This window comes from Rattus norvegicus, chromosome 11 (genome assembly GCF_036323735.1).
Source record: "Rattus norvegicus strain BN/NHsdMcwi chromosome 11, GRCr8, whole genome shotgun sequence".
Lineage (NCBI taxonomy): Eukaryota > Metazoa > Chordata > Mammalia > Rodentia > Muridae > Rattus > Rattus norvegicus.
In genome coordinates, this window is record NC_086029.1 from 88037080 (window position 1) to 88281356 (window position 244277).

General features: G+C 41.1%; 1 protein-coding gene and 2 pseudogenes across 1 annotated transcript; all 3 read left to right on the top strand.

The window, feature by feature from the left end:
• The first annotated feature begins 36448 nt into the window (after positions 1 to 36448).
• Abt1-ps1 (activator of basal transcription 1, pseudogene 1) lies at positions 36449 to 37412 on the top strand (annotated as a pseudogene).
• Positions 37413 to 102006: 64594 nt separating this feature from the next.
• Positions 102007 to 243142, top strand: P3h2 (prolyl 3-hydroxylase 2). Its single transcript, NM_001025627.1, has 15 exons — positions 102007 to 102627; positions 208748 to 208897; positions 212679 to 212868; positions 218326 to 218457; positions 220158 to 220300; positions 220636 to 220725; positions 222469 to 222509; positions 223698 to 223792; positions 231445 to 231572; positions 232144 to 232239; positions 232866 to 233016; positions 233843 to 233960; positions 235698 to 235773; positions 238359 to 238499; positions 242952 to 243142. Exons 1-15 carry the CDS (start codon positions 102160 to 102162, stop codon positions 243042 to 243044), a joined length of 2112 nt encoding a protein of 703 aa, NP_001020798.1. The 5' UTR covers positions 102007 to 102159; the 3' UTR covers positions 243045 to 243142.
• Positions 146788 to 171366, top strand: LOC103690757 (macrophage-capping protein pseudogene; annotated as a pseudogene).
• Positions 243143 to 244277: the final 1135 nt, after the last annotated feature.

Sequence of the window (244277 nt, forward strand, 5' to 3'; positions counted from 1 at the left end):
TGGGCTCTAATGGAGCATATTGTCCTGGTTGTTATTGACTCTGTTTAAGCTAGTGTCTAGGCACCTGGGTTTTGGGATATCATAAGTCTAGGTACAGATATCTGTTCTTATCTTTGTTGGGTGGGTGTTCTGTTCTTCATTTGTGTTGCCCTCTCTGGTCCTAAGAAGGCTGTGGTGACTGTGTCTTTTCAGAATGTCATGGGTGTGGCCACTGGCAGTTGCTAGAACCATGTGGTTGTAGGTATGGAGAGTTGACATTTAGAAATGAAGATGGTATGGGTGGGGTGTTTTGAGGAGAGTCTATGGGAAGGAGGAAAGCTGGTTTATTCACCAGGTTCTGCATAGTCCCCTGAGAATGGAGGAGGAGAGTGAAGAGAAGCTACGAGAGGTGGTTTGCTGCACAGCTGGGAATGAGCCTGGGGTGACTGGATTGGAGGAGAGGAAGGAGGTGAAAACCTCGTATTCAGCTGCTGTGCTGGTCTTCTTGCTTGGCTGGAGGTTTCCTAGAAATACCTCCTAGAGTTTAGAGATAGGATAACAACATTAGGAGGAAGAGTAAGGTTGAAGAGGGAATATTGGTGTGAATCACTGAAGATGGGGACAGAGAAGGAGGGGAGGCCATATCAGACAATCTGCTACAGAGCTGAGAATGAGACTGTAAGCTTAGGTTTGGAGGAGAGGAGGGAGAGACGAAGACCTGTAATTGACCTAACTGCTTCCTTCATTTACTATTTTCAAAGCATTTTATATCACTCTTTGCTAATACATATTCTCTGTAAAGATAAAAAAATATCTTTCCTAGAAAGTGACAAAGGAGATTTGTGAGGTGGAAATTTCTGGTTTCTTTGGAGACTCAGTTGTGTCATGTGATGTTTTTCTAGAAACTTTTTTATGAGAGGATGTTTGTTCTGATGAAGCAGACACCTGAGAGGATGTTTTGCTGATGCAGACAAGTGAGAGAATGTTTTGCTGAGAAGAGGAATGTGGTGTTTTTCTAAAAGCTTCCTGGGAAAAGGGCATGTAATATTTTGCTAGGCAGACTCTTGAGAGGACATGATATTTAGAAAGGGTATAAGTATAACCCAACAGTGGACAGAGCCCTGGAGTTGGTTCGCCTTGTCACTTTTTGTTTGCTGCTCTGTGTTGGGCATTGCTGGTCTTCACTGATGATGCTGAAGCACTTCTTTGCTTTGCCTATTTTGCTGATTATCATCAGTCATTACTTTGTACAGAGAAGTGTTAGTCATTACTTTTGTACAGAGAAGTGTACCAAAGAATTTCTCATGGTATTTTGGTAGTTTTGTGCCTCTTCCTCAGACTCTGGCCAACTGTCGCAGGCTCAGGCTTCTTCTAAAATGAACTGCTATAGCTGACTCAAGAATGATGTTTGTGGGGGCTTCTCAGTGGTAGAGTGCTTGCCTAGCAAGCGCAAGGCCCTGGGTTCAGTTCCAGCTCCGAAGGAAAAAAAAAAGAATGATGTTTGTGAGTGGATCAAGCTGCTGCTGTTGATGCTGTTGATTCGTATGAAGTGAACTGCTGATATTCTGATAACACAGATCAAAATTACCCAAAAGAATTATTTCTAAACTGCTCTACATCCCCCTTTGTCCTATTAACTTTTGTTTTCCACTACCTTTGGTAGGCAGTTGTCTGGAAAGGAGGTTAAATCATTTAAGAACCCTTGCTAAAGTAGATTTTTGAAAATTTTAAGCCTACAGGTATGTCTGTTCACAAGTGATGCATGTGTCTTACATTTCCAGTGACTACCTATGGTTCTCATGTCATTCAAATGGGCTTTGGTCCACCTTCATTTTAAAGTTCTCCAAGAAAAGAAAAAAAGATGCTTTTTTTGTTTCAATAATAATTTGGCACAAAAATCACACACAATGTGTTTTGCAATATGAGCTGCCAGAAAGTAGATTCAGAGATGATTTTTCCTTATTCTTAAAGATCTAAAATGTACTGGCTTCTTGGCAAGGGCTAAAATAAAAAGGCCAGTTTCTTGTTTTAAAACATTAGCTCCTTGAAATTATTTTTCATACATACATACATACAATGCATCTTGAACAGATTCACCTCCCATCCGATTCCCCTAGGATTCTCTATCATATCTGCCTCCCAATTTTATTTCCTCCTTTTATAATTATTTATTTACTTATTCTAACCAATTGAGTTCGGTTAACGTTGCTTATATGCACATTTCTGTGGGGCCATCAATTTGATCATAAGGAACCTCCAAACGGCTAATAAAAAAATGACTCTCTGTTAGCCACCACCAATTGTCAATGGCTCCTCAGTTGGCGCTGGTCACTTGGAATCCTCTACCCACTATCTGTTGGAATTTATAAGCATATTAATATTATGCAGACCTTGTGTAGGTAACCACAGCTGCTATGTGATCACATATGCAAAGGAGACATTATATCCAGACAACAACATTTCACAGCACTCCTCCCCTATTCTCGGGCTCCTACATTCTACCCTGATTCTTGTCTGGTAGGGTATTGATGTAGATGATACATGGAAGACTGAAAACTCAGAATTATTTATTCTTAAGACAATGATCAGCAGTGTTTCTCTGTATGAGACGTTACTCACTTTAGTAAGAAGATTTTCTGGACAAAGTCAGGAATGCACAAATACATGGATATAAACATAAGTTGTAGCAGGCATCTCAACAACATTACTATTTAGAAAAATGGTATCAATGAGTTCTCCCCTAGATCCTATGACTAGCCATGGGATGGGACCATGTTTTCAGTATGAGACACGCATTTCTTACTGTGGGACAGTTCCTACATTCAACCAAGACAGCATCGGGAATGCTCGCAGTCTTGCTTCTACTGCAACAGTGAACACATGTTGCCTGGCAGGTCAGTAATTGTCACATGCAGTGTCTAGTACGGGATAAGACCATTGATGTCTTTTCTCTCTCAGTGGCCAGAGTGGCAGCTTCCAGCAGGAAGAGTTTCCCAACCAATTCACTATTGACTTCTTCGTGTTAACCTGTGGCATTTTAGGTGCCCCTGGGACCTCCTTGGCCAATAACTTGCAGGGGGAAATTTTGGTAAGGGCATATTCCAACTTCTCCTCTCAGACTTACTGTGGGCTTTATTTTGGGTATCATCTCATGCTGTAGGCACCCATTTTCCTTCCTTTTCCTCCTTTCTCCCTTTCTCCTTCTCTCCTTGTTTTGCTTTGTTGTTTGTTTTGTTTTGTTTGTTGTTCTTTGCCATCCACTCTGGTGGTCTCGGCTCTCTACAATCCTGCAGGCATTTTAGAAACTGCAAGAATGGAAAGTTATCAGAGATAACCTCTTAACCGCAGTTACTCATAACTGTGCTTAAGGTGCTAAAGAAATATTTATTGAACCATCACTATCATCCTCACATTCAGGCTAAATATGCTTATTTTTCCTTTTCAAGGAAAAGTGGTATCTTTGTAATTGGGCAGAGCTATGATATTTGGCATATTAGTCATCTGCTTCCATGGGTAGGAAGCAACAGACTTGTTTTGTAGAACAAAAGAGAGAAAGTTGCTCTCAAAGTTGTGGTACATATAGATCGTCAGTTGGGAAAGAAACGTTCTGGTTTCTTTCTGACATCCTTACAGCTTTACTGCTAGGAACCCAGGCAGAAGAGACTAGGGCACCCAAGTACTGTTGTGTTAATATAAGAATCTTATTTGGACAACCTGTTGTCTTTAAAGAAATGTATGTTTTTACAAATTTTCCTTTTAATAAAGAGAGGAGAATTCCACAAATGGAGAAAGAAACAAAGAACAAAGGAAAAAAAGATATTCAAGAAAAGGAAGAAGAAAAGGAAGGAAGAGAAAGAAAGAAAGAAAGAGGAGAGAAGAAAAGAGAAGAGAGGATGAAGAAAGGAGAAAGGGAGGGAGAGAGGGAGAGAGGGAAGATGGGAGGGAAGGAGGGAGGACAAGGGAGGGAGAATATATTTTTCTGGGTTTAAGGTTGAAGAAAGAACGCGAGTGGCTTTAACTTGTGTACCCATGGCTCCACCTGCTGGAAGGAAATTTATGATTTTCAGTCACACGCACCTCACAACACAGCAATGCAGATGCAGGCTCAGGAACGCCCTGAAGTTACATTCTTCCGAACAGAGTTAGCTCACTGTGCTCTAAATGAGAGAATGAACTACCAAGTTTGAGATGTGAGAATCTGTAAATTTGTTGGTTTTTATTAGTAATAGCTACATTAAAACACTTCGTATTGTTGACAAGTGGTCATTTCTTTTATTGATTAAGACAACATACACTAGAGACCATATAAATATACATTTTATTATTCAATTGGAATCTATTACCACAAACATTTATAACAATATGATATCTTTATAGATTATAGATTGTATGGAGGCATTTTATTAGTTAATCATCTAAATATGCATTGCCATCTACTCACAAAGATAGATGTCAAATTCAAGACAAAATCATTTTCCTATTTTAAATATTAAATCATTTCTCAGGATAAAGTATCATTTTGTTATTTGGCTGAAGAATTTATGATTCAAAATCCAGCATGCCAAGCATGGAGTAGTAGGATCATGAAGTCTACGCCATTTAGGCTACAATGAGAGACCCTGTCAGAAACAGGTGAGGAGAGGAATGACAGACGGGAGAGAGAGGGAGAAAGGAGGACATGGAGAGGAGAGGAGAGGAGGGGAGAGGGGGGAGAGGAGAGGAGAGGAGTGAAGGGGAGAGGAGGGGAGAGGTGGGGAGAGGAGAGGTGAGGAGAGGAGAGGAGAGGAGAGGAGAGAGGAGGAGAGGAGGGGAGAGGTGGGGAGAGGAGAGGAGAGGAGAGGAGAGGGGAGAGGAGGGGAGAGGTGGGGAGAGGAGAGGAGAGGAGAGGAGAGGGGAGGAGAGGAGAAGTTTTTTACTATGAGAGGATGACTGAAATGTCTTCCTCGTGTTTCCAGCTCTGAAAAGTAGAATTACACAGTAGGACTCCTGTGTACCATCTCCTCCAGTGTGTTTCCATGATTTAATATTAGTATCATAATTATTATAATATATTTCACTTAAACCTCTTCATTATCCTCTTGCTATTTACATTTGATAACCAATGAGTTCATATCTAGAGTAGAAATATGCTAGACCGATATGCTACACATTGACACCTTTATTTTTGCTCTTCTACACTTTTAATGGAACAAGGAATACAACTTACATACCAATTCTCTAGAAAAAATATATGCCAATTCCAAGAATACCCAAGTAATGACCATGGTGAAACCCAAATTATTATTTGGGAGCGAACAAATTCTATTGAATACTTGTTGATCAGTGAATAAATAAACCAACAGAGAGAGTGATTTTGAAAAGTTCAAATACAGTGTAATGTTCCTAGAAATGAGCATCTGTCAATGCAGCATAAGCCATACTTTGAAAACAGAGTGGAATCCAGAACTGAGTGAACACAGTATGCATGCGACCAGATGTAAGCTGGGCCTTCATCACTGAACTTGAAACATGCAAAGCAGGAAGTGATGGATCTGGGATAGCCTGCCTGTGCCAGTGCTCAAGCACTGTGTGGTGTGACTCTGGTTTACATGCACAGTTGTGCATGGAAATCAATGCTGCAGCAGCACACATCTAGTCCAGCAGATTATTACATAGGATACCTTTTATCTCAAAAGGTTTCTTGTATTTAGCAACCCACATACACCTCTCTTTAAACCTAGAATTTATTGGGATAGGAAATCAACTTCACAGATAAGACGGCACATGTTTGCAGCTTCTGTTGCACCAGGTATTAGAGAGAATGAAAACACAAGAAAAAACATTGCACTGAAAACAGTGCAACTAGCCAAGGACTATACTTTGGTAGGTAAAAACTAGTGTTTTAAATTAGCATAATTTGCTGAAAATCACAGCAGCTTAGGGGACACAGCAGCAGATAATGATCAACTTTCTCAACACCCAACTCCACGGCTAAGGCAGGCTTGCCAAGGTTGTGGTCATGGTACCCCGTAAGTCATAAAAAATGTCACCCGACTGATGCTAGAATAGATAGGGTGCAACTGAAGAAAAAAATGCTCATCCATGGGGACACATGGGGACAGAACACATTCCTTGAATGAAAATGCATAAGTACAGAAATTAAAAACAAGGTAAAAGAACCCCATAAACATCCATAACCAAAGAGAGCAAAAATAATTGCAATTAATGCTTTGCTGAGCATGCTTGGAGACAATTAAACCATAGACTTTAAAGCAAGAAATACCAGGACTTGAGAAAATCTATTTTGTTTTCTGTTTGTTTGATTTTTCATTTCCGAACTTCACAACATAGGCAAGTAAGTAAGCTTTCTAATCCTATGTCCTAATATATTAAATAGATTGGCAGTGTAATTTATGTAAAGTAAATTAATTAAAGCATACTAATAATTTAGGACATACTTGGCAAGGATTTGTGCTCATTAAATAGATCTTGGATTTTTCTCAGTGTTTTTTTTTTGCTTGTTTATTTACATATTAGAGAATCTAATAGTTTACAGTATAGAAGTGAACAAATTAAGCAAGAACATGATACTTACATTATAGTGTGGTTTGGGAAGATAGTCAGTACATAATAATGGTAAGGAATGACTTTGGCCTGAAATACATGCAGACACAGAATAGAAATCCATGGAGCATTCTAATGTGGGCAAAATAACCAGGCGCAGTTCCAGTAAGGGTGTAAAAGTAATTAGAGTCTTGAAAGACACAGAGAAAGAGAAAGCTAAGTTATAGGAAGACATTGTAAGTATGTAAATGTGCCCAAACTAAGAAAACAGTTGGCACCCTCACCAGCAGATATGTGGTTATTGAATGTGTAAGGAGCTTGGGGTCAGTAGTTTTGGCATGGGCAGTAGGAAGAATCCAGATTCAGGCTTTGATTCAGTGATTCGTGCTCTGGTTCAGCACATTACAATTTTATGGTAACATCAGTCGGAAATATTTAGAGAGGAAATGGCAAGTATAGCTTATTTTTCAAAGAGTGGCTGATTTATTTAATCTCTAACAAATTTAGGCACAGCCTCCGGGTGAGGGATAGGGCCACACACTCAAAAATATTAAGCCAGAATTGCTCCTGTCTAAGGGAAATACGGGGACAAAGAGTGAAATAGAGACTGAAAAAAGACCATCCAGAGACTGCCCCACCTGGGAGACCATCCCATACCCAACTATGCAAGAAGTATTTGCTGACAGGAGCCTGATATAGCTGTCTCCTGAGAGGCTCTACCAGAGCCTGACAAGTACAGATATGGATGTGTAAAGCCAAACATCAGACTGAGCATGGGTACCCCAATGGAGGAGTTAAGGGGAAAGACTGAAGGAGCTGAAGGGGCTTGCAACAAGTAAGAACTACAACAATACCAACCAACTAAACACCCCAGAGCTCCCAAGGACTAAATCACCAACCAAAGAGTACACATGGAAGGACCCATGGTTCTAGCTACATTTGTAGCAGAGGATGGCCATATCTATGGGAAGGGGTGCTCTTGGTCCTGTGAAGGCTTGATGCCCTAACATAGGCAAATGCTAGGGTGGTGAGTTGGGGGTGGGTAGGTGCATGAAGGAGCACCCTCATAAAAGCAGGGGGAGGGGGATCGGATGGAGGGTTTGTGGAGGGGAAATCAGGAAAGGAAATAAAATATGGGATGTTTGGAGTAAGACGGTGTGGTAGAAATGGAGCCAGATGGCCTTGAAGATCGAGGCTTATAAGTTGACTGCTAACTGAAAGATTAAAAGGAGGGAAGAGGCTAGGCTTGGAAGCTGTGGTGATGGGCACACTTCCCACTGTGACAGGAAAACACACCAGCTGGTTTGGGGGTATCAGAGCTACTAACTTTGATTTCAACCTAATAATCTGGAGGTACAGGTGGTTTCTGATTTTTAAGGCTCTAACTTATGGTTTAACTTAATGTATTCTGGTTTTATAGTGGTCCATATTCAGTAGGAGTTTACATTTTGGTGGTTTCTTTCCCTTAGGCAAGCTACACATTCTATGCCACTGTCTTGAGAGGCTGAGAATTCTCAGCTGAGGAATATCGAATGGCTGAGAAGCACCTAAAGAAATGCTCAATATCCTTAGTCATCAGGGAAATGCAAGTCAAAACAATACTAAGATTTCACCTCACACCAGTCAGAATGGCTAAAATAAGAACTCAGGTGACAACAGATGCTGGCAAGGATGTGGAGAAAGAGGAGCACTCCTCCATTGTTGGTGGGATTGCAGACTGGTACAACCATTCTGGGAATCAGTCTGGAGATTTCTTAGAAAATTGGACATTCTACTACCTGAGGAGCCAGCTATACCTCTTGTGGGCTTTTACCCAAAAGATGCTCCAACATACAACAAAGACACGTGCTCCATTATGTCTACAGAACCTTTATTTATAATAGCCAGAGGCTGGAAAGAACCCAGACATCCTTCAACAGAGGAATGGATACAGAAAATGTGGTACATCTACACAATGGAGTACTACTCAGCTATCAAAAACAATGATACCATGAAATTCTTAGGCAAATGGATGGAACTAGAAAATATCATCCTGAGTGAGGTAACCCAATCACAAAAGAACATATATAGTATGCATTTACTGATAAGTGGATATTAGCCCAAATGCTCAGAATACCCAAGATACAATTCACAGATCACATGAAACTCAAGAAGAAAAAAGACCAAAGTGTGGATGTTTCAGCCCTTCTTAGAAGGGGGAACAAAATACTCACGGGAAGTACATGGTGGGAGGGACTTGAGAAGAAGAGAGGAGGGGAGGAGAAAAGAGGGACAGGATCAGGTGTGGCAGGAGACAGGATGATATATAGAAGATCAGGAATTTGAACAGAGGTGTGTAGCAGTAGGTGATGGGGAACTGGGGGTCGTCACCATCAAGTCCCATATGCCAGGAAAGCAAGAGACTCCCAGGACCCAAGGAGAATGAGATTAGCTGAAATGACCACAAAGGGAAGGGAGAACCTGTAGAGACCATAGCCAGAGGTTAGGCAAGGCCTCTGGTTGGGGGATGTGGCCACCCACTCATCTCCAAATTTTTAACCCAGGATTGCTCTTATCTAAAGGAAATAAGGGACAAAGTGTGGAGCAGAGACTGAAGGAAAGGCCATCCAGAGACTGCCCCACCTCGGGGAACCATCCCATATGCAGCCACCAAACCCAGACACTATTGCTGATGCCAAGAAGTGCTTGCTGACAGGAGCCTGTTACAGCTGTCTCCTGAGAGGCTTTGCCAGAACCTTAGGAATACTGATGTGTATACTTGCAGCTAACCATTGGACTGAGCATGGGGACACCAATAGATGAGTTAGGTTAAGGACTGAGGAGCTGAGGGGACTTGCAACCCCATAGGAAGAATAACAATATCAACCACCTAGAGCCCCAAGAGCTACCAGGGACTAAACCACTAACCAAAAGTACACATGGAGGGACCCATGGCATCAAAGGCAGGAGAGGCCCTTAGTCCTGTGAAGTCTTGAGAATGCCATGGGGGTGATGTGGGAGTAGCAGGGTAGAGCAACATCCTCATAGAAGCAGGAGGAGGGGAAGGGAATAAAGGGTTTGTGGAGAGGAAACTGGGAAACAGGATAGCATTTGATATGTAAATAAATAAAATATATACATTTATGTTTTAGAAAGGAAAAAAAGAAAAAAGTAAAAGTAAAAGTAAAAAAAAAAAGTAAAAGTCAGATAGCTCCTTAGTCAAAATGTTTCTGGGTAAGATGGTGAATTTGATGACACTCTGTGTGATCTGTTGAAAAAAGAAACAAAATAATAAACAATACACTCTATTCCCATTAGGAAAAAAATCTGATTAAAAGAAAAGAAATAGGTTGAGGTCAAGCTTTCATCTACATTTAGAAGGACATCATCAGTGCCCAGTTGTACCATGCTGCTCAGTGGTGCCTATCGGGATGGTGTTCGCCTATCTTAGATAACAAGGAAACAGAAATAGTCAGTCTGAGATGTGAGTAGGAGCTGGATGTACTGTGGTAGAGTGATAGCAGTAGCAGCACAGGCTGAGGAGACAGAGGCAGAATTCCAGCACAGAAGTCTAGGGTTGAGAGTCTTCATGTCCTGGGTGAGCAACCCGAGTAGGTACCTCCCACTGGAGGGTTTGTGGTACACTGGAGGGGACAGCCACACTAGAATGGGAGGATTCTGCTGCTGGAAGCTGAGCAGGTTCTCAGTGTGATGGGAACATCAAGTGGTGAAGGTAAACAAGGGGAGGTGTGCCTTCCACACTCACTCACACCATTGGTCAGAGCAAGCCTGCAAATGTTAGAAGGAACTGGAAGTCTCATGCTGGGACACTCCCAGCAAGCAACTTGTTTGAACTGCTGAGACCAGCAGTGACATTTTAGCTATCAGACTGATACAAAACACAGCCAGGGGAAAGATAAGGCATTCATTCCAACTAGGAGGAATGGCTGAGTTCATAATATCTTTCATTACTATGACTCTGAATTTATTAATGTTTATATTTGTATTTATTTTAGTACTTTGTATGTTTTTCTCATGTCTTGGCTGAATGGGTTTACCAGAACATTCTTTCTCTGCACCTACTCTGTCGTATTTTCCACATGACTCTCACCTACCTAAAACACATTCTTCTGATTCCAACTTCATCCTCTATTCCCCTTTTCATTTCTTCTGCATGCTATGACTTAATTATTAATACCTTAACATCTAAAACGCTACGGACTTCATGCCCCACCTCCCCAACTGTTACCCTAGTGAGCTATCCCTAAGCCATGCTAGGAACATGGGGAAGCACATGGTTTTATGGAGATTAGCTCTGGCTCTACTGTCACTCAGTTTGATCATCGCTGCCGTTGGCCTTCCTATTAAGTAGTGATGGGGAACATGAGTTAATGTGAAATCAAATAGGCAAGATATATGAAAGGGGGAAATAGAAGCTGTAAAAAACATCCACTCCCATAGATATATAAAACCCAACAAAAAATATTAGAAAAGCCATACAACAGGGGTTGGGGATTTAGCTCAGTGGTAGAGTGCTTGCCTAGCAAGCACAAGGCCCTGGGTTCGGTCCCCAGCTCCGGGAAAAAAAAAAAAAGAAAAGAAAAGAAAGAAAAAAATAGCCATACAACACCTCAAGTAAAGCTTAGAAGACACCAAAGATAGGAGGTAACTTAAATCCTAGGGAAAACAAGTCCGTCCCACTTCTAAACAGATCAGTGAATACAAAGAAACATAAACAAAGACAAGAAGTAAGGAAGTCAGTTCAGGAAAGTTTGAAAAGTTGAAGAAAGGGTCAGCAGTTTGGAAACTCGAAACCACAGAGGGCCAATTCCACAAGGAAATGGAAACCCCAATAAATATCCAAACAGCAAATAGTAAAAAGTAAACGAAACAATAAGAAAATGTACCGAGACCCACACTAAGAGTCCATGGGGTAGACTAAGAAGCTCAGAAAAATTCTAAAGCCATAGACAACTTATTTGTTGAAATTGTGTCAGAAAAATCTTCAAACCTAGAGGCAGAAGTAGGCATACAAACAAGAGGCTTCTTAAACCTTTTACAAGATGTGAAAAACACGAAGCAAGTAAAACAATAGCAAAAGACTTATGGGGACATTCAAACTGACCTCACAGGAATGCTCAAGAATAATGTCAAACCTCTCATCAGCAACTCTAAATCCCAGGGAAGCCTGGAGTGATACATTTCAATCATAAAAGTAAATGACTGCCAACCAATATTCTATACCCAGCAAAGCTGTCTTTTAAAATGGTGACTAACTTAAGGACTAACTAAACAAGTTTGAATTAAAACAATCCACAAACAAGCCAATGTTGCAGAAAATCACTAAAGGAATGTTATACACAGAGGAAGAAGAAAATCTCATTTATTGAGACCATGGGAGACCATAGAATTAAGACATGAGTAGATGAACAAAGAAAAACTTAGACATAATCATCATATCCCATATAGGAAGCCAGAAAACTTTCAAAACTCACAGACAAGAGAGCAAATAAGCATAGCTTTAACCGTAGAAATTACCAAAAAGTTACATGATTTAGCAAATTCCTTCAATCATTACCTTAAAATCAGTTACCTATACTCATCATTTAAATCACAAAACACAAGGACAGGCTGATTGGATAAAAAGAAAATCCAACTATTTGTTGCCTCCAAAAACCCACATCTCATTGGCAAAGACACCAACAGACTGAGAATCAAAGAATGGATATCAACTTGGAAAGAAAAAGAAATAAGAACAAGCTGGGATCCATTCCAGTTTTCTTTCTCTAGTTGTGATAGAACATTCTGACAGGAAGCAACTTGGATTAGGAAAAAAAAAGGATTTATTTAGCTTACACTTCTTTTTTTTTTCTCCATCTTTATTAAATTGGGTATTTTTTATTTATATTTCAATTGTTATTACCTTTCCTGGTTTCCAGGCCAACATCCCCCTAGCCCCTTCCCCTCCCCTTCTATATGGGTGTTCCCCTCTGCATCCTCCCCTCCATTACTGCCCTCCCCCCAACAATCACATTCACTGGGGGTTCAGTCTTGGCAGGACCCAGGGCTTCCCCTTCCACTGGTGCTCTTACTAGGATATTCATTGCTACCTATGAGGTCAGAGTACAGGCTCAGTCCATGTATAGTCTTTGGGTAGTGGCTTAGTCCCTGGAAGCTCTGGTTGGTTGGCATTGTTCTTCATATGGGGGCTTGCGGTTAAGAGCACTGACTGCTCTTCCAGAGGTTCTGAGTTCAATTCCTAGCTACCCCTTGGTGGCTCACAACCATTTGTAATGGGATCCGATGCCCTCTTCTGGTGTGTCTGAAGACAACTAGTGTGCTCACACACCTAAAATAGCTTATACTTCTAAATCATACTCTATGTGGGGAGCAAGAACTGAAGGCAGAAAAAAAGTAAGTACCATACCATGGAGGAACACTTCTTGTAGGCTCACTCATAGACTCATGCTTTGGTAGTCTCGGCCAGGACCACTTAACCAGGAATAAGTACAGCCCACAGTGGGTATCAATTAACAGTTAGTACAATCCAACATAGATCAAACTGATAGAACAACTTCCCAAGTAAGGCTCTTTTCCCTGGTCATTCCAGGCTGTTGTTTTATTAGTTAATGCTAAACAGAACCAATAGCAATTCTGATATCTTATAAAGTAAACCCCAAACTAAAATAGGAAAAAAATAAGACTACTACATAGTAGTAAATAACGATTCATTCCGAAGATTTAAGAACTTTGATATTGTATACATCAGATGTGGAGGCCTCTAGATTCATAAAATAAATATTAAAAATGTGTAAAGGTTGTATATGATCTTCACATAATAGTGGGTGACTTGAGCATCCACTCTTATCTTTAGATCATCTTCCACTCCCCCCCCCAAAAAAAATCAACAAATGAATTTCAGAGTTAAAATATGGCACAGATTGACTGGACTTAACATACACCAAAGGCAACCTAAAACCTGTTATATCTAATAAGCATAAAATCAACATACAAAATCGGAAAGTTTTCTCTATGTCATTCACTTGCTGAAAAAGAAATTAGAAGAAACATAACATTCAAAATCCTAATAATCTTAATGGTGGAGGTGAAAGGTCTCATAAACTTTATAATGCCGAAAACTTTTGGGCTTCTATACATCCATGCACATATAAGTGCATGTATCCACACATACATGATTGCCCAGACATAGACAGTACACATATGCAGAAAAAAAAAGAAAAAAGGAAAGGGAAGAAAAGAGCTCTCATTAGGAACTAATTTTCCTGGACTGTTTTTTGTTTTTTTATGTTTTCCAAAACTGCGAAGAAACACATTTGTGACTTAAGGCGACGTCTAATCCAGGGTCTAACAGAACCAACAGAAGTTCACACAATACAAGCAAAACATGTCAGACCCAGGGTCTTATTTCATGGTAAATGAGTTGGTCAGTGAGCACCGAGCCTAGGTATCCATCAATCTTTCCATAAATTGCCCCACAAGGAAGCATCGAGCCTGGCAGAATGATGGAATGCCCTATTAAGTGTCCATCTAGAACACTGGTTGTGGACTCACATCCTTCCGGATTAAAGCACTTTCTCCAGGGATGTTGTATATATTCTCCGGACCCAAAGATCAATGTGCAGAGTCATATTCCCAGGATGTAAACGGCATAGACCTAGAAAACAAAATAAAAATAAAAAGAAGCCTGTTTTAATCCACATTCTATGATGGCTACAGTCACCCAATGACAAGATTTGTGCTTTCACAACCCAATGTGGGACTCTGCTAAGTCTTAGCTGTTTGTGTGCAAAAACTGCTTCAACCATTGAAAGTTTGACTAGATGTGAAGGCATGCCTCTCATTCTAGCTTAGGCTGCTTGGGCTGGTCTAACAGAACACCCTAGATGGGGTAATTTAGACAGAAATTAAAGTTAGTTTTGTGGTTCTAGGGCTGAAGATTCGAAGACACAGGCACTGCGGTTTGACGTGGGGAGGGCCGACTTGCTGCACACCACACAGTAGAAGGCAGAGTGAAGTAACTGTTGAACATTGCTATGCATAATGTAAAGGCCTCCTGCTAAGAGCAGATGAGCTCTTGCCCCCTTCACTACCCAAAGACCTTGCTTATTAATACAGTCACATTGACAGCCTCATATTTGGAAAGGGAGAAAAATATATGTGGAATTCTTACGATATGTCTGTTATTCAGTAAACAATACACTGTTTTCCTCAGGCAAGGATGGCACTCAAGAGGGTTGTGATACTGCTGCTGGCTATTGTGAAGAAGGAGAGGGTGATTCAGAAAGTGAAGTTTTCAATGAACAGTGCAGGGCATAATTATCAAATGGATCAGGTATCCATGGTAGAAACCTAGGAGGATTTGGCATTTCTCAAGAAGAAAGGAGAGGTGGTTTTGAAGTGTCACTGAGAGACAAGAACAGACACTTGGCTTTGGCTAATCAAGGCTGCAAGAATCATATCCTGAGACAACCTGTTTGGGCCACACTGAACAGGAGTGAGATGTGGGGGTTTGGATAAGAATGCCTCCCATAGGTGCTTAGATTTGAATACTTGGTCACCAGGGAGTGGCACTGCTTTGAAAGTATTAGGAGGTGTGGCCACATTGAGAAAATTTATCACTGGGGGGGGGGCTTTGGGGGTTTTTAACACCCAAAACAGTCTGTGTACCTCTTTCTGTGTACCTCTTATCTGCCTGTGGATCAATTCATACATAGAACTCTCAACTACGTCTCCAGTACCCTGTCTGCCCGCATGCCACCATGTTCCCTACCATGATGGCAATGGATCAAACCTTTGAAACTGTAAGCAAGCCCCAGTTAAAGGCTTTTCTCTGTAAGACTTGTCATGGGCATAGTATCTTTTTACAGTGATAGAACTCTAAGACAACAGATGAGGGGAACTTTGCTCTGATTCATTCAGAATGAGGGCTACTTAGTCAAAGTCCATTTTTACAGCATGAGCATGAAGATCGGAATGTAACTGTTCCCTCCTGAAGCTTTCTGTGTAGCGCCTTTACCCCCGGTGTAGTCTGTGAAGTGAGTATTCACTAAACCTCTCTTGAATGTAAACCAGCTCCGCAGGCTGTTTGCATACAGATGCCACCAGAGTCCACATGTGCCCAACCAATCAGAAGTATTAGCAGTGTGAGCTCCTGGTTCTCCCTGGAGTTAGATATACCATGTTTCAGAGGATGCCCAGACAGCATACACTCAGAGTTTTTCAACCCCCTTCCTGTCTCCTAGACACGGTCTCACCCCCTGTTCTGCCTGTTAACTGCTGACTCTACAGCCTTCTGAGCATGCGTGAGGATGAAAGCATATCTGATTCGAATAAAACAGGAAATGGAAAACGTGTGTGTGTGTGTGTGTGTGTGTGTGTGTGTGAGAGAGAGAGAGAGAGAGAGAGAGAGAGAGAGAGAGAGAGAGAGAGAGAGAGAGAGAAAGTCACATGAGCTCAAATGTCCGGTGCGAGTTCCTTGTTGCCGTTTATCATTTGTACTAAGCTGTTGGTTACTGACACTATATTTGAAAACAAAATTGAATAACATAATCTTCTACTTAAACTGTGCTTTGTTCTTTCAACTAATTCTTAATAATTTTACCACACAAAACCATTTCCCATTTATTACCTTATTAGAACACAATGTTGTCTTATGCCAATACTTCATGTCTTTAAGCCACAAAGCACTTATCTGAAATATAGCTATTGAGCAACAAATTCATTTATAACCTTGACTATATCTAAAAGATCTTCAGTGATTTAGATTGTTTCCAATTTTTCAAATTAAAATTTATTTATTGTATTATATATCTGTGATTTTTAATTTTTTAATAGTATGCTTGTGCCCTGTGGGTTTGTTTTTTTGTTTGTTTGTTTGTTTGTTTTTATATTTTAAGCTTCTCTTTGGATTTATCCCCACTAGTGTCTTAGGCTCCGTTTTGCTCTTTGTTTGGGTGTGGGCTTTTTCATTTCTTCTGATTTCTTTTGCTTCTATTTTTTTCCCCCACCGTCAATTCTTGTAGCTGCTTCCAGTACTGTTGCAGTCCTTCCATGAGCATCCTTGCCCCAGGCTGACTCTTGAGCTGTCTTTCCTAGCAATTTCAGAGTATCTGGCTTTAAATGAGGGCCGTTGAGCCATTTTAAATTGCCTGTTATGGGGGAGAAGAGCGAGGCGTGCCACTTTCTTCCTATTTTATCTGCTTTTGCCAGGTTGGTTGGGCTTTCTCTCTATTTTTACAAACTACTTTAGTCACAGTTATTTCACAATCTCATACCTGTATGCGATGCATTCTGGTGGTTCGGTCCTCACTATCCTCTCTCCTCTCTCCCGTCATTATCAATAACCCCACCTGCTGCCAGAGCTTTTCCCAGATCCATTGCTTGGGGCTTTATTGTGTGGCCCATTGAGTTTAAACAGAGTATGACCTTGGCCTCTGTGCCACATGAACTCCACCCCAGCCCCGCCTTTGGAAAAGTCTTGATCATGTATTTCTTCAAATACTGCAGCCCACTCATTTGTCTTGTTCTTCCTTTGAAAGAACTCTTAGTTGAACATTAGCATTCTGTTCTCAGTCCCGAGCTTGCTGTAGATTTCCCTCAATATTTTCGCTATTTTTGGAATGTGTTCTGGGAACTTTCTCAGCTTAGCTTTCAAGCACATTGTTTAATCCCTTTATTAAACTTTAAAAATTAAAGTACAGTTAAGAGTTTCTAAGATTGTAAACCCTGTTCTTTATTTCTACCACTCATCATTTAACATAATTCCCATCTTTGGACTATTAGAAGAAATTATTTCCTCATGCTCTTTAATATTATTAAATATTGATTTCAAATACTTTTAAAATTCTCTTTAGGTTGGATTAATATCTTAGTGTTCTTGGCTACTAGATTTTTATTTTGGTGGGTTACTGAGTTTCAGGTAAGCTTTATTTTATTTTTAATTACATATATTTATGTAATACAGTATGATGTGAAATAACTTGAAACTTTTCTACGTATGTTTTACCGTCTACTGTTCTTGAGTTGTTGATAATAGAAAGCATTGGAAGAAAATTTGCTATTGCATTATTTCAATGCTTTTTTGTATATAAAATAAAGGGTTTCTTTAAGATAATTCCTTTCTTCGGCCTAAATAGTCTTCTTTTAATTCATACCCTCTGTTTGTTCTCTCTCTCTCTCTCTCTCTCTCTCTCTCTCTCTCTCTCTCTCTCTCTCTCTGTGTGTGTGTGTGTGTGTGTGTGTCTGTCTGTCTGTCTGTCTGTCTAACTGACTGACTGACTGTATGGTTGGGAAAATACATCTATCAGCCATCATTGACACAAACTTCAAGCCTTAAAAGAGGAAAGCTCAGCTAAGGAATTGCCTTCATCAGATTGCCATGGGGCCATGTCTGTGAGGCATTTTCTTAATTGCTGCCTAGTATATGAGAGCCCAGCCTAGGCTATCACTAAGCAAGTAAGCTTGGGTTGTATTAAAAAAGATGTCTATCTTTGCATAATGCCACATGCCAGGCAACTCTTCCAATGGAGAGATGGTGATACCAAACTAGTTCCCAAACCTCCAACCCACAGTTTTCCCCATCCGTAAGAGGTACACGGATAAAGAGGAAACAGAAAGTGAGGGAGTGACCAACCATTGATTGCCCATCCCTAACTGGATGGCCTTGTCCAGCCTCAATAGAAGAAAGCCCCATCCTACTTGAGTCCCATACCATGAGAGAGAGCCTACCCTGACCCTATTAATGATATTCTGTTATACTTGCAGACAGGAAGTTAGCATAACAGTCATCTTAGTGACTTCACCCAGCCACTGATGAAAACAGATGCAGAGACTCACAACCAAGCATTGAAATGAGCTCAGGGAACCTTGTGGAAGACCAGGGAGAAGGACGGAAGGACTGAGAGAAGTTAAGGACACTGCAAGAAAACATACAGTTTAACTAACCTGGGACTATAGGGGCTCACAGAGACTATATCACCAACTAGAGAGTATGAATGGAATGGACATTGTCCCCATAAACATATGCACAGATATACAGTTTGGTCCATATGTGGGACTTCTAACAACAAGAGGAGGGGCTTGCTTGCCTTTGAATTCCTTCCCCTTAACTGGATGGCCTTGTCTAGCATCAAGAGAAGACAGCACAGTCCTCTAACAACTTGACATTCCAAGACGGGTTGATATCCACGGGAAGTCTCCCCTTCTCTAAGGAGAAAGAGAGAGGGGACAGAGGGAGGGGAAGGAAGAGTGAGGGACTGGGAGGAGAGGAGGAAGAAATTTTGATTGGGGAATAAAGTAAATAATTAATGAATGAATAAGAAAGGAAGCAATGCATAGCCTCAGTTTTAGTCTTAAACACATTCGAATTCTTCAGGATCATGTTAGGAGAACTATTCGAAGAGCTCATGGATGTGAAAGGGCTGCAAGTTTGAAAAAGAAGAACAGGGGGTTTGTTGTCAAATTAGGACAGAGATACTATAGAAAAGCAGATATCAGGCAGTTCTGGAGGGGCTAAAGCAGGAAAGGAGAAGAGACAGTTCAGAAACCAACACATTCATAACTGGTAGAGCATGCAACATTGGGGAGACAGCTACTCTCAGAAGTGCAGACCATCCTGAGAGCTCAGGGGAGACCACTACTTCTGCTTATATCCCTGGCCCAAGAGGAACCTGCCTAGTGCCATCTGGGCACAGGAAACTAGGAGTTGTCTGGGGCAAGACCCTTCTACTTTCTGCCTGCAACCAGAGCTGAAAGGCAGTCACCAGGAGTACTAACATACCTGAGAGCAAAGGTAAGACCAACTCTTCTGCTCCAAGTGACCCACCTGGAGCCCTCAGAACACAAAATCCAGAAGTAGTATGGGACAGGACACTTCTGATTTTGGCCTGCACCTGGAGCTCATGCTGTCAAGCCACTGTCAGAGACAGCAAGACAGTGTAAGACCACAGACAACTAAATTTCTGGAGGCAAGAGCAGGAACCTAAGCTACAGAAACCAAGACTATTTGGCATCATCAGAGCCCAGTTCTCCCACCAAAGCAAATGCTGGATATCTAAAAACAATGAAAAAGCAAGATTGGATTTAAAAATCACATCTTATGGTGATGACAGAGGACTTTAAGAAGGACTTAAATAACTCCCTTAAAGAAATACAAGACAACAGGTAAACAAGTAGAAGATATTAAGGAGAAGGCACAAAAATACCTAAAAGAACTACAGGAAAATACAACCAAACAGGTAACAGAATTGAACAAAAGCATACAGGATTTAAAAATAGAAATAGAAACAATAAAAAAATCACAAAGGGAGACAACCTTGGAGATAAAAAACCTAGGAAAGAAATCAGGAGCCATAGACACAAGCATCACCAGCAGAATGCAAGAGAGAGAAGAGAGAACCTCAGGGGCAGAACTTACCATAACAAACATTGACCCAACCATCAAAGAAAATTTAAAACACAAAAATCTCCTAACCCAAAACATCCAGGAAATCCAGGACACAAGAAGATGAAACCTAAGAATAATAGGTTTAGAAGAGAGTGAAGATTCCCAAATTAAAGGGCCAGTAAATATCTGCAACAAAAGTATAGAAGAAAACTTCCCTAACCTAAAGAAAGAGATGCCCAAAAACATACAAGAAGCCTACAGAACTCCAAATAGGTTGGAGCAGAAAAGAAATTCCTTCGGTCACATAATAGTCAAAACACCAAATGCACAAATCAAAGAAAGAATATTAAAAGCAGTAAGGGAAAAAGGTCAAGTTACATGTAAAGGAGGACCTGTCAGAATTACACCAGACTTCTCACTGGAGACTATGACAGCAGAAGATCCTGGACAGATGTCATACAGACCTTAAGAAAACAAAAATGCCAGCCCAGGCTACTAGATTCAGCAAAACTCTGAATTAACATAGATGGAGAAAGCAAGATATTCCATGACCAAAACAAATTTACACAATATCTTTCCACAAATCCAGACATAAAATACTCTACAACCTATTCCATAACACAGAAACAGAAGGAAAACTAACCAATTCCTTCTATGAAGCCACAATTACGCTTTTACCTAAACCACATAAAGACCCAGCAAAGAAAGAGAACTTAATACAAATTTCCCATTTGAATATTGGCACAAAAATACTCAATAAAAGTCTTGCAAACAAAATCCAAGAGCACATCAAAACAGTTATCCATCATGATCAAGTAGGCTTCATCCCAGGGATGCAGGATAGTTCAATATACAGAAATTCATCAACGTAATCCCCTATGCAAACAAACTCTAAGAGAAAAACCACATGATCATTTCATTAGACGCTGAGAAAGCATTTGACAAAATTCAACATGCCTTCATGTTAAAAGTTTGGAAAATCAGGAATTCAAAGCCCATACCTAAACATAGTAAAAGCAATATACAGGAAACTAGAAGCCAACATCAAATAAATGGAGAGAAACTTGAAGCAATCCCACTAAAATCAGGGACAAGACAAGGCTGCTCAGTCTCCCCCTACCTATTCAATATAGTACTCGAAGTTCTAGTCAGAGCAATCAGACAGCGAAAGGAGGTCAAATGGATACATATTGGAAAGAAATAAGTCAATATATCACTATTTGCAGATGATATTATACTCAAGTGACACAAAAAGTTTCACCAGAGAACTACTAAGCCTGATAAACAACTTCAGCAAAGTGGCTGGATATAAAATTAACTCAAACAAATCAGAAGCCTTATTCTAATCAAAGGATAAACAGGCTGAGAAAGAAATTAGGGAAATGACACCCAGGAAAATAGTCACAAATAACATAAAATACCTCAGTGTAACTCTAACCAAGCAAGTGAAAGTTCTGTGTGACAAGAACTTCAAGTCTCTGAAGAAAGAATTTGAAGAAGATCTCAAAAGATGCAAAGATCTCCCGCGCTCATAGATTGGCAGGATTAATATAGTAAAAATGGCCATTTTGCCAAAGGCAATCTACAGATTCAATGCAATCCCCATCAAAATTCCTACTCAATTCTTCATAGAGGTGGGAAGAGCAATTTGCAAATTCATCTGGAATAACAAAAATCCCAGGATATCAAAAACTATCCTCAACAATAAAAGAAATTTTGGGGGAATCACCATTCCTGACCTCAAACTGTATTACAGAACAATAGTGATAAAATTGTATGGTACTAGTACAAAGACAAGCAGGTAGATCAATGGGATAGAATTGAAGACCCAGAAATGAACCCACACACCTATGGTCACTTGATCTTTGACAAAGAAGCTAAAACCATCCAGTGGAAAAAAGCATTTTCAACAAATGGTGCTGGTTCAACTGGAGGTCAGCATGTAGAAGAATGCAAAATGATCCATTTGTATTGCCCTGCACAAAGTTAAGTCTAAGTGATTCAAGGACCTCCACATAAAACCAGATGCACTCAAACTAATAGAAGAAAAAGTGGGGAAGAGCCTCAAACACATGGGGCTTTGGGGCAAATTTCCTGAACAGAACACTAATGGCTTATGCTCTAAGACCAAGAATCGACAAATGGGACCTCATAAAATTGAAAAGCTTCCATAAGGCAAAGGACACTGTCATTTGGACAAAATGGCAACCAACAGATTAGGAAAAGATCTTTACCAATTCTACATCCGATAGAAGGCCATTATCCAAAATATACAATGAACTCAAGAAGTTAGACACCAGAGAGTCAAATAATCCTATTTAAAAAAAATGGGGTACAGAGCTAAGCAAAGAATTCTCAGCTGTGGAATATCAAATGGCTGAGAAGCACCTAAAGAAATGTTCAACATCCTTAGTCGTTAGGGAAATGCAAATCAAAACAACCCTGAGATTTCACCTCACACCGGTCAGAATGGCTAAGATCAAAACTCAAGTGACAACAGATGCTGTTGTTTGGTTTTAGAGTCCAGTCACAGAAGCATCTTGGAAGCTACCTGTTGAGCTGTTTCTAGAAAGGTTCCAAAGAAGTTGTTAAAGTGACCCCATTGCATGATCTGGGTTCTAGACTCAACACAGGGAAGGAAGAGTGAACCAAGTTCTAGGATTGATGTCTTTCTGCTTAGGGACCATGAGCACACGTGACTAAGCACCTCATGTCCAGCTGCCACAACTAGGGCTACCCACCAACATGTCCTCTAAGACATGGCCGACTGTACCACCAAGTGTAAGCCAAAGAAAACCCATCATTCCTTCTGCTTTGTTTGTTTGTCTGTCTGTCTGTTTGTTTGTTTGTTTAAATCAGGTATTTCGTCACAGTATTGAGAAAAGAAACTGGCAAAATACATTTAGCTGATGAGGAGGAGCCAAACACTGAGACAGTCTCCTTGAAGTCAGGGACCTAGAAAGCAAGGCAAGTGAACTTTGTAAAAAGAGTTTAAATGTCCTACTAGAGAAGCTGTACATATGTTTGTGGGCATATGTGAGGATTTCCTTAGATGGACCACAAATGCCTGTAAACCCTGGGTAGCTTTCCCTGAGAGCTTTGTGACCTTACCAGCTTCAGAGCAGTCGTTTTCTGTAGAACCAAACTCCCTACCAGTGACACTTTTAAAAGCAAGTGAAAATTCCCATGTTTATTTCTTAAGACTGGGTACCATTTTATTGGCTCCTTGACCATCCATGTGTCTTTGGAATCCCAGTCATTGACATTATCTATGTCCTAATAGTGTGTTTTCTTATTTGTGTGCATTTGTATTCTGAACATGAGTTCCAGTCGTTTTCATCACAGGGAAATGAAATATGTTTATATTCAAGCCTGTTGGAACTTTTCCTTTCTTCCTTCCTCCTGCCACCTTTTTTTTTCTCTGTGTAGCCTTTTCTGTCCTGGAACTAACTCTGTTTCCCAAGTGCAGGGATTAAAGGCATGTGCCGCCACCACCACCTAGCACGTCTATAGAATTTCATTTTAGTCCAACGAACAAACTGTAGGGTTGTAAAAATCTTGCATTTTCTCCTGAGTACTTTTGATTTCATTGTAAATATTTGCCTCTATAAACACAAGAAAGTCATATTGTCAATGGCTGGAGGTGAGAAGAACCTTTTTTCCCCCAAAAATTCATACTAAAATTTCACACCTCCATCCATTGAATATTTCCTCAGTTTCCCCACCAGTGTGAAGTGTTACTTATTCATTATGAATCTCTCTGTATGTGCACGCTCTGTACCTTCTTATGTTATGCTGCCAGCTTTGCACAGTTCTTTTTATTTAAAATAAATTACTGTCAGTAAAGTAGTAGTAGTAGTAGTAGTAGTAGTAATAGTAGTAGAGTAGTTGTGTGTGTGTGTGTGTGTGTGTGTGTGTGTGTGTGTGAGAGAGAGAGAGAGAGAGAGAGAGAGAGAGAGAGAGAGAGAGAGAGACCTTTGCCCATCCTGGATCTTCCTAACCCAAGTCTCCCAGAATTATATAGGCCTTGAGTCACTCCAAAGAAAGTCAATCTGCCTCCTTGCAGTTGGCCCTAGTGTAGTTAGTCACTGTACGGCTGTTCGTGCTCTTCATCATCACTGCTCCCCTTGCCTTCACAGATCTATCAACCAACGCTCTGCTCCCTGATGGCAGGAAGAGCCACAGGGTACAAATGGCGCTCATTGGGCAACTTTGTAGAGTCAGTTGTCGTTGTCCATGTCCGGGTGGGTCTGCATATAGTTTGCATCCCTGGGCTTGCATCATTAAGCTGCAAACACCTTTATCCATTATGCCTCACTGGTCCTATGTTTCTGATATATTTTTATTTTAAAATTTGCCAACTATCTCACACGTTCTTTTTCATTTGAACTCTGGAGAAAATTTTGTGTTGACTAACGAGATAAGGAAAATCTTCTAGAGGATTTTGCTGCCCCTGATTTGGGGACTTGGGAACAGTCTACATATTTACAATAGTGGGCCTTCTTTACAATCTTTTGCTTTGTTGTTCTGAGACATTGTAGTCCAGCCTGGCGTTGAATGCTCAGTCTTCTCATCCCAGCTTCCTCACTGCAGGAACTACAAGTGTAGGCACCTGGTTAACAGCAAGTCTGCATTTAAGCATCATGGGACATATTTTTTATTCTACTGGGAGTTTTTAGATTTGTTTATTTTGTGCATATGAATGTTCTATCTGCCTTTACACCTGCGTGCCAGAAGACAGCATCAGGTCACAGATGGTTCTGAGACGCCATGTTATCCCTGGAAGAACAACCACTGCCCCTAACCACTGAGCCTTCTCTTCAGCCCTCCTACTATCTTATTTGTAGAGTTGCATTATTTTCTTTATAAATATACTGCTTATTTCATGTTAGATCTATTCCTATTCAGTCTGTGGGTTTTACTTAGAATTTTAGGAGTGGGAATAATTTGGGGAAAAAGGTGACATATCTGAACCTACAGAGGAGGATCAAAATAAGTTTTTGATTTTCCTAGCAGTATCAGATTGCTTCCAATATATTTAAAGGATACATTACTGTTAAGTGTTTCTTTCTAATTTTTGTTTTCATCAGTTCCCCAGCTAATTTACAATGGCTAATAACAAAACAGACCACTAGATGGCAGAATAAGATACCTTTCTTGGATTTTCACAAACCTTTTTAAATAAGAAACCCATTCACAAATTCATGTTGTTTTACAGCTTACCGCACTCAAAATCTACAGACAATAGCATTGATCTTAAGATCAGTAGAAGATAGGAAAAATATATGTCTAAAACAACCATCATGAACTATTACATTTCATTAACTTTCCTCATATAAGCATACTGTTGTTTGGTCTACAGTTCTCTCCCTTACCTTATTCAAAGCTATAGAGTGGTACTTTGAATATTCTGGTTTATATTTTCCTCTATAAGGAAAGCATCTTCTCCAGATTTTTTTTTTTGGTTCTTTTTTTCCAGGGCTGGGGACCGAACCCGGGGCCTTGCGCTTCCTAGGTAAGCGCTCTACCACTGAGCTAAATCCCCAGCCCCTCTTCTCCAGATTCTCAAACTGTGTGTTCTACCTTAAGTGCATCTTCCTCCTTATATGTAGTAATTTTCATAACTGACTAACCAGGTCCCTCATGGCTGCCAGAGTTCTTCTCTTCTATCGAAGCAAAATGTGGAGCAACTTACCTCCAATAACATCTTTCAGCAGCGTTTCTCAAGCAGTATCTCATGTTTCTTTAGTGGACTGTTAAATAAAGTCGGTCAAGTCCAGACGTTAGCCTGTCTGTCTGTCTGTCTGTCTATAATCTATCATCTATATAATGTGATATAAAAATGTCAGAATGCAATTCTTAGAGAAAAATGAAAGTTTCTTTAGTAAATTTAGTAAATTTTATATATACATCTGTATGAGCATATAGATTGGGTTGTGATTATAAAACTTATTTCTTGTTGTGTTTTATGTCCAAAAAAGTGTATAAAAATCAGAAGAGACCTGCTATCCCCTCTCAGGCTTTGTGTTGCCTAGTGTCTTGTGGCTATCAAATCTCCACTTTGTGAACCAGTTCATGAACCACACATGTCATCTTAAGAGTCTTAGCAGTCTTTCCTGCTCTGACCTTCCCAGGGGCTGAGGCTCTGAACTGTACTGAGAGTTCCTCAGAAATCTGTGAAGCCGCCACCACTCCAGAGAGGCTAGGTTGTCTCAAGTCCTTCCACTTATCCTGGAATAGCAAGTGCTGGCCCCAAATCTCATCTCCTAGATCCCATGCCTGGTGTTCTGAAGGGATGATGGTGACATCATGCTCTGTGATGTGAGAGATTCACAGATGACTCAGTCTCACTGAAGAGTGAGCCCCCTTAACCTTAACTCACCTTCTTTGCCCCATATCAATCCATACCTTAAATTTTATTTTATCAGCTTACTCATCATTCTTTTCATTGTAGTGGAATTCTCCGGATGAGTATTTAGATATGAAGATACTGTGTTTGCATTGAGAAGTGTCTGACCTCAAATGTCACTGTTACCATGTTTCTCCTGCAGATCTTTGTGGGCATCTAATCCTCAGACTTCTTGTTTGTAAAGTGGACATTATTGTAGCGCAGTCTCATAAATCCATGGTCTACATCAAAGATGAAAACACAGCAAAGGCAATTGATTCTAGTAGTAGCAACCTTAAAGACAAAAGGCTCTGCATAACAGTCACTGCCTCTCTAATTCCAATGCTCTCTAATTATGTATTTCAGCTGCCTTATCCTTCATCCATTATTCTTGAGTATAAATAGTTGACTTTTGTGTGAAATTCTTTCTTTTTGCTTAAAATGGTGTTTCTACCACAGCTTCCTGTGGCGTGGTCTGTAAGGGGTGTTAGCTGACCATTGTTTGCTTTAAAAAATAAAGAATAGCTTAGTTAAGTCCAATTCTATCATGAATTTCATGACTCTATTGAAAAAGGGCAGACACAAAGTTTAAATTTTTGAAAACAAAAAGGGAACTTAGAACATATTTTACAATATTTGATATATTTTGAAAAACTTAAGTGCCCTGCTTCCTTTCCTGTTCTGGCAAGTAAGTAGAAAGGTGGGAAGACTTTGAATATTCTGTCCCCACTGCAGAACTGCACCTGGGTAAGTATCCTGTGTGGCTTGAACAATATTGATTGAAAACATGGGACAAAATAGAAAGATCAAGTCTAAAATTTTTCAATTAATGTTCATACCTTAGTCAAGTTGATTGACTCTGGGACTAAACTTTTGTTTAGATATATCATCTACCATGGCATAAAATATGAACTACACGAAAACAAAGAATAGGTAGGAATCATGTTCTTGGTTTGTTTCTCCAAATGGCTAATGGTCTAGCAAGATGCCAATAGAGGGCCTTGGTTAGTCCTGTCAAAAGATGCATCAGGGTTTGCTGTGCAGTTGATTGTGATTATTTTATATTTAGTACTTCATACCTTAAAGTTACTCCAGGAAGAGATTTTAGAGTATGGCGTTATGCTGCTTCATTTTATGGATGTTTAAACACAGAGAGTCATGAGATGCCCACGTTCCCATAGAAAGTTAGTAGTACTGTAGAAATAAATGCCAAATTTCCCAATTCTCAGAGTGAAATAATTCCTCATCCTCTCCCTTTCTTCCCAACTTCTTTCTTCCTCCCACTTTCTCTCTCTTGTGTTTCCTTTTCCCTCCCCCGTTATTCTTCCAGGCAGCTTTCCAAAGTTAGAGTCAAATGATCGCTGGCCAAGAGAGACCCCAGAGAGGACAGTAGGACAGCAGTCAGTGAGCATCTGTTAACGTTTTACTCTCATGTTAAACATCAACAAGAGACTTAGGATAAACTCTCTGGGGTGGCCTAAGTTCTGTTGCACACAGGCAACATGTGCTATCTGCTGTGTCTTTCCCAACTCCAGAGATTCCTAAGTAGCTAAGCAGAAAACAATACCTGGTAGACAATCACAAGGCAAAACTAGAGTCCATTAGAAATTAAGGATTTCTTCAGAGCTCTCACCCGTTTGTCCTAGGTTTTCCAGATCTCACCGTTCCTGAGTTTAAGCAGCGTTTAGCCCTTGCATTCATTGTGTACTTGAAAACTTCAGTAGCTTTTTATTTATTTGGGCTTAGTTCTGTTTTTAATTCATGCATTCTTAGTATGTTAAAGGTATGAAGTTGATGAATAAAATAGATGAAGAAGACTGTAATCGTTTCTATTATTTTAAAATTTTGGTTTCCTTTTGGTAACTATATTTTAATTAAAATAAGGTTTGTTCATTTAAACAAATCTCTTTTAAATTATTTTAGAATACCTTTGGAATCGTTGTAAAAAATATTTGCTGGGCAGTGGTGGTGCATGACTTTAATCCCAAGAGGCAGAAGTTGGCAGATCTCTGTAAATTTGAGGCCAGCCATATCTTCAGAGTGAATTCCAAGACATGCAGGAGTAAACAGAGAAGCCCTACCTCAAAAAAACTAATAATAATAATGATAATGATAATAATAATAATAATTTAATAAAAATGTTTATCTCTCTTTTCAAGTTGTTAGTCTGCAGGGTTTCTTAGGCCACTCCAAAACAAAAACATATAGGTATGATAGTTCTAATGAGATGCTACCATAGTCTCCAGCATTTAAATGCTTTATTTCCAGTTGGTGGTGCTGTTTGATGAGGCCTAGAGAGTTTGAGTTTATTTGGGTGAGTTTGTTACTGAAGGCAGGCTTTGAGAGTTTAAAGACCCATGCCATTCTCAGCAGTCTCTCTGCTTCCTCCTTGTGGTTTAAGATGTGAGCTCTCAGCTCTCTGCTCCACCATCATGACTACCTGCTAGCATATCTCTTCACTGTGGGGGTGATTAACTCCTACCCATCGAGAAGTGTAAACTCAGACAAATCTTTCCTTCTTTAAATTGTCATGACCTTGCTATTTTATCACAGCAATAGAAAAGTAATTAATACACTAGGTTATGGTCCCAGTTCTTGGTTATTCTTCAGAACATAATGGTAAGACCCTATGGCTGAAGACATCACATACTTGAGCCATAGGCCATGGAGAAATGAAAGTGGTACCTACCTGGAAGACTCATCCAAGTTGTCTAGGTTTCACATGCTAAAGGATGCTATACATGTTACTGAAGGAGAAAGTCAGCAAAAGTCTTACCCAGCAATGAACCCTGCAAGCTTCAATATTGACTAAGCTGATGCAATACTGGCCTGAACATTATGGGAGTAACCAAATACTTTGTGACTGAATTTAGAAAGATTTTTGAATTTTATAGACTTTGAAATTTTAGAAAGACTGGATATGCAAAGAGGCTTAAACTTTGAAAGGGATTTTGGATGATTTAGAGATGCTGGATTTTTTTAACGTGTTCAAATTTTTGAAGACTGTGGAACTTTAAAGTTTGGAATATGTTTATATATTTAAGATTGATCTTAATATTATATCCTGGGATGATAAGAAAGGAAAGACTAGGACTTAACGGTATGGATTTGTGTGTAAGGTTGATGGGGCATCAGTTGTGTTGGCTAGTTTTATCAACATGATACAAGCTTGAGTCTTTAAAAGGGAAAGCCTCAGAATAGGACCCCCTTGGGGGGAATTAGAGGAAAGATTGAAAGAGTTGAAGGAGCTTACAATCCCATAAAACAACAAGACCAACCAACCAGAGCTTCCAGGGACTAAACCACTACTGAAAGGCTATACATGGACTGACCCAGGGCTCCCTGTAGCAGAGAATAGCCTTGTTGGGACAGCAGTAGAAGGGGAAGACCTTGGTCCTGCCAAGTTGGACCTCCAGAGCAGGGGAATATGTGGGAGGGCAATAAGGGGGTTGAACAGGGGGAATACCCATATGAGGGAGAGGGAGGAAAGGGAATGGGGGCTTATGGACAGGAAACCGGGAAGGGGAACAACCTTTGAAATGTAAGTAAAGAAATATATAATAAAAACTTTTTTTTAAAAAAAGGGAGAGCCTCAGTTGGAAAACGACCTACCAGATCAGCCTATGCATAAGACCATGGTGATTCTCCTTATGGATACTAAATATTAGAAGCTACCGCTAACAATGGGCAGTGCCACTACTAAGTCATAGGTCCTATAAGAAAGCATGTTGAGGGGTTGGGGATTTAGCTCAGTGGTAGAGCGCTTGCCTAGGAAGCGCAAGGCCCTGGGTTCAGTCCCCAGCTCCGAAAAATAGAACCAAAAAAAAAGAAAAAGAAAAAGAAAGCATGTTGAAGAAGCCATAAGGAGAGAGCCAGTAAGCAGCAGTCTTCTGTGGGTTCTGCTTCAGTTCCTGGAGTTATGGACTTCCCTAGATGATGGTCTACAGCTCTATGTTGAAATAAACACTTTCTTCTCCAAGTTGCTTTTGGTCGTGTTTTCCCTTTATCCAGAAATACTAACACAATAAAATAATGAGACAAAAAAAAAGGAACCAAAAGATACAAAGGTAGGAAAAGAAGTCAACAAGAAGTCAATGTAATGTACCCCTGTTTGCAAGTAAAATGATTTTATACAAGAGGAACTAAAACGTGCAACTCAAAACTCTTAGAATGGATAAATAGATTAAGCAAAAGTGAGAGAATACAAATCCTAAAAATCAGTACTCTTCCTGTTTATCAACTACAAACATAATGAAAAATAATCAGGAACCCATTCCCACAAACATAATAATGCCAAAACATGAAAGCTTGGAATAACCTCACAGAGGAAATAGAAGAGATCTACAACAAAACCTTAAGCCACTTACAAAAAGACATTGATGATGAAAGTAGACAGAAAGGCCTCCCATGCTCATGGATCAGGTCAGCACTGTGAAAAATGCCCATTCTGCCAAAAGTAACCTATAATTCAAGTGCAATCTCAAAATAGATCTCAGCAATTTTCTTCATAGAAACATACAAAAATGTTATCATTCATATGAATGCACAAAAGTCCACATATAGCCAGATAACCTTAACGCATATAATACCACAAGAGGGGTGAGCATACTTGACTCTGAGTTATAACATAGAACTAGAGTATTAAAAACAGCACGGTACTGGCATAAGAAACTGATACATAGATAAATAGAATAGGATAGAAGCCCTACGTAGATGTTCATTCAAACACAGCTTCCTGAATTTTATGAAAGAATTGAAAGTGGGAACTAAGAAAAGGTCAGCATCTTCGACAAATGGTGTTTAGAAACCTGGACAGTGACATGTGGAAAAGTACATCTAGATTAATATCATATATCTCATTTTATGATATTAGACTCCAAGTAGGTTAAAGATCTTTGTGTAAAACCTGATACCCTGAAACTACTATATACGCTCTGTACTGTAGTTCAGATAATATGACTACCAATCAACAGAGAGTATCTTATGGAACTTATAGCTTTAGTCTAGCAAGAAAACTTGTCAACTTAGTGAAATGACAGCCCAGAGAATTCAGAGACTCTGCTAAATATCATCCAATGGAAAATTAATAGTTAGACTATATAAAGAACTCAAAAAGTAAACTTCAACCAAATAAACAACCCCATTTTAAAAGTGAACAATGTCACTAGACAGAGTTCTGAAAAGCAGAAATACAAATGAATGAATAACTCTTAAAAAGTCTTCAAAATCTTTAGCTGTCATGGAAACGCTGATATTGAAACAGCTTAAGATTCTATTTCAACCCAGCCAGTAAGGCCACTAACAATTTCAACCTAGCCAAGATAGTCCCCATCAAGGATATATATGACAACAAATGCTGGCATATATGTGGTGAAAGGAGCACATTTCTACAGAGTTGGTAGGAAATAAACTGATGTAGGAACTTTGAAAATTAATCTAATAATCCCTCTAGAAAACCAAAACCAACCTAGAAATAGAGACAAGCCACCAGACAAAGCACCCATACACCTCATAGGCCCATACTCAAAGAAATACATATGCTACTATGGACATATGTGCATGCCCATGTTCACTGCAGTTCCATTTGCAGTAACTAAGAAATATAATCAGTCTAGATCTTAAACTACTGATGAATGAATGAAGAAAATGTTCTCTGTATACTAAAAAGGAATATACCTCAACTTCACAGGAAATTAAATCATCATATGGTCAGGTAAATGAATGGATCTGAAAAATGAATAGAGAGTGAGATATCTAAGTCTCAGGAAGACAAATGGCACATTTTTTCTCAAACTTGACCATCCGAGTATCAACTCTTTAAACCAGAATGGCAATGGTAGGGATGGAATTTCCTTAAAGGATGGAAAACACTAGAGCAAGGTAAAGAGAAGGTGAGGAGAGAGACAGCTGAAGATGGAGACCCCATTGGGATGAGGGAAAGATAAGGGAAAAGAGAGGACAGGAGGGGAGTGTTAATCATAATAAAGGGAGTGTGGAAAACGCCATATGGAAAGTTATGAGCTGGTAACGCAATTTAAAAATCGTAAAAGAGTAAGGAGGCAGATACCTGACAAGGCTCAATAATTCTGCTCCTAAAAGCAAAGAGTCATTAAGCAAAGAGCCAGGGCCAGCTGTGAGATATCTCCCTAAGAGCAAAGGGACCTAGAATAAACCTAGAAGCTCTACAAGCAAATTAGCACCTTTCTCTTCCTCTTATTTGCTCACCAAGAGTGGTTGACACTATTGCTGAACCAACACACACACACACACACACACACACACACACACACACACACACCTTGAGTATAAAATAGAGAAGTCAAGTCAAAGCCAAGCTAGAAGCTTTCTCTCTGCTGACTAGCTTTTGCTATACCTGATGGTGCTAAGCGAGTTGTTAGAAGAAACAAAAACAATTAACAGTGCAGGTCATCTGTGAGTTCTGCAAACTCACCTGCCAGACAGGATTGCCCATTGGTGTGAAATGGCACAACTGTTACGGGGATAACCAGCCATTCTCTGGTTGGATTTGTGGCCTATTCCACAATTTCAAGGCTATTAATTAATAATATGGGAACAAAATTCACATTCACCTGAGCTAGGTAAAATGACTTTTCTGTTTACTAATCTTAATTCAATTTTAACCTGTAACTATGAGTAATTACCAAATAAATAGTAATGCTAAAAGACAAGAAGCCTTTAAGGAAATAAGATGAAAAACCTACTTTTCTCCAATCAGTTAAAACGTGAACTTAATCTCCAACAAGAAGGAATTACTGGTAATGAACTTGGAGATATGAACATCAACTATAAACATAGCTGTTAGATGCTTTAAAGGTTGCAACAGAAGAGATTAGACAGAAGAGGGACTTATTGCCATTTCCCAAGCAACCCATCAGGAACGAAGCCGTGGCCGAAAGAGTCACTTCTGCAGAGAAGCTGCTAGAGCTCTCCAGGAAGAAGAAATCACCTTACAACAGTCCAAGTCTAAGCAAGAGATCCTGTCAGGAGCCACTTTGCACAAAACACTAATTTATAAAACTCAAGGTGCATTTGGAGCGGTCCAAAGAGAAGCTGAGGACCGTTGGGCTGCAAAGTGTGTGTGAGCAAAGGTCAGAGCCAACCTACCTGGCAGGCAGAGCAGGACACAACCAATGATGGGCAGCTTTCTCTGTCTTCCTTTCTTCTCTTCCTGCCTTCTTTCCCTCCCTCCCTATCTCCCTCTTCCCCCGTCCCCCTTTTCCTTCCTTTCTTTTCTTTGCTTTGTTTTTGACTTTACGCTTTTGAAATAGGGTCTCTTTCTGTATGTAGCCCAGGACGGCCTGAAAAATCAACCATGCATTCCAGATTAACCTCAAAACTCATGGCAGTAACCCTACCTCCTCTTCCCAACGGCTGGGGACAGGACCCATGGTGCTGGGCTTCATGGCCATGTCTGCTGGAGCTTGGGGGTGGGAGTGGGGGTTGTGGGGGGAGGTGGGACTGTGGCTTGTACCTACCTTTCTCCTCTGAGGACAAATGTGTTGACCGCTCTTCACAACTCCCTGACTGAAAGGACTAATTTGGGTTTCACAGTTAAGTAAAGGATGGCTGGTTTCTTGGAGGATCAGCTGTGACAGCTGGGGTTGACTGAGATGCCCCAGGTCCCAGCCAGCAGAGCCTCTCAGTGTGGGGTCCTAATCTCTGGAATTTCAACCATATGTTTTGAGAAAGACCTTTTGTTTCCTTTAGAAACCGGTTCTCACTGTATCTAGAGATAAAGACTGATCTCCTGTGCCACTGGGCCCCACAGCTGGGCACAGACATGGAAATCAGAGGTTCCGCTGGTCCTAGGGGACACAAAAGGAGAGTCTGAATATGTTGCTGTTTCACAGCTTTGCTTTGTTCCAGCAGTGACTGCAGATCTGCACTGCTCCAGGAAGGACATGTGACTTCTGCGAAACGCAAATGATGTTAATAAGGAGCAAATTTAGCTCAGTTATAGTCACTGGACCCTTTTTGTGTCAAGCACCATGTTAAACATTTTAGGAACATGAGCTCATGCTTTCCTCAAAGCAATCCCTTGAGGTAAAAATTGTTTTTTCTAGTTTACAGCTTAGAAAGCTCTGGTAGCCAGACTGAGGGGCTTCTCAGGCTCCACCCATAGTCCACCTCTTGGGGAGCCAAGTTTTGCATCTGGATCTGACTAGCACGAAAGCCAATGGTCTAAAAAAGGGGGATGTTTTTACACAAGACAGAGCACTTTATAAGGAGTCATGCAGAACCTAACTCCTCCTTACAAGTTACATGCTGTGAAGTCTGTGTTGCCAGTGTCACTTGGTTCCCATAACCCAAAGCTGATAATTCATAATAGCATTTTATACCAATATTTTTGCGGAAATCAGTTAATTAATTCATGTATATGAGAGTCATTGATGTTAGAGTCTGTGTACAAGTTGATTACTATTTGGATCTTTTTTGAAGCTCATGTTTTCACACCAAGATATGACGCCTTTCTATCAGAAGTCCGAAACAATCTTGGGAGAGGTAACGCGATCTAGGAAGGCACTTTATAAACTGCAAAGTATTGTATAAATGAGGTACTGTTTAAGCAGTCCCCTTATAATTCTAATACACTGTGAGGGATTATAGTAGCTTGGGCCAGTTCCTGTGAGACTAGTAACATGTATCACTATTTAATATTGTTTAACTTTTATTAGCTTCCTTTGACAGCTATGGCATATATTTTCCAAGTAACTTGGCACAGACTTTCTCCTAGGCAGCACTCCCCCTCAGACCCCAGTGCCATTACAGAGAGAGATGACTTCACTCTGAAGGCGGCGGCAGCGGCATGCTCTTGGAATGACCTGCCGAAGCCAGAGCCTAGTGCATAGCCTCAGATCTGCACATGCATTAAAGCTATGAAAGCCGTTCTGTGAAGGAGACAAATACAAACACATGAGGTCACTTCTTCCAGAGGGTAACAGGATGTAGACTCTTGGAAGAAAATAGCCTAAATGTCTTCTTGGAAAATTTTCTCTCTGAGCACAGAACACATTATAAAAATTTTCCACATCTCTCCTACATACAGTAGATCGAACAGTGTGCCTTTTTACTCCACTTTCTCTCTCCTCCTCGCTTCTAAAGTTGGGGTAAAGAAGGAGGAGCTGTGAACAGTTTGGGGACACGAATGATGTCTTCTCTACGGAAAGAGGAGAATAATAGAGCTTGAAAGCCTACTTCCTTGACCGGGTCAATAGTTCAGTTTGTATCCACCATCATCTGACAAGAGGGGAGTATTATAGTCAATTAAAACACACCAAAAACAGGGAGACCTGGCTCAGCTCAATAATTCTACAAATGATTGTTACATCACAATACAGCTACATCCACAAATGTCCCACACACTGACTATATGTATGAATGTGTGTATGTATGCATCTATATGCATATGATGTATGTGCATATGATGTATGTGCATATGATGTATGTGCATATGAGTATCTGCATATGATGTATGTGCATATGATGTATGTGCATATGATGTATGTGCATATGATGTATGTGCATATGAGTATCTGCATATGATGTATGTGCATATGATGTATCTGCATGTGTATATACACTTTCTCCTGTAGCTCTGGCCTGCATTGCAGCACATAACAACTGAAGAACCCTATACTGGGAAAGAATTTTTAACTCTCAAAGCAAAATCCACGTTCCAGAAACTAATATCACAAAACACACACACACACACACACACACACACACACACAGAGAGAGAGAGAGAGAGAGAGAGAGAGAGAGAGACCTTCCTTACCCTGCCCCCCCACAAAATATAATTTTTTTCTTATAGACAATATTACACTATTTCTTGTAATATTTCATTATAGTATTTGGTTATTTGGTTACTGAGCCTATATTAAATTAATCCATTAAATGTTCTCAGAGACTCAGTTGTGACAGATAGGGTTGACTTGGATTACCCAGATCTCCCCAGAAGATCTGGGAAGCCATTTATTCTCATCATGTTCTCTTGGTAATTTGTCATGGGTTTAATCTCCAGTTCTTCAAACAGCTACAAAAATATATTTAGGCGGTTCTGCTAAACGCACAGTGTTGGGAAGTCCTCTAGGATAGAGCTTAAAACGGTCTGGATCGCGTTCCCCATATTTGCCATGGTGAAAGCAGGAGCGTTGGTGGAGGAGCAAAAGGCAGAGGAAGAGCTGAGTGCAGAGGCGGAGGAGGAGCAGGAGACAACCGGTGGAAGCATCCTGCAACAGCCGCAGCAGCAGCACGAAGGTAGCCCCGGATATTGTGTACTTGAGCCATGTCCCTCTGTGAGTCCAGCCCCGGCATGTTTGCAACCTGCTCAGCGCCAGGTGAGGTGGACACGCTTTGTTCCAGGCCGAGGACCTCTTTGTGAGATGCAAAAAGAGGCAGCCAGAGCCGCAGGAGAAAAGAAGGAGCTAAGTACATCAAGGGCTACATGGAAGGCTGGGTGGAGTTCCGAGACAAGTGCATAGCCAAGAGAGTGGTAGCCAGCCTACATAACACGCCCATAGGTGCCCTCAAGTTCAGTCCCTTCCGTTAGGACCGGTGGAGCCACAAGTATTTGCATCGTTTTACTTGATCTCACCTCAGTAAACACCTTGCCTTCGAGTGCCACGTATGAAGGCAACGCCTGAGAGCAGAGGCTGCCCAAACAAAGCAGGAGACTGACTGCTATCTTCAAAATGTAGAACAGCGACAACACTCCTTGCAGCTGATGGGGATGCTACTAGATCAAATAGCTCCTGGACATTTACTCAATGTCCCACTGAGCAGGAGCTGAGGGCCTGGAAAGAAGCATGGCCAGGAGGGCAGGAACGAGCTTGGCAGGGTACAGTCCAGGACGAGGCCCGATCCAACCGAGGGTTCCTTGCCAGGATCTTCTTAGCCCGTCTACCAGCAGAGCAAGAAAGAACCATAGCCTGTAAGGGACGACTGATGGAAGAAGAAATACCAGCCCTGCCCCCTTCTGATCTGCGTCCTGCAGAGTGTAACCATCTAGGCAGATGTTTGCCCTATTCCATAGACCAAGAGTCAGGTAAAGGACCTTTTTTATTGGGGTCTTTTACCCACTTTGACCAAATCCTGTAAGAGCCTGGCTGAGAACTTTATCTAGGATGAAGATCACTGTAGGGGCCTGTTGCATTTTCTTTGATATCTGATTGCTTGCCTCTATCTCAGTGGGCACCTAACAGTATCTGGCTGGAAGAGTAGCCTTCCCTTCCACTAGGGAGTAGTCCGTGGTGTTTGTTCACCATAATCGGGGGCTGAATTAACAGGAATTGGATTGGTGGTCCAACTTGAGGATTGACCACAGTAGATCTTGTTAGCAGAGGTCCAGACATAGTATAGCATGGGGAAAGAGAGTCGCTGCAGTAGCTCTCACAGTGTGAGTGACCAGATCTCCAGAGTTCATCACAATGGCACCCGTGTGAGCATAGACAGAGAGCAGCAGTACCTCCTGAAAAGCTACGCAACACAGCTAGCGTATTCAAGGTCTCAAGGTCTCTGGCATGGTCAGCTTGCATTAGGCCCAGTGAGCTGCCCCGGGGACTTCATAAGAACCATGCACAAATCAGTGTAGGTGTCGTGCCAGAGCTTCTCCATGTTGTCTCAGTTGGACAGGACCATGCTCGATGAGGTATTTCAGTGGCAGGATGCCCCTATGCTCTGAACATCATCAGCAACATCCCTCATGCAGGAGTCCTTTTGGCTCATGCCCACCACCACATCAGGGTGTCCCAGGGGTGGCTCACTTTAGAGGAAAAAATAACCCAGGAGCATCACTACCTCAGAGGCTGACTTCACACGTGTCAAAGTTTCATTGCCAAGGAGTGTATTGATATAGCCATCTAGGTGCTGGTAGAAGGGTATGGATGGCCACCAAGGAGACCTGTGCAAACATGAGTGGGCACAGATTGGATCATTTTGAGCAACTTCTTAAAAATTAATATCATCTGGAAATTTTCTCATGGTCCAACCAAGAACAATATTGGGCCAAATGTCTCCATCATGAGCACGTCATGTTGACAAACTGAATCATGGCCCTAACAGAAACCAGTTCACTATGATACAGTATGCAAATGGGTCTATATAATCATTAATGTCTGGGAAGCACGGAGCTATGATCACAATTCTTGAACTTTCTTGATTTCTTTACATTTTTAAAATCACTGAAAGCCCAAAGTGTTCTTTTATACGTGGGTTGCATCTGTTTTGCATATTATAAATGAATTAATTTATCCATTTTCTATTTATTTAGCAAGAATATACCATGGTGACATAGTTATACATTTTAATGTATTTATTCTATGTATGGTTTAATAACAAAACTTAGGTGCTCATAATCACCACTGAACTTAATCCTTCACACTGTCAAACATCACATCCACTCTGAAACTCTGAAAACTCTGCTCTCATAAAATAACAGAAGTAAAAAAAAACAGGTTAAACCATTAATGTGAAAACTCTTCAACCCTCTGTGCTCAGGGAGGTGGATGGTCTTGATCTTCACAGTGCTGGAGGCAGAGCAGTGGCCTTCTCCATCCTGTCTGAGACTCCTGGGTACTGGTGGTACCACCAGCCAGCACTGTGTTGGCCAAGGGGTATTCGCATATGATTATATCTATGAGCTACGGGTCTCTGTAGTATACTGTTATGATTTTATGTTAGACAGAAGTGGGGAATCAATATAATTTTCTACCAAAAAAGGGATAACATCAGCTCTCCCCTGAAAACATTTTTTACTTCACTGAGTAAAGAGTAGGAGGGAATTGAATCAGCTCCTGATTGGTGATGCCTGTTTCCTGCCAGCACACTCCCACATTCATACACATACATCCCAGGGGTCCTAAAGACCAGTGCCGAGAAGAATAACATTGTAAAAGTTTGCTCATCTCTCAATAGAAAACAGCTTTCTCAGCCTCGGTACTCCAGATGTTTTGGCTATAAAAATTCTTTGCTGTAGGGAGATTCCCTATGCATTATGGACCATTAAATGATTCATAAATCCCACTCACAGGATGCCAATCCTCTTCCACAGTGGGAACAAACAAACGAAAACAAACAAACAGAGTAAAACATATAAAACCATACAAGGGTCACCCCCTGTCTCCTGTACTTTGCTGAGAATCGTGTAATAGACTAAAGGGGAAATGAGTGTGGTTCCATAGCAAGACTATTTATTACTGTTGCAAGGCTCCAAATGGCATTAATGCTAAGACTGTAATGATGGATAGGATGTAGCGAAAGAGCGTGAGTGGGGAGGGGCTGTGCTGTAGTCTGTTGCCTGGTTTATGCACCTCTTGGGCTGTTATAGAGATGTGGTTCCTTTGGTTGAAACAGGAAAGAAAAGCGAACAAGGATGATTCTGTAAAGAGACAGTGAATTCAGGTTAGTGTGGATCAGTTGTGAAGCATTTGAGAAGCAGCTGAACGGTAGGAACACAGTAAGCAGACGAAGTGCCACCCTAGACTATAAGCCTGCGTCTTTGTTATGTAAAACTGAAAAAGAGCCATAAAACTAACCATATCTCAAAAAAATGTAGTGACAATTTTCATTGATTCACTGTCTTCCACGTACTCCTAAAATATCAAATAATAGTGTGTGTGTGTGTGTGTGTGTGTGTGTGTGTGTGTGTGTGTGTGTGTTGGCACATGTGTGTAGTATTACCTACACTTTTAGTACTGAACACTAGTCTAAGAAAAGTGGAGTAAGTGTCCAAATAATATATTACCATCATAATTATTTTTTTTAAGACAGGCATATTGGCTTAGCAGATAAATGTGTTTGCCATCCAAGTCTGACAACCTGACTTTGATCTGATGCTAGGAATCCACGGTAGGACAGGACCAGCTCCTGAATGTTGTCATCTGCCTTCTTCAAGGGGCCGGAAAACTCAGAAACACAGCTATCTGTAATAAACAAACACACACAAAAACCTCCAAATAACAAAATTTGGGCTGATGCCAGAGTTCTCTCTTCCTCTCCTCTACTTCTCCTTTCAATAATTCATTTTATACAACTGACTGTCATATACCAAAAACTGTATACACACACACACACACACACACACACACATACACGCACACGCACACACATGCCATGAAGCTCTAAAGCACCAAATCCATCAAATTTAACTGGAGATAGGAAATACAGTGTGTCCCCGGCTATGACACAAATTGATGTTCCCCAGGATCCAAGGCAAGATCATGCATTCCAGCTCTGTTCATTTGTATGATGTAGCTTTTGAGCTTTGGTTTTAGTGATAAACAAGAATTAGAGAATGAAGAGAGGAAGGGATGCTGTAGGCTGAGAGCTAACTGCGTGTTAGAATGGTACCCCGCTGTCCTGCTGGGTTAAATACCACAAGCCAAAGCAGCTTGAGGAAGAAGAGGTTCCTTTGGCTTATGCATCCAATCCATCATCAGCCAAGGCAGAAACCTGGAGACAGGAAATACAGCAGAAGCTGAGGAGGAGTGCCACTTCCTGTCTGGCTTTACATGGCTTGCTCAGTTTGGCTTTCCTATGCACCCAAGGACCACCTACCCATGGAAACACTACCTACAGTGTTCTGGGTCCTTCCACATCAATCATCAATTAGGAAAATTGATGCCCATCAGCTTGTCTACATGCCAATCTGATGTAATTATTTTCTCAGTTGAGGTTTCCTTTCCCAAGATGATCCTAGGTAAGGTAAAGTTGAGAAATAAAACAATATGAAAACCCATCATGAACAATAACAACAACAAAAACAAAACAGAAGCTAACCAGCACAATTCCTCTTCTTAACTATGGTGGGGTTTTTTGGGGGGGTTGGTTTTTGGGGTGTTTTGTTTGGTTTTGTTTGGTTTGGTTTGGTTTTTGTTTTTTTTGGTTTTGTTTTACTTTTCAGATGTTCTATCCCAATAATATTCAAATCCATTTTTAATATATAAGTTTGTGAAATCAAGTAACATGCGATAATGTTCATCAGATGTGATTTCTCTGAATTTCAGGTTTCACTTGAGAAGGCAATAAAGCACAGTGAAATTTTAAGCATATACTTAAGTCCCTGATCTTTCCAACCAATGTAGCATTTCTCCCATGACTTTCTTTTTTTTAATGCATTTTTATTTACATTTTAAATGTTATTCCATTTCCCGGTCCCCCCTCCAAAAACCTGCTATCCCACCCCCCTGCTTCTATGGGGTTGCTCCTTGACCCACCCACCCCTCCCTCCCACTTCCCTGCCCTGACATTCCCCTACACTGGGTCATCGGCCTTGACAGCACCAAGGGCTTCTACTCCCATTGCTGCCCAACAAGGCCATCCTCTGCTACATATGCAGATGGAGCCACGTGTCTGTCCATGTGTTCTTTTAGGGGCCTGGCTAGCTCAGTCTGTGGAGCATGAGACTCTTAATCTCAGGGTCGTGGGCTTGAGCCCCACATTGGACGCTTCCATGACTTTCTGTTTAGACGTCATTTATGAGGTGGGAATAGGTTACAATAAAGAATGGGCAGAAGCTTGTGTGAATTCCATTTCTCATTACTAACCATGTACTATCCTACCAAGGCAAAGTTTCAGCAGGTGTAAAGATCAAAAAGTGTGAACACACAGGGCATGTTTGAAAGGAATCTAATAATTAACATTAGCCACAGCATTGGAAACTGGGGGAGAAATGAGCTAATGAGAAGGTGAGCTGTATGCTCTGGGGTCTTCTATATCACAAGAGGGAGTTTGTACTTAATTTATCAACTCAATGGGCAGTCCATCTTATTGTATATTATTGCTCTTTGATACTTTATACCAAAGTCATATATCTGTGGAATTCAATAGCATTTGGCAGCACTGGTGCAGTCTTTATAAACACAAACATTTTATATGCTGCCATATTTACATCCACCTCATAGGTCGATGGCATGCTATTGGTATTTCCAAGTACACACAGTTTTAAGTTGGGTACCAGAAATCTGTCTAGCACATGCAACATTTGAAAGGCATGAAAAAGAAGAGTGAACATTAGACTCCACATAGAAATGTCTTAAGACTATGAAACGTGAAATGCAATTTTTCCGATAGTTTGTGTATGCCTGGGGAAGAGGAAGAGTGGTCACCAGAACGATGATGGAGGGAGAAAAAGACAATGAAGAAATGTTAATATCGATCTTGAAAATGTAACTGTGAATCAAAAATCTCCAGAGAGAGACCTTCCAGATGCTTGACATATTAGACAATCATTTGATACCTCTTAAGAAAAAGATAGTTGCCAGAAGGGGCCATGGAAAATCTGGGCATTAGTTCCCAGGAGACCAAAGAGGTCCCTAATGTCTTCAAAATTCCAGGATGTGGAAACAAAAGGACACAATTCCTAAGTCCAGCATAGAGTTTAGCCAAAATTTTCAGGTCATTTCATCTCATTATCATTCAGTTTCATTTTCTGAGAACAGAATTAAAGTAGACTTATTCTTATAGTTGCTAAGGGAAATAAATAATATTGTTTCTTAATACATGCTAATGTATAGCACAAGACAAATGCATAAATGCATATTAAATATGCATAATTTATAAAATGTATATTAAGATCAGAGAATCCAAATAAAATATTATTGAAGGTGGGGTTTTTTTGTTTCTTATTTAAGGGATATTTTATTCCAAAGCCTTGGCTAGTTTGAACCTTGGTATGTAGCCAAGGCTAGCCTTGAACTCTTGATCTTTCTGCTTTACTTCCCAAGGCTATAAAACCAGGCTCCTACATTAGTTTACCTTTTGTAACAGGAGCTGCTGCGTGGCACTTTGAACTTCTGGTTATATCATGTTGGACTCTTAGACTCCAAGCTACCTAATTTTTGTCTTAAAATTTCTAGTTTCTCTTGATAAAAATGTTTAAAATTCCATGTGATAAATATAAATTCTCAAAAATTAGACGATAATAAAAGAGAAGCATGAATTTATGACTTCATAAAAACCATTGCCCAACTTTAGCTTTCACAAAAAGCATGATGTGGAATTTGGAACTGTAATGCAAACAGTGTTTTTAGATACCAAAAATAAAATTTAAAAACTCCAAAAATAGGAATAGACATAAATGTCTATTTTTATGTTTATTTTTTATGTTTAGGTATTCAAACATAAATAAACTAATACCCAGACATATCCTGAGTGAAAAAGAATGCCGGGGGCATTATACCTGACCTCAAAACTTACATAAAAGTGACCAAAAAGCTGTGTCAACACATCCACCTAGCCAGAGCCACAAACTCTTCCATATGCACTCAGCATTGTAGCTGTAATAGTGTGCGTTAATTTTCAACTGAACAGAATCTGAAATCAGGAGACAGGTCCTGGTGCATGTGCGAGGGACTGTTTAACCTCTAAAAATGCCTGTGAGGGATTATGTTGATTAGATTCATTCAAGTAGAAAATCCACACAAAGGAGACAGTACAATTCCCAGGGCTTGGGTCCCTGGTTGTATAAAAACGAGAAAGTAAGCTAGGCAGTAGCATTAATTGCTCTCTTTTTGCTGATTACAGATATGACTGTGGTTAACTGTTTCAAGCCTCTGCTGCCTTAAATTTCTACGCGTCATAGGCTGCATTCCAAACTGTGAGCCTAAATAGACTTTCTTTTTTAAGTCACTTTCACCAAAGTGTTTTGTTGCAACAACAGGAAAATGAACAAAGATGTAGGGGTAAGTATTCTCCACTACAGCATCAAGTATATGCATTGAAAAAACAAAAAGTTCTTATATGAATGGTACCTAGAACAATGAGTGTATATTTGCAGAATAAAAAAATATTGACACATAATAGTTACAATAACAAGGATATGCATCAACTCAGATATATAAATTTTATAAAATCTATAATTTTTCTTCTTTATCAGCTATTTAAAAATAGTTATTGTTTGTTGTCACGATTATTTTATGTGCTACATAAAATGAGAAAGTATATATAGCATCTCCGAAAAGGTAAGAGACTCAATATCAAAACTCAAAATTATAAATCTACTGAGAGGAAATGTAGGTGAAATACTTGAAGGGCACTGTCTGGGCAAAGATATATAGATGTCAGGTAGATATGTAGATAGATAGATAGATAGATAGATAGATAGATAGATAGATAGATAGATAGATAGATAGAAAAATAGATGGATAGATAGATAGAAAAATAGATGGATAGATAGATAGATAGATAGATAGATAGATAGATAGACAGACAGACAGACAGACAGACAGATGGACAGACAGACAGACAGGTAGATGTCAGGACACCCAAATAAAAACAAACAGGTTATGCAGGACTACATTTATATGTACAGCAATAGAAACAAAAAAAGTTAAAACAAAACCCTACAGAAGCAGAAATCCAATAAAGAAAACCACTTTCTGAATATATAAAGGGCTCAAGCAACTAAACATTGAAACTAAATCATACAAAACCCTGTGGTGAAACAAAATAAAACAAAAGAAAGAAACCAGCATGGTTCACGGAAAACCTAAGGGATGGGCAAAAGCCTGAGCCCATTAGTACATATTTCTCAAAAATAAAAGAGTCAGCTAGCCAGAAAGTTTATGAAAAAAGAAGGCTCAAAGAAAGTAGTTATCACAGAAATACACATTTCAAGCACAGCAATTTAAGGTCATTTAGAATAGCTACTAGAAATAAAGGGAAAACTAAGAATTTCTAGTAAGTGTAAGCAAAGAGGAGCTGTTATTCAGATTGTGGAGAACAGGGCAAATTTTCCTTTTAAAAGTTAGAAATACAACTACGTGTGACCCGATGCTTCCACTTTGAATATCTACACGGAGACACCAAAGACAGTGGGATTTTTTTTCCAGCCTTTAATGTGAATTGAGTTGCTATCATTTGTAGCAAGACACGTAAGTTTGGGTGGTGCAATCCTAAGGGAGAGAAGTAGCCACTGAAGATAGATCACACATCTAGAGGAAGTAGGAGAGTATCAGAACCTGGAAACGATGTGGCCAAGGAATCCATGAAAAGATGCTATGCTGTTTAACACCACAAGGTGAAGGTAGATAGGAAGAATAACTTCTAATGTTCTATAGCACAGTAGTATAGTTATAACTAAGAAGAGAGTCATAGCTCCACATAGCTCATAAAGGATGCTAAATGGTCCCGATCTAAAGAGATCCATCTGAGGTGACGGATATGCTTGATACATGGATCAAATGATATGAAGGCTTTCTGGATCTGGCCAGGTAGTCAGTTCTGTTCTTTGTCCTCCTGTCATTTTCTGAACAAATTAGTAGCAACGTCAGACTTTCTAAGGTTTTCAATAACACATGCCAGTCCATGGCCAAACTGTGCATTCTCTCACTTCTAGCTAACTGCCAAACCCACAGGAAGCACTAAGAGCATCTTTATACATAAATGTTTAGTGATACCAGCCAGGAAAGCAGAACATCTACCCCGTCTCCTATAGACGTACAACAAAGTCACTAAAGTAGGAAAGACCAACTGGCCTGTTCAAGGGTCTTCAGCCTGATGATCAGAACGAATTATCTGAGCCTCACTGTGCAATTCTTTCCCTCCCATGCATCTTCAAATTAAGACGGATGCTGTACCATTTAATCAGAGTAGTTATAGACCATAAGTATATCAAAGCTTGGACATGCAGTAGGATTGCACGAAGTTTTCTGTGTCTCTAACCTCAGAGAACGGTTCTGTGTGGTTGACATACGGCTTGCTTTCCATCTTCGTAAGAGGATATGGTCTCACAGGGACAACCACTTTACCAAAGTTAGGACTTGTGTCATCAATGAAGTTCCACACTGGTGAGAAGTTTCCTAGGAGTTTTGAGTTTTGCAGCTCTCTGCTATATATTCATGGTCAAGTTCACACTCTTTTTAAAAAAAAAGTGTTTTAAATTAAATTTCACAGGAATTTCTCATATTTCACTGAAAATGTAAAACAACAAAATGGTTTTAGAAAAACTCGAGTGTGGAGTCATGGGTGTCCAGTGTTTTACCTTAACTAACTTGATGGTGGGACCAAGGCTGATCTCATTTACGGCCTCACCCACTATCCGGGATGTAAACCTTTTTCTTTTTGGATACTAGGGCACGTTTACACAGAACTATCACGGGACACTCAGGGCTGGCTTGTCCACTCACCATACCCTTGAAGAGCAATCGACACTGGCTTCTAAGGATACTCCCCAGGTTGGGCTATCATAGTCCTTTGAACCAATACCTCAGCTTCAACTTCACCCCACACTGCAGCCTCCCAGTTCACGATCTCTGCAACCTATACTCAGTTTCGTTCCAAAGCTTTACTCTGGGTAGCACCCTTGCCTCATTTACCTCAGCTAACATCTGACATCATCGGAAGACAACAGATTTTGATTCAGATTCCACCTCTCTATCTTCCCCTTCCTCAGTGGCTCCAATCTTATCTTACTCCAAGTATCACACATGCTGGAGCCTTGACTAATGTTTCCAAACAGAAGTGAAATTGATGGTTTCATTGTGTTAAAGCCCTTCCCTTCTTCTTTGGCTGACTAATGTGTCCTGAAAACAATCTAATCTCTTTCTTTAGGACACAGTTCAAACACCCGAAGGTAGCTTAGTAGTAGCCTTTCAAAAATCTTGACCTTGGGCTGGAGAGATGGCCCAGTGGTTAAGAGCAATGACTGCTCTTCCAGAGGTCCTGAGTTCAAATCCCAGCAACCACATGGTGACTCACAACCATCCATAATGGGATCTGATGCCCTCTTCTGGTGTGTCTGAAGACAGCTACAGTGTACTGTCTTCTACTTATTTATGTCTTTTTATTTATAATAAATAAATCAATCCTAAAAATATATCATGACCTTGTGCCCAATGTCTGCCATTTTCCTTCTTCCAAGTTTGTACTCCATGTTTCATGCAGGCAAATCCATTCCCGCCAATGACAGAACTCTTGCTGCCCCTTCATATTCCCACCTTAGGTCTAAGCCCGTGGAAGTGCAGTACGTAGAACTTGGCTGTTTACACTATTTCCAGACCAGGTCTTTTTGCACCTTTACCCTGGTGAACCGTCCTCTGCCAACACAGCAATGCCTCCAGGAAGCCTCCCGAAGCCCTGAAAATGTAGGTTAGAGTCTGTTTGGCTTGCCAACAGCTACTGTTTACTCCTGACGGTGCAAACAGCAATGGTAGGAAACTGAATGTGCATCCTGTGGCTTTCCCACGACACCGTTAAGATTTGACTGGGAAGACTGTGCTTGAGAATAGTTAGTGCCCCACAGTAGTTAACAATAGTATCCCACAAGGCAGAGCCACGATAACCACTAGTTAAAAGACCCAAGTATCTAAATAGTGATAAAGTATCTTAACTAGTGATACCATGATGTTATTGTGAACTAGAGAGCATTGTCTTTCAGGATACACTTACACATTCATAGCCTTGCCCATACTACAGCGTAGAGAACCGAATCATTGTTTGCAGGATCAACAAGTGTTGGGTTATGGTGCTTGTCACTGGGGGTGGAGTAATGATTACAAATGAAGCTGTGATAAGCAGGGCGACTTTAATCCTTGGCATTTCCCTCAAGTTTGTCTCCACACTGGTTTGGTTTTATGATTTTATCAAGTAGTGGAGCACCCAGCCCGAGTGTCTTGGCATTGATTAGACAACCACATTTTTATTAGCTATTGATTAGATAACCACATTTTTATTAAATGCACAATGAGTCACTCTCTCCTCAGAGTTTATAAAGTAGCGTCTAGTAATGGTTTGGACACGCAGCTTTAGCATGTGTAAGAATTCCGAAGAAGCCAGATCTCCCTCTTGCCTCCATCCTCAAAGGTACCCTGGAGCTTTAAGAATCTGCCTATCTAATGAGTTTTGTTGCATAGACAATTAACCTGCTTTTATGCCCTGGGGATTTGCTGTGCGCTGTACTGAGATTTCCAACAGTGAAGGGAGGTCTGTGCAACCTGTGTCCAGCTGCTTCTTCTCACCACTCACCAGGTCCTGGCTCCCACAGGAGAGCTAAGGAATAGGAGCAGTCACCTTTGCTCTGAGAGTCCCATACTGCTGCTGCTGACTTGGGCTATAATACGGATGCTAGCAGTCGAGACGAACAATTGGACTCCTCTGGTGCAAAGCTGCCAGTGCTACTTCACTGCCGGAAAGGGGAAGGATACAGACACCTCTCTGGAAGGCTGAAACAGTTTTTAATTTAAAATTTTTCTCATGCAATATATTTTAACCATCTTTTTCTCCTCCCTAACTCTTCCCAGATGTTCCCCACCCCCCTGCCCTCCAACTTCATCGTCATAGTCTCTCTCATGCTCTCACTCAATACAAACAAAACAATATGAGCAAAACAAGGCAAACAAAAACAGTAAGACTAAACAATGCCAAGATAAAACAAACAAAAAGAAAAAAAATAGAGTTCATTTTGGGTTGGGCAATAACTCTAACTGCCTTGGACTGTGATTGACTGATATACCCAGTAAGATGTTGTTTTAAATATTTATTTATTTTATGTATGTATGTACACTGCCACTGTTTTCAGACACACCAGAAAAGGACATCAGATCTCATTACAGATGGTTGTGAGCTGCCATGTGGTTGCTGGGAATTGAACTCAGGACCTCTGAAAGAGCAGTCAGTGCTTTAAACACTGAGCCCTCTCCCCACTCTACTAAGACTTTTATGGTGATACAAATGGCCTCAGAATGGAGACCAGGGGAGTGGTCAAGATGTGATTGTGGTCACTCCAGCAAGATATAATTAACAGCATATGGTGGGAAGGGCAGTGAACTTATGATTTTAACTCAAATATCCAGTCCTCCTCCGGTACAGTTGGACAGTGCTTGGGGGCATTCTGACTTCTTGGGAAGGTATGTGAGACTCTTTGACTTCCCATGGGTAGGCTACTTCTTGGATGTTTCTCTTTGTGTTGAAACAAAGAGAGGAATCAAGTCAGCTTCATTTGCTGTGATGTGTTTGTTCCTAGCACATAATAAAGTTCCTGGCACTTAATAGGTGTTAAGTAAATATACATTGCTTGCCTGCCAATCTGGAAAAGGCTATAGGATTCATATAAAATTACCTCTTCTTTATGTGTGCATAAACACAGAATTTGGGGCCAAGGGAAGAAAGAGAGAAACTGTACATCTGCCTGGCTGTAAGATTAGAATCAGACCCCACATGTCTGGACTTGCAGCCAGTTCTTTTTGATATCACACCAGCGTCTGTTGTCAGGCTTCCATTTTGGAGATCTGGATAATGAGGTACTTCTGTGTGACCTCATTGTTTCTGTTTGTCTGCCACAGGCTGTGGTCTGCCAGACAGCTCATTTCAGTTATCTTCTTGCAGCCAGTGGCGTTGCTAACTAGAACAGTCAAGTGTGTTTTCTCTGGCCTGTGTCCTACTTCAAGTGGTTCGTTTTTGCCTAATTTGTACTTCACTACATGTGCATCACCACTGAATTCCACGTAGAGAGGGATTGCCTGATTAATAGTAACTGTTGAGCAAAGATAAGTGCCCCCTGCTCCAGCCCCCACTGAAAAATATATCACATAGAAAATACACCAAGGTCTCCTGGCCAAGCTTTGTGATGTCCCTGTCTACTGTATGTGTTCCTGGCTGTGGCTCAGGTGAACTTTGTCAGATTGTGAATTATCAATCTGTCAGTATATGTGTTCTGAGTAAATTAAAGGGGAATAGAGTGGACATACCAGGACTGGTAATGGGAAGTTAGCAAGGCACTTCTGATCACATCTGTGTCTCTACAAGACACCTTGCTTCTCTGCTTGGGTATGTGTGTTATGGTGATGTGGAGTGTCTTGTTTCTAGCCAAGTGAGAGCACCTGGTTATAAATCCCAAGGTCCTACATGTGGGTCACTATACACAGGGTGGTCTAGTTACTATGTCCTTCCCATAGGCAAGCACTTTGAACATGTGGGCCCTAGATGGTGGTGATTTTGGGGGAGTTCTGGGAACCTTTAGAGATGAGTTATAGTTGGAGAAAGTAGGTCAATGAGGGTCCGTCATCAAAATTGTCTTGTCACTGGTGCTGTGTGTCCCTCTCTACTTCTCCGTCTATGAAGAGGCAAAGCTAAGCCTCAGCCACGCATTCCTACCATAACCAAACATATTCTTCACAACAGATAGAGCTAAGTGAACGTGGGTGTCACCTTCTAAAGCTGAGCCAAAGGAAACCCTTCTGCTTTATTGTGGTTTTTATTGTCAGTCATCCAGCCACAGTGCAAAAAAGCTAAGTAATAGAACGTACAGACTCAAAAGTTACTGACTTAATGACTGAGTCAATTTCTCCAAATATAAAAGGAAACAATACTTAATATCATTTAGTTAGAAAACACGCACGGTACCGCTTAGGAATTCTGAGACCGGTCATAGTTCTTTCTTTCATCAGTAAAGAAGTAACGAAAACAGGGACTTTGGCGCTGTTCCAGCCAACAAGTCCTAGGGAAGCTTTCACTTAGCAGTTGTGTGTTGGTTTAAAAAGCCATGGCTTCTATGACTGCCATTCCCTTTATCTAGGGATTGGCCCCTTGGAACTCTGTTTTCTTCATTACAAAGGGGAAGTCTTGTCAACATTTCATAACAGTTCTATAACACTCATACAATATACATCCTTCACATACTTTTGGTAAATGAAGTTTTCAAAGGTAGAAATACAAGCATTTAACCTGCTGGACATATTCTAATGAAACATGTTGACTTTTACCTTTGCAGTGTGGTTATAAAACTTGACAGAACTGTTTGGGTGGGCACTGATGCCTCTCTTTCTCTCTTGTCTCTCTGTCTCTCTCTGTGTCTCTGTCTCTGCCCCCCTCCCTTTATTTCTCTCTTCCCATGTGTTCCCGGCCAGCCTCTCTTTCTCTCCTTCCTGTCCTCCTCTACCCTCCCCTTCTCTGTCCCCATGGTTCTGCTCCTGCCTGCCTGCCTCTACCCATTTTCCAGGTCCTCACTCCCCTCCTGTCCCCAAATAAACCTACCTTATCTGAGGTCTGTCACATGATGTGATTTCTCAGGGGGACACTTGGACATAGACCCACCAGGCACCTTTTTACCCTGGTCTCCAGATCATTATATTTCATATATACAACCTATGGAACCTATAAGTTTATAATAATGATCTCTGCAGTTTTTCTGTGCATGCCTGTCAACTTTCTGCCTTCTTGTCCTATGCCACATGAATCCTGAAAGCCTTGCCTTCAGTTTGGAAACAAAAAGCCTTTCTCACTTTTCTGCATTTCTTTTCTCTTCCTTTCTTCTCCTTCAGGGACGTACTTTACATGCAAGCTCATCTCTCTGGCATGCCCCTGCTGTCAAGCCAGATGTTTTTCATCGCAGATATTATTTTCATCCTTAGAATATCAATTTGAGTCATTTAAAATGTCTGCTATGTCTTTAACTTAATACGATCAGTGTTGACTTTAGCCTTTGAACATTTCAAATGCATTTATCATAACCATGGAAATTCTTTGTTTCATGAATTTAAAGTACGTATCAGTTCAGGGTTTGAGTTGGTAATCTGCTTTTCCATTTATTAGAGATTGCACATTCCTGTTGGTTTTCATTCAAGATAAATTTTTGTTGGATGCCAGACATTTGTAAAATTTACATTGTTAGATTTGTAGAGTGATGTGAATTGTGCTCCCTAGAGGTAAAACTTTAAAATAATTCTAAAAGTCAACAGTTCAAGGTGATCCTAGGGGGTGCCACTAACCAAAATACCAAGATGATCAAGCCTTTTAGATGGGAAGTTTGGAAAGTGCTAGAAAGACATAGGAAAGAACTTCTGAGCATACACACAGAGAACATGGAGGAAATACCACATAAAAAGAGAGGCTTGAAGCAATATACTTGTAAGCCAGCAAGCACCTGAGGTGCTGAAGCAAGGCCACAAGCCCCTTTCCTCATGGGGCAAGATCATAAACAACCCCCATCCTCTGAGAGAGCATGGAGTTTGGTCTTCTGGTACCCAAAAGTGGAACGAAATCAAATTCTCTTATTTGAATCCACCAAGTTTGGGGATTTTGATACATAGGTTTGGGAGCCCAACACACTGGATGGAGTGTTTGCATTCTCGTTAATACCAGAGCTTTGCCTTAGGGTGCAGTTAAGTTACTCAGAACCAGTGTGAGCCTTGGAGCTTTGCTGCTAAACTTGTCTTTGAGGTAGAGGAATAGCATTTGCTCTGGGATTGATTTTACTCCCTTCTGCCTGCTGGAGATGAACCCTCCTCTTCAGTATGCATAGTGCCCTGTTAAGTGAGGAGCTTCCCCAGTCTGGCTCTGAGGGAAGAGGCACTTTTTCTGGCCACACATCAACTCCAAATACCAGTACTAGAAATTCTGTCTCTGGCCTCAACTGATTTTCCCTTACCCATCCTTCAGCGTGAGGAAGCCTCTGTAGATCCTGCAGCTTTTCTGTGCATGGCTGTCAACTCTGTGTCATCTGCCACATGAGTCCTGTGAACTTCTCTTTTGATTCTCTTCAGTTCTCAGTCCAGGTTTTGGTGTTAAATCCTCTTCCTGTGGAGTCTGGAAACTTTTCTTTTTCTTTTCTTTTTTCTTTATTTACATTTTAAATGTTACCCCCTTTCCTGGTTTCCCCTCTGGAAAACCCCTATCCCATTCCCCCTTCCCCTCCTTCTATAACGGTGCTTCCCCACCCACCCACCCACTCCCTCCTCCCTCCCAACTCTGGCATTCTCCTACCCTGGGGCATTGAGTCCTCACAGGATCAAGGGCCTCATAAGGCAGCAACCTAGACCAGAGTCATTTTCTACAGAGCCCTGCTTCTGTGTGCACGTTCTCTATAGAACCTTGCTTCTGGGTTCATATTCTCGGCAGGGCCCTGCCCTAGTTGCTTGATATCAATCTTGTTGAACAGTATGGTTTCAGGTGTACACAGTTGTAGGTTTTATCTGCTTTGCCACAGGGCTCAACCGCTTGGGGAGGCAGGACACAGGAAGTTGACCACGCTTAAACCATGCTGTCACCAGGCAGGTATTGGGCTACAGGGAGGACATTGCTCCAGGGGTAGGAAAGCGCAGTCTGAGGCATGGTATCCCAGAGACTGCAAGGACACTGGGCCTTCCGGTTCTCAGGATCTCGGACACCCAGTCACCTCTGGATGCCTTGAAAAGCTGAGAACAGAGTGGGAGCCTGCAGGCTGGATCTAGCCCAGGGCCAAGGGGAAAAGAGGAGGATTTCTGGCTGGTCCTGTGTGGGTCCTTGGCTTGACAGGGGCAGGCTGAAGGTTTGGTTGCTGGGAACGCAGGGAGAGCGGCCTTTTACAGGAGATTAGATGCCAGCTCTGTAGGCCAAGGCCTTCTCTGTGGCTTCCCATGACAAATCCGGACTAGAAGAGATAGTCTGTGGCTTTAAGGCATTTATTGTGATGACAAAAGGTGGATGAGTAAAACTGTACCTCACTTCTCAGGGTGGGTCTGAGATTAAATACCTTTTGCAGGGTGGAGTGTCTAGGAAGGAAAGTTTATTGGCTAAGCCTCCAGGTACCTCATTACAATGGAGATCTTTCTTGAGCCTACATGGCCTGTGGTAATGTCCTCTACCTGAGGAGGGGCTTGGGGTGTTGCCCTTACATGACTGATGGCCACAAATCTATAGAGGGCTGTGGCTAGTGACAGGGGCCTGGTGTCCAGGTATCAGGCAAAACACCTACTATCCCTTCATGGTCACTGGAGTTTCTAGCCTTATCTCAACCAGGAACCAGGCTGTCTTTCACAGTCCCACACATAAAGAGCAAAACGGTAAATCCTGCTTCATGAACTCCACTGACCATAAGTAGAATCAATCTCTCTATCCATCTATCCATCTATCCATCCATCTCTTCTCTTCTCTTCTCTCTCTCTCTCTCTCTCTCTCTCTCTCTCTCTATCTCCCCTGTGTGTGTGTGTGTGTGTGTGTGTGTGTGTGTGTGTGCATGTTCATATAGTTGTTCTTGTTGAAAAGCCTGCAAAATACTGATGTCAAAGCCAGTGCCAATGTGACTCTTCTAGTATCCAGACCATAATCTTTTCATGACACCAAAAGCTTCTGATTCCAGAACTGGAGTGGAAACATACCCAATGCCACATAAGACACCTCTGAGCCATCCAGCCTTACACAATAACAACACGGTTGAAAGGGTATTAGGCTTAGGACTCAGGAGGGTTCTGGATGGATCCAGTTAACCAAAAGGGGTAACTCTGACAGTCAGTGAAATATTCATTCATGCCACAAGAGTGTTTCAACTGTGTGTTAATAATTATTATCATCATGAATGTATCAGCCACCTTGTGGAAAGCTGTACAAATCCACTTGTTATTTAGAAACTCGAAAGGAAATGTAAAGAATACACTTTTTTATTTTGGCTTGCATAATATGGTGATAGCTAAAAGGGAAAAATTCCTTTAAAACTATTTTACTGATATATGATGCTGTGAAGAATTAAAACATCCCATATATTCAGTTAATATGTGAATGGATCTAGGTTTGGGCCATGGGCTATTCCTGACATTCTAAAAATATAGAATGAGATGCTATGCATCTGTCAATGGAGGAAATGGACACCACGTAAAAGTGTTGTAATTAAAACTAACTAAGACTTGGCAAAGTCTGAATCTAGTACCACTTCCAGGAAATGACATCATCAAACACGTGTGAATGCATCCAAGTGACACAGTAAGCGCAGGTCACCTGAGGGACTTCTGACAGAGCCAATGATATGACCAATCAGTCAATGCCATGGAAAGCCAGAAACAGTGGTACACTCCTGCGATCCCAGCACATGGGAGGCTGGCACAGGAAAACTGTCTAAGCACAGAATTTTACAATCTGGAAAACACAGAGAGGCACTGTTTAGATTGTACAATGGTTTCATTTCTTACATTTTACACACACATGCTCAGAAGCACACACGCATTCATGTGTGCGCACGCGCGCGCGTGCACACACACACACACACACACACACACTGGTGTTAAAGATCAATAGACATTATTTTTTTCAGATGGGGCTTTTCACTGAAAATGAAGCTCACTGACAGGCTATACAGACTGGCTTATAAGCCTCAGGGGTCTGACTATCAACTTGCCTTGCCAGTGCTACAATTATAAATGTGTGGCTGCCAAGGGCTCAGATCCGGGGCTTTAAGCTTCACTGACAAGCAAATTACATGCTGAGCCATGTTCCTGGGACCTACCATGTTAGATTCCAGTGATTACTTTCATTATAGAGGGAAAACCAGGGATGTGTTTGGGAGGAAGGCCATGGAGTCCTGTCCTTCCCAGGTGGCTAGCAAAGCATGCCGGTTACAAAAGTGCACACATTCACTTCCCATGTTTTCACTTTTGCTTTTGCTTTAATTTACAGTGGGTGGGAACCATTGCCTTGGGGCGGAAGTGTGTACACACAGTGCACAACTATATGCTGATAGGAGCATGGGGCAGCTGCTTACATTACGGTAGATAGGTAGGAGAGAGAGAGTGAGAGGGAGAGGGAGAGGGAGGGGGAGGGAAGAGGAAAGGAGAGGAGAGGAGAGGAGAGGAGAGGAGAGGAGAGGAGAGGAGAGGAGAGGAGAGGAGAGGAGAGGAGAGGAGAGGAGAGGAGAGGAGAGGAGAGAAGTGAGAGAGAAGGTCTTGAGTGTTTAAGGATGTGGTTCCACTGGGTTACTTTTTCTCTCTAGGCATAGTTCCTGTCTTAGGGTTTTTACTGCAGTGAAGAGACACCATGACCACAGCAACTCTTATAAAGGAAAGCATTTAATTAGGGTTGGCTTACAGTTCAGAGGTTCAGTCCATTATCATCATGGCAGAAAGCGTGGCAGCATCCAGGCAGACGTGGTGCTGGAGAGGTAGCTGAGACTTTCACATCTCGATCCACGGCAGCAGGAAAAGAATGAAAGACAACCAGGACTGAGTTTCTGAAACCTCAAAGCCCACATCCAGGGACATGCTTCCTCCAATAAGGCTACACCTACGCTAAAAGGCCACACCTCCTAACAGTGCCACTCCCTATGAACCGATGGGGGGTTGTTTTCCTTCAAAACACCACAGATGCCAAAGCCTACCCATTTAACTAGAAACTCATCAATTTATTAGTCCACCAATTTATTAAAGGAGATTAGCACCCTCATGATCCAGTTAATTCTCATAAAAACTACCAGCTGAGGAAACAGCCTTAAATTTAGGATCCTCTGAGGGAAAAATCTAGACTGTAATACATATCCAAGAATGCCCTTAATGTGCCTTTTTATTCTATTTTGCAATGTCTTATGGAATATACGCCACAGAAGGAAAACGCAGGGTACCGTGGTGCATCAGTGGAACAAAAGTTATGGGACTAACTAGCTATTATCTGATTGGATTAAAACCTACTCTGTGAAATGGAACCCAGATCCAACTAATGTGTGTCTCCATACATGTATGTTTCTTGTGCTCTTTTGGTTTTGAATTCTTTTATTTAAAAGGAATTTAGTCTTGTGTACCAGTTTTGTTTTGTTAATTTAACTTCTGATGGTGACTGCATGGGTACCTGTCCCAGGACCCTATTACACCCTGCTCAAGTTGCCAACGCCATAGGACTGCATAGGCCATGGGCCTAGGGAGGACCAAAATGCCACTGTTCTACATAACAATAAAATAATTCCCAAGGACAGTCTGTTGTACTCATAGCACAATGTCTTGCCAAGCCACCATCAGAGAATCTTTCTCCTGCAGTAGATGGGGACAAAGACAGAGCCCAGAACTGGACAATGTGCAAAGAATGGAAGAACCTGAAACAGTCCTAAATGAGATGACTCCATCAAAGTCCTTCCCTTAGGACTCAGGGAAGGAAAATTGAAGAAGAAAATGCAGAAAGATTGTAAGAGCCAGTGGGGTGGAAAACATGAAGGAGACAAGGCCTTCTAGAGGCCACAAAGCTAATACACATATGAATTCAAAGGGCCTATAGCAGCATGCAGAGGGCCTGTACAAATCTAAGCCTGATGGGAGTCCCGGGGCTGAAAGGGAAGTAGGCACAAGCCCCCAACACTAACCTGGAAGCTTTCACCAATTGCTAACTGTTTCCAAAGGAAAAATTAATTTTCTCCAACTGTGTCTCAATGGTGTACAAAACACACTCAAGGGCAGGCCGCATGTCCAGCTGTAGATGGCCGGCACAAAACAAACTCATTGGTATTTGTGGAAGTTCTTTATCTCACAATGCCTTAATTGAGCATTTGTTTGTTTGTTTTGCTTTTGTTTGTTTGTTTTGGTTTTTTTGCCTTACAAAATCTTTTGGTTATATATTAAAGTTTCATTTTTTTTTCTTGTTTGTACAGGGTTTCTGTGTATGTGAATGTGTGTTTCTGTATCTGTATGCTTCTTGTGCTTTTACTTTGACTCTTTTGGCTTTGAATTCTTTTTAAAAGGAACTTAGTCTTACACATTGTTTTTTGTTTTGTTTGTAATTTGATTTCTGATGGTGACTGGATGTGTAGCTGTCTCCAGGACCCTATTACACCCTTATAAATGGTTGAGGCTGTCCACTTCAATGCAGATGAATACTGGCTTGTTAACTGAAAGTCACATGCCCTCATGCTATTGCAGCAAGCCTCAGTAGGATATTGAGTCATTTAAAAGGAATTTCTCCCTCAGTGCTCTCTGGGTCAAAAGATAACAGAGGAGGGAAGGGAAGTATGCCTGCACCATGCACATGTCACTCTTGCATTGTGACAGTTTATAACGTCCTTTATACTGGGCTACAATGAGATTACTGGAGATACTAAAAGTAAATCACATCAAATATTTCACAATATCCTGATGGAAATTTTATTTCTGCTAGATCTAATGTACAAGTATCTCATTTTCAATATACCTTTTTTAAGAACTCATTTTTACTTTTTCAAAATTATCAAAAACAGGGACACATTTGAGACACACAATCAAATCCTGGCCCTTTCTTCAGAAACATAAGACAGATTGGTTCTCAAAGAGCATGAGCATGCTGGTTCTAAATCACACAATTACTTTATCATTTCTAGAAAGTTCACTAAGAGTTGAGCATCTGTTCAACTCTCACGTCTCTCTGTGGCAGGCGATTTAGAAGGGCATGGAAACATGGCCTGGGGCAAAGCTTTAGCTGAAGTTCTTTCCATTTGCTAAGTTAAGAAAGGGCATCTGAGCTCAGCGCACAGCAGCTAACTTGAACTTGTCCAGACAAAATCAAAGATGGAATGAAGAAATTGAGCAGAATGTGTGCTCTTCCCAGCTGTATTAAGAGTTAAGAATTAAATGCCTCCAAAATAATCTGTTTGTTAATTTTGTTAATGCAAACATAAGGGAAAGATACTCTTATCTAAGTAAAACAGACCAATATTTTTATTTGCTTTCATACTTGAGGAATAAAAAAATACATGTTAGATGTCCTGGAGAGGTAAAAATGAAGACAGAATTAGTCTGCCAAATTTCAGGATGCCAGGTTGATATTTTTGACCATAAGATTATTTTACATTAGTTTCCAAGTGGAATCATACATAGGTTAATATCTAATATCTTAGGGTTTTATTGCTGTGAAAAGACACCATAACTAAGGCAACTCTCATAAAAGCAAACATTTGCTTGGTGCTGGCTTACAGTTTTAGAAGTTTAGTCCATTATCACTGCTATGGTTTGTATGTGCTTGGCCCAGGCAGTGGCATTATTAGAAGGTATGGCCTTGTTGGAGTAGATGTGTCACTGTAGGCATGGGCTTAAGACCTCCACCATAGCTACCTGGAAATTGGTCTTCCACCAGCAGCCTTCAGATGAAGCCCATGCCTACAGTGACAAAGGTAGCCAGATGATAAATGAAGATTCTTAACAGATAATAGAAAAAAAAGAAAACAAAGCAAAACAAGAAACTCATTCACAACTATTTTCAGTCTAAAACAATTTTATTTTCTTTTTCTAGAAAATGGAACTTTCTGATCTTTATTTTTATTAGTCATAAGGCTATGATTGTACCATGAACTGTTAGTAAACCAGCAACTGTTGAAAACAAACAACAATGTTTTATTCTTTCATATTAAAATCTCTTGAAGCATGAAGACTAAGAGTAAACCCCGAGTGGGCCAATTTGTGAGTAATAATGACCTTTCTCACCAGTGTTTCATGATAGGCATTGGTGTGGGGTAACTAGTTATATTTCCTTGGCTCTTCAGTTTTGCTATAATAGTTCAGACAGATTCAGACATGGGGTAGAGCAGAAAGACTACTATATCACACACACACACACACACACACACACACACACACACACACACACCACCATCATACTAGACCATACCACACTGCACCATACCCACAATTTAACTGCACGCTCACTCTGTTGAGCAAAATCCTTGGTTGACACATTAAATAAAACCTTCACTATGTCTTTCCTTTTCTTCCTTTCCTTCTGACTTCTCTCTGTCTCTTCCCTTCTCTCAAGTGGTTTTCTCCTTCCGTCCTTGTACTTGGCATTGTACATTATTTCTCTTTATAAAAGTCTTAAAGGGATTATCATAATTACTAAATGCTCAACTAATAATGATAATATTCATCTGTTTTATATGAAATTATCCTCTTAAAATAATTAAGTACTCATATTTGAACAAACTAAGAGACTTTTTAGTATATTTTCATGTTGGTTGGTTTTTTCATAATTTTTCTAAGTTAGAACTTAGAAAATACTAATCTCTTTATCTCGGAAGTCTCTTTTCCTCATTTTCAACTTTACTATTATGTACAGCTAAGAACTGGGATTTCATTTATAAGTCTATAAATCTGTGTTTAAGAACTTGCTAGATCAATTATCTTGTCACTGGTTTATAGATATCCAACTTGAAGATCAATCTCCTTTACACTCTGGGTAAAATCCACTGGTAGGGGAGAAAAGTAGGAAAGATGGATGTCAATAAAATGGAAGGAAACTGCCTCAAACCATCATGCAAGACTGCATTTTACTTTGTTTTAGAAGGATCTTTTTCAGGAAATTTTCCCCAGTGCCCATGCGGTTGAGATTCTTCCCCACTTTTTCTTCTATTAGTTTGAGTGTATGTGGTTTTCTGTGGAGGTCCTTGATCCACTTGGATTTAAGCTTTGTACAAGACGATAAGAATGGATTGATTTGCATTCTTCTACACGCTGACCTCCAATTGAACCAGCATCATTTGTTGAAAATGCTATCCTTTTCCCTTTGGATGGTTTTAGCTCCTTTGTCAAAGATCAAGTGACTGTAGGTGTGTGAGTTCATTTCTGGGTCTCCAATTCTGTTCCACTGATCTACCTGCCTGTCTCTGTACTGATACCATGCAGTTTTTAACACTACTGTTCTGTAATACTGTTTGAGGTCAGGAATGGTGATTCCCCCAGAAGTTCTTTTGTTGTTGAGGATAGTTTTTGCTATTCTGTTTTTGTTGTTGTTGTTGCTGTTGTTGTTGTTGTTATTGCAAATGAATTTGCAAATTGCTCCTCTTGGCAGAAGATGACACTGTTGGGCACTGATGGGAGGAGAAGCCCTTGGTTCTGCCAAGGTTGGACCCACCCCAGTGTAGGGGAAGGCTGAGGGGCAGGAAGAGAGGGTAGATGGGGAGTGAAACACCCTTATAGAAGAAGGGGATAGGAACTTTGTCCGGGAAACCGGGAAAAGGAATAACATTTGAAATGTAAATAAAAAAATCCAATAAAAGAAAAAAAAAGGATCTTTTTCTGAAAAATTTCTTGATATTCTTCCTACGTTTATAAAATAAATACTTTCTAAAAATTATTACAAATTCTGTGTTTTCGTGTCGTTTTGTATCCATAATGTTATTATAACAAGATAAAATATTATGAGAGTAGGCATTATGCAATAAAATGGAAACTACTCAGAAAATAAAATACATTGCTCAAGGTCATAAACGGTCAGACAGCACCATAGCTAAGATCAATAATTTTCCTGCTGAAAGACTACATTTCCCAGTTTCCCTTCTGTATGACTAAATTCATTCTCATTCCCACCCCAGTAAGGTGCTTCCACCCGTCATCCTTTGTGGCCTTTTGGCCATCTGCTCACATGGATAACAAGATGGCCCCTAAGTCTGCTAAGTTCAGACCAGGTCCTTTTGCTTCCACCTTGGGTTTCTCTACATCTGTTTTTGAGGATCAGTTGTCTTGAAGAGGCCAGATTAATCCCAGGCACTGGTCTGCCTCCCCCATCTCACCATGTGTCCTCAAGCTCTACTTTCTTCTCGGCTATAGTAAAACCACCTGGCCTGTGTCAGCCCCATAAAGGTTGGGATAAGACTGATGGCTAAGATAGTCTTGAGCCTGTCCCAACATCCTGCTATCTGCCACACCCTCAACTAGCCCTCAACTTACAAATTTGTGATTTCCTTCTTTATTATCCCCTGAACATGTACTCCTGGGTTTATGCTTCAAAAGGAGACTGCTGGCATCCTTCAGGGTCATTGTGTCAGCTCCTGAGAATGACCACATCCCTAAGCCATGAGAAGCATTTCACAAGGTGAATAAAGTTGCTTTTGGTTTATATGTGGCTTCAGTGGTCCTTTCCTCATTATTTGTACACACTGTGACCCCAACAATCTCTGTAGTGATTAGAAAAAGTATCTATGGTATGTTATACCCCAGGCACAAGCTTAAGTACTAGTTACATGAATCTTCACAATTTCACGTGAAGCATAAGTGTCATTCAGTCTGTCTGTCTATCTTTCTGTTTGTTTGTTTTGTCCCCCTCCCATAATGGGAAGGCCTGGGGATGTCTAACTCCTTCACTTATGAAGTCAGCTTTTCTCAGAGTAGTGTTCTTAATTGTATGTATGCTTAAAATCTGAACTTTGAGTGTGCCATTTCACAACATCCTGACTCTCAGACTTTCTATTGAGAGCTCTCCCAAACATCTGTAAGAGTTTTCTCTTTGTGTGTGATAAGCATCTTTCCTCTCGCAACTATCTATATTCTGCTATTATGCTTGAGATGACTTTTCAGTTAATATTTTCTCTTCATCTTTCTCCCTCTCTCTCCCTCTGTCTCTCTATGTCTCTGTATTTATCTCTCCCTCTCCCTTCCCCCTCCCACTCCCCCTCCCCCCTCTCTTCTTCCCTTTAAAAATCCAGTCTCTGCCATTCCATCCTGCCCCCGCCCCCTGGAATTTATGCCATGTTTTCTTCGTTCACTTGCTGACACCCTGTTATCCCTTAGGTCCTCTGAACATTGTTTTCATTCTTTTCCTGTTCCATCCACAGTTAAATAATTCCAAATGACCTACCTTCTGGGTCACTGATTCTCTCTTTCACTCTATCACGTCTGTCCTTAAAGGTATTATTATTATTATTATTATTTTTCTCCGCTCCGTCGCGCCGCTCTTGCATCTCCAGGACTTATTGTGGTGTGTCTTTTAAGTAGTTTTTACTGAAACATCTTGACCATTTCATTGTTTCCCTCAGGCTTTGGTTTCTGTTGCATCTTGTTGAGCGTTTGAAAAGGCGGTTATTTTAAACTGCTTGCCTGGCACTCTGTAGAAAGTCTAGAAATGTCTATTGGATCTCCAGGGTGATGAGATTGCCACCAAGATTACAAGGAAGCAGGAGTGGAGTGAGATAGGCCTCCTGCGGGTTGTGTAAAAGAATGGTAGGAGGATTCCAAGATCGATGGGCACATTATGAAGGGTTTGTATTAACGTGAATCCACTGTAGCCTCTGGGTACTCAGTTGACTCCCAGAGCTTGGTTGGTCAGACAGGTGCTGGGACAAATGTCTCTCAACTCTTAGATGAGTCTCTGAGTAGAAAGTACGTTAGGAGGTTTGCAGACTAGGGTGGTTCGTGGCAGGTGCCTAGAAGCATGCCTACTTGGATGCAGAGTAGGTCTATCCACGAACTACGGCCGGGTGGGACTGTGTCCACCCTGCTGCTGGGCATGGCCTCTCAGGGAGGCAGAACTGCATTTGACTATGCTTATCCCACCACTCTGGACGAGGGAAAGTACAGTGTGAGATGTGGGAAAGCCAGAACTGGTTCAGTGTTTCCTGGACCTGGTATAAAACTGGGGTCATAGAATTTTCTGACTCTTGGACATCCAGGCACCACTGGGAGTCATGGAAGAGCCGATCATGGAGTTGGGACCTGAGGGCTGGGGACAGCCTCTAGGCCAGGGTCAGGGGAAAGGGGAGATCTGCCTTGTGTAGAAGTGATTGTCCTTAGCTTGATGGTGGTTGTGGCTGGCAGCTCAGAGAGGCCATTAAAGAGAGAATTAAGCTGCAGCTCTGTAGTTGAATGCCTTCTTGGCTCCCGGTGGCGGATCTTGATGAAAGCGACAGTCTGTGGTTGTAAACTATTTATTGACTGTTGAAGGCAGAAAATGGATGCATACCTTACTGTACCTAATTCTCAGGGTGGACCTCAGATTAAATACCTTTTGCAGGGAGGAATGTCTAGAAGGGGCCAGGAATCTAACAGGGAGCAGGAAATCACCTAAGTCTCGGGTGTGTGCCCACTGAGTCTCGGGGTCTCAACCTGCTCTACCATACCAAGGTTCCTGGCATGGTTTTACCATCCCGTGCTGCTGAATATGGCCAGGATTGTCTTAGGGATCTACAGGATTTATAGCTTAGATTGTATTGGTGCTTCTGGAAATTTAGATGAGCATGGTGTGACAAGCTCCTATGTGGCCAGGACTTCTTTTATCACAGCAAGAGTTCTTCTAGCCATGTTGTGAAGTCCCCTTACAGTGATCTTCCAGGACCTAAGTTGGTGGACCTATCAGCTGAGGCATGAATTAACAATTGATTCTGGTGTTAGGACCAAGGCCAAGTCATTTCTGGACAATGATCAGTAAGCCTACTATGTTAGATGTGAGCCTGATTTCTTAAAATATAACTCCTCAGTCTAGGGCTACACCAGGGTTTTGATGCCTTCAATCTGGATCTCAGAAGTTTCCCAGAAAAGCACTTTCTGTATGGGTGGCTATCAATGGGAATGCTTGCTGAGAAACTCCTCTTTTGCCATCTTGCTGACATTCCTAAGAAGATCACCTTAACATCTGTCTAGCATTGTTCCCAATCCCCTTGTTCATTAGTACAAATTTTGTCTCTGTAACAATGCCACTTTTTCTTTTTCCAGCAAAGATGTTTCATGCTTGCAGCTCAGTGGATTTCCTATGTGATTGCCTGATCATAGAAATATAACATTGCGTCCTCTTCTTTTTCTACTCCCACATTTGGAATCTTTAAGTTCATTTTAGTCAAAGTTGATGGAATTTTCTTTAGCACAGTTCTTTTATGCTTTTTGTGTTTTTGTTGACACTACTGAACAACATTGCCCACCCCACAAGTCATATATACAATATTTTTCAAAGAAATGTCTATATTCCAATTTACATGTGAAATGTGTGTGGTATACCATACTCATAAACTGAGAATACTTTGTGAATTTAGAAGGTTCTTAAACTCAGAGTTATTTCAAAATGGCAAACATCAGCCCTGGTGATGCCACTTTATGTTGAATAATAGGCTGAGGATTAATCATTGGATTTAGCTTACGAATTTGTTGCTAAAGTTAGTGATTTCTTTAGTGGAGGTATGGGATGGTGCCCTGATTAGAGTATATTTAGAAGTAAACAGGAGGAAAGAGGGGACTAACATGTACAGACTACTTTGTAAAAAATACTTTATAGGAATATCTATATGAGTAGTTTTAAAGAGAAACTATTCTATCCTGTTAATGGTGATGAATGTACTTTCAAAGAAGTGAAATCTTTGAGACTAGGAACTGTGATTCACTTTTTTGATCTGGACATTAAATGGGAATAGGCAAGCACAGGAGAGAACAAGAATTTTGATATAGCTCAGCTGTACCTTCTTTATTCAAAGTAGAATGATGGAGCTGTATTCTAATTGCTTCTGCTCTTTCAGATAAATTTGAAAAGCAGTCTTATACTATCAGAGAAGAGTTGGGGATGTGGAAAAGTTTCAAAGTAAGTGTCTAAGGCCAGGTGGTAGCACTTAGAAGGCAGAGGAAGGTTGATCTCTGTGAGTTCAAGGAGAGCCTAGTTTACAGGACAGGTTACAGGATAGCCAGGGCTATACAAAGAAACCCTGTTTTAGACACACAGACACAACCTAACCAACCAACCAAACAAAGAAATAAACATGTCTAAAGAGAGGTGGAGTGTGTATTCATTTATGAGCCTTAGTTGGTTTCCTAGTATACTTGAGGAACTCCTCTTCTAAGTCTGAAGTAAGCCTATATTCTATAGTCATCTTTGGTGACTCAACTGTGAACCTATGCTTCTCATAAACTTGGATTTTCCTCAGTCACTTCAATGGAAAGACAGAGGTGCAGGGCACACTTTGTGATTCATGAGAGCTGTCTGTAGCTCTACACCTAATTAAGTGCATGAGGCAGGGAGATCCCCCCACATCCCTACACCCCCACAGCCGACACCCCCAGACCCCTATACCCTCACATTCCCACACACTCACACACCTACACCCCCACACCCCTACACTCTTACACTCCCACACCCCCACACCCCAACACCCTCACACTCCCACACCCCCACACCCCAACACCCTCACACTCCCACTTCTACTCTCTTCTTGCCTATAACAATTCATTCATAACAACTTTATTATTTCTCTTTAAAACCTGGCTGAAGTGTGAGGCTTCTGATTGGTGGAAGCAGTCTCTCCCCATGACTGTCACATTAAGGGACAGCATCACTGCTGCTCCTTGAAAGGCTTCCTTCCTCCAAATTCTCTGTGAGAACAACTGACAACCATGACAACTTTTAAAAGCAGGAGTTTTATTTATTTAGTTAGTTTTATTTTTTTCTTATCCACTTTACATCCCTCTCAAAGACACCCCTCCCCAATCCTTCCGCCACCCCTCTTTCCCTTCTTCTCCGAGCAGGTGGGACCCCTTTGTGTATCCTCCCTACCATGGCACTTCAAGTCAGTACAAGGTCAGGTGCATTCTCTCCTCCTGAAGCTAGACAAGGCAGCCCAGCTAGAAGAACATATCCTGCAGACAAGCCCTAGCTTTTGGGATAGCCTCTGCTCCAGTTGTCCAGTGCACCCGCATGAAGACCAAGCTGCACATCTGCTGCATACATGTGGGAGACCTAGGTCCAACTCATGTATGTTCTTTGTTTGGTGCTTCAGACTCTAAGAGCCTCAAGGGTCCAGGTTAGTTGAAATTTTGATCTTCCTGCAGAGTTCCTTTCCCTTTGGAGCCTGCAATCCTTTTTCCTATTCTTCTATAAGGGTCTCTAAGCTCCATCCATTGTTTGGCTGGATGTCTGTATCTATTTGGGACAGCTGCTCGGTGGAGCCTCTCAGAGGACTACGTGTTCTTGTCTGCAAGCATAACAGAGAATCATTAATAGTGTTGGGGATTGGTGCTTGCCCATGAGATGGGTCTCTAAGTAGGGCCAGTTATTGGTTGGTCATTCCCTTAGCCTTATAAGCAGGGTTTTAAAGATGTTTTTAATTATGAGTTCAAAGCACAGAACTGAAAATTCTTGGGAAGACTGAAATTCTTTGAAAACACCTAGAGATGACCCGGTCCAAATGTTGACCTGGCACTTTGTACTTACGTTGTGCTTTGTAGAAAAGAATTGATTATTCTTTGAATTTTTTAGCAAACCTCAGGGGGACAGTATGAGTACAGCCTCCAACCTTATCACAGAAGATGAGAGAGCCTGGTGAGATTATATGTCAGAACAGAATCATGAAACACAAAAATGGTTCAAGGAGGCAGGCAGGATCACAAAGGCAATCCATTCACAGTGCTAAGAGAGCCACCAAGAGACAAGCTCTCACTTCCTCTAAGAACAGTAGTTTATCCTTGAGGATGGCTTCAGCTGAGTGTGCTTTAAGCTACCACCCTGTGTTTAATCTTCTGAAGATCAGTGACCACATTTGAGTCAGCCTTTTCTCAAAAGCTACAAATTATCCATAGAATTTTCAAGTTATATCCAGCATTTGTTTTGCTTGAATAACGGAAGCCATTTGAAGTAAATACCGAGTAATATTGTTATCATATTCTAGGCTCTGAGGCCAATATGAAGTCAACTGAGATAAATAATTTATTTTCACATAAAGTACTTAGAACTAAATAGATAAAACAATATTCTAATAATGGCATAGATAAGCTAATGTGTAAAGCAGTGCCCTCTCTATTATAAAGAGTGTAGTAGAGATGAGACTAAAATTAAAAATTCTTATTAATAATGTCACCCCAAACATTACTCAGACAAGCCCTTCAGGATCCTTGGTGTTTGGTTTATTGGAAATCCTCAATTTTCCTGTGGAGGAGCCAGTCTGTCTTAGCATTCCAGCCAAGGTATCCCACCCATTACAGAGTCATCATCCCCTTGAGGATGGACTGACAAAGGGCCTCTGTTCATAGTGTTGCTGGCTTTGCTGGACAAATAAAAGCCTCTTTCCCTAAAGAATGTTGACCATTATGTTTATTTATTCCTCATGAGTAATAAGTGGTCAGCAGAGAGTTTTTTCTGTAGGTGAGCAGGGATGATGTGCTCTATTTTTCTGGTACTTTCAACATCAACACTAGCTCTCTTTGTGAAGATTATCCTCAATGCCAGCAAGCCAGTCCTTTCACTCCTGGTCACCAGTCTGCTTTGGAAATGTCAAGGCTAAAACTTTTAGAAAGTGGCATAACAATAAATCCACAAGTATTCCTCACTGTATACTGACTAATGTGCATGGGACTTCTTGCCAGAATTCATTCTTCCAGATGAACATCTCTGAGATTTACCCTGCCTATTTTATTTTATTTTATGATTATGATTTATTTTTATTTTGTTTATGTATCTGTGTGAGGGTGTGAGTGTGTGAGTGTGTGTGTGTGTGTGTGTGTGTGTGTGTGTGTGTGTGTGTGTAGACCGGCAAAGGGTGTTGGTTCTTATGAAGGAACAGCAAGCACATCACTGTCCATTCTCTATATTTTTAATAGTAGTAATATAAAATTTCCCACCCATAATTCAAACTTCTTAATGTGACATACTAGCTCCTTTACTAAAAATTTCTGGTTCAATTTTCTGTCATTTACCTCTATTATTTTTATGATCCCATCTGTAATATTGAACATTATTATTTAGAATGTCTAATTTTCTAACACTGTATTTCATTTATGCTGTTATGGTTTTTTTTTGCCCACCATTTCCCTACCAACAGCTAATTCTTTTCAAGTTGTTCACCTTCTATTTTTTTATAGTTTTTGTAGACTTGTTTTATTATTAAAAACTTGATATCACATTTATAGTTCTTCCCATATCCACTTATGTTAACTCATGTTTCTGGGTGCCCGTGTGCTTCTTTCCTTTGGGCACTGTCGGGTTCTTGACCACTAACTGTGGTTGGTCTCAGTGTTCTTAACGTTCTACTGTCTTGGAAAATGAAAACCACATAACTCTGCAGGTATTGTGAAGAACACTGTGCCTTGTTCTTTCCCGTTGTTTGTTTGGCTTGTTGTTACTCTTATCTGCACATAAAATTTTGCATGGTTGGATTTAGGATCAATAGAGCCAAAAGAGCTTATATATAATTGTTTATGTTGAAAACCCTGAATTTATAAATGATTATAGGTAAAATGAGCCTTAGATTTAAAATTATACCGTGGGGTTGGAAAGATGGCTCAGCGGTTAAGAGCACTGATTGCTCTTCCAGAGGTCCTGAGTTCAAATCCCAGCAACCACATGGTGGCTCACAACCATCTGTAATGGTATCTGATGCCCTCTTCTGGTGTGCCTGAGGACAGCTACAGTGTACTCATATATAATAAATAAATAAATAAATAAATAAATAAATACGTCTTTAAAATTATACTGTGTATCTTCAAATCCAATTTCCTCTTCAGAATCAATTATTTTCTTGGATGTGATATATATATATATATGAGATATATCTATGATATATCATATACATATGATATATGATATATATATATATACATATGATATAGAGAGAGCTTATATTTTGTACTTGTTATAAATACATCTGTATAAATGAATAAGTTATGCTAAGTTGTATGCTTTTATTGAATATTTTAATGTTATCAAGTTACCTTCCTTCTTTTAGGACTTACATTTTTGTTTATTGTTTATAACTATTAATTCTTTTAGCCTAATTTTTTTATCCTAACTGATATTCTCTAATATAAATTATATCCAATTTTGTCATTTCTCAGTCATATGGTCTATTCTTAATCCTTACAATAGACATTTTAATAAACATAACTATAAATATTTCTGGTGTATAAATAAAAGAATTTATCTAGGTGTTATGATATAGATGCTATATCGTTTTCTGATTCAGTAAAAGGCCAGGTTGCTCTACAAGAATATTATATTAGACCATTTTTATTATTATGAAAAATATGGTCGAGACAAACTGTCGTTTGTTTTCCATTTCTGTAAGGGAGAAAAACAGACAAAAAGCAATCTGAGTGAAATAAAAGGTTTATGTGACTCACAGATTGCACGTCATCATGACAGAAACTCAAGGTAAGAGCTTAATGACAGAAAATGAAGGGGAGCGGGTGGAGGAATGCTGCTTACTGGCTTGATTTCCTGTGACTTCCTCAGCTACTTTTCATATGTAGGCCAAGTCCATCTTCCCAGAGATTGTACCACTCACCACGGGCTGAATCCTTCTACTTAATCACTAATCAAGAAAATGTCCCTGAGACATGGCCACAGGCTGATGGGATGTAGTCAATTTCTCATCTGAGATTCTGTCTTTGCACCTGACTCTGCTTCATGTCAAGCTGAAATAATTAACCAAGCAGCACGGAATGAAAAGGAACTCATTGGACCCATAGGAGTTCACTTGGCCCAAGGCTCTAGAGGCTCAAATGAATGGCACTGACACCAGGTTGGCCACAACCAGGGTCCTCTTGGGCACACCACATCACCACCCATCGCATATAGAATGTCAGAGCATATCCCCCGGGGAAGTGAGCACATTGCCAGACCAGAACAGGAAGAGAAATTCAGAAAATACATTTAGATTTTTATAACAACTCACTCTCAAGAGAACTTAGGAATCCAACTAGAGCAGCAGTTCTCAACTTTCCTAATGATGTGACAATTCAATACAGTTCCTCATGTTGTAACACCCAACCATAAAATTATTTTTGTTCCTAATTCACAATTGTTATTTTGCCTAATTGGAGTTAAGAGCAGCCTAGACAAAACATAACAAATTAAATAATGGGATCAGTGGCTAGAAATAGACACACGAGTATAGAGGATACATATTTGCACAGCTCTTATGTTAAGGCTTATGTTAAATATAAAGGCCATATGTATCTTTTATCTGGGAACTAAATGGTCAGAGGCGAGGTAGAAACCTCACATTGGGATTAAAAATATTCAACAACACTTGAGCCACATTAATCTTTTCTGAGAAAAGCTTTCTGAATCACCCACAGACATTCCATTATACTTCACCGCTCTGTACACAAAGACCCAAGGATATATATCACACTGAAGACTATATAAACTATATATAAATTACAGCAAGTATTTTATAACCCTTTAGAATATGAGACATGTATAACTCTTTTGTCAATTCATAACCACTTGCTGCCCGTCTCCTTGTCTGGTTTATAGTTGGTATTTGCACGGGCTTGAGATTATTTGAGAGAGACATTCCTACAAACAACAGGATTTTGAAAACAACAGAAGTATTAATTTCTCTTACATTTGGCCTCAGCCATCTTTTAATCATGTTTGGGGGATTATCAGCATTGATATAAACTTTGTGTGTATCTTTAATTTTTTTCAAATCCTATTTTTAATGATGTTTCTTAAATGCTTTATCCTCCATTGTAGTCTACCACCTACCAGAAGTAGCGGAAAAGAAAGGATATGGGGAAGTGGACCTCTTTTCAAAAGGTTCTTTGGAGCAACTACTGTCTGCGTTGTCTGGAAATTGGCAGTTCAGTTCACGGGTCGACAATGACAGCTCGGTATACTCACGAACACTTTGCAGATACCCCAGCAGCTCAGTTCAGTCGAGTTGGGATGGCAAACATGAATCAGCAGCAGTGGCACTACCTATGAGAGACAGCTAGACCTCAGCCCAAGCATGAGTTAGCAGAGTGTCGAGCAGAAACCCCAGGAAACGTTCTCAGCTGTGCCCCTGTCAGTGAAGTGAAGATCGGTAAAGAGGGGACACCAGTAAGCTAGTTCCATAGGCAAGCCCAGCTCAGCCTCCACAGACTCCTTTTTGTAACACCCTTCAAACATGACCTGTCCTCCATGGGTCTTGCCTCAGCCTGTGCATCTGTCCCAGCTGGCATCACTCTACCGATCAGCCCGAATTGATCCAAACAGGAGGAAGCTGTAGCACACCACCAGAAGATTTTTGATCTCTCTATGGAGTCCCCCCAAAAAGGAGCTCAGGTATGCAATGTAAGGCAGACCAATACATGCTTGTCGTTAGCAAAGAATCCTTCATCATGTGTCCTTTCATGTGCTTGTTTCAGCAAAACATCCTTTCTCCTAGGTCCACTTCAGCTAAACATTCCTTCATGCGTTTGCCCCAGCAAAACACAACTGACTCTCCAAAGAACCCTTAAGTTTCCACTTCAAAGATGCTGTCACAGTTCCTGCTATTATCCACCCCGCAACCCCAGTCTATGCACCCTGTGATGGTTTGTATATGCTGGGCCCAGGGAGTGGCACTATTTGTAGGTGTGGCCTTGCTGGAGTAGGTGTGGCCTTGCTGGAGTAGGTGTGGCCTTGTTGGAGTGGGCATGTCACTGTGGGCGTGGTCTTTAATGCCCTAGTCTTAGCTGCCAAGAAGCCAGTCTTCAACTAGCAGCCTTCAAATGAAGATGTAGAACTCTCAGCTCCTTCTGTACTGGCCTGCCTGAATGACACCATGTTCGCATCTTGATGATAATCGACTGAATCTGTAAACCAACCTTAATTAAATGCCTTTCTTATAAGAGTTGCCTTGGTCACAGTGTCTGTGCACAGCAGTAAAACCCTAAGGCAAACCCTAACTGGATGCTATATCTAATTGTAATATTTACCATTTCCAAGTGACCAGACTGAATCTTTGGTCTTCTCTGATAAGATATATGCAGATTCCTTGTGAAGTTCTTAAAGGGACGTCAGATACTCTTCCTGCCTCCAACAAGAACTTCCTGTGCTAGTAGTCTGAATTCCTGGCAAGACCCTTGCATGCAACAACAGGTCTCTGGAACTTCTGCTTCTCTCTTCCTGATTTTCCCTACAGCTTTTTGCTTACCATAATCTGCCACTCCTGTGCCGTTCAGCTGATGCATCATCTCCTCATTTTTTTTTTTCCTTTTTAAGCCCTGGGCCATAACCCTGCTAAAAGATTCCATTCACTGCCTCCACCCACATTAGTCAGCAGCAGCAGCCCTGGCACCTGGGAAATCCACCCTACACAGGTTCAACACCAACTCATGTCCTGGCAGCTTTCACATTTTTGACTTCCAGGGTGTTTGCCCTTTAACACCTGAAGAGAATATTTGGGCGGGGCGCACATAGTATGAATCATCCCAGAGCAGACACTCCCTAGGATGAGAAATACCACTGCCAGACAAGTTCCAAGTTACCTGCTATGGCCACAGTCCCTTCAAGGAGCCAGCATAATTTTAGAAGTTACAATAGCACAACCACCATGCCACTACGGCTGCCATCACCACACATCCATGCCTGAACTAACTGCACATTGTCTAGCCTGGATTCAGACAAAGATCTTGGCTACTGGTTTGCTATTCTAGCTGACCACAAGAGTCATTAGGAAAGCTTCCTAATGCTCAAGAACCTCTCTTAGAAAAAAATGAACGCTTCAGGTATGATGAGCTATGCTCTTTGTTCTCACCGAGGTGTCTACTAAGAGATAAATTGTGAACTGTGAACAGAAAACTATGCATAAAATCCTGATGACTAAATAACTTAGGGGAACTATAGAAAAGAGCAGAAAATTCCAGAAGACTTTGTTTTATTTCAAAAATCTCTCTCCTCAAATGCATCTATATGAACAACAGACGAGTGCTCAGCTCCCTGAGGCCTTGTGTGTATGTGTGTGTGTGTGTGTGTGTGTGTGTGTTTAAAAATATGTGTTCCTGTGTGTGGGGTGAACATGTGTGTACAAGTGCATGTGGATGTGGAGGTCACAGAACAACTCTGGAGCGGTTCTTCAGGCTCCATTCATGTTTTGTGAGGAGTCTCTTGCTGACCTGGAGCTCACTAAGTAAACCAGACTGTCTGGGTAGTAAGCCCCAGGGAATCACCTGTCTCGACCTCTCCAGCACTGGATTCACACCATGGACTACTGTGCCTAGCTCGTTAAAGTGGGTTTTGTGGATAAATTCAGATCCTCGTGCTTGCAATAAAAGCATTTTACCAGCTAAGCTATCTCTCTTCAGGTTCTTGCTATTAGTTTTTGCACAGCATACGAAGTACTGGGTTTCACTGTGCTGTTTTCATGAATAAATGTGCACATACTTTATTTGCTCTACCGTCTAATTGCCGTTCCCCTGTCCCTCACCCCACTTATCCCTTTGTTAGCCCAATGGGCTTGTTCTGCTTTCATAACACATGTGCTCACATTGTTATGTTCTTTTACTCCATAACCGTCATTCCCTCCCCTCTTATGTTCCCCCTTCTTCTGATGTCTTGCAGACAATATGCACATACAGTTGCCTGCCCTATATTTGTACATAATCTTTGCACCCTCAAGGACTCACATAAATCTACATTCCACATATGAAAGAAAACAGTACATTTGTCCTTCTGAGTCTGATTTACCTAACAACATAATGATTTCCAGTTCCATCCATTTCCCTACAAAGGTCATCGCCAAATCCAGATCAGGAGGGTTCAGAGTAATGTAAGGACTCTGTATAACTAGATCTGAGGCTCCTATATTTGCTATTTGTGAGCTCTTTGTATCCCTTCTTTTGAGAACTCTCTATGCAATATCTTGGCTAATTTATGGAAGAAAAAAATTTTTAAATATGATTATCAGTTTTCTTTTTCTCTTTCCTTCTAATAAGTTAGAGGATTTGAGGTTTAAGTTTTGAAGATTTTTATAGATCCTCAATATTTGTCTTTTATCTGATATAAAGTTGGTGTGACAGTTAAAACTAATTATCATCTCAATGAGACATAGGCATGTCTCTATGGGATTTGCTCTTTAAATTTTTGATAATTTCACATGTGTACAATATACATTGTACTTTGATAATTTTCCCTCAACTGTTTTATATCATGTTCCCCCCCTCTAAACTGTTAGCCTTCTTCCAAACAAAGCCTCTCTTATGTGTGAGCATGTATGTGAATGTGTTTGTGTGTGGAGAGCAAATGTGTCTGTGAATGAATGTGTATGTGTGTGTATGAGTCTGTGTGAGTATGTAAGGGAGTATGTGTGGGAGTGTATATGAGTGTGCATGTGAGTTGAGTTTATGTATGTTTGTGTGAGTGTGTACCTGTGTGTACCTGTGTGTGAGCTTGTGTGTGTATGTGTGTATATGTGCCACACTGTATTTTACTAAGGTTGCTTTCGTAAGTATACATGTTGGGTTTTTTGCTTAGGAAAAGCACCCTACCAGCAACTACATCATGCAGATTATGACTCTCCTGCCTTAGCGACCTTTAGCTGTCTGTAACTGTTGCAACTCTCAGGGAAAGGCTCATCTCCTTAAGCCACTTCCTTGTTCATCAGCTAATGACAATGTGTTCAGTGTGGTGCAGTAACCACCTTTGCTATGAGTCCATGAGCGTAAGACCCATATGATGCCCAGAAGACAACATTTCCATGAGGGATTGTTTTAATTAGAGCATGAAGAGTAATTCTAAACATTTGCAGCACCATCCCATGGGCTTGGGTCTTGGTCTCAATGAGAAGGAACTAATGAGCCAAGCACCAATCAGTACTCATTGTTCTCTGCTTCCTGGCTATGGATAGTATGTTGCCAGTTGTCTTACATCCATGCCATCATGCCTGTCTCATTACCACAGAGTGCACCCTAGAGATGCTAGCCAAATAAACCTTGCCTTCAGTAAATTGCTTTTGTCAGGCTTCTTGTCATGGGAATTAGAAAAGTAAACAGACAACTGGGGACATCAGGAGATCTGATCACATAGTTTGGAGGCCTTTACAACTGATCTGGGGGTTGCAGAAATGTACAAAAGTATGACATTTTGATCTAGAAAAATCCCTAGAGTGTTGCAAGCAGAATTCAGTGACCCATTCTGTTGGAAGGCTGAAGACCAGAATACTGAAAGGAAATTTGACAAGGGGAGGCCCAGCTCATGAGGCTTAGAAAATATCAAGGACTTCTAACAGAAGCTTTTATACTGTGACAAAAAAAATCTAGCTGCATTTTCCCTTTGTCTCAAGAACTCATGTGTGGCTTAATTTACAAGAAACAGATTGGCTTATTTGGTAGAAAGAATTTCAAGACAAGATAACAGTCATACTGTGTCATAATTACTGCTCACTGATCTTATCCATTTTTAAAGGAAGTGGAGCAGAAAGAAAAAATGGGCAGTTTGGCAGAGAATTGTGAGCAAGTTCAATGCCAGTCAGGGCAAGTTCAAAATCAGCTTGGTACAGAGACTAGCGCTACTAACTAGAGGCTTAGTGTCCTTCACTGAAACACTAGGAAAGGCATCCTAAGGATTAGAACATTCATTTCAAAAGAATGTCTCTGAAGAAGATCCTCTCAAAGACAACTACAGTAGAATGTGTTTCCCCAAAATCAGCACAAAAAGGCCAATGCAACTGCCATCTCAGTGAGACAGGATAAATCCAGATCTGGTAATAGAAATCTGGTGGTTTCATTCAAATGACATTAATTTATTAAACATGGGGAAATGATGCAGACTAGCACCATAGTTTCAAAGAGCCACTGTGGCCAGGGAATGAATGGCAATGTCAGAGTCCCTTAAAGAAGGACTGGGGTTGGGGGTTGTATACAAAGTTGTATAAATAAAACGCATGTTGCAATGCTGACCTCAGGATTCTGACATGCCAGACCCTGGGACATCCATGCGGAAAAAATTGAAATAGGTCTGCATCGAGAGAGGCTGCATTTGCTGTAGGCAGCCGAGCAAAGGTGTAGAGCTAACCGACTGCTTTGATGTCTAAATAATTTAGTCATAAATCCCAGATGCCGGACCGAGGTTCTGGGTTAAGTATTTTCTTGCTTTATTTTGCTTTGTCTTTGGTATTTACCCATTCTTCCTTTTTATAATGAGCATGTTTTTCTACATCATTGAATATTGGAAATACATATTGATTTTATGGAGCTCCCAGCCAAGCTCTACAAGACTTCGGACTTTCTATTATTTTGTCTTTTTTTTTTTCCCGAGCTGAGGACCGAACCCAGGGCCTTGCGCTTGCTAGGCAAGCACTCTACCACTGAGCTAAATCCCCAACCCCGACTTTGGACATTCTGAATAGTGTTAAGTTTGGTAAAGGGTAGAACTTTTTATTGGTCTAAGTAAATTTTGTGTTATGAGATGAACGTTGGCCTTTAAGATATGAGTTGGAAGATTAAGGTTGAAAAGTAATGTGTTTTTATATCAAGTTGCCAAAGGCATACTTATTTTTAAAGAAGCATGCATGTATGTATGTATGTGTGTATGTATGTATGTATGAATGTATGTATCCAAGTGGGGGCATGTGTGTTCCATAGAACATGTGTAGAAGTCAGTGGGATATTTGAAAGAATGCCTTCTCTCTATCCATTCTGTGGATCTGGTCACTGACCTAAAGCCATCAGAAATGGTTAGAAATGTCTTTACTTGATAAGCTCTCTCACTAAGTTTTTGGGGGTTAACAGGATCCAGGATCACTTTGGATACGAGCCACTGGACATGCTGTGAGGGAGCTTCTTGATAAGGATAATTAATCCAGGAATGAAGGCCCATCTTAACTGGGTAGCATGCTGCCATGGGTGAAAGAAAAAGAGCAAAGGGTTTCAGCACCAGCATTCATCACCTCCTGCTTCTCACCTTCAGATTTAGGACGTCTAGTTCCTCTTCAACTTCCCTGACATAGAGAACCATACTTTGGTACTGCAAATCTAAATAAACTCTTCTTTAAGTTTTCATTCTGTCATTGCAAAGAGAAAAGCAACCATTGCAGGAGGCCCTGCCATCTCAGTTAAGCCACTGTAAAACCTTGGTCACAGACACGCATGCTCAGAGGTTCATCTCTCAGGTGGGTCTACATCCTGTCAGGTTGACAGGCAGTGTTAACGATTACAGTTTTCTCTGTTGTTGTTGTTGTTGTTGTTGTTGTTGTTGTTGTTGTTTTCTTTATATGACATAAGAACCAGGGCAATGCTGGTTCTGTAGAGTGAGTTTGACATCCTCTTCCTGTTTTTTGGAACAGTTTGAGGAACGTTAATATCAATTCCTCCTTAAAGGTTAATTCGGCAATGGATTTGTTGATTCTAACCTTTTCTTTGTGATGGGACTACTGTTCAAAGAAGTCTGCTGGTCAAGGATCTATTAAATTTATTTCTATATTCTTGATTAAATTTCTTTTTATGTATCTGGAAATTCATTTCTCCTAGATTTTCAGGGGGATTTTTAAGATAAATTTTCAAAGTATTGTTGGAAATGACTCTGGATTTCACTGGACTCAGTTGTAATGGTCATCTTTGCATCTCTAACTCTGTTGTTTGGCTATTTCTGTCTCTTTCTTTTGGTCAGTTTGATAGCAGTTTGTCAAGATGTTTAATCTTTTCAAAGACCCATCTTTTTGTTTAGCTCTGTGCATTATTCTTTTGGTTTTGTTTCTGCCTTGATCCTTAATGTTTCTTTCCTCCTGAGGCTTTGGGCTTTGGCTTAGTCTTGTTTTTCTAAGACCTTGTGAAGTGGAAATTTCTGGTTTCTTGGGAGACTCGTTTGTGTTATGTGATGCTTTTCTGAAAACTGTCTTATAAGAGGATGTTTTTTACTGAATTAGACACGTGGGAGGAGGTTTTACTGAAAAAAGACATATGGTAATTTTGTTTTGTTTCTTTCTGGAAGCTGCCTGAAAAAAGGCATTTAATATTTTGGTAGAGAGGATTCTTGAGAGAATATAAGATGTTTGGAAAGAGTGTAAATATAATCCAACAAACAGTGGCTCCCACTGCGTGGCATTGGTTTGCCTTGCCTCTTTGCTAGTCTTTGTCGAGCTTTGCTGACACTGGCCTAGCTGAAGACACTGTGGCACTGGTTCACCTTGCCTTCTTCACTGAGCATTGTTTGTCGTGACTTTATAGAGAGAAACACAACAAAGAACATTACATTATGTTCATCAGCTTCCCGTCATTTGCAAGGAATCGTACCTATTGGCAGACCCTCCCAGTTTCTTCCGGATTGAACTCCATTTCCTTTCTGACTCAAGAGTGCTGGTGGATCAAACTACTGCTGCTAGTTCCTGGGAAGTGAACTACTGACGTCCTGACTACACCGATTGGAGTCGCCCTGAAGAACTATTTGTAAAGAAGTCCGCATCCCCTTTTTCCCTATTAACATTTCCATTCCACTACCACCATAGGTTTTGAGAAATCTAAGCCTATAACCATGAGATAAATTATTTGGACATTTTATTAAGATCTTTCTAATTTGTTGTTTATGTGCTTGATGCCATAAACATTCAGACAGCAGATGGCTGGTGCTAACTTCTGCTTGCTTCATGTCTTGAGTTTCATCTTGACTCCATCTATGGGTGTCTCTGATACTGATGAGCCTTTCCTGGAAACAACACTTGAGTCTTGTTAATACAGCCAGTCCAGATCTTCCCAAAGGTATATATGAGAACATTTTCATTTAATGGGATTTTCAAGGTTATTTATGAATCAATTTTGTTTAGTTAGCTGCCTACTGGCAGGTTGAATTACTCTTGGTTCCTTAATTTCTCTTTCTTGGTTCTGGAGTTTGCTGCTTTGCCAAGTTGGTTTTGATAGATGCCTTCCTAGTCTCTTTTGTTCATGTATTCATCTTATGAAGTTAATTTTATGTTTTTTTTTATTTCTCCTTTGTATAGACAATTCCTTTATGTTTTGTACTGTATTGACTGTCATGTCATCTTATTTATTTGTTTACTCTGTACGTGAAGCCAGAAGTTAATGAGTCAATCATTCATACTGGACATTGAGTTATTTGAACTACTGGAGTTTGATTTACTTTGTTTTGAATGTGAGTGCAGCTTTATTCTCTATTCTTGAAGGAAAAAAAAAGGAATTTAATTAATTAATTTATTTTTACAGAAGTCCTTAAGTGGGAGATTTTTAAAAGAGACTTTGGAGTCTTATAGAGACTTTGGATTTTAAAAGGCACTGCATATTTTTTTTAAAGAGACAGTATTTAAAAATGTTTGAATTTGAAAGGCCATGGGAACTTTTACATTCGTAAGATGTTTTATATTGTAATGTCTTTATTAATATGTGATCTTGAGAATGAACAACAAAGGAAAGGTTGTGGCTTAAGAGTGATATGTTTGTGGGTCAAGTTGACAAGGATTCAGTTGTGTTGATAATTTCATGTTAACTTGACAGAAGTTAGAGTTGTCAGAGAAGAGGGCACTCCACTTGAGAAAATGGCTCCGTAAGATCAGGTTATAGGTAAGCCTGAAGGATATTTTCTTAATTAGCGATGGGGGTGGAGACAGTCAACCGTGGGAAGGGTCACCCCTGTACTAGTGGTGTAAGAAAGCAGGCAGAACAAGCCATGAGAAGCAAGCCAATAAGCAATATGCCTCCATGGCATCTTTATCAGCTCCTGCTTCCAGGTTCCTGCCCAATCTCACTTCTTGCCCTGACTTCATTCAGTGTTGAACTGCTGAGTCCTGCTTGCCCGTTTCGAAGGGAGAGCGTGATATGGTCTCCTGCCCCTGAAACAGAGCTGGCAAATTATGAGTCTCTGTGAGTGTTGATGGTTGCTAGGCATAGGCTTGTTGGTATATTTTGCTTTATGCTCCTCCTTTAGGGTAATGTCCTCTCTGCCAGGTTATTGACTCTATAATAATCAGAGCATGAATCTAACAGGTGAGGGTGTGGCTATGTATTTAGCAAAAAAATGATAAATGCTATGACCTTTGGGACATCTCTTAGGGTTGTGGGAAAGAACTCTGAAAACATGATTTCAAAAATACATAATTCCTCAGCTATGCAAAATGTAAGGATACAATATGAATTACATGAAAAGCTTCATAGGACCTAAAAGAACAGAGGCAGCTGCACTATGAGCCAGCTTATCAGGAAGATATAAGAGCAAGCAGATTCCTGAGTTCAAAGTCAGCCAGAAACAGAGGGAATTTAGATCCAGGTGTGGTCATAATGGTAATGATGGGATCCCCCCGCAGCTGCTTATTATTTATGCTTACAAAGGCAGGCAGCTCTCTGAATTCATTTGCAGTGTTCTATAAAAAATTTTGCTTGCTGTCTTTTTCTAAGAATCATGGGGCTGGGGTCATGGGATATTGATTTGTGGGATAATAAAAAGGGAATTTGTAGTAAATGATTGCTTTGATATGCAAATAAAAGACAAGGCCTTGGTCTGTGAGAGTTGACTATTTGGATGAGCTTTGTGGAAATCTTCAGAGAAAGCTGTCTCGAGGAGAACACAGGCCATCAGCTGTACCCTATGGTTGACTTCTAGTAGTTTTCCCTGTTCTCAATCATCCCTTCTCCCAAGAACCCCTCTCCAAGACGAGGCTGGCCCTTGTCAATCAGTAGTGATGTGTAAGCATACGTCAAACACAGCCTTTTGTCCCCAATTTTCTTTTGGTTATGGTATTTTATCACTGTAATAGTACCCTAACTAAGGCAGAAATTGGTATCAGGCACTGTGGTATTGCTGTGACAGCCTTGACCATGATCTTTGTTAAAAGAATATGGAATACTTTGGAACTTTTGGTTAAAGTGTTTGGCTACTTTCCAATCAGTAAGTAAGTGGGTCTTAGTGGATCATCTTAGTAGGAGCATGAAAGACAGTGCTGAGGGCTATCTTAACTGTGGGGGGCCATGTTAAGAAAATTTTTGAGGGAAAGAATATTAGTAAGTAGACTAGAGACCATTCTTGTATTTTGGCAAAAAAAAAAAAAAAAAAAAAAAGAGTAGCTCCTTTTTGCCCTTGTCCTAAAAATAAATCTACCTGAGGCTAAATTAAAGAGTTTTGGATTAATGGCATTGACATTCCTAAACTTAAGACAGCTTGATATTGACTGTGCTGTGTGGTTGTTGGTGGTCAGTATTATGCAGGTGTATATAAAAAGGAACAAACTGAGCAAGAAACAATACAAAATGTACAGTTTGCGGAGAAAACACTAAGAAATGTAATATTTGAGTCATGTTCAGTGTTCAAGGAGATAAAACATTTAAACAAAAGCCTGATGCTAAATGGAATAAGACCCCACTCAGGTAAGCTTCCAATTTGTGAAAAGGAGTTAAAGCAAAGCTTAAGCAGTGAAGGAAACTGTCAAAAGCAGAAAGCTGATGTAATTGAAAGAGGGAGGCAGTTCCAGTCCCATGGAGCAGTAGAATTTGTCAACTTTAGCCAAATGTTTCTGGCTTTAGAGTCAACGATACAAAATGGAATTCCAAAAGCATTCTGTATGGCTAATGCAAGCTGCTGAGGCAAGGTATAGAACAGGAGTAACCCTGCACTTGTGCTTTCTTTCATAAGAGCTGCTTTTGTCATGGTGTCTCTTCACAGCAATAGAATACTGATGAAGACAACATCCGCATCCTCTAATCTGTCTTATAAGATGCTATCAGGACTGTGGAAATACTGGTTTCCATCACTGCCGAAAGCAGTGAATCCTGCTGCCATTTACCAAGAGGTGACTGGGACAACCTATGTTGTGGAAAATCTACTGGAAAAGACCAGAAACTTAAATTCAATTCAAACTCAGATTAAATGAACTTATTCTTACAGCCTTAGAGCCAAACAGTATGCTGTGCTAAAGGGAGTTAAATGAAGGGCTTATAGAGATAGATATCAAAAGTGTACATTACAGTCATCTAAGGGATCCATAGCTGGACAGAAAAAATATTGATTTACTCCCCTCAGTTGTTTCTTTTTCCTGTCGAGCAGTAATAATAAAAAGACCTTCATCTCAAAGCAAATGACTAAATACCTTACATCAGGAACACCACTCATCTCACCCGCAGGCCACTAGGATCTCACAAGCATGTCAGGGCAATAAGAGATGCCTGGTGCCATGATAAGTTTCTTTACCTGCCACAGTGAGTTGTGTGCAAATTTTTGCACAGATCTGAGCACTCTGGGGGAAGTGTCCCTAACTGACTGGGATAGAGCAGCCAGGAACACATCACCATTGGCTTAGGGCTGGCTGTCACATCCCCACACAATAAGTTACTTTGATGACATTTTCAGGGAATCCCATGAAACACAGAACCATTAATCTGAGCTAATTTGATTGGGTTTCTTATTTAAAAGACACAGAAATTGTTGTCGGCTGAAGGTCAGTTCAGCACCTTAGAAATCGTGATGTAGAGGCTGATATCGCCACCGCCATCACAGCCACCGTCACAACCACCATCACAATCACCACCACCACCACCACCACCATCACCACCACCACCACCACCACCACCACCACCACCACCACCACCACCATGTTTTGTATTTAAGGACAATATGCATAAGAAGTTGAATAACATCGCAAAAGAAGTAACTGTGCAGAATGGAAGCAATAAAGAATTGATTTGCTTTTTTCTTGCAAAATGTGTTATTAGAATAATAATTTTTGTGTATGTCTTGTAGAAAATTCTACACTGATTAACACTGAGTATGTTGGACTTTAAATCGATTCCTGAAGACAAATTAAATCATTTCCAATTTATGAACATCTAAATGGATGTCTCATTTTATAATTAAGTCATGGTTAAATAATTTGTCCAAACTCAGATAGTACATTGAAGGCAGGATGAGTTAAACTCAGGTCTCTCTACAACTGAAGCCACTAGCCATATCTTTCACAGGAGAGCATACCCGACATTTCAGTACCATCCCCACAGTTTGTCCAAAGCCAGATTATGGCGAAGAGCCCATGAGGAGTGCTGAGGGCCAAGGCAATTCTATTGTTCTATTGTTCAAAAGAAGAGCAAATGCTTCAGATCTTACTCAAATAGAACACAATTGCATGGGAAGAAAAAGCATGATGAGAACAGCACTGCACTGTGATTTTCTCTCAATGCTTTCTAATCTTTTCTGCCAGTTGACTACCTTAACTTGGAGAAAGAGCCCTTTGAAAAATAACCAGATTATCTTTGAATGCCAAAGAAATATATTTCATTTTAGTGTAGCTGCCATCCAGTCCTAATCAGAACTTTAATATTCTCAACGAAGACGCTCCTTACTAAGAGTTATGAGTCAAAAGGAAAAATGCAGTTTCATGTTTTCTTCTATGCTCATTGGAAACTATAATTAAAGATTATCGTACCTTTCAGTGTGAATGCCCAGCAGTTAATCACTTAGGTAACTGAATGAATTAGAAGTTTCCATTTTCTTTTTCTCTTTGAGCTCTCAAGATTAATAATAATGAACTAGGATTACCCAGTAGTAATCTGGAGGCTTGGATACTAATATTCTTTAAATAAATTAACCCTGATTCCTGAGTGTGCAAATAAGTGGGTTCTCCATCTACATTTGTTTCTTGTGCCTTTTCTTGGACTCATTTTCTTATCTTTGTTTGTTTTGTTCTATTCCAATGTATTAGTTTTTGTTTTGTCTTATCTTATTATCCCTTAGAACCCTGTTTATTTTCTACTGAGAGATAGAAAAGGCATGGACACAGGTGTGAGGAGGTGGGGACGAACCAGGAGGAGGAAGAGGGAACTATAATCAAAATATATTATGTGAAAAAATATATTTTCAACACAAGGAAAAAATAAAAGAAGAGGAGGAGGAGTAAGTATTAGTAATAGTAGTAGTAGTAATACATTCAGAGTAGAGCTGGGAGAAAAGCATTTAGATAAAATTCAACAAAGACGAAAGGTACCACATGTACATTTAACAAAGGAATTTGTTCTGATTTTAAGATTTTTTTCTAATAACAGATTGTGTATGGAAGAATCAATTTCCATGTCCCTGTAAAATCCATATGAAATTATTATAAACACATTTGCTTTCTATTCTGAATGCAACCTAGTGTCATTAAACTACCAGAATCAAATGCTGTTTTGGCCTGATTTTGTTACAAATTCTTATGGCTTTATTAAGAAAATATTGGCCCAGTCAATGATAAACTGTATGTTTTTGTACTTTTCAAGAGTTTGCAGAAACTTATTTGCTATGTCTAGTCATTCATTTATTAATCTGCTACAGCGAAGTTAACCATCCAGAAACACTGTTATGTAACCTGTTTTTGAATACCTAGCATTCTACCTGCACTGTTCATTTGCTTAATTTTCAACCACATTAAGTGCTAGAAAATAAAAATAAGTGTATTGAAGTTCTTGTTTGAATAGCCAAAGAGGAAAATAAAGATAAATTCTTTGTAGGAATGTCATGCATAAATTTGAAACACAAAAACACAGTTCTCACCTCAGTTTCTTTGGACACAGTGAAGGCAAGCTTATTAGCACAGCTTTAAGAGAATCAAGAATTCATGTTTAGGTCCGTCTTACCTGTTGCCATGACAGGCCTTGTGGATGTTCATGGTCACTGCTGCCTTCAGAAACCATGCAGAACTCCGTGATCGATGCTGACTCCATTCTCTGCTATGGGAAAGGAAACTTCTTTTGTAGTTCTATCAATGGCTGCAGGCTCATAGCTGAGAATAAGAGGCACTGAAGATTTCTGTGACAACCTCCTTCACCTCCCCCAAAGAAGAAGGAGGAGAAAGAGGAGGAGGAAGAGGAAGAAGAGGTAGAAGAGGAGGAGGAAGAGGAAGAGGAGGAGGAAGAGGAGGAGGAAGAGGAAGAAGAGGAAGAAGAGGAAGAGGAAGAGGAGGAGGAAGAGGAGGAGGAGGAGGAGGGAGAGGGAGAAGAGGAGGAGGGGGAGAGGAAGAAGAGGAGGAGGAGGAGGAGGAGGAGCCAACTAAAGAAATGGAAATTCTGCAGTTGGTGAGAAATAATAAAACTAACATTGAGTTCTTACAGTAAAAAGAAAAAAAACATGTATTAACTCATTCAATACAATATCTCATCATCGTGTTATCTAATCCTTATTTTAAATGGGGGTGGGGGGGCACTGGAGAGTGGTTAAGTAATCTACCTGGTGTTCCTTGGCCAGGTAGCATAGGAAATAGAATAAGATTTTTCTGTATTTCTGACTGAGTTACCCATAAAGTAAGCATCAGTTATCAAAACAAATAATTTTCCATCCCTGCAGTTTTGCCCAATCAATGACATCTAATATGCATGAAATAAGATGATCTTTGGAGACAGATTATGAGTGCTGTTACCTGCACTTGCAGAGGAAGACTGCCAACTTCTCACCTCTAACATAGCAGTAAGAGAGTCAAAGATACGGAAGAGGTATGTAGGGTTTTTCCAGTGACTGGACAATGGAAGCTCTGTATCTCCCCCAACTTCTGAGATAGTTTCTTTAAGCTGTAAACTGGAAAATCAAAGTAGCAAAAGTAAGAATCAGTGTCTGCTTCAGTATTCAGGCTCTCACATCAGGTTAGGGATGCTTATGCTCTTCACATGTGAGAGAAGACCTACACAAGGTATTTTGGATTTGCCTCACAGTGTTAACTAGGATGGCAAGGAACTTCTAAGAGCTTCACCAACAGAAAGGTTGGGATTTGATCATCTGCTTGCCTATACAAGGCAAGGGCAGCAGCTTTCTTCATATATTGGGTCTGCAGAGCTTAAATCATTCACTAGGCAAGCAATCAGACTATAGCTGTCTTTCTTTTTCCTGCCCAAACTCCCATTACAAAAATGAAACTTAAAATAAAAGTAAATGACTGAAAAGAAAGTAGAGACCATAAAAGAAGGATTTTGCCACTTATGACTTCACCTTATCCTCAATGAAGACTTAGAGTCAGACATTGACACAAACTTGACCATGGAAGCAATAAGATGGTGTGTCAGAATCAAGAGTCTGTTTAGTGTCTTAGGATATCGTTTTCCAATTCAGATTGTGTCTTAGTTTACTATTGCTGTGGTAAAACATTATAACTAAAACATCTTAGGGAAGAAAGGGTATATTTGGCTTACAGTTCCATAGCACTGTACATCCTCAAAGGAAGTCAGGACAGGAGATCAAACAGGGCAGGAACTTGGAGGCAGGAGCTGATGCAAAGATCATGGAGGAATGCTGCTTACCGGCTTGCTCCCCAGGGCTCACTGAACCTGCTTTCTTATAGAAGCCAGGACCATCAGTCCTGGGATGGCACCACTCATGATCTGCTGGGCACTCAAGCATCAATCACTGATTAAGAAAACACTCTACAGGCTTGCCTACAGCTCACTGTTCTGAAGGCATTTTCTTTTGAGAAAGGGTTTGTCTGTGTAATCCTCACCATCCTGGAACTCGCTCTTTAGACCAGGCTGGCCTTGAACTCACAGAGATCCACCTGTCTGTGCTTCTGGATTAAAAGCCATCACTCTCTCCAGCCAGCTGAGGCATTTTCTTACCCGAGATTCCCCTCTTTCATATGACTTTTTTCTGTGTCAAGCTGACAAAAAACTATCTAGTGCTGTTTGTGATTTCATATAAAGAGAAGATTTTAATCTAAAAGTTAAAGCAGTGGGCCTGGGAAGGACTCATGGTGGACCAGGGATATTTACTGCCACCAGTTAAAATGTAGTAGACAATGAGGAATGCAAGTGGTTGTATGAAACACATGTCTCAAGCTTAACTTTCAAGTTATACTAGCAAAAGAAGAAGCCAGTGTCCAAATCTCTTTATCTTTCAAAAATTAGTCAGACCTCCAAACATTCTGTTGGATTATGTCATCTGATAACCCATGATAATGCTACCTGCTCCTGAAAGTCTGGCTGGTCTTTACATAAATGACTTAGCAAGGGAACACCACAGACAAAACTAGAATTAAAACAATTACACTTAAGCTTGTGGTAGTCAATCTTGGTAGTTAACATTTCATTTGCAAAGGGTTACAAGTCCCTTTGTTGTTTGCCTTATGGTTTTCTTCTTTGTTGTTATTGTTTTTTTTTTCCAGTCTCTCCTTCTCCTCTCCCTCTCCCTCTCCCTCTCCCTCTCCCTCTCCCTCTCCCTCTCCCTCTCCCTCTCCCTCTCCCTCTCCCTCTCCCTCTCCCTCTCTCTCTCTCTCTCTCTCTCTCTCTCTCTCTCTCTCTCTCTCTCTCTCTTTGTGTGTGTGTATTTACATGCATTTACACCCATATATGTACCTGAGTTTGGTGTCTGATATCTTCTTCCATTGCCTTTCTATGTTTTCTCACATCTAGGTGATAACTAGTCCTGACTCTGATTAGCTTCCAATATCAGAAGAGATCAGGCACAAGTAGGGTGGTATGTCTGTTGATTCTCATTTATTCTTTGAGGAAGAGTTTATTGAAACATTGACCTCACAGACAAGACTAGTCTTGGTAGACATCTTGCTGTGCTATTCCCCTGCCTCACTCTTCTCAGGCTGGAATAGGTGAACTCATGGTTACCAAACATTACATGTTTTCAGGGAACCTGAAACTCTAGACCTCTTGCATGGAAAGCCATTGATCTCTGAGCCATTCCCCTGGCCTTATATGACTGCCTGAGAAATACTTGCTTATAAAATGTGGTAGATAGTTGATACAATGAGATGAAAAATATGTAACCTTAATATTAAAGAACTAATAAGCAAGACAATATGGAGAGTAGAACACATCTTGGAAGTTAGAATATCACCCCAAACACACTAGAATATTATATAATGTTCATGCAGTATATGTATGTATATGCCTGTATGTATGTGTGTATATAAGTACGTGTGTATGGATGGATGGATATGTATGTATACATGCATTTGTGTGTGTATTTGTGTGTGTGTGTGTGTGTGTGTGTGTCTGCATGCTACTGCATGCAAAAGAAGTAGACATGAGGAATAATTTCAAAATGTTTTGAGTAATGATGTGGTTTTTGACAAATTTCATGAGAAGGGAAAGCCTTTGAACGAATACACGAGGGGCAGCACGTGGTTAAGGGTGAGGCTTCCAAGTCCCATCATCTGAGTTTTATCATCTAAATCCACATGATAAAAAGGACTGATGCTCACAAGTTGACTTCCTAATGTATGCCCATACATACGTGTGCGCGCGCGCGCGCGCGCGCGCACACACACACACACACACACACACACACACACACACACACACACACACAACTTATTTTTTAATGATGAATTTAGCCAGGCACGGCGGCACATGCCTTTAATCCCAACACTCTGGCAGGGCCATCTACTTGAATTAAGGCTGACCTGGTCTACAAGACAAGTTTCTTGACAGCCAAGGCGATATATTCAAAAATCTTGTCCTGAAAAACAAAACAAACATTTGTGGGGCAGAGCCAAAATAAGATACTTGTCTACATTTCTCTGATGTCCACATCATTATATTGGGACTGCCTCACGTGTCTGGTTTTGATTCTGCAAGCTTGTTCCAGCCGTGCCTTGTATTTAAACCACTGTCTCCAGTCCTTCCCTGCGTCCTTACTGTACCTTGGCTGTTTCGACATCTGCTCCAATCCTCTGTTGCTGGATCACAGCTGCCCTGTTGATTGTTCAGTCAGATGTTTCGCTTTCCTTTCTCATTCTTCCCGACTTACAGACCAGAGGAAAATGGGAATAACCTGTCCCATGAAACCCGCAGCACACCACATCCGAAAAGCAAAGTAGAAGAAAATTATTATGCTACAACTTTTCTCCAATCCTTGTGTTTTCAAATGTGGGTCCTTGATAAAGCAGTGTGCTTTCTTTGTCTGCAGGGCTGTCTTCTCCATTTGGTCTTATCTGCTCTTTTCTAAGGCTATGTGGGCTGAGTGTGGGCTGTATTTCAAAATGAGTGTCTTTCAGAGCTTCAAAGCCGCAGTAACATTTTGCTTTCCTAATATACTGCATACGAACAATGACTGAAGTGGAAAAAGGATCCAAAGCCCTAAAGGACTTTTCATACACTTATTAAAAGAGCATAGATTTTCCTTTTACCAAGATTTTAGGGAAATCAATCTATTATGCAGCAATTTTGTCAATGATGAAGCCTTCCATCCTGGCGGACATCTCCGTAAGACAAAGGGCATCCTAAAGGGAAGCAAAGCCCCCGATTATGTAGGGAAGCTCTTTAATCTAAGGAAGTAAATAACTCGAAGGCTTCAGAAAGTCCTGAAAAGTATTCAGTACTATATGTACTAGCCCAGTCCATGCTCTAGTACATATGAGCAGCGAGGACTGCTGAGAGACTTTCCCAGCAAGTTTAGCTTCTAGGATGAGGTTCGGATCAATCACTTGGAAGTAGCAGAGATCAGCTTCTTGGAAAGGACTCATCGGAAAAATTGAGCTGTCTGGGGAAAAAATGACAATCTATTGTGTCACCTGCAAATTGTACAAGTTCACCTTTCAATAGACCTATCCATGGCCTAGTGGGCTTTGGTGGCATTTCTGCTCCTGGGGTCAACCCCTCACTCATTCTTCTATTTTGAGGCCTATTGGGAAGTTATGTTTTAAGTATAAATTACCGCACTTAAAAGATCTATAGAAGAAAAATGACTCTAACCTATATGTCCCACTTCCCCAAGGACAGGTAACTTCCTAGAATGCTGGAAACTGTTCATGGAAGAAAATGAGCCTTGTATCTTCAGTTCCATGAGCAAGGTTGGTTGCCCTAAACACACAGGTTGAGCTCAATCACACGTAAGTGGAAGGTACATTGGCAGGGTGCACATCAGGGTGTATACTTGCCCCCAGTTGGACAAAAGTGGGAGGTACATAGCTTTGTGGACTTTGCCTTCATAAAACCTGCCTGGTGTGATTGTGGCCATTCTCTGGGAGTCCTGGGTGTGGACCCGATCAGTGTCCATCATCTTGGTCAGTTTTTAATAATACTTCTTTCAAATTTGTCTCAAAAAGCATGGTAGTGGACTTACTCGGCCCCAGTGGAATCAATACTGTACAATGAGTCTTTCTCTTTGAGCAAGTATGACTTCCATGCAATTCTTATTTGATCTGTTTTCAAGTCCTTATCAGGTTCCCTAGGATAATGGTTTACTACAGAAAAGGAGAACGCCACAGTCCTGGGAAATCCATCCTCCTCCCCCATCCAAAAGAATCTGAAACACAAAAGAGGGTTGTCTATGTTAACTCCAGTACCAGTTCACTATATGCTTGTCAGCTAACAAGTCACTCTTCCTATCTAAACCTGCTGTCTTCAACCAGAGTCATAAAGTGTTCTCAGAGCTTTCACAGGCTTGTGTCTGTGGAGCTTCCAGTTCATGGGCTCTGAAAAGCCTGGAGTTATTTCAGGCATTTGTCTGCAAACCCCATTTTACTGTATGTCTCAAGCCACACATTCTTTTCAGTTGCGGTAAACCCCCTGGCCTGCGTGAACCCCATAAAGATTGAGATAAGCCTTAGAATAGTCTTAAGCCTGGATCCCCATTCTGCTATCCAGAATTTATGATTTCCTTTTTTATTATCGCCTGCATATCTGCTCATGGGTTTATGCTTCAAAGGGTGACTGTTCTATTCCTGGCCTTTTGAGATCACTGTGTCAGCTCCTGAGTTTGACTGTGACCCTAACCGATTTGAAGCATCAATTTGCTTTTTGTTTCCTCTAACTTCAGTGATTCTTTCCTCATTATTTGTGTGCCCTGTGACTCTAACAGTCATTTATTGGACAGCTTCTAAGAATGGCAGCTCATGAATGATGTCAAGAAACAGGGGTATAGCAGAAGCGATATCTGTGGTAGATACCGGCACTGTCCCTTGGCTAGCTGCTGTTACCAAGTCAGCCCTGAACCTCATTCATTGACATATGCCCAGATACAATAGGGAATTTTGGACAAGCAAATCCTGAGGTCAGCATGCCACCTTATCAGGAAATATCTGAGAAGTGTTGATCTACATATACTCATATATATAAAATATTCTGGTCACCCTAGTTCTTTTTCAAAATGTCTGATGAAAGGTTATCTTTTTAAAAAGGCCATGGACAAAATAACTGAATAAATAATAATTTACGTCTGATTTTTAATATTTTTATGAGAAATCCTTAGTCAATTTTGGCACGATCTTTTAAGGGGTGGGGGGGCCACAAACTTTGTCATTCAAAATGAGGCCATGAATAAAATTCAAGGATAAAGTCTTACTTTTTTGCCTTTTATCCCCTAAAATTACAGAAGAGAATCCCTGCAGAATGTCTACCATTATGAGTCCCGTAGTGGACTACTGAACTATAGTTATGTCTTGAAGTCAGTTCCTAAGTATACTTGGCTAAATTGGTCTCTGGAAGAGCCACAAATTCCTAAGGTAAACTGGCCTCTGGACAGACCCTAAATTCCCATACAATGTGACCTTGAGCTAAAGGTTAACAGCCTGACCATTTAACTGTAATTGCTCTGCTTCTGTAAACAATGGTTCCTTTCTGTATAAATCACATTTTTTCCCTTAAAAACTCAAATCAAATGGAGGTTGGGACTGCTTCCTGCCAATCTGCTTAAGACAGTCCCTCTGGGTGTCAGTAAAGACTCCATTCGACTTATTTAGGGGTGCTTGGGAGTTTTTCTCTTCAGGTACCCCATAACAAGACAGAACTTGAAGTCTGAAATGCTTTTGGATGCAGTGTTGAAGCTAATGTCCCTGGCTTCCTTAAGGGGTATCAGGAATGAAGATAGGGACAGAGAAGGAGACAGACCTTCAGCAGTGACTCTTTTCATAAAGTTTTCCCTCCAAGTGTAGCAAACTCCAGAACGTAGAGATTTACCCCAGAAAATGAAGAGCAATGCTTGAAATGCAACTGTCTCCTTCTAGATAGCAAATGACATGGGGGGTTAATGGGCTGTGGAGAAAGAGAAGACACAGACAAAAATTTCCTCTACCGTACAACATAACTCAAGGGCTTTGTGCAGGAAATGCCCAGGAGGGCAGGCTAGGCAAGAACTTGCCTGTCTCCTTATCATTTTATGTGAGTTCTTGTGTGTGTGTGTGTGTGTGTGTGTGTGTGTGTGTGTGTGTGTGTGTGCATGTGTGTATGTGTGCATTTGTGCATGTGTGTGTATGTGTGTGTGTTTGTGTCTGTCTATGTATGTGTGAATGCACATGTATGTATATGTGTGTGTATGTATGTATATGTATGTGTATGCACGTGTGTACATGTGGTATGTGTGTATATGTGTGTGTGTGCGCATGTGTGTGTGCGTGTGTGCATCTGAGTGAGCGCACACATGGATGTGTGCGCATGTCGTGCTTCTGTGAAAGTCGAGCACTATGGAACCTGAAGTAAGGCTATTGTTTATCAGTAATTGACTATGATTATTATAAAGGGGATTACTATTCAGGGATAAGGACTGTGATTCTTTAGCAAATTAACTTTAATCATGCTTTAATGAGTGATTTTGTATCTTCTGAAGTGTACATAATTGAAGAAATATCCAAATGTCACCTAAACTGGATTATGTGAAATAAGTTATGGATTTTTTCAAAAAATTAATTTTGATCATAAAGCAATGTATTTAAAACTCTCTTTAAGTTCTTCATAAACATTAACATCATTGCAGAGTGAGCATATAGAATTTTACGGTGTCCGATTGAAAGAGAGTAAATAATAGTATCACCCACCTTCATTTTAACAAGTCTATTTATAAAAAGGTTAAGCAGCAGAGACAAAAGAAGAACAAAATGCTGGAGTGACTGAACTGGAGAATATGTAGGGTTCTGGAGGAGGCGGTTCACACACTATGACTTGCCTCAGAACAGAGAAAACCGCATGCTCTGTTATCAGAGGTGAGCTGAGATGTCAGCCCAGAACCACAGTCTCTGAGAAAACACTTTCTAATGATTGCAGGGAGAGCTGAGGGATTAGCATTTAACTTCACAGAGCCTGGTGTAGGAAGAAAGGAGCAGTACTCTGGCTTATATCACCAGGGATGTGATAATGTGACTGTGTTTTAGAACAAAAGACCTGAGAGATTGCAGAGAAGGGAAGGGACTCAAGACTCAAGTTCTGTTCATCCCTGTACCGCTGAGGATGCGAGTGGCCCAGAAGGAGATGGCTTGTCGAACATATAAAAACTAATTAACTCCTGGCAGACGCAGCAAAGCCAAAGGATTTTGCCAGAGTAGTCTTATATGTTTATCTCTGTCAGATGTCAGCTCACTTTAAAAAAATTGTATGTGTGTATGGTGTGCACGTGTGTGTTGTAGGCATGTTCAAATGTATGTGATTATGATGGATGCATGCCAGTACTGGTCTATATGTGCATGTTGAAGCCAGAGCACTCGATTGCTTTCTGGATCATTTATTGAAACAGTGTCTCTCGACTGAGTCCGAGAATGAGTCCGAGATGATTCGGCTAGTCTAGGCAGCTACTGGACTGTCGCTGCTTCATAAGGCCTTGGGTTAGAGTCGGACTGTTACATGCGCTGGACTTTATACCAATTGGAAATTGGTTCTTGCACTTGCGAAACAGGTGATTTTTCTCCCCAGCTACCAAATTTTGTTTTGTTTTGTTCCTATTCTAATGTCATTTGTTAGAATGTAGACACAGTGCTGAGGTCTGAGGAGTTATCTTTTCCCTCAGGCTGTTAAAGGGGAGATAATTCTAAGTTTCTCTCTGAATGGGTTTCCACTTGGGAGAAATGCATTTGGCCAGGTTATGGCTTAGAAGCAATTTGAGAGTGTAGAAGGAGCTTTCAGGAGTGTCGGGAGGCGGGGGGGAGAAGTCACAGGCTGGTGCAGAATAAGTGGTCCAGTGATCAGAATGTTAGATTCGAATTTTAGAGGAGCCAAGAGGAGTAGCAAAGTCAGAATTTAAAGTATCATGGATGAATGAGTCCCACACTGCTGAACGTAATGAGTTCTACCAAGTTTTTGTTTGTTTGTTTTTGACTGAATTCTTTTAAATCAAGTAGAATATTAGTTTTAATATAATACATTCGGTACTTCAGCTTTGACCATTTAGTTTTGTTCCTAAGATTTTGTCGAATGGTTTAAAAGTTTTCTAAATAAATTCAATACCAACTTCTTTACTCAAAAGGAAAACAAAGTTATTTTCTTTCCTTAGATTTTCTTCATGTGTATGTGTGCATATGCATGTGTGTACCTGTGCTTGCCTATCTATGTGCCTGTGTGTGTGTGTGTATATGTGTGTGTATGTGTGTAGGCTACTCTATCTCATTATTTTTACTCTATTATTGATACTAAATTATACTGAAGGTTAATTTTTGTAACAACAAATCATATTTTGTTTAAATATTACATGTTAAATGTTAAATATTAAAATTTATGCTCCCTCAAAAGCAATTTCTTCTAGATTTCCATCAGACAAAGGTGTTCACTGATAAGATGTTGAAATTTCTAGGGGTGGAGAAGGTCTTCGTTGGGCTTGGAAAGGAGCCATCCTACAGTGGGTTGAGATGGGGTACTTAAATACCCAGCATCTGTCACAAAACAGGAGAATGAACACTGAACGAAAGAAGAAAGATGATAGGCCAAGTGCTCCAGGGTTTCCTCATTCCTGATTCAGATCTTGTTGAGCAAAGTCAAACAGAATAAAAATGATTGGCACAGCAGTGTGGGATGAGAGAGGCAGGCTCCAGACCCTAGAATTCTCAGCATCTTCTTAACAGCTAAAGCTTTGCTGTCCTTGACTCTGTTCAATTCGCTGTAATCCCACCATAAGAAGGTTTGGAGCTGTTCGGGAAACAGTTAGAAAAGTTTCTAGACTTGACGTCCTGTTGTAGGAGGGATTCTTGCCTTGGACTTTGGTACAGGAAAGAGACTATCCTCGGTAATATGAATTCTGGAAAGTTTGCTTTTATATTCTATCTGTTCTAGCTAATTTCTACTGCTGTGACAAAACACTGAGCAAAGCCAAGTTAGAGAGGGGTTTATTTGGCTTCCTCTTCCACATCACCATCCATCAGTGAGAGAAGCCAGGACAGGAACTCCCACCTCTCCTCAGGGAGTAACTGAAGCAGAGACCATGGAGGAAACTGTTTATTGACTTGCTTCCTCTGGCTTGCTCGATACCTTCCTAATACCTACATCTACCTGCAATCCACAGTGTCTGACTCTTTTACATCAGTCAGAGAAAGTGCCTAACAGACCATTCTGATGGAGGAAATTTCCAGACTGAAGTGTACTTTTTCAAGAGACTCTGGTTGACAAAAGCTAACCAGTACACTACGTCTTTGTTTGCAAGTTTGCATAATTTACTTTTTAACTTCTCCCTATCCCCCAATATCATGAATCAAATACAGTTGCCAGACGGTGGTAGAGCTTTTAATCCCAGGACTTGGGGGGTCAGAGGCATGGTGAGTTTGAGGCGAGCCTGGTGTACAGAGAGAGTTCCAGAACAGCCAGGGATGCACAGAAACTTTTTCTTAAAAAAGAAGATCAAATAGAGTTACAGAGGGTAGAGAGAATATCTTTTGTATTGTATGGACACATCACCTGTCAATGAGAAAGCCTGTCAATCAAAAAGGCCTATGGGTTAGGCAGGAAACAGAAGGTGGGATATCCGGGAGGGGAAAGAATTCTGGGATAGAGCCAGGTGCAGGAAGATGTGATGACAGATGCAGGGTACTTGGCAGAATGTAGATTAAGTAATTGTGTTACCGAAGTTATGATCTAGTCAGAGAAGAACCTAGCTATGTGGCCAACGTATTTGTAAATGTATTTTGAGTCTGAGTATTATTTCCAGGAGCACGAGCTAGGAGGAAGAACTAGACATAACTTCGACAGCAGAACATATTGATCTTAGGATCCTTAATTAGTATTTGTTGGACCTGAACAAAGAGGAGAATTTGACGCCACAGGGGAACTTGATGTTAATCTTCCACAAATCAAGTGGTGGTGTGATTATTCTTACAAGTTCCATGTTTGGATTTCTGTCTAGATCTCCCAGAAATGCAGAAACCACTAAGCTGTTTTCGTGGAAGTGGATCCAAAACACGACTCTTTTGAAGTCGACTTCTCCATCCTTTTCCCACTGAATAGAGGCCAGAGAGATAAGCATTTCAGTTTTGCTCTAGACAGACAGACACAGCATCAGTCAGGAGCCCTGCCAGAAGTGGGCAGGCAGTGCCTGAAGGATGATTCTGACAAGGACTGAAAAGCATGCTGGGCCACATTTAGGCTACACTAGCAGCTGAAATGCAGGGTCCAGTGACAGAGGTGTTTCTCTCAAGGTGATTTGTCTTCCTTTTCTTTTTCTTCCTCTGTGGGGGAATGAAGGAGTGCTGCTTGCTAGCTTGCTCTTCACGGCTTGCTCAGTTTGTTTTCTTATGCAACCTAAGACCACCAATCCTAGAGGGCATCACCTACAGTGGGCTCAGTTCTCCTACATCAATCATTCATTAGTAAAATGCCCTACAGACATATCAAATGGAAGCAACTTCACAATTTAGGTTTTCTTCCCAGGTAACTGCAGCTTGTGGCAAATTGAAAAAATAAAAAATAAAAGTGCTTTGCTCAAGGACTCTTGAAGGTTAAGTGACAGTGCTTGTGAAAGACACAATAGTCTGGTATGATAGACTGCATTCCCATGGCAACCATGCTTTCTGCTGCTTATATTACCTGGAGAATGGTTACCATTGTTTATTTACCCTCCTCCCATCTTTGTTGTTTAACAAAATATGGGTCTTCCAAGGAAAGGAGTTAGAACGTCTCCATGACAGGAGCGCAGAGGTGGAATGTGTCCATGGTTTGTTTGGTTTGGAGTTTTAAAGCTCCATCAAGAATGAAGGTAAGCAGGGGAGTGGAGCTACTGAGGAAACTGGGACGAAAATGAGAGTCTTGGAATGTGGCAGCCCTGTTTGATTTTAAATGTAGGTTAAATATTAATCTTTCTAAAAAAAAAAAAAGTCCCTTCCTCCTCTAGGAAGGCCTTTGTCGCTTACTGTCTGATGCTGACAGGCTGTTGACTGGCCTTTCACACTCACTTGGGTGGAAGAAGAAATAAAACCTCAGATGATCCTATTTGTGTAAGAAAAAAAAAAAGAGTCTCCCAAACAACTCCCTTGTCGCCAGCATCAACACCGGCTGAACACGGGCTGAGCTGTTGCACAGCGAAAATTATTCCTTTCATTTCAAAGGCATCAGATGTTTGGGGCAAGCAAAAGCCCTGGCTGGCTAAACACGATCAAAATAAACTAGTATCACATTTGCTTATGGAAAGCGTCGATTAAATCTCCCGCTGGAGTCTGAGTAGACTTTCTGTTCCCTCAGAAGGTTTCATGAGAGGGAAGTCGGCTCAAAAGTCTAAGCTGACTTGGAGAATCTAAGAGGCATTTGAAGATCGTCCCTCTCCAGAATTCCTTTCTTCTGAGGGAACCCTGTAGCAAGTGCGCCTGAGCTCATGACTTATAAACAGAAGTCAAAGGAAACCCGAGCTTCTGGCAAGATCCACTCCAGATATAATAAAAAGAGAGATGATTGGATGGTCTCTTCAAGCTTTTGGATGAGCTCTCTTGTGCTTTGGCTGTTCTTTGAATTCGTAAGGAATGGGGATAAAAAGTGGAGCTCCCAGCTCTCAGTTGTTACCTATCTTGGCAGAAATGTCAATAGTTTCCAGGAGTTCTTGTCTCAAACCTTAGTATCTCTCCCTCTCTCTCCCTCCCCCTCCCCTCCTCCCTCTTGCTCTCTTTCTCCCTTCCCTCTAATCTCCCTCCCTTACTCCCTCAATACCCATCCCTTCCTCTCTTCCTTTTCTCTTTCTTCTTTACTTAATTCATTTCTTTCTTTTACCTTCGAGAAAGCAGTTCATGAAAACACTATCACCCCGTGTTCTGTGACATTCAATATACTCTCTACTCCTTGGTATGTGCAATCAAACATCTTCTTCCTTCCATGTCTGTCCCTGTGCTGTGAGACCTGTGGGGCTCACCTTCCTCATTTGTATATGGGAATTGGCCAAAGCTAGCCATGCCAAATCGCACTCTGTCTCAGAGCTTCTAAAGTTCATCTTGATTCTTAAGGCTTGTTAAACATTTCTTGTGGGAGACTTGTCCTTTATCTTACAAGGCAATCATTGTTGCCCTTTGCATCTACCTCATAGACACCAATTGTATGATATCTCTACCCACCCAACCCCCTAAGGTTGACAGTGAAAACTGTCCCCATTGTCAATTGTACCTGGGTGGGCACACATTTCCTGGCTGAGAACGGCTTGCTGGCTTTCAAATTTGTTAACTCCTAGGTCTGAGTGGGCCTGGCTCGATTCTATTTAAATGCTAGGGTCTTTGCAGTTTTTGTTGTTAACTTAGTTTTTGATAATATGATAAAGTTCAAGAAAAGCTAGCTATAAGAAATTAGACAATGAAATGGGGAATCCTGTATTAAGAGCTTCAGCATTGGCACATAAATTGTCAGAAAAGCAAATTTGGGGTTTCATCACAGATCTAATAAACTAAGAACCATAAAATGGGCTCAACTTTTTTTTTATCCAACTTTAAAAGGCATATCTTGGGCTTGCTGCAGAAAACAGATAGTAGTACAAACCCCTACTACTCCAGAATCCACACTTGATCTTAGCCAAAAGGCCGAGAAGCGATACTCCAGAATCCAAGACTCATGAACATGCCCATATCACATATAGCCCACAGAATGTAGTGGCTATTCCTGGTTGTCAACTTGATTATATCTGGAATGAGCTACCATCCAGAATTGGAGGGCTCACCTGTGATCCAGATCTTGAGGCTGGGAGATACAAGTTTCTGACCTGGATCTTGGCATGGAGATCTTAAGGCATTAGTGGCAATGAGAAGTTTAGGCCCAGGCAAAGTAGTGTACACTTTTAATTCTCAGGAGCCTAAGACAAGAAGACCTCCGAGTTTAAGGTCATCTTGGGATGAAACAATTCCCAGATCTAGGTATGGTGCTACACACCTTTAATCTGGGCCACACCTCTTGCTGGAGACCTAGCTAAGGACATGGCCAGCACATCCGTTGGAATCTAATTCTACAGAAGACCAGCTGAAACAACCAGCCTTGTGGGACTGAGAAACTACTAGGTTCTTAGACTTCCAATTCACAGCTGACTATTGTTGGGGAGTTGGACTACAGACTGTAAGTCCTAATAAATCCCCTCAATATAGAAAGACATTCTATATGTCCTGTGTCTCAAGCGAACCCTGACTAATACAAAGACTTACTCCTCAGTATAAGGCATTTCTAAAGACGGTAGTTTTCAACCTTGGTTTCAGAAAAGAAACAACTGGGAAGCTTCTGCAAATCCCATCGGTTCGGTGGTCATCTTTGTTTGGGTTTCCTCGCTATGAAGAGATACCAGGACCAAAGCAACTCTTACAAAGAGCAGCATTTAAGTTGGGGGCTGGCTTACGGTTTCAGAGGTTTACCATCACCGACTTGAAGGGAAGGATGTCCACATCTAGGAAGACATGGGTCTGGAAAAGGAGCTAAGAATTCTGTGTCTTGATGAGAAGGCAGCCAGGAGGATGCTCTGATTTCGTACTAGGCAGAGCTCAGACAAAGGAGGCCTCAAAGCCCACCTCCACAGTGACGCACTCCCTCCAACTGCTAAAATAAGACCACACCTTGTGATAGTGCGCTCCCCATGGGCCAAGCACTGAAACGCATGAACATGACAGGGCCAAACTTAATCATTACTACCCTATACCAATTAAATCAGAATACCTCAGAGCTGGGACCAAATATAAATGTTTATCAGATCCTTCCAAAGTTTTGAAAAAATCTGAAGGGTTACTTAAGTGAATTATCTACCATATGTTGTAGAGAAGTACAACATAAGGTTTAAAAGACACGTCACAACTGGAAGCCAGTAGGCTGTTTGTGAGCTATGAACTATATAGGCTTTGAATTCGGTCCAGGGTCTTCTCTCTCAGGTTTTCTAGCTCTGTCCTGCCAGAAGCAAGCATTTTACCAGAGCACACCGACTTCCACTTAGCATGTTCTACAACCTTATTTTGTATCAGCCTCCTGTGTTTTGCATCCATCTCTGGTAGTCACCGTAAACTTCCAGAAGGAAGGACACTGCTGTAATCACCTCTTCCTTCCCCCATCATCCATACACCAGGGGCAGGCACTTAAAGACATTGATTTAGTGCCACACAGTGCCATAGGAATATCTATGATGTAGAGCTGAGACAGGTAAAAGCATCGTAACATTGGATCTGTCTCCCAAACACCATCTTCTATTCCGTGTGCTTCAAACCCTTCTCCACGTGCGTCAATGATTTTTAGACTCTGGCACCTCTATCTGAACAGTTCATGACCAGGAGAAAAAACTCTATGCGAATTCTGGAGCACTGACCATCTGAGGCAGGCTCTACACTGGCGCTTTCCCACACACAGAAATAGACAATTTTGAGAATTTTGGTAAAAAAATTAATATGTACATGAATCATTTTTTTTCAGTTATGTAGCCAGAGCTGTTCATGGCCAAAGGAGTAAGAAACTCGAAAAGAACAAGGGAAAGGTTGTGACACTCTGGCCACCTCTTTGAATGGTGGCCATTTCACACAAAAGCTTTCTTCGGGCAATTCCGGTCAGCCGGACAATGTATGTGGCTCTTTCACATTGGTCATCCTTCCAGGGGCCCAGAGACTAAGGTGAGATTCCCACAGACAGTTCCAGACAAACAGAATTCCATAGAGCAAGTTGCAGGCTAGACTCCAGAGTCTAGCACACTTTTTTTTTCCTTTTTCTGAGAGCGTGGAGCCAACAGACAGAAAAGAGGGGAACACCTTGGCTAAGAAGGTATTTATGACCCAGCAGAAGGGGAGGAACAGGAAAGCCTCCAGCTAGTTCCTTGACTCTGGCAGCTGTTTCTGTCAACGTTCCCACTTCTAGATTGATGTGCATTGCCTAAATCCGGGGTACTGGGTTTGTTAAACTGACTCTTTGTTCAACTCTCACAATACGGATTTATGTCTCAATATCACTGGACATATTGGGCATTTGGCTGCTTTGGAAGAGGTAAGTAACGGAGGCCCAGTGCACAAAGCCGCACATCTGGAAAACTTCCAGAGGCAGAACTTAGGTACAGCTTCACTCTCCTCCAGCGGTTTGAACAGGAAACTCGGATTATTTATCGTTCTTGCTCACTCCTCACATTCAGTGAGAGAACACATCCACACTCAGCCACAGGAGAAGGCAAGAGGGCGACTGACCCTGCCCTACAGAAGGCGGGAAGCTTCTATTTTTGTGACCCAGAGCTACGTCCATTTTCTGCTTATTCTTAGCTGCATAAACTTGAGCAAACCACTTTCTTCTCAAACCTACTCAATTGGCCAGAGCTCCTCCCCTTCTCTAACACTTTTCAACCAGACTGAAATGGCCCTTCGTGCTGTATCTAAGGGTGACTGTGGGCCTCACTTCCCCATCGTCTTCTGCCATCCACAAGGGACCCCACACCCAAAACTTGTCGCCTAGGGTCCGCCTCTCCCGGCGGCGCTAGCGCTCAGGCAGCTGGAGCGCGGCTCGCAGAGGCTCGGCGGCAGGAGGAGCGTGTGAGCTGGAGGCGTCCCTTTAAGAGCGGCCAGCCGGGCGAGCCTCCGCCTCCAAGACCGCAGCGCTGCCGGCGGTCACCTGGGACTGTCGTGCAGCAGGACCGCGGCAAGGCAGGCGCGCTAGCTCTCGGAGCCAGAGCGGGGCTCGAACTCGAGGTGCGGGGGGCAGGCAAGGAGCGCGACTGTCCCCCTCCACGGGTCCGGCGGAGGATGCGGGAGAGCACGTGGGTGTCGCTGCTGTTGCTGCTGCTGCTGCCCGCGCCACAGCGGGGCGGCCCCCAGGACGGTCGCGGGTCGCCGGAGCCGGAGCCAGAGCGCGGCCCGCTGCAGCCCTTCGACCTGCTCTACGCTAGCGGCGTGGCTGCCTACTACAGCGGCGACTACGAAGGTGCGGTGCGGGACCTAGAAGCCGCGCTGCGCAGCCACCGGCGCCTGCGAGACATCCGCACGCGCTGCGCCCGCCACTGCGCCGCGCGCCGCCCGCTCGCGCCCCCAGGCGCCGGCCCGGGAGCCGAGCTGCCCTTCTTCCGCGCGGTGCTCGAACGAGCGCGCTGCTCCCGCAGCTGCCAGAGCCAGCGTCTGGGCGGCCCCGCGTCCCGCCACCGTGTCAGCGAAGACGTGCGCAGCGACTTCCAGCGCAGAGTGCCCTACAACTACCTGCAGAGGGCCTACATCAAGGTACTGAACGGGGCTGAGCCCATCACCAGTGTGACCCTTCCTAGGGTCCTTCCCGGGGTTGGGGTGGCGGGTAGTTACTGCTCTGCAGTCCATCCAGCCTTTCGAAGTGACTCTGTTTTGCATGCAAGTAGATGCCCAGAGACTAGATGGAAGGGGACAGATCAGCTTTGCTCTGTGTCTCAGTCAGCATCGTCCTCACTCGCACAAGTGGGCTGTGCCAATAAGATCATATCAAAAGTGTCTTTCCACACTTCGAGTGGTTGCGGTCCACCTAGACGCTAGAGTAGCTGGAGTAAATTCATTGACAAAGCCCACTGCTGATCTCCTTTTGGTGGTCCGTCCTACTTTGAGGTCTGAACTTCTGAGTTTAAGAAACAGCCCTAAACGGTCATAAACGTTATTTTTCTTCAACCATAGAAAAGCAAGGGGGAAAAGGTGTGGAAGAAGAATGCTTGAGGCTGTGTGAGGCAATCTACTGGAAGTGCAGATTTCTTTGGTACTGCTTCAGATTCCTGGGGTTCCCCCTGTCCAGGACTACTTCACCTCACATGCACAGTGCTCTCTGCTTTTACCACGTCTATGTAACTTCCCCGAAGTTGCTGTCAGGAGGAATACAATCAAAACTGGCATATCCCAGACCCGCAGTTCAAAAGACCTTACTAGATGCATAGCAGACAAAATGTAGAATGAATTCCCCAGTCCCCCACTTCCACAGACTAATGTTTCTCCGGGTCACATTTCTTCCTACGTCCTGGCTTTCTGACTCAATATATCTAGATCTTTCCCACAGCGGTGGGAGGAGTTAATAAGGTCACAACAGAGAACAAATCTTAGAGCTCCAGCGTGCAGTGTACACGGTGTTGAAGTTAAGGAGTTGACTGGTTTGGGTCAAGGAGTGAGAGAAACACCAGAATTCCCTCCAGGATTTGTGTGTTGTTTGTTCCCATGTGCGTTCCAATGGATTTGCTAAGACGTGTATATGTATATGCTGCTTTTTAAAAGGAGAAAGGCACATTTTCTCCTGTTCTTTCAGAAATCAGTCAGTTCTGGGAGAGGGACCACTGAGAACCAATAGCAAAGATATTCTAAGTTGGTTTCCAGAGCTTGTGGCCCCTATGTATGGTCCTCTTGGGAGTCTCAGATGTGAGGGGAGATGTGGCCATTTTATTGATGGTTCTGTAGTACACGGCAAGTAGATTTTTCTCTTCTCAGGAAGAAAAGGAAAAGAGAGGGGATATATACTCATTGGGTTCTGTGAAAATAATTACCATGCAGCCAGCATGTGGATCGCTGTGATTCTGTAGGTATATATTTTCATGTGATATTAACATTTATTTCTCATTCCTGTGCCCCTACTCCCTGATTGGAGGTCAAAGAAGATGAAGTGATAAGCTTAATAGTCCCTTTCTAATGACTTTGATTCGTATAATTGACAAATTCTGAAGAAGGAAATATTTTACCCCTATAAGAATTTGCTCATTACCACCTACAGGATGTATTAGATTCTTTTCTCCCCTGTGCTCCATGGAACTCTAAAGGTAGCCTTGTCTTCTAAGGGACACACACACACACACACACACACACACACACACTAGTACCACCATCATATAGACTAAATCTCCCCAAAATAATAAAGACCATTCTTGGGCTGTAAGAGCTTTGGACTGTAGGATATTCACTAGCAGGGTAAGCAGCTCTTGTGTATGAGTTCATGCTCCTAGCGCCATGTATAACTGGGTTGATATAGTCAGGAAGTCACATTTAACTGAATTGCTTCTGATATCTAGGACCCAGTTTGCACTTAGGCAGGATATAACTTGGCAGAGACAGGAGGCTTCTCAGAGTTAGGAAAGCACAGCCATTCTCAACTTGAGGATACACATACTGTACTCACTTTCAGGAGTAATAGCCTCCCACACCCTGGATAATGAGTTACTGATGGCAACAGATCCCTGGTGCTCATGAGTTGGACAGTAAGAAGAGGCGAGAATTGTAAACTCTGACACTTTGCACTTAACTCTCATTTTTTGAGAGTTGAAGATTGGAATGCCCAGAAAGAGAAAGGGACTTGCTCCTTATCCCCCGAGTGACCTTAGTGCTGTATGTTGATGAAGTGAGCCCAGGACCTGGCCAGAGTCAGTCTGAGCTCTCAGGCTAATGGACTCCAGCCTGTGCTGTGCCTAGAGTCCATGGTTGGCTCTAGGCTCTGTTGAATGCTGGACTAGCAGGGATTACCCTGAAGCCAGATTTGGACAGCTCCAGGGGTGAGCACGTCCTCGTTCCCTGAAATCACAGGTACTCTTCTTCAGTACTATTGCAGCCAGTCAGCCCAGAAGCCTGGCTTGCGGGAGAATTGAATAGTTGGATAGTGATAGTCCTACCGAAGCCTATTTTATGTTTGTTTGCAAAGGCAGGGTAAGACTCATCCAATTATTTTGTAAGATACAATTTATAGGCCATAACCCAAACCCTATACATTTGACAGTCCTTGTAGGAGTGCATAATGGTTTCCGTTTGCTACTGCATGGAGCCAATGTCGTCCCCTTTACAGGTCTGTCTCCCCATGTCCGACACTTTGAATCTTGGCCTTGCTATTCTTCCTAGGGAGCTTGAAGGTCCAGGAATAGGAATAGCTTGGAGATTGAAGTCTGTTGTATCCTATGCCAACTTTCTATTTTCCTGTCTGTGAGATGGGGAAATATGCTACATGCTTGATCTGAGTTCAGTTTAACACATTTCAGAGCCTGACTGCTAACAAACACTACGGTGCCGTTCTTAAAGGATTCTCACTTCTTTGCCTGTTGAAATCATCACTATCCCAACAGACTTTTCCCCGCCTACCCTCCCTTCTCATCCAATGATAGGCTTCACCTTATCCTGGACTCGCCTTGCTGCATAATGACATCATCCTACAGGTGGGTGTCTGTGTTCCTGGGTGTCAGTTGGTGTGAAAAGTGACAAGACTGATGGATTTCTTACTGTTTGACACTTAAAAGTTCTGGCTGTTTTTTCAGGTCCTTCCCATCCTATACACTTAGTTGGTTTGATTTGTTCTCTCTCTCTCTCTCTCTCTCTCTCTCTCTCTCTCTCTCTCTCTGTTTTAAATTGACCTTTTGTTTCTATCTATTGAAGCTGCACTCCACCCACTGTGCCTACATTCTGAGCATTTGGGGCGTTTTAAACAAATGTAAGGGAAGACTAAATAATCTTATCTGTGTCTTGCCTGAATCCTCAGTCTTGAGGTTTGCTCTGATCCTCTGTGTTGCAATGCTAAATCCTATCCCTGGCACCTCAAGCAATGTTACCTGACCTTGCTCCTTAATTTAAAACTATGGGTCTTATAAAGATGCCTGTCCATGGGCAGAAGAGACACAAGGGAGGTTTGGGTTCCCAAGCTTGGAGTCAGAGGAGGACGACCAGGAGAGAGGGCAGAAGATAAAGGAGAGGACACCATGGGGTCGATGAGTCATGAAAACATGCCCATGAGGGCTGGCCAATAGAGTGGCCCGGATGGAATATGGAAAGGTGTATCTTGGGGTTATTGGCAGGAGGTAGATATAATAGCATAGAGGGTACGTACCTGTCCAGCTATCGCTCTTTTGTCTGGGAACTGATGAACCAAAGGCAGGGTAGAAATCCCCAATTACAACACATCAGGGATGATTTCTCCTCATCTCTTCCACTGTTCCTTGTTGCTCAAAAACAAGGAGCTGCAAACTAGCTAGGTTCTTTATTGGTTTCTTTTCTTCTTACTTAAAGCAAGCTTGCTCTTGCCCGTTTTATTCTTGAATTGGTGCATTGTGAAACTTGGCCTTTGTTTTCCTTCCTGGGATTAAGTGGGGGTGGGGGTGGTGCAATAACACAGGCAACTCTGCCTCACCCTCAGACATCTTCAAATCCCTTTATCTTGGACCATAATCTATTTGTGGTTTACAGAGACGAAGAAAAGTCATCTCAATTTATTTGTCTACTCCAGCTCTGGGTTGTAGCTGCTTTCTCTTTCTGGACTGAGTGCCTTCAAAGAGAAGTAAAAGCCAGATCAGGATGCTTCCTATGTCCCATGATTCAGAAGAAGCCCTGGTCCTGACCGGACATTTCAATCTCTTTTGGGGGTTTATAGAAACATGCACATTTGTCCTTCCATTATTTCAGGAGATATGGTTTTATCTTCTTGCAATATTATTCTGAAATATTAGTTATCCTTCAGACAATGAGTCCACCCTCCCTTTGTAAAGTCTTTACTTTTTGTCCTTGAATCATCAAATGGGTCACCACCCCATCCTATGCCCTATTCCCTACACAGTGACACTCACTGTGTAGTCAGTTGCTTGGCCCTGTGTAGTCATCCTGGTTGTTTCTGCTCTGAGGTGCCCTGTGCCTGCAGAGACAACCTAGGTCTTCACTAGTCCATCCCTGCAGCCGCTGGGCTCTGCCAATTCAATTAGACTTGAGCAGCGACTAACTACTTACAAGTTTCCTTCCTTCTCAGCCTGGGGCATCAGGAGTCCTTTACAGGTTTTAATCAAGGGAAATAATAAAACTGCCTTCCATTTATTTATTTATTTATTTATTTATTTATTTATTTATTTATTTATTTATAGACTCCATATTTTTAAATAGACTCCATCTCTGGGAATCAAATAGATTTTTGTCAGATGATGTCAGTGATGAGAAAACGTCAGTTTGTCTTCTGGGTGGGATTGACACACTGTGAAATGTGAGCTCTGTCTTGTGACAGGAAAACACTGATTTGGTGTGGCGGTGGTTCTTTTGTAATGATAACCAAATGAGAAAAGTGTGCATATTTTAGAAGCTTCTTCTCAGGGCTGAGGGACTCCAGGTGAGCTTCTTCTAGTTAAATATCTGTGTTGGGACAGGCAAGTAGGGGAAGTTGTTTGATTCTAGAAACGCAATCCAGGAAAGGCAGAGAGAAAATGTTTTGGTCTAGAGGATTCCCAAAGGCCATGAAGAATTCTAGTCCCATCACTTAACAATGTCACTAGCCCTGGATTGGCATAAACATGGAAGGTTGGGGTTTATAATAGAGGCATCCTACGGTCTAGTACTGTGTCTTCTTTTCAAGTTCCACATAAAGGGCATAACTGCTGTCAGAGGGTGTCCTGTGGAACCTGTGGTGCTGTAAGCCTTCAGAGACAGAGCAGACCGAAAGCAAACCTTCCTCCGCTCCCCCTCCCCCTTGCGTTTTTCATTCCCATGGTACGTATTTCATTCAGCCAACCGTCACAGTTGTCTGGTGGAAAATTTTGCATTTCTCATTAGGAACAATAATTCTTTTCTTTTTTTTTCCATTCCATGTTCTTCCACAATTCTTTTTCTGTCTTTTAATTCATCTCCCCTTTCCTGTTGTCTAACTTCCTAACTAATTTCTACCAGGCCTGTCCATCACTTGCCAAAAGGACAAACAGGAGGCTGCTTTCCACAGAGTATGCTGTGTGTGTGTGTGTGTGTGTGTGTGAGAGAGAGAGAGAGAGAGAGAGAGAGAGAGAGAGAGAGAGAGAGAGAGAGACCTTCCTTCTTTGTCCAGTACTACAGACTGTTGGGAGAAGAAGCTAGGTAGCTTGTACTCTGTTAAGGTGATCCTTGGGGGAAGAGAAAAAAATAATACAAATCAAAGTGGACAAGTAGGCAAGTTCAGGTTTCTGGTTCAAGTCAAATGAAAAGCACAGAGCCTCATACTTTACAAGATTTACAGTTGTGAGCCTCTCTCGTGAGTTTTCCCTTTACTCCCGGTTCCCTATGAGTTAGTTGTACTTTAGCACAGACTGGAGAAGATCGTCGCCATGTCTGCCTCTTTCTGCAGCTCTTCATGTCGCCCGCACGGAACACTGTGCACCAGTCAGCCCTTTTCCCAAGGAACGAATAAAGTGCACGAGAGGACAGAGTTGCTCAGATTGAATTCAATTACATAGAAGAGCCAAGAGTAGAACAGAAGGGCCCAGATTCCCATACGGCCTACACCCACCCAGGGTCCCAATCTTCACATCCAGTACATAAGTGGAAAACGGCACATTTATAACACAAGGCCCACAGTGTAAAATGCCAGACAAGGTAGAAATTAGAGGATTATTTTTATACCCTTCCTACCTGTTGTATTTAGGGTACGGAACTCGATCCTGGAGGTAGTAATAATTTCCATAAGCTTCACTCCCCTGCTCTCTGAGCTTTTGTGATTAAGTAGATGCACCAACTTCATCGTTTAGGTTCCTCCAGTACTGAGATTCTGGGCCAAGGCTCTCAAGGAACTCTTGTCATGCTGGGAGTTCATGGGTACAGTGGTGTCACATTTAAAGGGCTGTTCCTGAACTTTTGTGTCCTTGTGAAAGTTCACCAGGAAGGGAAAGTCACATCCAAGTGCTGAGCAGGAAAAACTGGCTGTCACAGAGGAAGTGGTGCACAATGAATCCATTCTAGAATGCTTCGTCTCCACGAAGCCATCTTTGATTTGAGCAGTGACTCCCAGTAAATACGAAGGAGTAAACAGAGGCAGGAGGCCCTTCTCCACATCAGTCATCTCTTCAGCTTTCTGCAATGGTGCCCTGCCTCATTCACGGTGGGGCAGAGTCTCAACAATTCTGTTTTACAAACAGAAAATAAACCCCCAAAGAGATGGCAACTGCACAAATTCATGCAGGAATTTAATGAGAAAGTTGAAGCCCGAGGTCTCTGGCTCCCACCTCTGTGACCTTCCCATTGATGCTGTCCACAGACCACACACCGAAGATGCACATGATATAAAACTAAAGAAAAAGACGTAGCATTTCGTGTACACTGTCTGGTCGGTGAGAGTCTCTAGAAATAAAAGCCACACTCTCATCGTGCAGCGACTTTGCATGTCTGACTTTTCAGTATAGTCATACTATGTTTCTGGGGCCAACTCACCAGTCAGACCTGGGTCAGTGCTGCTCCCTGCTGAGTGAAGCAAGGAATCTTTTCTAGATGAGAAAGGAGGGAACAGAGCCAGAAAAGGAGAGAACCAAGATGTTAGTTTCCAGAAGTCCGGGCTATCATAATTACCCTGCTGGAATTCAGCATCTGAAAATAATTGATTTAGGTTTTGGGAAAGTGCCAGGACCCTACTGGGGATCACAGCGTCACTGTGCCAAGACTCAGAAAAGGGCGGGATAAAGGTAAAAGATGCGGTGAGCAAATGAGTAAGAGACGGGGAAGCATGAGGAGTTAATTGAACCAATCTTTCTATTCTGGCTGGAATCCCTGTGAAGACGGATTACTATTCTTATTATTCCTGCTCAAATGCTGACTGTTCGTTCAGCTTTGCCTCTGCCCAGATCGATAATCTTGCATGTTAAAATCAACACGCAGCGAAGAATCGGGCACAGAGAATTCCTCTGCCACCAGATTTGCATGTAAAATTTACCTTAAATGATGTTATCACAAGATTAATCCAGTAGACCATACAAATTATTCCCTAATTGAAGCAAGACATGGTTCTTAATATTTTAAGAGTGAACCGTGGATTATTCTCAGATTCTAATAGGTGCCCTTTACAAATGGCATCAGGGACAAAGACTTCCGCAGTGATTCATTGGTTTTAGAGGATTACCAAGGGGATTAATTAAACAGTGGACCCGAGACAACTTTCAGGTCAGTAGATTTGTAAGTCTTTCAACATTGGCTTAAATGTTTAGGGAAGAAGTGTTCTTCCTAGTGGGAGGCTTTCCTTTTTATCTAAGGCTGGTGACAGCATCTCTGCCCCTTAACTACTTAGTTGTCAGTAGCGCATACCCCACCCCTTTTCCGAATAGTACGACAAGCACAGAAGGTTCCTATGCATTGTAAAGTGCTTCAGAGGTTCCGGCTACCTCAGCGTGAAAGCAAGACTTACCCGTATCGGTAATGACTACACATAATGGTTAGAAGATCTCAAGTCATGTTCTGACAGAGGACACTCGAGGCTGTTATACCCACTGATAAATATTTATGAAAAAGTTTGGCTATATCTGGGCATCCCACCGAAAGGGAAATCATTGGAAACAGACTTTCTTGTTTAGGTGAAGAGCACTGGGCTTACCTGCCATGGACAGTTCTGTCTTTCTGCCCTAGTTCAGATTGAAGGACAGAACAGAACTTGGCATTTTCTCTGCTTTCCATATAAATATGATTCAGCATATTTTAGGGATGCAAATGAGTATCTCTTAGTTGTGAACTCTAAGACTTCAGAATGTGTGCAAGCACTATGTACACACACACACACACACACACACACACACAGTACATATCTTTCATCTTGGAAGTTACCCAATCAGTATTCTACTGTGACTCTTTGGTTTCTTGGATTTAGTCATGTAGCTAAGCCGGCCAAGAAAAATGAAGTCAACTTCACAAGTTTTGAAGTGTGGAAAATCAAATGTGTGTGTGTAGAGGGGATGGTGGTGGCAAGGGAGGGAGGGAGGGAGGGGAGGAGAGAGAGAGAGAGAGAGAGAGAGAGAGAGAGAGAGAGAGAGAGAGAATATATAGAGATCAGGGAAATGAAAGAAAAGAAATTATGAGGTGTATGTACATTGAGGAACAAAGCAAGCCAGGTGTCTGGGACACGAGGAAGCTGCTCTGAGCAGTATGTGGATGTCGTGGGCTCCAGTGTGCCGATCTCCATAATAAAACCAGTCATGAAGAGGCAGCCATGGGTTTTCCTTCAGTCCCATTTCACAACAGCCCCTGTTCCTGTGAGGCACTTCTGCCCTGGTGAACCCAGACCAGCGAAACCAGTGTCCTCTGAAGAGGAACAAAGCCCTTTTGAGGGAGATTCTACTTGCTCAGCATATGTACAAAATGTCATAATCCCTCTCCAGACAGCAAAACAAATAGTTCAGGGAGATTCACCATACCCCGCCCCCAAAGAGTTAGCTATTAACTTTCATTAGAATACCCTTCTTTTCCAATCAAAAAAATTTTTTTTAAAAATTGAGATCTTTCAGATGCAGCTTTCTTTTTAGGTCTTGGAGCTAGGAAGAATGACGTATTTTATCCATCTTCAAGAGGGAGCACATGCCATGGCTGTGAGGGAACAGTATACAGCAAAGCAGTTGAACAAACCATGAAAAACACTTACCACAAACAAACAAACAAACAAACAAACAAACTCACACAAACACCTGGCATACAAGTAAGTTAAAAAAACTAGCCATTTAAACATTTTGAGAGAACAGAAGGAATGAGATCCTGTAAGAAGCAGAGAGAAAAGAGCATGTGGAGAATTTGTTTAAATAAATAAATAAATAAATAAATAAATAAATAAATAAATAAATAAATAAAGAAAGAAAGAAAGAAAGAAAGAAAGAAAGCTGTGTACAATGCTTCAAACTCAGACTCTGAGCTTGTGAGACTGAGGCAGGAGATGAGTTCCAAGACAAATCCTGTCTCCATAAACAAAGCAAATACAGTGAGATAAATAAGAACACAAGTGTACAAACTTAATTTGATGGGTCACTTTTCCTAACGGATGTGTACTTCTCTGAGAACTCAGATGGGGAAGACCTAGAAGGAGTGGAGGAAGTGGAATATATAATACGAAATATTGTATATTGGAATGTACTATATATTAAAAACTCATTTCTACTAAAATAATCTTGTGATAAATAATATTTTAAAGAGAATTTAACTTGTAATTATAAAACATATTACCTCAAAGCCAAGCCCGAGTGGATTACAGTTTCACTGATTATTTTTAAATTTGTGAAAGGAGATGCCATTTGCCTCTTTAGGCTTCCTTGGAATATTGGAGGAAGCTATTTTCCTTTTTTATGGCTTTTTATGAGTTTGTATCTTTATGAAGAAAAATAATCGTTGGCTCACAAACTAATGAATGGATGAAATGAGAAAGCGTTTGAGAAACCTTCTCAAGAAAGACACATGCAATGAGGGGAAAGGGGACAACACAGGATGTCCGCTGTGATACTCTGAAGGATGATCAGAGGAAGACCTTCCATTTCTGCAGGCCTTAGAGGATCCCCTACTTTACCAAAGTAATCATGCAATTATTCATGTACTATAAAAGGTAAATACATTTGTAAATACGTATGTAAAATTACATATGTTTGCACACATATATAGTCATTCAAGTGCTCAAAGAATCTTTTATGAGTGTGAAACAAAATCAGACCGCAGTACACACCCAGGACAACTGAACCCAGAAAACTATCTCATATAATCTTCCTGATACACGTCATTGGGCAAACAGTTTATAAAGAAACCCAATGTGCCCAAACAGGCATAAAAAGTCATTGAAAACCAACAGCCAGATTCAGCTTTGAGCCAGAGTCTGTTTACAAAGATAATTTATTAGCAATTGTAGATCCAGGGCATTAACTCTTACTGTGCTCCTGCTCTGCTGTAGTTCTTATGTGCATTTTCCTGCGAGCTTCAGATGGCTGTTCTAGTGACTCTTCACAGTGAGGCTGCTGAGGGTGGATGGTGAAACAGTGCACCTCAGGTGGTACAGCTAGTACTGAACTGAGGTGGGATCTGAAGTATTAACTGGGTTTGTGCACTCTTTTTACCTCCTGTAATTTATTTACTTATTCACTTTACACCCTGATCAATCTCAGCACCCCTCCCTCCCCTCCTCCCAGTCCCACCCTCACACCCGCTACCCCAGAAGGAAGTCCCCCTCCCATGGGAATCCACCTACTCTGGCCTATCAAGTCACAGCAGGACTAAGCACATCCTCTTCCATTGAGGCCAGACAAGGCAGCCCAGCTAAAGGAAGGAGATCCAAAGGCAGGCAACAGAGTCAGCCCCTGCTCTGATTGTTAGGGAGCCCAGATGGAGAACATGCTCATACACGCTTTTTACAAAGTGAGTTTTCATGTCAGACTGTGTCTAGTTGGAAAAATAGTCTCACCTTTATAAGTTGACACTGTTAAAACTTTGATTATAGGGCCATGAAGTAAGTTCCTGCCTGGAAAAAAAAATGGAGCTAATAATACATATGTTACAGAATATAAGGGATTCCTGTGTATGTATATATATATATATATATATATATATATATATATATACACACACATACATATGTTACAGAATATAAGGGATTCTTGTGTATGTATATATATATACATATATATATATATATATATATACATATGTTACAGAATATAAGGGATTCTTGTGTATGTAACTTCCAAATAGAGGATAGACTTATGAGCAGACAGAGAATGTCTTCATTGTTTAGTGATTGCTCAGGCAAATTTTGTCTGAGGAAGTGGTTGCCCGTGCTACAGGCAGAGAAGCCTGGAGGACACAGGGGTACCTGGAGCTGTTTACAAGTTGAACACCCCACTCATATCAGCCTCTTCATTGTTACCACAAAAACACTCTTCCTAGTGGAGAGTGTCTGGGCCACCTTCCTAATTTTAATACTTTCCCTCTGTTCCCTACGGCTGTCTCCTACCATCTGATCCACAATGTCCTTCAGACTGTGGCCTCTATTTACTTCATTAATGAAGCAAGGGCTTTGCTCAAACATATTTAGAGCTTTCTTCTGTCTCACATGAATAGATAACATCTCTTCCATGGACCATCAGTTCTTGGGAATTTTAAATCCCAGTCAGTCAGTCTCTTTCTCATGCCAATCTCCTGTACCCATGGGGAAAGCTTATTTTGGGAATGAGCAAATATCACGGGGTCAACTGCTTCTTGTATAAGAGGCAGGTAATGAAGGAGTCAATCAGATAAAACTGCCTAGGCCTGACGAAGGAACTGCGGCTTCATTCCCAGCTCTGTCACTAGGGTTTCTCTCTTACCTGTCAAGTCCTCCCTTAGGATAAGATCAGCTCCGAGCCAGATGGTCTATAAGCACGCTTCTAGTATCTCTGGGCTCCAGAGTTTCACGTTGTTTAATGTACTGGTTTGTGGAACCGAAAGTGTACGAATGGGAAAAATTAGATGAGCTAATAGTTCATGAAATACACACTCAAAGAACAGACTTTCTAGTGTACCTGTCATTCAGTCCTCACCTTTGGACAATGAATCATACCAAGCAATGTTTGCAAAGAAGACACACTAGTATTCAAGTGTGTGGCGCTTTAATATGATAACGATGTAGGCCACTTTCAATAGAGATAGAGCTAGGGGGATAACAGAGCGATGGCATATGAGAAGCTGTTGAGTCAGGTGAGTAGGCTAGCAGAGGAAAACGGACAACCCAAAGCATCTCGGTGACCATCCGAGACAATGACCTTTCGTCTTAATGACACCGAGGAATCAAAACACTGGGGCTGTGCAACAGGATTCAGAGACATCCTGTCTAATAGGAAATATCCCCTCCCCCAACGCTAGCATATGTTCTAAGATAGGACAGGGTGGCCCAGGAGGACTTCAGACACAAGCCAGTCACATGCTAACGGGGTTGTCATATTTAGATTCAAGCATTACAGTGATGGCAAAATAGACGACATTTTCTAATGTAGCCTTGGTTGGACTCTGGTTATAAAATTTGACCTTCACTCATACATTAGTCTGTCATTGTAACTTTTATTCTCCTCTAATCATTATCTCCAAGGCTTACTGCCTCCCTCTGCTCACCTAGGCCTAGTCCTGAAAGCTTCTAACCTCCATGCAATCTAATCCAGGCCTAGAATGTTTCAGCCTCTGAGACTTGCTGCTGAGTGAACTCCCCCTTTCTAGTTCTTTCCAAGGTCCGCCTGGCTGGTTGAACTCAGCTGTTCTGGCTCCAACTCCTCTCCAATCTGACTGACTCAGTATTGCTTCTTCTCTCGGGTTCTCCTGAACTGCTTTCATTGCCCTCAAACTAGCTCTAGGAATCTTCTCTTCTTCTAGGAATCTAATCTTCTTCTCATTCTTTGGCCTGTTCTATCTTTACCTCTGTCTAGCTTGTTCAACCTGTCTCTGTGAAATTCTCCCAGTAAAACTGCCTCTCTCTCTCTCTCTCTCTCTCTCTCTCTCTCTCTCTCCACTTCTCTCTTAGGCAGCATCCCTTTCCTCTCTTCTCAAGAGCTGGTCATATCCTATTCTGTCAAATCTTTTTCTGATTCATCACTTTGTCTGCCATTCATCTATACTTCGATTTCAAACATAGGTGCTTTCTTCTACAAACTACTGTTACCTAAATCATCTTGGATTAAAGTTGTGTGCTAAGATTGTGTCTGTATTCCAGCCAGAGGGATTAAGGGTATTAAAGATGAGCTACACCATAACTAGAAATAGGTTTTTCCAGTAAACACAATCTCAGGGTTTACAGAGTGATCAAATATCCTGCAACAATTGTCATTAAAGACTTCAAATTGGTAAGGCTTTTAGTTTTATATCTTGTTTTACAAAGTCCAGTAAGTATGACCGTAGACCGGAGTCAGTAGGTAACCTACAAACTTCAAACAAGAAAGTGGATAAACAATTCCAGACTTTTAAGCACTTACAGAGGCCAGCCTTCTCAGAGAAGCAACAGGAACCTCCTGGATGAACAGCATTGGACCTTTGGCCTCTGACTCAATCTCTGATAACATCTAACGTAGTTTTAGTCATTACAGAGACACCTGGAAGATTTAAGTTGAATGCTACATTTCCTGCAGTTGACCAAAATGTACCTACATAGAAACGGAAATGTGTATAAGCCTCTTCAGAACAGACTAAGCAAACCATTCCTATTCTGATTTCCTTTCTGTTAGGCAGAAGCCAATGTATAAACTTTGAGGTATGATGAAAAACTACGATTAAACTGCAAATCTTTTTATCAGTACCAGTTGTTTATTTTAACATGCAAAGGTGACCAAACAGATAGTGAATATGAAAATTTTCAAATGATGTTAGATATCGTTAAATTGGATCTTGTTAAAGGACAGTTTAAACCATCAATAGACAGAAGTTAGTAAAAATTAATAGTGCATTTGCCAGTCTGTATTTATCTTCTAAAACATTTCCCATAGCTCCAGTTGGTAAAGAATGGATGCTGGATCCCAGCATGGGGCTGAGTGGGAGTCAGTAGAAGGAGGGTAGAGTGGGGAAGTCTAACAGGGAAGGAACATGAAACAAAATTCTGGCAGGAGGTAGTGGGAGAGTGATACTAGAAACCTGGGCTCTCTAAACACCATGTTGACAGCAACATGTGTTGGCACACCCCATTTCCCCAGGTTATTTTGCTGCAGTGTACTCTGGCGGTTTGGAAATATCAGAAGCTGCAGCCGCAATGATAAACTCGTTCTGGTCCTTAGACAAGAGAGGGCATGTTTAGATACTTTCCTTTTCAATCCGTTTAGCTGGTTTTTCTAGGTGACAAGCTTCTCCAGGTTTAACAGACATGGAATCGAAAAGGAAACAACCTCTATGGTCATCCGGTGCTGTGGTCCTTAGCCACTCCATGTCCCCCACACACACTGTAGGTTTTTTTTCTATGATTTGACACTGTGTTTTGTCCACAATTTTTAGCTGTACTTAAGAGAAAATATAGGAAAAAGTTGGTTTGTTCCATCACTTTCAGAAACAGAAATCTTTGCACAGACTTTAAAGATTTGATGATCATAGTGGTGTTGTCAATGGTGAAGAGGAGGAGGAGGAGGAGGAGGAGGAGGAAAAGGAGGAGGAGAAGGAGGAGGAGAAGGAGAAGAAGAAGAAGAAGAAGAAGAAGAAGAAGAAGAAGAAGAAGAAGAAGAAGAAGAAGAAGAAGAAGAAGAAGAAGAAGAAGAAGACGACGACAACGACGATGGGGAGGAGGAGGAAGAGGGAGAAGAAGGAGGAGGAGGAGGGAGGGGGAGGGAGGGGGAGCAGGAGAAGGAGGAGGAGGAGAAGGAGAAGGAGAAGGAGAAGGTGGTGGTGGTGGTGGTAATGATGATAATGATGACAGGAAGGAGGATGGTGGGGTGATGAAGGTGATAATGCCATTTGGAATAGATCTAATTCTAGCATTCTGAATGGGATATACTAATAATATTTTGCCACCAAAAGCAGCACCGACGTCTTTCTGATCTTACATAAAATCCTAGGGCCAACTCAACTGAGAACCACTAAGCCGGCTCTGGGCAAGTGGATTGTGTTGTAGCTCATGTAAGGTTCTGAAGAGAGGCTTTCTCACTGCTGCTTGTGTGCTATGTCCACCTACTCTTTCAGCAGCTCTAGAGACATGGCGCGGGCTCGTCTGGAATTCAATCTGTGAATTAATCCTTCACGAATGAGTAAATAGTTCACCATCCCTGTCTCCTTTCCCAGTAGAACAGTTAACAAAGACTTGCTACTTGAGAACGAAGGCATGAACCTGCATGTTAGCTACTCAAAGCTTAGTCATTAGGGTGACCCAGCCTAAGAGTGCAGCCCCGGCAACAGGAATCTGCTTTAATCTGGGGGCACTGCTCAGTGGAAGAGCGCTTGCCCAGTACGCATCAGTCTTTAGCTTCTAGCCCCGAGACTTCGAAGTAAACAAATAAACAAATAAAGAATAGTGACTGTGTGTGGGTGGGTGGGGTATGTATATGTGTGTGCATGTGTGAATGTGTGTGTATGTGTGTGTGTGTGTGTGCAATGGGTCTATGTGTATATGTGTGTGTCTGTGTGTGTGCATGTGTGTTTGTGTGGGCGTGTATGTATGTGTGTGCATGTGTATGTATATGTGTGCATGTGTGTTTGTGGGCATATGTGTATCTGTGTGTGTGCATGTGTGTTTGTGTGTGTGCATGTATGCATGTGTGCGTGTGTGTCTATGTCTGTGTGTGTGTGTGTGTGTGTGTGTGTGTGTGTGTGTAGAAGGCAAGTAAGCAAGGACAGGGAACATGGATAAATTCATCCCCAGACAAATTGTCAAACAAACAAACAAACAAACAAACAGCAAACAGTTCATTCAATACATTCTATGTGAAACACCAATTCAGTTTAGGAATGAAAATGATAATGTTCTTGAGCAGTGATTTTTACTCTCGCATAACATCTCAGGATAAAGTGAGAAATGCCATAATCAGTACTTCCTAAGTCCAAAATTCTTATGTATATTTGATCTAAATCTTCAGGTAATCTTGGCATTTGATAGAATTTCAAAACATATTTATCGACCGTGATATATTCCATTCTCACACACAAAAAAATCAATTTTTCTATGATTCTTTGAGGAATGGCTTATTTTTAGATATTTAAATTGAAATAGTATGCTCAGGAGAACATAGTTCTCAAAAGATACTTCTTTAGTGGAGACAGTAACTTAGTAGATAGATTTATGATTAACCATAACCAGTTGGGTGAGGTGCCAGGAGTCAGGGACATTTTGACTCTAATTTTATAATAACCTGGCACAAGTTCCGTGTCGCATTAGTTACTTAACCTTTTTTGTTGCTCTAAAATCTTCATCTATATTTTACCTTGTGTGGTAGTGAGATCAATTCCAGGTCTTTGCCAATGCTGAGTAAGTCCTCGGCCTCTGAGCTGTATCCCCACTTAATGTCTTCATTTGCAAAATAGAGGAGTGGGAATGTATAATCTTGGAATTTTTGATCAAACTCAGGGGCATAGTTCAATACTCAGTATAATATTTTCTCTGACAACTTATTGAATGTTACAGAACTATACTCATCAGTTTGATCCTAGTAAATCCTACCTTCCATAGCATAAAGGTGTTATGCTTAGTTAATACAAATTAGAGAGTTACTTGACACTCCCACCAATGGCTCTGTACAGTGGTTGTCCAGCAGTGGAGCGATACCATTTACCATCTGCTCTAACGAGAGGATGACAAAGGTCTTTCTCTGTTATGTACACTGTTCTCCGATGTCCTCCAGTATCATTGAAAGTGGAACTTCCTCCACATGTTCATTCTTTTAAATTTCTAATCACAACACATACTGTCACTGTTTTCTCTATAATGCCCTGGCTTTAGCCAGTAACCTGACTTTCACTTCTAAGGTTTATTATTACTTTTATAATGATTTCCATTAGCCACTAAGATATACTATGTATATTTAACTGATGTATAGCAATATATTATAGTACTGTTAAAATCTAAAATTTGGCTGGGTGGTAATGGCACATGCCTTTAATCCCAGCACTCAGGAGTCAGAGACAAGCAGATTGCTATGAATTTGAGGCCAGCCTGGTCTATAGACTGAGCTCCAGGACAGCTGAGGCTACACAGAAAGCCCTTCTGGAAAAACTAACAGACAAACAAAGAAATTGCAAATTGAATGACATTAAGTGCTTCTTGATATTTACCTGGTGGGTATGTAGGAACACTCGGGGGAAGCTACTGACCATCTTATACGGGTTTAAAAATGTCATAATTTTTAAGAGCCTAATGAGATTGCTTTGAGAATCATAATAAAAGCATGTATTTCAAGTTTGTGGAATGTACCTTTATTGAGAATCTCTTTACATCTGAAATTGTTTGTGGTCTATACAGTAAGCCATGCATGACTGCAATTTTTGAGGACCACCATACCTTAAGCCTTGAGGAAGTTATATAAGGCCTCCTAGCTTCTGTTTCCTAATCTAGGAAAGAAGGCAAGATACAGTGAGACCGTGACGATCTCATTAGAGAATACTGTGTACCCAGAATAGCATGGGCTTCCGCCAAGAGCTCCCTGAATAATGACTGCTGCTGGTGTTGTTATCATTATTATTTCCCTAGTAGCTTGATATCTGTCTTATAGAACAAAAGAGAAGTGTGTCAGTTGCCCTTTTCAATGCAAACCTCCAACTTTTTATTTTATACTGTGAGTATGAGGCTCATTATTTAGACCCAGAGTTGTCCCTGGGGAAGTAAGTTGTAGATAGTTTGACTTTCAGGCAGTAAGGCTGACTCATAGGCCCTTCTAAGATGTCAGGGCTTCTGAAAATGAGTTTCCCTCTCTGTAAAATGAGCAGTATTAATTTGTTACACAAGATTGCAATGAAGAGGAAAGAAAATGTATTTGACACATTTAGTGTCCCTAAGTCTACCTAGTGGAAGACTGTCACTCATTGAGAGACTTTGTATCACTAAGAAGCTTGTTCTGGTTGGGAATGAAATTTGGAGAGGAAATGTTTATTAATGTTAATTAATGAAATGTTTCTTTTATTTTTCAACCCATGGAATTGCTTGTTCCTGCTCATAAATTTACTATATGCTGAGTAATTTCACACAACACTTCCTACTTCATATAAATTAGATATGGGTACTAAAGAAATAAAAGAACACATAGTTTCTTGCCCTTGAAATGCCTCTGACCTCCTCTAACACATTCCAGACTCACAAACACCTTTATCTTCAATAAAGGAGTAGAAAATGTACTTGGGGGTAGGGCACTGCTTTGTGAGAATGTCGTTGGGTATTTGGCTTTTCTTCCTTTGAATTCCTTTGATAACATCCACTCCCCAGGATTATCTAGCAATGTGTGGAAAATTTAGCAATAAGAATTGGGAATTCAGGGTTGGGGATTTAGCTCAGTGGTAGAGCGCTTGCCTAGCAAGCACAAGGCCCTGGGTTCGGTCCTCATCTCAGAAAAATAAAAAAAAAAAAGAATTGGGAATTCAAATGAGACATTCTACATGGGATGCTTGAGACAAAGTGAGGAAGTGTGCGTGCCCACAACAAGAGTTCTCGTTTGACCCTTCTTAGGTTAAAGGTCTTATTACTCTCCACATTATAACAACAGGTCTTGTGTGTGCTCCATTTTGTGTGTCTGTGCAAGTAAGATTGTGTGTAACCATGTCTGACTCCCCCCTCTCTCTTTGTGTGTGTGTGTGTGTGTGTGTGTGTGTGTGTGTGTATGTGCTCTCATGCTTGTGCTTGTGTGTAGTTCACACACTTGTAGCTGTTGAGTCAGTCTCTTATTGGCTTATTTACTGAACAGTGCATTCAAACCCAGCCTCTTTGGTTTCTGCTTTTTAACCATATGAAAGGAATCAGCACTGGCAGACACAGAGCAGCCCTTGTCTAAATCACACAGTCAATGAGTCAGGATGTGACTTAGGTGATCCAGCATGCAGATCCCCATTCATGTCATCCTATGCCAGTGAATAGTGAGGGTTAGGGTGGGTCATGAGACAACCACCTCTCGTGTTTGCATCGTGCCATGGAATTGAGAACTGTGTTAACAGAGACGTCTTTAGTTCCTCATGAGAACCCTCAGAGAAAGCTGAGATTCAGTGAGTCAGACCCTGAGTGCAGCAGAGTTGTGATTCAGTAGAGGATTGCAGACCCAAAGCCCACATTCTTGTCCAAATGCCACAATCGTCATCTGTTCAGAAGAGCTTTGTAGACACAAGGCTACAAGGTCAGTAATATTTCCATTTCCAGACCCTCCTAATGCTACTTCTGCATGTGTTTTCTCCAATGTGATGTCACCACACCACAGAGGTCAAAACTTTGTTTGCAAAATACCATGCACTGTGTGAGTATATGTGAAACATCTAGATGCAGGCAATAGACAGTAACATTTTCTGAGCCTTGAGTAGTGTACAGGGTTGAATGTGACTGCTCTGTGAATTTCTTTGATGAGAAGGTAATCACATTATATTTTAGAGATGCTGCACCAATCTCCAAGTATGCTGATAGACACGCTGAATTATACACCACAAACGGAAGCTCTGGTTATGGATTATAGCTCAAAACTATCCTCTCTAATGGAGGGAGGGTTTTGAATCCATTCATTCCACTCTTAAGTGCTTGGAGACCCTTTGACTTTTTTTTTTTAGATTTATTTATTTTATGTACACTATAGCTGTCTTCAGACACACCAGAAGAGGATATCAGATCCCATTTGAGATGGTTGTGAACCGTCATGTGGTTGCTGGGAATTGAACTCAGGACCTCCGGAAGAGCAGTCAGTGCTCCTAACCGCTGAGCCATTGCTCCAGCCCCCCTTTGACCTTTTAAGACATCTGTGATCACTCATCTGGGGCAGTCACAGGGGGTGGTAGGTATGAGAAAAAAAGTTTTCAATCAGAACTTAGCACAGGGGCACAACTAAATTTGGGATCACCAAAAAACTTTCTATCTGAAGCAGATAAGACTGGAGCCTGGATATTATTCCTAACTGGCTATCATTTAGCAGATAGCGCAGCTGTATAAACAGGTCTAAACAGGTCTCTGTGTGGCTCTTGTGTATATCCTTGTGTTTTGTTTGTAAACTTCCTTGGTCTGTTCTGTGTAAACACTGATGTTCAATGCTGGATTTCATTCTCTTGTCTGAGTTACAGAATATAAAATAGGACATTGGAAGTAATGATTTAGGCTGGCATGTGACAAGTTAGTGCCATCGTCTTTTATTGCTCACTGTTTTGGTTTCTGCTTAATTTGGCACAGCTGCATGGCTTTGGCTGTCTCTTTAATCCTAACTTATATGGGATGTGAGAAAAACTTGAATTTTCTGCTCTTAACGTTTTGGATAGAATTTGTTATTCTTTTACACTAGGAACCATAAGCAAAATGTTGAACATTGTATGATTCTTTGTAAAGAAGATATACATTTCTTGCTTAACATTTTTGGGAGTTAGTTCTTATGATTTTTTGAGTGAGACAATTGGCCATGGGATATGAGTCAAATTTGAGCTTTGGTACAGCTGGATAGTGTTAAAAAGGGTATTTAATGTCCCTAATGCTCAGTTTTATCATCTACAAAATGAGCATATTATCAAGCCTCAGTTTCATTGTTAAGAGAAGCATTAACTCAGAGTGTTAGCATTAACTGAGCTAATGTGTTTACAAGTCTTATTTCAAGCATGCCAGTGGTAGGAAACATGGACTAACTTTTTCTGCTAAAAACAATATCCTCTTGGGAAAATGTTCATGGCTTCAGCAAGTTTTCAGTTTGGTATTGTTTATTGTGGCTGTGGAATATCCTTTATGTAACAGTGGAATATATAATATCCCTTTATATCCTTTATATAACAAGGTATATATAAAGGGCTATAGGTAAGGCACTCTTGGTAGTCTCCTTGGTCATAGCCTTTCTAACCTCATGAGTTTGTGCCAGTCATTTTGCATCTTTGCGTCTCTTGATTTTCTTTGGTGGGAGGAGAAATGAGGCCGAAGGCTCCTCCCTTGCCAGCTTCCTCAGGAGAGTATCCCTTTATGCAGCTGCGTTCAACTGCGTTCCCGAGTTATACACTTGCATCTCCATATCATCCCAAACTTATCAGTTATGGGTTTGTACAGAAAGACAGTGACACCCAGTACCTATTGTTGTTGGTGTATTGTCCTTAGACACCACCAAACAGCTACCTCAGGGCTGTGACCTTGAGTCAGCCTTTCCAAGGCCACCACTGTCCCAGCGGCTTAGGGAACCATGCCCAAGTTCTTTAGAAATCAAGGGGAAAATCTGAATCATTGAGCTGTTTAACTTGATTGCTAAATTTAGCGCACTGCTTCACAGACCAAGACAAATCTGTCTAGAATGGTTCTTGTTGCTACCAGCAACAAGGGTCATAGAAGTGAAGGACGTCAGATATGCAAGCAAATGGAAAACAACTTCCTAAAGTAATGCCTTCCAGAAGAATCCCGAGGCTAGTCACAGTGCTGGGGGTGGGGATGGGGGTGGGGAAACTAACGAGGAAGCATAGCTTATCTTGGAATTTCCTTGTTTGTGGTTCAGAGTGGAAGTGGTTATAGATTGGAAGTTGCGGTCCAGCATTTGAATGTGGTGTTGGGTGTGGAAAAACATCATTTCAGAATGTGAAACTCCACAGGTCCCATCAATCAAGCCCGGGCTAACTTTTCTAAGTAGCTCTTTCTGAATGCTGGCTGACATCCAAGGCTGCTAGACATTGCTCTCTATCCAAACTTATGATATCACTAGAATCAATCAAAATCCTTTTAGTCTAGGAAATGCAGTATTCTTTTCTTCTGGGAAGCAGAAACGATGACAGTGTGAAACGATTCCTTTTACTATGCCAAAGCAATCTAAATGGCCTTATTGGAATCTTTCAATAAGCCTTATAATCATGAAAGAATTACTTTTTCACTTTCATTGATTTTTTTATAAAGATTTATTTATTATGCATGCAGACATTTGCCTGCATGTACACCTGCAGGCCAGAAGAGGTCATCAGATCTCATTATAAATGGTTATGAGCCACCATGTGGTTGCTGGGAATTAAACTCAAGACCTCTGGAAGAGCAGCCAGTGCTCTTAACCTCTGAGCCATCTCTCCACCCTTTCATGGGTTTTTATTAAGGGCCAACATGGTGAGTTTTACAACATCCAAAAGACCTCACATTTAAAAATTTATTTCCCATGTGTCTCTTCTTGGGATATCAGATCTCTGAACACTACTAACATTGTGTCCATTCCCACAGCTGTTACATTCTCATTAATGTCATCTTTCTTGTTGACCCCAGCTTCTTGTTTCTGCTTCATTGCTGCTCTTGCTTTTATTTATTGTGACTCCCTACCTTGGAAATCCAACAGCCATGAAGCTAACTATGGTATCATTTTCCTTCATCTTGATTGGCCCTTATCAACTTTCCAGCACCAAGGAGATTCCCTCAGAGGCCTTTCCTCCTGTTTTCCCCTCTCAATCTGGGCCAGATGCATGCCTGTGGTGGGACAGAGGCAGATGGACATTTGTACTGCCATCAAGACCAACTGCTACTCTTCCCGATGTGCCTTGTCAACCTTTATGGTAATCAGCTTTATCCACTGAACACTACAGGTTAACGACACACAGACTGTCTGTGATACCCACTAACTGTCAACATGACAGCGGTGGAATCAGTACCATTGAGGAGTTTTGTGCCAATGTCACGTTTTTTCTCAAAGCTGATGTTCAGAATCATTTACAGTCCTTGTGTCAATATCCATTGACAGCACTCCTTTCTCTCCAACTCTGTCTAGGTAACCTTTAAAGAGGGTATAAATACAAGAGGAGGTGATAGGGAAAAAAGAGAGTGCGCCGATTAGAGACACTGAACAGGTTAAGTGAGTGGGTGTTTGTATTTTCGTATGGATGGGAGGGAAAAGGAGAAGTCTCAAGGATGCAAAGCTGGGTGACTGGCATATCGTGACTCTATGTGCAGGAAGAACCACAGTGGAGGGGGCAGAGTAGGAAGGAAGAATGCTATGTTCCCTTGTCTCTTGTCCCTATAAATGCCTAATTATTTGTGGCTAATGGCCTTTCAGAATACAGAATACATGATTGCTTCAGATGGATGGGCTTTCAAAATAATAGGGCACATACCAGAGATACTAAAAAGAGTTCAGATCCTGGCTTCCAGAAGAATAATCCTCCCAGTGTTGGCTGAGGTCACTAATGGCAGATGAGCAGAGTAGCAGGTGTTTCTGGGAAAGGCTGCGGCATCCTCCACCCTTTCCTTATGTCTAAAAAAGATGCATCTCTGAGTAGGGACTGCTTCTAGATTTTGTGTCTTGCCTTAAGCACAAGCTATTTTTCCAATTGACCCTCTTCTGGAAGGGATTTGTGTAAGGCAGAGGTTGACAGTTGGTGACAGATACATGGCAGTGGGGTAATTTTAGTTACCAATTATTGCACATGGTCTTGTTTATTGGTCAAGAAGAAATATTATCATTTCCAAAGACGATGGGCTGAGACTTCCATTAACATGTGTATTCTCAAACGCAGTTCCACATCTAGCACCCTGTTAATGGAGTGTAGTAGCTGGCCTGTAGCATTAGGCTCTTTGCTTTCTATGGGGTTTTCTTTAACATCCTGTTCTCTGTGCATCTAGCCTTAACTAGGGCAGAAATGGGGTGAAAGCACAAGAACACACTTTCAGCTGGCAAATGCTATGGCCAAAGGGACCCTTAGTGTTAGCTCCACCACTCTGCTTTATCTTAGGCGAAAAAGGAGTCAGAAAATTTAAGTTCAATGGTGCACCCTAGCAAACTTAATTTAGTAGGAAACTTTTTAAACTATACAAAGGCTTGTATCCTGTTACCAACATGAACAATAAACACAAATACATATAAACATACATACCATGAGATTGCCTGTGTTTTGGTTTGCTCACACTAGTAGCTCATTATTCACACAATAAAAATTAACGTTGACATTTAAATATAAATATCATGTATTAAGTAATGCAAGCCTCCTCCCAGAGTGGTGTAGAAGGAACACAGACTAACCTTGTTCCTTTGGGGAAGGGCACATGTGGTAACATTAGGTATGGTCTCAAGAAAGATTAGTTAGCACTTGTTGGTGTGTGGGAAACTCTGGGAAAGTCAAGGAAAACTCTGGGGTCACTTATTAAAGTTCAACCTTCAAAGGCAAGCTGGATCTGAGATTACTGGAGCAGGGCAGGGTCCCGCAGGTAAAGCCATGTGTTTGAATACTCACTCCTGTGTGTGTTCTCCGGGCAGGCCATTCTCTGATTGCTAATGGTCTTTAGGGTCTGAACTATGCATAGCATGATCCAAGCAAGTTAATTCTCCAGAACATTTGTCCATTCACCTTTCTCTACCAATTAATATTCTGCTTTCAATGTTTTGGTCAACATTTATTTGCTGTCTGTGATGTGGGTCACTATAGAAAGGACGCAAAGGAAGAAATTTCTGATCTTTTCGAGACTGTAGATCTGTTTAGTTAGGTAGGAAGCGTGTTTCTTTGAGTGATGTTTGACGGAGGCATGGAAAGATGCCGTGAGGACATCCAGGTGGGAGAAGTTCTGGTCTGCCACGCCCAGATAAGTCCATCTAGAGAGAGGGCTCACTGAGAAGATTCTCTCCACTATATGACACACACACACCAGACCACAAGTTCTTTACTTGAAGACCAGCCACCAAGTCTTCACTCAGCCTAGAAGCCTCCCTCTCAAAGGCTCCATTCATCATGTCTTTACTGTGGGATTGAAATGTGATGTGGTATTGGTGTTACCAACTAAATATGGAGTCAAAACCTCAAATTGCTTTCGGGTTGTAGCTTTGTGGTAGCCAAGTCTTTTTAAGCAGACCCCACAAATGGGACACCCATCTTGTCTTGCCCTCACTGTTATGACTCAGTGGGCTTAGGAAACCCCAGCATGACAAGCGGCACTTGTCTCTCCGTTTCTGACATGTGTCCTCTCACGTATCTCAGATGCTTCCAAGGCCTCTCCCTGTAGAGGCTTCTTCCTGTGCTGGAAGAGCATGGAGGGAACAGAGTAGAGGGCGAGATACATGGTCAGCATTTGGGACTAATCTCTGTAGTCAGGACAGACCACCCAGATCTCCCTCCTGCTTGCAGGGAAGGGGTGGAAAGTCACAGGAAAGGGGAGATTAAGCAGTTCTTAATAACTTAGCTTGAGGACCTAGAGGCCCATCCTGTGCTGCACACGTTTCAAAGGATGACTTTGACAGTTTTAATTAACTTCATCCCACGATTCAGTCAGCTGGAAGCATCCTCAGTCATTGTGTGAATGAAGCTGTCAGCAACCCTGGGAGATCAAATTAAAAGCTAGAGCAGGAGTTGATGGTGTGGAATGTCACCATCTCTTCTACAGGGATTGAGTGTTTTTCCCCCAGCTCTCCTTTATATTAAGCACTCAGCAGGGCAAAGAGTGGGAAAGTTCCAGAATAGCACGGATGTCAAAGCCCCTCATTCCATGGGACGAGGTTTTCACAGTCCCCATATTCCAACCACTACAGAAATAGTGTCTATGGTCATAGTGCATGTAAAAAAAATACTATTTTAAAGTTCTAAATTTTATCACTAATCCTCAGAGGTTGAGGCAAGATGAATGTGAGTTTCAGGCCAGAAGAGGATACGCAAAGAGACCCTGACTCCAAAAGCACCGTTTTTATTTTTCATTTAAATCAAAAAATTCTTAATTTTTTTTTGGGGGGGGGCAGGGTTGCTAGTGATTGAATCCAGGGCTTCCAGCATGCCGAGTAAATGCTCTACCACTGAGTTATAGCCCCAGTTTTTCCGTTTTGTTTTGTTTTCAGTTAAAAAAAGAGAGCGAAAGAGAGAGAATTTTGAAAAGAGAATTCTTTTGAACTTAGTGTTCTTAAGCCTACAGCTGTTCTGAGAAGAAAAATAAAAACTACACTCAATTCATGATGCTTCTAATCTGCTCGTCCACTTTCCATGGAATACAGAAGTGATCTGGTACACACCCAGAACAGAGTCTGGAACTTGCTTCCAATTTTGATCTTCCCACCCAACAACTGTGACTCATTGTCGCCTCATCACAAGAGACATGCGTGTGGTTTCTTTCTTGCTGCTAGTTCTTTTGAGAGGAGTTCTCACATAGCCCTGGCTGTAGTCAAACTCTTTGTACACCAGGCTGGCCTTGCAGCCAGTGTCCTTATAGCCTCTGCCTCTCAATTACAGGGTTTAAAGGCATGTGCCACCATGCCCAGCTTCATGTTTTGTTTTTTTTTTTTATTGTCAGAGATGTAGAAAAGAACCTAAACTTGCCTTGTGTCCCTGTAAAAGATAACCTTTGTGATTACTGTCATTTTTTTGTCTTGAACAGTTCTAGAATGGTGTGCTCTAGCTACTTCACTCTACCCTGTATAGAGTTCTACATCCCATGACTCACTCATCCAGATGCCCTATTAGACTTGTTTCTAGACTAAGGAAGAAATGGAGTGTTGCGAAGATTTTAAAAACTTGTGTTAAAGTGCAAAAGAAAGAACTTTTAAAAATTGAGTTAAGTTTTTATTATTACTAACAAGTGATTTTGCATTTTTTGAAATAAAGATTATATCCAATGTTCTCTGTACATTCGCACAGATGGTCTCTGTTAGCCTTACCACGAAAATCAAATTAAAAAATCTATCCTGTAAGATTAATCAAAATATGTCCACAGGTATTTTGAATACCATCACAATGGAACAGGAAGTGGTAAGAGAGATTAGATTTGTCATGGAGAATAACCTTCAAACGATTTGCATACACAAACACTACTAAAGAATGTATAAATGACATTTGTTCATCTGTTGGGAGACCAGGAAGCAATGACTTTTCAGAGATTGGTGAAAACTCATGCATTTATCCATTCAGTTTCTAAAATATGTCAATGTGTGAAGTTTTAACAAGGCGTCTTTCATATTAGTTGTCTAGGAGCATAGGAGGTCAGTTTTGTTTTTAATTCATAAGAAGATAAGTTTTGTCTTCAATTTTCTTATTTCCTGTGCTATCTTTCTGCAAGCATCACCCAAAACAAGCTTCAGATAAACAAGTGGCATCCGTTTGCTCATTACGGAATGTTGTGTATTGGAATTTAGCACCAATGATCTACTTTTTACCAAATGTAAAAATGTCAAGGTTTCGGGTATGCCTTGAGGAACCCAGGAAATGATGACCTGGACCCTTTTGTGGAAATAATATTAAGTTAGATTATACTGTTGCAGAAAGAATGGGGAAAGAGCATGGGAAGTATGTTCTGTTGTAAAGTTATAATGCTTATAACACTGCACGAGTCACAGGTAGTATCCGATCTATGTGGTAGCATCGTTTTTGTTTTGTTTTATTTCACTTGCTTTAATTGGGTCTGGACCCACCCATATCATGAATGTGCAGCATTTCCAAGATGAAGCAAATGTCATTCACAGATTCTTTACTAGTGTTTAGGTATGCAAATACTTTGAAGCTTATTCTCCTTAACAAATTTTATCTCCCTTACCAGCTTCTTTTCCATTGGCTAAGGTAAGGCATGGGTTGAGTAAGGCAAAGGGCCTTGGACTTATTAATAACAAGCCATGGCATTTTTGCCATGTTTGTACTGTTTTAAATCTTTTTTAGGAGAAACACTCAATTTTTTCAGCTTTCCCCTCTCCTTGTATGTTCCTTTCTAGGATAATGTCTCAAGTTTCTATGACTAATTAGCAATGAGATCCATGCTGGTCTGTGTGTAGTCCTATGGATTTGTCCTAGCACTACATTGTTTTGGTTTCTGAATTATGTGGTCTCCCTTGACCTCTAAGGACTGGGAGTCATGACTTTGAAGTCCAGCCCTTCTGTGGCATTATTTATGTACTCAAGTCTTATTCCATGACTACATACATGGCTTTGGACATCTGCATGTTTCCAGTCGCATGAGCTCTGGGATGATTCCTTTACATGCAACTCCAGGATTTCCTTGCAGCTGCACACAGGCTGGGCTGTCTACAGGACAGCTGCAAGATGTGAAGTGGAAAGCAGAGCTTGGCTGGTGGAAGCCAGAATTGGCCCTGGGAGAGAGCCAGGAAAGCATCCACTTCCTCAGGCAGTACTCAGGTACTTGTAAAGAGCTCTGTATTTTTTCCCTATAAAAATTCCACAGGGTGGTTCTTCTTCTTTGCTCGCATGGGAGGGACCATTCTGGGCCACCACTTAGGAGAGTCTTCCAAATAGAGATTAAGATGAAAAAACATGAGAAGAAGACCCAAGACCCATTGATACAAGATGGAAGCAAGAAGAAAAGGTCACATAAGTTAAGTTTGGAGTTGGGGGAAGGGTGGATAATTCATGATAACCACAGTATGTGTTCCTTCTCCATGGAGCAGCTAGTGATGCCATTTCTGTGCAAACAATGCATTTGGAGGAAATGTAACAACTGCCAGTTTGGGCATAAGGAATAGACCTTAATAAGATCCTTCTAGGAAAGCTTTCTGTGTCCAGTGCACTTTCTCGTCTCACCTTTAACTGGCCAAAGAAAAGTGTTACTCCAGAGATCCGGCAACTCAAATCTTGTACTACTGCGTGCTTTTACTTTTGTAAAACTTTTGTAATGTAAAACTGTGTGGATTTTAAATTTTGAGACTATAATAAGTTAATAAAGATGTTGTCACAAAAACAAAGGGAAATAGTATTTCATGAAGTATGTTATAAATAGATGGAAAATCATAAAATATTAAATGTGACAATGATATGTAAGGACATTTTGTATATAAGTATTGCTGTTTTCTCTTGTGTGTCTTCCAATTATACAAAAAAATATCAAATGTAATTACTATTCGACAATAAGAAAGTACTATAAGGGGCTGGGGATTTAGCTCAGTGGTAGAGCGCTTACCTAGGAAGCGCAAGGCCCTGGGTTCGGTCCCCAGCTCCAAAAAAAAGAACCAAAAAAAAAAAAAAAAGAAAGTACTATAAGAGAAAGCATATAGCAGTCTTTTAAAATAGAGAAAAATGTTTTAAATAATGAATTCCTTACCAGGAGCATCTTTAATTGTTTAGACTGACGAGCAGCAGATGCTTAGATAACTTGTGTAATTACTTGTCAAGCAATTTGGAAATCAATCTTTTCCTGCTGGCAAGTAGTCTATTTTCCATTCATTTGGCTCCTGCACATAGTGCACATATTCAGCAGCTTGAAGCATTTCAAGACGTTAACTGTCTTTAAATACGCCTGCACTGATAAACATAGATATGTTACCATCTCTACGTTGTTGGTTAACATTAAACTTCTACTAGCCATTCTCAATAGAAAGCATCAGGGCTAGTGAGGTAGATCAGTGGATAAAGGTCCTTGTCACACAATCTTGGGAACCTGAGTTCAATCCCAGAATTTACGTTAAGTAAACAGGAAATAAATCAATTCCATAAAGTTTCTTCGGATCTCCACACATATTATACACACATATACACATACACCACCACCACCACCAAAGCACACCCTAAACCCCCCCACACACACACCAATAATGAATACAAAAATACCACAGGTGATTGCATCATTAGAAATATTGTCGGGGTTGGGGATTTATCTCAGTGGTAGAGCGCTTGCCTAGCAAGCGCAAGGCCCTGGGTTCGGTCCTCAGTTCCGAAAAAGAGAAAAAAGAGAAATATTGTCGTACTACAGAAGCCCTGGGTTCCAGCTCCCAGCTTATCTTGGGTTTACTGTGACTGTGACAATAGTCATGGTTCTTTTCTGCATTATAGATGTTGTGCTGGTGAAATAAGTTTCACTTAGAGCAACTCAATAATAAACAAATATCGACAGACAATCTAAGACCATGGTTGTTTTTGCACCACATTTCTCTATCTGGAATTAGCACCTTCTTATTTTCTCAGAAATCAACTTAATTGCTATTGTTCTTTTTTTTTTTTTAAGTTTCACTGATAGTTGAGGAAAAGAATTACTTGAGATAAAGTGTCTTGAATTTTCTGTGCACTGACCCCTGCTAAGAGATACTGAGTCTGATCCACACATTGAGAAGCCTGGATAAAACTTCAGTTTAGGTGCTGGGGCCAAGCTGCAGCTCCTCAAAGCTTGCAAGCTTTGCACTGTTTAATTTTTTTATTTTATTTCATTATAGGAAGAAAATTGAAAATGTGAAAGACACTCTATAGAGTTGAAATATCCGTATGTGTATGCATGTAAATACTTCATGTTTACTATTAACTAATTGTATGTACTCAAAAATGTTTTTAAATGTAAAACCCCGTATCCAAATACCTTTCTAAACTCCATTGTCTCTGATTATTGATCTATTTAATTATCAGGGTTGCTGGCATTTTAACTTTATAAAATACAATATTCTTCATTAATTCTTTGAGAATTTCAGGATTATTTTGATTGATCCCCATCATTCTTCTCCTTGCTCCCTCCAAAGTCCACCCCGCCTCTCTCTACTCCTTCCCATCACAGCTTAGCTCTTGTAGAGCCTCCCCTTTAAACAGGCATTTAGGTTTTATAAATGATGGAGTTAAAATCAAAGGCTGTTTGATGGAAAAAATTAAAAGACTAAGAAAATCTTATAAACAAAAGAATGCTTTTAGTGTGCTATTTGAAAGGGTGGTGTAGGGTTCGTAGGACATTAGCTTCCTTGCCATCTGCACTCCCTTTGTTGGCAGAGATCTCTTACTTCCCTACCCTAAAGCCTGTCAGCTGCACATGAGCAGAAGAGGGTCTGGAGAGTCAAGAAAGTGGTGGGTAAGGAGTAATTCAGGAAATTTCAGCTGTATTCACAGCACCCATGCTGAATAGGGTATTGGGGACCTAACTTCTGGAGTAAATTCAAATGCCCAATCTACCATTAATCCATGTGTAAGTCTGGCTAAGTTGGTGAGGGCTGTACTCCCCACCCCATCCCCCAGGACTACTGTATTCCCCAGCCCTTTTCCCATGTTAGTTGCTTTGAGAAATGTTTGCTTTGATGTTTTCTCCCCCAGCAGAATGTACACGGAGAGCATTAGACTTGTAATGTGATAATTGTTATAAAACAAAAGGATTCTTTATATCTTAAAAATCTAATTTCATGCTTGCTTGTTCATTTTCAATAAATGTTATTTTGAACACAACTATGGGCTCAGCGGGAGCTGGAATAATATGAGTGCTGACTTTCAGTATACTTAGCAACAAAGAAAGAAAGACAAACAGAAAGAAAGAAAGAAAGAAGGAAAGAAAGAAAGAAAGAAAGAAGGAAAGAAAGAAAGGAAGGAAGGAAGGAAGGAAGGAAGGAAGGAAGGAAGGAAGGAAGGAAGGAAGAGAGAAAGGGAGGAAGATGGATGGGGGAAAGTGAGAAAGGAAGGGAGGAAGGAATGAAGGAAGGAAGGAAAGGGAGGATAGAAGAGTGTCTTCATCTGAACTGTCTGTGAGAGATATCACATGATGTGAAAGCAAATTAAATGTCTCTACGTGTCTGGGAAATTATTATAGTTGGTTAATTTTAGGAAGAACTTTTTTTTGTAGAGTTCTCTTTATGTCCAAGATGGGGTGGGTCACACCACTAGGACACAGCTTCGGAAGGGAGGATTGTTTGGTGACACATGTAATTTCTAACCCTTCATTTTCGACCCAATTAAAGACCACCACTTAAGATAGTTTTGAAAACGCTGTGGTCCTCTCTGTACTGAAGAAGCTGAGAAGTCTTGGGGGATTTGTACAGCTGGAATGTCTGGTGAAGAGCACAGTATTGGGAATCTGAGCTTCTTTTCCTAGCCAAAATAGGAAAGAAGTATGGACCTTCCTCCTAGGGTGTATATGAGGTTCAGCCCCCAATTCTGAGGGCTCCAGTGTTTCTTTAGTTTGGACTTCAGGGGTGCATCCATCCTTTTTCTGGACATTCAAGTAAAATAATCTGTTCTGCATTTCTTAGGCCCCTTTTGTGCTCAGATGAAGTGTTGCTGATGTAGAAGAATTTCATAATTGGGTTTTAACAATTTTATAAAGTCGATGTCATTAGAAGGAAAAGATGTGACACAGTCATCATCTTCCCGTGGTAGTGGTGGCGATGCTCTATGTGGGGCTCGATGGCTTTGATAAATAAATATAAATACTCATTTTTCCTGTGTTATAGAATTCAATAACTTAAACGCAGAGTCTTGCATTCCTCCAAAAAGTAGGATGATTATAAAATTTCAAGTTTTGTTAAAAATAAATGCGTAATAACATTTCCACAAAAGTGAGTCTCTTTCTTTTGCCATTGTAAGGGCTGTGGTTAATCCTTCTTGACTTTGCCCATGCAAACATTCTGCTAAGGACAGCACCTTCACAGACTTACAAATTCCTGGTACAAATTCTAAGATGCGTGTTTTTATTTTTATTGATGTGGAAACCTGGACTGCATTGCACACACTCACACAGTTAGGTAATTTAGGATGTATGTCCTGGTTCATCTCAAAATAAGGTCAACATTTTGTCAACATTTATCCTTTTCAGCTGAAAGCTGTGGTTAATTTTAGTTAGTGTCTCTGAAAATTTTAATTTTGAGCACTTCTGCAGTCCGTGAATTATAATCATGTTAGAGTACGTGGCTGAGTAGTCCCCCTCCCCAGTCCAACCACTCAGTGTTCTAAGACTTGAGCTTTACTTGATTACATATAAGTCAGTTCCTGTTCTAAAACACGGAAGTGGCTTAACCAGAAGTGGCTTAAATTTTTTTCCATTAAATATTTTAAGGATGATCGTGGAGCACAAAGGAAAACGTCTTGGGCTGGCATGGGAACTGCTGAAGATAGCAGGTCTGTCATCTTGTCCTCGGCTGGACCAAAATGGTCACCTTGAAAGAGTCTCTTGTTCAGACTGGATGGTATTTTACTTTAGAGATGATTCATTTCCTTGAAAAGGACCAAAGCCCCCTTTCTATGTATCCAAATCATTTTTTTCTTCTGTTGTATTCAACTTCAAGTTTGTTAAAGATATACAAGTGGTTGTAGTAAGCTTTTCCATTTTAGACACTTAATTTGGCATCAGCCACAATGGGAACCACGGTTGGCTTATGCTTTAAGGGTTCTTAGGAGGAAGAAAAACTTATTTCATTATTCAGAGTGTGGTGCACTTGTGTGTGTGTGTGTGTGTGTGTGTGTGTGTGTGTGTGTGTGTGTGTGCGTGTGTGTGTGTGTGTGTGTGTGTGTGTGTGTGTGTGTTGGGAGCTGTGTTGCTAAGACATTGCTAGGTACATCATTTGGAGTGAGGTGCATACATGCATACTATAAGTAGATAGGAGTTTCATTCTATGTAGTGCATTATTATAGCAGTGTGTCTGGCCCAAGCAACTGGTATACTAGATTTGCTTAGTTATTCTTTGTGCTCATCTTCCTCAGTAATGTGAAGGTCAACCGTTTGTCTCCTAATAATATATCAAAGTAAGAAAATTAATGCAAGAAAATCTTAAATGTGTGTACCTGGTTAAGTATATACTTAGCTATGTTTTTTTTTATAAATTCCTGTATAAAAGTCTTTTTGGACTTACAATAATAATAAATTTTAACATAAAACATATAGCCCCTATAGTTTATAATGACTTGAGTCAGATAATTTGATAAATTCTTTAGCTTTATTAAAAGATGGGTGGGGACACGTGTGCTTTCTCTGTTCTGCAGATGGACAAGCTGAGGAACAACTGACTGCCAGTGGTTTTGACCTTGGCATCAGGTAACCGTAACTGGTGTGTATATCCACCATAACTATTCATGTCAGCCTGGCAATATAAGCCACGAATTTCTCTTAAGGCAAATCATTGGCTGTTTGGAAAAGAAACATCTTATTAAATTAACAGCCTTTAAAAGGCAATCCCAACTTGCAGTCCTTGATCTGCATAAATCCCAAAAATGCTCCGAATGCAGCCCAAGGAAAAATAATTATAAACTTACCTAAAATATCATTCTTTTTTGTTTCTGTGATTCTTTTTTTTTTTTTTTTTTTTGTAGCATGTTTGTGTTTCTCAAGAGTGAACTTTGTAAGTGACAGCACCATGAGATAAGGTCAAAAGGTTGGGCCTACCTATTGTTTCCTAACACTCAAAATGGGAAGGCCGTTAGTGTTTACACTGTATTTCTTTCTCCCTTGTTAAATGCTTCTTGAGATTTCTACTGTTTTAATTTGCATGTCATAAGGCCACCCACTGTGGGGACTCGAGAAATTTTGCTCTCTCCTCCTTACCAGTAAGATTACAAGTTGGATGGCCATCTGGGGACAATGAGATATTGTGACACCCTAGGTCCTTTATGCAGCAGAGCCTGAATCTTCTGTCCTCCCATTCCACTGCTCTTGTGTGTATTGATGTTAGTCCTTTCCCAGTGTTTAACTAGAGAGTGATCGAATGTTCAACCATGGTTTTCATCTTTTGAGATGCAGTAAACTACCAGATGATTGACAATGTTTTTTTAATAGTAATAAATGCATGAGTTATATATTCATGCTAATATGAGCAACTTTACAGCTCTGATGGCAATATTCACTTTCCTCATGATACTGGATGAAAAAACCAAAGTGAAAACAAAGGAAACGTGATGTCTGAGCTCTTAACGTGACGTCTGAGCTCTTAACATGACGTCTGAGCTCTTATGGCCCTTAAGCCAAGGTCTTGGAAAGGTGAAAATTCTCTCCATTCCTAAATACTCTCCTTCCTAGCTCCTGACTCCTCTTTTGTCTTGGATGAAAAGGGCAAGGATGCTTAAACCTGCATCCTTCTTGTTCGTTCTTCCATAGAACATGGAGCCATATAAGAAACAGTTGAAAAAGCCATGGATTCACTTGCCCAAGGCCAGCAGAAACAGTTTGGGCCTGCTTAAGGCTTGCTAGATTTGATGGCATTTTGATTTGGCTATGTCATTTGATGCACTGGTTGCCCATCCATGTTCTCTGTATGTCCTTTGGATGTAAAGAGCCTATAAATCTCAATACTACTCTAATGGGAGCTTTGACCTCAGCAGGTCTCTGACTTTCTGTCAGCTGCACTCCTTCCTAAAAACACATCTGAACACTGCTGCTTCCACTTATTGCTAAAATTCGTGGGTGGGTCATAGATGACTCCGTGTGGCCTTTACTGATTCAAATCCGCTTATTCGCTATATTCTTTGAGTCTCACACTAACATGAGTATTTTTTTTAATATATAATCAAACTGAAAAAGAGATACATTTATTTAGTTGTTAATTTCATCAAATGATTAGTGTCATCTTAGAGGTCCCTTATTAGATAGTGTTGTGTAGTATAACACAGACAAGATTACTTCAAAGTGTATGTGTGTGTGTGTGTGTGTGTGTGCGTGTGAGAGAGAGAGAGAGAGAGAGAGAGAGAGAGACAGAGAGAGAGACAGAGAGAGAGAGAGAGAGAGAGAGAGAGAGACAGAGAGAGAGAGAGAGAGACAGAGAGAGAGAGAGAGAGACAGAGAGAGAGAGAGAGAGAGAGAGAGAGAGAGAGAGAGAGAGAGAGAGAGAGAGAGAGAACACACACCAGGAAGGAAAAGAAAAAAATAACTCCAATTGATTTTCCAGCACTGAGTCCAGACCAGAGATGTCAGACAGCCTTGAAGGTGTGGCAGGTTTGGGTATGTCTGGCTTGAGGATGAGGAAAGGACACGCCTAAAAAGGAGCCAGTTGCTGCCTACGACAGGCAGAGAAAATGGTCATTGTTGCTAGGACATGAGGACTGTTGTTAGCTCTGGAAGTGCTGAGTGGAGGCCACTGGAGTGGAATCTGTCTGACATGAACCACAGAGCCACACATGCCAGTGAGGCTGAGTCAGGACCAAACATAGGTGCCAGTAGAGAGGAACGTTTTCCTACCTCCTTTTAAGTTTCTCTCTGTATTTCCCTAGCTCCTAACTGAGGAACCCATACTCCATGTGGGATCTGTAGAACGTTTTCAGGGATGCCTTGAGCTAAATGTACTGGTTTTAAGTTTTCACTCAAGAATGGAAATTCTTTCCTCAGCATAGCAAAGGTATATTTAACCTGCTTGGTATCTTTGAGGAGATAGAAACTGATCAAATGAACCGTTATTTAAGGGTTAAAGTTAAGACTTTACAAGGTAATCCAGTGTGCTGGGCTCCATGGACTCCACATCCTCCAAACATAAGGTCACTTTCAGACATCTTTTGTTAATCTTGTGTAAAGTTTTCCCTCTTATTGAGCCTTTGTTTTCTTTCATTGAAAATAGATAGTTTTACACAACGTATTCTGATGGTTTCCCTTTCCACCAACACCTCCCAGTTCCTCCCAACCTCTGTTCTCATCAGATCCACACTCTTTCTGTCTCTTCCTAGAAAACAGAGATCTAAAGAATAATAAAAATAAAACCAAACAAAAACAAACAAATAAGAATATAGAATAGGACCAAGCAAGCAAAAGAGAAAACACAGACACACACACACACACACACACACACACACACACACACACACACACACACACACAAGAGAAATACGTTTGTACAGGAATCTCATAAAAACACAAAATTTGGGAACCTTAATATATACATGAAATACCTGTACTTTGTCATTCCCCGACTAACACTGAATTTATTCAGCCCATTTAAACTACTCTATGCCTACCATGTAGCTATTTACCTCTCCTTCTGTCCCAGCCCACTTCTTCCTTCTGTTTCCTTAGCACCTCCCTCACCATCTCTCCAAGTTCCTCTTCCTGCTGATGTCTCTCTAATATGTCCCTTAATCAGTCCATCACTCAGTCTCTCTCCATCTCGTCTTTTATCTTTAACTATTTTACTATTTTCCAGAATCCCCCTTCTTCCTGCCTGTGTCCTCCCTCTTTTCTCCTGTCTCAGCTTATTGGCTGTCAGCTTTCTTATTGACAGGTGATATTTCTAAGAGAGTCTTCATCTTATTCTGCATATTGTCTAGCTGTGGGTCTCTGTATTTGTTCTCATCTTCTCTGGAGGAGGCTTCTCTGATGATGGCTGAGCAAGGCACTGATCTACGAGTATGGCGATTATCTTTAGGGGGCATTTTATTACTCTATTTCTTTATCAGACACTAGTATTTGGTTTTATTGTGGGTTGTTGGGCTATTTAGACTCAGCTTCTGGCTACCCAATCAATGTTAGTTTTGGGTTCCGTCTCATGGAGTGGACCTTAAATCAAATATTTATTGGTTACTTCCAGATATGTTGTTCAGTACTACACCAACTTACCTTGCAGGTAAGATACCATTGTAGACTGAAGTATTTGTAGCTGATGTTTACAGTTCTCCTTTGGTAGTGTGCAGAGTACCTTCCGGGAACATTAATAGTACTCCATAGTGGGGTGAAGACTTTAGGTAGGTGTCAGCTCATTTTTTTTCTTGTTCAATGACTTGTGTAGGTGTTGTCATACTCAATAGGACTTTGCTGTCAGTTTTCAGAAAGCAATCTATAGTCTTAATACCAGTCTGATTGTTTGGGGGTTTCCATGGGACCCCTTTGGCTCACAACTCAGTTGGACGTACTACATTTCCAGTGCTGGAAGAACTTCATTTGTAGATAAGAGATGTCCAGTTAAGCCTCTGTTTCCCCCATAATTTGGCAATTTCATTTAGATAGACTTCGTATATGGGTATATTTTTAGAAAGCTTTTACTGTGTTAGGTTTCCATGCTAACCCTCAACTGACTCCTTAGTTTTAGCTGTATCTCCATGATTCCCTCTCTAGCCCCCTCTTTCTTCCTTCCCCTACCTGTTTGATCTTCCTGTTCCAGTCTCTTCCTCTCCAACCATAAGTATCTATTTTACCTTTTCTTTTGTCCCCTCCCCACCAGTCCTTACTCTCTTCCTGAGCTCTGTGATTATAAGGATTGTGGTCTTCTTACCAATGACTTAACAGCAAATATCCCCATATAAGTGAATACATACCGTAGCTGTTTTCCTGGGTCTGAGTTACTTCATTCAGGATGGTTTTTCTAGTTCCATCAGTTTACTAATTTTATCATTTTATTTTTCCGTTACTAATATTCCACGTGTAAATAGGCATGCTATATTTTCCTTTAGGTCTCCATTTCTTCAAATGAGTAAGTCTAGGGCCTTGAAAACCACTTGGCTTCATCTGGTTCTATATTCACCAACAGGCATCACTAGCTTATGTTTATCCCATACCATGGGTACGTGGGACACAGGTACACATAGAAAGAGACATCTGGACTGGAATGAAGCCTTTTTCTTTGCTGAAACTATACTGACAGCTGTCTCATGTTTGTGTGATGAGGTTAACTACTGCCTATATTGAAGATTTGCCCAGCATTCTACTCTCTCAAATAGAAAGAATGTTAGGGAATGTTCTGACTTCTTATAGTTTATGATCAAGCTTATTTTCTTTCTTGTCAAAATTCCAGAAAGCAGGGAACACTTGGCTTTCTATATCTAGTGTGTACTCCTGTCAGAGCCATGAATATTCCCCAAGTAAAGACAGCCATTTTTAATTGTTTCAGCATGTCTCTCTCTATTAGATATTTTCTTATCTTAAAGGGCTTGGAAGCCATCATTGCTGACTTTGGAGGTTGAATCCAGGAGTAAACAAAGTTGTCCAAGAGATATGAACTGAAGACATGAGATAGAGCATGCTCAATTCATATCCCAGAGCCTGGAAAGAGAAGGATTGTGCCATTTTTGAGCAGCACAAGATGCAGAAAGCTGTTTCCAGATTTCTTTGGAGGATTGTCTCTGAATGATAACTAATGTACATGCTGAAGAAATGTGAATTATGTTAATGTACAGACTGTGCATGCGATGGAGCCCCTCCACAAGTCTGTAATAACTCTTACCTAAGCAGAATCTGACGGCACTTGCCGGGGATCTACACGTCTCAGCATCATTCTAGATCTGTCTAGCCCTGATCTCCCGCTATGCCATTCTAGTTTATTAGACACCATCAAATGTCTCTCTAATTTTTCCCTCCTTGTTTTCCTTTCCCTTTATATGCTCACATGTCTGTGTTTCCACATGTTTAAATCCTAGATACTTTCCAGTGCTCTTCTAAACAGCCTATTATCCAGGAAGCTTTCTTTGACCCTGACAATTTAGAAAGAAATGTTTTCCTCCTCAGAAGTCCCATACGATTCTCTGTATGCACAATTAACATCTTGCACAATTATTCTTTGGAATTTGCATGAGAACTATTTGCTATATAGCCTTGACTTACCACTAGACTATGAGCTTTTTGAGAACAAGGCCTCTGATTTACCTCAGCACTGGTGCCACGCTCTTTACTCTGCTCAGTAAGTAGGAGTGGGCTGGAGTGGAATGGAGTATGGATTTCTGCAGGAAGCCCAGGACATCAGGGCAGAGTGAGTGCTCACTGCACTAGGCAGAGGGAGAAGACAAGACCCTTGCAAGAGAGGCCTCAGAGTATGACTGCAGTGGATGGAGACATGGCCAGCAGTTAGGAGCACACATAGTTCTGACAGGAGAATGGAGTTTGGTTCTTAGCACATTCACTGGGTTGCTAACCTAACAACCACCTGTAGCTCCAGTTCTCAGAGGGATCTGACGCTCCTGGCCTTCAAAGTGTCCTACTCCTGTCCACACACCTCCCCTTACACACATATCATCAAAAATAAACTAGATATTCTAAAGATGATTCTAAACAGAAGAGTTCCCGTTCTCCAGGGATCTGACTGAGTATGAGTTCTGTCTCTCCACTGGCACCTTAAGATCTTTCCAACTGAACTTTGTTTCATTATGCTTCAAGGGAACTAAGGTATATGCAGAATTGAAACTGGAGTTACCAGAAGAACAGTTGAAAATCAGAGGAGAAGTTGGTGTGGGATGATGTCACAGGTGAGGCAGGTACAAGATTAAAGGAAGCCTGTCATTGAATGAGAAGGAAGGGTGGACTGGAGAGAAGTTTGAAGGAAGAGGAGGAGACTGGAATGGAAAGGAGGAAGAGACAGGAGGGAGAGGGAGAGAAGCCGTGGCAGGACAATATGGCAGGTGACGTTAAGATTCCACACTGTACCTTCACAGGTTGTTACGAATGTTCTTAAGGGATGGATGTATATTGGGCTCTGTATGTTTAGGTGGGCAATTATATCTTATCAAATGGGCTAAAGGTTATTGTGTTGCGTGTTCTTTCATGTAGCGATTTAAGTGTATGAAAGTGTGCGGCGGCTGGGCTAGGCCACCACAGAGTTGGGATGTGTGTTTCTGGCATGGAAACCTGCCTTGGGAACTAGATAGGTAGAGAGATTGCTGCCAGGCTCAGAGAGAGGCCTCAGGCAGTGTGATATGGGATGGAGCAGAGTGGGTGAGAGGCTTTGCTGACTGAGAATTAAGATATCCAGCAGATATCTTGGGGCACTGAGGTGCTGGACCTAGTGGGGGATAAAAGACAGCAATTTTATTTTTTATATTTTTACAACAACAAGTTGGCTAAGGAGCTTCTAAACTGTTCGTTTGTCTATGTCCTTTAATCTCTCTCTCGGTTTTGCCTTGGTCATTTCTTGCATTCTGTAGTTCACAAAGTAGATTTTCTAATTACAATGATGCTTTCAGAGTGTGCTTATAAACAGATCTGTAGTACTTTTCACTCCAATTCACAGTGCTTTAATGAGTGAGATCATAAGATTCAGTGATCTAATTACATTTTTCTAATTAAGAAACAGAATTTGCACTACATTGTGCGACTTACAATCACATGGCTGTTTCATGGAGACTAAAGAGTAAAACCCAGCATTCTGAGTTCCATATTAAGTGTCCTGTCTCCTACCCATGTGGCACTTTTTCATCTAATTACATGTTCTGCTTCTGTAGTTGGACTTTTCTCAAAAGGAGCAGTCCATCATCAAAAGCATTCTTTGTAAGTCTCGTTTATCACTTAGGAACTTCTGGCAAAGTCTGTGTAGATGCAGTCATGATTCACCGAGTTGTCCTATTTGTAGCTTATTTGAGGTACGGCTTTAGTACAAAAAGAGCAAACGTCTTTGCTTGTGCTTGGCACCCTTTCTCCAGGACTCGTCAACTGGACATTTCCACATCACTGGCTTTGAAGATGAGCTTCCACTCGTCGTGAGCTGAGCCTTGGAAGTCCCTACTTCCCTTGCCCACAGAAGAGTCCCAAGGCACATGCTGTCATCATCTTTCAGTCACACTTCACAGAGCTGCTGTGGTAGCCACAACCACCTGACCTAACAACAGGACCCTCTGTCTAGGCTCACAGGGGTTCCTTTTACCGTCTACACTTACACATGTCTTTTGCAGCGTTGGGCAGGCTGGCTTCCATGTTCAAAGGAAGCAGGCTGTAGGAGGTTAGCTATGAGGAGGAGGGATTTGTCAGTGCCACACGGAGGCTGAATAGCCTGTGAGTGATAGCACTGCTCAGTGTACTAAAGGAAGTGTAGAGGGATGGTGAAGTAAAGGGCCTTCAGTTTCCTTCCTGCTCCCAGCGAGCCTGTAATAAGTGAGCCAGGGTTGTAGAGTACGGTTATTTTAAATCTGTTTAATTGTAGTGTAGTACAGATATGGAAAATTACACCAATTTATCATTCATTTAATGAAGACTGTTCACCGTCACTTGCCATCCTTTCCAAACTTCCAAAAGCCGCATTCATCACGAGGGCACAATTCTAATAGTCTATTTTGTAGACTATTTTTGTGGATGCATGACATGTGTTCATATATACATTTGTCCCCAGGAATGAGGAAGCCAGAGCCCAACGCTGGGTCTCTCTCTCACTTATTTTCCATCTCATGTTATGAGACAGAGTCTCTAGTTGAGCTCGGGGCTGAGTTGCTGGCTGGCTAGTGAGTGATCTGGCTATTTCTACCCTTCTGTGTTATGATTACAGGCAGGCATCAGTGTGCCCAGTTTTTATATGGCTGCTAGATCACACGGCCTCTCACTTGCACAGCAGGCACCTTTCCTGGGTGATCTATTTCTCCAGCTCCTGATGCTAAACCCCTCTACCTGCCTGATCACATGCTACTGCTTTTATTATTTCTGTTTGTATCCTGCGGTTTTTATTTTGCTATCTGCAAAGTGATTTAAGTATGATAATAATGCAAGACATGCTAATTATAATATGGAGACTTTTGTAGTAGTATAAAACTATGGGGTTTTTCTGAAATAATCAATGCTAATAATTTGCAAAATACAAGAAGCAACCTGGAGATGAGTCTAAGAACTGAGTGTTCATCAGCACTGACCACTGATGCCATCTTGCTGTGTGCCCATCCCCTCAGGCCATATGTGCATCTGTGTTAAATATACTTCGAACCACATTGTTTATGATTTTATTAATTAAAACTTACAAAACATACTATGAGATCATTAAATAGATGCAGTATAATTGTTGTGTGTATAATTGACATCTATTTAACACATTACTACTACAGTTATACATGGTTTACATTCTCATAAATATTGTTGATGTCCTTATTGCATTTAAATATGAGTCACATCATTTCTGTAAAGTTGGCCCTGAGAAGCAGAACTGCTGGATCAAACAGCATGTCTAATTTACAGTATGTCATGGGCATATTGCTCAATCACCTTTAGAAAGTTGGCCAACCAGAGTGCTTGAATCATTGACAACTTTCTGGATTACATTTCAAACAATGGAAATATTAAAATTTAATTCTTAAATCAATTGGTCATAATACATATTTTGCCAAGTATTCCTCAAGTGCACTTAAGACTCACTGCCCACAATGCCTGTCCATCTTTGTGCACTCTACTGACGTCCTTTCCTGATGTGTGAGATTTATGTTAGGGCCAAACATATACAGGACTCTGTGGTTCATTACCGTCCTATAAGCCAAGGCAGACATATGGTTAGCAGATTTACTTAGAACTAATAGGAAAGAAATTCTATATAGTAGAATACTAGAAAACATTCTCTCTTTTTCTACATGTAATTACTAGGAATGATCATTTAAAGCATATTATTCTCTCTCTCTCTCTCTCTCTCTCTCTCTCTCTCTCTCACACACACACACACACACACACACACACACACACAGTCCCCTGTTAGGTCATGCCTCCTTCTTTATACTTTGCTCTTTATTCTTTATTCTTTAATTCAAATTCACTCTCACTACCAACCAATGTTTGCTGATTAATGCTACATTGGTCTCTAGAGCTGAAAGTGGGTTCAATTACCACAAAATCACATACTGGGTGGCTGAAGTTTAAGTCAATGTTTATTCCAAGCGACATGTTCCTTTTATGGACTGGCATGAGGATGCCTGCCTATTGTGACTTATGAGAGACTTCAATGTTAATGCAAGCGTTCCAAGATGCTTGGCATTTATAAAGCCAGGGGACATTCAAGTCATGTCAGGAAGCTGGGTTCCGTGCTGTGGGCTCTGCTTCCCTCTCAGGGTAAGTGCGTCATTGCAGAGCATGCTGGTAGTTACTGGGGAAATGTGGACCTGCAGGTTTGATGGATCTTTTGGAAGCTATGGGGGAAAATATTTTAAAAATCCAGAATTAAAGCCAACATTTTCTTACTAAGACTTCTCCAAGAAGTCATTTTTTCTAGATTTATTTTATTCTGCTTTGAAATCACTTACATATCTTTCTTGCATTCTATCTGTAATATGTTTATGACAGTCTCTTCTGCCTAGTATAGAGATGGACTTTTTTGACCCTTAGCATGAGCTGAGAGAGAGAGAGAGAGAAGCAAAGGATGCTCTTAACGTGAGCACGAGGATGGGAGCTGGAGCCAGAGGCTGGAATTTGCGGCAGGCTTGAAGGAACAAAACTCCCACTTCAGCTGAAAATGTGTTTTTCTTAGGCAGAGTTTCTTTATGGATCAATAGTCATAAGAAATTATAACATAAGAAAATGGCTTCACTTACACAAATAGTCAAAAGCCCTTATAAGCTCTTGTCTGCCTGATTCCTGTCCTGTCCTACCCCCTTCCACAGGGAGATTCTTCCAGAGGGTACCATGAAGGCAGAGAAGGGAGACAGGATGATTGAGATTTTGGACCCAGCTTGGGGCTTATCAGGAACTCATGGGTCTCTCTATGAGCTCAGTGAAGTTTCAAAAGCATTGACTGATCTCTGGTCTTAGCCTTTCTCCTATAGCCTTGTAATGCTAGCAATGGTTTTTTAAAAAAATCATTTTGAGAGCCAGGAAACCCCTGAGCAACTTAAGATTGGACACAAGGAGGCTCCAAGGTGCTGAATCACTGACCTGAGAAAGCTCATATCATCAGAAAACAGTCTGTGCACACCCAGACTGTGCACACTCAGAGTGGCTCTCGTTTCCCGGCCTCAGTCCGAGACCCAGGCCTACACATATGGCGTATGGAGAAGCTGAAGCTGGTACCCACAGCATGTGAGACCTATAGCATCTTTTTTTCTGGGGATTCCTACCAAGTGCTTCCCAATGGCCCAGAAGAGGTCTCCCGCTGTACCTGTGGATAGGTCAGCAGTCATCTCCAGATGAGCAGGGGCCCTGTGCTATGCTGGCTATGTACCTCAACACCCTGCCAGGGGAGCAGTCCGACCTCTTCATGAGCTACTTCCCACCAGGCCTCAAGTACCGGGAAGGTGGTGTGGAGTCAACATTTCACAAGACAACCTCGCACGCCACGCCAGCAGTCGTCAGGAAGCTCTACCAGGTTAAGGGGAAGAAGAACATCCATGCGATTGAGAGGGCTCTGAGCTGGGACAGCTTCAACACTGGGGACTGCCTCATCCTAGACCTGGCTCAGGACATCTTCGCCTGGTGTGGAAAGTCCAGCATCTCTGGGGAGCAACATAGCGAGGGACCTGGCTTTGGCCATCCAGGACAGCGAGCGGCAGGGCAAGGCCGAGGTAGAGATATCACTGATGAAGAAAAGCCAGCCAAGATGATCCAGGTTCTGTGTCCAAGCCTGCTCTAAAGGAAGGCAACCCCGAGGAAGAAATTACAGCAGACCTGACTAACGCCCAGGCCGCAGCCCTGTGTAAGGTCTCTGATGCCACTGGGCAGATGAATCTGACCAAGGTGGCTGACTCCCGCCCTTTTGCCTCTGAACTGCTAATTCCAGATGACTGCTTTGTTCTAGGCAAGGATCTGTGTGGCAAAATCTACATTTGGAAGGGTGGAGCTTCTACCCCAGGACCAAGAAAGTCCCATCTTCAAGCAATCCTTCAAGGACTGGAAGTGAGGGCAGATGTCCTCATCCCTGCTCTCCCGCCACCCACCACCTACTTGTTTCCCCACTGGCTGCCGAGTCAGCACTGAAGAACCCTTTCAGTGGTCAAGAAAGGACACATTCCATTACCTCCCCACCCCCCCAAAAAAGGAATGATATTGAATTGTGAGTGTGTGGTACCGTGGATTAAGCTAAGGGCTTTACTTATGTTAAGCAAACAATGTTGCAGCTGACCTGAATCCCAAGCCCAGTACTTCGAATGACTTTTCCCCGCAGGACACTAGTAACCTCTCTAGCCACGAGGTAATATCAGTCAGTGCACGCATGTACCCCTACCATGCATCTTATCACAAGAAATCATGCCTCCTCTCATTGCTGTACTCTTCCTTCTTAAAATGCTTGACTGCCTTTGATATCCCCTCTTCTCGCCAGTTTTTCCCCACAGCTCGCATTGGTCTTATTCCTTCTTTACCCCTGCACTGAATGCCATCCATTCTATTCCCCAATTATCTACACCCTGCTCAAGCCAGCGATCCACTGTCTGCCACAAAAGTTTTGTATTTTCAGAAACGTTTATCTCTTCTGCTATGGCATCATGGGACCCCTCCTTCTCTTGGGAAGCAGTTACCCTGCTCTTGTTAAGTTTCCTTCCCTGCAAAACGCTCATATCTTTCTTCCGTTGACTCTCTCTCTCCTTTGATTTGTAGGTTTGAGTATTTCTTTTCATGAAGAGATTAGAAGGGTTGTAACACCCAGGGATGAAAACAAGCAAGACGGGGAGGTGAATTAATAGATTAATATGCTACAAATGCTACAGGAAATTTCTGTCTGGCTGGGTAGTGATGAGGAGGTTCATTGGTAGAAGGGGTTCAGCATCTCATATCAAAGAGATGGTTTATATTTTCTTGTGCTGAGGTAAATTTTCAGGTCTGTGCATCCCTAGTTTCTAACCCTTAAATTGGTGATGTTTAGTAAGCCAATTAGACCTCATGTTGAATATGGTAATTGTTTTTATTAAAATACAAATCTTAATGATGTCTTAGAAGAGAAACCACATAATGGAAGCTAGCGAAGTTTCTCAATAACGTATTATTAATTTCTTATTAATTAAATCGCCATCTCCCACATTATACAGGAGGTTGATTTTTATAATTATGTTAGAAAACAGAATTTTGCTGGACCTTTTGAAGATGCCACTTAATAATATGCTTACATTAGTCAGTGCGTTTTCATGGTTTAAGTATAGTGCTGTGCATAGTTGGTGTGTGTGTGGTGGTGCTGGTGGTGTGTGTGTGTTAGGGGTGGGGAGATGACTTGATTATTATAAACTAGTCAAATGTTTGTTCTTTTCCTCCCCCCCTTTTCTCTTTCACTCTTCTTTGTATTTGAAACTTTGACACAAAATCTAATTATGCTTTAGATAAGATGAACTGAATTAAAAGACCAACACACGTAGGAAATAAGAAGAGTATTGCCAAAGAAGAAAATACTGCCATGTAGATTGTCAAACGTCTTTTCACCTAGCACAGTGGGAGGTTATTCAGAGCGATAAGCCTTGTCACACAGAGACCTTACACAGGGCTGTTGCCTGGGCAGAAGTCTGGTCTGCTGTAAATCGATGGCTTTGGCTTCCATGTTGCCTTGTCGAAGCTGGAAGATTTGCAAACTGAGCGGAGGAGCAGTGAAGGATAAAAGACAATGACTTACTGAGCTGATTGATCTCCGCTGTCTTTGATATTTCTCTGTATCTGAAGATCAAATGGCACAGAACAAGAAACACTTAGCTTATATCTCTGACTGGTGCCTCTCCACTCACACCTTCTGCTATTTGCACCCTTAAGGTACCATGCTAAGCCACAGGCAGATTTACCCTTTTGCATGAAAACATCTTTGCCTTTATGAATTTTTATTAATTTACAAACCTGGAACTGACTTTAGATAGACCTGGGTCACTACCCAGTCTTAATTAAAATAGGCCCAGGAATACAAATGTGTAGACTCAAAACCTGGGGTGTATATAAGATGTTCATTGTCTCTATATCAAGTCATGAAGTACAGCCTGCTTCAATCCACCCTTATCAGTATTCGTGACTTGGTGGTACTTGAGTAGAAGCTGTCAGCTTTGCTCCTCCTGCAAATCCTTATCTGCTGACACATTCAACGAAGGGAGCCAGAATTTTGTTATGAAGACTATATAGTCCAAACTATGTTGTTTTGATTTTCATGTAAGGTCTATTTAAGTTTAAGCCTGTCATTGTGTAGTTAAATATAAGTATTCTCACATTCTGATAGAATTCCTTGAATTCTTTTCTTGCTGAAGAGAGGAAATTAGAAGCCCCCTTATGCTTCTCCTTCCCCACCCCTGCTCCTTATTCTGCAGATCCTGGAAAGAGGGACAGCCTAAGACCCAAAACCAGGTCAAGGGGTCTCTAAAGTTCCTTCAGGCTTCACTCCAAGAATAAAATTAGTTCTAATACCAGCAATGCCTAGAATGGGTGGAGGGGATATGGGTACATGCATGTATATGTATATGCGAACATGAGAGTTATAAAGATTTTGAAAGACTGTTGACTCAGATGAGAAAGACACTCTTACTAGTGAGCTTGCCATTCAAACAGAACCTCTCAATCTTACAAAAACATAAAACAGGAGCCTGGAAGCAACTTCAGAAATGACTTTAGAAAAACAACTTTAGGAGCAAGAAGTGTCTGCTGTGGTTGTCCTATTCAATGAGGACCATTAATCCTGTCCCAAATGCAACAGCCAAATGCTTTATCCAGACCCGGCTAGCGAACTTCCCTGAACACTCACTTCTGCCTTTGGCATCCTGGGAAATAGAATGATCTGCCAAGACATGGAAATGATGAATTCTGTCTCTTCATGTCAGCCTGCCTGTTTATGTTCTAGCCATCTACAGCCTACTAAAGCCTGTGCTATCTGCAACCCATCTATTCCTCATGCTCTCTCCAAACTGTCCACCACAGACAAACCAGAGGCTCTTGAACTTTATCAGTGGCAACATTCCACCATGGGCAGCTTTTTCATAGATTATGAATCAATTTGTAAAGGAAAAAAATGCCTAACTTGATAGCAAAACATCTCAGGGAGTACAAGGGGAGATGACTCGGGTTAAAAGCATGTACAGTTCTTTCAAAAGACACTAGTTTGATTCCCAGGACCCATGCCAGGCTGCTCACAACTGCTTTTAAGTCTAGCTCCAGGGGATCCAACCCCGTTTTCTGGCCTCTACAGGACAACCAAATGAATGCACATGCATACCTGAATATACATATATACAGTTGCATTTATTATTAAAACCAAAATAAGTAGTAAAATGAAAGGATCTTAGCAGCGGGTTGGAGGAGGATATAGTTCACATCCAAATGCCCTAGGAGATATATATATATATATATATATATATATATATATATATATGAATGAATGAATGAGAGTTTTGCCTGTATGTACATATATATTATGTGCATGCAGTACCCATGGGACTGAAGGAAGTTGCTGCATCTCTGGAGTTAATGATGTTAGTGGCATTGTATGGGTGTTGGAAATCAAACCCTGGTCCTATGTGCAACAAGTACTCTTAACGAAGGAGCCATGTCTCTGGCCCAACTTCACCCTTTTAAGTGAGTAAAATTCGTCACAATGACAGCTTGAACTAAATAGACATGGCATAGTCCACAGGACTCCGTTTGTTACTTTTGTCTACCCTCCTCCCAGGAGTGCGACTTCTTAGGTGTCTGGTGGTTATTGAAAAGAGATCTGCAGATATGATGTGTTACATGCATGAAGGAAAAGCACCCACAGAGAAGCAGCATCATATTATCAGCCCTGTTTCACTAATGGTAATAAAAATGGCAGAGAGATTAAGACCACATAGCAAATAAGCAACGACGCTAAGAGTCCATCATAGGAAGTGAGACGTGGCTTTGAGAGCTTCAGCATCTGTCTGTATCCAGGAAGGCTGTGACGTTCAAGGCCAGCTGGTTCTGGCCGCACAGGGAGACCCCGTTTCTTATAAAAGGATGATACAGTGCTAACACCTAAAATAGTGATATTATTGATAATTGGCATGAACTCACTGGACACCTCCTAAGCCATGGCTTACATGCATGAAAATTCTACATTTAGTGTGCCGCGTGATGATTCACAGGACACAACTTGCCTTTCCCAGTAGAGCTGAATCATGCGAGTGTGCAATTACCATTCATTCAATTTGAATTTATTGAATTGGAATATTGTATGCAAAGCATTTTTCAAATAGTGAGATAAATGACATCTGCTTCATGGGTTAAACACTCTTGGGGTCACATCAGAACAAGTGGCAAGCAGGCACAAGGGACATGGACAGGAAGGCACAGGGTGAAGGTCGAGGGCAGTAGGAAGGGCTTGATAGCAGTGATGGTATCTTAATCTAATTTTGAAAGGTGCCACATACAAGTGACATAAGAGGGCTGTGAAGGACGAAGGGAGAGTATGGCGACTGGGGTTAATTTTTCAAAGGAAGAGTGTGGCTCTATGTGTGCTATGACGACTGAGATGCAAACGGCAATTGAGCGAATCAGAGGTCCCTGGGGGGAAAGATAATGCAGTTCTCATTTGCTGAGTCCCTGATATATGCCAGGCACATTGATACTTTCTTCATGGAATTTTCACAACTGTGAACACATGTGTTTCCCATTCCACCAGGAGAGAGAAGACGCCTGAAGAGAGAGACTTTCTCACGGTCAGTTGGTAATATATGAGGGAGAATCCAGGTATGGTTGGGCCCTAAAATATTCCTCCCACTCCTTTGCAGAATCCTTCTTTTGGAGATATTAAAGGGCCACTAAAGATGTCTGAGGAGAGGTGTGCATGGAAATTGACACCTGGGTGCCTAATAGTTAAAGCAGGCAAGTCCAACAGGACATGCTATCTTAAAGAGGGGACTCATGGCAAGTAGAAAGGAGAGTAGAAACATGGTCAGTAGAAAAATGGAGAGCAATAGAGACAGTCTGGAATCAATGCTCCCGTTTAATGTTTCTTAGACTTTTGGGAAATACTGTAGGAGGCATTTGTAAACCCAAGCCACGTGATCTATTTCTGGAACTGAGTATGTCTTTGACTCCATATCCCTAGCATCCCGCCACTGCTCTGTGTAATTCTTAACCTGGTTTTTGGCGCCTTCCCCACTTCTAGCTTTCTCTGAGGGTTTCACTTTAAGAACACAGAACAAGTTTATGTTGGTCCATATGATCAGGCTTCATCATTAACTAGAATGTATGTTCATACAGATAGATGGCTGTTCTCCCATGTTCAGACTAGCTCATGGGGAACTGTGTAGCAACACATATGTAAATGTTATCCTGATAGCTGGAGAAAATAAAATGGAGGTGAGAGTCCCAAGACATCGTTAGAAGGATAAAAAAAAGAAGATAGGGTAAGAAGGCATTTTACATTTGTGTTTAAGTATAGTTTAGGCTTACTTTGTGTGTGTCTTGTTTTTAGGAAGAGTAGCCTTGTGATATTAAACAATGTCTCTCCAAATATGAAGCAGACTTCTAGTGTTCTACAAGGGAGATCAGAGGAAAACACATAATTCAGTCATCCTTGCCCTCCCCACTGCTTGCTATCTGAGAGACTAGAGTATGTCAGTGAATACACTGTGTTTTACAACTCTTCTTTTCCGTCTGAAATTTTTTATGAGCATGCTCACCATTGACAGAACAGTGGAACAAAAATAGCACCACACTGTAGTATGATGTGAAATCGTTTCTTTGTCCCCCTAACTCCTCTAAGGAAGCAGAAAGCAGAGGCCAAAATTAGGTCACCCTGCCTAAGATACAGTACAGCAGCAAACGAGCTAGAACTTGACTGAACGCTGACAGCCGTAAGAGCATTGGAAGTTAGAAGAACTGGGAGAGAAATGTGTCTGTGTCTCACTGATGATTAGCCAGGAAATATCCCTCAATTCAGATTTGGCCTTCATGGTTCCTCTAATTCCCACAAAATTAGTATGTGGACTTAAACAGTTCCAGGTTCACGTCTGACTTTCAGAAACTTGGCAACATTGGCCACTGAAAGAGTGGCAAGACTCAAGCCTTATAAATCTTAAGTCTCCTTTTCAAATAGAAACCATGAGTTTCCTGATCCTTCACCAAGAGTGGAAGAAGCTGTGTGTCTGTGCCATGGTTCTCTTCGTCTCCAGGAGGTGTAAGAACCTCAAAGCTGTGTGTTTCGAGAAATGTGGTAGTTAGAGAGTTGCCTTCTGTTCAATCATTACCAGATTTTGGTTACAAAATTCAGGTGTTGCTCAGATATTAGATTAGCCTTAAGCAAATATGTCCAAAATTTTGACATTTAAGTGACTTAGATAAAGCTACTGTTTCAGAAGAAAATTCCCAATTTTGTCCGCAATCTTAGTGTCCTAGGATTTCTAAAATACCTCTGAGTTTCCTTCTCATTGTCCTCATCTATCTGGAAAACTTTATTTACCCCTTATAAATGAATCACTCCTTTAGGGTTCCCCAGATATAACTTTCAGAGCATCCTCATGGTACCTGGGCCTTGCCAAATCTCAGATTACAAATAGAAATGCTTGCAGCCTCACGAAACATGGTGAGTCTTTGCATGTTCCCACAGAACTGCCCAGCATTCCTTTGCTGTCATACCTTAGCTGGCATCCTGTCCTTCTTCCCCACCCAAATGATCATCCCAGAATAAACACTCTGCAAATTGGTGAGTGCTGTTGCAAGGGTGCTCAGTAGACAGAGTAGAGGACACTGATAGTGTGGACTCCACAGAACAACCACATGTGGGATGACATATTGAAAAGTGTCACTTTTTCCAGTTTTGGCAAATCATTGCTTTCTCATCTCCTTGGCCCCTGTTTCCTTCACTGTAATACTGTGACTGGAGATGTCACAGAGGAACTGCCTGAAATTAATGACCACTCAGCGTCCTACCCTATTGTCAGAGAGCAGTTATCCACTTTCGATGCTACCGAATGCACCCGCAGATAGAAGATAGCTGCATTAATCAAATGCATACTGAGCACCCCCTGAGTAAACATATGCATGTTGCAGAGACCAGTGAGGTTCAAGGGACTCATACTCAATCCTGATGACAGATCGACGACAGCTACATCAATGCAGCACCAGTGAGAATAATAGATACATGTCACAGGACTGTAGAAACAGGGTAGGAAGCCAGTACAGTTGTGTCATTTGCTATGAAGTATCTGCTGCCTGTCAGATGTGATTTCCTCCCTGAGGCTCAGTCTTTGTCTTAGGTGAGTTCTATGCAGCCAAAAAGGATCCAGAAAAGTGGCTATGGAAGCACAATGTCTACACAGCTGTTCACTGTTGCTCTCAGTGACTCCCCATCCATTAAGTGAGAGGAGGGCGGAGGAGGAAGGAAGCCAGTATCACTGTAAAGACTCGTTGGCAAGAGTCAGTTGTTTTCTCCCTGAACTAAATCTGGCCTTTGTTTAGAGAATTTCCTTTGGTTTTGTGACTTTTCTTGTCCCTTCCCAGCATCCCTTTATTATCAGAGCGAGAACACCATGACCCTTTGCACAGGGTTAAAATAACAGCAGTAGCCCAAGGGAAAGGCTGGGTTGTGCTGACTGTTTATGTACATGCTATAACTTACTGTCTGCCTCAACAAAGCTCAGGGGCCCTGCTCCCCTCTGCCTCCAGGCATGCTGTAGAACCTGTCAAGACAATTACTCCTCTTTTACTCCTCTGAGCTGACACACGCAGTGAGCCCTCTCCACTCCCCTCTGCCTTGCTATTAGCATTCCGGGGACTCTGTCCTCCCCATTCCACCGCAGAACTTTGACCTTTGATTTCATCTCCAGAAGAGAAATCTTTTCCATCTTGCTGACATTTTCCTTCCTTGGTGGGCAGCAAAGTCGTCATAACCCATTGTCTTCATGGGAAGGAGAGGCATGAGCAGGAAGAAGGGCAGTGTTTGCTGCTGACCTGTTGATGTAACAGTGGAGCTCATCCTTGTCTCCCTGTAGAAAGACTTCTCCACCAAGCTGATGGGCCAGCAGGGAATAAAACCCTCAAGGCATTTCGTTGGCCCCTTGAGGGACCTCGTAGAATGATGTGTCCTCTTCAGAATGAGATCAAGTGTGAACGCAGGGTGATTCTGGGAACCATTAGTCTTTCTCTTCTACATTCTTTTCCTTTTGTATGTGTGGGGAGGAAGGGTGAAGACGTCCTGCCTCCTTGTGATCTGCATCAGCTGTTTCTATTCTCTCTAATAATGCTGTCTTCCTCAGCTAGACTCAAAATTATTTCCTTCTTTATGGCTACCCCAGTTCGAATAGAAACTCTATATTCTTGTTGGGAGTGCCAGAGAGACAGTAAGATAGGGAAGGAGTTTCTAGGGTGACTCTCACCCCATCTTTCTTCTATTCAGAAAGTCAGCTTCTACTCTAATCCCCTTTCATCAATCTCGTTGCTCCTTCATTTCTGTGGAAGAATGCTTCCAGCCGCCAATGTTTTCTCTGTCTCTGAAATGTAGGTGAATTTAAAACTGTCCAAAAGGAAGACCTGACATCCCTAGCACCTCTGTGCTCCCTGCCCTTATGTCCTCAAGAGTGTGCTCAGAGCTGCAGTACATGTGGCACGGGCCGCTCCATCATCCCTGTAGAGAGGCACGGGGATGCTAGAGGACCAGGGTTTCCTGCACATGCAGGAGGATTTTCTTTCCTGGGAATGGGAGAGGAAAACATCCCTAAGCAAGCAGGGGGAGAGGGCTAAGATGGAGAGGTGGTCATTCCTAGGCTCGAATGGGGCTCAGAGCCAGTGGGCTCAGATATGGTTATGATTCAATTATGACCTCACCCCTTAAGGAAACCTGTGGTTTTCTGCTTTCATGTGCCTTCAAATCACCTCCAGTAGCTCTCGAATGGAGTTTTAGAACAGGATTGATAGCTACTTCCCAACTGGTGTCTTTGATTACTCTCGCCAAAGGCAAGCAGAAATCCGAAATTAATACATCCAAATTTTTTGAGGTTAATTTGTAGGTAGTACAGACGCCCACTTTATACCCAGTCCTTATTCTCAGGTTTCCCCCTTCTCTTCCCGTGTCTGTAGGGCTGGCGGCAACTCTTTTTGCTCTAAATGAACCTAACTTACCCTGGGATGAGGTCACATTTTCCAAAATCGTGTTTGTAGTCTGTGGTGAAGGGGAGGGTCTGTTTGAACAGTTGAGGACAGGGAAGCATGTCCTTCCTAAGACAGACTAGAGTCTGGGCCAAGCTGGATTTGAGGACGTTCCCCAGGCAGAGGAAATGGAAAGACCTGAGCAGCTGAGAGTGCATTTATAACTCAGAATCTGCCGGCAGCTCCATGGCGTCCCAGGGAACTGATGCTGGGGAAAGCCTCCACTGTTTCAGTCTGTCCTCATAGCTCCAGCACACTTAAGACTCTTGAAAACAGTTAACCTGATTAACGTTCATGACTTAAGTTTCTGTCTCTGATATTCAGAGAGACTTTCAATATTACATACTTGGAAGCCAATAAAGAATATTAAGGCTTCCTCCAATTCACTTTTAAAGACTCAGTTTTAAAGTCCATTTTTCTCCACAGGATGCTTATTTAACACTATGTCCCTGCTGTTGAGTCCAGGAGAGCACAGTGCTGATCCATGGCAAGGGGGCAGCTGCTCTCACTGGTCTGTGCCCATATGAAGGAAAGAGCCCCTGCCAGGCCATTCCTGCTGCCCTCATAGCAAACATCACAGGAATTGGCTCACTTCAATTGAATGGAGCAGCCTCCATTCAATTTCTTACATCCCAGAACTAGGAGTCCAAGGCTGGGCTCCAGGTGCTGTGGTTTCTGATAAGGAGAATCTTCTTGGCCTGCAAATGGTCTCTTCCTCTCAGAGATAGAGGAGCTCCACAGTGAGAAGGAATCTCTGATATGTCCCCTTATATTATTAATCCTGTCAGAGCCCTCAGTTCATGACCTCAGTGTGAGCACACTTTCTTTCCTAAAGACCACCTCGCTCAGTATGGCTATGTCAGCAAAGGGCTTTAACATATCTAGTGAGGAGACAGACCTTCAGCCTCAAACTAAGGTCAACACACAGATAAAACCCACTTATGAAGTATGCAAAAGATGAGTACTCTTTATAGAGATGAAGTTCTCTCAAATTGCCAGAAAAGCCAATAAAATGGGTCCTATTTTGATCATGCATGCCCTCAGCACCCACACAACAATCTCTGACTTCCTTGGAAAGTGCGCGATTCAGACCCTCGAGTATAACTGTTATTTCTGGAGATGGAATCACTAGACACCTTAGACATCAAGTATGAGGCTTGCTGGTATTCAGTAAAACCAGAGAAGGGGAAAAGAGCGTTCTGCCTTTGGCAAACATTCATTTCCCAGGATTCCATTCCTGTTTTGTTTACCATCGAAATTTTCTTATACAGAACTGAAATAGTGTGCAATGTGGTGCCTGTAATTTACACAAAAGAATGCACAAGACTGTGGATTGCTCTTTTCATACGGCATGTCCTCGAGTAAATATGATATGATCCCAGGTTAAGACTCTGGCATACAGAGCTGAGTTTGGGAAGTCTAAAAAGCAAAACAAACATGAGCAGATTAAGAGGCTGTTGAGCGTAGGCCTGTTTATGGCATTGATATTTGAAACCCTGAAATGCATCAGTAAAGTTCGCTCATGAGCACAGAGGTCTGGGTTAAACAGCACTGGGTATGGTGGGGAAGGTACATGCATTTCACAATAGACGGTGACTCTCCCTGGAGAAGAAATAATTGTGCATCCACTTCATGTACTGAGGGGTGAGGAAGGCCTGAGCAGGTCTAATAGCACAGTAATAGACTTTCCTCTTACTGCAAAATAAATTTTGCAGAAATTGTGTTCATTTCGATACTGATATTGTAAGAAGTACATAAAAAATTCAGGTTTTTTTTTTTTAAATGAAGAAGAAAGAGGTTGGCGAGGTGACTGATCGCAGTGTGGATAAGGGCTTCTTTTAAGCACAGTTCTCATAATTTCTATCTTCAGTACAGAGTAGACTGGGAATACTGGGTTAGTGCATGAGTGTCTCTCTTCTGAGGAGGCTGGACAGATGGATTCCATGTGGATTTAGAAAAGCTGGATTCAGAATGACAGGAGCCACATGTGAGACAGCTTTAAGTGAGGACTTTCATGGATCCCTGGGAGTCTGGAGTAGCAAGAGAAGGTGGGACCAGCCTGCTCAAGGTCCAGTCAGAGCCTGCTGATGGAGGATGTATATTTAGATGATAAGTGGAATTCCTCATCCAAGGAGTTGAGTCACAAGCCAAAAATACCATCCCCAGACAGAAAGAAGAAGGCACCATCCATTCCAAAGATAAGACAAGACCAAGTGTTCCTCCCAGGTGGGTTGTCAGGTTAATCAGACAGGGGATAGTCCTTCACCAGCTCCCCAGTGATGAAGCAGCCCTCCTGTAAGTTATTCAGTATACCTAAAACTATGTCCAGCACAAGTATATAAACTAAATTATTTAGTTGCTTAAATTATTTTATTGGGAACAAATTAGACCTAAAGGACCTAAGGTATGGTTGTGAAGGTGTGGAATTAAACAATGGCTAAGCTTTCATCATTAGCTGTGGAAAACCTTGCAGTACAGTGGCTATGGACAAGAAAACAGTATCCACACACAGCCCCGAGCATGTCAATCGATTTCTAATTAGTGTAGCAAGGAGTGACTGTTTCTACAAATGATCTTGGAAACATGCAAAGGGACACATGCAAAGAGAAGCAGTGAACACTTCACAGAACAACTCAAAGGGGCTACAACTTACAGACTTGTTCCAAGATAACAGGACACTAAACAAATTTTTCTTAAGTAAGACATGAAATGCCAAGAAATTACAGCTGGTTTAAAATGGTTGCTCTTCAAAAGATGTTTAGAAAAATAAGCAGGCAGTCACAGACTAGGAGGAAATACTTGAACAACACAAAGATGTGCATGGACATCTGCACATCTCCCCAAATTCTGTCTTTAACGTGAACAGCTCCCTGGTCATCAATTAGTGAACACTAAAGACACTTACATGTGCATATGTATCTGTACACAGATGCGTGCATACCTAGAGACGTATATTCTTCAGCTAGTGAGTTTTCTATCCATAGTTTTCATTTATGCTTGTTGGAAACAGCATCACCACGTCATGGAGAACAAGACTGAACAGATCAGCAACCCGTGGGCTGCTGTGATGATCCATTTCCCTTCAGCCAGAGTTATTTTTCTTGTTTTCCTGTTCCTTTAATTTTCCAGCTGTATGTTACCTGAGATGTAACTGTGTGGTGTCAAGAACTATCTCCTACTTCATGTTCTTTTATTGTCTTGCAAAGGTCTGGTGCCTCTGAAAAAGACTAGAACTGTGGGTGAATCAGTGCTCTGAAATGCTTCCCCCTCCCAGGGAAGCTGTCCTATGTCCTCCTGTCCTTCTGTCCTTCATACCCACAGTGAAAAGCCTCCCTGAGCATGTGTACTCTTTCTGCTGGATCAGCTCAGCTGCAAGAATTTACTGTGGGCTGAAATCTGGCAGGTCAGAGCTGAGGGAGGAAAAGCAATTTGAAAGTAATACTTGTTCTTAAAATGAAAAGCTCTGCAGGTTTCTGTTCTCTTCTGTGTTCCAATTAAATTGTTAGGGATTTTGAAAATTAGTCGAGACATTTTTACTTGCCAAATGATAGGGACTATTGTTTCTTTTTTTAAAAAAATTAAAAGGAAATGAACCGAGCTACAGTTATAAAGGTCGTCACTTCTTTAAATACCCCCCTGACCCCAGAACAGACACTAAATGTGCGGAATTCAAGTGTATTTGCTTCCTCACAGGAGTTCTGTGCTGCAGGGAACCGAACAGAACACTTCATCTATTCTGTGTTAAATAACACCAGTTGGACACAGGTTAAAAATGACCATTGGATCGTCTCCGTGACATAAGCAGTTAGGTCATTTCCCCACAACTCACAGGTTTTATAGAGGGGAAACAAAAACAGAACAAGTCCATGCTCCCCTGAGTGTGGCTGTTGTGATTTTTCCCTCAATGACCTCCAGACCCTCCTGTGATGTAAAGTCACGTCCCTGCCATAGTCTGTCCTCTTCAGAGCCTAGCCTGTACCTGTTCACTGCCATTCCAAATTATGATGCAAAGTGACATCACTGCACCGTGGATGTCCTTGTAGAGGAGGCTTAGGGAATCTCAGATTGCAGGTAACATTAGTATCTTAATTACAGAAGGAACTTGATGGTTACTTCCATTATGTGTGGATATTTATTACCAGTCTAGAAGAATGTTTTTGACTGACACCGTGTGGGTTGAAGACTGACCTACTGTCAAATCATGATGTCATGTCTGGCTGGAGCAGATCTGTATAAGGAACTCTCCCACATTTTCCAAGTCATGAAATCTGCATGAAACTGAGGTAGTTTTCTACAAGGAGGCATCTAAGAAAAGATAGAACAATTGATCCAAAGGTAGACTATCAGCAAAGGAATTCCAATAAAGTACAGTGGGTTTGTGTTCTTGCCGTAGTCTTAAACGATCCTGTCTGTGCAAGCAGTTACAGGGACCAACAGCTATAGAGAATTAGATACAAACAGAACTCAGAATTAGTTCAAGAATTAAAACTCAAGTTTTAATGGTTTACTTAAAATTGAGGCCAAGCCATACATCTATAGATGTGAGTTCAGTTCTTAGTGATACAATTGAAAGGCGACAGAGGCAAACGAGTGTGCAGCTGTGGATTGCTACATCCAATTAAGAGCTGCATGAGAAGTTTGTAGGGATGAGTGTTGCTCTCAGATATCTGAAAGGCTAACACAGTAAAAACGAAGAAAATTACTCTCGGTTCTGTTCTCCTAAAGGCACAAAGTTGGTAAGGAGGTCGGTCAGGGTTCTTCGTGAGGAAAAAAAACCCATACATTTCGATTTAGTTCTATTGCATGGCGATATAGTCTTAGGAAATGGTGTTTTTAATTCACACAGGGAAAATTTAAACAGAGACAGCACAGACACCATGAACTAATGTAGACCAGCATTTATTATCTGAAGATCCTTCTTCTCTCAAGGTAATTTGCAAGACTCTGGGTCAGCTAACTTTGAGAGACATCATACAGTATCTAGAATATTCACCGTGTATACCAGCATATTGGAGACTCCGAGAAGAAACGTGTTTGACATTATGTGAGCCTGCGTTTGCCAGGTTTGTTTTAACTCCAGAAGTTTTCCCCATATTGTGGAACAAGCAAGCTTCAGCACACACATTGGAGAATGCAGCCATAGAAAGCAGGCTAAGGGAATAACACTCGAAATGTATATAAGAAATACTCAAGTTAATAAAAAAAAATAAAATGTAAAAAAAAAAAAAGAAAGCAGGCTAGATCAATTTGGTTCCAAGAAACCATTCTCTCTGTATGTCAGAGTGCATTGTTACAGACACACTCGCGCACACACATGGGGAACAGAGAGTGGGTATCGAGGTTTATTTATGTGTAGCTGACAATTTTGAAAGAATTTCCTGAAAAAAATTGATAGCACATTGAATAAATAATCCTTTAAGAAACTTTAACTGCCTCAAAGCCCTCCAACTTTTAGCTTTCCCTTAGAGAGGTCTTTAAAGCCAGCTGTATTCACCACACATCAGCAGCCACTCATCAGCAGGGCAGGAACCCTACAGCCTATAACTATTTTCTTCTTTCATCTACCCCTCCTCTACTTTTAGGCAAACAGCCAGTTTCTTGAAAGTGGTATAGGAAGGCCGAGGGGGATGTGAGAGGGTACAGGGTAGTGGCTGAGCCACATCTTAAACATCTGGTTTTAATCATCTGTGAGCACCATGCAGGGGACATAATTAGTGTGACTGAAAATAACCACGTGTCTGTTGAAATGTTAGGTGTATGCCTTTCAACCTCCTGAACACGGCCGTTCCCCTTAGCACACGTCACCATTCAGTGACCAACAGGGCTCTGTGTGCAGTTTCTCTTCCTAGTCTGTCTCTCTCTTGGCTCTCTGTTTTTCCTTTCCTGTGGTTTGCTATCTGGAGAACTACTACTTTGGCAAGGATGGAGGGCTGAGTCACAGACGTGCCCTAGCTCACGTCTTCGGTAATGTGAAGGCAGGATCTGACATACATCTCGACACAGCTGTCACCAGCAGCTGGCTCTGCTCTTGAAATGCTGTCTGCTCATATTCCAATACACACCTGTGAAGCTGTCCCCCTTCCCCCACTAGAAGTCTGTGAGGCTGAGGGGACATGCAGAAGAAAGATGGGGAGGGTGTCCTTATCTCATCCAACCCTTGTTATTTTCACTGCTTTGAGACTTGTTATAGACTTTCTCTCTGTCAGACTCCAACAGACACTAGTTGGCTTCAGTTCTGATAACTCTTCTTTATTAAAAATGACATATCACAGTATAATTAGCCCAAGGAAAGAGGTCATGGTTTTCAAAATGGACCTAGCTATAGCAAATGTTGTTTCTGTAGCCAAACTTAATGCACACATGTTAAGTTTAAGTGGAAATTTTTTTGGGGGGGTGGGGATGGTCTTATTGTTTCTGTTTTTGTTTTGTTTTAGTTTTATTTTGCATGTGTCTTTTATTATTGTACTGGCTATTGATATGATAGTAACCTACCACAAAGAAAAAAATATGAAGGTATTCTCAAAGAATTTTTATTACCAGAAGTCTTTGTGAAACTGGCATGCTTGAACTATTGTGAGTTTTAAGGGAGAACACTGTGGAAAGGAATGAGAAGAGAGGCTAGGGTGCGTTCTCCGCATCCTGATGCCTTCACAGCTCTGCTGGGAACTCAGGGGAGACTGCACTGGACTCGAAGAATCCAGAAGATCTCTTCATGTTTTAAGTTTTTGGGGGTAAGAAGAGGTTTCCCCCAGTGAAGTAGAAAAATCTAGATTAAACACCACCTCACATGAAAACTTTTACCTCTTTTTTAAAAATAACACCACGGTCTTCATTTGTTTTCTTCTCCACTTGGCCATTTTGTCCCAAGTAAGTGAAATGGAAGACCCGATGCTTAGTCAGAACTTCTAAAGAAAATTACGTTTTTGAGGCCCATTCCAGGAGGCCTCTGATTTGTGGATTTTATGTTGGACTTTTTCATCTGCATAAAAATACTAAGATAAATTAATTTATAAAACCTATTTACATCTGTTTCTTGTCCTTCCGGCTTTGGGGTAGTTCTAACATTAGACTATTTTCCTCCAGGAAAGCACAGCTCTTCCAAGCTCCCTCAGAGCCATCTCAGTACCTTTATCTTGTCTCTTTATCTTGAATGTCTGTGTCCCAGTCCTCTCCTTCTTAGGCTTCAGACCGAGATCTCAGGCAAGTGTTACTCCCTGGGAGGACTCTAGTGTCCCTAAAGGAGTCTCCATATCCCCCAACGACTCTTTCCTTTCATGTGATTTTACGTTTTATGGCAGTAAGTTGTATCTGCAATGATCTTAGCAATTCAGGCATTTTCTCAAATGTTGCATATCTTCGCTTTGTCCACATCTTTGAGACCAGAAACTCTCTTTGTTCTCTAAACCCCAGTGGCCAGAGTATTACCTGCCATCAACTCCATCCTTTTTCCTGCATCCGTCCCGAGCAGGATACATCCCTGTTCACTTGCGAGGCCTAACCCATCATGCCTGCTGCTCTTCCTAATCCCCTGTTTTCTGACTCTGCATGTTATTATAACTGTTCTTAAAATATTAGTCTTAGAAATTGCTGGCATATGCTCCATTGATAAATATGTCTTTTGCAGAATTAATCCCGTCCCAAGGGCAGGGGTTTCATAATCTAGTTTTAAGTGGAATATAATCTGTCAATGTCGAGTAATTCATCTGGAGACCACAAGGGAGGCAAACGCGAGGGCTATGTGGAGTGCACAGTTAGGCGTGGGAAGCCCCATGCCAGCTGTGAGGGAATTGAAGGCCTAGGGGATGTGCCTTGGCTGGAGAGTTCGATCTCATTCCAGCATTTTGATTTCTCCGAATTGTAAAAAGTCTCCCATTTGGCATCTGGTTCAGCTGAAGCCGGAGCCATGTGTGAAGGCAGCGTGGGGAAGGCTGAACACCTGGGAATAGCGAACGCAGCAAACACTACCAGATGAGCGTGTCGGGGATGGGGTCGGCACCTCTTCACGCCCTTGGTTGTGCTTTTGCTTGGTTTTCATTTCATAAGCTGCTTATGTGACCTTTCATACACTTTAACCGGCTTGTAATATGTGAGTTAAAATTGAAGTAAGAGGCCACGACATTGCTTCCATTTTATGTTTATGTGCAAAGTACGCATTGTTACACAGGAAAGTCGGGAAAGTGGTTTGTTTTTATTGTTTGTTTTATCTTGATTTCCTTATGGAACTCAGCCAAATAACTGTCCCAAACACTTAACTCAGAAAAAGATAAGTATTTTAAAGCCAGCAACTTATTATCAAAGTTCTTTTAAACAGGAAAATCATTTATGCCACCATTTCCTTATGCTAGATGTGGATATTAAAATAGTTATTTATTTTTTAGGGATTTATTTGTTTAGAATCTGGATATCATAGGTAACACACAATGTATTCTATGAAAATGGCTTCGCTGTTTTCCCTGTTGTCTATTCTGCTCTCTGGGGAAGGCATGGATCCGCGTGGAGAATGAGTAGATCATTGGAGCAGATTTTAGGAATGAATTAGGGACTCATGCCTGTCAAAGAATTCCACAGAACTTCACCATCTCCTCCTCTCGTGATCATAACAGGATGTGCAATACAGCAGGTCTTATGTACCATGTATGATTAAACTCAAAGAGATAATGGTATTCTGCCAAAAGTAACTATCAAGAAATGATACGTATGCTTTATTGTTCTCCTGTAGATGTGAATGCTCTATTCCCAGAAGGAAAACATTTTTCCTAAATGTCTGGTGCTTTGTTAAAGTCATCTTTTAAAATGTATAATTTATTTTTGTTTTATTTTCATTGGAGTTTTATATATCTACATGTTTACATGCATGAAAATGTCAGAATGCCTGGAACTGTAGTTCCACACGGGTATGAGTTGCCATGTAGGTACTAGGAATTGGACCCAGATCTTCTGGAATAAGAGCTAATGCTTTTAACCCCTGAGCCATCTCTCCAGCCCCTGATAAAGTCATTCTTACATGACTATTATGCTCAGTCTGTAACCTAGTGTGCTAAGACCACCAATATCACAAGTCTTATTGATCATACAATAATTTACTGTCTCGATCTCATTTCTTTGCGGGGCATTTTTACATAGATTGTCTATCATCTGACATTCATGTATGTGGTCCTTCTTTAGTATCTAAGAGCTTGACCTTGACCCATGGTCAGGAGCTTTGCCGACTTTCATAAATTACCAAAAGAGTGTCCTCTGTGGTTGAGACCGGTTTAGCAATTACAAGCATATAGGACTACATGAAAGAAATATTACACAGAGAGACCCTAATGGCAGCATGCTACCTAGACCAATTCGATAGGATTTAAAACAAACAAGCCAACAAACATTTTTCTTCCAACTCTCCCGACTGAGTGGCAATAAAATGAATCATATATATGAATATATATATATGAATATATATTCACGCTATCAGTGATATGCCCAGACCCTAAGCTTTACAATAAAATCAAGTTGTTCTAATAATTAGCAATTAGAAAGAGACAAAAGTATTCACTCAACAACAACAACAATAATAAAACTCTACAGTTTAACCTGGAGAACTCCTTTGAATCTATGAAAGCTGTTGTTATACTCTTCCATTTATTATTTTCATTTTACATTTTCTGTGTGTATATTCATGTGGAGGTCAGAGGTGACGGTCGGAAATCTCTAGTGGCCTCCATTTCTTTTTTGAGATGGGGGGTCTCTTATTGAGATGGGGGATCATCTTAGTTTGTTAGAATTGCTTGTCAGCAAACCCCAGGGATGCACTTCCCTCTACCTCTCCAGTGCTGGGATTACTGACCTGGGCCGCTGCACGGGGTTTTGGGGATCTGAACTCAGCTGCTCATTCTTGCACAGAAAGACTGAATCATCTCTACAGCTCTGCCAATGTGGCCCCCAAGACCGGAAGACATAGGTGACTGGCTGGGGAAAGTGAAAGCAGTACACATTGGAGGGTACCATAGGGACAGAATCTATCCAACCCAATGGGAGTTAAGTTTGTCTTCTTGAATATTTCATCCAAAGTCAGAACAGGCCGGGTGCAATAAATGAGTGAACGGATAAACGGACGTGAAGAAACTGGCCAGGGTGCTTATAAAGTCACACACTTATTTCAAGGCTTCCTGCCTCCTTCAGGCACTGTCATCTGAACACTTGCTCTGTGGAGTTTATATCTATATAAACCATTTGATCCCAGCAGAACTTTATGTGAGTAAAGACCAAAGAAGAGGCCTTGTATTTCATCTTGTCCTTAATTAAGCAGGCTTGAGGCGTGGGCTGTGGTTTCAAGGGTTAATGCTTTTGCCTTGGGTTTACTTCCCTCCTGTTCCTCCTCAGTATGTTTGCTGACACAGAAAGGACATCAGAAAACATGGACTCAGTCAGACCTGCTCACCCTGAGTGTTCTCAACTTTATGTGTAACTAAAAGGGGAATAAAGATAACTAATTAGACGTGTAAAATATGGAAAGCCACCCCTCTCTTTCTCTCCCTCCACCTCCTTCTTTCCTTCCTCCCCTCCCCCTCCCTCTCCCCTTCCCCCCTCAGACATACACACACACACACACACACACACACACACACACACACACACACACACACACGATTCTGTCACTACTGTGACAGTGGTGAGAGTAATTTTGGCAACTGTCATTCCTTACGTTTCCAAGTACTTCTTCATATTTGCTCGAACTCTAACTTAACACGTCCTCCCCCAGGATGCTCTTTCAGAGAAAGACTTAAGGAGCGTCTTTAACAGTTATGCTTCAGATGGTGAGACCTTCCACTTTTCTTTATTCAGCAGTCAAGCCAATTCGTTTTCTCTCCTACTCTGGATTCCTACCTAATGCTCTTTGATAAGTGAAAAAACAAATCTAAGTGCTAATCTGGTTTCTAAGGGGACAGAAGAAACAGTGCTCTGGGGCCAGATTTCCATTCCCTTCTTTTACCTCCTGTTGTTTAGAACAGGCAGCATGTGCTAGTCCCACTTATCCTTAAAAGGGAACATAACCGTGCCAGTGTCAAAAAGGAACTCCCCATTTGAATGCAGGCCAAAGGCTTAGTGTAAGACCTCCATGTGATACAAACAGAAAGTACAGTGTTTACAACCAAAGCTCTCTTCCAAAGGAAGAAGCTACACTTAATTGTTTTATTTTCTTTGCATCCTTTCCTACGAAGAACTGCTTAGATGTTTGGGACCAGAGAAAAACTCTCTGTGACGTAGACCTCAATACATCTATAGATGGATGGACACAACATAAACATATTGCTCTCAAGAGAGAGAGAACTCCTTAAACAAAGAACAAGCAATGTCTTTTGGGAGACATTATTTCACTTAGGTTTCTACAAGGATAATAGAGGAGCCCTGAAGACCACGTGAGATGTCTAGCCATTGTTGACCTATCTTTAGGGTCCTGCAGGCTGCAGGCTGCTGAGTAGCTTGTACTGTAGTTAGCATTTGGAAGTCAGGCCTGAAAACCTCTAAACTGGGTTGCATTCTGAAAGTGCCTTGGAGTGGAAGCCAGCTGTGGAGTGGAAGCCAGCTGTGAGCCCCCCTTCTCTCTCTCTCTCTCTTTCTCTCTCTCTCTCTCGCTCTCGCTCTCGCTCTCTCTCTCGCTCGCTCTCTCGCTCTCTCGCTCTCACTCTTGCTCTCTCTCTCTGAACCTCTTTTATGGAGTGAGAGTTTCATGTTTCGCTGAATTTGCAGAAAGTTTTTGTTTTTGTTTTCCTTTTCCCTCCCACAGTCTTTGTGAAAAGTCACTGTAAAGTTAGAGGAAATGGGATATGAACATAGTAAAAATAAGAACTCGTGTTAAACATAGACTTTTAGGACTTACTGAAAGGTCGCTCATGGCCACCATATTGAACTTAATTTCTTGCTATTGCGTTCTAGCTTTGTTTCTGGTAACTGTTCCTTGAATGTTTGTTGACTTGATCATATATTGATTACTCTAGCTTTGCATAGAGATCCGTTTTGTCTATCTAAAGGTCCAAAACCTTCCCGTGGACTGTAATTAGGTTTGCATTATCGGGGAAACTCTGAGGCCAAGAAACCAAGAAGAGTACATTAGTCAAAGCAAGACCATCACCATTCCTGGAAACCATCATGGTGCATTGCCTTAGACTGTAGTCTAGGATGTTCAGATGACCAGGCAGATCAGCTTTCATGGCTTTGGAGAACATGGTGCCATTCATTCTGAGTGACACGGCAAGCTGGGCTTCTAGAGCTGGTTGGTAGATGGCAGATTCTGTAAACCACCAGTTGGCGTTTTTTCTTCAGCACCTCAGGTAACCTCTCTGCATACCTTGACTGTGGACCAAATGTATAACACAAGGCTTTATAGGCCCAATAAAATACTATTTAAATGTCCAGTAGTGCTTTGCAAATGTCTATTCCAGATACTTCAGATGTCTGCCAAAATTTCTGCTGCCCCATGAACTGTTGTCTTCAAACTGGTTGTGTCCTGTGTGACATTTAATAACATATGATAAATCTCGGTGATTCCATTGCTATGAATTATAACACAAAATTTAAAAAAAAAGTCAAAATGCCTCAGGAGGGGGCTAACCTGGCTCTGGTCACCATTGTTATATCTTCTATGTTTTCACTGTATAAAATGAAAATATTCTAGTTTTTGAATATTCTAGTTTTTCTCTAGAGTTTAAAATAATAGTTTTTAGTAGTGGATATCATAGGGAAAAAAACCAAGGAGCAGAGGACTAATGCATTCATTTATTCATTCTCTCTAAGCAATATTTGCTGAACTCCAAGAAAGTGTAAGATACCCTATGAGAATCAGAATGAATGCATACACCCCATGATCACCATCCCCATCTTTACGATCAGAAGACAATCATTGCCAGCAATATTTTCTTATCATGCTTCCTTGACTCTCCATGTACATTAGAAGCTGTTTGGGAAGTTTATCATACTCTCTGTGACCGCCCAATTTTTGTGTATTGTTTTTGACATTCTTTCATGGAAACTTTGAATCACGGGAGGCAAAAGGTATCTTCCTTTTCTACCTATTTCCCTTGGAGGCATACAGTTTTTGCAACCTTCTTTTAACAAGGGTTCAGCCTCTCCTCCAGCCCACCACCCAGCAGAGGTAGTAGAAGATAAAAGTTATTAGGATGTGGGGGAAGTGGACCTGTTCGGCAGTAATTCTTTGGGACAAGAGCTCTCTCCTCTTTTTAGCAGTTCAGTCCCCTAGCAAACACCAAGTACAACTGAGCAGCTGCAGTCCAGTCCTCTAAGCAGACACCACATATGAACTGGCAGATACACTTCAGTCCCTTCAGCAGACAGACACCAGACTCAAATCAGCAACTGTTGTTCAATCCTGAAAAAAACTTTCAAATTTGCCAAATGGCCTGAAGCAAGGCTGCTGAAGTGGCAAGCTGCCACAGGAAACTTACAGACAGTTCTTAGGTGAGTTTCTCTCAATGGCAGCCTTATCATCAGTTGAGCTTAACAATGCTATGTGAGGCGAACCAATACATGTGTGTCGTTAGTAAGGAATATTGAGGCAGAGTAAACCAGACCAGTGCTCAGTGCTCATCCCCCACTGTCTTTGGGATCATATTTATATTTACAAGTCAAGTATCCTTTCCCCTGTGTCTGCTTCAGGAAAATATCTTTACGTGTGTGTAACAGGAAAACATCATTTGACATAACTAACTTGCCAAAAAAATTGAAGGCTTGAGACTCCACAAAATTTGCACAAGTCTGCTGAAGAGGCAAGAAGCATCCAGAATACCACAAGAAGTTCTTTGGCGTCTTTCTCTCTATGAAGTCATTACAAGTGAAGATCCATGAAGAGCAGTAAGTGTTGAAGCAGACCAATGGAAGAGCGTCATCAGTGAAGACCAGCGAAGCATTGCAAGGTGAACCAGTGCAAGAGCAGCATTCACTATTGGGTTCTACTAAAACTCTCTCCAAATATCACACATCGTCTCAAGTGTCTGCCTCAGCAAAACTTCTTCTCATGTGTCTGCTTCAACATAAATCCCTCTCATAAGACAGCTTCTAGGAAAACATCACGCAATATAACTGAGTCTCTGAGGAAACCAGAAATTTCCACTCCAGCTTGCCTTGGAAAAGACTCTCAGTGAGGAGTTGCCTATGTCAGGTTGGTGTGGCAAACAAGGGAGCATGTATACATTCATTTCTCTTTGCCTGCTCTCAACTATGGATGTAATGTGATTAAACTACTTGAAACTGTTGCTTTGACTTTTCCAGTGATATATTGTATCCTAGAACTATTAGCTGAAATAACATCGAATCTGTTTTCTGTCAATTATTTTATCATAGCAATAAATGACACTAGGACACCCCCAGGTTTCCATAACAAGCTTCCATTGTTTAGTTTGTTAAATTGTCAATTCTTAAGAATTGTCCAGTTGTTAAATTGCTCAATTGTTAAAGAAAAATGATGAAAATAACTAAAAAATATCTCTAATGAAAGTCCAAGCCTCATTATTTATTCCTAAACTTTTGACTTCTATTTTGTTTATAAAGTATGAATTTTTATAGCAAATGTTTCTGTCCTTGGCATGGTAAATCTGACTAGATTTTTGCAAGAAAACTGTAAGTTATGCTGCTGTCTTCTGTAGAGGAAGAAGTAAATGGCCCATATAGCGGTTTGTATTCTGGTTAATTAATGTGTCCTGGCGGAAAATGTTGTTTGAGTTTTAATGCCAGTATCATTCTCAAAGTCTTAGGTGAGTTGTAGACTCAGAATTCACCAGTGTCTATTTTAGATGACTTTTCCCTACCTATGCTTGTTTTCTCCACCTTCTTTTCACTCTGTAGTTAGTGTTCTTTGGCCACTCCTGGGGTTTTTAATCTAGGAGAGTGTGGAGCTGGTGTTGGTGGTAGGTAGCTGTGACTGACTCTTTGAAGGTTAAGTGGATTCTGAGCATCCCTGGTCAGACCTCAGCTGCCCTAGTACCCTGGACCTAAGCATCTCACCCTGCAATCTTCAGTCTCTGAGAAGGTTGGGGCCAGTGAAGACTCTTGATTTGGGTACAGTTTTAATTTGATGTGTTTTCTTAGACACAGTGAGAATAATATGTAAAAGATTAAATAGGAATCAGCCAAGATTTCCCCCATATACTTAGCTGTATCACGAGGCTGCAACCTTCTAATTCAGCTTCATTTTTACTATTTTCCAAACACATATTTTCTATCACCAGTGGGATCTAGTTTGCCAGTACTTCTAGGAAATGATATAAATTTCTGAGTAAAGAAATCTAAACTTAGTAAAGGTTAGAAAATGAATTCCTTCAAATTCAATGCTGGTAATGAATTCTAGATAATGTCATTTAAAGCTGTATTTTGATTAGCTTGTTATAGAAATAATCACTTATCATGTTGTAAATGATAATAATTTATAAAACAGAAATTGAGTTTTGGAGTCTGTGGCACAGAGGGATAGCAAATCATGTTAGACATAGTTTCAATGGTGAAATAATTACAAGTATTCTTGCCCTACTATAGAGTCAAAATTTATATTTCAAATCACTAATACATATGTCTGGGTATTGAAATCAGGACCTTGTTCAAATACAATACACAGACATGCGTGCATACACACACACACACACACACACACACACACACACACACAAGGGTTAATAATTTGATGAAGATATATCATGCAGGTAACAAACAAGAGATGCAGGGAACAAGGCATTGAGACTAAGGAAAAAAAGATGGATGGGGGTTGTCAATTCAATTTATTCTCTAGTGTGTGTGTGTGTGTGTGTGTGTGTGTGTGTGTGTGTCTACCCTCAATGGACTCTATCTGGAATAGCAAAGAAACAGTTCTTCCCTGGGGTTCACTTTCAGGGTCAGTGGTACATGAAACCCATAAAGTTTGTTGAAAATTCTGCATATATGAACATGTTTCTGGGAGGGAACTGCAGGCTTAGTCCAGGTTATGAAGTGATAGCCGAATGCTGTTTGACTAACTAATCCTCATACCTGTTTGAATTGTGGAGAAGACAGCATGTTTCAGGGCAAGAGTCTAGGACGGGGTTAAAACCATTAATACTAGCCCATGACTCTCACCTACCCAGTTCACCTACAGTGGACTTATACATAAAATGAGCAAACAAGCTTTTCGTTTCCTACACCCCAATCAGACAGGCTATGCTAGTGCCTGGAATAAATTATAACCTATTTTTAAACAGAGGATATTAGTGTTGCTTGGGCACATGAACCTGACAATCGATGATGTTACATTTTTTTGCTCCATAACCAGTTGAAATATCTTCATTCATATCATGCTGGTGTCTTCCAAGAATGCCAAACCGTTCAGCCTTCTCTTGCACTGTGTGAGGTGTAAGTGTCTGAAGTGCAGGGCTGAGGCCTACTGTACATCGGGGTGGCGTGGAGGGACCACCACTCAGGGAGAAAGGATGGCCGCCTCAGCCTGAGGGATGGTAGAAGAGCTAACCTTGCTTCCTCTGAGTTAAAGGGAAGAGTAGAGCAGACTTAGGATGGAGTAGGGAGTATGAGCGTGTTTGCCTTGGCCTTGGCTTTGCAGTTACATTCAGTGCTTTGCCACAGGGCCATCTTAAGCCAGTCCCATTTCCTATAAATCTCAAAGTTCTTGTCTTTGAAATAGGTATTAAAGAGTGATCTCATGGGATGATTTTCAACCTGAAATAATTTTGTCTGTAGGATACAGTTCGTTCTTTGTGCAGTGCCATGGCAATTTTAAAGTTATTGATTATTGAGTAATAACCATTTTAACCAAAACAATGTGACACTCCCTTGGAATATATATATATACATATATATATTCATATTTGAATAGAATATATATATATATTTGTATTTTGTCTATACAAACATATAGTATTCTGTGCACATGTATAAGTTTCTGTTTAGTTTGGAGATACAAGAATACATGTGGATTGTGTCATTCATTGAGAACATATTTCTCAGTAAGACACAAGAGACTGTGTTAAAAAGTGAAAAAAAAACTGGGGGGAAAGTGAAAATCTTGTGGTTTTTAAAAAGTCAGAAATTGCTACTTGATCTTCCCGAGTCAAGAAAGTAGGAAGGTAGTGGTACGGCAGCTAGGACTTTAAGAAGAAGTGTCATTCTGGAAGCATCATTCTGGATGTGGAAGAACAGGAAGGAAGCCCAGTGACAGAGGGGAGTGGAAACTGTCACAGAAGAACACAGTGCTCGCAAAAGCTCATCCTGCAGGTGGCTTCCAGGAACTCCCTTTGCAGTTTACATGTGTACTGGAGCTAGAGTACTTAGCAACTGTGCCCATAAGCTGCCCACCCTTTCTGTTTCCTGCCCCAAGTTCATTTGGCTGATGACCAGCAATGTGTTCCCAGAGAAGTCTTGATGCTGCAATCCGAAGTGCGGGCTGGTTTTAGAAGCTCCAGTCCCCTCAAGGCCATGGAGGTGTTTAGTCTTTGCGTTGTGTGTAAATGCAGTTGGCTTTGAGTTGTCAATAGTGTTCCCATTGCCTTGTCCTGTACTGCAGATTAGCAACATAGGGTAGCAGAAGTGGAGCCTGGAGGGTGACAGAAACCTGGCGTAGAAATTAAAGCTAGCCGATTACAGGGATGTGACCTCCAGAATGTTCTTAGAGAAGCCAGGTGTAGGGTTCAATGGTGCCGAACAGTGTTTTTTTCAGGAGGGACGGCTCTTTGATGGGAAATAATTTAAAATGTTTTGGTGTTTTAAAATGGATTTTAAATTCACGTAAAATTTTACTGTGAGTTTATGACCGGCTGAATTGCCAAATGTGATGTGGACTAGGTGGCAGATTTCCCTGTGGTACTGAAGTTTGAGGATCTAAAGAAGGGAAGGCCTTTCCCTTAGTCAGGCAATGACTAAGTTGGAAACAAAGCTGATCCATCTCAAGTCCTTTGTCCTATCATCTGTCCCTAACTGTGAAAGCAGCACTGCAAGGAGAGTCTTTTACTTAGCTGTTTGCATGTGTTTGCAATCATTTTCTGCTAACTGTGCAGATATTGGCATTCATTCTTTTGTCATTAATGTACAGCTCTACCACGTCAAAAGATGCATGGTCATGCGCTGGCCATAAAATATGGAAGTTTCATCACTGCAACGACTGTCCTCATGATGGCATTTTAGGAATACTTCTTTTCTTTGCTCCAGTCTGTGATAATTGTGACCTATTCCGTATCCCTAAGGAATCTATATTTCAAATGTCTATATTTCAAAAATCTCTACAAATGGGAAACCTTTTATCTTCTTCCTGTGCTCAAGTAGTCTCTCTTATGATGGGACATGAAGAATGCGCCACTGTTTTCCGTATATTTTCAACTTGTATGCACAAATGGAGCAATCCTGTAAAAGTTTTGCAATTTTCATGTTTGTTGTGAAAGCATGATATCCAAATTTTAAGGCAAACTGCAAATTCCATCATTTAGAAACCATGCCAATACTGACTATACGCAATTTGTAAGTCCATCTGTCACACTGAGTGCCCTGTCATCACAGCGGAACCTCACTGTTGCTTGAGTTTATGAGGAATGATTATTGATACATGGTTAGGTCTTTCAACCACCTCTTTATCTAGACTGCTAAGCATTATTTGTATAAGAATTCTATGAAAACTTTTAAATGCCTTTACCTACTATGCAGAGTTTCTGTGATTGTTGTTTTTGTTCTTTTGTTTGTTTGTTTGCCACAGTGGGAAGCCACAGTGTTTCAAAACATTGTGTTGACCTTGAATATCTCTGCAGAAATCATTTTGTTACATGAGCTTGAAATTGTAGCAAAACCCCTGGTAGTAAAGTAAAATTATTTTTTGTAGCTGAAAATATATGAGCGCAGGTGGTTGCCAATGGAAATATTGTATGTAAATTTCAATTCCTTAATTATTTGGCTCTAAGAACAAAGGTGAGACAAGGAGAGGAACTTGGAACCTTAGATGATAGAATATGGTTATGACTCATGGTTCCATAAATGAACAATTTGGGATTTCAAGCTTGATGTAGGTTTTTTTTTTTTTTTTTGGACTCTTAAATGGCTTGTAGCTACAGGTGCCGTGGTATGAATAGCCTTTATGGAGAGGTTAGTTGGGCACAAAGTCCCATACCTAGCAAAGGAGCCATTGGTGATTGATAGCTGCTGAGAGAGGCTTCCTTGAGAGTGCAACCGCTGGCAAATCAGCGATGCTCCAGTACATATCCGGGGATAGACATGCACAGCACAAATACAATTGATGGATATGAAAAAGGAGGAGAAGAAATGGGGTGGGTAGGAAACGGTGTATAGACCTGGGTGGAGTTTGGGGAGGGATAACTATGACCTGAACACATTGTATGAAATACATAATGAAGTAATAAAAGGTTTAAAAAGGTATTGTCTTTCTCCACCGTGAATTTTAGACACTCTCTATATGTAACACAATGCAGGATATGAATGTAGAGATTCTCCCCTGGACCAGCCCTTCTCAGTTTGTAATATCACACCCGCAGTACAAGTTCTCTGAGCACAGATGAATCATATGACAGGATGTTACTGAAGGGAAAGCAAACTCGGGATATATGGACAACCCCGTCCAGAATAATATGGTTGGTTCACAAGACCCTGGTCAATTCTGCTTGACCCTGAAGCAGTCTATTAGTAAGACATGGTAAGAGTTTCTGGGATTCCAAATTCTGAGTGAAAAGACTGTGAGAAATAAGAGGTTTGTTTGAACTCACATACATCATGGAAACCTGAGACAAAACCCTTTTCAATTTCAATTGAATAAAATAAAAATCTATAGGTTTTTATAAGCGGGCTGAGATGAAGTCTAATGAAAATCTCTTACAGAGCCTGACAAATATTAAGGCTGAATAGCAACAAAAATACAGTCAAAATAAAAATTGCTACTCTAAATGGCACATTCACTTACTGGGGAAGGCAAATATATATTTTATTTTGTTTTCTAATTTTCTAGTGCTATAAGTTCAATTCTGAACTTCTATAGTTGGGTTTTGAAAAGAGTATTCAGTAGAGTGTTTGTTTTTTGTTTGTTTGTTTGTGTGGCATCTGGACTCTGCTCCCACCTCACAAAGATCCTTCATTCTTGCTGGAAGCACCAGAAGGTAACCCAGGCATCCTGAGTGAGATGTTTTGTTATCTCCTTTTACATCCGTCAGGTTCTACATACGTAACTTATTAAACTTTGAATTCATGATTATCTTTTCATTCATATATACACTTGGTCATTTGATGGCTATAAAGAAAAAGAGATATAAGTAAGATTGATGATTGGTTTATCAAATCACTATTAGGCACAAGAGACATTTCTTAGTGTTTGATAAATATCAACTCTGTGGTTGTCAATGTAATCCTCAGAGGTAAGCACTCTTATTACCTCTCTCTCCACAATGTGGAAACTGAGGCACAGAAAAGCTTACCAATATGCCCAAGGCAACAGAGATAACTGACAATTTAAGCTGGAATTCAGTCAATTTAGTTAAGAATTATCGGTCTGAACTTTTCTAGCTTCCTACCACTGACTGAAAGATGAAGAATAGAGATCTCTGAGGAAAAGACAGTTCGACGTCGGTCCTAGTTAGGGTTACTGTTGCTGTGATGAAAAAAACATGACCAAAGCAACTTTCAAAAGCAAAGGATTTATTTGGCTAACACTTCCGTATCAATGTTCATCTTCAAAGGAAGTCAGGACAGGCACTGAAACAGGGCAGGGACATGGAGACAGGAGCTGATGCAGAGGCCATGGAGGGGTACTGCTTATTCTCTTGCTTCCTGGCTTGCTGAGCCTGTTTTCTTATAGAAGCCAGGATCACAAGCCCAGGGTTGATACCACCCATAATGGCTGGGCCGTCCCCCATCAGTCACTAATTAAGGATATGCCCTACATGCTTGCCTACATCCCAATCTCATGGAAACATTTTGTAAGTTGAGGTTCCCTCTTCTCAGATGATTCTTGCTTGTGTCAAGTTGATATAAAAACGAGCCAACATGACTTTTCAGTCAAATAAAGATGAAATAAAAGCGATAGCTTAATACATCTGTGGTCTACAAAGGGTAACACCCAACTGTCTAGAGACCTGACTTTTTGTAGGAACACTACTGTAGAACCAGAAAGGAAATAATCACTATCAGACTCTCAGTGAAAACTTCAACTGTGGAGATGATTCACCAAGCATGCTTTGTGCTTGCTATGCACGTGGGTCTTTTTAAACTAAGATAGTATCTGTGAAGCGCTTAGTACAATGCCTATTATATAGTCCCTATCGTCTTTAACTTTCTGTGTGTGTGTGTGTGTGTGTGTGTGTGTGTGTGTCTTAGACACACACACACACACACACACACACACACACACACACACACACACAGGTCAATAGGCAACCTCATACACCATCCATGTCCCACATATTGAACCCAGGTAGACAGGTTTTGCAGCAAATGCCCTAACATTCTGAGTCCTCCCAGTGTCTACTTTTTATACAGTGTTTATGGTTTGCTTGTTTGGTTTTTTTCTCCTCTTTGATAAGTCCATCTGTTTATTGACTGTGTTTTTTCCCCCTAGGTATTAAGCACAAGCACTTGGCACAAGTGAGGGTGGCAGCTGTTAGGGAAGAGCTGCCTGGCTTCAGTGAATGACTTTGTGCAGGCCTGCTTAAATGACTTCAATTAGCACTGCATTGAGGAAAAAAAAAACATTCCCTGCTTTTTTCTCCTCCCATTTGTTTGAAATCTTCCTTCGTCTTCTGGGAATTCTTTTGTTTAGGAAAACTAAATATTTCTCCATGGCTGTGGAGTTTGACAGCTCTGGGAGTCCAACAGACAGTAGAGATCTTAAAGGAGTGGAAGGCACAGCACAGATTTCCCAAGTGTTCTCTCTGTGCAAATGAAAGAGAAAAATATGTTCCCAGTGTTTAAACCATCAGTTCTAAAAGACAAGCTCTGGAGAGAATTTTATTTGCTCAAGTTTACATGTAGATGTCTGCTCTGTGTACCAAACATTGTTGGGGATAGTTTAAAAGTTAAATGTAAGTATGCACAATTTGTTTTTACAATAAGTAGTGTAACTACACTCAATGTCTGCAAAGGCGTTAGGCACCACATCCTTTTCTCACTGGGTAAAATCATGTGTTCATTCACGTAAGTATATTTAGTAGCTTTAGTTTGTAGATTATCAAACCAAGGAGCATAGCCTCTGAATCACTTGCTTTATATCTCACCGCCAACAGCAACTGGAGTGTTTGACGGCTTTCTAGACATCATGCTCTTTCTGAAATACCATATAAAACTTGTTTTCTCATAGAACTGCATGCAGTTTATCAGCATGTGGCCCTGTAGCCTTCACGGCATATGTAAGCTCTGGTTTCTTTGATCATCACGTACAGACCTAACCTCACTTTTTAGAACTTGCCAGTGAATTTTATGCATATAACTTGCTTCTTGCTTCCTCTATAAAAGCTGAGCATCTGCGGAGCTCGACCGTTGTCGCTAAGACTGTTAAATTCATCATGACCCTGCCATCTCCTCGAAGAGACATAGCAGGGTATTCCTGAGATTAGCTGCTACAACATTCCAGGGGACTATGTTAGAAGGTCTATTTTCCATATTCCTTCTCGGATCTACTTCATCAGAAACATTAGGATCAGCAATCTGGTTGGATACACTACTCAGGTATTTTGGAGGCATCTGCGAGCCACTGGTGAATGGTTTTGCAAAGTGATCACCTGTACATTGACATTACACTGACTTGTCATCAAAGATATTTGGGGGTTTGAGTTACTAAGAGAGCTCGGCTTTGCAAACAGAGAAGCGTGCAGATGCACTGCCCTGTTTCAAAAGAATTAAGTTTATTTAGGACCAATGAGTTAAATATCTATTTCACTCTTTTGTATAAAATCTTCAAGTAAATTTTTACCACGTTGAATTTTAGATGCAAATATCAAATCCAGAGGTTAGCTTATTAGTTACTCCTAAGTTTAGGAAAGCAGAACCATTTGGATTGAGGATGTTTGCCCTTTCTGCACTCACTTTTCTGTGGGATCCTCTATACCTCAGCTTAATTACAAGTTACTACTTCCCTATGGTGTTTTGAGTCTTTTCTAGAGAGCTGGAATTGTGACTGATTGTTCCATTATAAATTTTAAGGTTCTGTGGGGCTCAGGGAGCCATGTCACCACAGGAAGCAGGCCTAGAGGAAGAGTGGGGTCGAGGTGTGTCCAAACCATGGAAATCTCATTCTGAGACTCCTCCTTCCCTGTCCTGGGCCTGCATGTCCTGGCCCAGGTAGTCTCCTGTCCCCAGCCTTGCTCCACCAGAGGAAGTCACATAGCTAGTTAAACTTCCTTTCACCTTATAAAGTCATGTCCAGCAGCGCCTGGAATTCCTTCCTATGCAAATGAGGTGCAGACCAACGATGTACACTCACCCCATATCCCCTACTCACCCTGTAATGTTTAGATAGCCTTGGTTCCCCCTTCGCCCCCCCATAAATGAGCTGCTCAATGACGCTTGCCTCCCAAGAGGTCTGTGTCTCTTCATGCTCACTCACTGCCTGTGCTTTCCCTCTCAGGCCCTCAGGACAATCACACTGTCAGGGATAGGGAGGGGAGTCACAATGACAGGTTCTGCTGTATAGTATATAGAATGGAATTGAGAGGGTGCTATGTGATGGTTCTTATGAGAAAAATACTAACTCTATTATAAAAAGTATTGTAGGTTATTGGGAAAAGTCTGCTTAAATAATCATGTTACCAAGGGTGATGGGTGGTACTCATCAACGTGACAGATTCTGAAATCGCATGGAAAATGAACCTCTTGTCCCTTTATGTAGGAGTATCATGAATGCATAGTTGAGGTAAGAAAACCTTGACTATAGATGGGGCCATCCCTGGGCTGCATTCTGTATGGTGTAAGGAGTGACTGAGTAGCAGCGTGCTTTTCTTGCTGTCTTGACTATGAATGTATGACTAGCTGTCTCAAGTTTCTGCTGTTGGGGCTTTTAAATTATGATGACTGGAACCTGGAATCCTGAGCAATGGTAAACCTTTTTTCACAGCAACAAGAAAGTAACTAAAACACCATGATATTCTCAAAGGTGTTTAGAGTCGAATGTCATTGCAAACTGTAAGAGGACCATATTCACTGATCTATTCTAAACTAATCAATACACTGACACCTGATAGGCACTCACTGAGTATCTGTTAAAGGGATAGGCAGTAGAGTGTCTATGACAGCTTTTGAGAACTATCCTATGATTGTTAGTTACATGATGAGAATGTGCCATCATATAATATTATACATACTTATTTTTCTAACCAAATATGGAATATAAAAACTTAGGGATTCTCTATGTTTTATATACTTGGTTTACTTATGGCTATGTGTGGCATTATATATGGCACATAAAATGTACTCACTGAAGATTTGTTGAAGATGAAGACTAGAGAGACGGCTCCACAGGTAAGAGCGCTCGCTGCTCTTGCAAAGGAGCTGAGTTCAATTCTCTGCATTCCTATCAGGCATCACACAGCCACCTATGACTTCAGTACCCAGTGATCCGATGCCCCCTTCCGGCAGGCTTGGACACATGTGCATACAGGGTATATATACATGCCCTCAGGGTCACACACACACACACACACACACACACACACACACACACACAGAAAAATAAAAGGAAAAAGGATGTGGTGAAGACAGTGAATAGTTTGGTAAGTGAATGGATAGATAGATCGATGGCTAGTCAGCAGAATAGATATCTACCACAACGAATGTTACGAATGTCTATAATTTATGTCTAAAGTAGGAATGGTAATTTTGAAAACTGGATGAGAACAATGTTATATAATTGAGGAAAAAGAAAGTACTTTAAAAAGTAATATGAAAAAGCAGCATACTTGGTTTCAATTTGTGGATTAAAACAGTGTTGAAAATTCAAATATTGTAAAAACTAAAATAAATAAATAAATAATAAAAGAATAAAAGAGAAAGCACAGATTGACTTTAAAAACAAAGTGGGTCAGGCCAGGCCAACTATTTAGCCTTTAGACAAATGCCAAAAAATAGGCAGAGACAAATGCAAATTATTTCAAGTGGTTATGGTGGTGAGTAAGACAGCGACAGCATTTATTCTTCCCAGTGCTGTCTCTTTTCCACCAGACTCAAACATCTGCATAAACAATACGAAGTTTCAGAAATCTCCCAAACATGTTCTTCTGTATTAGCTTCTCACAGCAAATTTCAGGTTGTGTGGAAGCAGTTCACATTGGGTGTTACTGAGAGCAGGCTTCCAGATGTCTGTTGTTTGGTGTTGTTTAGCTAAGCACTGGGAAGACACTACCCTGCTGAGAGGCAAAGATAATCATTTAGGGTCCTGGTAACTGATACTTCTCAAGTAACTGTGATTTTCCCTTTTCTGGATCTCCGTTTCTCCTTTTAATAAGTTGAGGGACTTGGATTATCATTTGCCTGAAGCCTTTCCACATGCTGTAGCCACCCAGTTTCCCCTACTGGAATTCTGTTTGCTTTACATCTTGAAAGCGTCCACTCCTCCTTGGAAAGTGGCTTCTTGGGAATCCTTTCTAAAGAGCCAGTTGGACTTTGGGCACTTAGGCAGGCTAAAGCAATCAACATGTGTGGCAGCCACCCAGCCAGACCACGCACTGGAAAAGTGCCCCACCCCTGGAAAAACTTTACACTGGAGACCCACACTGTTACCTTGTATAACTGCTGTGTCTCTGGGCGGTGAGCAAAATAGGAGGCTTTCATGATAGGGAACACTTTAGCTTTAAAGATGAGACCTGGAGGTCAGGACTGGTGAGACTAAAACAGGTTCTGTGAGAGGAGGCCCTGGAAGCACTCCTGTGGCTTCTTTGAAGTTGCCACTGATACTATATTTGGGGATCAGACCACTTGGCTGCTTAACATTTTCAAAAAACAGGAATATTTTTATAGTCTGCATTAAGATAGAAAAAAGGGAGCCAATTGAACTGCTAAGAATCCTCTCTTCCCAAAGGGATAATCTAGTTTATTTTTTTAAAAAAGAAAATTGCCTTTTATACTATTTCACATCCATATCACCACACATTTATGTGCTAAAGCTTAACCCTAATTTCATCCCCAGTGCCATCGGCATTTCTACTATAGGTTTGCTAAGTTGCTATGTTTTTTCTTACCAGAAGCCTGGTATTGAATACCTTCGTGAGAGGTGTCAGCCACTGAAGCCAGTGAAAGAAACCGAGAGAAACCTTGATGAATTCCCATCTTCTTGCTGAAGTATCCCCATCCTATACCTGTACTCACAATCTCCTGTTGTACCCCTCTTTGCTGCCTGCAATTATGAGTGTAGTCAGGTCTGTGTTCCCATGGAAGACATGTTACTTTTCTTTCTTATTATTATGTTATTAAATAGCTATCTAAGGATGCCTACCCAACATCATCACCACAGTAAAACATATAAGGAGACCTACTGCAGTCAGGGAGAGGGTAGGCTTACGAAGAGTCAACTCAAAGTCATTTGTGGGTCTACTAGATATGTTTGTGTTGTTATATTTTATACGTATGCTATGTTTTATAGTAACAGCATGGATTTTTCACATCTGTTCCTTGTAGCTGGTCTTTAATGCACTCTACTGAAGTCATGGCTGCTATTCTATTCATGGGCGTTTGAGGACAGTGAGGCAACTTGGCTACAGTTCTGTAAAGAAAGACATTCTCAGGCTATGTGTCTTTTATGGTTTTACAAAGTGTCACATTATCGAGGTCTACATGAGTGTAAGCATCCTGTAAAGTTTGGCTATAGCTAGTGACAGGGGTTTTCATGGAAGAAAAAGAGAGACTCACTGGGCCAGGATCACTGAGTATCTTACATTTGTCTCAGAGCTGGAAACTAAGCCCTCTGTTTACAGATGCCTGGTTATGGGGCTCTCACACTGAACCTCTGCAATGGAAAGAAGTAGCTTACTGTTTGACATAAAAATAGGCATTCATTCCAGGAGGAAATGTGGATACAGACAACATCATTGCCATTAATCTCCATTGCCTGGGAGGACACTGGGAGTCCCTCTCCTCCGAGCAATTTCCCTTTTGGCTGGTTACCTAAATGCCTCTTAATGCCAGGTCAGAAAAGCGAAGGCGTTGAATCTTCCGCCTGTGTTTTGGACAGGAAGGAGTGCTACAGAATCCAAAACTTTTGTCCTGTATATGCCACCAAACTTCCTACATGCATTTTTCTAAGAGTCTGTGTATTTGCATATACGGAGTTTCAGGTGGCTGCATTGGAGGAAACTGCATAACTCTTGCCTCTGCCTAGAAACAGTGAGTCATTTGGATAGGAGAAATAAAGACCCCAATTGATACATGGGGAACAAGCAAATACCTGTACCCCATGCCCTCCTTAAGTCTGCATTACACACATTGCTAGCATGCTTATGTCTGCTCGACCTATCACAAGTCTTTGTTCTGTTACTTATAAAGAGGGGACTGTCAACACCAGTCATAGAGTAATATTTGGTGAAATATGATAACATGCTTTAAAACTATAAAAATAAGTCAAAGCATGTATCACCAAACAAGGAGATGTAACCTAAACATTATTTTTACTAAGTTTGTTTAGAGTTAGTATAGTTAATTTGCACGCATGTGTGCATGTGCATGTGTATGCATGTTGTCTTTACCTGTGACTTTTCTCTAACCTCAAAGCACTTCTCTGCCCCCTTGGGGCCAATTCACAAAATTCTAGTGTCCCAAGATATTTGGCTTTAGTTACATAGACAAGACCCTGAAAGCTAAAAAGAAAACCCTTTCCGAGAATGGACTGTATTGTGAGCTAGTTAGTGTTCATCTGTCTGCTTGTGAATACACAAGCAAAGCTTATTTCGAAGGAGGATTGTAGCATCAGCAGCTCCCTGCATCACAGACCACAGGAATAAAGCATTGGGGTGTAGGGGTGTGGCTCAGTAGCAAACACAAAGCTGTGTGCTGCTGGCAGTGAAAGTGCTAAGGAGAAATCCAGAGGACCTTAGAAATCTATTTCCCATTGCCCAAGTTTCTTTGGAACTTGCCTTGGTTATTGTCAGGAGTCAGATATATTTACCATGCTGTTGCTGGCTCTTAGAGTCAACAGATCTTACACATCCCATGTGTGTGCTATTTAGCCTCTGGAAACAATATCTGTTTTCTTAAATATTTGGGGGATGATTTCCAAACTTTTGTAACTGGAGAACCACCAGCAAAATAGTTTTGGTAGGTTTTTTTTTTCTTTTTGCAAGAACAGCTGAGCTGGCTTAAACCTGTACTACTAAATAGAATTTCATTGCTCTAGTCACGGTGGACTTGTGGAAAAAGCCATGATGTCACCCTGTGCATCATATATCACAACTGTCTTAAACAAAAAGCCTTGAGGATTATTAGACACCTCGTCTCTGACAGGACAGCTGTGAGGGTGACTGGAGAGTAAATTCAGTGGACACAGACGTGGTGTGGGAAGTTCCAGGTGCAGAAAGACTCACACCATGTGTTTAGATTAAGGCTCAGCTGTGTGCAATATGGCATATAATGTTTCTTTTAGAAACAACTTCAACTGACACACTTACATCACTGTTTTAGACTTATCTTTAAGACTGTCATATGAAGACCCATGGGCAGAAACTCGAAGAAGGCAGATTTTAAGCAGCACTAGAAAGTCTGGATTGCCCAACACTCAAAGGTACTATTTTGGAAGAGAATACATTTTATGTCAGTTGGTGCTTTCAAAAAGTCACAGAGCAATGAGAGATTCTTGTAGAGGATTCCAACACTTGTGTAGACGGTGGGGTTCATCCAGATGTCTGTGAAGCCCTAAGACTGCAATGGAGGAAGGATTGTGGGGATCTGTTCAACTTATAGATGGTTTTAAATTTACAAACATGATTCACTTCATAAATTATATTCCACAATGAAAATATACTAAAAGTTAAGATGCAAATCTAAAAGGTTAAGATTTTTCACAGCTTCCTGACAGCAATATAGTAAGAAATTTCACTAATATCGTATGCAGTGCATTTCTTTTGTCCTCCAGCATCAAGGGGGCATAGATGTAGTGACTGAGAATTGCAGCAGAGCACAGAAGAGTCAACTGAAGAGCAGGAGTATTTTCACAGAGATTGCTATTATACCCTATACCGTAGACCCTTCCTTACCACATGTATACTTAAGCAATGATTGCAGGTCAGAGTGCAACAATTGTGATCTTGCCCAAAGCCTGTTCAAACAGCACTGACCCAACAGTAGCTTCTTGAGAGAGTACCTAGTGCCTCCCAACCATCTATAATGGGATCTGATGCCCTCTTCTGGCACACAGGTGTATATGACAACAGAGCACTCATAGGCATGAAATAGTCTTTAAAAATGATTATTGTCAGGACCACCGACCTGGGTCCTCTGTAGGGACTGTCCATGGAGAATGAAATGACACTGACTGATCTCCTTCTACCATTGCCAGGTTGAGAAAAATCAGTAGATCTGGACCCTCTCTCTTATAGACTTTTTGTCTTGAGAAATAACTCAATGTAGCCAAGACTAGATGAGTGAGAGAGAAAGAGTTCATGAAGTCCACCATGTCTGTATTTTTAACATAGAACCCTCTCATTTGCTGTTCCAGAGGAAGGCATAAAGATAGGCATCAGCTGCTCTTCCGTAAGTGAAGACGGCCCAGGGAGGGGGCCTGAAGCAAAGATTGTTATACATTGAGGCAGCCTTTCTGAATATCTATGTCTAGTTTTTAGGGTACATTAAGCCAGTTATACCAATGATGCTTTCCTTTTGAAGTTATACAAATTCACTCTGTGCACATAGGAGTTAGGATGTGTGGTAGAGATGACTGGCCAGTACTGTGGGTTCACATGAAGTACCCAACCCAAAGGCAATGAGAGACTTACAAAGGCTACTGAGCCAGGCATCAGTTGAGGCAGAGCCTCTCCCTCCTTAGACCCCCTCCTAGTCTTGTGAGTTCCCCTTTCCCAGATCTGCCTCCTTCACTATGAATCCAGCTAAGAAATGGCTGTATCTTTAAAGATGTCAGTGTGAGTGTGGAAAGAGAGACATAGAAGAGAATGAGAGACTAAAGAAAGCTCTTATGCTGAGGTGAAGTGCCCAGGAAAGCCAGAAGGCTACTGGCAGTGGTGAACAAGAGCCTCAGATACCCAGCTGGACTCCATGAGAGGGCTTGGTGTTGACACTGGTTGGGTACATTTGGGATTTAGTTCTCCCTTCGTCCTCAGTACCCACCACTACCCAGTTCTCAGATTGAGCATCAGCCAATGGCTGCTCCCTCCTAGAGCCGTCTTCCTGTCTGACTCCCTACAGTTGTGATGGCCTTGCCTCAGTCTTCTTCATCTTCAGTTAGAAACCCCTGCTCCTCTGTTGTGGTAGAGGCTAAAGTCAGCTGTAAACTTGAGCTTTAGTTTAACCAGCCTTTGCTAGGTGTCAGTCCTCAGCTTTGCATCACCGTTGTCTTAGTTTGGTTTCTTTTACCTATGATGAAACATAAGCAAGTTGGGAAGAAAGAGCTTTATTTGGCTTATACTTCCATATCAGTGTTCATCATCAAAGGAAGTCAGGACAGGAACTTAAACAGGCAGGGACCTAGAGACAGGATGCAGAAGCCATGGAGTGATGCTGCTTACTGGCTTGCTCACTATAGCTTACTCAGCCTGTTTTCTTATAAAACCCAGGATCACCAGCCCAGGGCTGGTGCCACCCATAATGGCTGGGCCAACCCCCTATCAATCATTATTTTTAAAAAAAATACCTTACATGCTTTCCTACAGCCCAATCTTATGGGAACATTTATAAAGTTGATTCTAGCATGTATCAAGTTAACATAAATCCAGCCAGCACAACTTTTTAATCTAATAAAGACCAAATAAAAGAAACAGCCTTGTATATCTGTGGTCTACAAAATGAAGAGGGTTATATTATGTATGCAGAAAAAATTACTAAAAGAAAATGTGTCATTCTCTCCAAAAAAAAAAAAAAAGAAAGACATTTCAACTGTCCAGGGAGACCTGAGTCTTTATAGGAACACTATTGCAGAGGAAGAAAGGAAAAGACCCTTTTAGTGACTATTAGTGAAAAGAAGTTCCTCATAGGAAACTTCTGAAGGACCACCAGTCCAGGGATGGCCCCACCCACAGTGGTCGGGCCCTCCCCATCAATTGATTTAAACTATTTAAGAAAATGTCCTACAGGTTGCCTACCGCCTAAAATGGAGGCATTTTATTTCTTCATTCCTTCCTATTTTCATCAATTATTCTACTAATTCACTATACATCCTGATCACAGGCCCCATCCTCTCCTCCCAGTCCTCCCTTCCACCTTTCTAACCTTCTCCCCAGAGAAGGGGAGGCCTCCCATAGACATCAGCCTTGCCAGGCAGGTTGATGCTAGTCAGGCCAGTTGCATCCTCTCCCAATGAGGCCAGACACAGCTAAGGGGAAGGGATCCACAGGTGGGCAACAACGTCAGAGAGAGTGGAGGCATTTTCTTAATGGAGCTTCCCTCCTCTTTGGTAACTCTAGTTTGTGTCAAGTTGGCATAAAACTAGCGAGCCCGACAGTTTTTCTTCAGGTGGGAGGGCAAATAATATGTTCCTGTGGACCCTTCCCTAACCTCTGCCCTGTGAGTAATATGTCTCACAAATGGCCTATTTATTGTCTACTCTGCATCAGAGTATTCCACCAAGGAAAATGGTAAATTCCCAGTGAGTAGTTTATTTCAGGAAAAATACCAATGGAAATACCAACACATACTTTTTCATTTGTTAAAATTATGAATGAAAGAGATTTACTGATAACTATGCAAACCTAATTCTTGGTCTCAGTGCAATATTTTATTTGTCTAAATGAAGAGGTGATTGTTCAATTGAATTATAGTCTCAGTTTCATCCTTTGTTGAGCATTTTCAAGTCATTAGGATGTGGCAACCCGGACTCTTCTATTACTCTCTGGTCCTGGAAAAGAGATTTGAAAACCCAGCAGGCAGCAAAGCCAAGGTTGTTAAAATCATCATATCCCTAAAGGATGTCAAAAGTCCTCAAGGGAACTATTTACAAGGAAAATCTGATTTCTCTTTGGATTGTACAGGTTTTATTTGTCTATTTTTCTCCTCTTACATGTCTATCCCACGTGGCAAGAACACAGATCCACCTGCCCTTCCACAGACATATTACTTGCTAGTAGCTGACTGAACTTCTCAGCTTTTCACATAGATGCTCTTGCAATAATCTAACTGCAAATACATCCTCAGCCTTACTGGTTTATTTCTTATTTTTTAAGAATCATAAGAATGACAACTAGTTCCAATTTAACTAGATTGTATTACTTTTACACAGCTATTAGAAGATCGTTGTGTTTGAACCAAATACAAATTGAAATAATTTGTTTATGTAGCAAAATGCTACTTGACTTGAAAATATGTTGCCAAGTCACTTGTCACTTTCTTTCTCATTTAACTAACCATACCTGAGTGTAGTTATGTTCTTGCTAAAGGTTTCACAATGCTGTGTCCTCGTATTATCTTGATATTGATTTGGATTAAAAGACACATTCAATGTCCCTATCATGTACAATTGGTAACTAGTTCAATATACCAGCAGCCCTCAATGTTTGCTGAATGTACAATTGACATGGGGGCTATCAGGGTCCCTTCTGGGGATTCTTAGTCTTGTTGATAAAAGAATTTAAGAACAGTCTGAAAAAGAATTTCTGAGACAATTTCACTAGAATTGAAACAAAAGAAGACAGTACCAACAACCCTTCAAAGGAGAAAAGTTGTAAGCCTAAGCAGATGCTCTGAGGAGGGAAAAAGAGAAGAGGACGTGACAAAGTCATTGCAGTTATTGCAGTAGGCCTGGAGGCCAGCTACATGGCCAACAAGTGTCCCCACAGTGGGAAAGTGAGCTTTAGTGAAAGAATAAAGCCGAAACTATTAGGGAAAGCATACTTGGAAAAGAGATAGAACTAATAAACGAAAAGGTTACCCTTTCTGAGTAATTTGGCAAAGTGGGCAGACATATATGTCTCGCTGCCTGCAGCCCTGTAAGAAACTGAACTCCTGGATGGGAATTCTGGGAAGATAAGTATGTGATCTCTTTAAAGGTCCAGTTATTCCTAATATCTCTTTAGCATTGCTTAAGGCAAACGCAACATCCTTAAAGTTGGTCCCTTGGTCAAGCAATTAACCTACCCAACTGGACTAACTCTTAAGGGAAGAAACAAGGCATATCTCCACCTAGACATTCTTTATATAACACAACTGCAGGATGAATGCTATTCATCCGTGTTTTGTTGAAAGCCATGAATACACAAGCAAGGCTGAATGGTGGATGGATGAAAATTCAGTGAACAGAGAGGTTGGGACGTCACAGTTTCAAAGACCAAATTGATTTCACTAGGTGATCATTAACCTACCAAAATGCTATTCCTTGCCCACCTATGTCAGAGCTAACAGCCTAATGAACAGAACCTGCGCAGTGTGCTCACTTAACAAAACCCTATTCCTCCCCAATGGAAAAGAATGATGTCAGTAAGCATCCAAGGCCTATCTGCCTGGCTTCTCTGCAGAACCACCAATGCATCTTAAACTAGCTTTGACTTCTGGTGCTTTTGGTTCTTCTCCTATAAACTTCATGAAACTCCTTCCATGTTAGAACATAACCTGGGATGACCTAAGTGTCTTCTTAGGCACTGGCCACTCATCCTTGACCTAGAATAAACTGTCCCTATTCCCTTTGAGGTGAGAGGTGTGTGTTTTGCATCAACAAATCCCAAGTTGTGCCAAGGAGAATTAGTCATTGGAAAGAAATAATCAGTGACTTTTGAGTTGATCAGATCATTACTATTTTGCTTAAACACACACACACACACACACAAATTATATCATTATTTTTAATATGTAAATTTTCTTGTTTATTTGTTTTAAGTTTTTTTTTAAGACAGAGTCTTATTCCATAACCCAGTCTGGCTCCAAACTTAGAATTCCGAGTTGCACATAGTTGAGTGCTTTTCTTATGGGCGTGTGCTATGCTGACTTCATTTTTTTTAACTTGCAAAAATTTTAATTTCCTTCTGAATACTGGTAAACATTATCCTCGGATCTTTATCCCAAGAGAACTAGTAGAGACCTCAGAAGTAGTAGATGGTTGTAGCTCTGCTGGACCCCAAGGCAAACCTCAGAGGTTTTTGGGAATAGAAGATGATATTTACATGTTAGTGCAAGTCATAGCCGAGAAACAATGTGAAAGGTAACCACTAAAGACAAGTGGAAAATAAGAAGCTGAAATTTGGAAGAAATATTTTCCAAGAAAATAAACACTTAAACTAAGAGCAGATTCAGTGAATGACATGGGGCAAAATTAAATGAGACCTTAGTGCAGAAAAGAAGAAAAAAATAAAATAGAGCAGGTTTAAAAAAGAGGAGCTTGTGAACCATGTAAAGGAATTTGAATTTCATCTTCAGTCCAGTGGGGCTGCCATTTGATAAGTAGATTGATGGGAACATGAGTTCCAAGGAAAGTCCCTATGCTGTTGTTTTCCTTTATTTATTCAGCTCGCTCTCTCTCTCTCTCTCTCTCTCTCTCTCTCTCTCTCTCTCTCTCTCTCTCTGTGTGTGTGTGTGTGTGTGTGTGTGAGAGAGAGAGAGAGAGAGAGAGAGAGAGAGAGAGAGAGAGAATATAGGTGATTTTTAACCTACCAAAATACCTCCAAGTGGTGTTGATCTTCCAATACACCACTTTTCCTTCAGTATGCTGGAAACATTTTTATTTTTCATACAGAAAAGCATGATTGATTTACCCTTTTATTTACTTATGTATTGTACATCAACTTTGTTTTCTTCATATGGTAGTCTTCTATCTTATGTTTGCTCTTTAAATACAAACAAAGGTAGTTAATTAAGTCCTTGTCTCTTTGCATGAAAACAACTCTTCATTTCATGGATTCTTTGTATTTTTTGTATACTCTTATTTTTCTGATTTTAGCCCTGAGTTTGATTATTTCTTGCCATTTATCCTTTTTGAGTATGGTTTTGTTGTTGTTGCTTTTCTAGACTGCTCAGATATTACATATATATTATATATATATATGTATATATATAATATATATATTTATATATATGCTGTTAAGTTGCTACTATGTGATCTCTTCAGTCTGTTTATGTAGTAGGCACATGTGTTACGAATTCTCCTCTTAGCATCATTTTCATTGTGTCTCATAAGTTTGGCTATGTTGTGTTTTCATTTTCATTGATTTCTAGCAAGTCTTTAGCTTTTTTCTTTATTTCAGTCTTGACCAATTTTTTCTTCAGTAAAAAGTTGTTCAGTTTCTATAAGTTTGTAAACTTTCTGTTGTTGATGAAGGATGCCAGGAGTTATTTCAATTTTCATATATAAGTTGAGACTTGCTTTGTGTCCAAGTATTTGACCAATTTTAGAGAAAGTTCTGCAAGGTGCAGAGTAGAATACATGTATATTCTTTTGTGTTTGGGTGAAATGTTCTGTACATATCTGTTTGGTCCATTTGGTTTATAGTGTCTGGTAGCTCAACTATTTTTCTGCCCTTGTCTGGATGACTTGTCCTTTTATGAGACTAGGCTATTGAAGTATCCCACTATCACTATGTGAGGGTCAATATGTGATTTTTGTAGTAGTGTTTCTTTCACAAACATGAGTGGAATGGATCCAGTTTTCTCATTGATTTAATTAGTCTGTGTCTTTTTATCAGGGAATTGAGTCTCCTTGATATTGAGAGCTATCAATGACCAATTATTGTTGTTGATTCCTGTTATTTTGTTGTTGTTGGTGGTGGTGGTGGTGGTGGTGGTAGTGTATCTGTTTCCCTTCTTTTGATTTAATTGCTAGGAGATTATTTAGTCCTATGTTTCATGTGTGCAGTTAACCTCCTTATAGCCTACCTTCAGTATGGCTGAATTTGTGGATAAATATTGTTTACATTTTATTTTATCTTGAAATACCTTATTTTCTCCACCTATGGTGATTGAAAGTTTTGCTGCACATAGTAGGCAGGGATGGCATCTTGGTCTTTTAGAATCATTAGCACATCTATTTAGGCCCTCTGGGCTAATAGAGTCTCCACTAAGAAGTTGAGTGTAATTCCAATACGTCTGTCTCTATGTGCTAATTGGTCTTTCTCATCTAATTTCTTTCTTTATTCTATATGTTTAGTGTTTTGATTTCATGCAGCGAGGGAACTTTCTTTTCTGCTCCAATATATTTGATGTTCTATATACTTATTAAACCTTTATAGCATATCCTTATTTAGGATAAGAATTTTTTCTATAATTTTATTGAAAACGTTTTCCTAGCCTTTGAGCTGAGTTTCTCCTCCTGCCACAATCCCCACTATTCTTAGTTTGGTCTTTTCATAGTCTCCCAGCTTTCTGGCATGCTTTCTGTTGGGAGTCCAAGTATTTTCTTTGACTAATATGTCCACTTCTCTCGTATCTTCAGCGCCTGAGGTTCCCCTTTCCATCTCTAATGCCATGCTGGGAAAGAATGCCTCTGTAGTTCCTATTCATGTTCCTAAATTTGCATTTTTGGAATTCTTTCAGTTTAGGTTTTCTTTATTGATTCTATTCCAATTTCGTGTGCTGAACAAATTTATTTATTTTTTATACTCTTTTCCTGGATTTCCTTAAGGGATTTATTAATTTCCTCTTTAAGGACCTCTATCATATTCAAAAAGGCTGTTTTAAGTTTTTGCGTGTCTGTGGTGTGTGTGTGTGTGTGTGTGTGTGTGTGTACGTGTGCACATGCTTTACTTATGTTGGACTATTCAAGACCTGTTGTACTAGGAGATCTTGGATATAGTGGCATCATATTGTCATCTCTGGATGATTGTGTTCTTATGCTAATGTCTCCTGATCTGGGTTTGTGATTATTAAATGTCTAGGTGCTGATTTAATGGGTTTACCTTTGTTGGATTGGTGTTTTGTTCCATGATTTCTGGATTTCCAGAGAGTCTAATGGATGTGTGTTGCCTCTTTTCCTGGTCTGTTCAGGAAGAATACTCACAGGGAATGTCTACTCATGTTGAAGGCTAAGGTTGGCGGAGGAAGGTTGGAGAAGGTCCTTGTGATCCATTGGGGATGTGGTGGCTCCATCCCAAGAGATATCAGAAAGGTGCGAATCTGACTTTAGCCTACTTTTTGCCCTGGTAAGGGCACCATTAGATTAGCTGGGGATCGCTTCTCGGCCTTTTGGCTAAGATCAAGTGTAGATTAGGTGGGGATACTGCAGTTGTGGTCTAGGATATAGTGATGATTTGGGAGAGAGAGGAGAGAAGGATCCACAGGAGATATGGGCAGGGCTGAGGGAAGACTGCAGCTAGTGTTCTCTTGCAGCAGTAGGAATGAGACTGTGGCTTTGGATCTGGGAGAACAAAGAGATAAGAAATGGTCTTCAGGCAGCCTACCTGGTTTTCCGACAGGTGTGGCCTAAACTGTAAAATTTTTGATTATTGAAAATGGGCTTTATAAATACAAAATATGTCAGCATAGCTCCTTACTGAGTAAACTATCATGCTATGTGGCCTGTTCTAGAATACTCAGGGTTCAGAACTAGATGTGAGATCTGACTGGACCAATAGCTACTCAATGTGATTGATCTCATTAACATTTTATGCTGTGGTTAAAGCTAGTTTCCTAGACGTTCCTTTGCAGTTAAATGTAGATGATTCTGGAAAGAAATAATCAAAAGATTCAAATGATCCTCTAGTTCTAAAATTCTGATGTGTGCCTTCAAACAACATAATATACTCAACTTTCAAATTCTAGTCCAGTTTGGCCCAGAATACACAGAACTCTTCAGTATTTTCTGTTACTCCAAAACCTATTTCCTTCATATATTCTTCAAGTAAATCCATGCTAACAAGTGGGTGGGACTTTGCCTACTTGTCTTGCATGTGGTAAACTCGTCTCAGGAGCCAGACCTGCTGAAATGGCATCATTTCCATTTCATGTTCCGTTATAGACTCTCCACATCCAAATCCTTCTACTCAGACCTGCTTTGCTCTTTGAGTCTTCATTGTAAATATTTTAACTTCCCTTAAGATTGACCAACCAAAGCTCCCAGGAACTAAACCACCATCCAAAGACTACACATGGACAGACCCATGGCCCCAGCTTCATATGAAGCAGAGGATGTCCTTGTTGGGCACCAATGGGAGGACAAGCCCTTGGTGCTGTCTATGCTCAATCCCCCAGTGTAGGGGATGTCAGGATCCGGAGGTGGTAAGGGGTGAGTGTATGGGTGGGGGAGCACCCTCATAGAAGAAGGGGAAGGGGAGATGGGATAGGGGGGTTATGGATGGGAAACCAGGGAAAAGGAAAACATTTGAAATGTAAATTAAAAATATCCAATATGAAAAATTAAAATTAAAAAAGATTGTTTAGTTAACCCTTAATTATAGTGACTAAGGATTATCCCACTTTTCTTCTTATCATCCTCTGTTGGTTTATGCACATTAACAATAAAATTATAGTTGCCAACAATGTATTACATTAGGGACAGGAATTATTAATGTAAATTAAAAAATAAAGTATATCTTCATATCATTTGACCAAGAGAGAGGTTAAATTCTTGACATCTTCTCATCTTTCCTGTGTGCCTGTCTGTCTGTTGTATGGGTCTGAGTCTGTGCCTGCCTGAAGGCTGTCCTGTGAATTTATTTCTCTTTATATCTGCCTGTGTCTGAATGAATGTCTATGACAAAGGGCTTCTTTCTCTCTTTTATTAAACAGCACAGAAAGCATCACATGGTAAAGGAATAAGGGATTTGTTACAAAAATTTTAACAGTTTTACAAGGTATTGAGTCACTGCCTTCTACTGATCCAAACTGACTTAATAACAAATTAGCATCCATGTTAAGCAAAATCCAAACAATGCTTTCAACATGTATGATGCGTATCCATTTTAGAAGGTTGCTTTAGACATGCATTTGCTTGATTTGAGCATGTGATTATTATAACAAAAATACAAATCCACACAGGTTAATCTTGGGTTGGGGCATGAAATGCATATTATCTAAAATTAGAACTGTGTGTTACTTAGGCTACATAAGCTGATTGCATAGGAAATTCAAGGCAAGTAAAATTGGTTTGTTACATTATTCTTTTATATGAAGGTAAAGCAAACAGGCCAAGGACAGAGTAGGATGTCAGTCTTAAGTCTTAAGTTACCTTAAGATTTATTATTATGGTTGTTTGTGAGGTCAGGTCAAAGTTCCTATGTATTAGAACGCAAGGGGAAATGTTAGCATAACATAATGTAGCATTGCTACATAATGCTACTCACCCAGTTGCAGCACAGAACCTTTCTAGAATGTAGACCAGCTTGAACTCAAAGGCAAAATTGGGACTGCATCTCAGGACATCTGGAAATACACAGTCAGTAGTACCCTGGACAGACAAAGTTGGAACTCTGGCGTGGCAAACTTTTCTTAGCAAAAACCAAACATTCAACAGCTGACCTCCTCGACAGTGTCCCATTTCAAGGGAGCAGTGAAGCAATGTCAACCCACAGTGTACACAAAATCAAGTCAGAAACCCTAAGTTTTTTTAACTGCTGAATATAATTTCACAGTCTGTTTGATATGAATTTTTTTCCTGGCTTATTTTTTAAAATAATTCAAACCAGCTTCCTAAATTGAACACTCCCATGCTCCTTTTCTATATTCACTTGCAAGCACTTTACAACTTTAATTTCACTTACTCTTGGTGGTATATGGAAAGCTTCAATTTGGTTTATTCTGGCTGTCAGTTTCCAAGGGACATATTTTAGGTCTAACTTTTTAACATACTCCTTTAAAATGGTACATGTTTCTTTCCCAGTGAAAAAGGTGGTTTGGCCATTTAGCTGTTGTGGTATACTACAAAAGTCACTGACTTTGGAACTAGAAAGAAGATGATGAATTCTAGCTTCTGTGTTAGTATGCATAGAGCCATTCGGCTAGTCCTACTCAGACTTTGATTGTCCCAGTCACATTATCATAGTATGGGAGGCAGCGTTTCACCAGATGATGGCCAAGGGTCAGGTTACCACATTTTAGGATTCTGGTGTCAATTCGATGACAGTTTTATAATTAAGGCCATTTTTCAGAGTTAGTGACATTTATCTTAGTCAAGAAAAGACTGAGAAAATTTAAGTAGCCTTTCGAGACATTCTGAAGCAAACAGGAGTTCTTTGTCAAAGGCGTTAGAAAAAAAAATGTGGAATACATTACTCCCCTTATGATGATTAACAGCACAGTAATAAAATGAAGACTACAGATCTCCTGCCCTAAAGTAATAAGTTTTTCACTTAAGAGTTTATCTTCCACCTTATTTTTAAAAATAACATGTTTTGGAAAGTCTTTAATCATCCAGAAGGATATACTTAGCAAGATAAGAGCTATCTGTAAGATTTTCTTTCTGCAGTCCTTTGGTTCGTAAACCTCAAATATGTCTCAAGTGAATACTAGCTGCTAGTTAACTAACCAGATTAAGGTAAAGTTATTAACTGCTAAGGAAAAGCGTGCCTTTGAGTGTCTCCATGTGAAATCAAACATAACCTTCCTCAAAATGGAATGACGAATTTTTCTAATCCACTAACAAACTGTGTACCCATACCAAAGTGGTCTAATTTCTTTGCCATTCCACCCTATTCCTAGTTGATTTGAAAATTTAAAGCGACCCTTGAATTTACATTGATTTCGCTAACCTCCTGTTTTATTTTTAAAAGAGGGAATTCTAGTTGGTTTCCTAAAATATTTAATCTTATCTCAAGCTTACTCTTACCTCAGTAAATTGTAAAATAAGCAGGCTCTTTCAAGAACTCAAAGGATATCATCAGGTTGATTAGATAACCCCAATCTCCCTTCACCTGATGAGAGATGTAAGCCTTCCATAGCAGGCCCTGACATATTAGTGTACCAATTACGTTTCTTATTGCTGTGATGAAATGCTAGGATGAGGTAGTCCTGGGAAAGAAAGCGTTCACTCAGTTTACACTCCCACAGCACTGTTCATCATTGAAGGGCGTCAAAACAAGACCTCAAAAAGGGCAGGAGGTGATGCAATGGCCATGGAGTTTCTTATTGGCTTCATTCCCATGCTCAGGCTGCTCTCTTATGAACCCAGGACCACCAGCCTGGGGATGACACTGCTGAGAATGGGCTAGACCTTTCCTCATCAATCACAAATTAAGAAAATGCCTTATTGCCAAATCCTATGGAGACATTTTCTCAATGAAGATTCCCTCCTTCCATGTAAGTCTAGTTCGTGTCAAGCTGACATAAAACAAGCCAGCACAATTAGTTTATAGTTTTCAAAACCTCACTTTCATCCTTTTGTGGGGTGTGTGTGTGTGTGTGTGTGTGTGTGTGTGCGCGCGTGTGTTCTCATGTGTGTGGGCATATATGTGTGTCCAGGTTCATATCTACCTGTGTGGATATATATGTCACCCAAAGTTGACATTGTATGGTTTTCTCAATCACTCTTCACTTTCTTTGTTGAACTGGATTTTCTATCTATACTCCAAATTCACTAATCTGCTGACTCCCCTTATCCCCATGACCCATTTCTCTGCCTCGATAAGCACTACAGATGGCACTATGCCTGCATTGCCTTTACAAAGGTGCTGGGGATCTGAGCTTTAGTGTGAAACACTTGAGCTCTAAACACTTCATCTACAGAGTCATTTGCCTAGCCCGAGCTATCCCCAATGGGATTGTATCTAATAGACATCAAGACTACTGTTGTGGTTTGAATGAAAAAACAATGATGCCAATAGGCTCATCTATTTGAGCACCGGAGACCCAACTGGTAGTGCTGTTTCAGGAGATTAGAACCTTTCAGAGGTGCAGCCTTGCTGGAGGAAATGCTCACTTTGGGCCAGCTTTGTGGATTTGTAGCCTCATCTCACTTGCTGTTTGCTGCCTGCTTCCTCTGTGTGATAAAGTTTAATCTTTCTGCTTCTAGCTCTTCATGCCAGCTGCGACCTGTTGCCATGCCTTCCTGGCCATTCTAGACTTTCCCTTTGTAATGGCAAACCAAAACAAACTGTTCTTTCTAGAAGCCACTGTTAGCTAAGGTGCTTTATGGCAGCATCAAAAAGTAACTTATCGACTCATGTCATATTTATTTTATATTCCCCAAAGTGTTTACATTCAAAAGAACTATGGAAGTTCTTTTGTTGGGAAACATCTTGCTACATGGATGAAATTTGCCCTTACTCACCTTGAGTTTGAGAGAATAGTAAGTAAGTTTGTGTATTTCTTTAAGGTTTTCACCCAAAATTTTTATGTTGTGTGTATGGGGGAAGTGGTGGGGACATTTTTGCCATGGCGTGCATGCATGTGGCTGTCGGAGGACAGCTTTCTGGTGTCGATTCTCATCTGCTACCATATGACTCGCAGGGGTCAAACTCAGGTTGTCTAGGCTTGATGGGTGATGCCTTTACTTTCTGACCCCTCTTGCCAGCCCTGATATGTAGATCCTAATTATTGTCCTGTCATCAATTTTCCGGAGAAATCTTCTACTGCCTGCCAATGGGGCCATGAGACTATATGATTACAAAATACTTTCAGGCCAATTTACCTAGGCTTATTAGAAGTCAAGGTTTGTAAGAGTAGTAAGAGAATTGACATGACCTTCTATGTTTAGGCTATAAGTACAGTTTCTAAACTATACATTCTCAGAAATTCAGATAATCTGCACTTTTCTTTCTAATAGATTCTTTTGGCGAAAGAACAGAGAACACTTGTATTTGTATATTACCTATAGATATGGTTGGGATATGTGACTGGTATATAAGCTGTGGATCCGGTGGGATCTTTCCTTTTCTCTCCACCTCAAAGATCATTGCTGTGAGTGGATGCACAGAAAGCAGCAGATATGAAACCAGAGGCACTTAGGAACCACGGAGATACTCTCTCATGCACAGCACTTCCTTAGTGAGACCACATGGCCCAGCACGATTGAAACACACTCTAGGCAGCTGGATGGGTTAAGTTCTCAGAAAGACCTTGGACTGTTCTAGAAGATTTCTCCACAAGGGGTCTGGAAGTGAACTTCTCTTTGGCTGTCAGCCATGGTGCATTCCTTCTCAGAAACTTAAATGAGTGCTTGGAAACAAGTACGGTTTGAAGGCCATCTCCCCCTTCCTTTAAGAGCAAAAGTTTATATTTCATAGAAGAATTTGGCATCTTTGTCTTATCAAAAGACACAAATGGAAAGGCTTTAGATTAAGGGCTTGCATTTCCTGCGTTTCTGTGGAGAATAGTGGAGTGGAAATCTCAAATTTTCTTTGTGACATAGAGAACCTAACTAACACATTAGAAATTGTAATGATGAATTTATTTGTGTATTCACAAATCCTCAAGGACTTTTCAAGGATGATGTTTACAAAACATTCCCAGTGTGTTCTTAGAACTGGGACAGCTCTTGACAATTCAACTTCCAAGTGGTCATTTAGTTTCCTTGGCCAACAGGCCTTTCTCTGCAGAACTCTTGGAGAATCCAGGTGGTTATGGGAAAAATAGGGACAATAAACCAACATGACACCTTGCTTTCTACTCCTTGACTTCCCATTCCCTCTTGCACATGCCAAGGAATTAAGCCTGTGACTGTCCCCAAAGACTGTGACCTCACAGGCGCATTCAAACAAACAAACAAAAACAAAACGACAACAATGAAAACTTTTGATTTGCTTTTAAAAGTCTCAAGACCAGAATAAAAACAGTACAAAGTCTGTGTGAAGCTATTGTACTGTTGGTTTGGAAGGAATGTTTCAGAAGCAGAAATCCACAGTCAATTGTCCACCAAAGTAGACATAGTCAAATCACTGTGGCTTTATTGGGCAGTTTCAGGGAGATGTGGCATGGGTGCTAACATCTGCAAGCCTGAGAACAATCAAAGAGCTGCCTTTTGGGTCTAGTAGAGCTGTGGCCAGAACTCCAAAGTGGGTCACCAGAGTAAGATCACACAGCTTTCCACTTGTCACCATACGAAAATATATTCACATTACTGTGAGGTTTATCAAAAATGACTTTGCCTCACCACAGCTTTGCACTTAGATCCAAATATCCTTGTTTATATAAGATGCCCATTTACATGATGCTCCTATGTGTCTGCCTTCAGATTCAGGCTGAGACTTATCGCCTAGATTCTTAAGGACTTTCACATTCCTATTGGGGGACATCCAGTAAGAAGCCACATTTAGTTTCATTGTAATGTATGTTGCAAACAATATACAAGGATCATTTCTTATTAACAACCTCCTAACTATATTCTCCCTGTCACTACCATGATTAGAGGAGTTCAGTTCTGATAGAGTAGAGAGGATTACCAGATTACAAGAGAAATAAACTAAGGTGAAATTCTTTGTACATTTGAGCTGGGGCTCTACAACATTCACAGGACACTGTCCAAACGGTGTTATGAAATGGACAGCATAGACTTCCCAAGGAAATTTCCAGAGAGCATTCAAACTTTGCTTCTAAGAACAGTAGCAGGAAACAAGTGTCAGAGAAATCCTGGCCTGAACTGTCTTTTCGGGAATCCTTAGTCATCCTTTGACACCTCAAGGGAGACAGCGAGACAAACACAGAGACGGGCATGCCTGCTCCATTGCTCATTTGACCTAGGCCCTTGAGTTAGGACCAAAACTGATGTCCTCATACCAACACACATACCGCACAAACTGATTTCACTGTATCCAAGGCCAGGATGACAGATCCACACTAAGCATCAAGCCAGATCACCATGCCCTGCTGTCATCCAACATCTTGAGTTTTCTGTTAGGAATGTAGTCACTTTGCAGGTGGCTTGAGGGATGTGTGGTTCAATTAAGCAGACAATTCATTTCAGCTAATGCTCAAAAGTATAATTTATTTTTAATATAAAAAAATTTTTGGTCTGCCTCTTAGCATTTGGATCGCCTGGTAACATGGGTCTCCTTTATGTAAGAACTTACTAGAAAATTTAGTCGATGGCTTAAGTTTGTTCAAAGGAAGTCATAGGGTATCTTATGCTCTGTGGCTGGTTGTCCTCCTCAGTGTATAATGTTAACAAGTAAGCTTAGAACATCTCCATATTGTAAAAATAGCAGGGGCCTACTAATCAGATTCTGCATATTAAGTAACGGAAGGAAAGCAGTTGGCAGAGGAAAAGCTCTCTAAACAGCTCATTCCTTACGAGCCTATTACACAGGGGAAGGCTACTCTTCAGAAATCTCATTCCTGCTTAATCCCCACCAAACAGCATTTGGAAACTCATAAATATTTACTCATAACCATGGATACATTCTATACTAACAATCTATAAATGCAAAGATAATTCATTTTTCTAAACTAGCGTGGACACCTACTTTCTGAGTTACCATGAGAACTTTCTGAATATTCTACATGTGACATAGGAAAGAAATATGATGTCTAGAAATTAAAAATAATTCCTATGCCCAAAAGGTCTTTGAGTTTCCTGGCTTGAGCAACTATCTTGATGTTACATTTTGACATGGAAAATACAATAACTTGAAGACATATGTTCCACTTTCAGTGTGTTATACTACAAATTCCACATAGTCTACCTATTGTTAGTGATACAAAATTCACTATTATGCTTCCTAAAGTCAAAGAACAACACAAGTTATTATGTGTTCCTAAGATTTGCTGAAATTAATGTTATAAATTTGTCAGGAGAAGATATTATTTCCTGCACTGCATTATGCTTTTTTATGAAATATCTGACTCTATTCTATTAAATCTTTAGGACTCAAGGTTTATTTTGACTCAAGGTTTCTCTATGTAACCTTGACTATCCTGGAACTCACAGACATCCCACTGTCCCTGTTTCAGGAGTGTTGAGATTAAAGGTGTGCACTACCATGCCCAGTTGTTATAAATTTTATTGGACATTGGACTACCTGAGGACCCAGCTATACCTCTCTTGGGCATATACCCAAAAGATGCTCCAACATACAACAAAGACACATCCTCCACTATGTTCATAGCAGCCTTATTTATAATAGCCAGAAGCTGGAAAGAACCCAGATGCCCTTCAGCAGAGGAATGGATACAGAAAATGTGGTACATCTACACAATGGAGTACTACTCAGCTATTAAAAACAATGACTTTATGAAATTCATAGGCAAATGGAAGGAACTGGAAAATATCATCCTGAGTAAGGTAACCCAATCACAGAAAAACACACATGGTATGCACTCACTGATAAGTGTCTATTAGCCCAAATGCTTGAATTATCCTAGATGCACAGAACACATGAAACTCAAGAAGGATGACCAAAATGTGAATGCTTCACTCCTTCTTTAAAAGGGGAACAAGAATACCCTTGGGAGGGGATAGGGAGGCAAAGTTTAGAACAGAGGTTGAAGAAACACCCATTCAGAGCCTGCCCCACATGTGGCCCATACATATACAGCCACCAAACTAGATAAGATGGATGAAGCAAAGAAGTGCAGGCTGACAGGAACCAGATGTAGATCTCTCCTGAGAGACACAGCCAGAATATGGCAAATACATAGGCGAATGCCAGCAACAAACTACTGAATTGAGAACGGGATCCCCTGTTGAAGGAATCAGAGAAAGGACTGAAAGAGCTTGAAGGAGCTTGAGACCCCATATGTACAACAATGCCAAGCAACCAGAGCTTCCAGGGACTAAGCCACTGCCCAAAGACTATACATGGACTGACCCTGGACTCTGACCTCATAGGTAGCAATAAATATCCTAGTAAGAGCACCAGTGGAAGGGGAAGCCCTTGGTCCTACCAAGACTGAACCCCCAGTGAACGGGATTGTTGGGGGGAGGGCGGTCATGGGGGGGAGGATGGGGAGGGGAACATCTATATAGAAGGGGATGGGGAGGAGTTAGGGGGATGTTGGCCTGGAAACCGGAAAGGTAATAACACTCGAAATGTAGATAAGAAATACCCATTTTAATAAAGATGGAGAAAAAAAAAAGAAGCGGAACTTTTGGCTTTCAAAAACCAAAGCTCAGAAAAACTTATGAAAATGTCACACACCAGGAAAATAATTGCAAGTCCTGTAGAGACAAAAAGGCCAAAAATAGAAAAACAGAATTTCCCACTGAGTTTCAATCAGACCTTGACTACTTGGAGTCCTACCCAGTGACCTGTGGTGCCTTATGGCACTGAGTTACAGCCTTCCCCGACATGGCCAAACTCAGGAAAAGCAAAAGGCATGTGCATCTTCTACTGCTGTGCTTCCTGTGCTTGATTGTTGTTTCCTTTTGACCTATGTGGTTCCAGAAACCTTGAAACCTTGTTATAAATAAGGTTTGAGAGGAAGAGGAAAAGAAAGGAGTGTGTGAGAGAGTGTGTGTGAGGGGGGGGTGGGGGGATTGGCAGTGACTTACCTATGCTGTCTTGTTTATTTTGTGAAAATCTTACCCCGACCTGGGTTATTGCAATGCTGTTCTGACTGTGACAAATACTTCTCTCTATATAGCAGCTCCGGTTGGTTAGCATTTAAAGATATGTATAAGAAATTGTTACAGCCCTTCTTGCATTTCTTTAATAGTCAGCTTCCTGTCACTCTTAGAATGGCATCTATTTTATCATAGCCATGTGGCCCCATTATTCAACTCTTTATGGTTCTCCTCCTCTTCCTCCTCCTCCTCTTCCTCTTCTTCCTCCTCTTCCTCCTCTTTCACAACTGCTTGGTTTTTCCAGAGAGAGTTTCTCTGTGTAGCCCTGGCCTGTCTAGGAACTCACTCTGTAGACCAAGCTGGATATCCCACCACCTTTAGTTCTCAGTTCAGACGCTGGATTGCAGAGAAATCTACCGTAAATTTGTTCTCAGTACTCCTCCTCGAGATCCAAATGCCAGAAGTGTTGGCCATTTCTGCCTTTTAACACTTAGCAAGGTCAAAATTTTATCACTTGAAATTTATTTCCTCCTGGAAGTATCCAGAAAGTAGGGCCTCTTCTTTCCGTCGAGCCACCTGGATTTTTCATCAACTCTCTGAGTCTGTAACCGAGTGTGTAAAATGAACCTTTGCCATGGAAGAAGAACCTGTAGATGGCTGGGTTACTTGATTTACATGAAACTTATACACATATTAAAGTTCAGTTCATCTGGGCAAGGCTGCTAAATGACAGTCAGAGGAGTTAAACCGAGGAGTCATATACCTTCAGCTCTAACCTACACGTGCTTGGATGTCATGGTGCCTTATTTGTAGCCTCTCTGTGGCTGGCAATAGATCCTGAATGTGTGTGCATGTTCAGCCCATGCTCTGCATGTCTTTAGGACTACCTGTGGGGGAGGATCTGGCTTTAGACTGTATTCCCTCACTAGCCTATGACAGTGTGTCTTCTGAATGTCCACAGGGTGCTGACTTCATCAACATTCATTTTTCCCACACAGCATGACGGCCCCATACTGTGTGGCTTCTGGGCTGGCAGGTTTCCTCATTTTTTAAGATCAGAGGGACACTCGACCCCACATTCTCTCAGCTCAGTGGGCAGTTAAAGGTTAGATAACCTTTCCTTAATTGTTCTTTGACCCAGGGTTCATGCTTCTACTCCACAGAGTGACCCCATCAGAGTTCTCTCTCTGTGTGGCTTGTTACAATTCTATCTCAAAGGAAATCCCACATGCAGCCTGTAAATGCAGTTTGGTTTTAGTGGGTAGTTCATTTTAAACCTAAAACCTGGTATTTATGGGGCTTCGTTATGATCTTCATCCAATAATTGACATTGTATATAGAATATACATTATCACTTGGACATTTATAACCATGCACCACTAAAATAAATGTGCAAGTACATAAGCCTAATATGACGGTTGAATTTATATATTCTGGCAGACAATTTTGGTTTGTAATTTAAAAGCCAGAACTAAATTTTGTGGTACAGTATCGAGGACACAGAATCATATATACATATACATAATACATATACACATACACATACACATACATATACATATACATATACATCGCACGCACACATACACACACAACATGAGAGAGAGAGAGAGAGAGAGAGAGAGAGAGAGAGAGAGAGAGAGAGAGAGAGATAACATGTTGTCCTGGGATATAAGGAAGGAAAACAAGTAAGCTCCTAGCACATAGCCACTGCACTGGATTCCTGACTGCACACAGTGACTTCAGAGATGTCGCATGCTGTTAGCACTGCTTAGCATATAAGGTACCCTCACATGTATATCTTTTGGTTGATGTGTTAAAGATATACTTATTTCTCTTTGCATAGATAATAATGTCTGTGAAATGTAAATAGAAAATAATACAAAAGATGCCTAAGTTATTGGTTCCTTTCCACAGAAAAGTGGGATGCAAGTAAACTTGTCTATCGTAGGATGGTGCATGGTTCAGTCCCAACATGAGATAAAGATTGGATGATACTTACTGTTACAATAGGTCTGCAAAAGCATTTCTTCAGGCAGAATTCAAGCTTGGCCTTATAGGTGAAATTAGATTTCAAAAGGAAAAGATGAATGGACAAATACTTCCTGTGTCAGGGGATCAGCCTGAATCAAAGTCAGAAGGGTAGAAATGTGAGGAGCGTAAATATCCAATTCTGTCATTGTTAAAGCCTCGAGCTACAGGTCCAGTGTGTTGGGACTAATCTGTTTCACTCATTACTAGCAGTTTGGCTGTGACTCAGAGGCAGTTTCCATGTAGCTCAGTACATACTGTATCTTTATAAATGATGTGTCGTGGTCACTATCCACTATACTTTGATAATGGGACCAAACCCACTTGTTTGTTAGATCATTTATAAATTATATGCTATCATCTTAGTTAGGGTTTTACTTCTATGAAAAGACACCATGACCAAGGCAACAGCTATATTAACATTTAATTGAGGCTGGCTTACAGTTTCTGAGGTTCAGTCACTATCACCAAAGCAGGAGCATGGCAGTGCCCAGGTAGGCATGGTACAAGAGATGCTGAGAATTCTACATCTACATCTGAAGGGTGCTAGGAGAAGACTGGCTCCCATGTGGTTAGGAGGAGGGTCTCATTGCCCATCTCCACAATGACACACTTTTTCCAACAAGGCCACACCCACTAATAGTGCCACTCCCTAGGCCAAGTGTATTCAAACCACCACAGGTATTGTTTCTGAAATATATTCATACCCAATACAGTTAAACCATTTGAATCCCACTTAGTCTGTTGTGGTAGGAAGTTTTTAATGAGTAAAGTCTTTGCTCACTGCATGACTAAGGCATAAATATTTAAATAACTTTTTCTATATTCACTTGACCAATATATTTAGATTTCTACACAATTTAGAACTTGCACATCTTCTTGGTACCCATATAAATATCACCATTTAAATATCCAAATACTTTATATTTCTATGTGCTAGGGTTGGGGAAATGTAGAAAATTAGAATTGAACAAGAAGGTAAATTCAAAGCCAGTCACATGAACAGCTGAAGTATTTGTGGATGCATACCATGATGGCAAGACCTAATTTCAGGTAATATTTAAGAGGAAGTCCATTGTAAAAAGGATGTGAGCATTTGGCATTAATAGAAAAAGTAAGGATGTCACACCATAGATTAGGGCAGTATATGTTTTCTGTGGTGAGAGTTGCTTCTTTATCTGTTTCCACATGCTGGTAACCTAGGAACACACTATTCCTCTGTTTTTTAAGCACTGAATAGCTACTTTGTTAGACAAAGACTCAGTTGAATAGTTTTATGATGACTTTGTATTTATGTATCTAGTAACAGTGTGATTTCACTCTTCATACTTTAATGTATCAAACATTTTTAAGTTTTCCTATAAAAATATTATTAATATAAGTGCTTGCTTTTCAAATATAAAGAAAACGAATCTTTTCATAAGTATTCCCCATGACTTGAGCTGATGTCAATGTGTGTTGACATTGAATGGATTTAATTCCACTTAGTTCAAAACATCTCTTCATTTTCATCATGAAAAAGGGGAAAAAAGGCTTCAGAATGTTAGCACAGTGATTATTTAAAAGTTTTCATTTCTGTTGTTGGAGTGATGGCTTCATGGTTAAGAACATGGACAGCTTTTGTAGGGGACCTGAGTTTAGTTTCCACAACTTAGGCTAGACTGCCCTTTGCCTATAATTCCAGCTCCAGATGATTTCTCACCCTCGTCTGGCAGACATGGACTCTGGCACGTTAGCACGTAACTAAAATTAATCCACCCAATGTTTTGCATTAGTGAAAATTGAAGTTACAAAGAAAACCTCTTTCCGAATAGGACTAGTTTACATCTTTCAACTTCCTACTCTTTACCCTCTAAAGTCAAAACACTTATATGGTGGAGAAAGAGTTTACTCAGTCTGTCACTCAGAAAACCACAGCTCTATTTTGCCTCTCATCGTTAACATGAAAGTATAAACCCTAGTGTTGAAATGTAAACTAGAGGGCAAAAATCTTACCAATACATTTGTTTTGGATAACCATAAACTAAATACAAGGGCACAGATCATTTTCCTTAAAACACGATATGTAAAAGAGAATAAACTGGGAGCAAACGACTTATTCCTCTCACCAGGACCAAAATAGACATGTACAATTTTATGAACAGTTTATTAACATCACTGAAAATGCAGAAATTGATCACATAGAATGAAAACATTTGTATTTGAGTGTGCATATATGTGTGTGCACACATGTGAATGTGTGTTTTACCTGGAATATTCTCCTTACTACGTCTCTACTTTGAGACTTATGGCTGATCTCTTTAGTCTTCTAAAGCCAAGTTTACAAACTACTTCCTTAATTGTGTCCTTCTCTTCTTTAGCTCAACCAGCTCGATAAAGCCATGGAAGCAGCTCACACATTCTTCATGGCCAACCCCGAGCACATGGAAATGCAGCAGAACATAGAAGACTATAAAGCCACAGCAAGAGTGGAAGCCCCGTTAGTAGACAGAGAAGCCAAGCCACACCTGGTGAGCACTGGGGAGCCCTGTCCCTGTCATGTGACTCTGAATCATATCCTGGATGTACCACGTTCAGTCTCAGTGTGCACTAACTTTCATATGAACAGAACTCTCAGATGACATATTGTAGCCAGAAGTAAAAATATATTTGATATCCTAAGGTAAGACTTTAGTAATTAAAAGTTGAACGTGAGAGAAATGACAATTCACGTGGAAAAATCAGGATATGGTAAAACCTAGAACTCCACGAAAGTATCTGCATCCCTCTGTGAAACCAGCTTCTTCCGTTCAGTACTTTCCACACCATATGTTCAATTAATCATTTATTCTTTAGAAGTTTCACACAATGTAAATAATGCTTACTGACCACTTTTACCCAGAATTTTACTGTCTACCTCCTACCCTTGTGTATCTCTTCTTCTCTACAAGTCTGTTTCTCACATTTGTGTTCATATCTGTTTTGTGAACCAGAGTTTAACCACATCAGACTGTGCATCCAGGGTGTAGACCTTTCTATTGGCTGAGCACTGAGTACACAATGGAAGACAGTAGTTCTCCAATTCCACAATCTGCCAATAGTCACTAGTTCATGCCTGGGTCACCTAATGGTTTTAGTCCCAGATTTGGAAGCCTCCAGACCGATTTCCAGAGCGGTTGCAGTTCCCACCCACAGCATGAGTTCCCACCCACAGCATGAGTTCCCCTCTCCACACATCCCTGAGCATTTACTGCCGTGGGTACACTTAACGATAGCCATTCCGAGTGGAGGGAGATGGAACCTTAGAGTAGTTTTACTGTGAATTTCTGTGGTCGCTAGAGATGTGGAGCAAGCTCCTAAGTGTATTCTAAACAATTCCCATTTTTTATTTTGAGACTACTCTCTTTAGTTCTCTAGTTTATCTTTAATGCAATCTTTTTGGTGATGTTTTTGAGAATGCCATACATACATTGAATGTTTTTAAATCCCACTCACTCTTACTTCTTCCTTCCAACTATGCTTGGACCCCTGATCACCCCCTCTGAACTTTCTCTTCACATATCAATGTCCTTTTCTAAAATCATAAATAGATAAGCCACTGAGACCAACTGGTGCCCTCATATATGCATGAGTATGGGGTACCCACTAGAGCATCTACAAGTGGCAATACCTATGAAGCAGTACTTCATAATCTGTAGCTTGTGGCCCTTCGGCAGTTGAATGACCCTTTTATATGAATCACCCAAGACTATTGGAAAGCACAGATATTTACATTATGATTTATAACCGTAGAAAATTGTAGTTAGGAAGTAGAAATGAAAATAATTTTATAACTGGGGGTCTCTACAACATGAGGAGCTGTATTAAAAGTTCATAGCATTCAAAAGGTTGAGAACCACTGCTTCTTAATTCCTCTCCAACCCCTAGCAGCCATCAACTCCTAATAACTCCTTAGCTAGGGATGTGGGCACAAGTGTCCCTCCCCAATTCATGGTAGAATCTTCAGTCTCTTGATCTTTGTACAAGTCTTGTGCAATCAGCCACTGTAGGCTTAGAGTTTTCAAAGCCTGCTTTATTTAGGGTTCTTAAACACTTCAACCTCCCTTCCAGTCCACTGACCAAAAGTAGGGGAGAAAATGGTTAATAGGACAAGGGGTTTGTGGAACTGTTTAGAAGTAGCTCTTTGGGTGATTACACTCCTTATGGTTATGATACCAGCAGTCTAGTCCAATAGCAAACCACAACCAACACAAATCAGCAGCAGAGTCTCAATCCAGCAGAAACCACAAGGCTCTGCAAATCAGCACGAGTCAGTGGAAGTGGCAAGAATCAGCTGGAATGCCACAAGAAATTCTGTGACAGTTTTTTCTCTACAACATGAAGACCAGCAAAGATCAGCGAACACCAGCAAGTGCGCTGCTAACAGTGAAAGAATGTCCCTTCTCTGTCTGTGAGATTTTACATATACCCTTTTCAAACATCATGTGCTCTCTCAAGCAAAACATCCTCTTACGTGTCTGTTTCAGAAAAACATCCTCTCCCAAGACAGATTCCAGAAGAACATCACATGACACAACTGAGTATCAAAAGAGAACAGAAATTTCTACTTCAAGCCATTAATGCTGAATACATGACGAGAGCAAGCCTATCATATACATAAAACACTGCTTTTTCCCAGTCCTTCATGATTTCTGTCCCTTAAATTTCTTCTGTCCCCTATTCTTTGAAATTCCCTGAGTCTTCCAGGAAGCAAGTACTATATAAATGGTCCACATGTTATAAAATAGTGTGTTGCTTAATCTCAGTGAGTTCTTGTGCCTTGACTTGTTTCTGTTGTTGTTGCTGTCTAACATCATTACATGTGTCAGATAGAATTCAGAATGCTATTTCAATCTTCCAGTATTCGTAGGGGCTTTCTTTGTATGATATTATAAATGCTATTTTGATAAAAGTTCCTTGAGTTGCTTTAAAAACATGTGTATTCTTTAGTATGGGCGGCCATCTCTTGCTCTGTTGCTCTGGTTGATCTCAAACTCTAAAGTAATCCTCCTGCCTCAGCCTTTTTAGTATCTAGCACCATAGGTGCCTGTTGTGGTAAATATTTAATGAGGTTTCTACCCCACCTTTGACCATTTAGTTCCCAAATAAAAGACAAAAAAATCTTTTTATTTATAATGAGCCTTAACAGTATTAGAGCCGGACAAATATCAACCCTTTATGCTATTTTGTCTCAATAACACTGAGTTATAACTTGCCATGTTCCAACTGGGCTGTTCCTACTCCAACTGGCCAGTCTTCTTGGCCATGTTTTCACATTTACCTATGGAATTCTTTCATCTCCTCTCCTCTCTTCTTCTTTCCTCTCTTTTTCTCTATTTTCCTTCTCATGGTCTTTCCATCAGAGCTCAAGCCCAAGGCCCAAAACTACATCTACCTCTCTTCTGCCCAGCTATATAGGCTGTAGGCATATTTATTCAACCAATGTGTTTAAATTAAGGAGAAAGATTATATAGCATCACTTGGTTTATATGAGTATTTCTTCATCACCATGGGCAACCAGACCGTGCGGACTAGTATTTAGCATTGCAACACATGGCAACAGACCGAACTTCAACAGATGCAACCTGTCATTTTGGACATTTAACATGCTTACTTTTCAACTAGAAGGGAAGCCATTGTGAGTGGTTCACAGCTACACGATTGTTCCCCAGCTTCCAATCTCAAGGATTTCCCCTTGTACTTGAAGTTTTCAATTTAGAGTTTGAAAAATCCCCAGAATTTTTCTTACAATAAAATATTATTTGAAATTATATAAGGAAAAACTTTTTGACTCCACTCCTCCCAGGTTTTTTCTTTCTTTTTATTGGATATTTTCTTTACTTACATTTCAAATGTTATCCCCTTCCCTGGATTCTCCTCCGAAAACATCCTATTCCCCCAACCCCTGCCTCCAGGAGGGTGCTCCCCCTCCCACTCAAATACTAAGGCGACAGCAGATGCTGGCAAGGATGTGGAGAAAGAGGAAAACTCCTCCATTGTTGGTGGGATTGCAAGTTGGTACAACTACTGTGGAAATCAGTCTGGCAGTTTCTCAGAAAGTTGGACACACCTGAGGAACAAGCTATACCACTCCTGGGAATATACCCAAAAGAAAAGGCTCCCTTTCTTTGACATTGGAGAGTCACAATGGATTGACCAGTGAATCCTGGCATTACCTTCTGCAGCACAAAATTCTGCTCTCTGCATCCCATGTGATCCCAGGTCAGTGTAGAACCACTCTTCATAAAACAGATCTTGTCCGTGTCTTTGCAGGAAAGCTATAATGCTGGAGTTAAACATTATGAGGCGGATGACTTTGAAGCAGCCATCAAGTACTTTGAACAAGCTTTAAGAGAATATTTCAATGAAGATATGGTGTGCCGCGCTCTGTGTGAGGGGCCTCAGAGATTTGAGGAATATGAGTATTTAGGATCTAAGGGCAGTCTTTATGAGGCAATCGCAGGTAAGCTTGCTTTATATTCTTTAATTGCTTACTCTAAAATCCTATAGACAGTATTCAGACAATACAGTGAATAGTAACTCTTGTAAAACGTTAAAGATGCTCATGGGTTTATTCCAACCTGTCTTCTGATGCTAAATTTTATGGTTAAAATTTTGAAGATTTTTTTCTTCCCAATTTCTTCTGTTGAGTAATAATTACGTGTTTATTTATTTCATCAATATAAATAATTAAGTACTATAAATATTTCTTTTCAACATACTGCTTTTTATTTTATTTTATGCTTACCAAAAATGTGGCCTTCTCATGTAAGTACATTTGGACTTATTTTTTCATATGTATGGCTAGTTAACACCCATGATATGGGGGCACCATCATTTTAAATATTAGCCTTTACTGAACATAATGGAAATGGTTGCAGTTTTTCATTATTGTAAGTAATATAGCAATAAATCATCAATACAGTTTTGTACAATTAGTTGGCTTGTTATACTTGAGAATGTTGTTTAAAATAGTAGACAATGCATGATATTAAAGACCAGCTGATACTGGGTAAGAAGTGAGTTTTCTGTTTACGCCATATTTGAAAATAACTTATTTATATTAACAATATACATGTAAAACCACAATTTTCAGGAGAAACTTTAAGAGTTTGCATATATAGTACAGGGGAGGTGGAGTGCTTTCATGGAGAACAGAAGGGAGGAGCTAGTGGAGACCATAATATCATTGTGGTCAAACTCTATCCATGTTTCTACTTCTTCATGAGATTCAAGCTTCACTAAGAGCCCAGGCTGGCCTTGAACTCAGTCTAGCACTTTTTAGCAGGCATTGATTCTATAATCCTCCTGCCTCAGATGATGGGTTTGTGGCACCAAGCTATGACTTGTTCTTTGCTTCCATCTCTAGTTGGTAAAATGGAAAGTTGGATGCCCTTGACCATGGGGATTACAGAGGAAGCAGCCTTCCTTGGGAAGCAGAGGCTACTGGAGAGTCCTTATGGCTAAAGGGCCCTTGGTGTGTCTCCTTCTTTAGCTCCATTGGCCACAGCAGTACAGGCAAGCCTGCAGGCACAGTAGCATACTTTGCTGTGACTGTTTTAGAAGCTAGCATGCAGAAGGCCCGAGGAGGACTCTGTCCAGGTAAAGCACCATGTATGGAGTGGATTCTCACTGAATTCAAGTTTGAGCATGTGTAGCTATTCTCCAGTTGTAAGCACACAAGTATTAGATGCTGCTTGGTGGTGAGGAGGTGCAAATCTTGTGTTGGGTTTTGATTTTTGATGTTCTGTTTTTATTTAATTTTTGACATTTTCGTACACTTAGCTAGTGATTTTTAAAGCCATTTTTGCCTTCCATTCTATGCTCCAGCCTATTTACTTCTCCAACTGAAGACCTTCTTCTCAGTGGGTCCCTCTCCTACATCTCATCAATGTGTGTGTAGTCCAATGAGTTTAACTAGAGTTTCTTGCTGGAACATGGATGGAATGTTACTTATTTGACAAGGATGGCTTTCCAGTGGCTTTACTAAGATGAGATCTCCACTCCCAACAAGCATTAACCACCATTTACCTCATGGATACTTCCCTCAACACTGGTGAAATTTTGAGGAGCCCAGTGTTGGACATATCTTGTGCAAATAACTACAACTACAGTGAGCTCATAAGTCATTGGCTATGTCATTTCCTGAAATCATCGTTTTTCAACTCCACTTCTCCGCAGTCTGTTTCTTACATTCTTTCTGTCACCTACCATGCCCTCCATTATGTTTCCTGAGCCTTGGAGGGATGATAGAACTCTGCCACATACAGACTAGTCCCTCATTATCACTTATTGAATTTTGACCACTCATGGGCTCCTTCATTAACTGCTGCCCACCATAACAAGAAGGTTCTGTGAGGAAAGCTGGGATAACCTTTGGGTAGAAACAGTATTTAGAAGGCACTTTTACAAAACAAACTTTGTGGGAATATAGTAGGTTCAATACTGGTAGGTTTTCTACCTGGGCCTGTGACCTCCTCAGCCAAGAGCTGGTTTTCCTGCTCCTGGTGATATCACAAGAGCCTAAAGTGAGCTGATCTCTCTCACACAGATCTGCATCTCTGTGTGCTGCTCAGATATCTCACTGAAGAGATTCTGCTCCCCTTAGATGAGGAATCGGTTGATGTGATAGGGCTAGATACAACCCGAAAATCAAACCCAGGCTTCTTAAAATGGAGAACCAGTACTTTTAAAGTCAACACAATCAAAACCCAAATAAACAGTAATTTATTTAATAACAAACATTTGTTTAAATATGTGTTGATGACCTATTATGTTCCAAGACATATATAATGAAAAACAACATTCATCTGACTTGGAAATTACTAAAGCCAGTTTGCCCTGCCGATTCTAAAGTGTCATTATCCCCCCAAAGCACCTACCTAGTAGCTCGAAACAAGTCCTAGGAAGTTGCTTGTCAATCTGACATCTTTCTCAACTCTTATTTGTTGCCAAGCCCGGACAAATGGTTCTTTCACATGGCACTTTACGCTGACTGAGTCTCCCCGTTTGCCCTGACTTATATCAAAACTGTGTTTTAACTAAACCCCCATGACTGCTTCCTTCATGGTCTTGGTGTGCAGTGTAGATCGAGTTCCAATACAGAGCCAACATTCTTTACTACCGAGCTATTGTACATAAATTCTCTCCCCTTGTGGCTTTCATTCCTCTTGGAATAAAGCCCATACCCTTTAAGGACTTCCAGTATGATATTCACATGCTGTATTCATTCCTGACTTCCTAAGTTCTTTGAATTCTTTGGATGAGCCGCTCACTCTCCTTCCCCTTGTAAACCTTTGGGGTGTTTTTCATTATCACTTGGCTGGTGCCCTAACTTTTTAAGTGTTCAATCTTCAGCAAATCCCTGAGCTACTTAGTAAATATTGGCTGAACGAATATGTTGGTGAAGGCAAGAATAAAGGATGTGATATATACACCCATAACTATGCACAGATCAATGTGTTAGCAATGCCTCGTGCTTGTGATAATGCCAGCCATAAATAAAGGTGGACTGTTTTCAGAAGCTAATTAGAGAACAGCTACAAAGTATAAACTAGAATCAATATTTCTATTACAGTCAAAATCACTACATTAAATTACCACCCTATGAAGAGCTTTGTTACCCAACATAAATTTAAGTTGCCTAAAATCAATATACTTGCATGAGTTATTTTGAGGGTTTATTTCCAAAAGTTTTGTTTCTTTGGACAGCTGACATTTGAAACCCTTCAGTATTTCTGTGAACATTAAAGGTGATTCATTGAAAAGTCAATTTTGTGCATCTTGTACTGTGTAATTACTGATTTTTTTCTCAGTACATAGTCTTTTGCAAGGGGAATGAGCTAGCCTTTTTTTAAAATTATATTTAGCAGTTTACTATGCTGTGTTTTTATGGGATATGCCATACCCCTGATGCATTGTCTCAGCACCTGTGCTGCCAGTGGCCATGAACAGTTTTGGCAAAGGATCTAGATCCTGTTACTGAAGTCAAGTTACCATAACCCATTGGCTGTTGGGGGAAGGACAGATGAACAGATAAGATAAATCCACACTCAGTTTCTTTGGCTCGTAATTACCACAACCAGCATAATCCCTTCTCTTCTTCTCTCAGAAAAAAAAAAAAAAAAAAAAAAAAACAGCTGGCGAAAATAAGTCACAGTCTCTCTAGTCCCAGCCAAATATCCACAGTTGTGGTAAGATGTCATGGAAATCTGAAGTATGCTCAATTTATTGTAGCAAAAACCTAAAAGTATTCTCACACAATTGCTCTTAACCTTGAACGCATTAAAAATGTATTAGTTGCACAATGACATTGAAAGGAAAAGAATACAGCAAATAAAATTGATATGACCACTTGCACCCTGCGAAAGCTTGTCTGACTCAGGTGAGCTCAATTAGGAGTAAAGTTGGCACTTACAATAGAGACTGTATTAGGGAAACCATAATGCTTGAATTGTAGAGTTAGGAGAGACTTCATGTGGGGGAAAATACAAACGGCTGCTTGGTGGTGAGTTTCCCATGGTCAGCTCTCCTTGTGCAGTCAGGGCTATCTTGGTTGTTCTTATTTGCTGTGTATACTCTGTTTTGACAATATATTCCTTCAGATTTGGAGTTGTTGGTGGGTACATTGTTATCTTTCCGCTTTCCTGTCACTTGATATTAGAGGAAACAGGTTTGAAGGCAAAGAAGACTTTTGTCTGTGAAGGAGTCTATAGTTGGCTGCTAACTGTTTCCCCAAGATATGAAACATAGCTCTTGCTTTATTCCTAACTTTCAGACTGTATTCGTAGGCCTCGTTATCTCTCCTCCTCCTCCTCAGCCAGAGGTAAAACATGGTGGATTGTGGTGTTGATTCTGTTTGCTGTTCTACGCAGGCTCAAGTTAGCCAGGTCATAGAAAATGTTTGCCTCCACCCAACAAATGCACTTTTCCTTCCTGTGTCTTAACCCCAGTCTCCAAGTTTTCCCAGATCCAAGAACTTTGACTAAACAGAGGACCTCTTGAGAAAAGCAGTTGTGGCCAATTAAATTGTGTAGCCATGAAGTCAAGTGATTTTCTCAATCCCCAGGGAGCCTAGTCAGCCCAAGCATGAATGAAGCATTCTGTCCCTAGAAAACATTGCCTCCATCTTTTGATAGAATTCAGAGTTAGGCAAAGAGGAAGAGAGTTCCCCCCAATGTGGTTAGCTGCTTGTTTCTTGGCAAAATAGAGCTGAGAGCTAAGGGGCGTGGAATCCGCTGCACTTCTGCACTTTGATGAGTTTAAATGAAAACAGCAACCACAGAGTAAGGTACAAGGAAGGCAGTGTTCATTCTAATTCTACAGCTGTCTTCTTTCCTGTCATTTTGCCACTCTCTGTCCAAACAGTATCCCACATATTAGAATATAGAGTACTAGGCAAGAGCCTGATTTATAATCAGGTAGTATAAGGTCTAAGCAGTATGTATAAGGAAATTCCTTTTACTTCCTCCTTTAGAAAGTCGTTGACTGGGAAAGGGAGTGTGGTCCCTCCCTTTCACCTGCTGAACTTTCTACTTGCTGTGTGGTCCATCTCTGAATGGCTTCTAAACATCCATAGGATGTAAAACTCTGATCTCAGTTCCAGGGCACCGCAAACCTTCTGAAGTATCCAAAGAGAAGCTCTAAATGTCTAGTGAGAAAGTCTATACTCAGCTCTATGCACAGGAAGGCTGGTGTAGTGTGCAGGTCTGGGACCAACTGCTGTCAAGCGATCCTGGAGAAAATGATGTCACTGTCTGTATGAGGTTTACAGGCTAGGAAATGGTAATACAGAGAGAGTTCTCTTCTCTCTTTCTCTGAGTATGGTGTGGTAAAGAAAGCGTGCCCTGTAGACGTGCAGCCCTGACTAAGGTATGAGCTCAGCAGCTGGAGAACACTCCCTCTCTCTCTTGCCTTCCAGATCACTACATGCAGGTTCTGGTCTGTCAGCATGAGTGTGTGAGGGAACTTGCCACCCGCCCAGGCCGCCTCTCACCAATCGAGAACTTTCTTCCCTTGCATTATGACTACCTCCAGTTTGCCTACTACAGAGGTAAAGTGGGGGAGGGGTCATCCATGAAAACCCTTGGGGGTTAGCCATCATTGTATGCATCTGGCCACCGTCAGACCCCTGCTCGCTTTCATTCCATCACAAAGGCGATGCAGACTCATGCACCTTTCTACCCGTGCAGCTCAGAGCAATGGAGGAAGGCACTAGCAATGGATGAGGCACGGGATTTCCAGTGTCAATGTCACAAAACTTACACTAGACTTGCAAAATTTCTTTTTCAACCTGTGATGCTTTTACACATCATTTTAGTAGGACTGTGTTAAAGCAAAGCTATTAAAACATGCCACCTTGTCTGTATCTACAGCCACATTCACGTTCTTCCACCAAATCTCTTAGACTTCCAAAACTATACATAAACAAAGACAGTCACAGAATTTTCCTTTTTCTTTTATGTAAAGACAGCATTATTTACACTATCCTCTGTAAGTATTTTCCTTAATACTTGCCAGATGATTTTTGCTAAGATAAAAGAAACTATCATTTGGAGGGCCAAATTTAAATTCTGGTGATTGTTTAACTTTAATAGATGAGTACAGAGAGACCTTCCTGCTCTCTCTTTCTTTATGCCTGTAAGTCATTGTATTAGAATTTATTTTATGCATCTCCTTACGGAGGGATAGTGTGTTGCTGGTAATCTTTTGTGACTGCAGTGAAATTTCAAGTGGATAATACTTTACACATGTCTGTGTATATCTATATACCAGTGTCTAAGGATAAATATCTGGAGGTTGATTTACTGGGTCAAATAGTTTTTCATTTGTAGTTTTGATTCACATTGCCAAGTTTTCCTCCCATGTGGACCATATATTCCACTATTCATCATCAGAATATATTATAAAATGTTTAGATGCCTCATAATCCCTTAGGTACACTTTAGCAATTCAAAATAATTTTAGTTTCCTTTTTTTATTGAAGAGGCGATATTGAATATCCCTCCCTTATACTTAGAAGCAATTGATAGTATTTGGATCACCTAAGTCACTATGATCTCCACATCTTCACTTTGTGGAGAAATGAGTGGCTGCTTGACAGGTCATGATTACTTGGTTCAATGCAATTCTTGTCATTTATCCCTATCTTCAGCATTGGTGTCTTTTATCAGGTCAGTCGTAAAGAAGTATTTTTTTCCTTTAAAGTGATGATGATGATGATGATGATGATGATGATGAAGCAGACCGACATTTTAAAACTGCTTTGGCAGACTTCCTACTTTTCCAAGAGTAAGGGGTTACTCTTTGTCCTGGTAGTATGACAGTGATAACTCATATGCACATCATGACCCATGAATGCAAAGTTGGCAAACTAGCTGCTTATTATCATCATCTTATTAGAAACCCATGCTCAGAATATTTACATAGGCCACACAGTACGAAGAAGTCGCTGTTAGTTCACCCAGTTTTGCTCTAGTGTTCCAGGAATTACCAATAAGTACTGTCTAATGGAGATTCTAGAAGATTTCTGCAAAGTGCCAAGCACCAAAGCAAACAAAAGGCCCTACCATCTAAGTACCTGAAATCATGTCTGACCTTCTGTGTGAATGCTTCTGGTCTTTTTACTCAACCTTAGTTTATCAGCCATTTCTTGTGATCAATGCTGACATCAGGAGACACATTGAAGTCTCCCTCTGAAATCATCTGGGCACATCTGACTGATTCAAATGTGACAATACCTTGTTTCTCCAGTTGGTGAGTATGTGAAAGCCTTGGAGTGTGCCAAAGCCTACCTGATGTTCCACCCAGACGACCAGGATGTCCTGGACAATGTAGACTTCTATGAGAGTCTGCTGGATGACAGCACTGACCCAGCATCCATTGAGGCCCGAGAGGTGAGACCAGAGTTGAGAGAAATCTCTTTAAAGGGCACTATGGTTCAGGGAGAACTGATTAAAAACAAACAATGACAAAAAGAAGCGCTGTCCTTAAGGACACATAGAGATTTAATGTCTGTTTCAGATCAGATCTTAATTCTTTCAAATTTTATCCATGCCAGAAGCACATACTCTTCATAAACACTATCTTGCGACAAAACTGTTGCCAAGGGGACTGCATTTGCAACTCTGATTTTTATATTAGCTCACTGTCTATTATAATGAAAAGTTCTACTTCAGGATTGGTCGCATTTCTTAGTGGTTATTTAAACATGAATTCTATTTCTTTCTAGGATTTAACAGCATTTGTCAAACGTCATAAACTTGAAGCTGAACTGATCAAGTCAGCTGCAGAGGGCCTGGGATTTTCATATTCTGAACCAGTAAGAATAAAATGAGAAAATGAACTATTATTTAAACTTTTTAATAACATTTAATTTTGCTTTGTGTGCATTGATATGTACGTGTCAGATCCCTTGAAACTGAAGTTATAGACAGCTATGAGCAGCCATATGGGTGCTGGGAATTGAACCCAGGTCCTTTGGAAGAGGAGACAGTACTCCTAACCATTAAGTGAAGGGAAGGGGGGTTATGATAGGGTTATAAAGTGAATAAATAAATTAAGTAATTTAAAAGTAAATATGAAAGCTTGAAAAATAATAAAGCTCACATTCAAATGATCTTCTTGGTGGGTATTTAAATATTAATGCCCTGGCCACATTAGTCAAAGAGCCTAATAAACTCTCTAAATTAACACCAATTGAAAGAAGCCTTTACATTATACAACTTTAAATATTTTGATAGATTCCCATGATGCTGAGGCCCAAAGTCAGAAGCAAATATTTTGTGCATGTTTCATTTGTCTCAGTCTTGCTTTAGTTTTCTAATGTTCAGGTGTAAAATTTTTCATATTTTTAATGCGTGCCGTCCTTTAAACAATGTAATACATCTTCAGAAGGCACTGACAGAGTCATGAGTCAGCCTCTGTCCTGTCCTTTCTCTGCTTCCTGTATTGTATTGTCCTCTGATCAGCCTGTCAGCCCATGACACAGAACCCTTTGTAGACATCATCTGTGCTATAGATAAACACAAGTTCTTGTTTTTATTTAATGAGACACTTACCTGACTTTTCATGTTAAGGATTTAAAGTGTTTTGGTTGTGTAGATGGATTTGATATATGACTAATTCTTTTGATGTTTCAGTTATTTCTGATTTCTATCAAACATATATAATCTAGGGATCATTTTTATTAAACTATTACCTTCAACTAAATCCCAAGAATGCATTCATTTTGCATGAGAAATAAGGGGGCCTGGAAGTTTTTGAAACATAATTCTTTTCTAAAGAAAATATTTCTGATAACTTCATTGTTTCTATTGGTACAAGAAAGTCCCAATTTACCACGTTACAAAAGGAAAAGCATCTGCACTCTTCACATATATTACGTGCCAATTGCTATAGTATTGCTATTTGAATTTCTATTTTCTAATGGGCACTTTATACTATTTTCTCCTTTTCACATAGTATTATTTTTTCTCTTTGAATAACCTAGGTATAGATTTTTCCATGTATCTACTTAATTCTGAATATTTTATTCAATATTTATGTTAATGTGTTGATGAAATCATTAATTACAACATTTTTTACTTGGTTCTTAATTATGGCTTATTGGCAGCAAAACACTTTTAAAATTAGGTTATTTTAACGTAATATTTCCGATGTAATACATGTATTTGTTCCTACTTAGTATTTTGAAGAATTGAATTTTCCCAAGACAATCCAAAATATAACACCTACTTCATGGTGCTGGTCATATAATTAATCCAGCTTGATTTCTTTGTTCAAGTTTTAGTCATAATCCACAAAGCACTTGCATTGAAGGATCTTAGAAGCCCTTTCCGTTATTAAATTCCAAGTCTCTATCCAGAACCAGAGGACCAAGCGCCTAATTCTACACAGTCTTTTGATTCATTTGTTATCCATGGTGCCTTTGGCAAAATTGCATTAGCCTTCTCTTCATCAATACACAGTATAAGTTTCTGGATATTTCAGGTTTTCTAAGTTTTTTATTCCTATAAATGGTATTTTGGTAATAAATATATACCTTTTCTTCAACTGTAAACAGAATTACTGGATCAGTTATGGAGGACGGCAGGATGAGAACCGGTGAGTCCTTCATTTGCAAAACAGACTAAAGCAAGATGAAAATCTCAGGGCGGGAGATGGTGCTGGGAACGCAACCCCAGTAGATTAGAGACAGCTGTGGATTTATGACCTCTGACTTGCATGTCAGGAGCGGGATCCTGGCCTCAACTCTCCCACTCATTTCTGTGTGGTTTTGAGGAATTACTTTTCTCACATGTATGGAGATTCTTTCCTTAAATGGAGAAGTTAGCCCAAGAGTTCTCAAAATGCTAACTTCCTGTGATTTTCTATTGCCCAAAGCTGGATGTGACTTTTATTAAGAAATCTTATAAAATTTGCTTTTTAAAATGGTTTTTGTTCTTCGAGATTTTTATGCAACACATTTTGATCATACTCACACAATTTCTGTGGTGATGGTGAATTCCTTTACTATAGTCATTTGAAATCAAAGCCAGAAAGATTTCTATATAGTAAACTAGGTATTGTTATTAAGCAAATTGAAACTAAGAGAACCCATTTTAATACAATTGAAGTCAACTCACCTGTTTTTAAATAACTCAAACTTATCCCATGTGTGAGTTGCCTGTTTGGGATCACACAGTCCAGTCAAATTGAGAAAGGCCACATCAATAGAAGGGACCCCTGTCAATGGAGGACACTAGCTTATGGTTTTGCCACAGAAATCTGGAGGAGGTCTTAGAACCTTGAAGTCAATAAGCCCTTGGGTGACGTAATATGACTGGGAGGGAATCTAGGATATTAAGGGTTGTTTGGACATACCAAGGCTGTGGAGATAGAAAGGCTGTCTACTATCACTGGTGCATTTGCAAAGGTCGGCTCCTCAGAACCAACTATTAACATTAGGACATGGTTTATCTCTAGTTGAGCATTATTCAGTGATACAGTTTATGTTCAAGAAACAGTACATGAAGGCGCACACAATCACTTTTCCTGCTCTTTGTGGACAATCGACTGATATGAAGGGAGTGGATCTAATTGTAATAAAAGATGCAAGAAAAGACTTAAAGAGACAGCAGCATTTGGAGGGAGCTGAGAGACCCACATAGAGGCATGACAGAGAATTTGATTTAGAAAGATAGGTGAGTGGTATGCAGTTCAGAATCAGAGCATATGTAAATACAGTATTCTTTACCTTGGGGAAATTTTATTTAATGAAAAATTTCAGTCTCAACTTCTTTGGATGGACAGAGTCCCTTCGGGAGTGAATATGGATGGGGCAGAAGTTCACGGATTGTCCATGGGGAAGAAGTCACCACCCAAGATAGGTCGAGATCTTAGAGAAGGTGAGTACTTGCAAGCTTTTATCTCTGTAAGGACCAAGGTAGAGGGTGAGGTGGAGGAATTCTTCAAGAGTTTGAGGTTGAATCCATTTCTCTGAAAGATTAACACTATATCTGCCAATGCCCTAAATCAATACTTAAACACAAGAATGCCTCAGACCTCTGTGTCACTGAGAAAGTGTTTCCGGACACTCCTTCCATTATTTGAACTAGGCAGAGACTGTGTAGGCCTCCCCATTCTCAGCTGAATACTTGAGGGATAGAGAGGTCACTGGACTGAGTTCTCTTGTCCAGCCAGTGAATGAGTGCTAGATAGTGTGGGATAGTCTGCATATCCAAGGATCTCGAAGAAGGCATTGGGTCATGTAGGATCTTAGGACAGTTCATCGAAGATGCTTGAATAAAATAGGTTTGAGTGGGGCTTTGAATAAAAATAAGTTTTATTTTTAAATATATATATGATATGGTGGAAATGTGATGCTGGGCTTTGTGCATGATGTGTATGTAGCCTAAAACTCCTCTACAACATCAGCCTAAAGATAATTCAGAGTGATTTACAGTGGCGTAGAGAGAGCTGCTCTAGTGATTAAAACAAGTGGGACAAAGGTGTAGCGATAAGAACAGAATGCTATATGCCTGGTCACAAAAGAACAGAATTAGTGGAGCTGCAGAGTACTGCCCCAAGCAGTTTTACATAGTCAAGCATCGTTATAATAATATACTGTTAACAAGAGTACCATTGACAACATTAGCAGTACTTCTTAACACCGTTATTTTTCAAGCAAACTCATGTTGCCTTCGCTTTCATAGTAACAGTCTCTCACAAGAGGCAATTTAGTCACTTACTCAATGTCTCACAAAACATGACGTCAGGCAAGCACTTGAACCCGATGACCATATTTTCTTCTATACCTACTGCATTGATTTTACATAATTATACCTAAAGTATATCTATAGTATAAGCCATATGGGCAAAATACAGGTATAAGAATATACAAGTATTAGTCCTGGGACTGACCCTATCTTAAGTATATCAGACTCTAAGAATGCTCAAAACCCTGAGGTAAAATATGACAGAATTGACAGAATAACTATGCAGCTTCCTGCATCCGTTAGGTCATCCAAAACTACTTATAGTTCATAATATAATGTGCTATGCACATATTATAATATTATATATGCTATAGTATATTCGCTAGGAAACAAGATGAAGAAAACATGGATGTGTATTAATAGATGCATACACAATTTTGTTTTAGCTTTTTTAGTTTTATGTTTTCTTGGACCCACAAATGTGGAGCTGCATTTATTCAGCCCCAGCTATAATATATGAGACCAAAGCAATGCATTGAGCCTGCCCTGCTGTCCCCAGGAGAGCTGGTTAGTACCTCCCTGGCTCTCTGAAACTTCTGGCTCTCGCTGGTCTTGGGTTTCCTAGCCCTTTCCTTCCTGTGCTTTCATCAAGTTGGTTAGAAACAGTAAACAGGATGATAGGCTCACCTGTTGTGACCTAGACCTCCGTATGTAGCTCCAGGACCCAGAGCCTGAAAGCTTCCTCGTCAGCCAGAGTTCAGGTTCCTTTTGAAGCCGAGAAGTCACCCAGGAAGTGAATGCCAATGCACCAGTTCTTTGATGAAAATGTTGTGAAAACTCCAGGGCCCTTGCCAGAGTGCAAAGCTTTTTTCACATTTCGTCTATCAAGGTATCCAATGTCTGGTCACTAAGGTTAGCAGGAAGGGTGGAGGGGAAAATCTTTGTAATGAGTGGTTCATTATCCAAAGCTACCATTTCCACAGTTCTCTTGGTTGCACTAACAAATGGATATCAGGAAATCTGCCAGTATGAAAGATAAATAAAACCACACCTCCCTTGTTTTCTGTGTTTCCATGAAAACAGACTATTTCTGTGAAAAGGTGCATGGGATTCATTCCACCACTGTCACTCAGCAGGCATCCGGGAGCCACTCGTGTGACATTGTAGATTCTGTCCCTGTGTTCTGTACCTGGAGACAGCATCAGAACCCAAAGGCTTAGGCCTTGTCCCCACTTCTTTTTTTTTTCAGATGACAAGAGCTATTTGGCACTCACCTATGTTGATTGATCTCTTTTCTGTCCATGTACAAATGAGGGCCCCCAAGATCCATTTTGGAATTTATGAGTTTGACAGTTCTGATCAGAGGATGCTTAGCAGTTCTCTATAAAAGATGCAACATGGAATACAAATGAACCAGCAGAGGAAGTATACTCAGGGCAAGGTGTAAGGTGACCAGGACACAGCTCTTCCCTGCACTCTGCATTACTACCCTCCCAGAACCTCCACTGCAAGCTTCTATAACCTGGTACTTAAGCCTTGTACAGAGCCTGATTCCACCATCTCCATTTCCCAAAGTGCAACTTGTAACCCTCTGATCCTTGGTCCTTCTGGGACTAGGCCCATTCTGAGTCTATACAAAGGAAACACCATGAGGCACTTTATTAGCATTAAGCACGAGCTTTAGGAAGACAATGAATGATTAAAATATATTCCTATTATTTGGGAAACTTAAGTGTCTTACGAGTTGAACTAGGAACTGGTAACAAAATATGAATACATTTCTTATTACATCACAACTGCAGTACCCCCAGTCACTTGAATAAAATCCAAATTGAGAATAGTGGTAAGCTATAAAATTACTAGTCCCAGAAGACTCTGGTGGCTTGGCAGAAAGCAGATGTCAAGGGGGAAAGGCAGGAGGCACATGCCATAAAATAAGAATCTGTAATCTATTCAAGTTAGTGTTAAATAATATTCACACGGGACAGCCATTTGGTACCAAGAGGACAGTCATTGGGGGCCACCTCAAAACTAGCCCCATGTAAGAAACATTCATGATGACTTACTGAAGATACCTCTGTCACTTACTCATTCTTTTAACATGAATTTTCCAAAGACTGTACTTGCTAATGACTCCAGAGTGACTGGGAATGCCGCAGAAATAATGTTGCACTTGGACTCTGAAAGCTTGGTGTCCGGTTGTGTTGTGATAGGAAGCGCACTATGAAATGTCACTCCTTAATCCTGTAGTGATCATCTGTGAAGGAAGGGTAATTAGCTTGCAACTGCCCCATGCTTAGTGACATGTGATATTTATGGGAATACTGTTGCTCTTGCCATGAACCACAAGCAGGAAGCAACAGGGCACACTTCTCTACATGATCTTTGTTGCATCCAGGGAGCCCGAGCCAGGCACATACTTTATGATGAGAGAAGAATTAAGTGGGCTAACTAAATCTTCCTGCACAGTGGTTAAAAGTTGACTGCAGCCATCAAACCAGGCCCCAGGAACCACAACCTATTGGACTACATTTTTATTATAATTTTCACATCTTCCTCTGTCTGGTGTGCTACTGGAAGTCATCTTTGGACTGACTGCATCCTCATGAATACCAAAGTCCCCACCCCCTTTCTCCCTTTCTTTCTTTCCTTCTTTCTTTCATTTGTTTTAAACATTTTGTGGTAATTATATTAGCTCAGAAAAGGCCTATTTCAAATACCATTTTTCCCAATCTCTTCAATTCTTCATATCTAAGACATTTCATGTGGCCCCCTGCCTTTATGTAGTATTTGAGTGTTACTTGTTGCAGGACTTGGAGTGCTGCCAACATTTTAAACCTCTCTTCTGTACTCCATTGAGGCAAGCTTAATAACACCAATATCAGAATCTAATATAGTATTCTGATTACGGCTAACTAGTTCAATAGTGATGATAACAGCTGCAAACACTTATACGGAACTTAGGTGGTAGCATATTTTTTCTAAATGTTTTAGCATTGTAATATTAAAATTCATGTTTTAAGAATGATCTTATTGATATTCAAGTAAATTACTTCAAACCAGAAACTAATGAATACTTGACAACTTGCAAAACAGTCTAGTACACTAATCTCTCTGTTCTATTTAAATTTCATTTTGGCAATTTTTTTAAATCAACAACTCTCCTGCCTTTCTTGCACAAAGAGTATTTTTTTTAATTTCTAAGTTTCAGTAAATATGCAGTTTTCTGAGTCTGAAGGTATCTACCTCAAGTTATAATTCTAATTAGTTACATAGATTGGAACGTCTCTTTCAAACTATATGGAAAAGGCCTGTGAAGGAACGGTTGTTATTTTTGGTTTATCCAGTTTCATCTGCTTACAATAGTCATTTATTTTCTCATCATTTCTGTGGGTCAATGTGGATATGGCCAGGAATTCATGGTCTCCCACAAAGTTTATCCCAACATCTCAGTTGAGGTTTGGCCGATATCTTAGGGTTTATCTTGCTACGATAAAACACCATGACTAAAGGCAACTTATGGGGAAACAGCTTTAGTTCAGCGTGTAGTTTCATATCTCATGGAAGGGAGATGGGGCAGAGACTTAATAGCAGAGTGTGGGATCTCTGTCCCTGCCGAAGCCTGCAGAGTAACGATCCTCATGAGGCAAGAATGCAGTTCAGTTCAGCGCAGCTAAGTAGCCAGCGGTCATTCAAATTTGGGAGCCTGACCCCTGAGGAATCTATTTAAGCATATTTAACCACAGCACAATGTAATAAAAACTTAACAGGTGATAAATAAGTCAATTCCATGTGAATAAGAAAGCTTATATAAATCTCCTCAGAGAACAAAATACAGTAAATAAAGATCAGATGTGACTGTACATTCCGTAAATATGGATTCTATAGATTGACTGTATGTGACATTGTCCATAAAGGTTCTATAGATTAACTGATGAATCCCAAGCTGCACATCTGATATATATATATATATATATATGTATATATATATATATATATATATATATATATATATATATGTGGGGTACTCAGGTAGACGATTCTGACGACTCTGGGAGCCCTCAAGGGTCCAGGTTGGTGTCCCTGTGGAGTCTCTATCCTCTTCAGGACCCTCAGTCCTCCCCCCAAGTTTTCTACAAGGCTCCCTGAGCTCCGAGTCTCTGTATCTGTTTCTACTGGCTACTGGGGTGGAGCCTTGCAGTGGACAGTTATACAAGTATAACAGAGAACCATTAATAGCGTCAGAGATTGGTTCTTGCCCATGTTATGGGTCTCAGGTTGGGCCAGTCATCGGCTGGCCATCCCGTCAGTCTCGGCTCCATCTTTGTCCCTGCACTTCTGGTAGGCAGGACACGTTTTTAGTCAGAGGTTTTGTGTGGGGGTTGGTGTCCTTATCCCTACACTGGGAGTCCTGTATAGCTACAGGTTACAGGCCACTTCAGGCTCCATATGCCCCACTTCAAGATGTCCCAGCGTGGGTCACCCCCATAGATTCCATGGAGTCTCCCTATCCTAGATCTCTGGCTCATCTAAGAGATACCCCCTCCCCTGCTCACTGCTGATTTTCATTCTCTTCTCGCTCCCTCTCCTGATTCCCCCTCCCCATCCCCCTCCCGACACCCTCTCCCACCCAGTTCTCTCCCTCCACCCACCTCTGATGCCTATTTTATTTCCCCATCAGAATGAGGTTCAAGCATCTTCGCTTGGGGCCTCGTTATTTGGCTTCTCTGGTTCTGTGGATCATGTACCTTATGGCTAAAATCCACTTACAAGTGAGCCGAACAACAAACTCTAAGAATCATCAAAAGAAAACGACTTACTTTTCTACTTATATAAATATGTGATCCTGAAAACTGGGATTCTGCGGATTTCTTAGAATCCAAGAAATCCTACATTTATAAATTTTGATACTAGATTTTAAAATTAATGGAAGCAATGATTAGGTCATCAGAATGACTGCTTTTTAGCTGAGTCCTACTCCAGATGTGTATCTTGATGGGGGCACTTAAGGTCAATTTACACCGGTTGCTTTGATTGAAGATTAACAATAAATCAAACTGATAGGCTTATAACTAATGTGGTCAGGCCAAGCCAGATTAAAAGTAAACTTCATCACATTCACTGAGTTTCCATAGTAGTTTCAATATTTAAAGAGTGGGTTGAAAACACACTGTACAGTCACATGCTATGAGCAATGAAAGTCCCAAAGAATGTGTCCCAATCATTCAGGAGAATGTTCACGGGAAATCTGGTATTTTATTTTAAGCAAAGTAATATCAACCCTTTTCACTAGTATTTCTCGTTGGGATGCTGTTTCTTTTACGTTCTTGCTTTTCTTTGGTTTCATAATTTTTGGCACTAAGTTATATGAAGCATAAATGCAGATTATACAAGCAGAGCTTCATGACTGCATGCACAGAAGGAAAATTACATCCAAGATAGCTTGTCAGCACTGATGCTCCTCCAGGAGCAAATAGCTATGCATGGCTCAGGACTGATGAACTCTACCTCCTTCTTTCAGTGTTCCATTAGCCATTACTGTGACAGAGCTCATATTCAAACCAGATTAACAGATAGTGGTTGTCCCCAGTTTGACCAATCTGCTCATATTGATAAAGGAAACATCAATTTCTGTCTTTTCTTCCTTTAGTGGCTGTCTTTCCACTCTCCTGACAATGCCCTTTAACTGTCTGTGCCCTCCATAGCTGGCCTCCTTCAGCAAGATGTGGTACCTTCAGGAATGTATCAGGTTTTTACATTCATGACTCCAGTAGGGAAAGGAATTGTTCTCTTTCTTTGTTAAGTTTCTACTTCAGTCTCTGCTTTTCTCACCAACATTCCTCCACCCCTCATCCTCCAAGGAGGCTATGTGGGGCTAATGGTTATAAAACACTCCAGAAAACACTCACGTGAAGAAAAACAATTGCCCTAAATATAGGAGTACATTGTCAACAGTGTTGGAAACCAGGGGATGCTGTGTTCCCTGATGTCTGAGTTGCATGCGGAAGGAATCTGGGTGGCAGACCTGTACTGTACTTAGCGAGCAGGAATCTACAGCAATGCATTGGTCGTGATGCTGCATCAGAGCTACAGTGAGGGACCATGAAGAAAGGCATCTTCCTGGAGGAGATACTGAAGCATGTGGAATGCTGCTTTCTCAGAGCAGAATTAAATTTAAAAAATGGTTTAACCGCTGCACATTCAATGCTTATAGCCCTGTGGGAGAGCTGGCGCTTAAACATCTACTTACCCTCAATCCGTATTGCGTTTGTTGAATAATAAAAAGAAGAAAGTAAAGGAAGCGATGCCCGTTCCTAAAGGGTGGAGGGTTTTATTATAGATAAGAGAAAGCACAGACAGAGGCATCTGGGAGAGTCCAGCATGAACACCACCTGCCACGTGAACCTGACACATAAGAAGAAGGGGGATAAGACAGCCAGAAGCCAAAAGGCCAGGAAAGTGGAATGATGAGTGTCAGCCCAAAGGCCAAGAGGCCATCTTAGCTAAAATGGCTGGGTTATATGAGAAAGGGAAGCTTGACAAGAGATACCTTGCCTAGTCCCCGCACAGGGGGTATTCAGAGTAGGGGTATGTATGCCAGAGACTGGGAAACAGTCCATCCATGTTGATATGCTAATCGGCACCTCAGTTAGCAGTTTATCCCCAGGTTTGAGACCTAAACCTTTATCAAGCTTTGTACTATGCAATTTGTCTTGTGTGTTTGTGTTCCTATGGAGACTGCATCTCCCGCAGTCACTCTCCATTGCAGACTGACTGTTGGGTTTTCTGTGCTCCCTCTTAGAGGGTGGAAGTCACAGGAAAGACGCTCTTTCTCCCTCCAGGTGGCCCTCTGCTCTATGAGAACATCACCTTCGTCTACAACTCCGAGCAGCTGAACGGGACTCAGCGGGTTCTCCTAGATAACGTCCTGTCGGAAGAACAGTGCCGGGAGCTGCACAGTGTGGCCAGTGTGAGGACTAGAGAATAGGAGACCTTAAAGCTAACCTATGCTCAGCCTGGAGGCAGTGACATAGAGGGAAGAAGATGCTTGCCAGTCAGCATTTAGCCTGTAGGACGGTGTCCTGGAGAAGGGCAGTCCCTAAGCCAGAGTGTCAGAACCCTTGAGGACAACAAGGGAAACTGAAATTGCGCTTACTGAGGTGGTAGACAGTCTCTGTGGAGGTGCTTTGTAGCTCCGGGGTTGGAATGATCTGAAACTCCCCCTGGCTTAGTTCTTAGGAGAGTAGCCACCCAGCATGTGCCCGCCTAGCATAAAAGTCTCTGGAGAATTCTCTTTATTCTAACCAGCGACTAGCCAGTACATGAAGAATTTAAATTATATGTCTATTTAAGAAAAGGTGATCTATTTTTTAATGAAAATGGGCTGAAGATAAAGAAAATGCCCTCCGTTGATTAGAATTGGTTGTCTCTGAACCATTGGGTTAAATGATACCGAGTCCTGGGTTGTTTTCTCAGCCAAAGCAGAAAGGATAGATTTTTACTCGTCACTAATAGAGTCTTTTAATTCATTTTATCCTCAGGGAATCATGCTGGTTGGTGATGGATACCGAGGGAAAACGTCACCCCACACACCCAATGAGAAGTTTGAAGGAGCAACTGTTTTGAAAGCACTCAAAGTAAATTCTTTATTTCCCTTAAGCTTGAGTTCCTGGGAGAAGGCAGAGGCCTTCGTGAAGGGCAGACTGAGGAAGAAGAGTTTAGAGGGGCGCAACTGAGAAATGGAACTTGGTTGGTGGCTTTGTCACTCACTGGTGGTGCTGAGGGTTCATTCTCAGCAGATGCTTGTTCACTACACCGCAGCCTGACCACCGCAGTTCGGAAAATCCCCTCATTCACACATCCATCCACCAAGCTTCATGCTTCCTTAGTTTCTGTCTCCCCAAAACTGCAGCCAGTATCCTCAAGGACGTCATGAGCTACTGACGGAAACATTCCAAAATCAGTAATTCTTCTCTGGAAACTGTATTAGAGAAGGATGAAGTGTATATTATAGGAGATGAAGGATAAGGTATTATAAGAGAAGAGAGAGTATTGAGCTTTTCAGTTTCCCTCTGTGGTTAGGAAGAGGCTGGTTCAGTGGTTCATTGTTCTATCTGAAGCCATGAGCATGTAGAAGTTATTCTTCCTAGTTGATACAGAGATGGCTAGTTTGTATTCTCTGAATGAAACCTAGAGCCTGTTGGTCTCGAGCCCTCCAGTCAACCCCATGGTCTCCAACGTCCTTGGCTTTCTGTTGTTTCAGTTTGGTTATGAAGGCCGGGTGCCACTGAAGAGTGCACGGCTGTTCTATGACATCAGCGAGAAGGCTCGGAAGATTGTGGAGTCCTATTTCATGCTGAACTCAACCCTGTATTTTTCCTATACACACATGGTCTGCAGAACAGCCCTGTCTGGTAGGTTTCCAGAGCCTAAACTTGTTGCCTTCTGCTTAGCATGCCCCAGGAAAGAAAACAATGCATTGTAAAGCCCTATTACATTCTAGAATGGTCAGTTACGAGGACTATAGCTGTCTAAAACAACAGAAATTTATTAACTCGTTTTCTTCCCCTTTGATTCCTAAAGTTCTGGAGGAGTCCTTCTCATTCTGTACATTTTCTGCCTTCAAATCCATTTTCCCATAATTGCTAAGACAGAAGTAAAATGCTTCTCTGCTTGGGGTTTCAGGGACTCGGGAAGCTGGAAAGTACAGTTGTGGCCACAGTAGAGCAGAGATGTAGACGGTGAGGAACTCACTGAAGAGCATTCTGAGAGACAGGTGCCCCTCACTCGAGCTTGTTGTCAGACTTTTGGTTTTCTCCTCACTCACCTCAGTGTGAGTGGAAAGACCTACCTGTCAGAGCCCGTTACACCATTGGAGAGTGAGTCAGAACCTTTGGTTTACATCTCCTAGTCCTCCTGGAGCCTTTGCTAACCCACATGCAGGGCAAGCCATACAATGCCTGGGCTTTACCAGATATATGTATTCCATCTTCTATAGCTGAAAAGACGCGTGTGGCTTGGCCAAAGTTCCTTATCAAGATTAAGCTGAAGCACAGGAGTCCCTCAGCCAGCCGCTATTTTTATATAGCACCACTTCCTTCTGTCTCCCCATCTGGGCAAGGGACAGCCAGAAACCGAAGATGGCCGTCAAATTGTGCTTTCTCCTTGCACACTGCGGTGACTCTGCTGCCGTTCTTCATCCTGCTTGCTCCCAATTCTCTTTGTTCCTTCTTTTGGCAGGGCAGCAGGATCGAAGAAATGACCTCAGTCACCCCATTCATGCGGACAACTGCTTGCTGGATCCAGAAGCCAACGAATGCTGGAAGGAGCCTCCTGCTTACACCTTTCGGGACTATAGGTAGGGCCGCTCCTCGTCAAGCTTTGGTGGGAAGAGGGAAGCCGCCTTGCTTTGCTGCTTCCTTGTTCCTTTCGGTGAAGCAGAGTTCTCCAGGCATCACCTGGAGCATCCATGATGGAGCAGGAGCTGTAGGTTGATGTCATTATGCGGGTGAAGGCGGGTACAGGATAGAACAAGGCCTGTGATTGGACGAGAAGGAAGCATGGGCGGGAGAAAAGTTTCAGAGAGGAAGAGATGGGGCGGGCTGGGGGTGGGCAGCCAAGAGAACATGGCGGCAGATGTTAAGATTTCTCTCTGCACATTTACAGGTTGTTGTGGCTATTCTTAAGGGATGGATGTGTACAGGATTTGGTGTGTCTAGATGAGCAAACTATATCTTATCTAGGTGGGCAATTGTATCTTATCAATTATTGTGTTGTGTGTTCTTTCGTTTGGTGATTTAATTGAGTTCAAGAGAGTGTATGGTGGCAGGACACCTGGGCCCCCCATGGAATTGGCATATGTATGTCTGGCATGGTGTCAACTGTCTTGGGAACTAGATGGGTAGAGAGACTGTTCCAGGCTCAGAGAGAAGCCATCAGCAGTGTGGTACGGGATGGAGCAGAGCGGGTGAGAGGCTTTGCTGACTGAGATGGAAATATTCCTGCAGATACCATGTGGCCCTGTGGTGCCAGCACTGGTGAGGGACAAAAGAAACTTTTTTAAAAATTTTACCGTGACAAGGAGCCTTCTCATTTTTGCCTTAAGCATCATGCTCCTTTTGCCTCCTTTTAATTAGACAAGCCGCTTTCTAGATCAATCTGTTTCACCAAAGCGTATCATTTTGCATGTGTTTCCCACTCCAAGAGCTCACAGGCATGGTCCCTTAACATACATAACACATTATCACATGCATGTGTATTATTCACATTCACCAAAATCATGTCTATGTTTTTCCATTATAAAAACAGAAATGATGGGGAAGAACTCAGTTTTCTATACAGGGCTGGCTACTGGGAGTTTGACATGCTCCAGGGAGTTCATGGGCAACACAATCAGACTTGGTTTTGGTTTTGGTTTTGGTTTTGGTTTTCATCTTCTTTCAGGCATAGGTCAAAGGGCAGGAGATGAGGAGACCTGAGAGATTGGGGTACATGATGTGAAATTCTCAGATATTCAATAAAAACATTATGTTGGAAAAAGTAAAAGGAAATAGAAACTCAAAAGGGGAATACTGGTGTACAGTATGAGGGGATATGTTAGTACACTAAGAGAAGATACCCTAGCATGAAACAACATATGTTAATATGTAGTGACTGTTAATATTTAATAACATGACAGCTGCTATGTTGTATTTTATTCAAAATATTTAGTGAGCATTTCCTATCTGCATGACCAGGCTAGAATGCATTACCTAAGCTAAAGAAAGAGAAACCCATCCCGGGGCTTCTTCTATATGTGGGAAGAAGAGAGTTATAAGCAATGTGGCTGGATTTAGAGGGCTATCTGAAATCAAGCCTGGTTAGCTGTTGACAGCATAAAGTGAGTTTTGAAATGAGGCCAAAACCACACAGAAAGGGACCAGTAAGCAACAGGAGTTAGCCCAGACACTCCTGAACCTAATTTCACAGGTTTGGAGGGCCAGCATCAAAGGCAACTCCCCGTTCAGGCCACTCCCTTCGTCACTAGTCGTCCACATTTTACTGTGATGCTGTTGAAGACTGAACTGTCATTGACTGCCCCACCCCCTCCTTACAGTGCTCTCCTGTATATGAATGACGACTTTGAAGGAGGAGAATTCATCTTCACGGAAATGGATGCTAAAACTGTGACTGTAAGTCACCCTTTTCCTAAACTGTAGTTTAGTATCTTCAATCCAGCATTACCATCTCTCTGGGATCTTTCAGATTGTTGGGTTTCAAATAGTTCTGAGCTCAAGAACTTAAGAAGAAAAGAGGGTTCCGGTGGTTTATACGTAATAAAAATACTAAAGCATAAGTCACCATTTTAGTCCATTTTAAAGATGAGCAAATTGAGAAATAGGGATTTTTTTAAGGTCTCCGTCACTGTCATTTAAATGATATTAGCTGTGGGATCACAGCCTGGAGGTTCTGTCAAGTAATCCAGTGGGAATCTTCCAGCCTCAGTTCCTAAGTCACCCATATCAAGGACGAATCAATGGCTTTGAGTAGCCAGAGTGCTTAGACTAAGCATGAGTTTCCAAACATGTACATATGTGCATGCAAATTGATATATACAATTAAGTATAAGCCATGAGCTTTTCCTCCAAATGGATATTTATATTCACAAATATTTAAAGTAAAAGTCACAGACAGCCATTTTATTCACAGTCAAAAAATGGCTTCAGAAACCAGCATCCTTAGCATGCACAGACTATAAGATTAGACTCTTTTGGTCATTAAGCCAAAGACCAAACACACTATGAGAACACTAAACCACAAAATGAAAAACTTATGAATAATTATAATTTGATTATAAGGTCTCTTTCTTCCTGCAAAATCTAAGCAGTTGAGACATGTGCGTGAAGTTCTTGGCATAGGTAAGAAAATTTCAAACGCTCTCCTTGTTTGAGCATTCAATCTTAGCTTGCCCACTTTCCTCAGTGGTGAAATAGTCATGGTGCACCATGGAGAAATAAGTGGATGATATCTTAGGCTATATATCATTGGCTTAAGGAGGATTCCTATGAGGATTGGTGGAATAGTACCAAGAAGTACAGGTATAATTTAAGATATTTCATGAAATTGAACGCAAAGACCTATGTTCAAGCAGATGCGCTGACTCACCCTCTGCTTAAAAAGTAAGATAAATCAGGAAGTAGGTTGAGGCTTCAGACTCCAAGAATATAAACCATGATTGATGATCTGGGCTGAAGTTTAACTCCTTGTAAAGATTCTCACTCGTGGAGAAGCTATGCGCACAAAACATTTTGTTACCAAGCTTTGAAAACCTGGAAGCTGAAGAAGAAAAAGACTCATGTTTTAAATCACTTGAAAGAAAAAAAATCAGACTGGTGGTTAAAGATTCCTTTGCTTCTACTCTCTCTAGTGGCCATATTTGGAAATGCCCAATGGTTGATGTCTGTCTTTGCTGAGTGTAAGTTGAGTAACGATCCTGCTGCTTTTGTGGGAAAGCCGGAAAGGGGTGGGGAATGTTCCCTTTGCACAGTTCTATGGTTCTAATACCTGAGGCATCTGCCACAAAACCCAGAATCTACTTCCCTCCAAAATGTGAATGAAAAAAAAGCTCAATAGCGCTTCATGCCCATTCATGCAGCAGAGTTTAAGGCTTTTGTAGATAATTAAAATTATCAGGCGGGAATTCTTTAAAATGAGGAATTCTCCCTAACAAACCTAATCCAATCTCAAAAGAAGTGGGCAGGGTCCGCTCTCCCTTCCCAGCACTGGGTACTGAAGGGTAGTTTTGGTTCCCAGCATCCACATCAGGTGGCTCACAACTGCCTCAGACTCCAGCTTCTGGGGACCCACGCCTTCTTCTGGATTACATGGACACCAGCATTTATGTGTATGACCCACATACATACAACAACAACAACACACACACACACACACACACACACACACACACACACACACAGGACATTAACACAGAGTTAATTTTACAGAGCATTTAAAGACTTTAGAAACATTCAGATATGTTCCTGAGAGCGTTAGAAAGAAATAATGCCATAGCTGTCATACACACACACACACACACACACACACACACACACACACACACACACACACACATGCACACACACACACAGGGGCCAGGGCTGCCACTGTGCTGTCTGTGGTTGTCATTCCAACCTCAATGGAATGAGTAAGCTCTCATTATCTCCTAAAGGATGCAAAGTAACATCTAGCCCTCTTACACACCTTTATGACACAGGACCACAGCCTCGAACACACTGTAGCCTATGTTGCTTCGACTGCAGATTCTCAGCGTGGCACCTTCAGCAGTTCCCTCACTGCCCTGCCCTTCTCTGGTACCCCTCGTGTTCTGGTTTCCTTCCCATTTTACAGGTATCAGAATGCATGTCCACATTAAGTGTCAAAGAATCGATAGTGCCAAGGGCTGATATAGTATATTAAAGTGGACATTTGTGTTCTTGAGTGGCCAGGCTGTCACCAGAGCCCATGCCACGTGAATCCTATGTTCATGGGATGGCCACACAGGTTGCTTAAGTGTTCTTATCGTATAAGGAAAAAGTTATTTTGAAACTATTTATATTTTGCAGGCAAAAGTAACTGAGGTAATGTCTGTTTTATTTCATCATGAAGATCGCATTGTTCTTTGCTTCCAATTTTAACCGAAAGGAGTAGTCCCACAGAAGGGATGGCAGAAGCTCACGGGACACAGGAACTGAAAGTCTCACTTTTATTTTGTTCTCAGGCCTCTATAAAGCCAAAATGTGGGCGAATGATCAGCTTCTCATCTGGTGGCGAGAACCCTCACGGGGTGAAGGCAGTCACCAGAGGCCAGCGCTGTGCTGTGGCACTGTGGTTCACCCTAGACCCTCTCTACCGAGAATTGGTGAGTCCGCACCCTGCTTTCTGGATTGACCACTATGTAAAGTCCTTTACGTGGTCCCTAAGACTGTACTGACTTTTGTAGTGAGATTTGGGGGGAAAGAAAAGGAGCTGTGAAGATAACTTTTACCCAGTTGAGTTCTAACCATGAAGACGTACGCAGAAATAGATCCCTTAGTGCATCTTGGTTGTCACAACAAATGTTGACTACTGAATTCACTGACACCATTGTACCATGTTACCACTAGACCGTGGGCAGCCAGGACTTTCTCCTGGTCACTAGTAAGGATAGGAAAGCGTCACAACATCTCTGAGTAGTTCATGCAGCATGCATGGGAAAGCATCAAGGGACCTAGAGGACCATTATTATTTGTTACCCTATTAAGTTGAATGTTAAAATAATACTATATTTGAACTGTCCAGGACATTTACTATTTCTGTCTGTCAAGAGCTCTGCAGTTCAGACTAGCAGGGAGAATAGAAATTCCTGGGAGAACAGTCAGGCTCCCTTTAGGGAGAACTTCCAAGTCCTCCTCTCAGCTCAGTGATAGCATCAGCTTGAAAATATCCATCAGAGCTCCACCGTAGCTCAAGGGTCTGATGGTGATGGCCACGAAGGGTGGCTCTGAAGTGAGCCGACACAGACGTCTACTGCTGACTTCAGGGTCTACTGCACACCTGAACGTGAAGGAGAGACGATGCTCTGGTTTACACCTGTAAAGATTTGCCTCTTGTTGTTGTGGCAGGAACTCTCTATGTTGAACTGTCTGCCCTGTCGCTCACCACATAGACCAGGCTACTTTTGAACTCACAGGGATCCTCCTGCCTCTGCCCCCTGAGTGCTGGAATTAAAGGCATGCGTTCAATGCAGCTAAAGATGGTTTGATTTTTAATGGCATGTGTGTATGCACGTGTGTGTGTAAGCAGAGTTCTGATGAGACCACTTATCGTCCTGGAGTTAGAGCGAGCCACCAGACATGGCAGGTGGGAACGGAAATCCAGGCCTTTGCAAGAACCCTGTGCATCCTAACTGAGGTCGTCTCCCAGCCCCTGAAATTCTAGTCTTACAATGATGTGCATATTTTTTTCCTTTCAATTTCTAAACTGAATCCAGTGTCAGCGGCCACAGCCGCAGGTTAATTACATTTTCTTTTTGTCTGCACCCTCAAAGCACTTTCTTCACAGCTAGGTAGGTCTTGAGGTCAGGAGTGAAGAGAAGATGGCCGCTGACTACAAGGGAAGTCCGGCAGCCAGGAAACGACAACACTGCAGTAGCATCTGAAGCCAGGGCTATAAGGACAGTTTGCATTAGCTCCGACACAAAGCCAGCAGCCTGGCACAGAAAGACAAAAAAAGGTGCCAAGGACGAGAACTCAGCAGAGGCCAGAAAACTTTGTGGGAGTGCAGTGTCCTCCTTCACCTGTAGTTTCTCTCTGCTTGGGTTTTTAGCCAGCACCTTTGCCCCTATGTGAAAGTCTAGAGAGCAAACTCTAGACTGGGGAAAACTCAGCACCCCATTTTAGTATGAATTTGAAATCATTTCACACACCACCACCACCTCACAACACATCATAGCATTTTATTAAAGTAATTCACTCAAACCTTGTTCTCTGCTCCTTCTCAACACCAGTGTTCACGCTTTATAAAAAAGTGAGGGAAATGTCTCCAGTGTTCCGGGCTTTAGCGGCATCTAGTGGTCACAGTAGGAAATGACAAGCACCTCTTAGAGTTGCTATCTGCAATGTTTTCTCCTCTGGAAAAACTCCCAGGAATCACCTGAGTGTTTGATGCCTAGAACACTAATGCCTGACTACCTTCAGATGTGTGCATCTAACTACGCACAGAGCTTTATGAGTACCAGGAGTTTAAAACTTCCCAGGTGCTTCTAATATGTGACCAAGTTTGTGAATCCCTGGATTTAACTCCAACGTAGATCAGACTCCTCAACACAGAAAGCCTGTCTAAGAAAAGTAAGTAACAGATTGTCTATATAATTACTGAATGTGCATGGTAATGTATATCTTTACTCCCAGCACTGAAGAGCAAAAGCAGGCAGATTTCTGAGTTCGAGGCCAGCCTTGTCTACAGAGTGAGTTCCAGGACAGCTAGGGCAACCAAGAGAAACCCTGACTCAAATATATATGTGCATGTGATAGATTAAAAAGAAAGGAAGAAAGGGAGGGAGAGAGAAAGAGAATCTTATCTTTAGGAAGTATTCAGCCACACACATACTAGATGGTTCGTAGACATCTGTCCCAGCTCGTGGGTTTCTTCCCTTTTAAGAGAAGCATGTGTTAATAGTTCCTTGTGGCTATCAAATGCGAAAGCTTTGAAAGCTTATCAACTTGCTGAGCCCTGTGCTTTCAAGAGGTAACAATGCGGTTTCCCATTATTTAGTATCTTTGCCTGTATGTGACATCATTATTAACTCTCAGCTCCTTCACGGCAGGAAGTTTGTTCTCAAGTCAGAATCTAGTTATGCTAATAATTCAGTGTGCTGGAAACTGGACTAGGAATGGCCAAGGGGGAAGAGCAACTGTGCAGGACAAAATTCCTGCTTTCGTGAAACTTCACATTAAGCCAGAACGATGACAACAGGAACCGAGTTACTAACAAGACAAGTTCTGTAAGAATCGTCTGCAGCAAATGATTACTTAGGGACAGGGAGAATCAGTTGGGGAAGGTTTAATTTGGGAGGCAATGTTGGCGATAATCTTTGTAAGATCAGCATCCCTTGGGGAGATGCACTTTAGACCTTCATTCCCATAAATACTTCCTTTTTAATATAATGAAGCCCTTGCAAGAGGCAGTAGATTTTATGGGCGCTGAAAATATACCAGTGACCAAGACAATGAGATCCTACTCTCTCCTTTTTACATCCTAGAACAAGAAGAAAAAAGACCGAAAATCAGCAAAAATATGCACGTAATACAATTTGTTTCAACAGCAATATAGAATAGCATAAATGACTTAAGAAAAACTATTTACAAATGCATGATAAGTGAGCTGCAACCCCAGTGGCGGGGAGAGCCAACTAAAAGGAAGATGGGAAGAGAGCGACTCCAGGCAGAGGACAGCTTGTACAAGACCAGAGATAAGAAGAGTTTTGGAGTAGGGTACTTGAGAAACAAAAACAGACCAGGAAAGTGCTCAGTGTTAAAGCATACACCTTGCCTGTGCATGCTTCTGGGTCCAATCCCTAGCACCATGAAAGGAACAAACCAAATGCCCACAAAAGGTCAAAGTAGCTAGAACTGACTGAATGCTTTCTAAAAGGTGAACATTGGATGTAAGGCTAAGAAAGAGTCAGGGGCCTTGTTTCACAGTTCATGTTAGGCAGATGGATTTGCTTGTAGCTGCTCAGAAGCCATTGCAGTGATCCTCTGCTCGTTCCTCACACTCTTGTAAGCTCCCCTAAGCCTAGGGAATGACTACACAGAAAAGATGACATCAGCCAACACGTGGACTTAGGTCAAAGGAATACCACAGGTAAACAATGGCTTAACCTCAAGGGGAGGTTGCCTTGGAAGTTGAAGGAAGACTACTGGATCTATGCCAGACTGATACAGAGGTAAAAGATAACACAAGCTATACGGGGAGCCTCTGGGAGAGCATTTCTAATCAAGGCTGGGAAGCTGTTTTGAGATTGAATGCTCAGAGACGTTGAGGTAACCAAATGTAGTATAAGTTGGGCAGAGAGAGGTAGTACACAATATAACTGAAGAAGAAAAAATATTAAAAAAGTGACAGCTCACCAAGAAAACAGAGCCAGGGACCAACTGCAGAATGGTGAGCCTAATGTGGGACAGTGTTGCAGTTAGAGTTAAGGAGCCTGAGCAAGGACTGAAACTTGTTTGGAACCTCCTAGGACACTTAGTGAGAAGGATCTGAAAGAGTTGTTCTTAAGATGTAGTACTTAGCTATTTAGAGGACCTTTCACAATGTCCAGACACACTTTCGTTCCCATAATGTGGGGACATCTTGTAGACCAGGGATGTTAACATTGACAATATCTCTCTCTCTCAAATGTCAGTAGTGCTTGTCTGAGAAACTCTGGCTTTCATCCTCCATGAAAAGACAGGGACACAAACAGGACACAGAAAGACAGGGACAGAAACCTTATCTAGTAAGGGAGACTAGGAGGACCAGGCTTCTCTGGCAAAAGGTGAGTAGTCTCTTCAGACAGATACTGAGCTGGTGTTTGACCTGAGAGACAAAGAGGGTAGAAAGCTGATGAATGGATGAGATTTCTTCCTCAGGAGCCATCTTGGAAGGTAATGGCTCAGAACATGGGAAGTGTAAAGAATGCATTGGTTTGACTGAAGTAAGTGTATTCTTGACTGGATGTTGCACCAATCTGTGCACAGATGGCTGGCTGGAAATGTTGGGGAAGCATCTGCTTGCCTGGGCTGGTTATTACGCTTGTACCAGAAATGTGTCAATTGTCTTTTTGCAGGAGCGGATACAGGCTGATGAAGTGATTGCCATCTTGGATCAAGAACAACACGGGAAGCATGGACTGAATATTAACCCCAAAGACGAGCTATAGAAAAGAGAGTATTCTATTGAATATTTATTTAAATAGATAATCTTATGAGAACGTTTTTATTTTTGTACAGAGCCGTGGTATAAATTAACAGGATACTATGAGTTGTTAATTCCGCCTCTCTTCCTAACTTTGCTCGCATTGCCTTCTTCCAGTCTTCTGTGTTTTGCTTCAGATCATCATTCGGAGCCCAGTCACACCCTCAAGCCTGCACCACACAGAGTTACAACACACACACTCTGTATGCCATACAGGTTAACATACATCATGAATGCACTACAGAAGCAACAAATGGCACTTACACATGACACAAACTCCCAAACATGCCACACATACATAAGCATACCCAAACACGTACCACCCAGATAGACAAACACTACATCACACACGCATGCATGCAAGCACACACACACACACTCACACACAAACACAAACACAGTTAATTTGCTGCATATTCAGAAGCTTGACACAATAGGCTGGTACTCAGCTCCCCAAGCTAGAGTGTGCCCGAGTCTAAAGTTAGGATGTGAATTGGTTTCAGGCCTCTGTGACTTACTGCCTTCCCCCATCATCTCTCGTGGTACTGGTGGCTGAGAGTTCAAACTCTTCACAGCAAGCTTGCCTTGTGTCTGAGGAGACCCAGGACAACATCCGCAGGGCCCCAAGAATCCCAGGGAACAGCATCTTTCAGGCTGGAAGAAGCCACCGCTGGAATAAGAACTGTGACACAGGACCCCCTTATGTAGACCATTAGGACTGGTATTTTCAGCAGAAGTTCTGATTCCCCTCCATAGTGCTCTGTGAGGGACAGCCTCCAAGTTGTCTTTAAACGGGCACTCAGAGGTCCCAGCAGCTCGGGTTCACCCCAATGATAGTGGAAGAATAAACATTTTTAATCCCCCTGCCCCAGGTGCTATTGCTAGGCTTCAGGAGAGGGGCTGCTGCTGGTATAAATTCAGAACTGCTTCTCATAGGCTGCTCCTCTTCAGCTGCCTCTGTTGGGCAGGCTCTTCTTCCTGCTGCTGTCAGCTCACAGAGGCATGCTGTGTCTGAGGTGTTTAATAAAGGGATCCTTTTTACAGCATTTGTCTTCTGATTCACCCATTTTACCCTCTGATGATGGTTTTGTGACTATGTGGGACGACCCCGGAGCAGCGGACCATGACAACTCTGCTAGCAGACAGTCGGTAGCTTGCTTTGGAGGGAACAGGATGGGCTAGCAAGCTGGAGTGTTAA

Excerpts from the sequence above, each read along its gene's own strand:
- P3h2 (NM_001025627.1), top strand. The coding sequence starts at position 102,160 with ATGCGGGAGAGCACGTGGGTGTCGCTGCTGTTGCTGCTGCTGCTGCCC. Across the intron at positions 102,628-208,747 it reads TGCAGAGGGCCTACATCAAG|CTCAACCAGCTCGATAAAGC; the intron begins GTACTGAACGGG and ends TCTCTTCTTTAG. Across the intron at positions 231,573-232,143 it reads AGCTGCACAGTGTGGCCAGT|GGAATCATGCTGGTTGGTGA; the intron begins GTGAGGACTAGA and ends TTTTATCCTCAG.